General features: G+C 51.6%; 3 protein-coding genes across 6 annotated transcripts; 1 reads left to right on the top strand and 2 right to left on the bottom strand.

Moving 5' to 3' along the window:
* Nucleotides 1–4,472: 4,472 nt before the first annotated feature.
* INKA2 (inka box actin regulator 2) lies at nucleotides 4,473–20,198 on the bottom strand. 2 transcript variants are annotated; one of them, XR_003608930.2, is made up of 3 exons: nucleotides 20,039–20,198; nucleotides 6,971–9,173; nucleotides 4,473–6,396 (listed from the first exon to the last, which is right to left on the bottom strand). XR_003608930.2 is itself a non-coding variant. In XM_028101875.2 (2 exons), the coding sequence occupies exons 1-2, from the start codon at nucleotides 20,072–20,074 to the stop codon at nucleotides 8,346–8,348; spliced, it is 864 nt and encodes a 287-aa protein (XP_027957676.1). In that variant the 5' UTR covers nucleotides 20,075–20,198; the 3' UTR covers nucleotides 4,473–8,345. The 2 variants fall into 2 exon arrangements, 1 of the variants encoding a protein (XP_027957676.1); XM_028101875.2 differs by having other exon boundaries at nucleotides 4,473–9,173.
* A 15,588-nt stretch (nucleotides 20,199–35,786) lies between these two features.
* Nucleotides 35,787–46,624, top strand: DDX20 (DEAD-box helicase 20). The gene is made up of 11 exons (XM_028102139.2): nucleotides 35,787–36,258; nucleotides 36,644–36,738; nucleotides 38,704–38,872; nucleotides 39,509–39,623; nucleotides 39,744–39,886; nucleotides 40,023–40,161; nucleotides 40,257–40,315; nucleotides 41,557–41,639; nucleotides 41,974–42,079; nucleotides 42,203–42,304; nucleotides 44,786–46,624. Exons 1-11 carry the CDS (start codon nucleotides 35,958–35,960, stop codon nucleotides 45,943–45,945), a joined length of 2,472 nt encoding a protein of 823 aa, XP_027957940.1. The 5' UTR covers nucleotides 35,787–35,957; the 3' UTR covers nucleotides 45,946–46,624.
* Nucleotides 46,625–55,343: 8,719 nt separating this feature from the next.
* Nucleotides 55,344–256,779, bottom strand: KCND3 (potassium voltage-gated channel subfamily D member 3). Of its 3 annotated transcripts, XM_088022920.1 has the most exons (8): nucleotides 255,674–256,779; nucleotides 65,728–65,890; nucleotides 59,715–59,816; nucleotides 59,267–59,356; nucleotides 57,677–57,733; nucleotides 56,268–56,515; nucleotides 55,800–55,871; nucleotides 55,344–55,545 (listed from the first exon to the last, which is right to left on the bottom strand). In XM_088022920.1, the coding sequence occupies exons 1-8, from the start codon at nucleotides 256,777–256,779 to the stop codon at nucleotides 55,344–55,346; spliced, it is 2,040 nt and encodes a 679-aa protein (XP_087879046.1). The 3 variants fall into 3 exon arrangements, with proteins under 3 accessions (XP_087879046.1, XP_027957907.1, XP_027957909.1); XM_028102106.2 differs by lacking the exon at nucleotides 55,800–55,871; XM_028102108.1 differs by lacking the exons at nucleotides 55,800–55,871; nucleotides 57,677–57,733.
* Between the last annotated feature and the right edge of the window lie 6,612 nt (nucleotides 256,780–263,391).

Below are 263,391 nucleotides of genomic sequence, written 5' to 3'. Positions count from 1 at the left end.
GCAAGCCTGGAGGTGGGAAGAAAGGATGGGATTGTAGAAGCCGGGAGGGCACAAAGAACTAATAAAAAGTACCATAAAGCAGTGTTCGGCTAAGTGGTAGGAGAGAGAAGGGACTGATGCTTTCTGTTCTGGGAGAGCCGAAATGCTTCAGGGAGGGGAGTTTGAACTGGCCTTAAAGGGTAGAATTTTAATAGATGAGCATGGGGGAGAGTGTCACAGAGTTGCAGGAAACGGGAGCAAGAAGTTGGCAGTAATGTGGAAGCAATGGGCTAGGGAGTAGGGTGGGGCCATATTGTGGCAGGCTTTAAAGGAGAAGGTGACCTTCTGGTAGGGTGAGCTAGGAAAATAGGGCCTGGTGCTCATCTGGGGGCCACGGAGAAGGGGGGATGGGGAAATTTCAGAAGGGATCTGGATCAAAATGCCAGGGTTGCAAGGGTGACCCCATGGACGAATGGTCTTTCCAGTCTGCATTTCTCACTTCCATTTCCCTCCTTTCTCGAATGAAGCTGGTCTCAGTCATGTGGTCGTGATCATTCGCAAACAAAAGCTCAGTTTAGAAGGGAACCAGCATTAATACTCTGGCAGGCAAAGATACTCGGATTGAAGAGAAAAATCTCCTTTATTAACTCTGCTGCTCCACTCTACCTGACACGATTCTGCTCCCCTTAGGCCTTTTGGCACCTTGGGGGGCATGCAGCAACTCTGGGTTCCACCCTCACACCCTCCTAGGTTCTCCTCCCCCTGCTGTTAGCTCACAGTGGGAGACCGCAGCCTCTGGCCCTCCCAGCCCTTGCCTCGGCACCCACCAGTGATTGGGAAGTCACTAGGAAGGGGGCTCTTTTCCTGAATTCACTCTGTTGGGTAGCTGCGAGCCTCCCCACCAAGGTCCCGTCATGCAGGCCTTCCCTTGTGGGTGAGAGGGAAGGCACAGGCCACACTGTAGCCCCTGTCGCATCACCAGTGTCCCCAGTTGGGTGGGTTAAGCAGTTTGAAGGGGCTGCCGGGATTAAGGCGATGCTAAGCACACAGCCTTCCCAGTTGGGAAAATTAGGGCATGGAATTGTGGGACAGGCTCTTGAGCTCTGCCTTTCCTGGGAAAGGATACCTTTAATGGAGAAGTTTAAAGGTACTCGATCCTCGAACTCCCAGCAGGGTCCTGAAGCCAAGGCCAGAGGATTTGGAATTCTTTGGGCCCATGAAATCTCGGATGCAGAGCCCACCCCCTTATTTTCTGCTATATAAATGGACTTATCTCAACAGATGCTTGGAACCTCAGACCAGGGATTCTAAGACCTGCCTAAGTCAGTCTGGCCCAGTGCTCCCTGTGGTAATGAGCAGGCTCCCCGGGCCGCCCCTGCGCTGTGGCGGTGCGCGTGGCAGGCTTCGAGCGAGTGCTCGCAGGCCTGCCGGCCCTTCTGGACCCACGTTCCCAGCCTGAGTCCATGTAGGGATTTCAGGTGCTGCACTTGGCCCATTGGGAAGAATCTCTGTTGGGTTTTTTTGCTTTAAAAAAAAAAAACATGCCTGACATCCTCCCCCTTCCCACCACTTTATACAAATGCGGCCTGTGGGCTACTCAGCCCTCCCCCCCTCCCCCCCCCCCCCCCCCCCGAGACAATGCCTGGAGTGTGGCCAGTAGCGGGGCTGGAGGTAGGGAAGCCCAAACACCCAACTCTCAACTTCCTTCCCCGTTGCCCCGCCCTGCCTGACCCTCCATAATCACAATAGGGGAAGGAGAATCTAGCAGACTCAATGTCCCCAGGAGGGGTGGGGATCCCTGGCAAGACAGGTTAGGAAAAACTCCTCAGGGAGAGTAAGTCCGGGGCCAGAGGTCGTTGCCAGAATGGACAAGGAGATGAGCCAGGTCAGCAAGACCGGTGTAGAGGGCGCAGGCAGAAAGGGGGACAGTTTGGAGGCTGGGGTAAAAGCGATGTCCTCTGGGCTGGAAATGGGGACCCATTTGGGACGGATCCGGCCTGGGAGAGAAGCGGCTGTGGTGGCCATACGAAGGGCCAGAGCTCTGGGCGGCCCAAGGACACTGGGGCCCCCAGGCAGCCTGCAGGAGAACAGAACTGGCCTGGGAAGCGAGGGTGGAGTAAGCCAAAGTACCAGGTGGCACAGAGGGGACCGCACCACAGCTTGGAGACGGGGCCAGGAAGGAGCTTGCCAGCTGTCCTGAAAGTGGGCCTTGGGAGCAGCTGAGGAGGCCTTGACCGCTGGCCTTCCTGACGCAGGAGCCGGGCTCGGCGGAGGGCTCACTGTGACGACGACGAGAGGTCACAGTCACACCAAGATACAGAAATGCGTAATGAGTACTTGCCACCCCGGAAGGGCTCACGATCTAGATGAACATGCACGGGAGCAATTTCAAAGTAGGTCCTGTGGTTGGGTATAAGGGCACAGGTGAGGCCCCTGGGGAGGGCTTCTCAGAGGAGGTGCCCTTTAAACTGCAGTGAAAGCTGAGTAAAAAGCCAGTCTGGGGCCTTGAGGAACCTGGACTCTGCGAGAACAGCCCATGGAAAGACCTAGAGGCAAAGAGCCCACGCTTGGAGCGCTCAGTAACACAGCTGCCTGGAGGATAAAGAAGCAAGTCCCCCGGGGTCTGAGTGGGCAGGGCTGGGCCTCCAGACATCTAGAACAGTGAGGCCAGGTGAGGATGAAGTCACAGTACCTTGAAGACATTTCCTTCCCCTCTCCCTGTGCTGGCGGGCAGCATTTCCTTGCAGATGCAGCCTCCAGTCAGGAGGAGAAGAGGAAGAGGGCTAAGGGAGAGGCACAGGAGGAAAGGGAAAGCAGCCAGACGGGGTGACAGCAGAGCCAGAAACCAGAAAACAAAACCGGACTCTTCCCTTGGCGGGAGACACCCCCCACACACAAGCAGTGCCCCTGAGAGCCACCAGGTAGCCTCAGCTGGTGGCATCTGCTGTGTCTGAAGCCCCCCTCCCTGACCAGTTGGAGGCTGCTAGGGGGCTTCTTTCTGGGACTGGAGAGGGCAGGAAGAGGGGCAGGGAGGACAGCCCAGAGTCTGGGTCATGGGCAGGAGAGGGTGGAGGTGCCGAGCATGCGAGAGGTGATTTTTGGCAGGGATTCCTAGATCCCTGGAATGGGGCGGTCATCTTGGGCGCCATGCCCAGAGGGGCAGATCCAGAGAGAATGGATTCTGTGGAGTGGAAGCCAGGGAGTACAGCAGCTGCGGCCTGAGGCCTTAGTATATGGAGCTGGAGATCCTGCTCCCTCCTGCACCCGGACCCGCCAAGAGGCAGCAGAAACAAGTATGGCAGTCCCTTGTCAGATTATGATTGCCCCAAGCACTGTGTTGAGGGGTAGGCACCCCCAGGAGGGCTCCCTGCCTCAGTGTTCCTCAGGGGCCTCTCTCTGACCAGAAACACAAAGATGACTTTGGAGAGACCTGGGGGGGGGGGGACCCTAGAAGGGGAAGAAGAAAGAGGAGGGCTCAGGAGGGGATAGAATGTGGACCCTGGGATGTTTCAGGCAAGGCTGACTTCACCGTGACCCCTGTGTGCGGATGTAGCATAAAATTTGGGGGCGTACACCTGAAGCTTGGAGGCGGTGGGCAGAGGGCGTGTCCGGGCTGATTGAAGAGCAGGGGCAGAGAAGCAGGTTCTAAGTCCTTTGTCAAATTCAGAGTGAATCTGGGAGAGTTCTCTTCATTATCTTTGTTCTAAGGATTGGGAAGAGGAAGTAAGAGGGAGGCAGGAACATCCTAATAATAGTACCCAGGGGGGTGACTGCTGTCTGGGACGCCTGACTGGCTCACTCAGTATAGCTTGCGACTCTGGATCTCAGGGTCCTGAGTTCAAACCCCCACGTTGGGTGTAAAGCATAGTTTGAAAATAAATAAAAGTAAAAAAAGAAAAATAGTACCAAGGGGTTAACTACAGTCTGAGGTGCTTATCTTGCCCTGTGCTGTGGATCTACTAAGGCTCTTCCTCCATCTGCACCATCCTGAGCCCCGAGACCTCCTGTGAGAGAGGGTTTCAGGGCACCTCCAGCCCCATCGGGGGGAGTGGATCCTAGCAGGACAGCCACTAGCACCTTTAGGCCATTAGTCCCCAGGGTGACAGGGGGAGGGGATGGTAGGGGGTGAGGTGTGGAGCTTGGCAGGGACTCTAGGGACCAAGGCCTTAAAGAGCAGAGAGCAGATCAGGGGCTGGACTCTTCTCAAAGCCTTCAGAACTTGGCTCATTCAACTCTCCAGTCCTTGCCAGGAATGTGAGGGCCCGGGGGTTGACTGTGAGGGACAGCTGGAGACAGAGGGACTGTGAGGGACAGAGGGGTGGCAGTGTTCCCTGGAGCACATCCTCAGGCACTGGGGTCCTCAAGCACCATTTCTGCGCTCAGCCCCCCTGCTGCTCTCTCCACACCCACCCTCCACCCCCAACACACATCATCCTCTATGAGAAAGTGTAAATTGTTTGCCATTTGGCAAGTAATAGCCCACCTGGGTTATATTTTTACCATGTACAAAAACAATTGCAGAGAAGACAATAGAAGACAATAGAGAAACCTGTTGTCTTCTCTGATTCTTGCTACAGTCTGGTGAGGTAATAGGGCCAGTATACATTTTTTTTAACAGAAGAGGAAACCAAGCCCCAGTGAAAGTTTTTGTTGTTTTTGTTATTTTCTAGCAGTTTAGCTCTGGTTCACATGGTTAGTGCCTGAACCGAAGGTCAGGTGGCCCAGTAGAGAGCTTCTGCCGTGTTCTACATGGTGTGCATTATGTCCTTTAAAGCTCCAGCAGCCCTGCATTATCCCCACGTCAGACAAGAAAATGAGGCTCAGAGAGGTCAAGCGACATACTCAAGCTGACAGGGCCAGAAATGGGTCTCATACCCTGTTGGACTCCTAATCCCGTGCGCATTTCATTGTACTGGCAGAAGTGCCTTAACTGCTCTGGTTGGAGAAGATGGGGTGGTGACCCGAGGTGCGTTGAAAGCTGGAGACAGGCCCCCGCTACCCAAAGTCACAAGCTGTGCTTTTGCTTTTATGAAGGCCCTGTAGGAAATGGTGTGACTTGGGAAAGATGGGGTGCCCCCTCCCCGAGGGGGAGCAAGGGGGATGTCATGGGGACAGAGTCAAACCAGGTCTCTATTCCTCTGGGCAAGTTTGGGTTCAGATCTCAACCTGAGGAGTGGGTGCAGGGGAGGTGCTTGGGGGGGCCCTCTGTGAAAGAGGGGTCCCAGGCCTGAAGGGTTGGAAAGAGAAAGAAAGGAGGGAAACAAGGCAGGCCCAGCAAGGACTCTTCTAGCTCCTGCTTATGGTGGGGGAACATCTAGAGACACACTCTGGCCACAGAGCCACAGAGAAGCAGGTGGGGGTCTGGGCAGATGCCTGGGCCAATCAGGGGGCCCCTGTACCTGCCAGGGAAGTGGGCCAGGTGTGAGGCAGGGCTCCATGCCAGGGAGAGTATTAAATGAGCTTCCAGCTTATTTGCATGTCCTAATTAACCATAAAATGAGCCCCAGGGGCAGAATTAAGCTGTCAATTTCCCTCTGCTAACTTCCACTACCTCCCCCTCATCCCACTGCTTCCCACCCCTACACTTTTCCTGCATCTCTTAGGCCCCAGGCATTCCCATTCACCTCTCCCCTCAGCTTCAGTGAAATACAGTCTCCGTCCTGTCACAAAAAAAGCCCAGAAAAAGAAGGAAAAGGAAAAACTAGTGGTGGTGGTGGTGGTGGGTGTGTGTGTAAATGAACTGGCCATAGTCTTTCATTAGCAAAGCATGACCTAGTGATGAGGGCATTACACCAGCCCAGTCAAGACCAGGGCAAAATTCCCCCACCGGACAGTGAGCATTCCATTTACTATCCATGCATGGATAATATGGGGAGGACAGGTTTTGTTGTTGTTCCTCTTGACTTGGCTTTTGGAGCAGAAATGGACACTTTGTGGGGTAGTGTGCAAAGCACAAGGCTGGGAGTCTATCGCGACCAGTTCACTCCCAGCTCTGCCGCTGTGACCTTGGGCAAGTTGCTTGCCTTCTCTGAGCGGCTCCACGTAAAGTAAGGGGATCAGCAGCCCCTTCCAGAGTGTGGTGAGAAGGAAATGAGAACGCAAAGACGGCGGCGCCCGACGCCTGTGAGTTCTGTTGGCGGCAAATGTCATTCCTGACTGTTTTGTTCTGGCCCGAGTTAAGATGAGTTTTCATTCCCTTGGATCCCTTCTGGCCAACCGATGGGTTAGGAGTTGCTGCTTCTCACTGAACCCCTTGAGCCAGGAGCCAGGTCCTTTTCCTTGCTGTTCTGAGTTCCTGTCGCAGTGCCTGGCACTGGGAGGTGCGCAATAAAGTTCGGTTCAGTTGGTCCGGATTGCGATGGCCGGTCCACGGAACACATGAGTCACAGATGAATGGCCAAGAGGGGACTTGGTTTCCTGTGGAATCATTCCGAATTGAGAGCTTGGTGACTTCACCACGGCCCAGTGTGAGGACCCTTCTCTCTCACACACACACACACACACCCACACACGCACGCACACACACACGCACGCACACTCACCGCCCCGCCCCCAGCAAGGCGGACACAGCCAAAGGGCCTCCACCCCGCCCTGAACTACCCCAGTTCCCTGGGGAGACAGAAAGGATGAGCGGGGGCTTGCTCCTCCAGAAAAGGGCTGGCTCTACTGGCAAACTCCAGGGAGAGGAGAAAAGGCCGTTTTGCAGCCAGACAATCCTGTTCCAAATCCTGAATCCTCCATTAGCTCGAAGCCTGATCTGGGCAGCCTCTCTGACCCCTAAAGAGCCCCCACTGATTTACCAGGAAGATGGTACTTTCTAGGGCCATTCTGAAGTTTGGAAGGCATGGTTCTGCACACTGCCGGGCAAATAGCGAGCACTGGAGAAAATACATAAAAGTAGCACCTTCCGTCCGGTAGCTTCCGCCACCAAGAACTACACATCTCCCCTGTGGTTGAGTGGGGGTCTGACAGTGACCCTAACTGGCCCCACCTCAAGCTGTGGAGCTGCCGCGCGAAGCCTCCTCCCTCCTCCAGCTTGGTCTCCAGGGGTCCAGGATGCAGGAAGCGCCTCGCTTGTTATTCTCCAATTTGCTGTTAATGCTCCGAGGGTGGGAAGGCTGCTTGCGTCTAATTGCGCTGTCACCCCCCAGCAGGCGGGAGGGGAGCTCAGCCGGGAGGGGCGAGGGGAGGAGAGGGGGAGGGCCTGCAGGGCGGGGCCGGGCCCAAAGAGGGACCCGCATTGTCTCTTCCCAGCCAGCGGGCGTTCCCTGCGGGGCGGGAGGGCCACGTGCGCCGCTCCAGGAAAGCTCTAGGCGCCGCGCGATGGGAGCGGAGCTGCCTGCCCGGCCCTTCCCCTTCCCCGCCGCCGGTCTGGTCCGGCCAGACGGGCCTCCGCTCCCAGCGGGGAGGGAGGCCACGGGGTGAGGCTGGGAATCTAAAAATGAGTGCGTCCTTCGAATGGGCGCACTTTGGCCGCGCCGACGGACGCCCGTGTGCTTGTGTCCCGGGTGCGGGTTCTGCTGGAGGCGGGGTGCCGGGGAAGGAGCGCGTATGACTCCAGGGCCCAGCCGCGGCCCTTCGGGCCAGCCCTGCACTGGTCTGCCTCCTGCCCGCAGGGGGCGTATCTAGGCCGGCTTCCTCACCTGGGAAATGGGGATGGTAACTAACCTACTTGCTTACTCAGAAGATATGAAAAGGCTTTCCAACGTTTAAAGTGCTATACAGATAAGTATCTTTCCTGTGCTTTTGAAAAGACATAGGGCTATCTCAAGTACTCCTCTAGGTACACTCCTTATTCGGCCCATGTCTCAGGACACGGGTATGGGCTGAAATCTTAAAGGCAACAGGGAGTGGGGGTGGGAATCTGCTGATCCCAATCCCAGGAGGTCTGGGGTTTCCATGCCTGTGCCTGGAGCAGTGCTTTGCCAGGGAAGCCAATGGTTTATAAGGTTGGGGCCAGATCGGGGGACTCTCTGGGGGAACCTGAGACCCCAGGGCCCTAATCCATACAGAATGTTCAACTGAGGTCTTTGGGGGCCCTGAAGGAATGTCAGGATTGCCTGGTCTCCTCCCCCGGCCCCTCACTGTCACCTGCAGTCCCAAAGTGAGCGCCACTCTCTCTCTCAATGTCTCTCTTTCAGCCCAGGAGCCCTCACCTCCCCACCAGCCAGCCCCCACCACAGCCTCTCTCAACCACACACTGGTCAGCCCTGCTCCAGACACTCTTGCTGCTTCTCCCTCCTTTCTGGAGGAAAGGAACTCGGAGTTAGGCTTTTGAAAGCCACAGTGCCCACACCCCATCCTTCCCAGGGCCCAGCACTGGGACCCGGTCATGTTGGGTTCAGTCAATGTTCTGTCTCTAGGACTCAGACCCAAACAGCGGTGTTAATATCAAAGCCAGAAGGTGAGGGTTCCAGGGCCTTGGGGCAGCTGGTGGAAGGACGTTCTCCCCTTCTGGGCTCTGCAGTGCCCGGGAAGGGGAAATGCCCAGAGCCCTTGGAATGGCTCCGCTTCTTGACCTTGTGTGAGCGCGCGGCTCTGGGCTCGGAGACCGTGGGCGTCACCCAGCCTGGCTTCTCCTTCAGCAGCCGGTCTCGGTCAGGCCGCACACTGCGCAAAAACTTCCTAAAGATGTTCGCTGTGAGGGCAAACCTGCGGCCCAGCTCCCGGGGCTGGCCCCTCTCCCTTTTGGGCTCCCCCGCCTCCCCCTTCTCCCCACCCTTCTCCACTTCTGGCAAGTCCAGCCAGTTGCCCACCAGGTCTGCAAAAACGTTGTCGCCTAGCACCAGAGGTTGTCGGTTCCGGCCCCGGGACATCAAGGTGGAGGTCCAGTCTTCCGGTTCCACCAGCTCGGGCCCCTGCCGGGCACCGCTTCGGTGCTCTGGTAGCTGTGCCCTGGGCAGGGGGGCCAGGTCCCGCCCACAGGCACTGCTATGGGACGGAAACTTGGCGCCAAGAGAAGGTTGGTTGGAGGTGGGGCAGGCTGCAGGTGTGGCAGGACCTCTGCCACCCTCCCATGGAGGGGGCTCAGGCTGCGTCCGGGGGCTTTCCGGGCAGCCAGGGGCAGGACTCCCTCCGGAGATCTCCAGCTGTTCCAAAGCTGTCTGCACCTGGAGGAGCTTCAGTTCTTGCAGCGCGCCCATCATGCAGTTCATCTGGTCCTGCAAGCCATCACCCACTTCCTTCATGGACATCTGCGGGCGAGAGGGAGAGCGCAGGCCAGTGAGCCGTGAGGGGCTGGGGGAAGCGCTGCCCCTCATTGGCCCTGAACCTAGACTCCCCACTGCCCACATACACATCTCCAGGGTCATTCCAGCCGGCCACTGACCCCACCTCCGTGGGGCCCAGTACAGTGCAGCTCAGAGCTGGGAGAGGAGGAATCTCAACGCTGGTATGGCTGCATAACATATGCATGGCCGCTAACATGCTAAGGCAGGCGCTGTCCTCAGCCACATATATGTGACTATGCATACACTTCTATCAATTAATCTTTTTTTAAAAAAAGATTATTTATTTATGTATTTATTTGAAAGAGAGGGAGAGCACAGATGGAGAGGGAGAGACAGAAGCAGACTCCCCGCCGAGCAGGGAGCCCGATGCGGGGCTCGATCCCAGGACTCCGGGGTCCTGACCTGAGCCGAAGGCAGACGCTTAACGACTGAGCCACCCAGGTGCCCTGAGTTGATCTATCTTTAATCTCACCAACTAGTCTATGAGGTAGTGACTAGTCTTGTTGCCATTTTACAGACGAGGGGGAAGAGGCACGTGAGTAAGTTGCTCAAGGTCAACAGAGGAGGTGGAGCTGAGACCGGTTCGAGGGTGCACGCAGCTGTGGTGGCCACCCTTGACCCTTTAGGTGCTGTGCCCTCCTCTTGCCGAGCCTCCCCGAGATGAGGATGACGACGATGATGATGGCCACGACAGTTTGCAGGTTTTTACTATTTAATAGGGATTGAGCTAAGTGCTCTATGCCCCTCACCTCTTAGGATCTTTGTACAAACCCTATGAGGTTGCTAGTATTGTTCTCATTTTAACGAGTTAACCCTGGTGGGGCTGAAGTAGCCTGCCTACGGTCACGCACGCAGCTCATATGGCTGGGACTCAAACACGGGACACTCACTCCCAACACTATGGCCCTAACTACCAAGCCCTGCCTGCTTCAGGATGGCGGGGCAGTGGCTGGGCTTTGAGGGCTGCGTTGTCCTCCCCGGGGCCGTGGAGAAGGCTGGAAAGGAACATGAGGGCAAGACAAGGGGCTCAGATTCCCGAAGAAAAGGGGTAGGCCGGGGGTTTCCTTTCACTGCTGTGCACATCTGGCCAGCCCGGAAAGAGAGATGGAGGCCAGGAAGCTCCTGTTTGCAGAAGCTCTTCCCACCCCTTCTCTGCCTTCCAAACACCTGTCCTCCCTCAGCTGCTCTTCGACTTGGCTCCCGTGCTCTTCCTGCCTTCTCAGCCCAATTGGCTCCACGGCTCGGGCCAAGAGTGGGGACACTGGAGGCCAGCTCCCCAGTCCCTTTGTGGGCGTCTAAGGCCCGGGTCCCAGGTGCCAGCTGGAAGGGGCTGAGAGGCTGACTTGGGCGAGGGCCGAGTTTGGAGGCTGGGCAGGGGATGCGTGGTCTGATAACATTCACAGTCCAAGCTGCCTTGGTCCCGCCAGCTCCCTCCCCAGATCTGCTCATGTTACTAACAGCAAACCTCACGTGAGGGGACCATCTGTTTCTTAAGCCCCCCAGAGACCCGCTGGGGTCATCTTACCTCTCAGCCTTGTCCTAATGCACAGAACTAAGCCCACAGGGTGGAGAGCTGGAGGGACTGGGAAGGGAGGCACAGAGGTGCTCAGGGGAGCACGGGCAGCTGACCGTCTTAAGCTTTGGGTCAAACCCTCCCCTGCCCACCCCAACCCTGGCAGGGGCGGGGGCACCACAGCGGGCTCCCCTGAGCCGGCCGCACTAACGACCGGAGGAATAACTGTCCTTGCAGGCAAGGAGGCCTTTGCTGAGCATGGTGGTCGGGGGTTGGGGGGGGGGCCCTGGTAACCCTGGGATTTGCCAGATTGCCCGGGCGAGCAGGCTCCATTTGAGCGGCAGCTACAGCGGCAAGAGATGCAGCCTGGGAGGTGGCTGTGCTTGCTGATGGCCCCTTCTCTGACCTCTTTGGCTTCCAGCCTCCTGACCACTTCTCCTTTCTGAGGCAGGCCGGCTGCAGCTGAGAAGACCCAGGGCAGAGTCGGAGGAGACCCTAAGCCTCAAACCAAATGCCTTCAGGTCTCTAACTGCTCACTGGCTCTCTGACTTCCCTTTTTCTGCCCCTTCCCTCATGCCCCTTTCCTCCTCACCCCAACCTAGACCTCAGAGTCCCTTTTGGCTTTTCCACCCAGGGCCCCTGCTCTTGTCCCCAGATGTCTCACATCTGCTTTTCTGTTTCCTGGAATGCAGAAGCCTCCTGGAAGGCCTTCCGGCCACCAGATCAGTCTTCCCAGCATGCTCCTGTGATCATGTCACTCGGAAGCGTGTCTCAGTCCCCATATGCGTGCCCCCGGCTGGGGTCAGAACCTCTTCCGTGACACACCTCAAATGCCCTTCCCTGGAGCGCTACTCACTTCCCCGCCCCGGCGCCCCCACACGTTTAAAGGCTCAGTTGTTCGTGAGACATTCACTGAGCATCTACCATCGAGGGCAGGATCGGAGATCTACACATTGTTAGGTCTCTGCAGAACCTAGCTAGCCCCTTGCCCCTGCCACACACGCAGAAAACATATTGAGTACCCCTGAATGCCGCAAGTCATCTCTCCAGACCTGCTGCCCTCAGGCAGTGACACACTCCACAGGGAGAAAGAGTCAGGGATGTGGCTCGCGGCTGCATTTCACCAATGGGCAAGGAGTCTGAGCTTGCAGGCTTCCTTCCAGAAGGCTGAACACAGTCCAGGTCAGAGGCAGTGGGAGGAATGAAATGACCCTATTCAGTCTCTTCCAGTATGGAAAAATCCTGAAGAAATAATGCTGACATTTTGTACAGTTTTCCAGTGAGAAATGTTATGTGGGTATGTATGAATTCAGGGCTGCCCATAAAACAGAGGCCCCATTTAAGTAAACAGGTGGTGAAGTTACACCCCTCTGGAAAATGATATTCTGCACTGGTTGAGGTTTTCTGTTCTAGAGACAGATGGCACAGCGTTCAAATCCCGGCTCGGCCACATAGTAGCACCTGTATGAGCGGGACCGGTTATTTAAACTGTTTCTCAGTTTCTCAGTTCTCCCACATGGGAATAAGAGTTTCTTACTCGTACAGCTCTGGCCAGATGAGGTGAGGTCATGAGTGTTTGTGCGTGACCTGGAGGCGAGTTCTGGCGGTTACCGTAAGACTTCCTAAGAACCTCCAGAACGCTCCTTCCTCAGTAGACCGTAGCACATAGTAATGACAGGACCCCATTCACCTACCGGTGCGATCAAGGAGAAACACGACGCCTGCCCTATCTCTTCGGTCCCATCCCTGAGCCCCACAGAGGAAGAGCCGGGGAAGGAGAGGGGAGCCCCGCATCCTCTCGCCCATTCTCAGGCCGGCTGGGTGGGCCAGCCACGGTGCTGACACTGCGGGCGGAAGGCAGCTGTGAGAGGGAAGCCCGGAGGAGAAGGAAGTGTGGGAGGTGGGGAGGCCGGGGCATCAGCTGGGTCTTGACTGAGAGCGAGCTGCCTTTCCCAGTCCCGAGGGGAATGATGTCACCCCAGGAGAAAGAGCCAGAGGGCGAGCTGCTCTCCTCGTCTGGGGCGTGGGACCTTCGCAGATCCCAGGGTTTCCCTTGCCTCAGGAACCCAAGAGGGAGCAGTGCGGGGTGGGAGCAAAGGAGAGGGGCCAAACCAGAGAAGATGCCGAACTAGAAATGATCGCCACTAAATCCCGGTCCCCAGACTGTGGGGGGTCTGAGTTCCTCTCTGGCCTCCCAGTGCCAGAGCCTCAGGTCCTTCCTCAGGACAGGGACCGAGTCATACCCAGCTTGCCCTCGGGGGCCAGTTGGAAAAGCCCTAAGAGGGTCTAGTTTGTTCTGATTAGTCTGAGTGGGAGTGGATCTAACAGCCACCTCCCTCTGTCCACCCCTAGCCATGCTCACTGACCTGCACGCATGCTAAGCAGACCTGCTCCACCATCGGACATACTTCCCCAGCAGTACATCCCAGAGACGGGTGTGGGACTCCTTGCTGAGAAAGACCATGAAGGTCTCACCACCCTCCTTGCAAGCACCCCCTGCCCCCACCAGCCATCTCCTATCTCCCGGCACCTCCTGGGCCTTGAAATGTTTCAACCTAAAAGTTTTCTTTCTTTCTTTTTTTTAATTTCATTTATTCATTTGTCAGTGACAGAGAGAGAGCACAAGCAGGGGGAGCAGCAGAGGCAGAGGGAGAAGCGGCTCCCTGCTGAGCAAGGAGCCCGACACGGGACTCGATCCCAGGATCCCGGAATCATGACCCAAGCCAAAGGCAGACCCTTTAACCAACTGAGCCACCCAGGCATCCCCTAAAATTTTCTTCACATCACGCTTCAGTCTCTCCCACTGCAGTTCAAAGTGCCTCCGTGTGTGTGAGAGCTCGATGGCCCCCGGGCACCCTCCACGGGAGTCCTAGCTGCCTAACTCAGAGGATTCCGGCCCTCAAGTGATGCTCTTCGCTCTCGCCTTGTCAGACCCCTATAGTTACTCTGGTAAGCTGGTGACCCCACTGTACGGAGTAAGAAATGGAATCTGAGATGTTCATTTTCTTCCTCGACATCCTTCCCTAGACTGTCTTCGGTTTTCACCACATCCACGGAGGAGCTCATCTCCTACTTAATGTTGCGTGTAAATCTGTTTGTGTAAATAAACGTATTCATGTAGGAACTTATATGAAATGCATACACTTGCCATAAACAGATGGTAACTACCTAAAACTACAAGTTCTTCATCTGAGTATCACGTAATGTCATCCCGAGCGCCTCCAGCGCAAAGGCAGATCTATTGCCTGGGGTCCGAGGCGTACTCAGGAGGACTGGGCCTCCAAGCCTGGCCCTCTTACTCCAGGCCAATGGGCTTCCCGTGTCATCATGATGTAGCTTCTCAGCCCCGTGGGGTTTTAGTCAATGCGACGCGCAAAGCACAGTTATCATCCTATGGGGAGGAAGAGCACGAAGTCTTGGAGGGACTCCAAGACCCAGTTCAGTTGCTTTCCACTGACGGAGCTTCTTCACTGAATCATCTGAAGAAGGAAGAAGGCCTGTCTATCTGAAGCTGAAGGGGAAGATGCCTCTAGGAAGCAGACCCCACCGTCCTGGACCTGCAGTGCTGTGCCCTCCGGGGGTAGTGTGGGGTCAGCTGCCCACGGACAGCACTGTCTCCCTTGGCACTCGCTGGGCCTTTGTGGTACGGGAGGCGTGGCGATGGGAAAGTGACACCAGCATCCTCGGCAACCTTCCCCAGCCCTCTCCTAGGCCCCCAATTGATCCCACAGCTGTGCCCTCCATCCATCCATCTCACGCCCTCTCCCAGCTCAGCCAGAATCCTTTGACACAGGCTCCGGCTTTGCCCGTGGACCTGGCAGTGTGCCCTGCCTCACCCCCCCCCCCACCTCCATGACTCACAAGACCCCCACACAGTTCCTTTCAGCCCCTCTGGAAGCTACAAGGAGGTTCGGGGCCGGAAACGGGAAAAGCCCTGCTTTTGCCAAGTGGCCCATTCTCCAGTCCAGTGAATAGGGACCTTCACAGTCCCCTGCTCTTGGCTGGGACGCGCAACAGGAAGGTAAAGAGGAAACTGTGCCAAGAGCTGGAGGAGGGCGGGGAGTAAAGAAAGAAGTGCGAAATGGATGAGCCCTCTCTTGACTGAACCATCTACCAGGGGCCATGTGCTCGGGCAAGAGGCAGACACATGGAGAGAGGGGCCCAACCCTGCCCCGCAGAGAGCCTGCCTCCCCTGACCGGCTTTAGCTCCTCTCTGCTGCAGGCAGTGCAGTCAGGACCTCCAGAAGTTACCTTCCTTTTCTCCTTTCTGGTTCAGGCCTTCCTACTCTCCTGCATGGGCTCTGCGATCACCACCTAACTCAGCCTCCTGCCTCAGTTTCCTCCCTCCTCCCCTCCACCCCATACCATGCACCTCCTAGATCCCAGGGCACGTCTCCCATCCTGCTTCTCGCAGCGCACATAGAGAAGGGCAGGCCCTTTAGCATGGCATTCAAGGTCCCCAGTGGGCTGCTCTCAACAATTCTTTCAGCCCTGTTTGCTCACTATTCCTCGGCACATACCCTATACCCTAGCCAAGCTCCTGTAGTCTTCAAACATCCCCTCTACTTCCATCTCGGTGCCTTGCGCTCCTGTTGCTTCATTATCTGCCTGGAATGCTGTTTTTCTCCTGGTCACCTCCCTGCTGATCCCTCAAGGTCAAGCTCAAATGCTACCTCTCCACGGAGTTTTCTCTGATCCCCCCGCTGGAGCTAATTCCTCCCTTCTCGGGGCATTGCGCCTGTTCCTCTATGTAGCACGCCCCCTCTACTTCTGTACTGGACATATGACTACATGTACTGGTTAAGAGTGTAAGTTCTGCAGTCAGACTGGCTGGGTTTGAAGCCTCTCTCTGCCACTTACCAGTTCTATGACCTTGGCCAACTCACTTAACCTCCCCATGTCTCATTTATAGAATGGGAATAAGGGAAGTACAACTTCGAGTTGCTTTGGCAATTAAATGACAGAATCCATTATATGCCTGACATATCGGTAAGTGTTAACATCAACAAATGTTATTATTATTTTTTTTAAGATTTTACTTATTTGACAGAAAGAGACACAGTGAGAGCGGGAAGACAAGCAGGGGGAGTGGGAGAGGGAGAAGCAGGCTTCCCACTGAGCAGGGAGCCCGATTGGGGCTCGATCCCAGGACCCTGGGATCATGACCTGAGCCGAAGGCAGACGCCTAACGACTGAGCCACCGAGGGCCCAATAAATGTTATTGTTATTACCTCCCCTATTGAACGGCGGGTTCCCCGAAGGCGGGATCTGTGTCTGTTTGTATTTGTAACCACAGTGCTAGTGTCTGGTCAGGTGCTTTAAACATCGGAAGAACTCAGTTAATGTGTCCTGTGAATGAATGACTCATGCATACCAGCCTGATCCATCCGTCAGGAGGTCGCCAGGCACAGTGTTACAGGCTAAGGACAGACAGCTGCCATTTAATCTTCACAGTGGCTGTATAAAGTAGGTATTTTAAAAACCCTGTTTTAGGGGCGCCTGGGTGGCTCAGTCAGTTAAGTGTCTGCCTTTGGCTCAGGTCATGATCCCAGGGTCCTGGGATGGAGGCCCGTGTTGGCTTCCCTGCTCAGCGTGGAGCCTACTTCTCCCTCTGCCAGCTTGTGCTTTCTCCCTCTCTCTCAAATAAATAAATAAAAATCTTAAAAAAAATTGTTTTAAAATTTAAAAAACCCGCTTTACAGATGAGAAAACCAAGGCACAGGGGGGTTAAGTAATCGGCCTGGGTCACACAGAGCCAGGATTGGAGTTCAAGCTGGCCTGCCCCCAAGTCCCACAGTCCACACTCCTCCCTCACTGACCCCACCGGGTTCTTCACCCTAGCTCTAAACGTCAAAGGAGGCCACATTAGGAGATCCTTGGTAAAAGCTTTTTTCTGCCTCAGGAAATTGGCTCTTTGGTCCCAAGAGTTGAAGGCTGTTCCGACTATATCTCTTCCATCACCTTCTTTTGTTCTTATCTTGCCCTTAGGCTCTGGTCCTCCTCCACTGTCAGAACCTCTTGAACTTGTGGCCACTAGTGGCTGTAGATAACTTCCTTCTAGGAATACGGAGTTGTCCTAGAAGGCCCTTCTCCAGCCCCGGAGAAGTCCCTCTGCTGCTTCATCATGCCTCAGCTAGGACAGGCATTCCAGGAGCTGGCCTCCATCAAACTCCTCCTCCTCCAGGAAGCCTTCCTAGCCTGGCTGGACTTCCTGAACCCCTATCGCTCAGCCTCTGCACACTCTTATTTGCTCTACACTGGTCCTGACTCATGAGGAACACGCTGTGAGCATCTTACATCTGCTTTCTCTGTGTTCCTGTGTCTACCCCATTTGTTGGAAGCCCTCGAGGGAGCAGTGTGTAAGAACAGCTGGTCCCAAGGCCTTGTGTTCGTGCAGGGCCCCTCTCCGGTGGCTGGAGGGGAGAGAGATATGTTCCCTGCTGAGCTGTGGCAGCTCTGACCCCCTCATCCTAAGGAAGAAGTGTGTCAGCTGTGGCTACTTTCCTGCCCCATTTCATCCCTGAAACGGATCCCGGTCTCCTTCCAGGCAGGGGGAGAGGGCCAGTCCTCTAGGCATCAACCTAAATGAGCCAGGATCCCCAAACCCTTAGCCTCCCCGCAGGGCTCACTTGTTAGAGTGCAAGTTTTCTGCTCCGAGAAACTGAGAAATTCTGCCACTTTGGTTTTCAGGAGCATGTTCTTCTTGTCTAGATTTTCTGGGCCAAGGACAGGGCCAGGGTGCAGGAGGGGACACAGAACACCCCTGACAAAAATAATGTCATGACCTGTTAACGTTTCCTTTTCCAGCAGCCTAACCCAGTGTCTGTAGGACACAGGCTTCTTGAAGGGATTTGGTGGCATAAATGAATGTAGAATGTGACTGGTATTACATGCAGGCCATTCCTGAGCACATGCTAACTTAAGGCAAAGCCAGGCAACACACAGTCCCCCTCAGTGGCAGGGAAGTTTCTCCCTGGGATAAACACACAAGCCCCACCGCCTGCCCCCACCCTCACAAGCTCATGATGTAAGACTACCGTATGCCTTTTGTACCCCATTGCAGACCTGGGGTATAAACAAACAAACTCTCCCTATCCTAGTCACAACCATGTTGCACTGAAGTCAGCTTCACAGTCCTTAGAGGAGCCAAAGGGCTGAGCCTGGGCTAACTCAGCTCTACTTTCTTCTTCATTCCCATTGGGAAAACTGAGGCACTGAGGTTTGGTTCAGCTACCTAAGCACTGGGCTGAGGTGTTGGGGAGTAAAGGAGCCTCTAATTCCTCTGCCTGTCACTCTGCTCTGTCTCATTTCTGGGCAGCCTGGCACAAGGGGAGGAGGGGGAGGAGGCGGGGCACCGTGGGGGTGGGGGAGGGGGAGGCTGCAGAGCTCTCCCATCTGAGTGTCATTCTGGGCCCCAGGCCAGGCATTTGGCTTCCTCTCCAAGAGAGTCAAAGGCTGAAGCTGCTCAGACAAAGGGCCAAATGAAAGCTAATGGGGAGCGCGGTGACTTCAGCCTCTCCCCTTCCTCCTCTCAGGGACGGGGGGCTCAAGTCCTTGGCAGGAGAGGGTGCAAATCAAGACCTGGAGCTCAGTTCAGTGCAGATTCCTATTTGCCTTTTTTATTCTCCTGGCATCCACAGACTGTCTTCCTCCCCTCACCCCCTCCCATCTAGGGTGCTATAAAAAATGCAAATCAGTAGGATTTTAAAATTCAAGCCTATGCCAGGAACACCCACAAACCCTCTATTAAGGCAGATCCTGAGGTGGGTGGTGTGGTCCCAGATTCCAAGCATAAAAAGAAGACTCTATTAGATTCTTTTTTCAGCATGGGCCTTGGACTTCAGACATGATCTGTGATGACCTTGACCTTTCTGATATTGGACAAATGAATGGGAAGGGTCAGAACTGTATACGTGTGGGCTGGGGCTGACCATCCCAAACTGACATGGGAAGCAGGGGAACACTAGTGTGGGAAGGGACACGGTGGCAACTTCTCTGTCCCTCACCTAGGCAGCATTTCTCTGGGTAACTTTCCCATCTGAGTGTCACCACAAAAGGGGCTTGAAGAGGAAGTTCCAGAGAAGTGACCATTGACCTGAGAAACACGCTGGAGTGGAACAGACAGGAAGAGTGCTTGGGGGCCTTGACCAGGAAGCATCAGTGAGAACACCTGCTCTGCAAGCTGCCCTCCCCCCAAACTGGCCCCAGATGCAGCTGCCAAGTTTGGAGGGGTGGGGGTGGGGGGGAGTGTAGAGTTTGCAGGAGCGGGACAGGCTGTCATGGAATCTGGAGAGCCATGGACCCAGGTCTGCTGTTGAGAGCCTGGGTGCCCCTGGCTCTGGAAAGTAGGAAGAAAGAAGAGGGGAGAAAAGTGAGACCGAGGAGAGGTCCACTCCGAGAGAAACTAAAAAGAACAAAAAGAGGCAGAGGCAAAGGCACAGGAGGGAGTCGGATTGAGAGAAAGGTGGGCCTGGGGGCCAAGGTGGGGCGGGGCGTGCATATCTGTGTGAATTCGGGTGGTTGCGGGAACCAGAAAGGTGGCAGGTGTGTGTGCGGGGTGGGGGGGGTGGTATATGAAGTCGGTGAGAATCAACCTAACGGAGTTTTGGGGGCACCCTTCCCCCCTCACTTTGGTGATGCCCGGGTCCCAGACGGAGCTCCTTCTCCCGACCCCTGTACCCCTGGCCTCCGAAAGCTCCCTCCGCACTCCCCACGCCCGGCCCTGACATCTGGCCGGGCCCCCGCAGCTCCGCTCGCGATCTGCCAGGCGGCGCCCCGCCTCCGGCGCGGGGCCCTCCCCCGCCCTTCCAGCTGCCAGCCCCCCTCTCCCCACCCCGCTGGCAGACAAGCCCGGGCAGACAGCCGGCCCGGACTGCCCCCGCAGCCGCGCCAGCTCTGCCAAGCCCGGCGGGGCTGGGGGCCTCAGGCGGTGCCAGCTCCCCGCGAGCCAGCGGTCCCCGGCTGCCCTCCGGCCCGCGCGCCCGGCCCTGCTCCCGGCGCCCCGAGCGGTCCCAGCAGCCGTCCGTCTGGGAGTGTGCCCCCGTGTGTCCGGCGCCTTCTCTGGGCGCATTTCGGTCCGGGGTTGGGTTGCTCGGTCTCCGTCACTTGCTCGGGTCTGCCTCACTCTCACAAATATTTGCTCCAAGTTTCCTCGCGGCCCTTTCCCTCGGGCCAGGCCCTGCCCTCTGCCTGCCCGTCCCCTCCTCTCTGGCCTTCCTCCGCCCGCGCACTTCCCGGGTCCCGGGCCCGCGGCGGGGACCAGGTGCCGTCGGGGCGGAGCTGTCCTCCGGGCCCCTGGCGCCCGCTTCGCTCTTACCAGCTCCTGTCTGAGGCGGCGCAAATAGCAGTCCATTTCCCTGCTCTCTTCCTCGTGCGCCCATTTGCCGGGCTCGGCTCCGCAAGAGCGTCCCCGGGTGGGAAGAGCGGCCCCCGGCCCCCGCGCTCCGCGCCTCTCGCAGCCGCGAGCCGAGCCACGGCTCCCAAGGCCCGGACTTAGAGCAGCTTCCCTGGCTCTCGCGGCGCGCGGTCCGTGCAGGGGGCGGAGGAAAAGTGGGACAGCCTATGAGAATTCAGGGGGGAATGCCTTCAGCCAATGAGACGGGCGCACCGGGGGCCGCGGGCTGGGCTGCGGCCAGTGGACCCTGCCGCGGGTGGTGGCACAGGGCTGGGGCAGCGGCGACTGGGGACTGGCCGGGCGACACCTGGTCCTCGCAGGGGGGCCGGGGGTATGGTGACGCCAGACTGTACCGACGTCCCCCAACAGAGCACGTGATCCCCGTTTGATCATAAAGAGATAGCAGCGTCTTACGGGGGGGGCACTTGGTAGTGGTCTCAGTAAGAGGCCGAGTGCCTTAGTTTCTTTCAACCCTGTTTCCCAAACTCCGATCAGAAAAGGAACACCCTCCACCCAAGCAGCGAATCAACAGCTCTTTTGAACTCTGGAAGTGTGCTGGAAGTCTGGAAGTGTGGGTCTACCTCACCTCCAAGGTGTAGGGTCCCCCCCCCGCCACAGCCCACTCCTCACCGGTGGAGGTGAGGAGCCACTTCACTTATTTAATACAGAACCGTAGCAGAGGCTCTGCTGTACTCCCCGCAAGGGTGTAAATCTGGGGGTACAGAATTAAGACAGTCAAGGTCTCTGCTCTCAAGAACGTGCATGGGGGCGGGGAAGGGGAAGGATGAAACAGGTTAAAATAAACAAACACGGTGATTTCAGGTAGTGATTCTTCGTGAAAACAGCAAACAGGGTCATGGGATGGGGGCTGCTTTCAACAGGGTGGGCGGGGAGTGGAGGAATAGCCCCTCTCTTCCCCAGTACTCCCCCAGTGTCAGTTATCCTAACTCTTGCCCAAGGGAGGGGGACTCAAAGTTGCTCGGATTCTAGTCAATGGATACGGCCCGAGCCCGGGCGGGAGCTGGGGCAGGTGGACCTGAGAGGGGCCGCAAGCCGGCCGGGCGCCCCTCCCCGCGGAGCTCCGGACCCTCCACGCCAGCGTCCGCTCGCGGCCAGATTGTGGGTGCCTCCCAGGGCCCAGACGCCGCGCCACCCGCCCCAGCCCGCGGGGGGTGGGGTGGGGCGGGGCGGTGTTGCAGGACCCCAGAGTAATTAGGGTAATTAGCGACCTGTTATTTCAAGATAATTAACGGGAGAAAGTTTGCCCCAGGCAGAATCTGGGGTCTCTGTGACAGAACGGTGCAGACGTGGGAGAAGGGGCAGAGAATGCAGGCACTGCAGTCATTCCCATCCTTGTCAGCAAAGAGTGCCACTCTTGTGGGGGGGCGGGGCTCGGGTAGAGGCAGGGAGGATAAAAATGAACATCTTCAGAAATGAAGACTTTGCAGAGTCCATTTGGATGCCTTCACTTCACCCCGGGTCCTCAGTTACAGGGGACCTTGCCCCTATCTTTCCGCCTAGAACTGAGTCCCACCCCCCCACCCCCGCCCCCTTTGGACGAAGCTGCAGCAGCAGTAGCAGATGGTTCCAGAAAAGAAAGAAAAGGCGTAGGTGGGTCGGAACTCAGTCCGAAGTCTCTGCTCGGTGGCCCCTTGCCAAGCCCAGGGACCCGCGCTCCCTTCTCGGTCCCTGCTCAGGATCCCATGTGGGTCGGAAAACCCGAGGTCCCCAGGATGGAGCTGAGAATCTACTTAGGCCTTCCCAAGCTGCTTAGCCTGACATCACATTTCCGTCTGCTCTCCAGGTTGGTAGATTACCGGGGAGAGTGCGGCTCCGCCGGTCCAAGTGAGGCACTGTGCTTGGCCCAGGCTTCCTTGCAGTTGGGAGCCCGAGATCCCCAAGGGAACCTTTCCGTGTACCCCAGGAGTGTTCACAGTGGGAGCCACCCCCAAGGACGCAGCTGCTGTCCCCAGACTGGCTGAACCCTTCCTGGAGTTGAATCTTCTGGGATTGGGATAGAAAGGGGCACCTGGCCACTGTCATAATCCACACATAATCTTACACTGGGAGAAACACCACCAAAGGGTTTCCACCACTGCAGGCCTTGCTCACTCTTAGAGCTCCAGCACTCAGCAGTGGCGGCTATAGAAGGCAGTGAGTAAACAGCGGGCCTGTGGTTGAAATAGTTTTTGGAGTCAAGTTTAAGCCCCAGTTTTGTCATCCCTGAGAGCTCCTGGACTGGAATCCTCTTGGAAGCTAAGAGGATGGCCGTACTTCACACTCCAAGAGATGCAGGCTGATCTCCTGGTAAGAACCTTAGACTAAGTGGTTAGCCCCCCTAGCCTACTGACAGCACAGTCTGACTTGCACAGATGCTTTCCTTTTACTGGCCTCAGCTTCCCTTGTATAGTTAAACCTTTGTGAGCCTAACACTTTTCTACTCCTTACGAAACTCTTAAGAAACTCTATTTTGACAATGATCTGTGATGTAGTCAGGACAAGAGGAATCCACCTCGGAGATGAAGACTATATTGTTAGCAAAGCCAGACTGCATTCCATCCACCTTAATATATATATATATATTTTTTTCTAATTGAAGTACAGTTGACATATGATATGATAGTTTCAGGTGTATGACAATTATATACATTACAAAATCCATCTACTTTTAAAGTCAAGGAGATGGCAAGAAAAAAAAAATTGATAACCATAATCTCAGTGCAGTGCTCCAAAGAGAAGTCTCAGACAAGTCAGAGGTGCTATTACTGTGTGGTTCCTACAGGATTTTGGAAGAAAATGGCTGTCAGACTCTTAAGTCCTTTCATGATGTTGGACCATTGCAGACTTGCCCTTGAGAAGGCTGACATTGTAGCAGGGTGTGTGGGGCTCTCTTACCTTGCTTCTGAAGAGAGAGCTCAGGCCGGGGCAAGAAAAAGGACTGCTGCTTCCATTTTTCCTTCTCCTTCTCCTTCTCCTTCTCCTTCTCCTTCTCCTTCTCCTTCTCCTTCTCCTTCTCCTTCTCCTTCTCCTTCTCCTTCTCCTTCTCCTTCTCCTTCTCCTTCTCCTTCTCCTTCTCCTTCTCCTTCTCCTTCTCCTTCTCCTTCTCCTTCTCCTTCTCCTTCTCCTTCTCCTTCTCCTTCTCCTTCTCCTTCTCCTTCTCCTTCTCCTTCTCCTTCTCCTTCTCCTTCTCCTTCTCCTTCTCCTTCTCCTTCTCCTTCTCCTTCTCCTTCTCCTTCTCCTTCTCCTTCTCCTTCTCCTTCTCCTTCTCCTTCTCCTTCTCCTTCTCCTTCTCCTTCTCCTTCTCCTTCTCCTTCTCCTTCTCCTTCTCCTTCTCCTTCTCCTTCTCCTTCTCCTTCTCCTTCTCCTTCTCCTTCTCCTTCTCCTTCTCCTTCTCCTTCTCCTTCTCCTTCTCCTTCTCCTTCTCCTTCTCCTTCTCCTTCTCCTTCTCCTTCTCCTTCTCCTTCTCCTTCTCCTTCTCCTTCTCCTTCTCCTTCTCCTTCTCCTTCTCCTTCTCCTTCTCCTTCTCCTTCTCCTTCTCCTTCTCCTTCTCCTTCTCCTTCTCCTTCTCCTTCTCCTTCTCCTTCTCCTTCTCCTTCTCCTTCTCCTTCTCCTTCTCCTTCTCCTTCTCCTTCTCCTTCTCCTTCTCCTTCTCCTTCTCCTTCTCCTTCTCCTTCTCCTTCTCCTTCTCCTTCTCCTTCTCCTTCTCCTTCTCCTTCTCCTTCTCCTTCTCCTTCTCCTTCTCCTTCTCCTTCTCCTTCTCCTTCTCCTTCTCCTTCTCCTTCTCCTTCTCCTTCTCCTTCTCCTTCTCCTTCTCCTTCTCCTTCTCCTTCTCCTTCTCCTTCTCCTTCTCCTTCTCCTTCTCCTTCTCCTTCTCCTTCTCCTTCTCCTTCTCCTTCTCCTTCTCCTTCTCCTTCTCCTTCTCCTTCTCCTTCTCCTTCTCCTTCTCCTTCTCCTTCTCCTTCTCCTTCTCCTTCTCCTTCTCCTTCTCCTTCTCCTTCTCCTTCTCCTTCTCCTTCTCCTTCTCCTTCTCCTTCTCCTTCTCCTTCTCCTTCTCCTTCTCCTTCTCCTTCTCCTTCTCCTTCTCCTTCTCCTTCTCCTTCTCCTTCTCCTTCTCCTTCTCCTTCTCCTTCTCCTTCTCCTTCTCCTTCTCCTTCTCCTTCTCCTTCTCCTTCTCCTTCTCCTTCTCCTTCTCCTTCTCCTTCTCCTTCTCCTTCTCCTTCTCCTTCTCCTTCTCCTTCTCCTTCTCCTTCTCCTTCTCCTTCTCCTTCTCCTTCTCCTTCTCCTTCTCCTTCTCCTTCTCCTTCTCCTTCTCCTTCTCCTTCTCCTTCTCCTTCTCCTTCTCCTTCTCCTTCTCCTTCTCCTTCTCCTTCTCCTTCTCCTTCTCCTTCTCCTTCTCCTTCTTCTCCTTCTCTTCTTCTTTCTTCTTCTTTTTAAATAAGGGTTTAAGTGGTAGAGGATAAAGCCTGTTGCCATAGTTATATAAACATGGGTAAATATTCCTAGGCTGAGGATGGGGAGCAGGGGACATGATTCATTTTTGTTGAAGAAGCATCAAACAGTTCAAACTCCTCTCTCCTGCACCCCAAAACTCAGCCTGGAGGGAGGATGAGATTATCTCATTTGAAAATGAGAGTATCTCAACGGTCTGAGATAGGCTGTGAACATACTTTCTCAAAGCCATCCAGTGCTGGGGTGGAACCCTCCAGAAAGGTAACTCAGCATTTGCCCGCTGCTAGTGGGGATCGGTGTGTGGTGGGTACTTTTCCTGAGGGAGAGGGTGCAGTTCCTGGAAACTGGTGTCTTAAGGGTGTCAGACTCATGGGGTTTGCCCAGCCTAGTCAGGGAGGGTGGCCTCCTCTGTCCCATTGCCAAAGCCTCGAGGTCCTGGCAGCAATGACTGAGCTCACAGGGAGAGGCAGAACCAGTTGTGTCCCAACAGAGCTCACATCCTAAGCAGAACAATGGAAACACTGCTGTTCTCCTGGCTCCATATCCTGTGGCCCTCACCTGGAGGTCCCCACCCACCGCGTCCTAGCCAGCTCTGGAAGATGCATCCCTGGGTGAGGCAGTGCTCCTCTCCCCTAGCAGTAGAAACGCCAAGGAGCTCATACCAGTGTGAGGAAAGACATACGTGGCCACACACAGTCTGGGAACCTCATCATAACACCCCCCTCCCCAGAGTGGGGTCCGTATCGCCACTGCCCTCCTGCCTCCACGTCCTGTGCCTGCCAACAGCCATTATCCCGATCTCCCTCCCTGCTCCCCTGCCCCCCGCCCCCCCCCCACACCTCCAGAGCATCAACAGGAAAGGCTGACTGGAGATAAACACGTGCTGCTGGAATGTGCTCAGATAGCACCAGGGAACAGTTGCTCTCCAGGCAGAGGACCTCGCCTAGCAGGCAGGCCCCGAGGTGTTGAGCAGAGACTGCGTGTCTGAGTGTGAACGAGTCGGGTTGGTGGGGAGGGGACCGGAGTGAGGCCTAGCTATTCTCGAAAGAATCTAACTCCTAGCTTTAGTCCTCTGTCCCACCTTAGACAAGGCACTGGGCCTCTGCCTCATGCAATCCCAATTCCAGGCGGGACAACAGAGGGACCGAGTGGCCTCTGTGTTGGAAGGTCTTTCGGTTCTAAAGGAAAGATTCACTTTGGATTTCAATTGAAAAATCTTTTGACTGGCTGGAAGAATCAAAGGGTCTAGTCATGAAAAAAAAAAAAAAGAGCTCCTTAGCTTTCATGTCTTCAAACATGGAGTTTTGTTCTCCCCACTTAAAGACAGAGCAACTGTCTTGGTGGAACAAAGTCTCCCTGTTCATTCTTTCTACTACCTGTTCTGCGGAAGGCAGGAGGGATGTGCCCTAGGGTGGGACACCAGAGATGACTAGAGCCACAGAGGGGGCGAGCTCCTGTAGCTCCCCATCCATAAACCCCACCATCGATTTACACTTAATGCCAACCTAGGCACCACCCTCAGCCTTAACCTCTCTACCAAGTCACCTGCCTGCAAGACCAGGCCATCAGTCATGCAGGTGCTTAAAACTTCTTCAAGGGGCACAGAAGGAAGGTGCTGGAGGAAGAAATAGCAGTAGAGTACATTGGGAAAACTCCAGGTATGCATGGGCTCTCTCTCCTGAACAACTCAGAGGGAATCGACTAGTGCAAATTAGACTAGTCCAAATAATGAACCGTAATTTAGACCAGTCCAAATATGGGCAGCTACTGAGCCCTATTTTGGAATTATTTGCAGCTATGGGTCTTGTGCTTATGATGCCTACGCAATGGTCTCGTTGCTACTCGGGAAGCAAATATTTCCATTTTGCAAACATTTACTGGAAAAGCAAGTATTTTTCAACTGTGAAGAACACCTGAGGAACGTCAGGGCACAGCTAAGGGAAATGCTTATGCGATTTGTGCAAACTAATGCTTGCAGATGGAAACTGCACGGAAAAGGAGAGGGACTCCTTCTCAGCACTCTCCTGGGGACAGGTCTGCCACCGCCGACTTCCTGGAGTCCCAGCGCTGGCTTCCCTGTAACCTTCCCTCCTATGGCCTGCCACTCATAGCGAGCGCTCATTTCATTACACGCTACTTACCATCCCTGCGGAGCGAGCTGGAGCGAGCTTCGAGCTTGAGCTTCGGGGAGCTGTGAGCAAAAACCAGGAGTTGGCGGTCTGCCAGGGAGAGACTTGTTGGCAAGACTGAAAGAAGGCTACCTGCTTCTCCTCCTGAGGCCATGGGGCGGGGAAATAAAGAGGTCACGTCTCAGGGTTGGCTTACTGTGTATTTGCTTCCAGCAGGCTTCTGGTCTTCTGCAGGGGCCAGAGAACTGTGTTAGCCCTGATCAGACGTCAGCCCTGGGGTATGGCTGGGGACCCGGAGGGCAGCCAGGGCTGGGGTGACAGTTGGTGCTGGGAGGGCTTCTACCTGGCCAGAGAGGTGGGACCCTCTCCCTGGGGCTCTGTAGGGGTGGGGCCGGGGGCCAGGGGCTGCTCCCAGCAGCAGGAGTCTACACCTAGAGAAAGCTTCGAGTTCCAGAGTGGAATGGCGGTGAGACCAAGAGACACTTGTCATCACTTCACAAATGAAGATGCATTTTAAAGAAGAGGCGCTGAACGTCCAATGGGGTTTGGGATTTTACTGCTCCCCCCACCCACCGCCTTTGGACAGGTTTTCTTTGCTGTGATTATTTGCCATGAATCATCACCCATAGGAAGTGACTGAAGCACTGGAGAGTGAATAATGAAGCCCCTAAATGGTCTTTTGTGTCTCTGCCCGGAGGGTTTTGGAACTAACTTGCATTTTCATCTTTCTGACTTGGAATCATAGAATTTGGGAGCTGAGGAGGACCTTCTAGAGAATCAGGGGATTGTGACCTCATGGAGAGACCAAATGTCAAGACGTGTGGGTCTGAACCTCCGGTCTGTCACTAAAAATAGTGCTCACTAACATTTACGGAAGGCTTTCCCTGCATCAGGCACTCATCCATTCTTCCCAAACCCTCAGAGGCGGGGGCTCCTGTTGCCTCATTCTGCAGATGAGGAAGGGAGATGAGGAGCCAGAACTCCCCTCTGGTCACACAAAGGCTCTGGTTCTCTCTCCAGAACCCACACCCATTCGGTCACCCCACTGCCTCGCCACGGGGCCTCAGACAAGTAATTCAACCTCTCTGGGTCTCACTTTTCGCCTCTGTGATCTTTAAAGTTTTAAAACTCTAACCAAAGTCTGTGTTTCCTGCCCAAGCATATGACTTACAGGTCGGGGAAGTGCAGCCCAGAAATGCTAAGTGATTTGCCTTAGATCCCCCCGGTCGCCAATGGCAGAACCAACACAAGATCCCAGACCCGGTGGTCTTTCCTCCCTGCCTCCCAGGCAAGATGACCTTCTCCTCCACTCACTTGGGCAGGTGTTTCTAGAGGAATCTAACTCCGTGCCTAAGAGGAGTTCAGATAGATTGGAGATGTTGGGTTTGGGTGTGGCCAGTGACAACACCAGAGATGAGTTTAGGAGGCTGGTGGTATTTGTCTAAGTGCCTTCGACCTACCAGTCTGTCTGCCCTTTCCTATCTTTCTCGGGTCAAGAGTGGTGATCTGAATCATGGAGTAACCACAGAGAAAGAGCATGGTGGTACATCATCTGGGGTGGCACATATGTGCCCTCCCATGGTGGGTGATGTTCACAGTGAAGCCAAACGTCCTCACCAAGCAAATGCTACCACCTTGTGCCCACTCTCACCCAGCGTCCTTCATGGTGGTTGAAAGTCTGCTCCTCTCGCCCCCTTCCTCCTCTCCCTATTCCGCCGTTGTGGGATTTCATCATGAACTGGTTGGTGTGTGATGAGTGTGCCCCTGGAGGAGGCAGGTCCGACCGTGCACTCTGGCAATCGGTGTGCACCGCCTTTGCTAGTATCCTCAACCAATGAACAAATCGATGGCGTGTGCCCGAAGTGGGAACAAGGACATCGTGGGTGAGGCAGCGCTCTGTTCACAATGACGGTGTGTATCCGTGTGTTTGTGTGTGTATGTGTGTGTGTGTGTGTGTGGCTCAGACACTCTGAAATGAGCTCTCACCCACCGGTGAGTGGAAAATTAGCTTTGGCAGGTGAGGAACTGGGTGACAGGTGAGGAAACCAGCAGGGTATTGGTGTTAGGCTCCTACAATTGTTGTTGCTGCTTGGCTAACAATCTCTCTTGCTTACCCCCTCTCCCCTGAATTGTAATTAGGCGAACTGGAAATGGCTTGGAAGGGCTTGGGCATGTGGGAGGGTGACATGAGTATGACAGAATGGCCTCGTGACCTTTGGAAGCTAGCTGTGTGCTTTGCAGGTGGGCCGCACCAAGCCAATTGGGAATTGGCATTTTGCTGACGGCCCACAAAGCAAACTGTGTGGCTTACATTTCTCTGGTGGGTGGGAGAAGAAATAGCAGTCCGGCGACTAAAACTGGGGAAATTCTGCCATATGGCGTAATGTTGGAGGCGATGTGGGCCAGAAGCCACACAGGCAGGAGACCAGGGGTCTTGGACCGGCTCTGTTGCCCGTCTCTGCCCGACTCTGGTTGGCCCTGTAATCTCTCCGTGCCTCAGTTTCTCTAACTGTAAGGTGGAGCAGATAATCCCTCTGCTCCCTGCCTGTTGTAAAGGTTAGATGTGTAGAAGCCCTTTGAAATGTCATGAGCACGGTTCCAAATGTGAGGCCCGGCTGCCAAGGGAGTTTGCAGAGCCTACAGGGAGGCAGGCGTCTGCCTCTGCGTCAGCCTCACCAGCCTGCGCTCAGACAGGTACTTAAGCATTGCACATCCATAAATCTCATCTCCTATCTGTAGTCAGCAAATAAGCGAAAGGGCAGGCTGTCGCTCTGCTACCATCTGATCTTCTTACCAACCTGGGCTCTGGGCCTCCTCCACCCCCGCCCGAGGCGATGATCCCTCTGCCCTCCCGCGTCTGCTCTCGGCCTGTCAGTTTAATTTAACAAGGTTGCGGGAGAGGTTTGATTTAATCAAACCAGTTGCTGTATCCGTTCTGCTCGGAGGTCCCTCAGTGTCACCACCGAGGCTCAGATTAGACAGTGACAATTACTTCTTCCCTGGCGCTTTCCTTTCCCCTCCCTTTCTCTCCCTGAAGGGAACAAGGAGGCAGACCAGTCTCCCGGGGCCTAAGAATAGATGCAGGAGGATCAAAGGAGGGAAGCAGCCTGACCCGAGAAAGCCCCTCTCGGGCCTTCCATGCCTTGTTTAAGGCTGAGCAACAGCCCCAGGGATGGGGGCTAAGAGAATTCGAGCAGAGCTGCCTCGGGGAAGCCCAAGACTGCCTGAGAACAGAGCTGTGCCATCACCTGTGCCACCACCCCCCTTATTGTCAGGAAACGGGATGGAGGGTGCGCCAAGGCGGTGGGGGGGGGGCGGGGAGAGGTAGCTGCATGCTCTGCACACATCAGACCACAGGCATTTACTCCCAGGGTCTCAGCGTGGGTCCTGGGAGGTCCAGAGCTGGGAGACAACAACAACAGAAGGTGAGTCTCCACCGAGTTTCTGAGGCTCTGTTCTTGGCACGAAAGCAGCAGTGGCAGGGGGCGCTGCCACCCGAACCAGGGGTTGGAGGGACGCGCGTGGAAACTGGTGTGGGGACAGCAGGGTAACTGTGGGGCGTGGCAGCGCGCCTTGTGTATCTGAGGGTCAGTGGCTGGAAAGCAAGGGAGGGGTCTCTGGTGCAGAAACCTCAGGGCGCAGGGAGTTTAGAGTTCCAGAACAAATCTCTCTTCTTGCCACTAGACTCTTTTCTTTCCCCTCTTTTCCAGGAAGTGGGTGCTCAGCACCTCTTGCTCTCCTGAGCAGCTCGCAGGAGCGAGACAAAGGCCTCTGGAAGGGGAGTCCTCACTGAGGGTGATAGGAATCTTGTTTCCGTTTGCTCATTTGTGTCACATTCTTCCATCGGGCTGGGCAACTGACAGGTGCCTCCCTCCCTGGGCCCCTTTCAGAGTCCCCCTCCCTGCCATTTGTCTCTCACACACATATCCAGCAGACACCACCATCGGCAGGAGCTGAATATGATTAGCCGAAGCCCTTCCTGACAGCTCCAAAGAGAATCCCTCAAATGCATATTTTACTGAGTGCATCTCATCGCTGCTGACAGCCGCTTTATCAATTAAATTCCACATTCCCCGTCTTTGGAGATGCCATAAGCCTCCCTACCTAATAAATCACAGGCCCCCAGTTATTGTTAAATGTCCCATCGCTCTCTAATAAACTTCCTGCCAACAGGGGCAGGTTATTTATTATGCTGCCTGGACAAGAATGAATGGGGCCCCGTTCTCACAAGGAGAAGAGCAAACATGACGCCCTCCTCCCTAAAGACTGAGGCCTTGGTAGTAAAAGGGGCAATTAATCAACGTGGGCCTTGGGCAGAGGGGAGCCGGGTCTGGAGAGAGGGAGAAAGACCTGGGGTTCTTTCCTGAAAGTCTGCCAGGCAAATTCCCAGGGTGGTAGGTGGCTACGCAGGGCTCAGGGGTTGGGCTTTGGCTGCTTCCCCACCTCCTGATTCCCGTCTGAAAAGGTACTGAACATAGGGTCACCCCCTAGGCCAAGGGGCACATGTAAAAATAGTTATTCTCTGTGTTGGGAGGAAACCACATAGGATTGAGCAGATCACGAAACAATAAATTCCGTCCAGACGGCCAGATGTCGTGACTTGATAAACTTCGTATAACTGAAGTTTATTGATGGCACTAGTCCACTGAGCAGATGAACGGAAGAATGGAGGAAAGGTCCCCCTTGTCTGGGAGAGCGAGCGAGGAAACGCATGCTGAGTCAGTTTGCTGGATAAGCCGCACGCAGGTAAGCCCTGATACTCGGAAAGCACTGTGCCAACACCTAAAACACCCAGGAGCCATCGGGTGTGAGAAACAGTGTGTGATGTGGGCCTGCTGTTACCTGCCTCCAATTAGATCCCAAATTTAGATGATGCTCCACAGTCTGCAAGTTAAAACCCAAACCCCTCAGCTTCGCCATGAATCGAGCCCCATCCACATTTCCAACCGTATTTCTCTTGTTACATAACAGAACCCCCGCCCCCGGCGTTGGGAGAGCACAGCACACACATCTGATTGTCCTTATGGTAGCAGACAGGTCCTCCATAACGTGGGACTGATATATCTCTGCAGGCTCATTTCCTGGTACCTGCTGCCATATTTGCTTCCGTTCACACTAAAGCTCGTGGCTTCCCTAAACTATTATGGTTTCTCAGGCTTCCACGCCTTTGCACAAACTGTTCCCTTTGCCCAGAATATCTCTCTGACTTGTCTGTTTGGTGAGCTCTCCTTCCACCCCCACTGCCTGATGAACTCCTTATCTATCCTTCAGGATCGGCTCAGAAAATGAGCCCCCAGTGCTTCACGGGACTTGAGCTTTGCCTCTTGGTGCTGCCATTTTGGCAGAAGTACTAGACTCAGGGATTAGGTAAGGAATGATCCGTGCATGGAGTTTTCCCGATAGTTCACTGCACGCTTTGAGGCACTTTGATTTTGGGTGGAGATGAGGAGGGCATAGGGAAGAAAGCTATTGCTCTCTGAATACCAAAAGCCATTTTCCTTAATTTCTCAGAAGTTCTCACTCTCTCCCACATGACAGCCACACTTGAACTAAGGCCCTGGAAAAATGTCAGGACTGCATATTATTTTACACCACCTCGTGCCACTTGCATATTTCCTCCTTGATCGGGGCCACCTGTTTGCGTGTATGTTTCTCCTTGAGAGCAAGGCTCTGCTTATTTTGTCCCATTTCTGTATCTCCCTCACGTGGCTGATTCATATTAGGTGTTCAGAAGATGACTGTCAAAAGAAAGAATAAAGAGATGTTTGCGGGTTGCATGCAACTTATATTGCCTGCCCTTTGTTGCTTTGAGGGTTAAATGAGAAGAAGTTGCTGTAAAGATGGTAGTGCTTTTCTTTTCCACATTTTCCCCATGGATCCTCACACTCAGGGTGGGCCACCTTATGTCCATGCTTTTATTTCCATTGCTTTTCTCTCCTCCGGTACAGAAACCTTCACCGGGAAATGATCGTATGGGCCCTTTAGATAATCCTCAGCATCCATCCTGAGTCTACGTTTTACTTGCTTTTCAGTGCACAGGAATCCTTCCCTTCTCTAGCTCCCAGGTACAGAAGGTGAGGAAAGGCTTTCCAAGGTAGACAGAACGGCATAAGAAAAGGTTGGGGTCCCAGTGTGATTTTACCCTGGGGGAGGCCAGGAGGCACACAAGAATCCAACTCCTTACTGTGTATGTTACCCTCACGCCTTACCCAGTTATTAAATGGTCTCTTACCTTTGGGTTTTATCTTTATGGCACTAAAAGTTACAGCCAACAACATTATTAACATTTTTTGCTACTGAGGAAAACAGTTTATTGATTTGTGTTTTTAGCTGGAGCAATACAATTTATTCCTAGTAACATTACAGCAATGTTTGTGTCCGTGAGACATCATAAACAACAGACACAATCACAGAATGCCTATAAAACTGGAAATGTTCTTTTCTGGAAGAGTAGTCTTTTTGTTTCTTTTGGGATGAGAGCTGGCTGCTTCATCAGTGACTGGTGTTCTGGAATTCTATAGAACCACTGCTATGTGCATGGAGACCCAGCAAAGACTTCTGAGCAAGATTCAACGTTTGTTAGGCCCACCAAGGGCCTGTGCTGGGCTGGAGAGCACAGAATGATAAAATCCCATCCTTGAGATGCTCATAGTGAGGGACAGACACGCAAACAAGTAAATAGAACACGGTGAGAGCGAGACTGGAATTACTATAGTGTGAAGTGGGGGTCTGGTGTGGGAAATAAAAAAGGCCGTTAAAAGGAACAGGGCATGAAGCTGGACCCAAACAACCTAAGATGCGCACTTAAGAAGGATTACTCCAGCACCTGTGGGTTGAGTGGCTGGGAGAGAAAAGAAACTCGGCAGGGGGACCATTCTGGAGGTTGTTGCAACAGCTCGGATGATAGAGGGGCTTAAAATAGGATACATGCCAGGGAGACTGGAGAGAGGAATGAATAAAATAGGTAGAGGCCAAATTACCTGCCCTTAGGTAATTGTTAGAAAAGGAGAGGGATGGTAGGTGGGGGGGTCTAAAATAATTCCCAGGTGTGGGATGTGGGGGTTAGGTGGGTGAGAGGCGGGGGTACTATGGGGAAGCCTGGAAAATTCAGTGCCCAATCCCAACAGGCCCCCCTCTTGCACATGGGCAGTTGACATTTTCTCAATGTTTTCTAAATTTCTAAGCAAAATACATCTTTGGGACCTCTTTCCAATGGGATTACTTTGCCAAAGCCCCCCCCCCCATCATTTGGAATCTGGGTACGTGCACATGTGTGAAAATAGGGGGAGAGAGAATGATCAGAATGATGATATAAGGACAAAAGAAAAAGTTGGGAGTTGGACGCAGAATATCTTTAGGTTTGGAATTTGAATAAGATTAGGTTCCAGAAATATTAAATTTGGAATTATGACTAAGACTTGGTCATAGGAGCTTGTTTATTCAATATTGAGCACTTACTATGTTTCAGATCTGGTTTTTCCCATTAGGAACACAGGAGAGAACTAGACAGGTCCCTGTCCTCACAGAGTGGGGGAGACAGACAATCAACACAATCTCAGGTCGTGGTAAGTACCATGAAGAAAAATAAAGCAGAACCAGGGAACAGAGAGTGGTGGGAAAGGTAGGGGAGCTCAGGGGATGGGGGAACTAGGTTAGATGATAATAATAGGTCGGGGTGAAGTAGGTGATGGGGGTTAAAGAGTAAGCTTCTCATGATGAGCACTGAGTAATGTATAGAATGGTTGAATCGCTAGCTCTTACACCTGAAGCTAATGTAACACTGTTAGTTAACGCTACTGGAATTAAAATACATTGACATTTATGGAGCTGGAGGGTATTATGCTGAGCGAAGTAAGCCAATCAGAGAAGTTATATGGTTTCACTCATATGTGGAATATAAGAAATAGTGCTGAGGATCGTATGGGAAGGGATGGAAAACTAAATGGGAAGCAATCAGAGAGGGAGACAAACCATGAGAGATTCTTAACTACAGGAAACAAACTGAGGGTTGCTGCTGGGGCGCCTGGGTGGCTCAGTCGTTAGGTGTCTGCCTTCGGCTCCGGTCGTGGTCCCAGGGTCCTGGGATTGAGCCCCGCATCGGGCTCCCCGCTCAGCGGGAAGCCTGCTTCTCCCTCTCCCATTCCCCCCGCTTGTGTTCCCTCTCTCGCTGTGTCTCTCTCTGTCAAATAAATAGATGAAATCTTAAAAAACAAAACAAAACAAAACACAAAACAAAACAGGGTTGCTGGAGGGAGGGTTGGTGGGGATTGAGGTAACTGGGTGATGGGCATTAAGGAGGGCAGGTGATGTGATGAGCAACTGATGAATTACTTAACTCTGTATCTGAAACTAATGATGTACCATATATTGGCTAATTCAATTTAAATTAAAAAAACTTATTAAAAAATAATAGGTCAGGAACGACCTCTTTGGAAAGGCGATATCTGAGCAGAGACCTTAAAGGAAGGGCAAGTGGCAAAGACTGTCAGTTGTCACCCGTGAGATGGTGGTGCATAGCGCCAGGGACAGGAGCAGCACAGATGACATAATAGATTTGGGAGGTCTATCAGACTTCTGAGTGGCGTTGCTGAGAAGGCAGATGGATGTACAAATCTAAGTTCAGGAGGTGTGAGGCCGAGCTAGGGCTTTGGGAGGTGTCAGTCAGGGCCTGGCTGCAATTCAGTGGACGGCACGGGAGCTCAGTGTGCCAGGTACAGCGCTGCGGCTGGGGACAGAGAGGAGTGAAGCGGTACCGAGACGGACACGGACCGCACTACGGGGAAGTCCTGTCCGGCCGTGCTCGGAGCTCCGGGCGGGCGGGGACAGGCCCGGCCGGAGGCGCCCGCCGCCCGCCGCCCGCCGCCCGGAGGCGGGGAGCGTGACGCCCCGAGCGCAACACAAAGCCCGCGTTGTGAGCGGGGCGGGGCGGGGCGAGGGGCTGGCCGGACCGCCCACGGAGGCCCGCGAGGCGGGGTGGCGCCCCCACCGTGAGCGCGCGGCGCCCTCTGCAGGCAGCCCGCGGCAGCATCCCGGTAGCCCCCGCCTTCCTCTCCTCCCTCTTCCCGCCTTCCTCGGGCCACATTTTTTGTCGTTATCGCTGTTTCCGAGACTTCCCAAGCCTCCGACTTCCGTCCCTTCGCCCCTCTCCCAGGCCAAGCGCGTCAGTGTCTTTCCGGGAGGGCTGCCAATAAAGTTTTTCCTCTTCTCGCTCTTAGGCTCCCTCCGTCGCCTCAAGTACCGCGAGATCGGGCGGCGCGGCGACGATGGCGGCGGCGTTTGAAGCCCCCGCGGCCTTAGCGACGGTGGAGGCCGCTATGCCGGCGGAGCGTGTGGCCGCACAGCTCGCGGCCTCGGAGCCAGCCCCCGGGCCGGTGCGGAGCCTGCGGACGGCTCACGACGTCAGCGGTCCGCGGACCCGCACGGGGGACGTGCTGCTGGCGGAGCCGGCCGACTTCGAGTCATTGCTGCTGTCGCGGCCGGTGCTGGAGGGGCTGCGGGCGGCCGGCTTCGAGCGGCCCTCGCCGGTGCAGCTCAAGGCCATCCCGCTGGGGCGCTGCGGGCTCGGTGAGGGCGGGGGCCGCGCTCGGGCCGGGAGGGTCCGGGAGGAGCCCCAGGGCCGCCGCCGGTGCAGGCCTTGGCCTGCGGCCAGGCGCTGTGCGCCCTCGAGCCTCAGTTTCCTCTCTTGTAAAACAGAGACGCGGTGTTCAATTGGAAGATGGTTACGGCCCTTTGCACAGTTGACAGATGGCTCTCAATTCGAGAAGATGAAGTAGAGGTTCAGGGAAGAGGCATGTTTCCGGATATGGCCTCATGCTTTTTTGAGTTAACTACAAACGAATGTGCCAATTCGGTGATCTCTGGAGAACCTTCTGGTTCTGTGGTTTCATGTTGGTATTTAAGCTTCTTTAGTCAGTACTGGCTAGTGATGCATATAACTTTTTCTCCTCAGATTTAATTGTTCAAGCCAAATCTGGCACTGGGAAAACCTGTGTGTTCTCTACCATTGCTTTGGACTCGCTTGTTCTTGAAAACCTCAGTACCCAGGTGAGTGTAGCTCAGAGGACCTGAAGGAGGGTATGTGGATTTTGTCACAGGTTGGATGCAATACCAGTAGCTCCTGAGAGACGGAAGAGATGAATTTGATGAATGATTGAGTTAAGCCATATGAAAAGTATAGAAGTAAAGTAGACATTAAAGCCCTTGTGTGGCGGTGGTGTGGGTGGTAACCAAGGATCCCTCATTAGTGTTAGAAGTTTGGAAATTTCCATTACTCCATCTTAAATAGATTAAGTCTGCCATGTGTGTCAATTTTTTCATTACCTGAAAACACAGATAGGTTTTCTTTACTCTCTTACTTGCTGCCCCGAATGTGGTAGGGTTTAGTATTTGGCCTGATTGATGATAACGTGGTGCTCTGGCTATTGCTGGCTCTGTGAGTGTGTCCTATTGCTCTCCCATCTTCTAAGTTCTCTTGGAGTAGGTCTAAAGATGGCCTTACCTAAATTAATAAGCGATTTAGGTTTGGGGATCGTTTCTTCGACAGAGTTTGGCTGAGCCCATGTTATGTATAAACACTATGCCAGTACATCCATGTTCAAAGCTTTTTGAGTCTTATAACCACCAGATTCTGGGTTATGCACATAGGAAATCTTCCTGCTTCCTGCTTCCCAGAGACCTCAGCTCGTCTACTAGCTAGTGAATTGGAGATGTATTCGAGATTTTGGCTTCTGACAATTTGGCAGTAGGTGAAATGCCAAAACGCTGAATAAGTTCCATAAACCAAATTTGAATTTTTAAACTTCAGATCTTTGTGTTCTCAAAGTAATACATATTCATTTTTGAAAAATTGGAAAATTCAGAAAAGTAAACAAGTACCAGGAAACAGCACATAATTTCACCTACCCAGAAAGAAACTGCTGTTAACTGTTTTGGTATATTTGCCTCTAGCTTTTTTTTTTTTTTTAAGGAGTTTTTTTTCTTCTCATACCTGAGAACATGTAGTTTCACCTCATCCTCCAGTTGTTATATTGCAGAGTTCTCACCGTGAGTCTCAAGGCTCCTTTTTCATGGGCCTAGATATCTGACCCTGATTTGTTCCAGTGACGAGGGCTTCCCTGCTGTTCCTCAAGCACACTAAGAATATTATTGTCATAAGGCCTCTACATTTGCTGTCTTCTCTTCTCGAAAACAGCTCCCCAGGTGTCTGTGGTATACATTTAGGTCTCTGCTCAGATGTTACGCCCTTAGTGGCCTTCATGGATTGCCCCATTTAAAATAACTCCTTCCCTTCCTTGTCACTTGTCTCTTTTCCCTGTTTGATTTTTCTTTATAGTACTTTTCATTGTATGTCATGATTTACGTATGTTTGTTTATTGTGTATCTTCTTACACAGAATGAAAGTGCTGTGAGAGCAAGGACTGTGTGTTGTTTCTTTTTTTTTTTAAGATTTTATTTATTTATTTGAGAGAGAGAGACAGGGCATGAGCCGTGGGGAGGAGGCAGAGGGAGAGGGAGAGGGAGAAGCAGACTCCCCGCTGAGCTGGGAGCCCGATGTGGGACTCGATCCCAGGACCCTGACATTATGACCTGAGCCCAGGGTAGACGCTTAACCAGCTGAGCCACCAAGGCGCCCCTGGACTGTGTATTGTTGACTCTACAGCAACTTACATGTTCCCTAGTACATATAGTAGGTTCTTGTTTAATAACATTTGTTGAATGAATACATAAGTGAATGAATGGAGTAGCTTCCCTTGTCTATAAAAACTCATCATTTAAAATGATTGTTTAGGAGCACCTGGGTGGCTCAGTCGTTAAACGTCTGCTTTCGGCTCAGGTTACGATCCCAGGGTCCTGGGATCGAGCCCCGCATCGGGCTCCCTGTCTCCCTCCCCAACTCCCCCTGCTTGTGTTCGTTTAAGTGAAAAATAGCTCACTGTAGTACGAATGTGCCAATCACATGTATCTATTCCACTGAGTTGTTAAAGGTATATATATTTTATGCTTTTTTAGATTTTGATCTTGGCTCCTACAAGAGAAATTGCTGTACAGATACATTCTGTTATTACAGCTATTGGAATAAAAATGGAAGGCTTAGAGTGTCATGTCTTTATTGGAGGGACTCCATTATCACAAGACAAAACCAGACTTAAAAAGTGTCATATTGCTGTTGGCTCTCCTGGTAAGATATCACCCTGTTTATAACTGGCGCTTTTAAGGAACTGAACACTTTTCATATAAATAATATAATTAAGGTAAGAAATATGGGAATCTTTAATAACTATGATAATTATTTTGAGGATTATAAATGAGGATATAAATGAAGAGGCTTAGACCAGTGAGATATAGACACGTGACTGGATTACCAGGAGGACTTATGAAATCTCCATTCCTAAGGATGTTTAAGCACATGTATGGAAATGGCTTCTGAGAAGAGGAGAAATGAGGTGATTTTCAGGAAGCCTTTCTAAGCCATGCATTGGGATTATTCTTTGCTTCTCTATTAATCATTCAGTTGTGAATCACTCAAATCAGAATTTAGTATTCAGGGCCTTAGCATTCAAGTCTTTTTTGATGAGAACAGTGTTGTGATCCATACTTATTGGTGGTGAAATGTGAGGGAAAAGTAATGGATTTAGGCAAGATCAGAACTCAGTTTCTGATTGGTGGTTCAGTGTATAAATGCATAATAATGAGGGTCGGGTCAAGAAGGTCAGCAGTATAAATGGTGAGTAAGTAGGGTAACAACATTGACTGAGATTGGCACACATTCAGTGCATCTTAAATATTTTCGATATGCTTTTTTTCTGGAATTTAGGCAGAATTAAACAACTGATAGAACTTGACTACTTGAACCCAGGCAGTATACGTCTCTTTATTCTTGATGAAGCAGATAAGCTTTTAGAAGAAGGCAGCTTCCAGGAGCAAATAAAGTAAGAGAAATAACTTGCATGACTAATAAAATAGTGTCCTGAAGTGTCTATTTTTAGCTTTTCCAAGTGGTAATTACTGTGATTGGTTTCCATGGTGTGTATTTCTCTTCTGTTTTGCAGCTGGATTTATTCTTCCTTGCCTGCCAGTAAACAGATGTTGGCAGTGTCAGCTACCTACCCTGAATTTTTGGCTAATGCTTTGACAAAGTACATGAGAGATCCCACTTTTGTAAGACTAAATTCCAGTGATCCTAGTCTCATAGGTGAGTATAGATATTGGATACTTACATTCCTGGTTTGTGATATTCTGGAGCTTTCCCTTGCCTAGTTGGCTGCTGTTTTCATATTTGCTATAGCAAATATGTTTGTTTTAACAGAAGACCTTTGACTTCTTTCTAGGTTTGAAGCAGTATTACAAAATTGTCAATTCATACCCTTTGGCCCATAAGATTTTTGAGGAAAAGGCTCAGCATTTACAGGAACTGTTCAGCAGAATTCCATTTAATCAAGCCTTAGTCTTTTCTAATTTGCACAGCAGGTAATGTACCTTAAGAGGTCATCTGGGGAACCTGTGAAATAAAAGGTGTAAGGTCGTATTTATAAAATTATAACCCTCTATGTTATTTTTCATAGAGCACAACATTTGGCAGATATCCTTTCTTCTAAAGGCTTTCCTGCTGAGTGCATTTCAGGTAAGTTCATCTCTTACTTTAATCTTTGTTTAGTGTTCTGACTTGAAGCCTGTCCAAAGTCAGGAGGAAGAAATACTACTTTGTGAGTTGTCTTGAGTGTGAGGTTACACTGAGTCTCCAGAGTAAAGGAAATTTCAGGTGAGTATTTCATTGGGATTTGATATATCTATATCCTTGTTGTTTAAGAAGTAACTTGGTATATAATATGAAATTAGGAAAATTGAAATTAATTCTCCATAAAGAACTTAATAATTTTATAAAGTTTGTGTTTGTCATCTTCAGAGAAAACTATTTTGCTTCTTTCCATAATTATTGTAAAAATGCTAAGAATTGCCACTGAATTACTGCTTTAAGGTCTTATGGAAGGCAAAGATGATTCTTCTTTTTAAGATTTTATTTTTAAGTAATCTCTACATCCAGTATAGGGCTCGAACTCACAACCCTGAGATCAAGAGTTGCACGCTGTACCCACTGAGCCAGCCAGGTGCCCCAAAATGATTCATTTTTGACACATAGCTAAATTATTCCTGCTGACTTAATAGGAATGAAAGATTTAAAGGAATTTTGATCAGTGAGCTCCTTTTTAGAATTTTCATTGATAGCTTAGTTTTTTAACCTGTTAGCCTAAGCTTGTCTAGTCTTTGTATATCGTGAGATACTGGGGAGACTTTATTAATGGACAATATTTTGACCATAGATCACACTTCAAAACAAAATTTATAAACAGCTAATTACAGCAATTTTATTTTCCTAAGAATTACTCTGCTTCATATGTAACTTTGCAGATACAATGTGATATCTGCAGGCATAACCTAGTCACCATTTAAAATTAATTTTTGAATTTCAAGTTGACTGCCTAACCAGATTTTTTTTTTTTAAAGATTTTGTAAATTTATTTTTTGACAGCAAGAGAGGGAACACAAGCAGGGGGAGTGGGGGAGGGAGAAGCAGGCCTCCCGCGGATCAGGGAGCCTGACGCGGGGTTTGATTCCAGGACCCTGGGATCGTGACCTGAGCTGAAGGCAGACACTTAAGGACTGAGCCACCCAGGGGCCCCCTAACCAGATTTTAAAAGATTCTGACTTTAGGTCTTAACCTAGATTTGCATGTAAGGAGAGAATTAACTTTGGTTGGTGTATTTTTAAAGCGTTAAGACTGGTAGTTATGATTTCTGCTTTTTGTGGATTTGATAAATATGTATTAGCTTGTTTTTATATGACTTTCTTTTTGGGTGTTTTTAGGCAACATGAATCAGAATCAGCGTCTTGATGCTATGGCCAAACTGAAGCAGTTTCATTGCAGAGTCCTCATTTCCACAGATTTGGTAAATTGCCTGTTCAGTTCGGGTGACTAATCCATCCTGACTTGGGCTCTATTATCAGATGCACAGGTTTCATTTATTATTTTATATGGGTGTATCTGATAAGAATACCAGAAGGGAATTGTCTTTCCAGTGCTGGGGAATTTGCTTTCTTCAAAGTCTTTTATATTTTCATGTTTATTCTTGAAACTAGTCATTAGAAATGAATTTCCTTTTCCTTTGCTCCTAAATATCTTCCTGGTCTTAACTTGGCTCTTGGTTATATTAGAATAATCGGGTGTGCGTTGGTGCCCATGTAGCAGTTAATGCAAACACTTGTTCTCTTCTTTAATTCAAGACTTCCCGTGGGATTGATGCTGAGAAGGTGAACCTGGTTGTAAATCTGGATGTACCATTGGATTGGGAGACATATATGCATCGGATTGGCAGAGCTGGCCGTTTTGGTAAAAAAAGAAAAGAAAAGAAAAAAGTTTGGCTGCTTTCTTTAGGAGGAAGAATTACAAATATGACAGGTGGAGTGACACGTATGTGAAATTGATCTACATAACATTCCCTCTGTGCTTTAGGTACTTTGGGGTTGACAGTGACCTACTGTTGTCGGGGAGAAGAAGAAAACGTGATGATGAAAATTGCCCAGAAATGTAACATCAACCTTCTGCCTTTACCAGGTACATTTTGTCTATTTCATTTTGCCGTCAAAGGAATAATCATATTGGTGATAGACCTCATAAAAATAATAGCTGACACGGAGTACTTAGGATGTGTTGGGTCCCATTCAGTATGTTAACTCGTTTAATTCTTGCCACAATCCTGTGAAGTGCATGCTGTTATTACTGACTTTTTGTGAATGAGGGTATTGAGGCATTGAGAAGTTAAGTAATTTGCCTAAGTTCTTATAGCTCATAAGCAGTAATTCCTGGCACATGAAAAATGTTTTACTACTGTATTAGCTCTATATTTTAGCTTGTAGCCTTGCAATTTCATTTTATTCTTTTATATAACGGGGCATATATTTTACTACTTTTGTGACTGTAAAGGTAGTTCTTGCCATATTCTCCTTTGTCACCATGAGGAAGGAGTAGTATCTTTAATTTGAATGCTATTTTGAAAAATTTGAAGTGTTTTCTTTCTTTTCTTTTTTTTTTTGAGTTTATTTATCTACTTACTAAGTAATCTCCACACCAGCATGGGGCTCAAATTCATGACCCCAAGATCAGGAGTTGCATGCTCTTCCAACTGAGTCAGCCAGGCACCCCTGCTACAATGTTCTCTTTTGATTTTAGTGAATCATTTGTCAAGCTGAATTTTTAAAAAATTTTTTTTAAAGATTTATTTATTTATTTATTTGAAAGAGAGAGAGAGTGCACATGAGAGGGGGGAGGGTCAGAGGGAGAAGCAGACTCCCTGCTGAGCAGGGAGCCCGATGCGGGACTCGATCCCGGGACTCCAGGATCATGACCTGAGCCAAAGGCAGTCGCTTAACCAACTGAGCCACCCAGGCGCCCTGTCAAGCTGAATTTTTTAAGTGCCACTTGGGAAATTGCATATCCAAAACTATTGATGATCTCTTGAAAATTTTAAAAAAACTGTCATGTAGAAATGTGGTTTATTTGCTACATTTGTTCATGTGTGCAGTGTTGTGTGTGTGTGTGTGTGTGTGTGTATACATAGATATATACTTATATACATGATCTAGAATATGGGATACGTAGTTAATTGAATAAATAACAGCATGGAATATTTTACTAATTTATATATAACTCCTTTAGTGGTTTTTATAAAGCTAGACTAAGCACATGTCTGGGAATTAGTTTTGGCTTTATAATAACTCATTTTTTAATCTTTTCACAAATTTCTTTAATTGCTCTAAGCTTGTGTTCTGATTTAGAAAATATTTGTTTTTAGAAATGGTCTGTAGGTTCTTTGTCAGTTTTAAGACACTATAGTATCTTAATTCTATGTCTAAGTCTATTAGTAACCTGTCAAATGATTATAATGTGGAAAAAATAAATTGAAAACTGGTATAAGAGGGTTAAGACTTGGTAGGATTCAGTATCATAGCATTCAGCGATAAAAAGAAAATTTGCCTTTGGATATTGGAAAATGACATATTCGGATCTTTATGTAATGTTAACAGAGCCCTGAAATCATGAGAAAGTGTATTTGTGGTGTTAGACTTACATCGGACTAGGAACTTATATGACAATAGGCTGCTCAGATGAAGTACCTGGAGCAGGAGTGGGAGAGAAATTGGCCTGTTTTATAGGTGTAGGCAAGCAAAGGATATCACCTTAGTAGGAATCAAAGTTCTAGTCAGAGGGTCTGTTCAGCCAGAGATCAAGAGCCCCAGCTGAAAAGTCCTGATCCGAGGGATTAGGTAGTGGGTACATATACATTAGCACCAATAGCAACAACAAACGGGCAAGACCTGTGTAAATCATGGGCTCTGTATGTTTTGTCTGCCTAAGGTGAAAACTGATCACACTTGGGGAAGGTCAGAGTGTGCAGGTGGGAGCGAATTGTCCCACCTGGATGGAATAGGAAATTTAGAGAGCAGGAGCCAGCAAATTTTTGAAAACTTAGAAGTGCTGTTGAGACCGTAGATCTTTTTTATAGTCATCTAACTTTTTCCCCTGTAGAGGTTTTTCTCCACTGTTGGAGGCAGTGATTTCTCCTTCTTGGGAGTATAGAGTGACAGATTTACTTGGGTGCAGAGTTGCAATTGTAATATTTCCCAGCTGATAAGCTTTGGGGGGAGTACAATCCATTTGCTAATATCTTGTTTTGCTGTTGGCATTGGGGAGATCAAGGGGAGGAGCTGGGGAGAGTGAGGAGGGAAGAGATGGGAGAGTTGCTGCAGACTTGGACCTTACTCCCAGCGTTAGCTTTTTTTGAGTGGGCGGTATGGGAAAATATTGCTTATGGGTATGGGATGGGTCTTGCATATTTGGGGGCATATTTCTTTACTGCAAGGATTGTTTAGATCTTTTAAAATACTGATATAATGTAATCCTTAAGCTTCTTAGTATATTATTAGTATATTTTATTTATTAACCTTATTTGACTGTGGAAAGCTTTATGAAGTCATTCAAAAATTGCTGATCTAGAGCAGCTCACACTTTTAATATTCTTTTGTTCCTTTTATGTAGATCCCATTCCTCCTGGTCTAATGGAAGAATGTTTGGATTGGGACGTGGAGGTTAAAGCTGCTATGCATACGTATGGCTTAGCGAGTGTACCTACCCAGCCCTTAAAAAAGCAGATCCAAAAAATGGAGAGAAACTTTCAAACTCAGAAAGGTCATGGTAACCACGTGGCTTCACCTAAAAATACTTCTGTATCTTCACTATTAGTCAAATCAAAAAATAATACTAAACAGAAGCTTCCTGTGAAAAGCCACTCAGAATGTGGAGTCATAGAAAAAGCAATGTCACCAAAAGAAGTGGGCTGTGGCATACAATTGGAAGAGCAAATGAAGAATCCTGTTGAGATCTCTGTTGAAAACTCTACCAGTCAGCCCCAGGTCAAAGAAGCTTTACCTGTGTCACTGCCCAAAATTCCTTGTCTGTCTTCCTTTAAAATCCACGTGCCGTACTCTTTGACTTTTACAGAATTGGTAGAGGATTATGAACACTATATTAAAGAGGGGTTAGAGAAGCCTGTGGAAATCATCAGGCATTACACAGGTCCTGGGGATCAGACTGTGAATCCTCAAAATGGATTTGTAAGAAATAGAATTCCCGAGGAGAGAGTGCCGATACTGGCAAGTAGTAGTCAGTCTGGAGACTCAGAGAGTGACAGTGATTCTTACAGCTCGAGGACTTCTTCCCAGAGCAAAGGAAGTAAGTCCTACTTGGAAGGCTCTTCGGATACTCAGCTGAAAGACTTGGAATCCACTCCTGTGGATGGCCATATCTCTCTGGAACAACCTCTGAATGGAGACGATACCCCTCATCCAGCAGAGTATCAAGAATCACCTGGAATCCAGACAAAGGCCAGGCATAAAGAGGGGGCTAACCAGAGAGCTAAGCAGAGCCGGAGAAACCCTCCCAGGCGGTCTTCCTATCGAGCGCCGGCAGAACCTCAGGAAGATGGTTGGTATGACTGCCACAGGGAAGCACATCCAAGTTTTTCTGATGCCTATCAGGATTATGAGGAGTACTGGAGGGCTTACTACAGGGCATGGCAGGAGTACTACGCCGCTGCCTCTCAGTCGTATTACTGGAACGCTCAGAGGCATCCAAGTTGGATGGCGGCTTACCACATGAATACCATTTATCTCCAAGAAATGATGCGAGGCAACCAGTGATTGTAGGCGGTACCTCACGCCATCCAGAAACACCAACGAGCGTATACCTTTGCATAGCCAACCTCCTTGGCCTATATGGTAGAGTGGCATTTTTTGAGGAATTTGAAAAGTCTTGAGGCTTCCCACTGGGACACGTCGATTTTTCCCAGATTGTTTTGACCTACCTGACCAGGTACATTATCTTTCTTTTTAAGAAACTTCACGGATCAGATTCTTGAAGGAAAACTTTGGGGACACAGAGCTAAAAGTCCCAGGATGCCATTTTCTGTAAGCCATTTGGAAAAGAAACATTTAAAAAGACTTATACCACTGCTTACTTTAAAAAAATAAAAACAGTTGAGGATTTAAAAAATAATGTTAGTTATGCTGTGGAGTTCTTGACAAAAGGCTTGGACTGTATTTCCGTAGAGGTGTGTTCTTGTAGAAATTTGTAGCATGGTAGATCAGAAAATCCCCTCGCCTTTTATATTTAGGCAGGAAGGAATAAATATTGCTTCAGACTTTTCCAAAGGTACTTGCTTTCATGCTCTTTGCTTCCGGTAAAAATATTTGTTACCAGTAAAAATGCAAACTTTGTCAAATGTTTATTGACATGTTTATTCATCTTTTGAATGTCTTTTGTTTTTAAGATTGTGAAAAGCTGTGTTTTTACTGTGCATTAAATAGCTGAGGATCATCAGTGGCTGTCTTATTTTTGTTTCTCAAGAAAGGGAGTAACTCTTACTTTTCATTGGTTCTTGGATCCTTTTAGGAGATGAAAGCTATAGATTTGTAGAGTTGCCATTCTGTAAACAGGAACTGTGTATGTAATTCCAAGAGGTTCATAGACCTTCTGAAGCCCATGTATGGAACCCAGATTAAGAACTGCACTACTCTGCTGGGAGGCTAAGGGAAAGTTCTCTGTCTTTAAGTATTTTTTGGAAGCTGGAACTCAGTTCTGTTCACTCTTCCCACAGTGCGTCCTGATCCTATGTCTTCTAGAAATTTCCCCCCAGTTTTTACTTTTACTGTTCCCTTAATTTTAAATTTTCTCCCAGTTTCTACTTTTAATGACACCTAGTAGGGAGCATCTCATTTTTCTGAGACGGTGCATCTATAAATTACAATTTAGAAAAAATGTAATTGGAAGTTACAGCAGTGCCCCCTTATCCGAGATTTTGCTTTCTGCGGTTTCAATGACCCCCAGTCAACTGTGGTCCAGAAGCAGACGATCCTTTTGACATATTATCAGGCTGGTAGTAGCCTAATGCTATGTCACAGTGCCTACGTCATTCATCATGTGGGCATTCTATCAGCTCACATCATCACAAGAAGAAAGGTGAGTACGGTACAATAAGCTTTTCAGAGACCATATTCACATAACTTAGAGTATGTTGTGATTGTTCTATTGTTAATCTCTTACTGTGCCTCGTTTATCAACTAAACTAAATTATAGGTATGCATGTATAGGAAAGAACAGGCATATATAGGATTCGGTGCTGTCTAGTTTCAGGCATCCACTGGGGACCTGGAACATATTCTTTGTGGATAGGGGGGGACAACTGTACACATTCTTTCATTTCTTTTCTGTGGCAATCCTTTTATGATTATGCGTTTGGGTCCCAAACCTTTTTGTGAACTGGTTTTGTGGTGAGAGAACCTGTTACAAATAGAAATGTATTTACTTTTTAAAGGGAAAGCTCTTCTTTCTTGTGTACATACTTATCTAGGCAGTGCACACATTTACCCCCAGGGCTGTCTGCAAACATCCACGGCCATTGTCATTTACTGTCCAACACTCACATACCACCACCCTAAATTCCTGTTTAACTTGGATTCCTGTAATCTGGGTTGGGCAATGGTAGGCTTTACTTAACACGTATCTGTACTGTACATGTATTGCCAAGGTCGAATGAATTAAATTAACACTGTAAATAAATAGCAAATCCATAATTAGGTCCAGCATGTCATTAAGAGGTAGAGACTTTAATTACACACATTTCAATAAGATCCCATCATTGCTATATAATTGAACTTACTTCTTTTCTTCAACCCTCTCCCCCACAATACAGCCGAGTTCACAGTCTGTCATTGCTAGGGGATTTTAATTAGGATACTACTGCATCTTAATTAGAGATGAGGTTACCCATTTGTCTTGAAATTAATTGGATTCTTTCTTTAGGTTTGTTGTATTTTGTGTGTGTTTTTTAATACAAAAATAAGCTGGAGGTGAGAATACATATAACAGGAAAATAATGATTGCTTCATTTTCCGTAAGCATTTGCTTGGAAGATTTCAGCCATTACCATCTCAAAGAAGGGATGCAGTAGTAACGGTGGCTGTGGAAGGAACTGCTGCTATTTGTCCATGATTATATGGAAGACTTTTTTGTTTAGAATTGGCAGTCAAGGTGCAAGTCTCCATCATGTTAGGAACCATAGCTAGGTTTTAGGTAAATTTGCTTGTGACTGCTTTGTGGTTTAGTCAAAAGAGCATTCGTCCTGGTGGAGACTCGGCTGCTGCCTCCTTTATCTTGTACCTGCCATACCACCTCTTAGGGTCTAGTTTTCTCAACAATGAAATGCGACTAGATTTTTAGGCTCCCAGTTTCTAAGACTAAATTAATATATGACTAATAAGAGAAAATAGTTTCTAGTTAGGGAAAAGAATCATCATTTCATGAATATAGAGAGCCTTTATAAATTCAGGTGATTTGGATGAAGGCCAGTATGAGTTGGTTTAAGGTCTGAATTCTAGAGGGCTAAACTATACTGACCACAACTATTCAAGATAAGCTTCAACTTAAATGAGGCTAGCAGTATTAACATGTAGAGAAATCTTTAGGAAACCTGCAGCTGTGGATAATTCTGACTTGGAAGACATTATTATTTTAGGTAATAAAGTAACATTTTCTAAATTAGCTTAAGTATTACAGTAATACTTAACGTTTTAAAAACGTGGTCTAAATACTAAGCCCCTGAATACTAAAATTGAACAGGAATTATACTTCGTGAAGATCAAATTGTATGAGACAAGAAAGTAAATATGAAGTTTTAGGTTTTTTTCCCCTTCTAAAAATAAATAAGTCTGTTAACCGTTAAAAATAAGGATAGGGGTGCCTGGGTGGCTCAGTCGTTAAGCGTCTGCCTTCAGCTCAGGTCATGATCCCGTGGTCCTGGGATCGAGCCTCGCATCGCGCTCCCTGCTGGGCGGGAAGCCTGCTTTTCCCTTTCCCACTCCCCCTGCTTGTGTTCCTTCTCTCGCTGTGTCTCTCTCTGTCAAATAAAATCTTAAAAAAAATTTATGAGGATATTTTTGATAGTCGTAGCTGACCATTGGAACTGGATCAGTCACCAGGTGTTACTCTCTCGTTTTGGCAGAATATGGTTTTGTGCCTCTGTGAGCAAGCACATATGTCCCAGTTAACACTGAATGCTTTTCAGTGAAAACAAACATGCATTGCTCAGTGCACATCTGGTTTCCAGTTCCTGGGCTCCAGATTGTATGAGGTATGGATCCGTAGTGACACCTAGTGGGTGATAAGGATATGAGCACCTGAATTTCATAACCAGCTTCTAAGGCCTTTGAGCCTTGGATTGGCCTTGATGTTCCACTTCTGTTACGGTTTTCATTGACTGGGATGTGGTTGTGGGGAAATTAAAAGGATTCCCATTGTTGTTGGGAATGTGTGTTGTTCACATTATGGTGGAATATGAAAATTCCTGTTCTCGCTACCTAAATCAGAATTAGTAAGGTTAGAGCAGATCTTCAAGATATCTAATCCAGTACCCCCTTCTTAAGAGGAAACACACTGAAGCCAAGAGAAAAGTGCCTGATGGGAAGTCATGCAAGGAAGTGACAGAAGCCAAATATGAGCCTCCGTCACCTAATTCCAGAGCTTCCTGCTGTACCCTACACAGCATTTCATATTGGGGTCTCTTTTTAGTTTCAGACCCTGGTTTAGATGGAGTGAAGATTCCATATTCTCAGCAGAACCAACACCGATATGTAAAGGCATATCAGTATTCTGTATTCTTTCAGTAATACGGGGCTGGGGCTCAAAACAGAGCTGTTGACAAAGGCAACCCGGTGGTTGTGGACATCCCTGACTAAAGCACACAAGCGGGCAAGAACCGTGATCTGTGTCGCGGAGGGGTTGCTTGCACTGAGGGTGGAGGCGGGGGGAGGAAAGCTGAGACCACCCCATCAGCACTCTCTGGAAATGCTGTGGCTTTTCTCTGGCAAGAGAGAGAGAAAGCCCCTCTGTGTTCAAACTTTCCTTATTTGCTAGTGGATAGCAGGAGAATTGGTATGAAAATAAACATTCGTAATCACTTTAGGGTTTGTGGCACATAGTCTGTTTAATCCAGATCGGATACATCAGGTACAGCAGTGGCACATGACTCTACTGTAAATGATAATACGTTTTAACATATGCACTACAGTTTCAAAAGAAGACGACAGGAAACTCAAGAGGTTTTTTTTTTTTTCCATAGAAAGTTTTCACGTTTATCTTCCTGCAGTTTTGTACAGTATTTCTTCTTTGCCATTGAGATGTTGGTAAGCAAAGCCCATTTATTATACGAAAATAGAAAAGAACACACTTGATGTTTTTCACGATAACATTAACGGAGGGGGGTGACCTCTAAGGAAAACATTACATTGGAATGTCTGATTATCAAAAATATACCATCCCTCCCACCTCCCAGGTTTGTAAAATAGTCTATTGGTCCAAGGAGCCCCCCAGGACTTGGGTCAGTGCCCTACACTGGTTTGGAGTGATATCATCCAGCGTAGTTAAGTAACCTGCTAAGATAAATGTCATTCCCACACTTGATGAGAAAAACATAGAACATTCTGAATAGAAAACAAGACTCAAAAGGAACCCTTTAAAGCTGTTTCTTTTTCTGATAGCCACTTTCTCTTCATGATGCTGTTTGGGCTCCAAGGGTCATGGGTCATAAAAATGCTTTTCCTTCATCCAGTCATTTTAAAGCTTTGCGAATGATGCGATTTCATAAGGAAATCAGGGAAAATAAAAGTCTTCCAGGTTCCCGTTTGTCATGGTTACCATGCCAACTAGTTTAGAAGGGAAACTAATATTGCCTTAGATTAACAGCGTTGGGATCTTCCTGCCTTGTAGTGACCTGATGATGGAAGGGAGGGAGCCTGGACCCACTGGACTTCATTAATAACCTCAGAATCTAGGTTTAGCTCCATTTCAACCACTACCTATGCAAAGTTAAGAAGACGAGGAAAAAAAATCTAGGTACATGTTTCAATGTACACTTTTCCTGCCTATATTCTGAAAAATAAGTGACATGATCCTGAACTGCAGGAATCATAATTTGACTAGGTAAAGTCCTCAGCACGTCTACAGGGTGGCTCTCGTAAATCATGGATCAGCATTAACTGTCCACTTTAATTTCTGTTCAAATTCTTTGTTTCTCTTAGTTTCACTTTTCTACTTGCTGACCTTAAACTCCTGTGTGATTGTAGATTAATGTGTTCAACTGTCACTGAGACTACCTGGTCTTTCAAGCAGGATTCTGCGGAGTTAGTCCTGAACTTGACACGTTAAGAGAATAGGGGATGAAGGCGGAATAGTACAGTTTGCTTCTGGAGGTCCTGGTTCACGGTGGTTCTGATGGAATGCTTCCTCCCCCTAATCACCATCCTGAAAATCCAAGTATTAAAAATAGAAGCAAACCCCAGAGTAATGCAAGGTGATGTGGGAGAAAAATCTTAGGATGAGGTGTCTAAGCCCTGATTTGCAATCAGTTCTGCCACTAACTTGCCTTGTGAACTTGGAAAAGTCACTCAGCTTCTTCCCGATTGTTTTCCTTCTCTGTGGATACAGGACTTAGTCACTTGACCTACCACCGTCAGAGGTTGTAGTAAGGATCAAAAGACTCTAGAAGGTGTGCTTTGAAATGTTTCAGCCCTCTCTTCAAAGAGAAGAGGTAGCATTTGGCTGAATGAAAACTGTTCGCTTGTTCACCTTTTTTTTTTTTTTTCTTTTGACAGAATTGATAGTCCATAGCTGGTTCTACCCAGGGAATGGTGGTTTCAAAATGATGGTTTGTATTAGTACAGTCAAATTGTTCCTAAGGGCTGTGTCCAAGTCGCGTTGACATTTACATAAGACTATGTCTCTAGTTATAGCATGTATTCTTTGATGGATCTTCTCCGAAGCGTCATTCCTTCAAGAGGTAACAAGTGTAGTGGAAAAAGCATTAGACTAACAGCCAAGGGACTTGTGTTCTGGTCCTGGTTAGGACATTAATGACTGCATGACCTTGAGCAAGTCACTTCATTTCTCTGGGCCTCAGCCTTCTATACTGTAAGGTATTCCTTAATCCCTTCTAGTTCTGATATGTTCTTAGTACTATGTTTTCTAAGTTTCCATTCATTTGAACGTAGCCTATAATAATAATTATTTTTTAACGCTCCCCAATGCTGAGTGGCATCGAATGGGGTAAGTGGTTTTGGGAATCTTCTATTATACTGAAGTGGTTCAGGAACTATGAAAGCTCAAGAGTCATTTCCCCTGAAAGCCATTGCCTCCAGAAAGCCCTGATATCCTGGTTCGTCAGTCACTGGCCAATGAGTTAGATTTAATACACCAGTTCAGCACACTTAGGCCTTTTAGTTGACTTACAGAAGTCTTCCAGCAATGCAGTCTTGCTGTATTCTGTTGTGCAGATGCTCCATTTTCCTGGGTTGACATCTATTGGAGCAGAGGTGAGCTGGGTCTCTTATCCCTGGCTAAGTCTACACTGGGGGCTGGAGATGGAAGGGGATAGTCTAAAGTCTTTTAGGAACCGGCATAATGTGGGATTCAGACATGAAATTGAAGGAACACAAAACAGTTCATTAGGGCCAAAAATGAGAAATTATTTGAGACATGATTTTAAAAAAATGTGTTCACTAATTTTTGCGGGAAGCGCTAAAATGCTCCCTTGGTGCACTATCAAAGAGATCCTGGGTTGGATGTTGTCATTATTCTAATCCTGTGATGACCTGTTCTTAAACACGGGCACTTTGTATGTGTATGTAACCATGTTCCTACTTTCCTCTTCATCCCTTACCCCACTCAGTTTTTATGATGGAAACTTAGATACTACAATATTCCTAACTTTGTTCTGTTATCATTCTTTCAAAGGAAAAATTCCGTTTCTAGTCCTGTGCCTGACTTCTACATGGAGTCCAGCCCAGGCTTTTGCCTTCCCTAATGGGATATGTGTATGAAGGGAATGGATTTAAGTACTTACTGTCAGGTGTGTTTAGCTTGGTGGTGTTGTGTTTGTGTGTGTGTGTGTGGGGGGTGTACACATATATTCCTTCGTAGTTGTAAAGCTTTTCTGTCTTCTTAGATGGCAGGCTCAGAAGGCCAAAACCACCTCATTCTCATGGGGTGATTTCCCCCTAATGAAGCCAGACCCAGAGAAAGGACTCAGTCGGTGGTCAGCAGAGAGCAGCCTCCCTCTCCTCTGTCCGTCTGGCCACCTTCTGGTTAGAGGCCACCTCAGAACCCACTGACCTTCCCCTTGCACAGGGTCACTAGAGCTGGGGCTTCATTAGAGCTGGGGTCATAGGGAAGCCCACAGAAGGTGTTTTGTAGGTTCCCAACTGGTGAAACTTGTCTAGATTGTTGTGGTGGGCAGAGAGGTCCTTGACCTACGGTGAAACTGCTGATCACTAACCTGTATCTCAGAACCCAGACTAGAGAGACCGCAACTGGGGAGGGTGGGCAGGGGCTTGTCACTAACACTGAGGCCCACCTGCCTGCCTACAAGCAGTGAAAAATGGTAGAAGCCTTCCAGAAATGCTTTCCCAGTCCCCCCACCCCCCCGCCCCCAGGGTGCAAACCACTTGAACAGGTTCTCCAGAAGTAACATCACCTTCCTTGCATGGAGGTGATCAGGCTTCACCCGCACTTCATTTACCTTTGGGGACATCAGGCCTGAAGACCCTTCAGACCTCAAACATTTTTCAGGCCAGGTAAGAATCATCTAGAATTGCTTACTTGCTTTCACACTTTGGAGCATCCTTCATGAAGCACACAGGCTTAATCGTCTACAGCCTCTGGATGGGAGTTACCTCAGTCATAAGGTAAGTCGAAAGCTTGCCCTTTCTGAAAGAAACTGCTTATGGGGCCTCTTGGCAGAATTCTGGATGGGCTTTATGGTGGGTCCTGAAAGAGGGTACATAGCAAGGTGCTCCAGCGGGCCGGCTACAGCTATGAGCCCTGGGTTCTTCTGTTCTCTCTTCGCTAGCACACACCTGACCCCACTGTACCTCCTAGGTCTTGGCTATTTTCTGTGTCAAGATCCCAGTGTAAAAAATCCGGTCATTCCCTTTTTTGCCCCCAGAAATGGAAACTGCAAAGACCACCACCACAAGGGAAGCACTTTGTTCTATAAAGTGGACTTCCCTCATCCCTAAACTCTTCCGTTTTAGCTTTATTCTTTTCTCTTCCACAGCTGCACTCACACAGCTATAACTCCCAGGCATGAGTCTGCAGGTGCTTGGAAGTGGAGAAGGCTTTACTAATGTGTCTCAGGATCACCAGGGTCCATGTAGAGACAGATGGCTGGACACAGAGAAAAACAGCCAGGGGGGTGAAGCAGAGAGGTACAGAGACAAAGGACAGACGGAGGGTTAAGTGTTGCTGTGTGGTCAGTTGGCAGCTCTGTGCAGGTCAGCTGGGCAGTGGGGGCCCAGGCTCAGTTGACCTCACCCACCTGGGGGAATGGAGAGAGAACTCAGCAATAACTGACTTCTTAGCCTAAAAGCTTCTGCTATAAAAGGAGAAAGAAAAAACAAAACAAAACAAAACCCTCACAAAATGCATTGTTTTGGTTCAAAGGTATTGGGTCCATGGAGAAAAATATTTCACAAAAATCCGTTGGTGTTTTGTTTTCCACCTTTTCCCATGAATAAATATTATCCATTAAGAGCCTTGAAAAAGGTGCTTAAATACACAGTGTTATATTTTCTTCCTGTTTTGCATGTGACAACTCGGCCTCTGTGCTGCTCTTGGTCTTGTATTTTCCTCACCCGGGTCTCCAGAAACACCTGCTATTGGGTCTGAGGCTCCCCCCTCCAGGCCCTGTCCTGGCACGCAGCCTCTACACAACACCCCCCCCCCCCGCCACCGCCATCCCATCTCCCACCCCCCCCTTCCTCTGGCCCCAGCGAGATGCCACGGCCACGGCCACGCCAGCAGTGGTGAACCTCAGGTGCCCCTTTGCTGCCTCCTTTTCCTTCCAGGCACAAGTCTCAGTGCTAGGGGTGCAACGGGGCCGGCAGAAGGAGTGGGGAAGGGAGGGAAGAGAGTGGTCCCAAGTGGCCACCCACCCACATGCCAGACCCCTTCACTCCCACTCCTCGCACGGGCCCTCTGTCCAGTGGTTTTACAAGGCAGAGACCTTGACGACATTGCTGGCTACGGAAGGAATGTTCGTGTTGGGGCCGGGGCTGGCAGGGGGTGGCCGACTTTCCCCCTCTGGGGTTCGCGCTGGGGGGGTGGGGATGCTGATGATGGCTGTGGTGATCTGGGATGTTTTGCAGTTTGGTCTCAGTCCGTCGTCTGCTTTCAAATTAAGGCTGGAGCGACTGAGATAAAAAAAGAGTGAGTTGGTGATGGTGTTTCTTGCTAGTGTCCCCGAGCGTCCCTGACCGCCCCCCCACCCCCCACGTCTAGCTCAAGGTAACTAGGAGGAAGCTCCCGTGTCCCTCTGTCTCTGCTTTTGGTAATCGGCCTGTCACTCTCCATTCTAATTATTATTTCTAACAATTGCAAAGTCACTGTATACTGGGCTTTGGAATTCAGAGTATGCGTTTTTTTCTCCCTGCCCTAGACCGTTTACCTATCCTTTGTGGCATCTGAATTTTGTTTTCCCTGAGTCCCTTGCAACTCCCTGGAGGTAGTGGGAAGTGGCCTAAGTATAAGCAGAGAAGGGAGGGAAAAGGTCAGTCTGTGGTTCAAAGTCAGCCTGGGATAAGCCATGTCGAACACAAATGTGAAAATTGTTTCCCTGGGAAAACGATCCATTCTTTGCACTAGGGGAGGTTTTTTCTTTGTTTTGTGTTTTTGTTTTCCCAGTTACTGTTTCTGGTATCTAACCCCACGTTGGGCCTCCACCTGCTGTAGTACCCTCCCAAGCAAATGAAGGGCCTTTGGGTTAACTTGTAAAGATAGGGAAGGTGGAGGGAGCTCGTGCATTACATAAGGGGAAGGAGGGCTCACTTGAGGCTCTCCTAAGGCTGAAGCTGTTCCCTGCTGGGACCGGCAGGACTCGAGCCTTGGGGAGTTGATGCGGCTGGAAGCCACCCACCTGGTAGTGAGGGAGGGCTGCTCACTGCCCTGGATGTGGATCGTGCTGAGCTCTTGCATGCTGCGCAGGCGAGTGGCCGGCAGGTTGGAGTTGGGCAGGTGCGTGGTCTTCTTACTACGACGGGAGCAGCAGGTGGTAGTGAGGCCTGGGTGACTGGACAGTGAGGGACTTCTTGTGGACGGGTAGTTCTGCATCGAGCTCTCCATGCAGTTCTGCTCAAACATCTGCTCATCTATGAACTCGTGGTTCTGTGGGAAGCAGAAGGAGAAGAGGTAGGAAAAGGAGATGGGGAAGGAGGGGGATGAGCCCCCGTGCGCCGTGTGGCTGCCTGTCTCTGTCTGGGCGTCGAGAGGAGGGATCCCAGTGGCCTGGAGCACGGAGAAGCATTAGGGAGGGGCGATGTCCCACAGGCATCAAATGCAGGAAGAGAAAGATTCCTATTGGCAGCCCTGGCCATCAGGTTGAAGGGTGGGGACTGCAGCCATTAAATGGTGATGGGACATACACCCCGTCTACAGCTTTGAGCTGACAGGACACAGAGGACCTAGAGGGATTTAGTGGCATCCTCAGAGCTCGAAGCAGACTTGACTTACTCTGCAGGCTTTGCACAGGATCTCCTGGAGGTGGCAGGTAAGGAGTCACTGACCCTGGGGAGTCGGTAGGCTAGGCAGTCTTGAATGCTGGGTTGGATTTAATGGGTAAGATCCTTATGAATCTTGGGTGTGTGTGAGATATAAGCTTTTAAAGGCACTGGATTATTCATGGAATGGGGAAAGCTTTGCTCTTGAAGGCCAATGGGTCTGTCAGGGTTATGATTTCTTTAATTATTGTGTCCCACCACCCCCCCCAACTGATTACGGGATGTGGATCCTTAATATATCTGGAGGCACAGGATTCCCTAAGTCAAATGTAAGCAGGGGAAGGAATGCTAACAGCCTCTTGGTGCTGAACCTGGGATAACCAGAAAAAAAAAAAAAAGGCTGTTTGGTCAAGGTGACTAAAAACCTATGGCATTAATGGTCTGGCCGAGGCCGCCAGTCTGGAGAGAATAAGCATGAGAAGAGCGTGCAGAGAGAGACCAGCCCTGGCAGCCAGTACCAGGAGTCCCTGCGGAGCTGGGGAAGGGGCCCAGGGACACTCACAGGGGACCGATATGGCTGCCACGTTCTGCCACCCTCTCTAAGCCCTTGGGGAGGTCGAAGGAGGGAAGCAGAGAAGCAGTCAGGTAGTTCAGCACAAACACCCCCAAGCCTGAGCTGCTACTGGGAGTGGCAATAGAGGTAGGAAAAGCCCCAGAAGAATTGATAGCACATGCAGAGAACCAGACCCGGGGGTAAAAAGAGGAGAATCCACAGACTCAGAAGATTCAGAGAGAAACACATCAATTGAATTTTTAAAAAAAGTGATACCTTGATGGTGGAGGTTCGTACAGATAACAGGGGATCATCCACAAGATAGGACAACCCCTACAGGACAACATGCCAACAGAAGATAAAAACACCATTGATTGTACATTCCAGCATTCCCAAGCTCCGTTCTGACATTCAGTCCCTCCATCCCAGCATTCCACCCGGGAGTCCAACATTCCACCCCTTGTTCCAACACGACCCTGTTCAAACCCCACATTCGTTCCTTCCATCCCAACATTCTGCTTCTTCTAGCCCAACATTCCTCCCCTGAAGTCCAGCATTCCATCGCTTTCACCCCAGGCCCCCCACCGCCCCACAATCCGACATTCGCTTCGCTCCCGCAAATTCAGCATTCCATCCCTTCAATGCCAACATTCCAGCCTCTCAAACCGAAACATTTTTACCCATATCCTTTCAGTTGACACATTCCACCCAGCACATGCAACTTGGAAAGGGCAGTTGGGTCCGGGCCTATCCCGTTGGCAAGCTCTGAGTCTTTGAGAGAAGTTCTAGATATACATATACAGGTCTTGACAGTAAGACATATTTGATAAGTCCTGGAAACTAGGGTTCTCCGAGTACTTTCCCATTTGGGAAGCCCTCTTTGGGTTCAACTGCCATCCACAGTATCCACACTTGGCTCACAGTAAGAGTCCTCTGACGCCTACTCCCCCTGCACCTAGAGGCCAGGATATGGGACATTCAGAAGTAGAAACCTCCTTCCCTAGGGTGCTGAGCCCTGACCTTGGGCTCTCTGGGGAGGGCGGGCCTAGGAAGGAAGAGGGAAGGGTTGCACTTTGTCTCTCTTGGGTTGTCCACCCTGACTTCTCCTCTTCCCTACTGTTTCTTGCACTTTTTGCCAAGGGTCCAGGGTTGGCCCCACTGCCCTTCCTTTCAGTCTGTTTGTGGGGCACAGGCAACATGCCACATTCCAGCTACGGCATCCTAAACCATGGCTCTATTTTAACAAGAAGTCTTGCAGAATCTGAAGTCCCTGGGTGCTACAGAGTGACTAAGAGGGAGCGGTACCCATACAATCCCTGGCTGGAGAAATATAGGCACCGCCTCCTTCAGTCACTGTCCTCTAAAGGAGCAGTGTAGGGAGCAAAAGGGACCTACACATTGCATCAGCCTAGCCCCAGGGACAGGACAAAAATTGATGCCCCTCCCCACTGTCCTGTAGCAACCTAGGATAAATTCAGACCGAGTTTTGCAGAGTGATGCCCATCCGGACTGAGAAACCGAGAGGCGGAGCCCTCAGCTCCCAGTAACCATGAAAACACGGCTCTAGGGGCCGTGTGGAGGTGTGCAGAAAAGCTGGGGGCAATGTGCTTCTCTGCTGCTGCAGGACGGGGCTGGCCTCCTACCCTGGAGACCACGCCCCCCCACCACCCTCCTTGGGGTCTTCCTCCTGAGGGCGGACAGAGACCTCGTGGCTACTCTTTGGATCTGAAGGGGACAGACTCGGACATCTGCAGCCTGGGCCCGGGGCGAGGATGCGGGCACAGAGCTCTCCCCCTGTGAGCTCCAGCCCTCAGAGAGGAGGGCGGGGGTCAGGGGTGAGAAGGGGCGCGGCGGGCTGGGACTCACAGTGGTTTTCTCTAGACAGTGCAGCAGGTGGTGGTGCTGGCTCTCAGCGAGTGATGTGCTCTTGCCCACGTGCCCCTCCTCTGGGGTGCCCTAATCAGAAAAGAGGAGAGGCTGCGGATCATGCTGGTGGCTCCGCCCGTCTTCTCCATGTCCTTCTTTTCTCCACAGGAGGTGGGAGGGCCCCAGAACAATCGGGATGAACCAAATTTCAGGGTCACCAGAGAACATGCTAGCTCTGGAGCTGGGGGCCCTGGGTCTACAGCTGGGTCCGGGGTAGCGGTGAGAATCCCATGGGAGAGGGTCCGCGGAGGGGTGCTCCCGGGAGAAGGTCTGGAAACACGTCCTTCTTAGGTTCACACTAGGGCTTTGGGGGGGGTGGTGTCCCTGGAAAGAGAAAAGAAGCCCGTCTCTCCTCCCCCTCCCCAGCCCAGGCCCTGCAGGCACCTACCATCAGCTCCATGGCCTCCGTGAGGAGTCCGTTGCGCTTGCTATGCAGGTAGGCATTGGAGCTGCCTGTCTTGGCCACACGGATCCTAGCAAGGCGGGCCTTCTGCGATTGGCAGAGAAAAAAAGAGTGAGCGAGCCTGAGAGACCAGACAGTGAGCCTGGCAAAGCCAGTGACAGCAGGCCGTCCCAGCGCGGCTGCGTTCCCAGGTGATGCCTGAAGAAGGGGAGGAAGGAGCTTCTTCCCGGCCACTTACGGATCTCTGTTCGCAGACCCTGGCACCGGGTCTGAGATTGCGTACCCACTCGGGGCAGCCTGGTCCTGGTCAGAGTTTCCAGGGGTCTCTACTCACCTCTCCAGCCTTGGTGCAATCCTGGCAGCAGAAATACCACTCACCAAAGCCCCGCCTCCTCCCAAAAGCTTCATGACTTTTACCTACTCGGTCTCGCACTACAGTATCTCTCATCTCTAACTGGACGGCCAGCTCTAGAAAGGAGCATGTGTTATCTCACCCAGCTGTAGACCCAGGGCCCCCAGCTCCAGAGCTAGCATGTTCTCTGATGACCCTGAAATTTGGTTCATCCCGATTTTTCTGGTGCCTTCCCACCTCCTGTGGAGAAACGAAGGACATGGAGAAGACGGGATATCCCGACGCTCCTCAAGGGCCCAGGGCCGTTCCCTGTACCCAGCAGGTGCCCAAACATCAGTCAATTAGGAGAAAAGCAAGGAGTGTGCATCTGTGCCCTTCAACATGTCTTCACTTCTTCCCTTCTTTCTATTTTGCCCTTAGCACTTATGACTAAGGGCGGATACGGTGTCTGCATTTACCTTGTCACTGCCTCCCAGAATGTAAATTCCTTGCGGGCAGGAGTTTTCGTTTTGTTCACAGACGTATCCCCATGGCCTAGTAATTTTTAAATCAATAACAGTCTTTAAAATCGCAGGTCTGTTTTGGGGTGTGGATGCAGGCATGGAGGGGCCAATAACGTGTCTGTGCTTGTTGTGCATGCCTGTGGGAACGAGAGCAGGTGCACGCGCGTGTGACGCGGTGGCCCACTGTGTGTGTGTGTGTGAGAGAGGGGAGGATGGAACACATTTTCACACACCGCTCTGGCTTTAACTAGGACAACTGGAAGGCTCCCCGGCCCCAGCCTGGGAGGCCCCAGCAGATCCCCTGCAGGGGGGCCGCCGGGTATCTCAAGGCAAGCGCGCATCCGTCCTGCTTGCAGAGGCAGGGGAGGCGGGACCCACTGGGCATGCTGGCTGCTCCTGTCTTTCCTAATAGCCATAATCAGTGGCACCGCGACGCCAGCACAACCACGGAGGGAGGCCCAAGAGGAAAGAGGCTTCGGGAGAAGGGTTCCTGCTGGTTTACAAAAATGCAGCCAGAGTCTGGGCTCCTGCGGATGTAGAGGCAGCTCTAGGTCCACGCCGCTGGAAGCAAAGGAGCCCACAGGGACTCACGGGGCCGATCCTGGGCCAGAGGAGCCCCTCCCCTGCCTTTGTGAAAGTCCGCTGTAACTTCACCATGCACTCCGAGCAGGACAAGCGGCCTTGGGAAACTGTGGCAATTTCCGTGTCTCCGTCTACCTCTCCCCGGCCAGGGGAAGCGTCCCTTCCGAGGGTCCTGTTGGGCGGCCGCATGGGCTAAAAAGAGGCCAGGGAGTCGGCTTCAGGCTGTCAACGGAAGCACAAGGACACACTAGGTCTCTGGTTTCCTGTGGCCTGCGTGTCCCCACGGGGACAGCTCGACTCCCTTTCCGGGCTTCTGAATACGGGGAAGAGGCTGGGGCTTGGGCCCAGCAGATCTGCCTATGAGTCGGAGGGAGAGGGCTTCTCTAGACGGCGAGAGCGGAAAGGGGGATCCGGCCCGGAAAGGAGGGCAAGGAAGGCCAGGAAGCCCCGTCAGTCCTCTCCCCTTTTCATCCCAGGCCCAGGACAGCGCCAGCCCTCCCCTCAGGGACACATCTACATTCAAGCACGTTGCTCATCATTTGCGGATGCGGCTGTTACTGCCTTGGGTGAGGACTGGGTGTTGAGAGCTGCAAATGGAAATCCAATTGTGTCAAGCTCATTATAGCCTTCTATAATTTGATTGCGCCACTTAGAGCCAGACCTTTCTCATATCTGGGGTCTGTCTTCATTACTTTCTAGAGATGAAAGATTCTCCTGTTCTCCTTTGTGGCACTTCTTTTAATCTTATCTTACCCTGGGCTCTATTAAAGCAACAGATTGTCATATCAAATGCACAACACTGTTTAATCATTTCCCACACAGGATAAAGAGGTTTGCAGTACATTTACAGAACCATACCCGGCACATGAAATTTGGTGAGGATTTCTCGTTTGACTTGGAGCTCCTGAGAGCCAGAGTCTGCCTTACGCATATTTTTATCTTCGGCGTCTGACACAGGGCTGTGCACAGAGCAGGCGTTCAAGCCAGGCTGGTGAGGACCCAGGAAGGAGGACAGTCCTTCCCAGTCGGTCAGAAATCCATTAATAAGGCCCTGGTCATGGGCCCATCCCTGTGTGGACTGGTCAGCCTCTCCCTCCTCCACTGGCCAGGAGCACAACATGAGAGGTTCAAAGAGAATGTGGCCATCATCTAGGCTATTTTGAAGACAAGAAAATGGAGGCTATGAGGGGAAGTAACTTCTCCAGGACAAAGCAGCAGGCTGGGGTGGGGGTGGGGGTCGGGGGCTTCTGCTCAGGTCTCCCTACCTTCAGGCCAAATGCTGCCTCCAGTAATAGCCCTCTCCCTGAATTTCAACGTCTGCCAGGCAGTTTCTAAACCGGATGAGCTAGGCCTGGGAAGTTGTCATTTCAGCAGGGATGGAGATTCCAGGGTTGGAGGAGAGGTCTGGAAGGAGGATGCTCCCACTCTCGGTACAGTTCCAGGTGCTGTCTGGGCCACGAGTATTGACATCACTTGCCCCGGGAGAGGCAGGAGAAAGAAAAAGAGGGAGATGTGGGAAAAGCCACAGGAGAACACGGCCAATTGCACTCTCGGGCGTTCATCCCAGAGAAATGAAAAGTTACGTTCACACAAAAACCTGTTCACGAATGTTCACAGCAGCTTTACTTATAATAACCAAAAATGTGGTTCGCATAGCCCCGGGGCACGGGATACATCCATGCCACGGGATACTGCCCAGCAAGAAAAAGGAATGGACTATTGATACTTATAAACCTGGATGCATCTCCAGAATTATGTGAAATGGAAAAAACAAAACAAAACAGAAAACAACCTCCAAAGGTTACCTACTGCATGAGTCCATTTATGTAGCATTTTTGAAATGAAAACATTGAGTAAATGGAGGCTAGGTAAATGGTTGCCAGGGGTTAGGGATGGGGTAGAGCTGGGGTGAGAGGAATCCTTATGGTGCTGGAATGGTTCAGCACCTTGACCGAGGTGATGGAGGCATGAAGCTGCCTGGCATCAAGCTTTTCACACACACACACACACACACACACACACACACACACACACACACACACGAGTACACGTAATACTGGGGAAGTCTAGAATAAGATTCGTGGATTGTACCAACATCCATACCTGGGTGGTGATAATCTTATAACTTACATGTGAGTCTATGCTTAGCTCAGTAAAAATCCAGATGTTCCCTTCTCTCTGTCCACCGCTAGACGTCCTTACTCGATCTTCAATTCACTTGGCTTCGAGAACTTAGCCTCTGAAGCCAAGAGTTGTGGAGTTCGTTTCAGTGACAACCCCAAGCAAACCAGTCGTGACAGGAAAGGGTGACAACTTCTTAAGGCTTCCCTTTACAGCGGAGACCGTGGGGAGCTGGAACTTTCCTTCAGGGCTGTCTAGCTCCTGAGTGTGTGGTCTGGACTGAGAACTACCAGCTTCCCTGACCTCCTCCCTGTCCCATGTCTCCGCCGCCACTAAGTCTCTCGTACCTGCCTTCCTTGCTTCGCGGCGACAGACTCAGTGCTGGAAGCAGGCAGTATTCTTGTATTCTTTTTTTTTTTTTTTGCCTCTCGCAAGGCAGCCCAAGGTGAAAGAGACAGAGCCAACAACCTTGAGGGGAGACAGTATCCAGGCGAGGTGAAAACACTGTAAATATTTACTCTGACTTCAAAGGGAGAGGGGAGAGGGTGGGGAGAGGCAGAAGGGAGGGAGTGTGGGCTTTAGCAGCTAGAAGGAGGGACGCACCAAGGCTGATTCCTTCTGCATTGTGATCACACAGGATGGGCTTTGTAAGGTCCCAGCGGAAATGATCACTGTTCTGTTCTTTGCAGGGGTAAAACGGCAGGGGATGTGATGCTCTGAGAGGTGGGTAAGGGTGTGGGCACACGGAGGGAAAGGTAGCTGTGGGAGCACATTAAAGCCCAGCCTGCCTGGGCACAGCTGTAGGCTAGTGTGTGAGCTGGGGATTCCTTTGACCCTACCCTGCTGGACCTGATACCTGTGTCAGCCTAGCCCCTGGGGGGTGGGCTTGCTCTAGGACCCCTAGCCCTTTCTTGAGGACAGCATAATGAATTTAGATATTGTCCAACATTTACCAGCTGACTCGAACAGGGGAAGGAGATAAGACTTCCATTTCTGGGTGGCTAGCAGGGGGTGGGCATGGGGAGGCCTGGACCTTGGGTGGAGAGGTAGGAAATGGGTGCCGGAGGGGAGAGAGAGAACAGCACAGAGCCAGAAGATCGCTCTAAGGCAGGCCGGCAACATTCAGAGCCAGGTCAAGATAAGTCAAAAGGTATCTCAGCCCGACCTGGGGGGGTGACCACAAGGGCACGCAAAAGGGGCTATGTTGGAAGTGGGAACCAACTGGATTCATTATATAATTGCATAACATATATTATTAGGTATTATTGTATGTAAATTACCATACATTTCAGAGCTAACGTTCATGAATGCTGTGACTTCATTTCAGACAGTGTATACAGATGTGTTCTGAAATTCTGGATTCCTCTGATATGTCAAGGAAGCCCTGCTACTTGGTGTTACCCCTGTAAATGGGAGGCCAGTAGCAGGGACTGTGAGGGGGGGAAACCACCAGCCACACACACAGGGCCTGACACACCGCAGGTGCAGGAAATATTTGTGGAATGAATGAATGACGGAAGGAATAAAATAAGGACACAGGCTCTCTGGGCCGTGTTAAGTGACTCTCTCAACGAGCTCCCCCCGTCCACTGTACCCAGAAAGGCTCTGACCCGAACCTCCTGGAGGTTGGGCAGCTGCTGAAGGGGTACCTATTTCAGCCCAGATCAGAAGAGAAATGGAAAACGGGCCCCGTAGTCCTCCCTTTTCCTGACAGGAAGCTGGCAAAAGTCACAACCCAAGAACCTTCACTAGCCAGATGCCCTAAGAACACACCAAAGCCTTCAGACGTTCTTCCTTTGGCATGGGGGCATTTGACTGCCCTGCCGTCTTAAGCAGTGTATACTGGACATCGCCACACTCTTTTCTCAGGCCCAATGTCTCCTCTCCTGGTCATCAGCCGCAGTTCTGTGCCTGAACCGCAAACACCCCGAGGTGACCAAAGCATGTCGTGCCTTTTGTTCTGGAACTCAGTGGCCTCAGAATGTTCTCCTTTCAGAGGATTCACTTTTCTTCTCAGCAAATTTCTGTTCTGTCCCTATGTTTTGTATCGGCTAGCAGAGGGCATCGGAGAGCAATTACGTGCCCCAGTAAGCTCCTGGCAGGGGCAGGGAGGGGTCTGGGGCACTGAGTGTTGGTGGCTGAGGTCTTGAAGGGGAAGCCAGGGCTCAAGGAAATTGCACAGAACATCCAGGAGGGAGACAGTCAGCTTATGGATGATTGAGGGCTTGTTGCACTTTGCAGCTGACCAGGGCTCAGAGCTGGAATGCAGGACCCTGGTCGGTAGGAAGGGACACGAAGCTGCCTTACCTTCCGAAGCCAGAGGCTGTCTGTGTGGGGATCCGTCCCGGAAGTCCAGGCCTGGCGACCTGACTGTGACCATGGCTCAAGACCCAAAGCAGAGGGCCAGGCCCCTGTCTGAGCCCCCCAGGTTGAGTCTTACCTTTTGTGCCCTGCGTTTATCGGCTCTCTGATTCTGGTGGTAAATCCGGCTGAAATTGGAAACGATCACAGGGACCGGCAGGGCAATGACCAGGACGCCACTCAGGGAGCAGATGGAGCCAAAAATCTTCCCTGCAATTGTCTTGGGCACCATATCTCCATATCTGAGAGAGAGAGAGAGAGAGAGAGAGAGAGAGAGAGACAGGTGTGAGGAAGAGGGGTCACTGGGGAAAAAAGCCAGGCCTCCCTGCCCATCACTCACCCATCCATCCACCTATCCATCCATCCACCTATCCATCCATCCATCCATCCACCCATCCATCCACCCATCCATCCATCCATCCACCTATCCATCCATCCATCCATCCACCCATCCATCCACCTATCCATCCATCCATCCATCCACCTATCCATCCATCCAACCATCCATCCATCCACCTATCCATCCATCCATCCATCCATCCACCTATCCATCCATCCATCCATCCATCCATCCATCCATCCATCCATCCATCCACCTATCTATCCATCCATCCATCCATCCATCCATCCATCCATCCATCCATCCACCTATCCATCCATCCATCCATCCATCCATCCATCCACCTATCCATCCATCCATCCATCCATCCATCCATCCATCCAACCATCCATCCATCCACCTATCCATCCATCCATCCATCCATCCATCCATCCATCCATCCATCCACCTATCCATCCATCCATCCATCCATCCATCCATCCATCCATCCATCCATCCACCTATCTATCCATCCACCTATCCATGCATCCATCCATCCATCCATCCATCCATCCATTCATCCATCCACCTATCCATCCATCTACCTATCCATATCCATCCATCTTTTCGTCCATCTACCTATTCATCCATCCATCCATCCATCCCTTCATTCAACAGTTGTTGGAAGAGCCTACTCTGTGCCTACTCTGACCTGGGAGCAAACAAAACAGACAAGATCCCTGCATTCCCAGAGGCAACCACTTACAAGGGGAGGACCATTAAACAAATAAGGGAACACATAAAAACACTGACTCGTCGTTATTTCTGTGAAGAGAAGAGAGACAGGCGCTGTGCCAGGTGGGGGCAGTGTGGCCAGGAACGGCCTCTCTGAGGAGCTGACATTTCAGCTGAGATCTAAAGGTAAAGGATCCAACCAGGCAACACACTTGGGGAAGAGTGTGCCAGGCAGAGGGAACAGAAAGGCAGAGGCCCTGAGGGAGGAGGGAGCATGGCAGGCTCTGGGCATGCCTGCAGGCCTGCTGGTGGGGGGGGCAGGGGCGGAGGGTAGCTACAAAAGGAGGTTGAGGCCACCCCACGGAGTGTGGACAATGGGCCAAGTGCCGCAAGCAGCCACGGATGCGTATTAGGAAGAAAAGCAGCACAATCTCATTTATGTTCATAAAAATAACAAATAATAAACCCACCCTCTATTCACGTGGAGACTTATAATACACAAAGCCCTTCTGCACGCTTACCTCCCACCAGCTCCACGGACCCTGTGAACTTTGTGTCCTCAGCCCCACTGTGCAGATGCGGGAAGTGAGGCTCACAGGCCGGGGGACTGCCCACGCTGGGGGAGAGGCTGGGCTCAAACCCATTATCTGTTTTCTACCAACCACACCATCTCAGAGGGCAGCCGTGAGCTTCAAAACTCAGCCCCCTAAGCCGCGCAGCCACTTTGGGACGGCGCCGGCTCATCTCAGAGCTCAGAGGGTCTCTCCTAAGTGCTTCCCACCCTGGTGGCTGCCCTGGGGGGGACCAGCTGGGCCTGGCTCCTGCTCAGCCCCAGGCAGGCAGGCCAGAGCTTCTTTCCTCCGATCAATAAGGTACTCTCAGCAGTGGTTAAGTGTTTAGCCTCTTCTTTATTGAGATAAATTAAAGGCTTTATTAGGCAAAAGCTGTGATGACTCCTTTGGCCAAAGCCGGAAACACCTTCCCCTCCTCACCCCTCTGTGTGTCTGGAGCAGAAGCAAGGGGAGGAGGACCAGGAGTTGCTGCCACGGAATCGAGGCTCAGAGTCCCTTGTCCTGAGGGCACCCAGGTGCCCTGAGGACGCAGAGAAGAAGGGAAAGGGGATAGGGCGGATCTGTTCCAGAGGGTGACGTCCTCCCTTCCTAAGCACCTAAGGGCTCTGTGGACCATATGCCAGCCGTTGACACATATTTGGTGAGTGAATGAGTGACCTCATTTAAGCCTCTTGACACCCTGTGAATTAGGCTCCTCTTCTGAGAACACTCTTCCTTCTCCTTCGGTGTCTCGGCCCTTTGTCCTGGCCTCAAGCTCTCTCTGTCATGCCACCGACGCCAAGCCTGGGGCTGCTCTTTCAGGGAACGCTGACGTTAGGCTCACCGGCTCCTCCATGCTGCCCAGGAGGGGCCCCCGGGGGCGCGTGGTCGAGAACCTGGCTTCCAGATGCAGGCGCCCTGGGTTCCAGCCCCACCCAGCTCACCATCAGATCACCGCGCGACCTTGGGGGAATGTGACTCTGGACCTCAGCCTCCCCTTGTCTGTCAAGGGGAGATAGAACTAGTAACCTGGACCACGGTCCTCTTGAGACACGTGCACCTCCATAAACCATACACACTGTTACTTTGGCCCAGGCGTCCCGGAAACCGTGGTCTCTGTGGCTGGGAAACTAAAAACACAGCTGATTGTGCCATGGTCAACTAATCCTGATGATGAAGGAAAGGGGGATTGCCCCTAGAAGTGAATAATGTTAGCAGGGACTTTCGGGGATGTGGCTGAAAGGTGGACACTGGGTGGAAATGAAGCGTGGCAGGAGAATGTAAGCACGGCGTCAGAAAGGCTCCATTTGGGGGTGATGGTGGCTGGTGAAAAATGCTACAGACACAGAAAGGTGGAAGAAAGAGTGAGGAGTAGAGCTGAGCCTGCTGCTGGTGCAGATGGTGTGCTGGTAACAGACGACCGAGCGAAAGCAGGACAACTCAACTCCCGTGCGCTCTCTGCCTTCTCCACCCAGAAGAACAGGCTTTATCTTGGAAAGGCTGAGGCAAACGTGGGGGGAAAGGATGCGGAGCTCAAGGGTGGGGAGGGGCGAGCGGGCGAGCACCCAGCTGTCTTCAGTGGAGGCACCTCACAGGCCCACCTGGATCCCACCCCAGGAGACAGGAGGGATGCACAGATGGAGTTGTGGAGCATTGCCCATGACGGCTGAGAAATCATGGCACGGCGCAGAAATACTGAGAGACTGAAGCCCGCAAACCGCTGTGTTGGTATTTTTGAAGATGGGTGGGAAAGGAAGTCTGAGAAGCCACAGACCAACAGGCTGGGCACCCATCAATTCTGCCATCAAAATGCTGGCAGAACCTGAGAGCAGATATTACGTGGACAGCTTGCGAACACTTGGAAAATAAGCCGTATTGCTCACTAGGCACGCGTCTTGCCAAATTAACCTGATTTCTTGTTTTGGGAGGGCTCAGTGGCTGGTGGATCAGGGGACTGCTGCATCGTGATATTAGCGAGATGTGCTCTTGTCCCAGTTCCTCATACCCTTGACAAGCTGGAGGAATGGGTGTGGATGGCAGTGCTGTCAGGAGGGGCTGAACAGACAGCTTCAGGCACTTTCCAAAGATGATCAACAGCAGTCCTATGCCAGCAAAGGAAGTTCATGGCTTTCGTGTTAGAAGGCTCTCCTTTAGTGAAATGGTAAATAAGTAAATGAAATAAGGAATGGATCGAGAGCTCGGTCTCCAGTGGTGTGTTCCAGAATTTTTCTACAACTTATGTAAAGCCAGAGGGAGGCAGCATGGCCTAATGATTGAGAGAGGAGACTGGCGACAGGTCCCAGGTTGATCCCAGGCCCCACATTACTTACGGGTTAAGTGACCTTGGGAAAGTTATTTAAGTGAAGCCGCTACCCATATAAAATAGGTTTTATATACCTAACTTACAGAGTTGTTGTAATAATTAATGAGATGATTCAGGAGAGGCACTTAATGTTGTCTCTGGGTAAATGTAAACTCTCTATAAATAGCCAGTGCAGAGGGCACCTATAGTTTTGTCTGTTAATGGCCTACCCATCTAGGAACTGTGCCCTCCCCACCATTACGACATAAACTCTGTTCAGAGGAGTTGCCGTATTCTTACAAACCCTCCCTTTTGCCTCTGCTCCCACCGGGCACGGTTAACAGGTTCAGAATGAGGCATCTGACTCACGCTGGGCCATGAACTCCTCTCCTGGATTCATTTGTTAACAACTTTACTGACATATAACTTATATATCATACAATTCATCCATTTAAATCATACAATTCAAAAATTTTTAAAAAGATTTTATTTATTTATTTGAGAGAGAGAGAGAGAGAGAGAGAGAGAGTATGCATGAGCAGGGGGGAGGGGCAGAAGGAGAGGGAGAAGCAGGCTCCCCGCCGAGCAGGGAGCCCGATGCGGGACTCCATCCCAGGACCCTGGGATCATGACCTGAGCTGAAGGCAGAGACTTAACCAACCGAGCCACCCACGTGCCCACAATTCAATATTTTTCAGTGTATTTACTGAGTTGTGCGACCATCACGACAGTCTAATTTTAGAACATTTTCATCACCTCCACCCCCCCAAAAAAACCCCACACCCATTAGCAGTGAGGGATCATCCCCCCGCCTCCCCCACCTCAGCCCTAGACCACCACTAACCTACTGTCTGTCTCTATAGATTTCCTTCTTTTGGACATTTCATATCAATGGAATCCTACTACACGTGGCCTTCTGTGTCTGCCTTCTTTCACTTAGCGTGACGTGCTGAGGCTTCAAGGCCTGTCCCCGTTGTAGCAGGGGTCACTATTCAACCCTTCTGATTGCTGAATAATATCCCATTGTACGGATGTCCCGCAGTTTGCTCTTTCACCCATCCGTTGATGGACGTTTGGGTCCTTTCCGCTCTGGGGCTATTACGAATACTTTCTGCTCTGAAGAATCGAGTACGCGTTTTCGTGTGGAAAGATGTTTTCCTTTTTCTGCGAGTCACGTGGCAACTGCGTGTTTAACAGCGTAGGGGACTGCCGAACTGTTTTCTAAAGTGGCTGCGCCACGTCGCATTCCCACCAGCACTAAATTAGGGCTCCGCTTCCTCCATATGTTCACCAACACTTGTTACTATTTGTCTTTTGATTCTAGCCATCCTAGTAGGTGGGAAGTGGCATCTCAATGTGGTTTTGATTTGCATGTCTCCTGCTGGCTACTTATATGGGGCGAGGCCTTCCCTCCCCTGGAGTGCTACCTTTGCAATGAGGCCAAGCTCTTCACAGAGGGTTGACGCCAGGCTGTGGTCAGAGAGGGAGCAGGCTGACTTGGAGAAAGAGGTGAGAAGTGGAAAAGGGGCTCTGACGGAGTCCGAGTTCCTGTCCTGATTCTGAGGGCCAGCTTTACTGTCGCATTCCCTGTGGCTTAGCTGTTCAGTCCTTCTTCCGAGTCTGCGCACCAACAAATTCTTGTTTCTGTTTTAACGTTCTTCCCCTCGGATCCCATGATAATAAGGACGACGGTGATGGTGTTGATCAGGGTACTGCTGCTGATGATTATTTTTAAAATTAATTGCCTTTTTTGAAGTAGAGCTGACATACGATAGCCTATTAGTTTCAGGCATGCTTCATAGAGATTCGATATTTTTATACGTGACGCAATGATCCCCATGATAATTGTGGTCGCCATCTGACATGGTACAGTTATGACGATATTAACTATTCCCTACGCTGAACATTACATCCCTGTGACTTATTCCTTTCACAACTGGAAGTTTGTACCTCTCAATCCTCTTCCTCTATCCTACCTATTTCATCCGTTGGATACTCTGGTAATCAACCTTTATTTGTGTGTTTCCTTTATCCACGAGTCTGTTTCTGTTGTGTTTTGTTCGTTCATTTGTTTTGTTTTTTAGATTCCACATTTAAGTGAAATCACACGCTGTCTGCCTTTCTCTGTCTGCTGCTGATCATTTTTAAGCAAGCTCTTCAAATTTCTAAATGACAGCGCTACTATGAATTGAGGTCTTTCGGAGTCAAAAGGATTTTAACAGGTTGTAATCACGGGTGAAACCAGCCAGATTAATTCTAACAAAGATGAATGACAACACCAGCATTTTGATTCAAATAATCAATGACTTGTATAGCTGATGGGAAAAACCAGCTTAAAAGCCATCTGTGTTAAAAATCACCAGGGAAATTTAACTTCAACACAGCCACCAGCGTAATGCCTCTTCCAAAAAACTGTGCCACCGGACTGGACTGATGGGAGGTACAGTGCCCAGAAAGAGGGAGTAGGTGTTTGTACTTGCCCCTAGGCTGCTGTGTGGAGTTTGGGGCATTATATATTCTACAGGACATTGATTAACTGGATCACGTCCAGAGAAGGGAGGTTGGGATGGTGAATTGTCTGGAAGTCCTCTCATAGGGGAAACAGTCAAAGGACCAGGAACATTTGGCCTGAAGAAGAGGGGATGGGCAATGGAAGGGTGGATGGGAATAATGTACGGGAGCCTGCGTGGGGAATTTTATCTGTATTCGTGGGTCTCACAGTAACCCCATCCTTAAGGACATGGAACCCATGTCCAGAGAGGACAGCGAAGTGTTTAATGTCCTCAAGTAGTGAGGGCCAGAACTGGCTGGGTTAAAGCCCAGGTCGGTTTGTTCCCAGTGCCCTGCTCTGTCCTTCACATCCGGCTCCTTGGGGGGCTGTGGGGGGATGGGGGCGAGGATGGTTGTGGAGAAGGGCTCTGGGGAGTCAGCTGGAGGTCACCCACTTCTCTGCCTCTGATGCCTCAGTGGCAGTGGTCCCACGCAGGTTAAAAGTATGGACTCCGAGGCAAATCCTGGTTCTGCCACTTGTTAGCTGGGTGACTTGGAGCACATCACCTAACTTCTTCGACCGCGGCGCCTGGGATGGGTAAAATAATAGTGCCTACACTTCACAGGGTTGTTGTGAGAGATTAGTGAGGTCCGATGTGGAAAATGCTCCATTCGGGCACACAGGAAGAACCCTGTTGATGTTTATTAAACAAAGCCAGGGCCCAGACCACTGGGCCTTCTAGACTGGGCATCAGCAAAAGCCTTCTCGCCGGATTTCTCATTTCTACTCCTGTTCCCTTTTAATTCCCAAAGAACCACATTCTTAAGATGCAAATCCAAGCATGTCCTTCCCCGGCTCAAACTTTAATAAATGTTGGTGGAATGTGTGAGTTAATGAATAAAACATACCTTGCAACATTGTTGCAAAAACGACATGCTTGTTACACAGTAAACACTCATTACATAGCAGCTAATTATGACCGCAATGTCCACGCTCAGCAGTGGCCTTGGCCCTGGGGCCTCCTGGGTCCCACCTGGGCAGGAGCTCTGAGGTGCAGGATCTCTAAGTCCTAATGGCATCTATGGCCTATTTTCTATGTGGAATTTTGAGGAAAGAAAGGGGTGAGAAAAGAAAAAAAGAAAATGTCATGGCCTAGAAAAAAAAAATTCAAGCCTTAGCCTTATTTCCTTTTTGTCTTCCTTTTCTCCTGCAAATAAGGCCTCCCTTCCCCCACCCCTCATCCTGGCTCTGAGAGGGGAGGAAAGGAAGGGATGAGAAAAAGCCCCTCCAGGAGGGAGACTCCCAGGGACAGAGGAGCTATGGTGCTCACCCCAGATTTAGGACTCACACCCAGACCTCACCTGGGGCCGCCCTGTGGCAGCTGCCTGCCCCTGGACCCCAGGGGGGAAGGGTTGCTCAGGCACTCAGTGGACTTCTGTGTCCACTCTCTCCCAGCACATTCTCGGTAATCTGCAGTGATGGCTGGCCTATGGCAAGAACAGGGAAGCTTACCCTCTTAATATGGAAGGCTAATTAATTTGTATTAGGGTTTAGGGATAATTAAACTTTTTATCTGAACTTAAGCTGCACAAACCACCCGCCTTGTACAATTAATTGCTTCCTTCATTTCCTCCTCCAGGTGCTGAGAGATAAGTGGGAGCCAAGCTCCCTGGTCTGATTCCACCTGCCTCTCAGGCAGGGGCGAGGCTGCACATCTGGCAGGGAGTCCCTTCTCTACTGAAGGCCAGACACTGCCCATTCGGGGCCCAGCTGCTGGGAGCTCGGTCAAAGAGATGTGTCCTTGATGAGTTCCCGTCTCCACCTCACGGCCACACCTGCTCCTGCACCCACCTTCTCCACTTGGAGGCCCCTGAACTTGGCTTCCTCCTCTGCTTCCAGACCCTTGGGACTGGGGATCAGATGGGGGATAGAAGCTGCCCTGTGATGGGTGGGGTCAGGGTGGGGAGACATATTCTCAGAGGAGGCTGGGCACCACGGCAAGTTCCAGGGACTCAGACCCCTGTGGTCACCTCCTTGTCCAGGGCAAAGGACAATGGCAGACTACCCTGGAGGACACTAAAACACCAGCCTGGCTGATGAGTTCATCCCTTGACACACCTCTGGTCAGCCTCTTTTCATGTCCAGACCCCCTCCCATGGAGTAGGACTGCTGTAACTGTTTTTCTTTCTTTTATTTGAGCTCTTATGTCATGCCAGGTACTGCAAACCCACGATCTCTCTCCTTCCAGCAATCCTAAGAAACAGATGCAATCATTATGCCCATTGTCCTGATGAGGAAACTGAAGCACAGAGTGGTTAAGTAATACGCCCAAGGTCACTTGGCTAGCCAGGGGCAGAACCAGGTCTCTTAAATTCCAAAGTCCCTACACATAACTACTAGTCCCTATAGCCCAAAGCCACGGTCCCTGAGGAGCCAACATGGCGGGCAGAAGTCTGGTTAGAGAGCAAGGGGGGCCCTTCAGAGCGGATTGCATCTACGGCAGCTGCCTAGTCATACCCCTACAAATGACTTTAGCCCTATGCAATCGATATTCAAGGAGGGGGACTTGGAAAATCAAATGAAAGCCTCATGTCACTTTTCCTTTCTACCCCATGCCTCTCCCCCACCCCTGTCCCCCTCAAAAATCAACCCACATCTCTGGTCGTGTTCCTGCAGCCAGGCACTCTCCTGGATTCACCCACAAAGTGGCCCCAGTGGTGAGCCAGGAGCCAAAAGGATGGGTTGGCATTTGGAACCTCAAGTTTCTTCAGAAGACCCCATCTAGGGGTGGACCCAGAGGGGAGAACTGAAGCTCAGAGCAAGAGAACCTAATAATAATCATAGTAACAATTCACTAATAGTCTATTTTTATTAACGTCAATATGCACCATTTGATCTTCCTAACAACCTTACGAGGTATCATTAGCCCCATTTTTGAGGAAACCGCAGCTGGGAGAGGCTGAGTAGAATGCACAGGGTCATCTGCTTGGCCAGGCCAGCGTGTCAGCCTCATGTGACTTCCCAATGCCCTGTGCGTTGTGTTTGCTTCACACACACCCAAACCTGCACGGGCCCACGCGTCTCCACCCTGTCCGTCTGGATTGATCAAGTCATCAAACGCCTGCTGGGTGTTTACCCTGTTCCTCCCTTTGCTCGTGCTGGGAATTCAAAGGTAAATAGACAGGCATGTCCCCTGAGCTTACAATCTCAGGGGGGACAGACAAGCAAATCCCGATGGTGGTTCAATGTCATAATGCTACACAAAGAATGTCTGCAGGCTGTGTTGAGGAAGTAGAGCCTGCTGGACTTGGTCACTGGCTTAGTATGAGGGGGGACAGAAGGGAGGAACCTAGGGGGGCACTCGGGCAAGCTCTGTGTGCGTCTGCAGCCAAGTTCCCACCGGTCCCTTCCTCCTGCTCTCAACACTCCTGCTTCCTGAACTTGCCTGAGCTCCCACCCTGCTACGGGCTCCTCGGTGACCACAAGCCTTTCACCAGGCCCTTCCCTCTGCGGGAAAGGATTCTCTCTCTCTCTCTTTCCCAGGCGATGGCTACTCATCTTTCCAGGTGCTGCTCAAATGACATCTCCCTTAGCAGCCCTCCCTCCCCACCACAGTATCATTCATTCCTCTGTCTTTCCACCTCCAGCAGAACATTTACTCCTCCATGCAGAAACACACCCCCAGAAATGGCTGTTTTCCCCATTTCCATGAGCACGGTCTGAGCACAGGGCTCTCTGTCTCTGAGTCCCTGGTGCCTGGCACGCGGCATGATGCATAGTAGGGACGCAAGAGTTCAGAGGGAGTAAGCAAAAGTAGCCACTCTGGTGTGTGTTCCACGAACTGGACTGGACCCCTGGGACTGGCTCCTTCTGGACTCAGACCACAAGCTCTAGGAGGGGAGAGGCTGCATCCTCAGTACCTAGAACCATGCCTGGCACATGATGTGCACTCAGGATATTTGTTGAATGAGTGAATGAACTATAAACAGATTTAGCCATGGAACTGCTGACTCTAGCAGACGAGATCATCAGGGAACCCTTCTGCTGCAAAACAGCTAAATCTGGAATAAAATATACTTTCTGATGCATTTCTGGGTTCACGTGCAGTAGGGGAAATCCATGTTACCCCCAATAAAAAGGGACAAACCCCAGGGGGAAATCACAGCTGGGAGGAGGGGGCAGTAAGCAGAGGGAGGAACACGGTTGGCCCTGAGCGCCTGTGCCAACAGCAGCTGGTGAGTTGTGACCTGTCACTGGACCCTGAACCTAGGGGAAAGGAACTCTCAGGGTCTTCAAGTGAAGCCAGGCCCCGCACGTGGGCTAAAGGGCTCCCAAGATGATGGAGCTACCTGGCTTCTGGGAAAACCCGATTTAAGTCCTGTCCAGAGGAAAACACCCTTAACCCTGGTCTTCAGGATTCCCACAGATTAAGATCACGTAAATATGAGTTTGCTTAAAAAAAAAAAACAAAAACAAATCGTAAAGAAGTAAGCAACCGTGAATCAGTCAACAGAAAGAAACCAATAATAGATTTAGGTACTCCTCCCCGCCCCCCCCCCAAGAACTTCAGACACTGAAACTGATGGACACAGAAGAGTTCTGTACGAAATGGTTTTATGAAATAAAGGATGGAATCACAAAGACAAGCCGGGACACTATCAGAAATCATCGGGCACACGTGAAAAAGAACCAAGTGGGGTTTCTGGAAATGAAAAAATTAAATGCTGAGGTTAATTACTACTGAAATCAACAGCTTATCCCTCATGGGTTCAGCCTCTGGAGCAGACCTCCACTTCCCAGTCTCATCCTTGAAGACCCTCACGCGGACAACTTGTCCCTAAGCCCTCATCCCCGAGTCTGTCCATATCATGACAGGTAGGAGGGCAGCGAAGACCATGGAGCTGTCCACAACGGCCATGTCATCAAGAGAGGCCACCACTGAAGTCATGTCCCAGTGCTGAATGGGGCTTGCTTCCGGTACAGACCCAATCCCTTTTGCTCTTGCGGCTCCCAGGAAAGACACAGTGGCATGGACGATGAGCAGAGGGCAAAATCAAAAGACAGCAACCCAGTGTTAGAACTAGACAAGGAACAGTGCCAACCAGCCAGTCAGCCACCTTCGTGTAAAGACCAGGGAAGGAGATGGAATCGCATTCACTGCTGGTCTCCTGTCAATGGGAAAATAGTCACACGAAAACTGGGATTTGGTTATTTCTGGGGATACTTCCTATACGTCCCCTCAGCTGTTCCCTGTGCTCTGAATGGGCTCGCTCCCAGCGTGGTCTGTAAGGTCACGTGTCCTTCAGAAGGAAGAAGTGGAAGGGCTGGGGTCCTGGAGACCGTGAAAACACCCGTCCCTGGCTGGACCGGGCCCTGGGTCTGGAGAGGGCACATAGGCCCTGGTCTGGGGCACCCGGGGGCCACAAGTCACACTGGCATGTCCAAAGTCCCGGCCCCGATCTCAACTGGCATGCTCTTCTGGAAACTGGGCCTTGCTCAGCCATTCTCCCCAGCCTCAGCCCCCAGGACACTTGTCCCCGTTTACCCCCTCTGCACTCTCAGGAGGAGAGGTTGACAAGCAGGAGCCACGAGGAACAGCACACATGTCTGGTCCAAGCCCGGTGCTCCCTCAGAGACCTCGTCCCGCAGGCCTGCGTCATCGGCTTGTCTTTCTCCGTATGTTCCTGACAACAGTCCTTCTCCCTGGGGCAGCTGCTCGGCCTTCTGCTACCCCCGGTGGGGAAGAGCTGCCTCAACTACAAAGTGGAGCATGACAGGCCATGGCAAGCTTTTGGTGAGCGCCAGAGTGGGCACGTGTTGCAGAAGCCGTGGGCGGGATTCTGGGAGAGAGAGGGAAGGGCCCAGAAGGTCTGTACAGCGAAAGTGGGGGTGTGGCCAGGGTCAGACACCAGGTGGCGCCACCAAATGGGGGAACTGGAGCAATGAGGTCAAAGTCCGCGGAGGGACCGGGAGCGGCAGGCAGAAGCTGGTAAGGCAGACAAAGTCTTGGGGAGTGGGGGGTACTCACTGCTGATGGGGACCTTCTCTGGAGGTGGTGCTTGCTTCTGCTGGCATAGCTCGTTCTCCCGTAGCTGCAGCTGGGAGGGTGGGGAGTGGGCAAGAGGCGAGCACCGCAGGGCTGACAGGAGTCTTAGCCCCAGGCCCCAACAGGTTGAGGGGATAAGTGACGGGGCCCCTGGACCCTATATACGGCCACTGGGTGTCCCCACTCATCCCAGCCCAGCCGCACTGCCCAGAAGGTAAACTGAGTCTGCTCCAGCGGCCCCTCCCCTCTACCCTGTATTGTCCAGGGCTGCTTTCCCTCATCCTGGGGGCTGTCCCTCCCCTCCTCACCCTCCCCACCCTCCAAGGACCGGGAGGTGTTCTCCCTTTTCCAGTAGGTCTTATCCGAACTGTACTTGGTCCCCACTGTCTCAGAGTCTCAGGGTGGCACGGGAGTCCTCCCCACGGTGGCCTTCCTTACCCTCTGGGGACCTCCCCTGCACAGGCTTTGGAGTCAGACAGACCTTCGTGTCAGTCCTTGCTCTTTCTACTCAGCTAAGACCTCCGGCAGCCACGAGCCTCCTCAGTTTACTCATCTGACAACTGGCATAGCAACAAACTCCCTCGCAGGGTTGTTCGGAAAGTCACGTCTCTAAAAGCTCTTTATAAACTGTTATAACTAGTTGTATATACAGTTTATAGTTACCACATGTATGTAAACTATAGTCATCCACACATATGTAACTAGTTATAATTACATAACCATGCATAACGAGTTGTAACTCAGCTATACCCGAGAGCTTAGTCATCCTTCTGCAAGAAACAATCTGGGTCACAGTTGGACTCCTCACATTGTCAGTTTACCTGTAACTTGTCCCTGTAAGTCCCAGTTCTGCCGTGGGAGCCACAGAGTCTGTCTGTCCCTCTGCCGGCATGACAGCCCTCCTCTGAGCTCCCAAGTCATGCTGTGGCTCCCCATTTCATTTGGCCTGCGCTGGAGGTCACAGTCCCACACCTGCCTTCTGCTCTTGTCCCCGGCAGGCCCCAGGTGCGAGAGAACGCAGGTGCCTTGTGAACCTCATGTCACCGTGATGAAGATGGAGTCTCTCCCTTGTGCGTCACCTCACGCAGGTGCCCCACGGCCCGGCCGAGGGCTGTGCAGAGGACTGTTGTGATGCTAGCCTAGACTCAGACTTCATTTCTACAGCAGGTTTCCCCTGGAGCCTGTAGCGGGACGAAATCCCTGGGTCTCCCAAGATGCTTAACTATTACCTCTAACCTCCTCTCAGGCACTTAAAGTCCTGCTCCGGGGCCTGTGGCCAATTTCACGTTTCTGCCGAGCTGTGGAAAACCCAGAAGAATCCTTTGGCATCGTACACGCGGCCAGCCCGGGGCTCAGCGCTTCTGGGTCTGGTCTGAAGCAGCTCCCTACGTTCGCTGAGCCTCGATCACACCCCTGACCTGTTTCTTTTGCTTTGGAAAGTGGGAGTGAGCTGCGGGCTGGGCTCTGTCTTGCCTGACCCTACCCGAGGCGGCGGGGGAAGGAAAGGGTAAGGATGCCGCCCCCTCCCCCCCCCCCCCCCCCCGGCTCTCAGGAGGTGCCTGGCCTTCCACGCCTGCCTGGAAGGAAAGGAGCCTGCCTTCTGGCCTCCGTCATTAGTCTCTGTGGCTCAGAGCTGTTGCCTCTCTCTCAGCCTCCACTTGCTGTGAGATGCCTCTTGGTGTGACACCCTTGAACAGCCCCCTTCCCATATGTACCAGCCTGCCTGCCCTCTGCTCTCACCCCTGCCTGTCTCCTCATGCTAGCCAGTGACAGCAGGGGCTCTGCTGGCCCGGGCCACCCCTGCTCCCTCAGTACCCACCACACTGCCTGCCAGGTAGTGGGCTCATCCCAGAGTTGGTGAAGAAATGGATGTTTCCCTGCTTCTCTTTCAGGCTCCGCCTCTTTTGGACCCTTATGTCCAAAGCTGTTCCAACCGGGCCTTGCCTGGGCTGAGGTCTGCCAGGAACAGGAACAATAGTCTTGGGGGCGTTTAGAGGTGGTCCTTGGGGCTGCTGGTTGAACGTGCGTGTGCGTGTGCTCGTGTGGGTGTAAAATAGCATTCCCCACCCCAGATGGACATATCGCTTCCCCCTCACCCCTAAGAGGAATACTCGGACATTCACCACCACCCATGCGCTCAAGCCAGGTCAGAGCGGGGAGAAACCTCAAATATCGTATGTTCCACACGTATCAAAGAGTTTATGGGTGAAATGACACATATCTGGAATTTGCCTTAAAATACTCCAGGAACAAGATGAAGCCAGGTGGGTAGGTTCATGGGGCTTCACTGACCCCTTCCTACTTTTGTACATGCTTGAGATTTTCTATAATAAAAAGTTAAAAAAAAAAAAAACTTAGTTAAAAGCAGAACCATCTACTCCAACCCCTTCATTCTCTGCGATGTCGGAAGCCACTGCTCCTTTTTCATGTATGACCGACAGCCCTGCACAATCTCTTGTTGTTACTTTAATGTTTCATGGGAGGGTGGGGTTTGTGTTGCCAACTAGATTCTTGCTTCTTGAGGGCAGGGCTATGTTCTTGGCTCTCCAGGGTCCTCCCATAGAGCTTAAAACGGGGCTGGGCCACTTGGAAAGTACTCAGTAAACGCCTGATGGCAGGAGCTGCCCAGCCCTCGTCCCTTGGGCCAAGGCCTCCTTCATATCCCCATGTCCTTGGCATGTCACTCCTCCTTCACCCTCACTCCATCCCAGCTCCTCTCTGGCTTTGGCCGAGATGACGGGGGATGCTTTGGGCAAGGGCTCCCCTGTTTCCGTGGTAATCAGAGCCTTCCGTCTTCCCTGGCAGCATGCTCTCTGGGCTGTCAACATTTAATTTAAGTAGATCTGAACGGAGGGGGGCTTGTGGGCTTGGGCCCTGCATCTCCCAGACTCCCCTAAACCCCAGTGTGACTGCACACATATTGCGTTACAATGGAGCCTCTGTACTCCGGACTCTCCCTTTAGAACATTTCTGCCCTGTGCCCTTCAATTCACCTTCGGAGGTGTGGGCTCAGTGGGGCTTCAGCTGGCTAGTCCCATGGCTCCGCATGGCTCCCCTGGTGGGCAGCCTCTGTGGGAAACACAGGTGCCCCCAAGTGAGGGCGATGGGCCAGGAGGATGTGAGCAGTGCCAGCATATGAAGGCTTACCATGTGCCAGGCCCTGGCCCCAGGACTTTGTGAGCCTTCATGTATTTGATTCCCCCAATGACCCCAGGACAGGGGCTGTGATGATCCCCACTTTGCATATTAGGAGACTGAGGCTCAGGAAGGTGAAGTGACAGATCCCCAAATCACACAGGGGATAGACAGCCGAGCTGGAATTCATGCCGACGCTCTTGAGCGCTACCTTGCAGTGAGGGAAGGATGCTGGACCCAGAACACACGACCCAGGCGACCAGGCTCTGACAAGGCTGCACTGCCCCCCTTGCCCCCCGCCTCCCCACCCTGCACCTGCCTGCCCTGCCCTCTACTGTGGCCCCTTGAGGGCCCCTGCACCCGGCTGATCAGCCAGGCGAGCCTGCTGCAGGGCGAGGGTGTATCAAATAAAGGGCAGAGGGCTTCTCGGCTACAAAGCAGAACCGGGTGGCATAAGGCAAGGGCATCCTGAGTGACACGCAGGGCTTATTTATGTGCTTTCTCTTCATCAAAAGGCCTCTTTAAAAATGACTCAATCGGGCGCCTGGGTGGCTCAGTCGTTAAGCGTCTGCCTTCGGCTCAGGTCATGATCCCAGGCGTCCTGGGATCGAGTCCCGCATCGGGCTCCCTGCTCTGCGGGGAGCCTGCTTCTCCCTCTCCCGCTCCCCCCGCTTGTGTTCCCTCTCTTGCTATCTCTCTCTCTGTCAAATAAATAAATAAAATCTTAAAAAAAATAAAAAAATAAAAATGACTCAATTGACTATTAATCTTGATGAAACATCAACCCCAAGGTGGGGGAGAGCATTAGAAAATCTGCCAAGAGGAAAACGCGTGCGTCTCAGCCTTGTTCCCCTGGAGAAGGGACACGTGGGGACGCTGCGGGGAGGAAATCTTCCAGGGCCTGGCAAAGAGCCCCGGCCACAACCTGGGCATGCACCCAGAGCCAGGCTGGTCCCCTGGTCCCCTACCCCTGCCCTGACCGGCTTCCCAGGCCGCCCTCCCTGTCTCCTGGCTGGTGGGGTCCCCACTGCCTGCGCCCCGTCACAGCCGGACAGACACACACCCTCTGTGTGGTAATGAGCCTCCTGTGTCAATGGCGTGGAAATTAATCTTAGAAATACTACCAAGTGCAAAAGGAAAGTCCTCGAGGGGCATAAATCTACTCCCTTTGAAAAGCTTGGCTCAGCAGAGGCCTTCAAGTTTAGGGAGAAAGCAAACTTGACTCGAGAGTGAGATTAGAGCTGGGAGGGGAGGGAGGCCGAGGGTCCAGTCTGCTGTTGTGCTCGGCTCAGGGTGCGCTGGCTCAGATCCCCCCCGCTGCTGCAGACAAAAATGCCGCAACTGGCTTGTGGGGGGAAAGTAATGACAGAATGTGTTTATGTTTTCATAAACTCAGAGGTCTGGGACCAGAGTGTTCTGGAAAGGCTGCTGGGTGACTTCCCGGTGGCAGGAGGAGGGTGAGGAGGCAGAAAGGGAAGAGAGGGAGGTGGGTGAGCAAGCACCGTGGAGTCCCCGTTAGGCCTCATCTGAAATCCCCCCTCTGGCCTTCCTCCTGGGCCCTTCCCCCATGCAAGCCCAGTCCCCCCATCGGGCATTCTCTTTGGGGGGCTCATCTGCTCCAACCGGGGTGCTCGCCTGCCTCCAGCTATCTCCCCGGGAACAGGGTCCCCCAAGGGGGCACAGGGATCCCTGCTCCAGTGGACAAGCTGGCTTGCCATTTCCACTTGGGGATTTTTCTTCTGACACAGACGCTCAGCTCTGCGGATGCAGCTGCTCATGGGGCTCCCTGCCTGGCTCTCCTGTTTTCCTGAGCCTTTCATGGACACCTTAAATAGCGTTCCCCTCCTCTTTTCCCTTTCCCAAGTGTGGAAGAGTGAGCAAACTATGGGCCCGGGGCTCAGAACAGTCTGGATTCAACTCTTGTATCCTCCACTCGGGGGCCACTTGACTTGGGCAGTTTCCGACCCTCATTTTCTTATCTGTAAAATGAGAATGTTCCTATCTGCTCATCTCACCCAATCACCGTAAGGGAAAATGAGAGAAGCAGATGTCAGCTTCCAGGAACAGAACGCTAACAATTTGAATAAACCTCTCTGCTGAGGGCCAATACAAAAGCTAGATGAAATACCGAAAACATCTTAGATCATCAATGAGGAAGCATTGGGCCATAATCTCTAAGGTGAGAGCTCAGAGCGGTGAGCCCAGTACTTGACGCCACCCTTGTCTTTGAAAAATAAATTAATCCAGAAATCACAAGTGTGACAAAGAAGTGACAAAAATGAGCTGCAGACTTCACAGTATCCCCTCTCCCCTCCAAGGTGGGAAGCCTGAGTAAATACTCTCCACCTCTCTCAAAGTCGGGGTCTTGCAGAGCTTCACCCGTGGGGTAAAGATGAACTGAAAGTAATATTCCTTCCTATGAACATGTGGCCTTGAATTTGGGTCCAGGAATCCAGACTACGGGGTCCTGGATGGGCAGCATTCCCAAGTGTCTGGCAGAAGCAAACTAGAATCTTCTCTGCAGGAAGACTGCTCTCATCCTAAGCTATGGATTATTCCTTCAAATGATATTTCCATACATTGTCCAGGACAGAGTCAAAGAACACAGGGAAAGATAACACCATGAGTGAGAACCAGAAGAAATAACAGATAACAAAGAGAGGCACATACCCTTGAAATATTGAGATTATCACTCACAGACAGCTATGTTTACAATTCAAAGAAATAAAAGGCAAGCTTGAGAATTTTGCCAGGGCGTGGAAACTAAAAAGCAGATGTAGCACTTTTGAAGAAATCTAAATAGAAACTTTAGAACTAAAAAACCACAACAATCAAAACTAAGGACTTGATGGGTGGAATTGAGTGTAGATTAAGCACAGCTGAAGAGAAAATCATTGCGCTGCAAGTTGGAAGGAACTATCCAGAACGGAGCACACAGGAACAGATGAGAAAGTACTTGTGCCTTGTTCCAAGCCTGACATATAGATGAAGGAACTCAGTAAGTGTTCATTTCTTTCCTTTTCCTCTTTCGAGTACTAAAAAATATTTCTTATTTCAGGAAACCTTTTGTGATTCATCTGGCCTGACATCCATCACTCCATTATGCTGAATTTTCTCAGCACCTTTGTACTTGTTTATTCATATTGACAGGAACTCATTTATTTCTTGAGATCAATGAATGCAAGAATTAGAGTCACACCCAAAACTCTGTCCCTTGGTTAAAAGTTTCCTAATCTGCAATCCCATTCTTCCTCTTTGCCATGATGATGTATCAATGCAAGGACTTCCTTATTGCGGCTCGTATTCCAGGGAAGAGGAGTCTGTTGCATTCCAGAATAGGGTCTGCTTCCTGAACCCATTCTCCCATTGGTGATGTGTTGAGGCAACAGCCAACCAAGAGCTGCTACAAATGCTTCCGGGTTCAGAGTCACCCGGGAACATGCACAGGCTCTCCTAAGCTTTCCTCTTCCAGCACATCTTCTGGTCTAGGGCCATTCTGGAGATTCTGATGAGTCAAGCTGGTGAGTGGGAGGGGCTACTGATCGTCATTAATGAGACCAGTGAAATCACCAGCCTCAATGACGACACTGTCAACTCTGCAAGCAGCAGCCTCTGTTCTGCAGCCCCCAGCTGTCCAGGGCCTTTGAAATTCACAAGCCAGGCCTTGCCAGAGATGCACTTTGTGCATGTGTCTCCGCCCTTCATTTCCAAGCACTGGTACAAGAGGGATCAGGATGCCCTGAACAATCCCATCCCCATCCCCGATCTGGGACCTGTCAGACTCCTGGCCTCAAGGACACGAGCAGACAGAACTGAGGCAGAACCAGGGCCAATGGCTGTCTCCCCTTCCACGGGCTTGAAGTGTAAGGGAGAAGGGCTGGGACTGGCTCTGGGAGGAGAGAGAGAAATGTGCTGGGCTGAGTTGAGTTTGGGAAAGGCTGGCCGGGGGGTTGGGGGGAGCTGTGCAGGGGCTTGGGGGTGGGTGCCTGGCTGCCTTAGCAGGTACGGCTGGGAGACCAGGGAGTTGCTCCATGTAGGTGACAAGGAGAAACATTGTGTTTTGATTAGTAAGAGCCGGAGGGGAACACAGAATCCAAAGCCCTGGCCTCACCTGTTCTGTTTCAATAGCTGAAAATTATTTTTCTGTACTTAGAAAAAATTGTATCACATTTCCTCTGTGGGGTGTGTGTGTGTGTGTGTGTGTGTGTGTGTGTGTGTGTGCGCGCGCGTGCGCGCGCGCCCACATGCATTTGATCAAGGGTTCGCCAAGAACAAGGGCAGAGGGTTCAGTTCAAACAATACTGGTTGAGGGGCGCCTGGGTGGCTCAGTCGTTAAGCGTCTGCCTTCGGCTCAGGTCATGGTCCCGGGGTCCTGGGATCGAGCCCCACATCAGGCTCCCTGCTCCGCGGGAAGCCTGCTTCTCCCTCTCCCACTCCCCCTGCTTGTGTTCCCTCTCTCGCTGTGTCTCTCTCTATCAAATAAATAAATAAAATCTTTGAAAAAAATAAAAAATAAATAATACTGGTTGATGACCTTTGCATGCCTGGCACTCCGGAGAGCTGGGGACTCCAAGTGATCAAAAGGGGTCCCCACCCTGCTCCCTGGATGTCCAGGGGCTCAAGAGAGACACAGGCCCTCCTGAGGGCACCTTGCTGTGCCCGGCCTGCTCTGGGGCTCTCTTCATTCACCGACTGATAGCTGATCTGGCCAAAATGGTTTCTCATAGCCCCTCCTGGGCTCCCAAGGCAACACCGGAAATTTCAAGTAAAAAGCGGCTTCCTGGTCCAGCACTGCCAGTGTGGACAGGAAATTACTGAGACCAAGGATGGATGAGCTTCTTGGGCTCTTGCCTGCCCCTTCTGCCCCTGATCGAGGAGCAGACATCCAAGGGGTCAGTGTGGGAGGGGCCTTCGGAATCGACGTGAAGCTCTATCCTGAGTAGACTGGGGGATGATATGTCTCTTGCTAAACCCTACTCCCCACCAGCTTTTATTTCCTTCTGATTTGGGGCTGGGTTAGGTCCTAGACCCAGTGACTATTTAATCTCTGTCTTATAGAATAGGCCTTTACCTTGCTGGAGGAGGGTAGAGCCTTCAGGCTGAGACCAAATACCTTGAGAGGAGTGGCTCCTGGGTGCCTCGGGGTCCATGGAGGCAGAGGAAGGAGCCACGCTCTGGGCTCCATTCACCTACTTTGTTCCAAGGCTACAGCCAATGGTCCGTGCTGGGCACAGGCTGACGGGCCCTGAACTTCTCCCCAACCGTCCATCTCGGCTGGAGAGACGGCAGGTGTCTGAGAACCATCCCCTTCTCTTCTCAGTGATGATCCACCGCCAATTAGCTGAGCCCAGGAAGGTGGAAAACGCCTCTCTCCAGCCCCAGAGCTAACAGCAAATGCAGTGTTTCTTGTCGACATCTCTGCAAAGGGGGAGGACAGGGTAACCTCCCAGGACCTCGGGAACTGGTCTGCGGCTGTCAGCCCAAGGCTTTCATAACAGAAAAGGCAAAGGAACACTCCACTGAGTGGATGAACATGAGAGAAAAAGGGCTGTAGCTTTTCCAGACTGTGTCTGGAGGTGTGTGTGTGTGTGTGTGTGTGTGTGTGCGCACGCGCGCGCGCGCACAGAAAGCAGGGACTCTCTCTGGGGTCTAACAGATTGGGGTCTTTGCTGTGAAGGGTGGTGGCAGCAGTGAAAGGAGGCAAGCTAATAACTGGAGGCTAACATAATTGGTCTCACACGTACACTTCTTCCAGTCCCTGCTTGTCGCTCCCTCCAGCTGCCTGGGCCTCTGGCGGGGTGACTCACACAGCCGGCTGGGTGGGGACACCTTCCCCACGCCACAATCAATAGTCAATTTAAGCAGATCTTATCTGTGTAAGACAGTTGAGTGAGGGAGCAGGGATCGAGGTCGTGCCATTCGAGAGGGGGGCCGGTTCTGCGGCTCTCCTGCAATGGGAATTTCTGCTTTACTTCCCCCATCAGCTCCGTCGGTGTGGTGATCTTCTGTCACTTGCACACAGGAAGAAAAGGGGACTCATGCTCACCGAGTGGGGCCACAATGCATCAGATCAAGGCCAGGTGTTTATCAGATACATTGTTCCACTGGCCATGGCATGATCAAAATGGGACGAAAGATGCCAAGGAATCTGGACAAAGCCAGGAAACACTATATAAATACAGGAGCTGATGTATTTTCTGTTTGCTGCTCAAACCCAGGCAGCCCCGACGGTGCCTGGCAGAGAGCAAGTGCTCAAGCAATACGCTGAATGCATGAACCTGGGCAGTATCACCGTCGCACTACCTGGGTATGGGGCTTGGCGAAGGGCGGAGAGGGAAGTGAGGGCGAGCTGGCCCATGGGGCTTGAGCATGTGTTTCTGGCTCCTGGGTGAATGCTGCCTCGCGATTCCCGGGCCGCTGCACGCTCTGGATCGTCCTGCTGGGGATGGCCAGTCTTCGCCTCGGCCCTCTCCGTCCGTGCCCAGCAGTCCTCGCGGCAGAGGACTAGGACTTGATTGTTTTTAGAAATCAATCACCTCCATTAAGGTATGACTAAAGTTCTACTTTAAACCTCCCTTGGAGAGATATTACTCACCGGGAATAGGTGAGTAACACTGGCCTTCTTTGAGAGGTTGGGGCCTAGAGAGTCGAGACTTAGGCATCTCTTGTCCTCCCCCGCCCCGCTGCCTGGCCCCTGGGCCCCACCCAGAGTGATTCCAACACACGGGGAAGCAGCGAGGGGCGAAGTGGGGCTTAAGAACACGCAGGATGGACTCTGTCACCTGCAGTGTCACCTGGGGCCAGTCTCTCTGACTTTCTCTTCTGAAAAAAAACTGACGCAAATTCTTGGGTGGGGTGACGCGCCTCTGGGGCTGGTGCCTGGTAAATTCTGGGCGAGCAGCGGCTGTGCTGGGCCAGGCGGGTTGCGGGGGGGCTGTCCGGTTGACTTTCACCAACAGCAGGGATGAGGAAGGAAGGGGATGGCAGGACAATCTCTCTGGCTCCACTGGGCACACTGGAGGAGCCGGCTTTCACACCCCTAGGGTCAGCTACTCAGTTGGTTTTGCCCCTATGCCAAGTGGCGCCGTGTGCCACGCTTGCACCAGAAAGGACATCAGGGTCCCTGGGCACTGACCACCGTCCAAGATGGAGCAGGCAGAGGGCTTTGGTGCTGAGGGTCGGTGTTAAGGCACAATCAGACTGCAGTGTGGCTTTCCTCCAGGGCCAGCCAGGGCAGGATCCCCCCACCAAGTAGGCAATCCATAAAAATAAGCACATGGTGCATTTATTGAGTGCTTACTGTATGCCCTGTACTATGCTAGTGCTTTCTTCACTTGGACTTTTCACATTTTAAACTGTACAAGGGCTCAACCAAGAAGGTTCTCTTATCATCCCCATTTCACAGAGGGTGAAACTAGGGCTTGTTTGTGTAAGGGCTTCACTGAGGTCACCAGCTTGTAAGCAGTAGGACCTGGCCTCAAACCCAGTCTTGCTTCACCCAGTATCTGCACCAAAGCCCCACTGCACCGGCTGCTGGGCACAGGCTAGCCCAGGCCTATGTGCCCATCTCTTGGCTTTCTCTTGCTCGGCCACTGGGGGCATAGGGAAAGGTCTTCTCCCAGCATCCTGGGAGAAGTTCAGCCCCACAGGGACATGGCCCACCACCTAGAACTGTGGTGCCAAGGGCAGCTGCTTCAGGCTCCTCGGTGACGGAACCCCAGGCTCTGGGAAGCCAGCTGGAGAAGAGCAGGGGGAGCTCCACTGAAGGCCCACTGGGTGGGCAGGGGGAGGAGTTCACGCAGGGGCCACCGGGGAGGGGGCCCAGATCACCCTCTGAACCCTAGCGAGGACTGGAAGCCTGCCGTTCTGGTGCCAGCCCTATTAGACCACAGTCCCTCAAAGGAATGCACAATCCAATTTAATTTCCCTTTAGGAAATTACGTATTTTTGAAAAATACATGAAGGGTTGGAAGGGAGCCATGGCAACGAGGAGGCTGAGCATCAGAGCCACAGCCGAGCCTTTGCTCCCTGGGCTGGGGCATCTGGTCACCCAGGTCAGACCTCCTGACCGCCTTCACATCATAGCGCATGTGCAAAATGTCATCTGTGTCTGGCACCCTGTGGGCAGCCGGGGCAGAGCCATCTGTAGCCAGGGGCTAGCAGCCCGAGGCTTTAGTTGTCTTAGACTTTCTTGGCCACGGAGGCCCCTGCCCTTCACCCCTGCACCAGAGGCTGTCTCTCTAGCTGGGTCAAAGGCTGCTGGATGGGTTCAGGTGACACTGACTGGGATGTGTTAGGAGCCAGGCAGGCTTCACCTACAAGAATCCTGTGGCAGCTGGGACTCCTCTGGCATTTTATAGGAGGCTCTGAGGCATTCGGTGACTTGCTCAAGCTAACAACAACAGTACTCAGTGAGCGCTTATCCTTTGTTGGACACTGTGCTGAATGCTTCACACACACCATCTGCCTCTGTTGTGCGGTGCCCCCTCCCCACCCTTCCCCACGCAGGTGATCTTTCTGAGCTTTCACAGATTGGCTGCAGGCACCGGTCACTTACAATGTGCTGGGCCCCAGGGTCTCCACTACAGAGACAAACAAAGGAGATGGGCCTGCCCTCGGGGAGCCCAGCATCGGAGACAGATTTGTAGGCATTCATTCGCCTGTGCCAGGGACCAGGTGCTGTCTGGACGCTGGGCACAGAAAGATCGAGCAGCTCCTAGGAAGGCGCAGACCGGTGGAGGAGCCCAACATGTCAACTGACAGACGACAGCAGAGCCCAGGAGGCTCCGCAGCAGAAGCAGCCATGAATTCAAGCGGGGCCGGGATGAGGTACCCCCACGTTTCCTGGGGGTGCCTGAGGAAGCACCACGGATCTCACACCGCGATAAACCAACACATTCATTGGGGGCATATCCCCATGGATGAGACATGGGTGTGTCTGGGGAACCAGGACCGTGTCTGACTTGACCCAGCAGGAGTTCTGCGCACAGCGGGTGCCACATGATGAGGAAATGAGGTGCCTCTGTCATCTTCTTTTCTCTCAGATTAGTCTGGCTTGAACAAGTGCTTAAAGCAGAGGACTGATTACCAGGGACACCCCAACAGCTGCTTCGGGGGCCTGGAGGTGATAGCCAGGGAACCCACACAAACACACAGCCCTTCTTTTCCTTGGGGGTCCCGCTGATGAGGGGACACGGGCCCAGGGGCCAAGATGGCAGCCAACTCCCCCCTCAGGCTTATCCGTCTCCCCAACCCGCAGTTTTGCTGTTGGAGGCACCTGCTTCCTTATCTTCTCTGCCCGAGTCCCTAGGATATGTCTGCTCAGCTATATTAGGGAGGCCCAGTGCCCTAATATTTTTATCAAATAGTAGAATACTTGGCTATATTTGTACCCTGACTCATGTGGTGCCTTTATACCAAAGAACACAAAGCAGTAGGCAGACTTTTGGTCAGGTTAGCTTCCTCCTGCCTCGGAGAGGAACAATCAATTCCCTCTCTTTGGCAGAAGGAACAGCTGAGGCCCAGGGATGTGTCGGAACCCTTAGGCCCTTGGTGGAGAACTTGGACTACTAGAATCTAAGGGGGTGGGGCGTCCATACTGCATTCAGGGAAACTGAGACCCACCCTCCAGGGCCATTTCTAGCTCTCTGGGGGCCCGGCTGACTTTTCCACTGGCCGCTTTGCCCCCTGATGATTGTCATTCATTTCCTTCCTCTTCTCCTTTTTGGTCAGTCATTTTCCTTCATGATACTTGCAAGGGCCTTAGTTCAAGACAGAAGGTGGGGAGCAATTTCTGGGCTTTCCTGGATGTTCCCATGCAGAAAAAAAAAAAAACATCCTCCCTGGAATGACGCCCAGCCCCCACCTCTACTGACAGCAGCCACTCCCAGGACCCTCGGGAGGAAGCAAGGGGATGAGAAGACGAAGATGGGGGAGGCTGGGGTTACCGGGGGAATAGTGACAGCTACCCTTCCCGAGCACCGACATGATGACAGGCAGTGAGAGTTTTCCATGAATTCTCTCCCTTAATCCTCACAACTGTCTATGAGGTAGGTGTTCTCAGTATTCCCATTTTATAAATGAAGAAGCTGAGGCAGTCGGGGACCACCGAGGCTCTGGCTCAGAAAGGTGGGCTAGGACGTGAACCCAGGCAGCCTGGCCCCAGAGCCTGCACGCAAGCAACCATGCTGCCTCCCCGGGAAGGGCATGAGCCCCAGCGCTCCAGCCTCTCTCCCTGAGGATGCCTGGCGGCAGGTCCCCATGCACTCCCCCCACTGGCACTCAGCCTCCTCCTCCTCTTTCTCAGGCATATGAGTTTTATTCATGACAGGAGCTAACATGTCAGGTTGGAAAGGGTCACCCCCAGACCTGGCATACCCTCAAGGTCCTGAGGAAGATAAGATGGTTGGGGTGGAATTAACTCAGACATCTTGTTTCTTCCAGGGAAGCCCAAATGCATCATATAGAGGTCCATTCATTCCACAGACATTTGCAGAACCTGAAGAATATGCCAGGCTCTTTGCTAGTGACTGCAGGGCAGAGAAGAGGTTGGTATGGCTCCCGGGAGGCCATGATCTAACGGGTCTCCATCCACATCCAAACATGGCCACCAGGATGCCCAGAACTGGGGGAAGACAAAGGGAACTCTTAGGGAGGGGGCTTCTGTGACATCTTCATTGGTTCATGTAATATTCTCCACAATTCTGTGTCACAGATATTATCCCCATTTTATAAATAATGAAACAAGGACTAAAAACGAAAGGGCATGTAACTGGCCCAAGTCATACAACTACTAACTGGGTAACACAGAATCTGAGCCTGAAAGCTTCCAAAGCTCACTTTCTTCCTTTTTCACCTCCCTGTCTCCCACAAGAAAGTGAAAAAAACCTCACATCACCACTACACACACCCACACCTACAAATGTACAAATGGGGAGCATCTGATATCTGAGACTCTTGTGCAGGCTGCACAGTCTCTCTCTCTCTCTCACACACACAGAGTACATTCCCATACCTGTAAGCACACATCTATGCACAAATCAAGGTTTTTTTCTAACTTCTGAATGCTGTGAACACTGCCACTAGTCAATAAGCACATGGAAAAATACCCAAACTCATTATAAATGAAAAAATGTGAACTAAGGCGGCAAGGAAGTATTGTCATTTTTAGCTGATCAAATTAGCAAAAATTAGGGGAAAAAAATGGGAAAGCAGTCCAGAAGAGGATGCATAGCAACGGGGACCCTCATATATTGCCAACTGGTATACCCTTTGAGAAAGTGACGTGGCAAAATCCATCAAGAGGTTTAAGAGTGTCCAAGACCATCGGCTCAGTCATTTGGCCTGAGGGCCATTCTGAAGTACACGCATAAAAATGTTCCACACAATTCTGTTTATTACAGCGCACACTTGATACTGACCCCAATGACCTGCACTAGGGCGTCAGCCAATTAGATTAGACAAAGGGAACGACTGAGGGCAAATATAACAATGCAAGAATGTGAATAGTGGTTGGGTCTGAGTGATCAGAAATCCTGGTTGATTTCTTCCTTCTCCCCTCTGCATTTGCTTTCGTCTGGTTTTCTGAATTTTTCGACGAAAAAAGGGCATGCTTCACATTTCCAATGGAAGTAGACTTGATGAAAAAAGAAGGGTGCAGATCACAACACTACAAGACTGATAGAAAGCAGAGTGTGTGGACGCAAGGTTTTGTGTTGTCATCAAGCGACACCTACAACAGAAATGATCTATCACGTCAGCGACGAGAAAAAGAGCCACTGGGCACATGTGATTGGACATAAATAGTAAAAAGCGCTCATAAAGAGCTGTAATTAGGTTGGCTCTTACACCACAATCCAGTTTTTAGTTTTTCTCTCTGTAGTTCTTTAGCATCCTTTAACTGCACAGGGGCTGACAGTTTAGCCTAATACCAGGTGTGAGCTGTTCCTATAGGCGTGTGTGCGTGTGTGTGTGTGTGTGCACCCGCGCGCGCACACACACACACGCATTATTATCAGCGATTGTCTTGCCAGCTGGTGTCCAAGGCTGGGCTTCGTGAGCCTTTCTCCCGGGCTGGTGGGTTCCAGGCCGTGGAAGCAATTGGGGGTGGGGAGGTTTGGTGGAAGGTGGCCTCTGGGTAGAGGCGGGAGAGGACCAGGGCTAGGAGGACCGAGGGCGACCTGCCCGTGCCCAGACCTGAAGCCTTGGCTCTTCGTCCTCAGCAGGAGGAGAACACATTCCCACGGGTTTTGGTCAAACGTGGCCTGAGGTGCAACGTGACTAATGTCAGATGGGAGGCTGAAAGCAGATAGGAGCCAAGCAGGGAGAGCTGCAGAGTCCGCTGTGGCAGAAGGGTTCAGAGAAGGCCAGGGAAAAGCAACCTGACATTTTACCAGGGAGGGATTTTACCTTTTCAAGAGCCTCCTCTGCTTTTCCCCTATTGATCTATCAATTTTTTAAAAAAGATTTAATTAATTAATTAATTTATTTATATATGAGAGAGAACAAGCAGAGAGGGGAGAGGCAGAGCGAGAGGGAGAAGCAGGCTGAGCAGGGAACCCCACACAGGGCTCGATCCCAGGACCCTGAGATCACGACCCGAGCTGAAGGCAGATGCTTAACCAACTGAGCCACCCAGGCGCCCCTCCTACTGATCTATCAATTATGCAATCACCAGGCCTTCTCCTATCCCTCAGAGACTGGGCTGAGACCCCAGGGGGACAGGTGTAAGCGAGGGACCACCATGTCCTCCGAGCTTCCTGGGTGCAGGTGAGAATGTATATTGTCTGCCCGCATTTGCCTTCTTGCTCCACACCCTGCCTGGGCTGGCTGTTCCAAGGAGCCTCCTCACCTTCTCCTCCAGGTCAGCGGGGCAGGTCTGGGCTCTGCTATTTGCAGAGCCTTCCCAGGCTCACACGGGGCAGAGTGCAAGGTTCAGGCCCTGTCCCATTGTGAGGAGATCCTGAAGAGGCCCCCAGAGACACAAGGCCAAGAGGGGGTCCAGTCCCACCCCATCTTCCTGCCTTACGGTTTCTCTCATCTCTGAAAGGTTCAGCTCAAGAGGAGAAGCGGCTTCCAGCTCGCATTTGAACCCAGACAGGCCTTCCTTGCTGCTAGGAGGGCTCACACACGTGTGCACACCCAGCCTCTCACCCGCAGGTGCTCACACATGTGCACCCACAAGCAGACACGTGCCGCTCTCCACCTGGGTCCGCTTTGATGCTGCCTAGCTGTTAGTGTGAACCGTGTCAGTGGGCCCTCTCACCTCTAAGGAAGCAAGAGGGAGAGAGTTATGGCATGGCTGGAATTCAGATCAGAGATACGAAACGAAAAAATCCCCAAGCTCAACCAGGGGAAAAAAAGCTCATTAATGTCTCTGTTCTCCTCTTCATTAAGCCAGAGATCACTCATAAATATTCACAGAATTCTAAAGTAAGGTCAGGTGACAGTTCAGTTAATGCACAACGATTAAGACTGCTCCCAGCTCTTGGGCAGCCGCGTGGCTCTGCCTCCCAGTGGGGCAGGACAGGGGAGCAGGGGTGCGGCAGAGCTCCAGGGAGAGACTCACCTGTCCACACCACCAGGTGCCCTTGAGAAAGCAGCTCATAGGACCCGCTGCTGTCTCGTGACACTGAGAATTCCATCCTCATGGGAGGGGCTTGAAGCTCCCCCAGTACCCATCACTGGCCACCCCAGCTTTTTCTTTCTTTTTTTTGCTTTATTGCGGTATATTAACAAATAAAATTGTTAATGTATTTAAAGTGTATATTTTGATGATTTGATATATGTGTACACTGTGAAAGCTCTCCGCATCTAGTTACTTGACAGATCCATCATCTCATTCATTCATTCATTCATTCATTCTTGCATTCATTTGTGAGAACACTTAAGATCTACTCTCTTAGTAAACTTCAATCGTACAATGAAGGCAGCCTTATTAACTACTGATGGTCCCCGACCTAGGATGATTCGGCTTAATGATTTTTTGATTTTATGATGGTGGGAAAGCAATAAGCATTCAGTAGAAACTGTACTTCCTGTTTTGAATTTGGATCTTTGCCCTGCCTAGTGATGGGGATATGATCCTCCCGTGATACTGGGCGTCGGCAGCTCGTAGGCAGCCTCGCGATCACCAGGGAGAACAACCAATACGCTGATGACCATTCTGAACCCACAGGGCCATTGTGTTTCTCACTTTCAGTACCACAGCCAACAAACTGCATGAGATACGAGCCACTTTACTGTACAGCAGGGCTGTGTTACATGATCTTGTCCAAGTGTAGGCTCCTGTGTTTTTGACTTAATGTTACTTCCAACTCAACGATGGGTTTATTGGGATGTAACCCCATCAGAAGTTGAAGATCTGTAAGGTCACCATGCGTTACATTAGACCCTCAGACCTTACTCACCTTATAACTGAAAGGTGTTTGTGCCCTTTTACCAACCTCTCCCTATTACCTTCACCCAGCCCAGCCCCTGGCAACCACTTTTCCACTCTCTGTTTCTATAAATTTGACTTTTTTTAAAAATAGATTCCACGTGTAAGTGATATGCAGTATTTGCCTTGCTCTGTCTGCCTTATTTCACTCGAGGTCATCGTAACCGGAAAGGGTCCATGATTGTCCAACATGGCCACACCAACCCATGCCTGGGGCCAGGGCACTTTGTACAACCCACCGTCAGCTGTTAGCCAGGACCAGGGAAGTTCTCACCCCCCACAGGGATCTCCTCTGGCTCCTCCCTTCTCCAGAGCTCTCTGATCCTGCACACTGCGGCCAGATTAATTTTCTTAAATGCTGGTTTAATCGCATCACTCCTTCCAAAAAACATTCGTTGGCTCCCCATTGACTATGAATTAAGTGCAAACTCCTCATGTTCTGTGGTCCAAATGCTCCTTTACAACCTTAATTACCATTACTCTTTATTCATTTCCCAATGTTCCAGCCAAATGGAACTTGGAGATCTTCTCCAAAACACTTTATACTTTCCTGCCTCCAAGGCTTGTTTACGTAGCTTGCACTTTCTGGAATTCCCTCCCCTGCAGGTTCTACCTGTCAAAACCCTATCCATCTGTTTCAAATGTCATCTCTTCCGTTAAACTCACCGTGTTTCCCACAATCTGACGTCATCTCCTCCAGGGTCTTTTGCTGGAACCTCTTGTATGCCACAGTTACAAACATCTATGCAATTCAACTAATAACAGCAGAATGATAATAATAGTTGTAAAAATAGTAGTTACTACTTCTGAGTGCCTACTCAGTGTCAGTTGCCTTGTATATATCATACCCTGCAACCTAGATACTGTTAGCCCATTTTATAGTTGAGCCCGCCCTGTGCTGAGATGCTAAGACCAACTCTAACCAGCTCTAAAATTTTTGCTTTTTCTCCTTTGCTACATTGTCTCATTCTTACATTTCAAAGCTCCTCGGGTTGAATTGTGTCCCCCCAAAAGATATATAAAATCCTAACCCCCCCGAACCTGTCAATGTGACTTTATTTGGAATAGGGTCTTTGTGGATGTAATTAAGATGATGACATACTGCATTAGGGTGGCTCCTCATCCAGTGACTGGTGTCCTTATAAGAAGGGGGATTTTTTTTTTTTTTTAAGTAGGTTCCACATTCAGCCTGGAGCCCAACTTGGGGCCTAAACTCACGACCATGAGATGGAGACCTGAGCTGAGATCAAGAGTTGGACGCTTAACTGACTAAGCCATCCAGGTGTCCCAAGGGGGAAATTTGGACACAGACACGCCGAGGCGAGGTGGTGGAGATCGGCGTAATGCGTCTACAGGTCAATGACGGATGGCAACCATCAGAAGCTGGGAGAGAGCCAGGGGAAGTGTTCTCCCTGAGAGCCTCTGAAAAGGAATCCATCTTGCAACACCTTGATTACTAACTGCGAGCCTCCAGCACTGTGAGAGAATGAATTCCTGTGGTTCTAAGCAGCCCAGTAGGAAACGAATACGGTCCCCAATGGCAGCATCCGTTTTTACCCTTCTGACTACCCTTATCAGACTAGAGCACTGTCTTCACGTGGCAGGTACCCAGGAAAGGCCTGTGGGAAGGAATGGAGCTTTCCATTCCCGGCCTGCAGAGGTTCCAGGAGCTGGGAACAGATTTAGCGTTTTATTGATGGGTGTTGGAGGCCCAGAGAGGTCAGTTACCTTACAGCTAGCTGGCGGGCCAGGAGTCCCGGGTCTGGGCAGCTGGGCAATGTGGCGCCTGGTGTAACCTGTCGCCAAGTGTGAGGTCAGCCCAGCCTAGGCCCTTGACAGTGCATGTGGGTTTCTTTGGCACCTTCCACTATAAGCCATTTAAAACATCCTGGGGCCGTGGCAGTGCCGGAAGGGGACTCAGGAGATTTTACCTGGTGACCTCCCCACTCAAGAAGCCCAGGGTGGCCCGCTCTGGACCTGGACCTCAGTCAGGGTTGCTCTGGGTTCCGGCTTTTCCAGAAGGCTGCTGGGAGCATGTGGGGCTCAGGACGCCTTCTGGAAGCAGCCAGTGGTGAGCCTTCCTTCCCCTGCTGATGACTGGAGGTCCAGCCAACATCCTCCACTGCAGCACCAGCGGCCAGGTGCCCACTCAGCCTGGTCTCCTGTCCTGTCAGCAGGTGGTGGGCTCCTGCTGCTCCCGGAATAGGGGCAGGGGGGACCGTCTCCAGGACCTGAAGCCTCCTGCAGCCCCCCCACTGCTGTTGGGCAGGAGGATGGTGAGTGTGCTGAGCTCTGAGGGCTGGGTGTGTGTGCCGACGCTGTATAAGTCAGGAAGGGGGCTCATCTCCTGGGCTGCTTACCCTGCCTCCCAGAACTGAATCGTGGGACTTTTCAGGAATTATAAGCAACACTCTGTCTGAGATTTCCCCCTCATGCCTGCTGGGTCTCTCTTTGCCCTTGACAGTGAGCTATGATGGATTATATATTTTTCGGTTACATAAGCGATTTTTCCTATTGTGGTAAAATATATGTAACATAAAAATCTACCAGTTTAACCATTTCTAGGTGCACAGCTCAATGCAGTAAGTGCATTAACAATGGTGTGCCACCATCATCACCATCCAGCTCTAGGACTGGTTCATCTTCCCACATTGACACTCTACCCATTAAACAATAGCCCCCATTCCTTGGTCACCTCAGCCTTTAGCAACCATTACTCCCCTTTCTACCTCTAACGTGATGGTACTAGGTACCTCACTTAAGCGGGATCATACAGTATTTGTCCTTTGTGCCTGATGGATTTCACTTTGCACGACATCACGATCCATCCATGTCTGGGCATGTGCCCGGATTTCCTTCCTATGTACAGTTGAATACTATTCCATTGTGTGTGTATACTATATTTTGTCTCCGCATTCGCCTGTTGATGGACATTTGCGTTGCTTCCGCCTTTTGGCTGCTGTGACTAGTGCTGCTATGAACACAGGTGTACAAACATCTGTCTGAGTCCCTGCTTTCCATTCTTTTGAGCACATACCCAGAAATGGAACTGCTGGATCACACGGGAGTCTCTCTCATTTTTGTGGAAGCAATCCTCTTTTCATAATCAGACATAGAAACAGGAGAAGTGAAGAAAGGAAGAGAACCAGCATCACTTGAACACACACTTTGTGCTAAGAATTTCATGTCATCCTATCTAAATGGTACAGCAAGCCTGTGGGGGAGGTACCATTTCCATTGCAGAGCTGGGAAAGCCAAGACAGCCTCTTGTGCAAGGCACATGGTTTGTAGGTTGGAGCGGCAATTTGGACCTAGACAGACGGTGGTGGGGCCCAGCCAGGTGGCCGAGCTACAGATGGAACCACAGAAGTAGGGGGTCTCACGGCTGCATGGTCCCTCCCCCGGGGAAATGGTGAACTCCCTTCAAAGATCCCGAGGAGGGTCCTGGGGGGTTGGGCAGCGTGGGGGGAGTGGGGTGGAGAAATGTGCTCCCCAAGTTGTGAGGTGTGGGAGTGAACCCCTAATTCTAAGCAGGCAGGGTTGTGTGTATCCTGCCAACCTAAAGGTCATTTCCTATTTTTTAAAAAAAGATTTTATTTATTTATTTGAGAGAGAGAGAGAGAAACAGAGAGAGGAGAGAGAGAGAGAGCACGAGCAGGGGAGAGGGACCCGGGGGTAGGGGAGGGAGGAGCAGAGGGAGAGGGAGAAGCAGGCTCCCCGCAGAGCAGGGAGCCCCATGCGGGGCTCGATCCCAGGACCCTGGGATCATGACCTGAGCCGAAGGCAGACACTTAACCGACTGAGCCACCCAGGCGCCCCTAAAGGTCTTTTCCCATTCCAACTTCCCAGTTTCTCCCAACAGTTTCTCACATGTGACAGTAGCCAGAGCCCCCACTGTCCCTCCTGTCCTCCCTCTGCTGAACCCACTCTGGCCCCTAACATAACAGAGCCTGACACATTCCATCTCAGCCTGCACATCAGGCCCGATGGCTCCAAGGTCCCAAGGGATTGGGCTCATTTAAAGAGAGTGAAATACTGTCTCTCTCTGCTCCTATTTTGAGCTTTGGTTCCTTTTTTTTTTTTTTTAAAGATTTTATTTATTTATTTGACAGAGAGAGACACAGCGAGAGAGGGAACACAAGCAGGGAGAGTGGGAGAGGGAGAAGCAGGCTTCCCGCCGAGCAGGGAGCCCGACGTGGGGCTCGATCCCAGGACCCCGGGATCATGACCTGAGCCGAAGGCAGACGCCGAACGACTGAGCCACCCAGGCGCCCCCTTTGGTTCCTTTTTTAATGGTGCTGGTTTTACGGTCTCCAATCCGAAGAACATTTTCCTTGATGGGAAAAGCACGAGAAAAATAGGAGTTGAATAACACATTTCATTGCAGGGTGCATTACGCCCTGCAAAGCACTTTGGGACTACCAGCTCATTTGGTCCTTGTCATGACCCCGAGAGCTAAGTAGGGCAGTGTTATTACCCACTCAGCCAGGTGCATGACTTGCACAGGGTCCCTCAGCTAGTTAGCAGCCCCAGCAAGGCCAGAGACTGTTAGGGAAAATTCTGACTACACAAGCACAAATCATCCCAATCAGGAGGCATCTAAAGACAACAATGTGGCCACGCTGGGGACTCTCTGATAAACTCACATTTGAAAACCCAAACTAAAAACAAAAGAAAAAGGCTGCTTGAGTTGTAAAGAGGCAAAGGCCCCACGCGGGAGAGCAGCGTGGCCTCTGAGAAGGATGTGGAAGATGCTGGCTTTTTAGGAAAATTGCAGAGACAAACTAAACACATTTTTAGGTGTGCTGAGAGCATCACCCCAGGCCCTCCCCAACGCACTAAACAAACAAACAAACAAACAAACAAAGCCTGGGGCCCCTGGGTGGCTCAGTCAGTAAGGCGCCTGCCTTCGGCTCAGGTCATGATCCCAGAGTTCTGGGATGGAGCCCCGAGTCGGGCTCCCCGCTCAGTGGGAAGTCTGCTTTTCCCTCTCCCCCTGCTTGTGCTCTCTCACTCATTCTCTGTCAAATAAATAAATAAATAAATAAATAAATAAATAAATAAAATCTTAAAAAAAAAAAAACAAAGCCCAACAAAAAACTCATATAAAAAACACTCACAAGCAAAGAACAAAACATAGTAAGTCCATTGCTTAGAGAGAAGTGGAGAAACACCAGCAGAGAGGAGACAGCTCCTGGAAGGCAGGAGGGCATGGGGGCAGAGTGTCCGGCTGATGGGGGGAGGCCAGGCTTGGACAGCTGGCTTACTCATGCTGAGCCACGCACTCTCTTCCCCAGCCCCATGTTCCCAGATGCCCAAGAATCTGGACTCAATGTTTACCACACTGCACTCACCCTTCTCCCACTCCGGAGATTCTGTTATGTCCACATACCACCTGCATTACTAAATTCCAGCCAGATGCTGTGGCCTACTCAAGGTACCAAGCCCGAAGCTTGCTCATACTTTGTTGGAAAGGGAGATTGCCACAGCTTACCGAGGTGTTACAGATACTCAAGCGCCAAACTAAGACTTCCTCCTTGGTAGAGTGGGAAAGACTGAATAAACTGAAAAATAAATAACTTAAAAAAAAATTCCGTGTCCAGACACCACCGAAGTTACATTAAGCTTCACTTAGCCTCATTCTGAGGATCGCCAGTGATCCAGGATGCACAGTTTGGGGAGTGGTGGGCAACACTGGAGATCACTGAAGTCTCAGCACCGAGGTCCGTGGTTTCTCCTCACTCGTGAAGCCCACCGGCCCACCATGCGCAGGTGTTCTGTCAATTCTGCACCTGCTTCCCAGGCAGTACACCTGCCCCGTGAACATGAACATGAACTCCTACTCCTCCAGAGCCAGACCCACTTGAAGCTTTAAGTTCCCCTGACCTTGGGCCACATGATCACAGAATTGTCTTCAACTATGCGAGCCTTCGTCCAGGTCTTTTCAGATCTCTGGCACTTTTACGTAAAGTTTATTTTTTCCATAATAAAAGCAATGCATGCTCATTGCAGAAAATCTGATCACCAAGTAGAAAGGCATAAAGAACTAACTCTCCACTGTTGCACCACCTGGAGATCCCACCCTTCATATTCTGTATTCTATCAGGCGTTATTATTTTTTCCAAATCGTAGTTGTTAACAGATTATCCAGGTGATTTTGTCTCCTGCTTCTTCCCAGACTATCAAGAACTCATCATAAACATCATGCTGCAGGTTGATTATGTCTCACTTTTGCTTGTACAAATAACATTATTAATAACAGTATTTCTGAACTAGCTCAAGTTCCTTAGGATAGATTGAGTAAGTAGCGACTCTCCTGGGTACCATATCCTACTTGCAACTTTTGAATGGGACTCTATGCTGCACCCTTACCAGATTTATTCAGATTCATTAAAAATCAAAATAGAAACTAATTTTGGTAAATTTGTTCATTTACAAGGCAAGAGTAGGTATCTGGTCATTTGAATTTTTGTTTTGATTACTAGTAAGATTGAAAATTTTCCATCTTTTGGAAAACCGGCTTTATTTTTTCTTTAGTGAATTGTTTATCACATCCTTGGCTCACATTGCCATTGTGCCTCAGGGGTTTTATTATTGATTTATACTAGCTCTTTATATGTTAAAGATATTAACTATTTATCTAATATTTGCTGCAAGCATGTTTTTCTCAGTTTGACGTTTAAAACCTGGGCTTATCACACGTTTCCCATGTAGCCACATTGATTTCTTTAGATGTCCCATTTTCTTCCTTGTTGGAATTGTATGTGTTTTTTATTCTTATAATTTCATTTTTAGAGTCACTCACACCTTGTGAGCTATGTTTTCTTCTGGAGTTTGCAGCCATGGGACCATAATAACTGTACTTCTAACTTCAAAGTCTAGGATATGTGCCTACTGTCATGCAGCATGCTCCTCCTTTGAAAGCACACCCCCCACACTGTCCCTTATCATGAACACATAGAGACACTGAATAATCACTTAAAATATGCCAATTATTGTTCTAAATTCTTCACATGAATCACCTGGTTTAATCTCCAACAACCCTAGGAGGCTGGCACTCTTACTACTGCCAGTTTTCAGATGAAAAAACTAAGACACAGGGTGAGTAAGGAACTTGTGCAGATGTGTTACAGGGCCAGGGGACATGCACACATAGGGCACGTTACTAAAAGGACAGGTGTGCAGGCAGGTGAGCAGGAACTTTCCGGAGGGAGCCGGGGAGGCAGGAAATAAGAAGGTGCCCAGGGGAGAGGGAAGGCAACAGGTGCTGGCTGGAGGGGGAGACAGAGTGAGCATCCTGTGACCCAGCTTGGCTCCGTGACCCTCAGTGGGTTCACACTGCAGGAACCCCTCTTGCCCAGGAAGCAAGGCTCTCCCTGGGGGCCGCCGGACATGGAGCAGACAGAATTTTGATACCTGCCTATACTGCAAGTTAGGCCTTGGGGCTCCTAGGCCTCAGGAGGGCAGGGACAGGGAGTCACAGTGGGAACAGCTAACTTGCCATGAGCACTCGGTACAGGCCAAGCCCTGGGCTAAGAACTTCACATGCATGTCTCATGCACTCCTTGTAATGATCCTACGAGGCTGGTACCATTATTATACCCATTTTATCTATGAGGAAACTGAGGCTCAGAGAGATTTACAACTTTAATAGGCAAAGCCTACATGACTCCGAAGTCTCTCTGCATTGTCTCTACCTCCCTCTGTTGCCCCCTCCCCCAGGTGGCTGGGGTTGGTATCATCTTGCTCCTCTCTCCCTTCTACTCTGGAACACCCTGATGATGAGCCAGGGCTGAACAGAGTAAAAAGAAATGGGGTTCCAGGGGACGCAGCAGGGGAGGTTGCCATTCTTTCTCTAGAGCCCTGGGATAGAGAAAAGTAAGGAGAAAGATTTGTTGTTTCCAGGTTGTTCTATTCCATCTCCTTTTCACTAATGAGAACTGGTGCCTGCTGAGGATTCTTGGAGGAGGGGAGCCCCTGCCATCTTCACAGGGGCCACTGGGAGCCGCCCCTCCAAGGGAGCCCTTTGGGGCCCCGAGCGAGCACCACCCCTCCGAGCAGCGCATCCTAACGGGGCACATCTGGGCATGGGAAGCAACGTCTGCACTGATCATGGTCCCAGCCACGTTCGCTGGGCTTGGGGCTGTGTCCAGTGCTGGCAGCAAGATCTGACAAAGCCATTTTCCTTCCCTCACAGAGCCTGGCATTCATACAATGTGCCTGGGGCTTCATGAACAAAGATGGGACCCAGCTTTTGCTTCCATCTACCTGTGGCTGGTTCGTAATAATTGTCTCACTTTATGGGTTTCTGTCTCGGCTTTTAGCTTGTTACTGCTCTCGTCTGAATAGAAAAAGAGTGCATTTATACTATTCGGCTTCATTTTCCATTAGTGACTAGGCAAACCCTCTGCCCTGGCCGGGCCAGCTCCCTCACTGACTCCTGGAGCAATGAATCAGCGAGGGCCATCTGTGTGCTGCAGGTGCCGTGGGCTACTGCCTTGACAAGCCCTCTGGTTGGAAGGTTCCAGGTATCTGTTTTAGGTCACCCGAGAAGACTTGGCAATCCCCAGTTCCTAGGTCCACCTGGAGAGGACATGACTTCACCGTTATCTGAGGGGGGCTCGGAGATCTGTTATGTGCCATAGCCCGGTGTGCTGGAGAATGGAGGAAGCCCACCCATGAACTCTGCTCAGCTTTCTGTCCTCTCATATGGACACGTGGATTTGCTCACTGCTGTTGCCAGCCCTCTGTGCCACCCAGCCTCAGCTGGGGACGTTCTTGGAGGCACCTGGAACCAAGGCACTACCTCCCACCTGCCTTTGAGTTCTGTGATGCTTACAGGCTGGCTCACACCCCAGACCGGAGCCCCTGTGGCCTTGATGTTGGGTAGACTGGCTGCTAGAGCCACTTGAAGACAAATGAACATATTTCCTGCTGTTGCATGGCAAAGCCATGTGAATGAACAGTTGCCCTCCAAGGTATGAGTGTTAGAATGCAGTCCTGGTGAGGCGGAATGGGAATGACCGCTACGTCTGATGGCATGAGGTTGTGTGTGGCTGCAAGTGGGGTGGCGAAGATCTAAAATGAAAAGGGGTGCTCAAGCAGGTCTTGAAGAATGAGTAGGAATTCTCTAGGTAGACCAATTTCTGGTGAGAGTGGCAGGGGGTAATGCACCTGGGCTTTCCAGGCAGAACAGAATGCAAGAGTGCAGAATGGTCTAGGGCTACAGATGGTAAGGCAGGGAGAGCTTGGCGGACTACAGAGCCGTGGTCTATGAGTGCTGAGCAAGACAGCACCTCCAGGCTGGACAGCGACATGGTTATTGGCTTCATTAGTTAAGATGGAGAACAGTCTTCATGAGGGGAGGGGGAGCCAACCTTGTTGACTTAAACATGTTGCATTCAAGGCAGGTGTGGCAGGAACGGGTGGATAAGTGTTCGTGTCCCTTGGCTGTCTCCTCTCCTCACTTTGAGCATGGCTCCTCAGTGACATTATCCACTCAGCACCCGAATAAGGGATGACTCTTAGGTCTCAGTCCCCAGTCCAGCCCTCGGTCCTGGGAGTAGGACTCACACAATCCAACAACTTGCCGGACCTCTCCATCCGAATGGCTCCACCCTTCGGGCACCTCCAACCCAACACACTGCTAAATGAGCTGACTATCCTTCTCTGCCAAATGCTTCTTCTTGTGGGTGTGCCATATCAGAGGACGGGTCCCAACTATCTGAGGTGGCAAGCCGGGCACCATCCCAGACTCCTCCATGGTAACATGGCCCATCCCTAATGCTGCTTCTGCCCGTCTCATGCTTCCTCCTATCTATGCTCCCTGCTGCCCTGTTCGCCATCATTCCCTGGAGCATCCTGACGACAGTCTGTACCCTCCTCCCCTCAGTCTAAATCTCTGCCAGCAGGGTGGCTCTAGATGTCCATATTTATTTATTTTCTGCTTCTTACTAGAATGTATGCTCCCTGTAGGCTCCATGTAAGCTCCACAAAGGCACAGAATCTCTGTTCAATTGTCATCCCCAGTGCTCAGGACACGACCGATCCATAAAGATCGGTTGAACAGGGGCGCCTGGGTAGCTCAGTCGGTTAAGCGACTGCCTTAGGCTCAGGTCATGATCCTGGAGTCCCGGGATCGAGTCCCACATCAGGCTCCCTGCTCAGCGGGGAGTCTGCTTCTCCCTCTGACCCTCTTCCCTCTCGTGCTTTCTATCTCTCATTCTCTCTCTCTCTCAAATAAATAAATAAAATCTTAAAAAAAGAATATATATATATATATATATATATATATATATATATATAAAAGATCAGTTGAACAAAGGAATGAATGAATCTAAGGATACAAATCTGGTCCCATCACTCCCTTGCTTAAGACTCTTGCATGACTTCTTAGAGCTTTCCAGATCCAGACCAGTTTTTCAGTGTAGCATACAAGGTCTGGCCCCGCTCAGCTCTTAAGCCTCCTGCACTGGCTCATGACTCCATGTCCCTCTGCCTCTATTCCAGCTACGACAACCCCCTTGCACTTCCAGGGGCATGTCTTAAGCCAGCAATTATCCAAGTATGGTCTGTGCAGCTCTGAGAGTCTTGAGACCCTTTCAAAGAGTCAGTGAATATGGGTAAAAGATCCATTCAAAGTGCAAGAATGACTAATAGATTTTAATGTCAACAGGACATAAAAAGCACATTGGTGTGGTTCAAATTCCACAATGCAACGAACCCACTGCTGGTTTTGTTCTGGTGCAGTATCAAAAAAAGACTATCCCTCCTTAACCTGACGAGGCCACTGAAGGACTCCAGTCTCCCGGAGCACAAAAGCTAAGGAGGTCCTCGTTCTCAGGGCTGACCCTGTGCTGGCATGACCCCCAGAGAGGGGGCCTCCTTAAATTTTGTTTCCTAGGTGCCCTGCTTCTCCCACCTTGGTCCTAGCCTTGCTGTGTGGGTCTGGGTTTTCTTCATCTGCCCCCACTAAAACCACACATAACCACAGATTGAACGCAGATGTAGGTAGAGAATCCAGCTTCCTTCTATTAAGCCAGACCCTGAAGAGATTTGCAAAAATGTAAAACCCTCCCACTCTTCTCGCTAGTTTTATTTTGGAAAAGACAGCCATTTTTCATAAAATGTATGTTAACACGCAATAGATTTATTAATTTTTTAAAAAAGATTTTCTTTATTTATTTCAGAGAGAGAGAGTGAGCAAGGGCGAGAGAGAGTGAGCAAGGGCGAGAGAGAGAGCATAAGCAGGGGGAGCAGCAGAGGGAGAGGGAGAAGCAGGCTCCTCACTGAGCAGGGAGCCCGATGCAGGGCTTGATACCAGGACCCTGTGATCACGACCTGAGCAGAAGGCAGACGCTTAACCGACTGAACCACCCAGGGGCCCCTGGATTTATTATTATTATTTTTATTTTTTTATTTTTTTTAAAGATTATTTATTTATTTATTTGAGAGAGAATGAGAGAGAGAGAGAGAGAGAGAGCATGAGAGGGGGCGAGGGTCAGAGGGAGAAGCAGACTCCCTGCTGAGCAGGGAGCCCGATGTGGGACTCGATCCTGGGACTCCAGGATCATGACCTGAGCCGAAGGCAGTCGCTTAACCAACTGAGCCACCCAGGTGTCCCTGGATTTATTATTTTAAAAGGAATGAATGGATACATGTTTTTAAATACTTTGAAGATTCCAGTTTTGATTTCTAATACCATATATACCCCACATAAATAAAAGCTCTCTGGGGTCCTCGATGATTTTTCTGAGACCAGAAAGGTTGAAAACTACTCTGTTAAACTAGAAGATGGGGGGAAACATTGTTTTTTTTTTTTGATATTAAAATAAGCCTGGGCTGCATGAATTTTGTCATTAACTAGGACTTTGGAGCGATCTGCAGTGGATGGATTCAGGCAGCCCTCCTGCTGGCCTCAAACGATGGCTGTACCCATTCTGCTTTCATGTTGGCTGTGCTAACTACCTCTTTCATCTTCAGAGAAGAAGGAAAGTAATGGATGGACAGACGGACGGATGGAGGTTTCCCTCCTCGGGCAGACTCAAATCTCTTGCCCTGAAGGCCCCAACTCACTCCTCCTTCCTCATTCTTGCTCCTCCTGTACGTCGCCTGCCCACCCAGTCTCATGTTCCGTTCACTGTCCAGAAATATGTATTTTTAAAACTCTCTCTAGGAGACCCCTTGCAGCCCAGGGTGGGAAGTGCTGGTTGTGGAAGGGGTGCTACCTTGAAGTTTTTTCTTCAACAAGGCTGTAATCTCGGGCACCGGGATGGCTCAGTCGGTTAAGCATCTGCCTTTGGCTCAGGTCATGACCCTGGGGTCCTGGGATCGAGCCCCGTGTAGGGCTGCCTGCTTGGCAGGAAGTCTGCTTCTCCCTCTGCCCCTGAATCGCTCCCCGCCCCACCCCGCCCATGCTCTCTCTCTGAAATAGATAAATAAAAATCTTGGGGAAAAAAAAAAAAGGCTGTGATCTAGAACTCAGGGTTTAGAATGTCTCCTTCCTTTCTATTCCAGAGCAAAGAGTATAGCGCTGTGCAAAGGGCTCGAGGTATGCTTAGAGACTCCCACTGAACTGGGACTGTCCACACCATGAAAACTCTTCTCTGACCTCACCTCCATCCTGACACCCACAGCGCAGATCTCCCCTTACTCAGGAAGTATCGGGGAGCCAAAGCTTGCACAGACTCAGCAAGCTCTCCCTTCATCCACACTGGTTCTGTACCGCCCCGGTTAATGGTCAGCAAGCCAACGACAGGCGTCTTTCGAAGGCAGGGGTACACAATCCCAAGCATGTGCATGTACGAAGCACATAGACACACAGAGGCTCTTACCTCTGCCACTAGCCTGGGATGTTGAGTGACAATTTGGATCAGATCTGATGATTCTTTTTTTGTTCTCTTTCAGGAGACCTTCTAAGTTCAAGAAGTGCTTCCAAGGGAGGGTTGTGTCAATCATAGGCATCTTTAATAAACACTAATGAAATTCTCCGATCATCTCTTCTATGATTTTGTATTTCTTCATTCTTGGAATCCCTGAACTCTTTTCTGAAAATGTCTCTAACCTCACTCCCTTCCCCAAAGTGTAAGGAGGCAAAAACTATTTCTGGGACGGGCACAGGGCATGGTGGCTAGGGAGGGCGTCCCAGATCCTGCTTTTTACTTAGACCTGTAACTGCTCCATCTAAAAACTCAAGCTTCAATTCAGATAGAGTGCCCCCACCCTGACCCCACCCGACCCCCCCGGAACGCATGGCAGAATGACAAACGTACTGAAGATAACTAGGCCGAAGGGAGGTGTCGATCTAATGGTATAAATACCTCTTTGGTAAATCTTCCCACCAAGATGTCTTTATAACTAAAAACAGCCACTCTGTTCCCCATGGCTGCTGTGAAGGCCGGCGGGCTTTTGTATTTCTCTAGGAGCCATCGCTCCTCCCTCTTCCAGCTCACCACCAGCAACCAGACGTCATACAGGGTCCAGGAGGGAATTAAAGTTTCAGGGGCAGGTGGGAGGCAAGGGGGGAGAAAGCCAGGCAAACAGGAGGACCACACACCGGCGGCAGTGTTGAAAACTGGCCTTGGTCCCTGGTTCCTGGTGACAGCCAAGCCTCTACAGTCACTCGCTTTTATGGAGATTGGGAAGAAATGGAGGCTTTGCTTTTTGCCAGTTTTGACACCTCTCTGCTTTGCACATTAACAGGCTCGCCGTTTGACACCACATCTAATCCATCCACTGCTCTGCGGAGGTGTCAAGCAAACTTGCTAGAAATACGAGGGCCCAATTATGGCGCCTAGTTTACACTTGGATCTTGACAGATGCTAGAAACCTTTCCGACTCTGGGATGATGAGTGCAGACCTTTCCCTTTCTTGCAAGCAGCTCGGAACACTTGCACCTGTTTTCTCAGCATCTGATACATCCTGAATGAGTGGCCCTTCCAAATGTGGCCCATAGGGGCATCAAAGTCTCAATGGCAAGGGGCCTGAGGCCCAGAAGGAAAGGTGACTTGCCTGAAATTATATATCAAGCCTGTAACAAGTCCTCCGTTCTTTCGGAATCATGCTCAAAACAAGAAATTCAGAGGGGTCAAGGTAAGAGCAGCAAGCCAGGCAGAATTTTTTGGATGAAGAGAAGAGAACAAATTAAGGGGAACACTGTCCAAATGGTGGCGGTGCAGATTCCTGGCATGATCGCTCTGCCTTCTGCTGCCCAGACGGGAAGGCCAGGGAGTCTAAAATAGTCTCTCCATATCACTTTCTTTATATCAATTCCTTAATTCAGGGGGGGCATCTCCCCAGATGTATGCCTGATAATGGCGTGTAGGTAGGTATGCAGGGAAGATGGTGGTGGGCAGCCGTGATTGAAAACCTTGAAAAAGAACAAACTCATCTGATTACAAAAGCTGAAAGAGGAAGAGTGAAGAAAGCCCAATGAGACATGGCACTGATGAGGGCTCCTTTCAGGAGGAAATGGACTGTCCAGGGTATGGGTGGAGGGCTCAGGGCTCACAAGCTAAGAGTAGGAGGAAGGTGGGTTACCCACAGGTATGGATGCCTGCTCAATAAGGGAAGTAAGGCTCCGAGTCGTTTGAGATGACCCCTTGGGTGGGCCCGACTCCATTTATCCATTCTGCCATTTCACACGGGACCAGATCAAGGCGTTGACCCATGGAGGGAGCTGGGTATATTCATCCAGCTCTCTCCCTGTTCCCGGGACCACCTTGAAGCTGGAAAAGCAGGTAAGGCTCAGGGAATGAAAGTAACCACCGATGCCCACCAGAATTCGGAGACAGTTTTCTTATGGAGAGCAGGTGTCTTTAAACATTCACACAGAAGCCAAATCTGGTCCTGTGGCTCAGACTCAGATTTGCTGCTCCTTCTGTTAAAAAGAACTTGAAAAACAAAACACAAGAGCTTAAAACTCAAGACTTACTAAACTTGGGGATTTTATCTCAGCTCTACATACTAATCTCAGCTCTTTCCAGCTAAGCCACGATCTTCAGTTTCTGCTCTGTCTAGTTACTGAGAACACACAAGCCCATCATCTGAAGCTTGGAAAGGAATTTAGAGATCTTCTCATCCAATCTTCCATCCAAAGTGGGACCCCTCAACAGCAACCTCGACAGGTGGTAATTCAGTCTTTGAACCCTTGCCATAATGAAGAACGACTTACTTTTCCGTGCAATCAGATTATCAGAGGCACCAATCAGGAGATAGTCTTCCTCGGGATCCAGCCAAACTCTGCCTGTCCCCAGCTTGGGTTTTAACTCTGCTTTCTGAAGATACATAGAGGAAGTTTATCCCATCTTTTATATGACAACTCTGTAGGTATTTGAGACAAGCAGCAGGCTGCTTCCCCAGCAGGGCATGGTCCAGGACCCACAAGCCAGGCTGCTCAACCGCGGATATGTCTGTCAATATCTTCCCTTAAATGTGGGGCCCTGTTCTGAGTATAGATAAGCCCCTTCATCTGCATCCAGTGGGGTCACATCAACCTAGAGGGACAGGCAGCAGCTTGGATCCTGGTGGCTGGGAGGGAGCCCGGTCCATCTAAGGGGTAAGCTGAGAGCTATTTCTCGGAAAGACTAGGCTCCTCACCTTCCAAAGCAGCCTGCCAACATGGAGGCTGTGCTGGGCGGGGAGGGGGGGGGGTCTGTGAGGGAGTCAGCCAAACCCAGTGAGACCTTAGCTCCTCACCTTTGCACACTCGGCACTCACAGAGTGCTGGCTCCACTGTTTGGCAGTGGTTAGGTGGTGGAGGGGGTGATCCATTTTAGCTGTTGTTGATTTTATCAAAAGTATTCAGAAAATCAGCGTCTGTGTCATTTTATGTAAATCCAGATCCATCTGTCACCATCTATTGTACCTCCAGGGTCTGTAAAAATTGTTAATACAATTGTTGTTGTTTTTCTCCAAAGGCATGCAGTAACATCTTTAGAAATCTCTGGTGTAAGGAGACATGGGCAGAATGTGTGGCTTCGTGCCCTGAGTGATGCTGACATTCACATGGGTGGATGCTGGACGGAGGACTTCTGGACTTCTGAGATACAAGACAGGTCACCATGGATCTTGAAGGACTAGGTAACCGTACTCCCTCTTCTGTGTCACTGTCATGGCGCTGCCTCTGGGACTGGGCGCTGTCAGTTTGGGCTGCTTGCCTTCTCCCCATGTTGCTTTGCACGCCATAGTCACCACCGGAGGGTCTTACAATGACCCCTCACCTTTCCAACCAACCCATTCCCCCTCCATCCCAGTAATCTGATTCCCTCTGGGCTCTGATTTTTACCCAGAACTTCCTTGACTGTTAAGAGCTCCATAAATGGTGGTTTTGACACATCTGGGATGGCTTATTCTTCTCATTCTGCACCCCACTGATGCAGACCCTGTTCCTTATTCTCTACATTGCTTCCCTGTGCTTGGTGGTTTGTCTCTGTGGGAGTGGGCTCTTCCCCACTGACCCCGGAGCCCCAAGGGTAGTGACCACTTCACCTGACAGGCTGTAGTGACGGGGTTCTCAGAACACCAGCCTTTCCCAGAGCTGCTGGGGTGGCGATTTACAACGGCAGCCCCCGCGGTCTACGTGCTTACTGAGGTTCACAGAAGTTGGATCAGTGTCCAAGGTCCGTGCATCGTCTCCAGTCCAGCCCCTACTGCTCTGTGAGCTCACCACACAAGACTCCATCCATGCAAAGAAGTCTGTGTTCTTGACATGCCCCTGATGGTTTTTGCAGTTAGAAAAGGAAGTATTTCAAGTAGCATTATCTTGGCCTCTTGCCCAACCTCTGTGAATGGGCACAATAAGAAATATACATTTAAGGTAGTTTTAAGAAAACACATACTTACTAACAATAGTTGCTTTTCATTCAGCGTGCTTCCGTATTTATTAACTCATTTTATCCTCTGAGTCACCCTGCAAAATTGACCAAAAGGTGTCCTTATCTGTATCTGGAGGATCAAGAAGCACAGACGCAGACAGACTGAGGGACATGCTTAGGGTTTCAGCAAATCAATCACCAAGACTGTCCCTTCTGTTTGCTGGCTCTCACTCTGCACTGAAGCAATAGATCCCCTGGTCCATTGTTTCCTCAAGGTACATATCATGAGTTCCCCACCACTCCTTCATCTCACGCTATTCTCTGAGATACCGAACACCCTTCTGAAATAAGGCTTACCTTAGAAAATAAGGGGCAGGGCCTGCCCCAGTCAGACCTCTGTTGCCCACAGAGATCCACTTACTGAGTAGTTGTCATGGGCCAGGGGTTTTGCTCCGTCAACGGCTCTACAAGGTAGTCACCATTATTTGCCCATTTGGCAGATGAGGAAACTGAGGGCTGGGAGGTTAAGTGAATTGACAAGGTTCCTACAGCTAGAATGGGGTAGAGCCTGGGCTTGAACCCAGGAAATATGGGCTCCAGAGGTGAGTCTCCTCACGGGGTCTGAGGAGCAGAGCGCAACCAGGCTGCCTGGTGTGGTTGTGAGGGAGTGCTGGGCCCCCTTGCCTCTCACTGTCGCACCGCCCAGGGCCTCAGACCGAGACGTGGTCGCCTCAAAGTCGTAGACGCCTTTTTCATAAGCTGTACTGAATCTGGATGTCCCCCAAGACACATTTAAGTATAAGTCATTTTTTATGTTGAAAGCAGGAGTTTACACTTACATCCATTAAGTCTTTAAAATAAGCATTTTTTACTTCAGAATAGTTGTAGGTTTACAGAAAACCTGTGAAGATAGTACAGTGAGTTCCACACCCAGGTGCCCCTCTCCTAACATCTTCTATGTTCATGGGCTACATTTTCCCACAATCAATGAACCGCTGTTGATCTGTTACTATGCAAAGACCACCCTGTATTCAGATTTCCTTCATTTTTTACCGAAGACCCCATCTAGGACATCACCTTACACTGAGTTGTCATATCTCCTTAGGCTCCTCTAGAGGGTGAAACTATCTTGGAATGTTTTTTGATGATCTTGACAGTTTTGAAAAGTGCTGGCCGAGGACTCTGTAGAATGTCCTCAACTGGAGATTGCCTAATTCTTTTCCCATAATAAGATAGGGGTTATAGGTTTGGGGAAGGAGGACCATAGAGACAAAGTGCCATGTCATCACATCATATCAAGGTATGATATTGTGCCCTCAACAGCACTGGCCCTGATTGGCGACAACCTTGCTCACCTGGCTGAGGTGGTGCTTGTCAGGTCTCTCTGCTGTAAGGTCACAGTGACTGTCCCCGCCCCTGGCCACACTGTCTTGCTTGGAAGGAAGTCACGAGGTGTCTACACTTAGGGAGTGAGGAGTTACCCTTGAGGGCAGGATAGCTACAGAAATCACTTGCCATTCTTCTGCATGTCTCCCCGGCATTTTGTTCAGAGCGAGCTCATCATTTCAGGTGCTGGGCGACCTGCTTGTGTCCTGATACTGTGACCCTCTGGTAATTTAACTTTCCTGGGTGGGTGGTGTCTACGCAACTCTCAGAATGACTTCCACGCCACTTACACAAACACTGGACATGGTGGTTTTGACACATCTGGGATGTGTCAAACCGCCCCCCCCCCCCCGCCCGCCGCCGCTTTACAGAGATTCTCTTGACAGTCTGGGGGAGATTTCTGACAGTCTGAGGGACCACATCACTGTACCAGTGCTCAGATCCCACTTCTCCATTTTATCTATGATGTGATAAGGAGGAGTAAGTTCATTCAATGTTTTCCTGAAATCAAATCAGATTCTAATATTCTCAAGAAAATAGCTCGTAAAAAGTCATTTTAATTTTGCATGATTTATTTTTAGCATCCCCTGCTAGCTCCTGGGTATCTATTTTCTGAGTGCACATGAACGATCTATTTACCACTGTATCTGTTTAGAACTTCATCAGTGTGATACCAGGCTGCTCCATCCAGAGCTTCTGCAGTCTTGCTTTTTGAAAAGTGAGCTGTTTCCAGTCTTTGAGCATCTCCTCTGTTCCATGTTGTTTCTCAGCAATTACAAGCAACGTTTCCACCATTGTGTCTGCAGATTCTTTCAATCCCAGGATGTTAAACATCTGGGTCTAGAGTCTTGCTCTCATTTGAGGATGATAGATATACAATTCCTGACAGGTCCGATCAAAAATTGTTCCCTTTGGTGACAAAATGGCAGCAAAACCTGAAGCAGGTGGCGTTCCTTTCCCCTCTCTCGCCCAGGAGTGCAGGTCTCCACCCCAGCTCATGAGCTGTATTCCCTGCCTGCCCTTCAGTCTTACCCTGATTCCCTTTGGTTAGCTATTTCTTTTGAACAAAGTTAATATTACATCATCTTCCCCAAGGAGCAGTCCTTTATCTTGTTCATTTTCCTGCTTCAGGCATTACTTAAAAATAACAAAAACCACTAAAAGCTAACCTTTATGGAAGGGTTTGATAGTCAGAACAGGAGACAAGGGCATTACAGGCAGGGAATGATGATAATAATACAGATGGTGAATATTTATTAGACCAAATGTGCCAAGCACTAGGCCAAGCACTTGACAGGCATTATCCAGCAGATTACTCACAATAACCCTTTGGGGATAGATGTCACTCCCATTTTACAGGTAAGGAAACTGAGGCTGGGTGTGGGTAAAGAGTTTGTCTGCAGTCACAAAGCTGAGATTCAAACCAGGGGGGTCTGATTCCTGAATCCTTGCTCTTAGCAACAGCAGCTACAGTAATACCAAAAGTGCCTTTTTGCTGTCTGGATTTTTGAGAACACTTCTGGCCTTAGACTTTCAGATACAGTTCTTGCAAGGTGTGGTGCCCTCTGGTACCCCTCTTTGTTATAACACCCTCCCATTCTCTGATGTGCCCCCCATCGCTGTCCCGTGGGAACCCCTCAGAAGTATCCTCTGCACCTTCGTTGGTCCCTTTACGTTAGGTCTCCTTAACACGAAGTCTCCAACCCCTCCCAAAATTATCCACAAAATGTTGTATAGATGTGCATTTCCTTTTCGCCCAGGAGAAAGGGTCTATGGTTTCATCGGATTCTCAAAGTGACTTATTATCCACCTCCTCATTCAAACATATATGAGTCATTGTTTTGGATGCCTCCCTTTTTCTCTTAGAGCTGTTTTGTGACTGTGACACAGACATTTCATTTTTATAATCCCCCAACCCTCTAAGCTGTGTTCCCTTTTGGCCCTGGAACTAAACTTACTGTTTCATTGAGCTTTTTAGATTCCCCGTTTATAAAGCTTTGCCTCCCCTGGCTATCAGTCACGCTAAGCTGATGTGGCTCTCCTTCCGTGTTCCCATTCCTGTTCTTTTTATTCCGCTGAGCAAATCCTTGGGCAACTCCAATGCACCAGGCACTGTCCCAGGCAGAGGGGTCAGCTGCGAACAAATCACAGAGTCCTTGCCCCTGGCGGAACCAGCATTCGTCAGAGCAACAAGTCATTCTTTTCTGTGGCTCCCAGTTCAGTCTAGACTCAGTTCCTCTATTTGCCTGTTCTACCTTTTAAGGAATGAAATGATTAGCGGGTCAAGTTAAAAATTTATCAGCTCTACTGCTTTTAGCAGAATGATACGGCCATTGTTTAATTAGCGAGCGGCCCTGTCACCCTTCCTTTCTGTCCTGCGCTGCTGGGGCATCGCTCCGGGGCCGTCTGGCAGGCAGTTCGTGACATATCCCCACTCAAATTCTTCACCTGGGCTGTCCCCTCCGGCTCGCAGGTTTCAGACAGGCAGGCACCTCCCTGGCACGTAGTGTTCCCTGTCCCTAAGCAGTTAGAACCTTCCTTGTTGCACACTCGGGGCACAAGCTTCAATCCGACAGGCGGGAGGGCCCAGGAGATGACCAGCGAACCTGGCCTCCCCTCTCTGCGCTAGCAGGCAGAGAGCAGAGAACGTAATTGCTCCTGACTCTTGAGCTGCTCCTCCTCAGGTTTCCTGGGCACCCCTTCCAGAAAAGTTCTTCTTTTCTCTAGGATCAGTGTGTTCAACTTACTCTCCGTGGGACTCTGGGCAAGTTCAGTTCTCTGAAGCCTCTGCCTTTTTCTAGCAAGGGTAATAATACTCATCTCGTGGGGCTGATGCGAAGCGTAAATGAGACAATGGTGGGCAGCTAAAGTGCCACTTGTGAAATGGGGCCCCCATATACGGGCACCACCCACGTGGGCTCGCTTGCCCTTCCTGCTGTGTCTCGCCGCTCCTCCCCCAGGGGACCTGGCCTTTTCATTTTAAAGCTTATTTCAGTCTCTGCTGGCTTGGGGCTCTGTAGGAGAGAAGAAAGAACTGAGAGGTTTGCCTTCAGATGGTGAGGGTGGCAGGGGGCTCTGCCCAACATGCCCTGGGGTCGGGGGGGGGGGAAGAGCTCTTGGCCCAGATGCCATTTCCAACAAGTCCCGATTCTCAGCCCCTGCTTCTAGGCCTGGGCACACTGGGGCTTTGCTACATAGAAACACTCTGGAGAGAAGAAGGGCAGCTGAGGCATTGGTCTGGCTCCCAAATGCCAGCCAGCAGGGGCCCCAGGTGTCCTGGCTTTGGGACTGCTCTTGCTAAACTGGGCATTCATAGGGGACATGGGGCTCAACAGAACTCCCGGCAGAAGCCCCACGATGACGGTGAGTCGGTGTCCAGACTCTCCACCTGCCCTGAGGGGCTCCCCTAGCCAGATGACTGTCCTTAGGGTCATTTGAATGTCCCTCTGAGAGCAGCCTTGGGGGCGGCAAGGACCCCCTACAGATGCCAGAGCCCAAGACTGGGAAAGGGGGGTCCCACTATCCATGGGGGAGATCTAGCAAGGCTCTGACCAGGGAGTAAATGCCATTGAGAGGTATCCGGGCTGCCAAGGACCCAGCTGAGTCTGGAAGGACTGGGAAAAATACTTCAACCAAGGCCTGGGTAACTGGAGAACAAGGCAGAGAATGATTCCAAGGAGGGTCCTCACTCAGCCCCTGTTGGAGAGCGACCATCAGGGGCTCGGACGAGCAGCCAATTAATGCCGAGAATCTCTGCCAGGGTGAGTGACACCCACTGTCAGCCATCTGTATGACTGTCTGTGTGACAGGTGCCCTCCCAGTTCAGCTGTGTGTCCGGGCTGGGGACGGGTGGCAGATAGGCTGAACCAAGGGGTACCGCCCGAGAACAGAAGAAGTGGGGAGGAACTATAACCCTGAGGATTCAGCTCAAGAAGAAGAAACACCAGCCCTCCTCCTCTACCCCGCCCTCCACTTCCGGTCCTTGGATCCTGGCAGTCTCGCTGAACAGCTATGGGGCAGTCACTTTGAGGCGACCACATCTCGGTCTGCGGCACTGGGCGGTACGGCGGTGAGACTCAGGGGTGCATCTTGAGGGCAAAGATTCATTTCCAGCATCCTTAGCGTGCTTACAGTCCTGAGTTCCCCCTTTGCTGAGTCAATGAATACATGATGCTCTTCATTACCTTGTCGGGGATGAGCTCAATTGGGAGTTTCTTTCATTCACTGTCCTTTAACCTCTGAGTCCTAGATTTGCTGCCAGTCCTATGGAAGCTCAAGCTGAGCTCAGAAAAGTGGTTGCTGGGGTCTGGGGAGGAGACCACAGTCAGAACAGGCCCTGGAGTCTGGGGCACAGGACGGGCCACTGTGGTTCCAGCAGACTCCCGTCCCACTGGAGACCCCAATACATAGATTTGCTGGCTTAGAAAGTGTGGACGTGCAGAGGGTTGGTTTTGCATTGTGAGGGGCAGCAGAAGACCAGGCTTGCCCAGTTTCTCCACCGTGGCCAGATGGTGTAGGCCCCAAGCTCTCTGTTGTCAGAAATTGGGGCAGGGCTCAGGGGCACACAAGGGAGCTAAAAATAAAGCTGGTCTGTATCCACTCCCTCGGCCGGAGTCCAGCTGCCCACTGGGGTTAGGAGAGCCTCAGCCTCCCCTGCCCCAGTGGGCATCTTGCTTCGGTTTGCCCTTGTGAGCCAGGGGAGCACCTTGTGCCCTGCAGCCCAGGATTCTCTTATGCAGCCCCTGGGGGGAAAGGTGAGGAAGCGCAGGGAAACTCATGTTGGGCGCACAGTAAGTCCGATTGAGAAACGAGACCTTCCGTGGCAAACAGCCTATGCCCCTCACATCTGACCCTGTGTTTTTCCCCACACCGTGTGGCCGCTACCCCTCTGGCTGCACACTGCAGTGTTATTTCGAGTTCCTGAAAAATCCAAGTGCCGGTGGACCACCTGCGGTCATTGTAGGTTGGCATTAAGATGGGGTACAGGAGTGGTGCTGGCTGGGTGGGCAGGGAGAGTGACAGCAAATACCCATCTTCCTGTTCTCCACCTCCCAGCTCCCCCGTATGGCCCCTGAGAAGAGCCTCCGCTGGGCAATCCTCAGGGACAGGAAGAGGCAAGGTCCACAGCAAGACACGCAGGGACAGGTGGAAGGGCCCCTCGGGATGCGAGCAAGGCATTCATTCATTCATTCCATTCATTCACTCACTCTCAAACAGCCAACATTTCTTTTTTTTTTTTAAGAGTTTTATTTATTTATTTGAGAGAGAGAGAATAAGCAGTGGGGAGGGGCAGAGGGGGAGAGAGAGAGAGAGAGAGAGAGAGAGAGAAGCAGACTCCCTGCTGAGCAGGGAGCCTGACGCGGGACTCAGTCCCAGGACTGGGAGATCATGACCTGAGGCGAAGGCAGACGCTCAACCGACTGAGCCCCCCAGGTGCCCCAAACAGCCAACATTTCTAAACAACTTATTATATATGGCAGATGGGCAGGCACAGGAGGCAAAGACAAATGGGGTCCAGATCCTACCTTCAAATTCCCTATGTCCCTGCAGACCTCTCTGGGAGAAGACGCTCATTTTTCTCCGAGGCAGGGAGGCCCCTCCTTGATAACCAGTACCACCTCAGAATGATTCCTATTGTCAAATTTGTAAAAGCCTCCTGCTTCTTTGATGCTTAGGTATCTATCTGCTTCTTCTACCCTTTTGTTGGTCCATCATCGATCAACTGCTCACTGGGCACCACGGTATCTAATCTCACTCAGGACCCAGCCCTGCTGTCACCCCAGGTGACCGTGGAGTCCACGTGGACCACCCTGACAACAGCCCCCACTCCCGGAAACACTGTTTTCCTTCCCCACACGGGCTCTTCCACACGTGCACCCTTTCCTCCAGCCTCCTCACCCCCATCCCTTCCCTTCGTGGGAAGTCTTGCCTCCAAGGCTCCGGAGACAGTGGTGCCATCTGCGTGCTCAGCACGCCCCCCACAAAGTTACCTGCATCCCCACTCCGCCTTATCTCTCCCCTCCGTCTCACTGCAGAAGGCAACCTCCCCCCTGTCAGCTAATCCTGCCAGCACGCCAGCACCTCATTGGCGCCTGCCTCCGCCAGGACCGGCCTCCAACAATTCTGCCTTTATCTGACATCTTCCACCTCTCCGGCTTCCACTGCTCTCTCCCCACCTCGAGGCTCTGCTCCTTAAAGACCAACACACCTCTCCTGACCCTGCACCCTGCTGGGGCTGCTGTCCCTTTCCTTTGCAGCTGAGCTTCTTAAAAGGGGCCCACACTCGTTCTCTCTCTTCCCTTGTCCTCCATTCCCACTGTAACCCCTGCCATCTACGGCAAAATGCGCCCACCAAGGCCACTGATGGCCTCCACGGATTAACCAGAAAGCGTCTCTTCATCTCTGAATTGGCCAGCTTTGCTGCAGGATGTGCCCCCGCTGAAAACCGCCTCCTTGGGCACCTGGGTGGCTCAGTCGTTAAGTGTCTGCCTTCGGCTGAGGTCATGATCCCGGGGTCCTGGGATCGAGTCCCGCACTGGGCTCCCTGCGCAGCGGGGGTCTGCTTCTCCCTCTCCCTCTGCCCTCCCCCATGCTTGTGTGCTCTCTCTTTCTTACAAAAATAAATAAAATATTTTTTAAAAAAGAGAAAATTCCCTCCTTGCTGAAATTCAACTCTTCCTTGGCTTCTGGGAAATAATTCTCTCCTGGTTTTGCTCCTGCCCTTCTGATCGTGCCTCGGATCCTTTCATGGGCCCCTCTCCTCCATCGACAACCTAAAGGCTCGTGTTCCTGAGGGCTTCCAGGTGCTTCTTCCCTGCTCCATCCAGTAGGGGGTGATGCCAAGGACGGAGCCCTCTGCCCGGACCTTCCCTGCACGCCAGTCTTGGCACATCCTGCAAGCTACCTGGTATCTCCTCTCACCTCTGATACCTCAAATCCAGGGGATCCAAATGGACCTTACCATCCCTGTGTCTTCCCTCCTCATATCTCCTCTAGCTCTCAAGGACTGCTTCCACTCCAGTGACCTAAGCCAGAGACCAAGTCATCCCTGATCTGCCACCGCTTACAACTGCCTTCTATGATAACTCGATGGGATGCTCACAACCACCCTGTGAGGTGGTGCTAGTATCAGACCTTATTCAGAGACAGAGAAAGTGAGACGCAAAGAGATGAAATGATTTACCCAAGGTCATCTAGCTCATAAGTGGCCACCCCGGGATCTGACCCCAGAACTTGGCAGCAGAGACCATGCCCTTATCCACTAACCCCACTGCCTCTTTGGGGCCAAAGCCTGTGGATTCCACTTTCTTAATAATTCAACCTCACTGCCCTCCCCTGCCCCAGACCACCGCATCCTAAAGGTCTGGTTGGCCTCAGCCTTGCTCCCTATAATTCATCCTTCAGTGGGTCTCCATGTCCTTCAGAGTAAAATCAGAGTCATTGGGTGGGTTAACAAAGCCTTGTTTTTACTCCTCCAGTACCAACACACTAGAATTATGGTGACCATATAATTTATTGTCCTAACTGGGATTGTCTGAGAGTGAACAAGATGCTATTTATAATTAAGCTGCGCCAATAGTATAAACCAGGACAGTCCCAGGCAAACTGGGATATATGGTCACCCTAACAATCATCCACTTAGATTGAAATATTTGCTGTTCTCCAAATACACTGTGTTCCTTTACCTCTGGGCCTCTGAACACATGGTTCCCTCCCCCAGAAAAAGCTCTTCTTCAGGAGCTCTTCCCCTGATGTCATTCCCCCCAGGTTACATAAGGCACCTCTCCTCTGAGCACCCATGACACTCTGTGCAGCTGCTGAAAGGACGGGAGCCGGTGTTCTCTGGGGGTGAGTGCAGGTGGGGGCGGGGTGCAGCCAAGGAAGCCAGACCACCTGGGGTTGAATCTCAGCTTTCTGGGAGACCCGGATGGTGTTAGTTAGCCTCCCTGCACCTCTTCCTCCGAAGTTTCTCGCACGGGTTCTATGGGGTAGTCCCTGTGAAACATGCCTGGTGGAGAGCAGACATCCATTTGGCGTAGCTATTACTATTTACTGAGCATGTGCACAGGCCGGGCGGGGCTGAGAACGCCACACCCGTCACCTCGTGTGCTCTCTGTCACACGGCTCTGTGAAGTGGCTGTTACTTTCATCTTAGTTTTTCCACTGGGGAAACTGAGTCTTAACAAAGTTCTTTGCCCGAGGTAATCAAGCAGCTCTGGTACATGCCGGGCCTGCGGCATGGGTGGTACCTGTGATTTTTGTCTCCAGTCTCCCTCGCTAGACCGGGAGCCCCCTCTGTTCCCTCGGGGCTCTGTTCCCTCGGACTGAGCCCAGTGTCTGCCCCAGTCTGGTAGACGTTTACCAGGTGAAGGCCGGCACTTGCAACTCGGCGATAAGGAGAAGGCAAGTTCACACCCATGCCGAAATAAAACACTAAGAACTGAATGAGCAGGGTCACCAGTGAGGCGGGGCCAGGGGCCAGAGGAACGGAGGGAAAGAGGCCTCCCGCCATGCGCCAGGGGGGCACAGGGCTATCTTCTCCCAAGATTTGGGTTTTCATATCGCATGGAGACAGAGAAGACACACCTCTGTATCTCCTCTGCTCCAAGAATATAGGTTTTAAGAGTATGTGTACTGGGGGGTTGGGAGGAAAATGGCGCATGAGTGTGTTTGTGTGTGTATTTGTGTTTTGCTGCAGTTTGGGCTCCTCCCTGCCTCTCACCCAAGATAAAAATAGCCAAAAGAAAATAAGCCTCCTTCAACCATGGCCATGTTCCTTTCTGGAATAAAAGCTCCAGGGAAGACAGCCCAGAATGCCATGCACCTTCGATGAGCATTTACAGTAATTCAGCAACAATGAAACCATGTGAAAGTGCGTGCGTGCGTGTGTGTGTGTGTGTGTGTGTGTGTGTGTGCAGGTGCGTGTGTGGGGGAGATCTAGGTGGGGGCTGGCCTATCAGTCTCTATTCCTGAGGCTAAGCAGCAACAAATTAACAAAAAATATTCCTACCAGGCCTCACACTACTGAAGAGTAAATATAATTATGCTTAATCAATACAGGCCCTTCAGTGCTAGCTAATGGCTGTCCTGGGCTTAATTGTTCACAGCAGTTGGGGAGGGACGACGGAGGGAACGGAGTCCTCCAGCTTCCGTCTCACAGAGCAGGATCCCCGGGACGTGTGGAGGGGGAAAGCTGGAAGTCAAGTTAGTCAAGGAGAAGCTCACACGATGCCTCCAGACTGAGCTGTTGCCAGGGCCTGGTGTCCACAAGCCCCCACGGTGCCTTTGAGAAAGTCCTTGTGGGGGCCCCCGTGAGCCCCTCCTCAGGCCCTGAGAGGTGGAGGCATGCAGGGGCCGAAGCCCCCGATGCTGCCTCACGCCCTTCACACACAGCCTGCGTCTTGTGAGCACCGACTGGCTCTGGGTGCCGAGGGCCACCGAGGGCCACCGAGTACAGAGCGAGGAGCGCCTGCCTTCAAGCAGCTTGTGCAGAGCCCACTCCTCAGTGACTCCATCTCCTGGCCCAGGGGACGCTGTCAGCTGCAGGCCAGGGGGCCATGCCCCATGGTCCTGGGCAGACAGATACTGTCAGAATCTCAGAGCTCTGTGGATTTCGGGGTCCCTAACCCAGGGTCCCCAGGTGTCCTCAGAGGGGTGTAGTTACAGGTGGGGGGTCTGTGACACCTTCTATGTTCCAGGAAGTCCAGTGGAAATGTCACATAGAAAGAGCTTTGAGCACTGTTTTTTGCCACCTGCTGAAGCCCTTCCCGTCCCCCTCTCCCTGATGTGGCTCTGCCCCCAGGTGACTCTCAGGTGTCCGCCAGTGCAGCTGCAAAAGGTAGGCTTGCACCTGCTCATACCAAAGCCAGAGGCCTCAGAAACCCTGGCTTCTGCTCCCTGAGCGTGGCACAAGCCCGGCTGCACCCAAATTGCCGCAGGGGCTGGGCTAGCAGGGGTGGCCTCTGGGGCCGGCCAGCCCCACACAAATTCTGGCTCCTTTTAGTTCTGGGCACTTGGGAGAATTCCCGCGCTGCTCTGTGCCTCAGTTCCTGGCTGCAAGGCATGGCAATGGGGAGTCCCTCCCCGGTGGGGCTAGTGTGAGGAGGGGTGAGGTGAGCACAGGTAAGTGCAGAAGATGCCAGTTGCCCTGGAAGTACTTCCCATGGGGAGCGCGGGCTACGCCCCCCAGAGAGGCTGCCAGGGGGTCTCTCCACCCGCCCTCCTCCTCTCCTCTGCGTCCCAGGCTCCAGCTCTGGTCTCCACCGCACCCTCCTCACCACCTCCTGCTCCTTTCCCTGAGCCTGTCCGGAAGACAGGGGCCATCGCAGAAGGACGCCGGGCACCCTTGTGCTCCACCTTGTGTCCGTTCCTGGCCAGGTGCAGGTGGCCCTCGGAGCCCAGTGTCCTAGCGATTGGGCCTGAACACCATCTAGACCGGGCAGACCTCCTGAAGGGGGTGCTTGCTATAATATCTCCAAAACACCTTCAACGGCTCTAGGCACTTATGTCCCCTCTCCTTGGCAGGCTGAGCCTCCCGACCTGTTTTTGAGGCCGCGACCCGGCCAGCCACCAGCTGTGCTGCTGTACCCAGAAACAGCACCCCGCATCCGGCAACGGGTGGGGAAGGGCCGGCCCCCAGGCCCTGGCTCAAGGTCCCCACCCAGCTCTCCTCCCCTCCCCTCCCCTCCAACGTGGGTCTCCTGCTCCCTGAGGACTCATGGAGGCCCTGGGCAGGAGCACCTGTGGCTTCAGGCCTGGCCCAGGGCCCTGAAACCCTCTCTCCCTGTGGGTGGTGCCATCTGCAGGGGCGGTCCAGGCCAAGCTCTGGGAGCGATCCTATTTCTAGGCAGGAGGAAGCGGAGGAATGCAAGGCCAACCGCTTAGGCACTCAGCCTCAAGGCCACGGGTTCCACTGTGCCCCGTCCTGGCTGAGGGGCTGCAATCTGGGTGTTGCATCTGTGGGGGGTGGGTGCCTTCTCTAATTCACATGAAGATGCCACGTAGCCTGGCTGGGGCCTGCTCACCTAGACTCTCTCTATTTGTGGGTTCTCTTCAGATGTGGTGGCCCGGTTCCCTGCTTGGACTCATTTCCTGTGTCACTTGGCTCCTCCCTTGGTCCCTCTGGGCATTCTCTCAGGGGCCAGATTTCCTATCTCCAGCCTCCTTGTTACAGGACCCCTGGTCCCAGCCCCGGTCTCCTTATCCTGGGCTCTCGTGCTTTCCATCAGATCTGCCTTGCAGTAGCCACCGGACCTTCCTGCCCGACTCAGTTCGTGCCTTTCTGAAGGCAAAGGAGAGTCCACCTTCTTTTCTAAGGAACCGTCCCGAGGACCCCCGAACTGTTTCATCACCCACGTCACCATGTTCCCTCCTGCTCCATGTAGCGTCTCTTCTTCTTGTCCTCTCCTCTGCAGGGCTGGCAAATATCTGATTCTCCTCCAACTAACCCTGCCCGAGAATGTCATCTTTCCTGGTCCAGTCCTAACAGGCTCCGCATAGAATTTCCAATCCCCTGGCACCCTGAGTCGGCCTGTTCCCCGCTCCCTGATTAGAGGAGCCCAAATTGCCTGAGTGCTAAGAATAGCATCTTCATCAGTGCCTAAACAACCTGACAGACAGCAACCCCCCACTCCTCCTGCCCAGTGTGCCCCCGGGGGACATGTCTCCCGAGCCTCTGCTTCCTCAGGAATCCTTTGAGGCTGAAGAGCTATCTGGGGACCCCTTACAGCCACCCCCGGCCTCACTTCCTCTTGGAACACACCCCTCCTTGAGAAAGGTAGGGACACATGATCGTCACCACCACTCTGGGGAGCTTAAAGCACACAGACCCTGGGCCTGAGCCTGGGCACACTGGACGGGAAGGTGTGCTAACGAGGCCCTCAGGAGACTCTGAAGTGACTGGTTCAGTCCCTGGCCACCGCATGCCACAATGCCAGGTGACTTTCCCATGTTTGCCTCCAACTAATGGGAAGCCCAGGGATTGGGAAAGTGACTAGGGCCATCACTGGGGGCAGAGGGAGGCCGGCTCCAGGTTCAAATGCCCCCACGATATTATCGCCATGGGGTTTTAAGCCACCAAGTCTGTCTCTCACGGCTGAGGGTTAATTCTCAGTGATAGTCACTTGGCACTTAGGAGGTTAGTCTGCAACGTTGGGATGCATTATGCATCTCTCATTTGTATTCCTGTTCAGCTCCCATATTAGCTAACTGTTTCTGTCCTCAAAAGCATCTGCACTGACCTTATAATCAGCCGCTTTTGACCTGGAAACTCCTAATCACCCTTAAAACCCAACATGGACATGACCATCCCTGGAGGTCTTCCCTGAGCTGCTTTTCCACTCAAGTGGTTGTTTCTCCCTCTTTATATCCCGAAAATGTTTTTCTTGTGATGGACATCCTCCCTTGACTTGTCATATTTGTAGTTGTCTGTCTGTCTGTCTCCCCTACAGACTGGGGCAGTGATCTCGTCTAATCATCTTTGTATCTCCTGAGTCTAGCACAGCCTCTGGGATACGGGAGGTGTTCAGAAAATGCTCATTGAATAAATGAGCACAATGTGTCCTCCCACCTAGAGTGCAGACTCCTTGGGTCTAGGAACCATACATCTTCTGCTTGCCGGCACGATGCTCAGTACAGAAGGGTACACATACCTCTGTGCAATGAAGGACATGTCGCTGCTCTGGTTCTGCCCCCAAACTCATCTGTGCTCAGGGAAAATCTCAACAATCTCACTATCAACTGAGAGCAAACGTAGTCACTCTTCTCCGTGTTCAAACCTCTGCAAACACACCCATATGATGGTATTTGTCCCACCGGATTGCAAACATTTGTTTACATATCTGTCTCTCCCATTCGATGGGAGGCTCTTTGGGGACTGAGTGTGTTTCTCATCTTTCTTTATTCCCCACCCCAGCCCCCAGCGGGGTGTCTGCATGATGTGGGTGCTTGGAGCCTGCATATGGAGTGAATCACCACCATGACAGGGGCCGTGGCTATGCGACAAAGAGTGGCTTACAGATCAACGGAGACCCTGAGATGGGACAGAGGTGGCTCTGGATCCTCATCGAATGACCTTGCTAAGAGCCACTGGCCACTTGATGAGGACAGTTAAAGTACTAGGGCAGTTTAGAAAGATGGCCAGTCCTTGACTTGGCCCCCCATAGCCTCCTCCTGTCCCTGTCCCTGAGCCCCCAGGAGTACCCGATCCATCAATCTTTATAGCTGCTACCACCTGGATCAGTGACTCTTTGTGGAAGTCATGGGAACATGTGGGTCACAGGCTCAGGTTTCTATCCCAGAGGATTAACGGAGCATCCCTTTGTCCTCCTTCCCTCTGAACCATCTCTTGCTCGATATTAACCAGGTACCCACTATGTCTAAGTCCCTGTTCTAGGTGCTGAGAGCACTTTTCTGGAAAGAGAGCTAGAGTGGTCAGCGGCTATTATAGTCGCAGGAAGGTTGGCAGGGAGAAGACGGGGAGGGGGCTGGACCAGCAAAGCAAGACCAGGAACGATAAATTCCAGAGGCCGGGAAAACAGCTTCGACACCTCAGGGCAGCCCAAAGCTCACTGTGGGGCCTGCTCCCCAATACGTGGGGTGGGCAGGGAGACCTTCCTGGGAGTTGGCAGGGACGGAGCCCTGGCCTCTGCACTGGACATCACCTGCGTGAGCCGGCCCAGACAGCATCTGGCCTGGTGCTGGGCTCCATCCTCAGTACCTTGCTTTAGAGCAATCATTTTAATAAATACGAATCGTGGGACTCTTGCCTGGGAATGCAACCGAAGCCGAATCCCGAATCCAGCCAGAGGGGAATGCAGCTGCACCGGGTTAATTACGCGCACGCCAAGCATATGGCGGCGCACCTCCAGACCAGCAGGCAGAGACCACTCTCTGGGACGCAATTAGCTCCTGTGCATGCATAAAAAATGAGCCAGCGCCTCCAAAAGAAAAATAAAATTGCTGAAGTCATAACCTCAAACCAGCATAATTACAATCACAGAGTCACGCCACTTAGGTTTCAGCAACGTTTACTCATCTGCGCACAGGCAGGTGGGCTTGCGGGTGGGCGGCGGGCCCCTTGCCGCCTCTGTCCCGACAGCACTTGCACCAATTCCGTCTTTTCCTTCCCCAGCATTCGGTGAGTAGAACGGTAGTCTTAGAATAATAGTAACAGGGGCGCCCGGAGGGGGGGGTAGGGGGGCTCAGTCGTTAAGCGTCTGCCTTCAGCTCAGGTCATGGTCCCAGGGTCCTGGGATCGAGCCCCGCATCGGGCTCCCCACTCAGCAGGGAACCTGCTTCTCCCTCTCCCACTACCCCCCTTCTTGTGTTCCTGCTCTCGCTATTTCTCTCTCTGTCAGGTAAATAATAAATAAAATCTTAAAAAAATAATAATAATAGTAACAGCATGAACGTGCTGAGTCTGGCACTTGACCCTTGTTATCAGCTCATCCTGGGGCAATGCTTTGAAGTGGATAATAACGTTAACCCCACTTTCCAGGTGGGGAAATTGAGGCCTAGGAAGGGAAATCAGTTGGGCCAGACCAGCCAGCCAGTCTGAACCATAACGTGGGTGGACTTGGAAATAGACGGACCAAGGTTTGAAGCCCAGCATTGGCATCTTAGGCACATTTCATTTTTTTGAGACATTTTATCTTTCCTCTCTGGAAAAGCGTGATAATAGAACTTACCTTCAGGCTTGTTCTGATGTGGGGCTGGAAAGAAATCATGTGTGTGAACGGGGCGGGCAGGGAGCAGACCCTAAGTCACAGGTCTGGTGGGCAGAAATGCAGAGTGGTCAGGAAACCGACTGCGAGAATCGGAACCAGGGGTGGCCCGAGCTCCTCTTGGTTTCTCCCCATCCCACCCTCGCTGCCTGCACATCTCTGCTCGAATGGCACCTTGTCGGGGGCCTTCCCCGGACCACCCTCATTTGAATTACAACTCCTGTCACTGGCACTCCAGAGCCTGATGCTCCCCTTTCTGTTTCTCAGAATAACATGTCACAGACTATACATTAGACTTTGTCTATGCCCTTCTCCCCTCCCCCTGCTCCCCGCTAGAGTGGCAGCTCCGCAGGGGCAGGATGCTTATCTCTTTTGTTCCCTGTTGCACCAACAACAGTGCCCGGCGCCTAGTAGGTGCTCAATAAATACTTGGTGAATGGGTAAACAAATGACTAGCCTCGGTAAGCCTCAGGGATCTCATCTGTAAATGACTACCCTCTTGGGTTTTTGCGAGGATTATGTGACAAGAGATTCTAGAGTGCTTACCGCAGAGACTGACACTTGGTACTTGCTCCAAACACGATGGTTATAAGAGAGGAGACTTAGCTTGTTTGCCCCTCACCATGTAACTCCACGGCCCAGGAGAGTGACAGGTAAAAGGTAAGTTGTTCACTAAACGTTCGATGAGTGGATTAGTGTTCGACGACTCTTCAAGTCTGAAAAGGTAGAGGAGGAGGTCTCTTGGAACAGGAGGCCCTCGGGTGTCCCCTACATGAAAGGACAGCTTATGGTTCTCAGAAGGTCATCGCTGAGTATGCAGGTATCGCGTAGAGCGTGGCACTCGCCAGAGCAGGCCCCAGGCAGCTGACTCTCTTTGAGAGCCTTCTTGGCTGGGAGGAGGGTTGCCAGATAAAATACAGGATGCCCAGTTAAATTTGAATTTTAGATAAACATGATTTATTTTTTAGGATAGGTCTGTCCCATGCAACTTCGGGACACACTTATACTGCAAAAACCATTAGTCATTGTCCTGTATTTTTATTTGCTAAATCCGGCATCCCTGGCTAGGAGATGTGTTTTCCAAGGCATTCAGAGATGATGGAGACACGAAGAAGATGCCCTTGGCCATAAGTGTATCTCCTCCTTGGCCGTGGTGCTTAGGCAGGGGCTTTGGTGAGCTCAGAGGCAGAGAGAGAAGCAGCAGAAGGGAGCAGAGAAGCATGGAAAGGGTGAGACCCCGACTTTGGCTACCGGGCAGAGCCTGGCTCTCCGGGAAGCAGGTATAAAAGGGTGAGAATATAGGTATCCCCTTTGGGACACAGACATCCCTGCCCTTAGTTGCCATTGGCTACTAACATGCCTTCCCCATTTGCAAGTGCCTTCTTCCATTAATGCCAGGGGATGTGCTAACTCGACAGCAGACATTCAGGAATTAAGGCCCAGAGTCACAAAGGCACTGCCTGGGTGACCCGGCTGGTTCGCTGCTAAACTGGGGCTTGGACCCTAAGCTTCCTGGTGCTAGACTCCTGCTTGAAGGGGTGAAGATAGGCCACGCTTCCTAGTCTGTGCCATGAGTGAACTCTGAAGAGCCTGGAGAATCCCACTAATATTTCTTGGGGGCACATCACGTTCCCGGCACCATGTCATGGGCAGAGTTGGGTGCTTGCAGCTCTGTGGCATGGTCAGCCCTGCAGCCTTGGTTCCCATCCCACGGGGCCCAGTCTCCATGCTGGCCTAGCAACCTGGCTCTCACCGAGTCTGGGGGCCATCATGTCTGTGAAGCTGAGGTCCTTAGGCCCATGGGGGATGTCAGGCTGAGGTCAAACCCAGATCAAAATCTCAGAAGCAGAGATGCAGCCCACCCCTAAGCTGTGGGAGCAAGACCACTGTCCCCCCCACTCCCTTACCCTCCCCCCGCCGACCATGTTCTAGGCCTCCAAGGCCTGGACTACTCCTCCATCCTCCAGTGCCCCAGGATGTCCAGGTGGGCAGCCTCCAGGCCTCCCCAGTCCACTCCATCCCTTTCCCCAGGGCAAGCCTGCCCGTATCTCTCCTGAGTATGAGAGTCCTTCATGCCCATTATCCAAAAGCTACCTCATCCCACCCACCCTCCGAGGGTCAGGGAGGCATGTTCCAGCAAGTGAGACCCAGGGGTGACTCTAATCACCAGCCTATAATTACTTTTCACACCTCAGCTGCATCTTGATGGTCCTCTTTGAGCAAGGAGCCTGTGTCTCATGCTAATGACCACATGCCAGGCAGGCGTGGGAGGGCCAGGGAGGGGACACACAACAGCAAGGAGGCTGCTGGGAGCTTCTTCCAGACTGCTGGAATTTGGGGAAGCTCCGAGGTACGTATCCTTGTGGAATGGGCCCAGCCTAGCGCCCTTCTCTCCATCCGGGCCTGCGAAGACCATACATCTTACTTTAGACCTTTTCCGTCACTTCCTTCCACACCCCCTACTGTTGGCACACTCAAAGGAGGGTAACGGAGAAGGTTGATAAAGAGCCTCTCTACAGAGGTCTGAGTAGGGTCTACCTAAACCATGAGGGATAGCATAGTAGGGCTGGAAGAGCAGGCTGTCACCCACCCTCGGCTAGTGGGATGAGGGCAAGGCATGGCACCAAAATCAGGGAAAGAGAATCCTGTAGAAAGAGCCCCCTTGAGAGAAGCCCTGGCCTTCAGGTGTGGGACAGAGCCAGTCCCAGATGACTCGCAGGGAGTAGCCAAGAGGACACCTCTGCTTTACTGTCCTTCTACCCCTCGAGCTCCTGCCAAGCCTCCCATCCGCAAACTCAGCCAGAAGCAGAGAAGAGCAGGTGGGGAGAGGCCAGCCAGGGGAGCCCTCCATGAGGAGTAGCTCTCTGCCTCCCTCAGGACCAGGGTGGGGGGCAGGGGGGGTATTTCCGTTCTCCACAATGTGTTCTGTGAGGGCATTCGTGTGGTGTGGGTGGATGTTTTCAGAAGTTTCAGAAGAAGGAACACACAATTTGGTCTCAGAAGTCTCAGGACCTGGAACTGTGTGTGTGACCTTGACAGAGTCCCTTACCTCTTGGCGATGGTGTTCTTATCTGTGAAGGGTAATACTGACCATGCAGGCTCACCGTGAGGATTACACGGGATAATGCGGGTGGAAGCTCTCAGCACGGTGTGCGCGTACAGTAGGTGGGCAATAAGCACGCCCTGAATCCAAACGTCAGAGGAAGATTGCCTGGTGAGTCCCGGGCCTCCTGCCTACTGTTCTCTGTCTTTCCCAGCTTCCCTCCGGCCAGGCCCCCTCGCACGCATGGATCTCAAGCCTCTGCCCTGCGTGGGGTCAGCTCCAGGAAGCCGGCTGCCAGCCCCACCTGCCAGTTTCCACAGCTCCTGGCCAGCACTGAGCGCATCCTAGCTTCCGTTCCCGTGTGCTTCTGAGTATTGGCTCCATGGCCCCAAGTGGCTGCATGGTACTGCTGGGCACCAAGGTGAAGGGCAGCGCTGGGGCCTGATTGGTGCCGAGGAGGGAGGGGCGACCCACCTGCAGGGTCCCCGGCATCCTGGGCAAGCCGCGAAGCAGGGCGGCGGGGAGGGCCCTTCCTGCCCTGGGAGAAACCAGCAGCTGCCTGTCTACCTCTTTAGCTGGAGCACAATTAAGGCACTTAGGAGTCTGCGGCTGGCTCATGTTTATTCATGCACCTTCCACACACTGTCTTTCTGTGTGGGTCACAGTCCCCTGGGCGCTTTGTGGCCACTCCCCATTCTTTAACTTTCTGTGCCTTCATCCGGTCCCTGGGCGAGCACCCCGCACCTTCTCCCATCGACTCATTTACAAATCGTAAATGAACATCTGTACGATCCCTTACAGTTTACAAAGCACTGTGCACATCCATTACTCTGTGTAAGCCTCCCAGCAGCCCTGCGCAGTTTCTGTTATTACCATCCTCCCATTTTACAGATGCCGCACTCGGCAGGGGGGCTGCATGCCCCAGAGGCAGGGGAGAGGCCAGGCATCTGCGGGCTCCGCCCCGCACCGTTCTTCTTCCGCCAGCTGGGTGCGTGGGGCCGGTTCTGCTGACCCAGGCGGTGGGGACAGAGACGAAGCGTCCCTGTGAACGCATCCGGGTGAGCTGTCGTCCCCCTCCTCTCCTGGCTCAGCTCCTTTTGCCAGCGGTACAGCAGGGAGAAGTAAATACCCATCACTTATGGGGAGGGGAGGGCTGCTGGCAACCCTCGGTGGGCGGAACAGTGTGGTGCTGTCGCTGCCTCAGCAAACCTGGGCTTCTGACAAGCGCCATGCTTAGCCCGGGACTCTGGGGTACGTCAGCTGCCTTCTCCGCTCTGCTCCACTGTGGGCACCCAGAGCACTCCCGGGCAGGCCCCCTTCCTCAGGGCAAGGGCCCCCCCTAACTATAGAGGTGGTGCTCACCTGTCCCTACGTGCCCTCTCTGGGAGGCTTTCTCTGGCCACCTGTCCAATAACCCCCTCTGTGACTCTCCATCTTCCTATACAATTTTTCTTAATAGCACATGTTCATCCCCACAATCTGTGATTTTCATTTCTTTACTATCTGTCCCTCCCACGAGAATACAAGATTCACGAAAGAAGGTAAGAAACGAAATATTTGCAAACTGTATATAATGAATGAATGAATTATACCAGGCCTTTGAGAAGGTTCCATTCATATTTAGGAGCACCTACTATGCACCACACACTTTTGTTTGGTTATTTAAAAAAAAATCTTTTGATTCTTACAATGATGACGGGCGATAGCTTTTGGTACCCCCCCCCCTTTTGGAGATAAGAAACGGGTGCTCAGAAGAGTTACGTGCTTTGCTCAAGGTCAAACACTGGCTGCCATGTTCCTCATTATACAGAAAGGCACCATTGAAAACGTGCCTGCCTGAGTTGGTGAACTGAGAGCCATGCCTCCTGCATCACCTCACCCCTCCCCACATCACAACACACGTGGAAACAATCATCAAGTCTTGTCAATTCCTCCACTAGAATATTCTTTTTTTTAAGGATTTTATTTATTTATTTGACAGAAAGAGACACAGCGAGAGAGGGAACACAAGCAGGGGGAGTGGGAGAGGGAGAAGCAGGCTTCCCGCAGAGTGGGGAGCCCGATGCGGGGCTCGATCCCAGGACCCTGGGACCATGACCTGAGCCGAAGGCAGACACTTTAACGACTGAGCCACCCAGCACCCCTCCCAAGAATATTCTTGACTCCATCCAATCCTATCTCCCTTGCCATTTTCCTAGGCCAACCCACCATTAGCTCTCAGAGGCTGCTTTAGCTTCAGGGTCTCAGTTTTCATTCCTGCAAAATGGGGGTAAGTTCAACCAACCAGGAGCCAAAGTGCCTCCAAAGGCCCATCCATTAGGGTCACGAACTATCCTGGTTTGCAGGGCTGCATTATAATTTCTGTGGGCCCTCTGCCTTCATAGTCTTCTTCCTCCATTAAAAAAAATTAAGAATTATACTTTACCACTGCATTAGTATAAAGACAAACATAACCCAGGCTGGATTTATTATTATATATTCATTATTATCATATTCATTGTTTTCTTCTGATTTAAAAAAGAATTGGAATTAAAACATGTTCGTGGGGTCCTAAAAGCAATGTGGGTCCCAAGCACTATGTTTATTGTGCCTGATGGCTTTGCCGGTTCTGCTGCTTTTAGCGCCGAGAGTCCTGCCTCCCGGAACACCCCTCAGTCCTGTGCAAATGGGGTGGTTGGTCACTCTACTCCAAGGCCTCCCTTGACCCCGTTCCCCACTGCCTCTCTGCCCCTGATGCCCAATCCCTTCCCCTGGCTAGTTCTGCTCCAGACACACAGGTTCCCTGGCGGGCCCTTCATCCAACTAAGCACCCTCCTGCCTCAGGGGCCATACAGTCTCACTCCTCCCTCTGCCTGGCAGAAACACTCGGCTAACTTTATTCAGATCTTTGCCCAAATGTCGTCCTGACAGCGCGGCCTTCTGTGGCCACTGGTGCAACACTGGGCTCCCCTCCTCCCTCCTGCTCAAGTCCACTTCCTTCTCCACAGCAGCCAGAGTGACTTTCCAAAAAAACCCCAAACTGAGCAGGTCTGTCCCCTGCTTACACATGCTTCTGGGCTCTCGCGGCTTTTAGAAGATCCCAAGTCCCTGGCATGCCCCATGAGGCCCTGCTGAGCTGAGGCCACAGTGGAGGCTTTTGCTGAGAGACAGTCCCGAGGCATCTGCACTGCTGATCTTTTGCAGTTCCTCTCCTCCCAGGGCTTTCCTCTACACGGCCTGCCCTGATCCCCTTTGAGAAGCTCTCCCGGGGGTGGGGGGGAGGCACCCGAGTCTCAGCATTAGCTCATCTAAGAAGAGCAGAGACCTCAGGGTGCTGGGGGAAGGCTGGGGACTGGTGCTGACAGGAAGCACGTGGATGGAGGGGATGACCTCATCCACGAGGCCCCACAAGTGCGGGGTTTATTCTCTCCCTGAGCCCAGCTGGAACCTCTGGGGAGACCCTGGAGGACACTGGGCCCCACCTGGCAAGGGAAGCAGCGCCAGGATTTTGCTTGGAAATATTTGCCTTCTTTTACCCCTGAGGATTGTTTGAGGCTAGACAGTGCTCTCCAGAAGCCACAGGGTAGAGAACTCACAGGAGCCAGTTGGGAAGTACTGCTTTATGCCGACCTTACGTCGCGCATGCTATGAGGTCCTGCCTCAGTGGAGAGCCAGGAGATGGCCCCGCCCCAAAACCCTTGGTTTCCAAAGCTGGGCCCTGCTGACATGATAAGAATGCACAGCTGTCACGTCTTTTTTTTTTTTTTTTAAGATTTTATTTATTTATTTGAGAGACAGAGAATGAGAGATAGAGAGCACGAGAGGGAAGAGGGTCAGAGGGAGAAGCAGACTCCCTGATGCGGGACCTGATCCCGGGACTCCAGGATCATGACCTGAGCCGAAGGCAGTCGCTTAACCAACTGAGCCACCCAGGCGCCCACGGCTGTCACGTCTTTATCATGTGCCAACTACTGTCCTTGACTCTTTATACGCATAAAGGCATTTATGCCTCACAATGGCCCAGGGAGGTCGGTTCTGTTTCATGAAATGAGAGCGTGGAGCTCCTAACTTCCTGGCCCTTTGATACCAGGGTGGCAGGAGGTGTGGGGAGGAGCCCTTTCCCCACCCCTGGCCCCCTCTGGGGAGGAAGCCTCTGCATCCTCCCAGAAAGCCGCCCTGAGGACCCTCAGGGTCAGTCCTGGGGCTATGCTGCCAGAGCGACAGCAGGAGTTGACCCAAGTTCCACATCTTCCAGCAGGTTCTCTGGATGGTGCCGGGATATGGAGAGTGCTTAAAACAGATTTGGTGAAGACATAAATGTATTGAGCAGCTACTTAGTGCCCATGGTCTAAAAGATAATTTGTACACATTGTCTCATTTAAGCCACACAGAAACCTTCAGAAGTCGCTATTGTGAATTCTATTTAATGGAGGAAGAAATCGCAGCTCAGAGAAAATAAGTAGCTTAGGCAAGGCCACACGACGAATAAATGTTGAAGCTGGGATTTGTCGCCCAGTCCCTCTGACTTGCTTCTAACAGTTTAGGTGCTTGATTAATACTTGTTGGGAGGCTAATGAAAGCTGCGGACAGCTCCAATGGGGATAAAAACAGCAACACGGCGCGATCAGCCCCTTGGGAGAGGAATCTGGAGCAGAGCTACGGCCTCTCGGGCATCCCACCCCCACCTCCCCGGCTCGGGATTTAGCCCTATCAGCACTGCTAATGGGTGACCCACGCTCCCAAACTCCCTCCAGCCCTACCCGTCCTTGAGTGTAGCTGTGAAATCGTAGTGACAGATCCAGTTTAGTTCCCAGGATGAGCCTGTTGATTATGTGTGTCTCAGCAGGGAGGTGACCCCTTCTCTGTCCTTGCCCTGTGACAAACGAGCTCTCTTTCCTCATTCAGGTAGCTAGCTCGAAAACACCACCTCTTCCATCAAGCCTTCCTGGGTTGATCAGGTGTCAGCCATCAGCCCGTCCAGAGAAAGCTCTGGGCCCAGATCTCGGCCAGCGTCGGTCTCTGTCTTCTTGGATTATTGATGGGACATCTCTGGGAAGGTTTAGGCCCCAGCTAGGGAGCTTCCCTTTTGTTCCCAGAGGGAGTCCTCTCTCAAGAAGGAGCTGTCTGGCAGAGCCTGCCTCACCATGTCCCATTTCCAAGGGGCTCACATGACGAACCCAGCAGCTCCTAGAAGGTGGCTGGTCAAGGGTGCCTCTTGAAAAGCCAAGGGGCAAAAGTGGGGGAAGCCGGGGAGAGCAAGAGTGAGAGAGGGCACGAGAGGGGGCGGAGAAGAAAGGAAGTAGATGGCACAGAGGCACAGATAACAATTCGGGGGTAAATCTTCCTTTAAAAAGAGTAAGGGAGTGTTTCCTAGGGGAGGCTCTGCTGAGGAACAAACCCGGGACAAACCCCAAATAACTCGAGTCTACTCCTGGGTTCCAATAGAGATGTGATCTAACTTTAGGCTCAGGGATTTTGGCACATGGAGGCACTCGATGTTCAGATTTGGGGATCCTTCCAGACTTCGGCTGTGCAAACCGCTTCCTTTCCCTCCCTCAGCAGTCTCAGGAAGGTTCCTGAGATCACTTGAAAATCCTTCTCATTTCACAGGTAAGAAAACTGAGGCGCGACGACTTGCTGCAGGCCCCCTTGCAGGTGGCAGGCGGCTCGCTCCTCCCGGGGCCGCTGGAGACAGGGCAGAACACGTGGTTCCTCCTGTGCCTCCCCTGTCCTCTCTTTCTCCACTTCCCGAGGCAGCATTTCCAGGCTGGCAGAGCTGAGGTGGGGTGCAGGGAGGACTCTGCAGGGAAGAGGGGCCTTGCAGGGCTGGGGCAGACACCAGTGACAAGAGCAATTTATTTCCCAGGCACAGATTAGACGGCAACTGAGAAATTCTCCCTCTGCCATCCATCAGCTGCCCGCCTCCGGCAGCCTCCACGGGGTCAGGAAATTTGTCTTGACTGCACTGCTCCACCACTTTATTTGGGCTCCTGTGGCTCAAGTCATGCCAGTGACCCCCAAACCAGCCGAAGGAATCAAACCCAAAGATCGTTCACAGAGCTAGCACCTTGGGAACCGCCCCGCCTGCTCTCACCCGGGGCTGCAGACTCCCCCAAGGCGATGATGCATTTCCTTGTGGCCTGGGGGGAGCACTGCCCTGGCTGGGAAGGGGGCGGCCCCTGGAGACTCTGCCCCAGGGAGCTGGGACCGGCGGGATTTTCCCAGCCTGCTTGAACAAGTGGGTGTTGGCTGGAAGTACTATTCGCTGAAGGGGTTGGCAAACTTTTCTATAAAGGGCCAGATAGTAAATATTCTAATCTTGCAGGCAATAGGCCTCTGTCACAACCGCTCATCTCTGCCATGGTGGTACAGAGGTAGCCAGACAGAGCAGACATGAATGAGAGTAGCCACATTCCAATAAAACTTTATTTAGAAAAACGGGTGACTGGCCCATGGGCTGAATGCTTGTGCCCCAAACCTTTCCACCTTCTTAATAAGATTTATCAATTAAGGGGCACCTGGGTGGCTCAGTCGGTTAAGCGTCTGACTCCTGGTTTCAGCACGGGTCCTGATCGTCATGGTCGTGAGATCAAGCCCCGAGCCGGGCTCCATGCTCAGCGTGGAGTCTACTTGAGATTCTTTCACCCTCCCTCTCCCTCCCCCTCTGCTCCTTGCTCGCTCTCTCGCTCTCAAATAAATAAACAACATCTTAAAAAAAAGAAAAAAAGATTTATCAATTCATAATGATAATGATAATTTTTGCAATGAGGAACTGTAAACCTAGCAATGGGACCATTGGAGCTTACCCTAAATTCTCATATCTTGAGCCTGCAAATTATAGTCTCAGAAACCAAGGGATCTGCTCCTCCCTGGATCTGGGGCTATTAAGTCTCGCAACATCCTTCATTGGTGTTGGACAGAACTGTGTGGGAGCTCAGAGAGTACTCTCTGAAGTCATAATACTTGGGTTCAATCCTTCCTCTACTACAGTTTACTAGCTGGATGACCTCAACCTCACTTGTCTCAGCTTCCTCATCTGCAAAATGGGGACAACAACGGAGCACCCTCACAGAGTCACCGTGAAGCTGAATGAGTTACTATAGGTGAAGTATGTGGAAGCGTGCCTGGCTTATGGTCAGTCCTCACATGTAAGTGTTGCCAGACCTTAGTTAACCCTCACTAAACACTGGCCAGGGGCTGGCTGATCTTGGGTGACATGAGAGGTTAAGGTGTGTGGACACTGTTCCTGCCAGATGGGCAGTAGGCAACTGTCCCCTTCCAGGCACATTGGCATTGGGCCTTTGGGATTTCTCTTTTGCCTTTGCCTATTTTGATTAGAATTATAGCAAAGAGAAGAACGAAGAGGAAGGATATGGAAACTATATTTATTGAGTTGCTATAATGGGCTGGGAAGGGCTAGGTACCTTGCATGTTTTATTTCATAAAATCCACACAACTTTGCAAGGTAGGCATCACTATCCTCATTTTATGGACAAAGAAAATTAGGTCTCAGAAAGGTGATGTGACATGTTCAAGGTCACTCATACTGCCTAATTACAAGTTCATTCTTTCATCAGATATCTCTTTTTTACCAATTATGGGTTAGACACTGACAATCCTGCATTTGGAAAACAGAGAGAGATAAAGCCAGCTCATGGTCTAGATGGAGGAAATGAGAATTTAAATGTCATTAAGGTGGGAATACAAAGGCAAATGTGGGGAAGCAGGAAGTCTTCACCAAGAAAGAGGTACTCAAGCTGAGTCTTGAAAGATGAATGGGAGCCTACTGGGAGGATGAGGGGGAAGGGCATTCCAAGGAGAAATAACATCATATGCAAACAGATGGAAGCATTAAATGCCATTGTGTTCTGAGAACAGCCATTCATTTGCTCCCAAGGGTAGGGGCAAGTAGTAGGCAATGAAATTGGAGAGGCAGGTGGCAGGAGGCTCAGGGAGGCCTTGGCGGGTCACAATGGAGAGCTTGAACTTGATTCTGCATGCAATGGGGAGACATTTAAAGGGTTTTAAGCAGGGCAGCAACAGAATCAAATTTTGTGTTAGAAATAAAAAATGCAGGTTGGATTGGAAGGTGAATAAGGCAGGAAGCAGGGAGACCATCTGAAAGACAACTGAAATAATCCAGGGGAGAAATGATGAGCAGTTTCCCTAAAAAGTGGGAGTGGGGATGGGGAGGAGGAGACGGATCTGAGAGCTACAGAGGAGGTAGGCGTGGTTGGACTTGATGACTGGAATTAGGGGTGGGGGGGAAGAAAGTAGTCTAGGGCGACTTGGAGCCTTGGGTGATGAGGTGAAGTCTTGACTGACACGGGGATGGAAGAGGAGGAGCAAGATTCTACAAAGCAAGTTCCATTTTGGACATGCTGAGAATGGCTGGGGGGGGTCAGATGTGGTGGAGCGTGTGGGTGTCTGGGTGGCTAGGACTGGGGAGAAGAAAAGGACACACATCCTCTCCTCGATGCCATGTGGCACTCAGTGATAAGAGCTGAGAAAGAGTACACTCATCAGACCTAGATAACCAACTTTGGGGGAAGAGTGGAGTGCACCCCCAAGACTTCTGTCTTGGGGTAGCCTCTATCTTCTACTCTGGGGAAGGATCTTAGAGTGAGGGAAACCACAGGTGGGAATCCTCCTTTTGTTTCTTTTTTTTTTTTAAGCTTTATTTATTTATTTTGTGGGGGAGGGGGAGAGGGAGAGAGAGAATCCCAAGCAGACTCCCTGTTGAGCACAGAGCCCAAAGCGGGCTTGATCTCAAAGCCTTGAGATCATGACCTGAGCTGAAATCAAGAGTTGGACACTTAACTGACTGAGCCACCCAGGCGCCCTAGAATCCTCCTTTCTTTTTTGTTTTTAAAGATTTTATTTATTTATTTGACAGAGAGAGACACAGCAAGAGAGGGAACACAAGCAGGGGGAGTGGGAGAGGGAGAGGCAGACTTCCCCCTGAGCAGGGAGCCAGGTGCGGGGCTCAATCTCAGGACCCTGGGATCATGACCTGAGCTGAAGGCAGACGCTTAATGACTGAGCCACCCGGGCGCCCCCGGAATCCTCCTTTCTTAAGAACACAACTGGGTGCGGATCACCTTCATTTCTTCTTTTCATTTCTTTTTCACTTATTTTGTGTTTCAGTAAAGTATAAATTCTGATGGCCATGCTAGGACACATGGCTCTTTAAGGGCTAAATGAAGATGAACAAATGGAGAGCTTCCTTGTACCCATCCAGTCTTCCTTTCAAGTAGCCTGAAAATATTGGTCTAAGGCTCCCCATTCCCTCCAGAGCCAAATCATCCCACGTTTGCCTCTGTCTTTGCCTCCATGCCATGGGGACTGTTCCTGGTACCACGGAAGGTGTCCCAGGTGGAACTCCTGACTCAGCAAGGTCAAACAGCATCTTGTCCTCCAAATAACTCACTGCAGTCCTCAGGCTTGACCTCAGAGAAGGCAGGAAGGGCAAAGATTTTCAGAGGAGTAATAGGATAGTGTGTATGTTTGTCTGCGTGTTTGTGGGAGTGGAGAGGAGGAAGGGGGAAAAGGAAGGGAAGGGAAGGGAAGAGAAGAGAAGGGAAGGGAAGGGAAGGGAAGGGAAAGGAAGGGAAGGGAAGGCAGAGTGAGACATAGGAGATAAATACAGTCAGAGAGAATGCTCACATACTGCAGACAGATAAGGGGCGGTAGAAATAGGAGAAAATAGGAGACAAGAAATAGGAGAAAGAGGAGACACTGTGGTGGCTGTGGTCTATCAGAAACAGCCTGAATTCAACAATTCATCTTAGGCTGAAAGTGTCCTTGGCCATGGTGCTGAACTGCAAGGCACTTTGAGGTAGAGGCAGGTGAACCATGCTATGACTTTAAGCTGTTCTATTCACCAGGCTCCTGACTATATTGTTGCTGAGTTCCCACTGCATGCCAGATCCTCTGCCACCTGCTTTCACATGTATTATCTCATTTAATCATTTAATAACTTCCTAACACAATAATTCAAAGAACTGTCTCACTTTCAATTCCTCAAACCAAACCAGGAATGGGTACTGCCTGAAACTATCATTCTTTGTTCGAAGAACCTTTTAAAAAGGCAAGAAAGGAGGGGAGGGAACTGGTCTCTGGCTACATTTAAACGATGACCAAAGGAGTCAAGGCTACATAGAGAGTGAATCAACGTGGATTTCGTTAGGGATGCGTCCCACTAGGACACTGCATGTCTGTGCGAACAGGGACAGGGTCCTGAGGAATTTAAGTGTTTCTGTAAATTGGTAACTTTAAAATATCATAGAAATGATGTATCTAAAAGAGAATCCTTCATAATGGAGATTCTAGCAGTTCTAACGCAATCCGGTTATGTTGCTATTATTTGAAACATTTTTTCCCAGTTTCTTTAAAAATGCTTATTTATATGTTTTTCAATTGTAAAAATTCTTCATTTTGAGGGTACAAGTTATTTTTGAAATAAAATATTTTTAACCATTTTATTTTTATTTTTAAAGTTCTTTTAAAAGGCACAGCAAAATCGAGAGAATACCATTTTATTTTTCTGTGCTGTTTCTCTGATTTGTTTTTTCTTAATGTGCGCGCGCACACACACACACACACACACACACACACACACACACACACACACACACACTGTAGCTGAGAAGCTGAGCAGTGCTTTTTTGGTCAAAACCAGGTGTGACTCTAATGTATTAAGGCTGACTTTCCTATTTAATTCTTAAATCGGCTCTAATGGCCATTTCCAGGGAGGCATTCTATAGCCAATCAGCAATGCCAGCACCGCTGAATTAAGTATGCAGCCTCCCAAGGAAGCCCTTTGAAGGGCACTGCAATCTTTTAAATGCACATCATGGAAAGATTCCTATGTGTACTTATTTTTAAAAAAATAATATTTTACTGCTTTAAAGTCCTAACTCTGCCACTTACTCACATGTATGACCTTGGATAAGTTACCTAACTTCTCTGTGCTTGGTGCCCCTGTTCCTTCATCGAGAGAAAGGGGAGAGTAAGAGTGGCTAAGGAGTTGATACAAGTACAATGTGCCGAGAACAATGCTGGGCCCAGAGGAAGCATGCAGCTGATGGCTACTTTCAACCATCCTATCAAATACCCTCTTGCCCTTCATCTTTTAGGCACACCTCCAGCTCGAAAATCTAGTGAGTTAAGCCATGTTAGATAGCTTGGTCCAGAGTCTCGCATCAGGTAGGTGTGTTCAATACGTCTGTTGATCCGACTAGAACTAAATATAGCCTTTTTAGGAGCTGGAGGGCTTACATTAGGATTTACTAAAAACGGAAAACTCTCTTGGATAGATTTCTAAGATCAACATGTTTTGGATATTATCTGAATATGCAGAGCATCCCGATTCTGCGTCATAACTGGGCGAGACCAAAACTGGAAAGGAGGCCTGCCTTAGGACCCTCTCTGAGTCCTCCTTCTCCCAAGGGAACACCTCTCACCACCATTTCTATGCAGTGGGGGCAGGAGGGCTGGGGTCTGTGCTCTCAAAAGCTTTGGATTAGAAAGTGGATCTTGTTAACGTGTTAGTTTTTGAGATTCATTCCCCCTATCCTGTGGGTAATATGCACTCCTGAGAGTGAAGAGCTTTAAAAACTCAAATCAATTATCTGGTGAAACCATTGTAGGCACCTTGATAAAGGTGTCTAGGAGAATTTGGGGTATTTTGTAAGGCACTTTGAAGAAAACCCTTCTGAGCACAGTGAAAATCCTAGCATTGTGTAAGACTGTTTTAGTGGGTGAGGGCACAGGCTATGGTGTCAGACCTTGGGTCCAATTCCAGCTCCAACATATAAAACTGCATGACCTTGAGGAAGCTGCTCACTGCTCTAAGCCACGGCGCCTCATCAGTCAAATAGAGATCATCCTAGCATCTACCTCAGTGGGCAGTTACAAGATATCAATGAAATAAGGCCTGCAAAGCACTTAGCAGAGTGCCTGGCACACAAAACTCTCTCTAAGTGGTGACTATTTTAAGTGGCTGCCTATAACAATAGCTACCATTTATTGAGAGTTCACTATATGCCAAGCATTCTGCTAAAGTACATCATGCATGTTATTTTACTTAAACTCTGCAATACCCTTTGAGGTATCATTCCCATATTATAGTTGAGGGGACTGAGGCCAGGGAATTCAGATAGTTTTATCCTAGAGTCATATAGATCATAAGTAGGGAGTCGGGATTTGAACCTGAGACGTCTTGCCTCCAAAGCCCCGTGCTGGTCCCCCTTTCATAAGCCACCCATTCTACCTGTGGGCCCTGTCACAGCAGACACCAGCAGTCCCAGACTAAAATCAGAACACTTCTTCCCCCTTTCCTTTTCCTTGTTAGAATATTTCCTCTCGAAAAGTCTGCTTAACATTCATAGGCTTCCGAGTCTTTAAAGTGAGCTCCTGAGACACAGAAATATACAAGCTGCTAAAATTATCCAACAGAAACTGAGCTCCAAGAGCCTTCAGCCCCAGCCTCCAGGTCCCTAGGAGTCCTAGGTGAGGGCTTCCTCCCAGCCTTCATTCCAAGTGTGTCCACCAGCCTGAGGTTTGTATTACCTCACCCCCTTCTACTCCCAGTGAGCTGGGTCTATGACCACATTACACATACCAGCCCACATATTCCTCCAGGGATCTTGCAGTCCCTGTTTACAGACTGAAAACAGAAACAGAAGCTAATACTGAAAGTGAGAAAAGATCACTGAGTGGTCAAGAGGCAGAGATGGGACTGGAGCTTAAATTTCACCAGGCCAAATCTTGTCCTAGATTGCTCCTAGATCTCTCTTATCCCTGTTCATAATGAGCACGATGGTCTTGGTGAATGCCCATTTGCATGTGGCATTGGCTGACCTGGGCAGCAAACAGCGAGCCTGATGCTCAAGGCTCCAAGTAAAGCATGGCCCAATGTGCTCAGTCAGGAAGGGAGGAATGAAACCAACCCAGTGAGCACCCCCTCTGTCCCAGACCTCCTGCCAGATAGTCTCATGTGCATCATCTCCTTTAACAACACTGCAAGGAGGTAGTGTTAGCTTGTTTTTACAGATGGGGACATTGGAAGTCCCAGAGATCAGCATGTAGCCAGGAAGCAGGGGTTCTAGGTTTGGAATTCCCATCTGATAAACTCAATACGTTGTGTATGTGCATGAACTGCCTCCCAAAAGAATGAACACACACACACACACACACACACGCGCGCGCGCGCGCAGAGTCAGGTACTGACATAAAGTACATACATAAAATCAATATCGAGGTTAACTGTATCATACATATTACTGGATGGGAAGCAAAGTGATTAACTGAGACACATGTAGGCAGAATAATAATAGGTCAAATTTGTTGAGCACTTGCCATATACCAAGCACTGCTCTAAGAGCTTTCTAAGTGTTAGCTCATTTACATGTCACATAGACCCTGTGAAGGAGGTATGATGGTTACTACCATTTTAAAGACAAGAAAACCGAAGCACAGAGAAGATAAGCCACTTGCCCAAGTGCCTGAAAACAGTTGTGCTGGGGACTTATCTGCTGCTACAGCTCCACCCATTTTCTGTTCTCTACTCTAAGTTGGACCCATGGCTTCCCTTGGTAATTGGCTCTCTTCAGGTTTTGCTGATCACAGGCATTACAAGGAGACTGGAAAGCAGGAGGAAGGGAGGAGGGGCCTTCTTTCCCAGTTTTTTTCCTGTTTCTGTCAATGCAGCTCTAACAGTAGCTCTCGGCTCCAGCCACTAACTCTTCTGGGCATCTCAGAACCAGCCTCTATGCGTCCTTGAGGACCAGTGGCAGACAGGTGGCACCCCCTCCTCTGAGGTCTGAGTACCAGCACCTTGGAGCTCCAGGTTCTAGGAACTCTTCTCTTCTGTCCTCCAAGTCCCAGGGCTGGTAGTTGTTTGCTGCATTTATGATCACTGAGTTAGTCCAGTGTTCCCCTTGCTCTTCCAGCTCTCCAACAGGTGCACAACCAATCCCCTGTATTGAATCTCCCGTTTGAAATACCTAGGGTGGTTTCTGCTTTCCTCATGGGACCCTGAACACTACAATCCTTGGATCTGGCAGCTTGCCAGATGTTCTTGCTTCCAGAGCCTGTTCTCTTACCTACTAGTGTCTTATTACCTTTCAGGACCTGTGGGAATTCAAACTCCAACAGGCAAGATCACAGAAGTCACTTTTATTACTTCATTCCCCTCCCAGATATTAAATATGTATCTCACAAATAAACATTTACAATTTCCTAGCAGGCCATGGGCACAGGCTTCACTGTGAAGGTTTTTAGCTATGGGAATGCCAGTTGAGGGGCCCTGGGCATGGTGGACACTGAGAGCCACCAGTCTGACTCTGAGTCCCCTTGTTCTGATGCTGGGCCCCAGAGTCACTCTGTCACAGAGTCAGACTGAACCCAAATTAAGAGGATAGTCACTTTGAAACTAAAGGAAATTACCAGGGATAATAAGGGCTCATGGCTTTAATTAGAGGGCTGGCTGGTGTCAGTACCATTTTGAAGACATGAGCATCAGGCATTCAAGGGCTGGGGGAGGAGGGTGAGGGTGGACACAGTTCAGAGAACTTTCAGCTGGGTTGCCTTAAGAGGGCTTTGATCAGGGGAGGGGGAGCACCAACTCCAAGATCAGGAATAAGGCCATGAAAGCTCATGAGTATGGCGCTATAGGTGTCTTGTCTAAGATGGTCCATGAGATTGCCCTTAGTGAAAGAAAAAAAAATACAAAAAGAGGAAAAAGGTGGCCGCCATCCAACCGCCTATCCATCCGTCCAATCACCCACCCATCAATTTATTCATTCATTTAACAAACATCTATTGAGCTACTAGGCTGTGCAAAGTATGTAGGATGGGAAACAGAGATGAGTCAGGCATGGATCCTGTCTTGAAGAAATATAACCTCCAGTAGGGGAGAGCAGAAGAGAAAATGTAACCTGTAGCAGGTGCAACTGTGACTGAAGGAAGTAGCCATTGAGATGCAGGGGGCAGGGGGTGGGGAGAGGAGGGTATTTGTGCGGCACATTGAGGAATCCAGTGGGTTGCAGGGAAGGCTTTGCAAAGAAGGCTTTGTTCTGTAGGTAGTAGTGAGCAACTGAATGTTTCAAGCAGGATATGGGATGCCGAGAAGTGTTTTTTAGAAGAATATTCCAGAAGCACAGTGTAAAAAGGACAGTGTTTGGGGCATCAGTTAAGAAGTTGCTGTGATGGTCAAGGCAGTGAAGGAATAATGAAGGAGTGAATTTTGGAAGAGGTAGAGAAAATGCAGATAAGGAGACGGAGTTCGCAGCCAAATGGTAACATGAGTGGTAGGACCTGGCAAGAGGTGGGGGTGGCGGGGGAGTCAAGCTTGGATGGCGGAGAGGACAAGTGTGTCCCCAGGAGAAACGGGGAGCATGAAAGAAAGAGCAAATTTAGAGGGGGTCCAGCTGTGAGTTGGAGGGGCTGTCGGGAAAGAAGGCTGGAAAGAAGGACAGCATGGAGTTCAGGAGAGAAGCTGGGGATGGGAAATTCATTTGGGCACCCTCTGCCTTCACCAAGGTTAACAGAAGAAGCTCTGAAATTGGATATGATTTCCTAAGGAGAGAGTGTTGAGAAAGAGCAAGGAAAAGCCAAAGGACAGTTTTTGGGTAAAATCAAAGTTTATAAAGTAGAGGAAAGGAGGAAGCAAAGGACCAATGGCCTTTGGGGAGGGACAAGAGGAAAGAGGAGTTGAAGGGCAGTCCAAGGAGGGAGGGTGAAGCATGAGGGAATGGGATACTGGGCATCAAAGGCATGGGATACCAGAGGCCAAGGGCAGAGATCTGGGGGCTGAGAAGTGACCAGTGACTGTCAGGGGGGCAAGTCAGGTGCAGTGGTGAAGGCAGAGCCAGATGAAAAAAAGCCAGAAATCATCATCATAATGATAATAATAAAAACATAATAAAACCATGTATTTGATGGTTACTGCCAGGCACTTTCTTTTCTTTTTTTTTTTTTAAGATTTTGTTTATTTATTTGACAGAGAGACAGTGAGCACAAGCAGGGGGAGCAGCAGAGGGAGAGGGAGAAACAGACTCCCCACTGAGCAGGGAGCCCGATGCGGGGTTCGATCCCAGGACTCTGGGATCATGACCTGAGCAGAAGGCAGAAGCTTAACCGGCTGAGCCACCCAGACGCCCCTGCCAGGCACTTTCTAAACACATTACGTGCACTAGTTCATTTAATCTCCACGATGACTCTATGAGGTGAGTATGATTAGCATCCCCATTTACAGATAAGGGACCCCCGGCAATGAAGAGAAGAATAAAGGGAAAGACTGGATTTCCAGAGCATGTTCAGCAGAACCCTAGTGCCGTGAGAAGGGCACGGAGAAGGGCTCTGAGGTTAAGTCAATTTGGCATTTCCTCTTTTAGGAATGCAGATGAGTATATTAAAGACCCAGGAGCCGTGCACTGAAGAAACTTGTTTAATTCTGTTAAATCAATGTTTTCTAAATTTATTGGACCTGCAAACCTTTCTACCATTACCATTCTATGGAACGATGTTCTACAAGGCACATTCTGGGAAATGCTGGTGTGCGGACTCTTCCAGAAAGCCACGGACAGAAACACGAGGACTGTGGGAGCGCTGCTCTTTTTTTTTTTTTTTTGAAGGGAAAGGGTATTTTTTCTGACTGGGGAGCAAAATTTTCAGGTGAGCTAAAGGATGTGAGGGTGGGAGACCATGGGAAACAAGGAATCCAAATGCCAGACAATCAATCAACAACACTTGTATAGAGTTTTGAGCTGGGATTCTTGTTAAAGAGACAGCAAATCATTACCAAGTGCACGTCAGGCTCTTAAAGTCGGACCGTCCATTCCCATGTACGCCCTGAGCATGCTCACCAGTTTACAAAGGCAGATGCCTCCATGGTTTTAGGAGGAGTCACCATTGTGAATCTTCTTCCCCTATCATCCATTCATTTATTCATTCAACAAACACAGCCTGGACTTTCTCTGGGCCAGGTACAGTGTTAGGCGCTGCTTTTGCTTTGACGCTTGTCTTAATTCCCATCTCCTGGTTCTGCAGCCTGCATTTTGTTCCTGCCTCTGATCCGCTGGACTTGAAGCTGTGTCTGGTTTCCACCCCCCCCAACTCCCCAAAGGTCAGTTTCCCCGCTAGCCTCTGGCCTATGCCTCCCAGTACCCCATGAAGCTTCAGGTAAGAACGCTGATCCAGCCCTGGGCCATCCACCACTGACACTGTTGCAGTGTCCCAGCCTGTCCTGCCTTGAAATGACCATGCCCTCTGTTGGGGGTGGGGGGGGTGGGGGTAGGGTGCAAAGGATAAGGGCACTCAGGCAAGAATAGACGCTGCCTCCAGGAGACATATGCAGCCAGGACAGAGGTGGCACGTGCTCTCCTTAGGACCGCCTGCCTCGCCGCATGTGAACTAGGTGATGGTGTGGCGTGTGGCGCAAGACACGTGTGGTGTGACAGGTGGCCGGAATTACCTGGTGAAGACTTCTGAAGGAAAAGAGTCTTAAACGAGGAGCCCCACTTGGGGGCAGGGGACCGTGGGCAGAATGAAGTCTGGCTTGAAAATTCTACTTCATGAATCAGAGACTGCCTGTTTGGGTCAGCTCCATTCCACGGGGCGGGGGGGGGAGGGGAGGGTGGCGGGGGGAGGAATGCTGCCCACCCCGCCTGGAAAAACAGACTAAGTGTATTTTAATGTGCAGCTGCAGCCCCAGCCCAGAGCCCCAATCAGGCCCAGGGCATCTGGCTGGAGAGGGTCTCTTTGAAGCAGATGCTTATTATAGACTTGTTCTGAGCACTTAACCTGCCTTCTCTTTCCCAGCTGCTAAATGCCCATTTCCAAGTTATTGAAATTCACTGGGAAGTATGGCTAATATGCGAGTATAGATTAGCCCCCTTGCCACCGAGGCAAAGCTGCTTGCTTGGCAGCCTCTGGTACTCAAGATTCACGAAATCTCTGGCATGAGCCGGGGAGAATGGAGACTAACTGGCCGGGGGTGGGGGATGAGGGGGTAGGTTTAATTCTTGGGCTGCTAATGAATCTGATTGCAGCCAACACTCGATTATACCCAGGTGGATTACACACTGGGTGAGCAGCCTGTCGAAAATGTGAAATCCTGTGAGATTTTCCCCATTGCTCCACATACCTACAAAGCTTCCAAACAGCCTGACCCAGCCATTAATTGGTGTGCCCTCAGAGGCAGCCAGCTCATTTCCATACTGGTTGAAGCAAAACATAATTAGGTAGGCAAACATGCTGTAAGATGCGGACAATATCTACATATCCTACCACACGTTTGAAGTCAAACAACAGTGCGCTTTTTGGTTACCCACTGTTTTGAATGAATCACCCCACTGCTCGCCCTGGCGGAGGGAACCAATGAGAAGGGGCTGCCAGCCATGAGGCTGTTTTAACAAACACCCAAGAACGCACACATATTCGTAGTGTGCTGTTCTTTCAGAATATTCACCTCGGGACTGAGCTGCTGCTTTGCTTAAGACTCCTCTGGAAGTTTCTTCTTCTTCTTCTTTTTTTTTTTTTTTGCAGGGAGAATTGCCTTTGGAACTTCTCAACCATTCTTGCAAGGGTCTGTCTTCTACCCAAAGGGCAGAGAGCCATCCTGGGAAGGCAGGATTGATTTTTAAGGGACAGTGGAAAGCATTTTAGAGCCAAGTGCTGTGAGTCAAGTGCAATCTTATAGCTCTTACTCATGAAGAATTGTTGTCCCACTTCCTCCTTTTTTTCCTTTTTTCCAAGAAAGGAGTTTAAGACGAACTTTGCATTTATGAGCATTGTCTAAGCAAGGGGTGAGCTCATCTGTGCTCCCCTGAACAAAATGAGCAAGAGAGAACCAATTCCCCCAACAATGACATGTGTACCTTTTCTTCTGAGCACACAGCTCTGGGCTTGGCAGCCACTGGCAGCCCCACGGGCACAATGACACCTACCTAGCCCCCAGGGCCTCTCCTCCGTGAGCTGCTGCAATGTTGCTTCAAACACCTTGCTCCAGACCAGCCTCCCTTGCCACCTAAACAACTCCTCACACCCACCTCCGGGGTCTCTCATCAGCCTGGGCCAGGAAAGGCAACTTCAAGAGAATGTCAGTGTCCACGAGGCGGGAGGAGGATACCATGACAACCGCCTCCAGAGCAGGAGCCCAGTGCCCTGTGAAGACAGTCCAGGTCCAGAGGGGCAAGGAGGGCGGCTGCGGCCTGGGATACGCTTCCAAAGGAAGGGCTCGGAAGCGGTTCGAGGAACCGGTAATGACTACAGTGTGTGGATCTCCAAAACGACCTCTCAGGGGAGCTCAATCTAAACCCCAAATCCTCCTCGGATTTAGGAGTTCTGACGTATTGGTTAAAAAAGAAATCAATGCTTTGTCTGTAGTCCAGGGGAGTGTTGTGCCTGGTGAGAGGAGGCGGGCAGTGTGCTGGGTAAGTCTGGTACTCATTTATCAAGCGAGCGACAGCCTAGGCCCCTTACCAGGTCTCCAGGAAAGCAGGTAAGCTGTTGCTAAGATCCTGCTCGATTTCCCTGAATCAATCTCTTTTCCCTTAAAATATCCACACTACTGTGGGGACGAGCCGTTGTGCACAAATAAGAGTGATATCTCCAAGAATGAAAATTCAGAAAGCCAGAGTCCAAAGGGGGGAGGTCTGCAGATCAGGGAGAAATCTCCATGGAAGCTACAGCCCCTTCTATATTCCTCCCAGGGATCTGCAACCTCTGCGGGCACCAGTCTCTGGAGATTTTCCCTGATGCTCAGGAGAAGTGAATTCTGGGCCTGTCCCTAGATTCTCCTCCCCCAGGGGTGCTCTCCGACTGGCTCCAGCAATTTCCATGTCTGCATTTCCCTGGACACGGAGCCTCCAGACTCACAGAAACTAGAATCCCATTCTTTCCTCTAAGGAAAACCATTAGACCTGCACTTAGCAACCACAGGAAGGTATTTTTAGCTCTCTGGCAGAAGTGTAATGTACAAAATGTAATAATCTCAGCCTTGAAGTTCCTCGCAGCCCCATTCAACATGAAACTGTGGCTGATGGATGTTCATGGAGAGAAGGGAAAAACAGGGCCAGCAAGCTTGTCTGCCGTTTGCCTTCTCTGCTCAGATGTAGGCACTACACCCAGCAGTATAGATCAAAAACACACAGGTCGAGGAAGTTCGCTACTCAACTGGCAGGTAAACTAGCCCCCGAATCTGTTTCTTCCTTAGGCCAAGTTGCCAGCCCACAGGCGAGAGCCACTAAGCTGGCATTTCTGAGTGACCCCTCCTCCTGACTTGCACTGTGCCCTTGGGCGAGTCCTTTCACCTGCCTGGCCCTCAGTTTCCACACCTGTGAAATGATCCTTTTCAGTTCGGACACTCTATAATCCCAAGGGCCGCTACATGGAGTTGATTTAAGACAAATCCCATGAGTGGGCAGAGGCCCAGGCAATCAAAGCATGCATGTGCTGAGCGCTTACGAGGTTCTCCATGCTCCTAGGGGGCTGCTCTGGCCCCGGCCCAGTGTGTAGCTAATCCACCTCCTAACCCCTCTTTTAAACCAATTTTAATTCCCACAGTGCAAGCCCCCACTATCTGTTACCTCTATTTCCAGGCCGCTCCTGTGAGTGGATTTGAACTCCAGCCCAAGTAAAACAAAACCAGGCAAGTTCACTCTGCTCGAAAACAGGACTTCTTCTGAGGCCCAGGAAAAGTGATTTGGGAATTAGTTACTATTTTCAGAAAACTGAAGGGTAGGGAAGAGACAGATTTTGTTCTCCCTCTTTTGACCGTGCTCTTCCCAAAGCAGACAAGGCAAGGAAAGGGGAGGAAGAAGAGCAGAGGGAAATCTATAGAAAGAGGAAGGAAGATGTCTCCAGGTCGGACGGCTCCCCATCTCTCTGAACTAACTGGGATCCTATCCCAAGGCTCTATTGTTCATTCATTCCCTTCCTCATTCAGATACATTTAGAAACGTGCCCACTATGTGCTGGGCTTACAAGTTGTCTCTGTGTGATACAGTTTAATTGATAACTTGGGCATAGTAAGAGATGAACAGCAATAACTGGGAATAGAATAGGACAATTATAACAATATACTATAAGTTACGTGAATGTGGTCTCTCTCTCTCAAAGTATCTTATTGTCCCTATACTCACCCTTCTTCTCGTGACGACGTGAGATGATAAAATGCCCATGTGAGGAGAAGAGAGGGGAATGACGTAGGCATTGTGGTGTCGGATTAGGCTACTGTTGACCTTCTGATGATATGTCAGAAGGATCATCTGCCTCTGGACCACAGCTGACCACAGGTAACTGAAACTGTGCACAGCAAAACCATGGATCTCTGTACCAGTGATCTCCAGTGGACAGGGAATGAGGTTTCTCTATGTCTTATATCTGCCTGTCTCCAAAAATGCTTGAAGCTCCATCAAACCAGGGTCCCCAGGGTGCCTGTCTGTGTGCACGCAAGTGAGAAGTGGGGGGTGGGGCCTGGGGATGGGGAGGCAGGGAGAAGACACTCTGAGTGGCCTGTAGGAAAGGAGTAGATCCTTCATTTTCGATGTGATCAGAGGGAGTGAGGAGGGCCCAGGGAAGGCTATGCAGGGGAGGGAGTGGGGGATCAGGGGCTAATAGATATGGTTCTATCTTGTGTACCAAGGATCCACAGCCATTTATCAGTTATCCAGGCTGGAGATGTGTGATAATGGAACATGTTACGTATTATTCCCAAACCCACCAAGCCCGTGGCTGTGGACCCTCACAGCCTCACCACACGTCGTGAGGGCAGAGGGAAAGAATCATTGACCTTCCTCTTGAGTAAGTTCATTTCCCCAGAGCACACATCATTCGGCGGAGGGGTGGGACAGCCTAGGAATTTAAGTTGGCTGTGATTATCCACTAGCAGAAAACCACATCTCCAAATCTCAGGAAGCAAAAGGAGGCTGATGGATATTAATCATTGCTAACATTCTGGGGAGGCCTTACCATGTGCCAGGCATTTTTAAAAGCCATTTAAATATACACAAATTCACCTAGTCCTCATTATTATTCTCATCTTTTCAAATGAGGAAGCGAAGGCATGGCCAGGTTCAAGGACTTGCCCAAGGTCACGTAGCAGGTATATGCGGGATGAGGTGTGCCTGCCACAGCAGCCCCCAGATGAGCCTCACTGCTATCTCGGGTTACTGGAAAGAGAAGCTGGTACTTATCTCCTCTGGCTCGTTGCCACCGCCAACTTTCAGACTAGCGCGTAGGGAAGCATGTATGCGAAAGCTCTTCCTGTCTCTTTGCTGAGTCCCATTTCCCGGAGTGTGACATGAGCTTTCCTCCTGCCAGCCACAATATGGCCTTATTATGCCTAATAAGACACGGGGCTTCTAGTCAGCACAAGCTCAGAGGTTGAGCCAAGGGGAGACTCCACTCCAGCATCCCCCTGTCCAGCGTGTGTAGGGCTGAGGCCCAAGGCTACAACCAGGCAGAACCCACGTGGGGACCCTCGTCCCTGTCCTTGGCGACTCTGCTCCATTGCTCCTGGTAGTGTGGGGTCCGGGGAGGAAAAGAAGGGGGTAAGACCTGGACAGAGGCCCTCCCACGGTCATAGGCTGGTGCTGTAACCCCCACAGCTGGCTGCCCTGGACAGCCGATGCAGGAAGCCAACAGAAAGGACAGCCTCATTAGGGGAGGCAATGGGATGCTCCAAGCACTCTCCCCATACTCCCGCTTCCTAGAACAGCAGTTGGAGGGCAAGGGGCCGAGAATGAGGAACTGGCTGCACTCAGGCAGGGACACTGTGATGGCTAATTTTATGGGTCAACTTGAGTGGGACATGAGGTGCCCAGACATTCGGTCAAACATTATTCTTGGTATGTCTGTGAGGGCATTTTTGGATGAGAGTAACATCTGAAAGGTAGACTGAGTAAAGCAGATTGTACCTCCCCCTGCAATGTGACTGGCCCTTATCCAATCAGTTGAAGACCTGAATAGAACAAAAGGGCTGACCCTCCTGCAAGTTATAGGAAAACTCCTCCTGCCGGATGGTTCGAACTGGGACACGGGTCTTTTCAGGCCTTCAGACTTGAACTGAAATAGCGGCTCTTCTTGAACGTACACTCTCAACTCCCCTGGTCCTCTGGCTTTCAGACTCCAACTGGAACAAAACATCAGCTCTTCTGGGCCTCCAGCTTGAAGACTGCAGATCTTGGGACTTCTCAGCCACCATAATTGTATGAGCCAACTTCTTATAAGATATATATATATATATATCCTATTGGTTCTGTTTCTCTGGAAAATCTTGGGTAATAGAAGAACCATAAATATTCATTGGTGGGGACCTGGCTTGGAGCTTGGTGGGTTGGATTTCTGAGTGCAAGGGAAGGTTCCGAGTCAATGCATTAACATTCTTGCCTCTCAGCTTCCAGGGATTACTCTAATGGCCCCTGAAATGCAGCCTTGAGCAGAAAACTCCGCACGAAGACACTTTTTCTGACCAAATATTCCTAGATATGGCCTGGTTTTCAAAGCTTGAAATTAAAGCCCGTGCTCAGAGCTCTTCATTCTTTCCCAGCTCTGTATGTGCTGCAAGGGCTGAAAAGAACCATATGGTGTGAAAGTTTGAACATGCTTTATCTCAGCCTTGCAGAGAGAAGCCTGCTTGGGTGTCCAGATGCAAGTATAGTCTGGAGAAGACAATGGTTGCCTTCAAGGGGGCTGTCCCTGCCAGTTCCATGTTGCCGGGAGGAGAGGCTCTCACCCAGACCTGTAGTCTCTGCAGCCCCTCAAAGTCTTGGAGGAAGGTATCACCACGAGCTTGCCCCCTCGTTCATTCCAGTGTTGGCTCCTCCAGAAGATCTCAAATACTTCCATTCTAAGGCAAGTCAATGCTTCTGCAATGCAGACTTGAGTGGGCGACTCCAGGGGTGGCCTGGAGAGGCAGTAAGGGCAGGGAGGGTGAGCACTGTGCTCACTGTCTGGGTCAATCCCAGCTCTGATACCGACCACCCAGGAGATCTGGAGCAAGCTACTTAAGCTCCTTGTGCTTCAGCTTTCCCCATCTGAAAAATGGGGTGATGAGAGCGGTAACCACTCTTGGGGTTGTCGTGAGGATCAAATGAACTAAAGTATACACATGTATGTGTCTATGGCTAAGATAGCAAAGTGCTGTCCTATGGTAGCGCTGCTCGCATGTGAACCATTATTATGTATTTATAGGTTGGTGGAATAGTTCACCCTTCTCTGTCTCCCCCTCTGACCCTAGAACTTGCCTGGTAGTCAAGGAAATTTACATATGCCAAAAAAAGAGGGAGATGCGAAACACTCGGATTTCAGGCATTACCTGCTGCCAGGCTCGCAGCCCAACCTAGACTCGGCAGGGGGATACTTGAGACGTGCTCCTGATGGTCAAGAACTTATACACTGAGTTACGGAAGCTTATTTACTCTCACCGGGTTATAAATTGGCAGCTTCTACACCAGGAGGTGAGCAGAGTTCAGCCAGCCCGGGTGGAACCTGGGCGCTTCCGGGCTCTTAGGTGACACCCCGTGGCTGATGTCCTGGGTGGAAGGAAGGTGCCCATCTCCTCGGGATTGGGAGCACGGATTAGGAGAGAGGCCCTCCGAATGGTAACTTAACGTTTTGAAGTTTCCTGCTGGGACTTCTTTGCTAGTGCCATATAAATACGGGGTAGGAGCACAATGTCCTAAGTAATAAAGGAGGAGGAGGGAAAAAATAATCCAGAGAGAAATCAACTTATGGCTCATTTAAACCTTATTGAAATTTCTACTGTGGAAACATTTAAATATCATAGTTACTGCCGTGTGTCTTCGCTCCTGCTATTCCCCGGGTGGATGTTTCGTTGCACATTTGGTTGGGGAGTCGAACAATAAAGCTGCTTGGAAATCGCTCTCCCACTGCTAGTAATTACAACACGTTTTTATTCCAAATGTAAAGAATGAACCGTTATTTTTTTAATAAGGGGAGCTCTTGGTTGGCCCTGGCCCTCTCCACCCCCAGCCTCCGGGGGCACTGGCCCTTGGCTCCCCGGTCCTCCGCTGCATTTCCCAACGGGGCCCCTTTCTCTGCCTTTCCCCCCAGAGGCATCTGGAAGGAGCGCTGTCTCCCAGGCCAGGAGCCCCATGTCACTGTTTAGAGAGAGGGACGGCCCCCTCCAGGTCTCTGTCAAGAACATTAAATATTTAGCCTGACTCCATCCAGGCCATCAAACACACTCCTGTCTCCCTTTCTTACCCAAAGTGACACATTTCCCCACCTCAATCTTTTTTTTTTAATCCCGAGCAAGCGATCTGGGATTAACTCGGCATTTGTCAGCTCCGTCTGAGCTCAGGCGTGAGCTCATCGGCTCTCTCCCATCAGACCGAGCGGAGACAGTGCCTTTTGTGTTCTTAGATGCACAGTTCGCCCTGGCAAACCAAGTAAGCATCTGCCCAAGGCTGCGCCGGCTCAAGCCCCCACCAGCTGCCTACAATGCGGCTTATCTCGTCCCATGTCTCAGGTGTAACTCTGGGACGGCTTCCCTCATCACCTGACATGTGACTTTTTTTCCTAACCCCCTCTGACTCTGGCTACTGTGTGCCAGGAGCGGGGGCAGGGAACAAGTTCTCTTTATGCTATGTCACCTCCAAGGTCGCCAGGAGGGCGGCATCTACAGCTCACATGACATAGGGCGGCCCAGGGCAGCCCCTGAGGCAGGCAGGGCAGAGAGCCCACCATCCTGCAGCTGTGTGGCTCTCAGTGCCCCCTTCTCCTCTCTGGGCCTCAGTTTCCCTCTTTGTAAAATACGGGAGGTACACTAGGTATCTTTGCATGCCTTTGAACTGTAATACCCCGTGACTTCACATTTTAATAATTTCCATTTTGGCCCACTCTCTACTGTTTTGCCTTGTCTGTGTCCACATGTCCTTCCCTGAATCTAACCACACATGGCTGGGACCAGACAAAAGCACCGTGCCGGCCTCAGAGCCACCTGGCTCCGAAGGGGCTGTTGTCTGCTAATTTTCGGACTATGCACACTTTCTTCCAGGCAGAGGAGGAGAGTAAGGGATGTAGCTGGTGGCCCAGTGTATTGGAGAAACATGAATGGAGGCAGGTGGGTGGCCTCTCCAGGATAGACAGCTGCGGCTTTTGGATGGTCCCCTGCACTCTGTTTCTGGCTCTGACCTCTGGGGAAGCCACTTACCCTCCCCGAGCTTTGATTTTCTTCATCGGTTTAACGGATGACATTATCCACACCCTCCACTTACGAGCATCAGTGAAGAAATGAAAAAAATGTTCTTTGGGAAGGAAAAAAATCCAGAGGACCAATGGAGAAACTGAGGCACAGGGTGCCCCGCCCTCCTTAAGTGTGGAAGAACCGGCTAGCACCCACATTGGAGTGAGGCAGGGCCTCCTGCCTCCGGTTCGTATGTTCATCAGGCAGGGCTCCTGTGCTTCTGGAGGTCAGTGTTAGCAAGGAGAGATCATCTCTTGCCAGTGTCTCCCCCATCTCGGCCCAGGACCCCTGCGGAACAGACCGCTGCGGGCTCCAGGGCCAAGAAGGCGCCTGGAAGTGAAGCTCTGGTGTCTGCTCTGGGTCTGAAGTATAGTGGGAAGGAGCCTCAGCGAGTGAGTCAGGGCAGCACCCCCAGGCCCAAGCTGCCCTGAGGCTGGTGTCTGAGGTGTGGCCGGTGGGGGTGGGGGATGGGAGCAGAGCAGCGGCTGTGCTGGGGGCGGACAAAGGGAGAAGACAAAGATTATTTTAAACCTGTATTAATCACTGCTCCAAACAGGGACTGGGGGTGGGAGCCGCAGCTGTCATAGGGAGCTGGTGAGGGTGGTGGAAGAGAGTCCACAGGGAGGGGCCGGAACTCTGAGCTACCCCCCCACCCCCCCAGTACCTGGGCCCAGCCCAGCTGCGAGCCTGGGGCCTCGCTGAGTCTCTGGGGCTTGCCCCAGGGTCCAAAGTAAAGAAAGGATAAAACCACAAGTGCAGCCCCAACTCCCGGGCCAACTGGTCTCCTTGCCTCTAGACGCCCTCCTCACCAGCCTCCCCTCCACACTTGCCAAGTGTTAGCCTAAAATAGTTTGGATCATGTCACTTTTCTCAAAAGCTGGTGATGGCTTCCTGTGCCCAAACAACTGGCCTCCTCCTTGGTCCGAAGACAACTACCCCGCCTGGACCTTCCAGTGCCAAGATCAAGCCCCCAGCCTCGGGGCTGAAGGTGATGGCCTGTTAAGCACTTCCCGCATGCCTGGCGCCCGCTAACCGCTCTCATCCATTACTTCACTGAATACTCACATCCGCCTGTTGGCAGACAAAGAAACGGAGCCTTAGAGACGCCACAGAACTTGACCAATGTCTGTCTGATACCCAAAGCTTATGTTCCTCATTCTTGGAGAGTTCCACAAACATTCAGGATTCCCTGCCTTGCTCAGCCCTTGGTCCCTTTTTGCCCTTACAAACGACCCCCTCACTCCTCAGGGCTCCCCTCAAATGCCACTTGTTTCAAGAAGTCTCCCTGATGGAAGCTCAACGGCAGGCTCAAAATAACTGCGGACTTATTTAGTATTTACTGCTGTTTGGGTAGGTCCTACTACCTCCATTTTACAGACAGAAAAATAGAGGCAAGAGAAACGAAGTATTCACGTTGACGCAGCTGAGTGACGGGGGAGGGATTGATTGAAAGGCCGCTCTTGCAACAATTCCAAGTTCACTGTTCTTCAAAAACACTTGGACCGCTTCAATGACTCTTCCTTTATGTGTCCGTTGTCCTCTGTTTGTGCCTTTGTTAGTGCTTATCAGATTCTGTGTTGAAAATCTGCACTAGGATATTAGAGTGCTCCATAATAACTACAGTATTGACCGTCACTACGCGCATGAGGCATTTCACATGCTTATTCTCATTTCGTTTGCTCACCCGGGAGCTAGCTATTGCGATCTCCATTCTTACAGAGGAGAAACTGATACCTCGGGCATTAAGCCCCGTATCCGGTTAACACAGTCTCGCCACCTCCGTGGGATTTGGATGCAGATCTGTCCCAAGTTCATGCCTTCCCGCTACACAGATTGTTTCTTGCAAGCTCTTTGAAAGCTGGGTCCACACTTCATTTATCCCTGAATGAGGACCCTACAGCATTTTGGATACAATGGGAGCTCCCTGAATAGGGAGATGGACCATTCCTGGCTGGGAGCCCTGGTCACCACGGTCTTCGTGGGGAACCTGGGGCACTGGGCTCTGCTGACACCAACAGCTCCTTCTTTAAAGCTTCAACTCAATTCTCTTTAGATAAACTTCTAGAGTGATGCGGGGGGTACCTTTCTTTCCCCCCATTTGTCAAGGTTTTTGAGATGTTTGTGTGAGGACACTGACACCTCTCTAAGTGAGAAATGGGCACATCTAAAGAGGGAAAGAGAGCTACTCTCCTGTGCATGTCCCCTTGTTACTGACATTTCTGTAAGAGTCCCTCACTTTGCAGAGGTTCTGTGCTGTTCCTGGCTGGGGCAGGGGGCATTGCAGGGAGAGAAGCCAGAACGGAAGTCCTCACCAGGAATGTGAGCAGTCCCGGGAAGAGGAGAGAAAACTCTAGAGAGGAAACTCCCACATTGAGCTATCTCCATGGAGTGGGACAGCCTAGAGGAACTTATGCCCCCATGAGAAGAGCAGTCCCCCAAATCTGGGGACTGTCTAAATGAGACTGGAGGGGCACCTGGGTGGCTCAGACGTTAAACGTCTGCCTTCCGCTCAGGTCATGGTCCCAGGGTCCAGGGATTGAGCCCCGCATTGGGCTCCCTGCTCAGCGGGGAGCCTGCTTCTCCCTCTCCCGTTCCCCCTGCTTGTGTTCTCTGTCTCGCTGTGTCTCTCTCTATCAAATAAATAAAAATAAAATTAAAAAAAATAAATGAGACTGGAGAGTCTAGATGATTTTTCATTCAGAGGATTCTCTATTGCCAAAAAAGAATTGTATGTTCACATAACTTTTGGAAACTGGTGATTATTAAGAACCAACAAGATTCATTCAGACCAGATAGCACCAAATTAATCTTTAAGAGGGTTTTTATTTTGGTAAAGTTCTAGGTCAGGGTTTCTCAACCTTGGTACTATTGACATTTACACCCGATAATTCTCTATTGCGTGTGTGGGTGGGGGCACAGGGTCCTCCCTGCACCCTGTACCCTCTCTACTTGCTAGATGCCGGGGGCAGCGCCCCCTACCCTCAACACACACACACACACATACACACACACACACACACACACACACACATACACTCAGTTGTGACAACCGAGAACGTCTCCGGACATTGCCACATGTCCCCTAGGGGAAAATCTTCCCTGGTTGAGAACCACTGTTGTAGACCGATAAATCAAGAAGCTTCCATGCACCTAGTTCTTTAGTGAGGTATTTGACACGTTTGCGCATTATCCTTGAGAAGAAGGAGAAAGATGGGCTAGGCATCAGCCCAGTTAGTTATACAGAAACTGGTAGAACACTGTGCACAACAGTGTTGCTTTATGGATGGGCATCAGCCTGGGGCATGTTCATGGTGACAGGCCCCCGGGCTCCATACGTTTCTATCAGCAATGTGGATAAGGACATTGGTGACATGCTTATTTTGTGTACAAATGCCTTAAGTCTGGTAGATACAGGCTATGTCAGATAAAAGACTGGCGATTCAAAAGGGTCTCTGACGTTGTTAGGTGAGAAGGGCAAAGCTTTCGGGCAGCGTGTCCCCCAGGCTGCTGTTTGTGTAAGAAGCAGGTGATATACAAGGACCAATACTGGTATTGTCTTGTCCCCGTGTAAAGAAAGCCCAGGAAGATACATGACACCACCAGGCACGTGGTCGCTACCTATACGGGGAGAGAGACGGGGTTGGGCAGATGGGGTGGCATGGGAACTCTTCACAGTTTACCTTGTTATATTATTTGGTTTCTAAATATGGAAGGGTATTATCTATTCACTTAATGAAATTTAAGATAGATTTTCGACCTACATTTGGGGCCAAAATAAATACAATGCAATTGAACAGGCCCAACAACCGTCCTGACTTCGTTCAAAAAATTAGCTCGGCAAGTATGACAAGAGCAGATTTGAGAGGTTCATGTGAAAATCAGGAGTTTTTAGTTGGTCACAGGCCGCCAAGTCAACCAATCAGCCGACACCTGACACACACAATGAAGGCTTTGACCGTTTATGGCATCGGGATCAAGGGCAACAGGGTCCCATTTGTACCCCGGGCAGCTCAGACCAGATTCATAGCCGTACCTTCGCTTCTCTAGGCTGTATTTTTGGAAGTGCATTGGCAAGTGGCTACAAAGGATAGTGACCTAGATGGCAAGGGGCCTGGAAATCATGAAAAGCATGAGGGATAGGTGATGAAACCAGGGATACTTAAATTAGAGAAGAGATGATTTAGAAGGGACACAAAAGCTGTCCTCAAACATCTGAAGGGTTGTCCTATGCAGGAGGTAAGATTAGCTGCCTTTTGTATGTCTAGCTCCAGGCGGCAGAGGCAAGTCCTCTTCAACTTATTGGGAGGCCAATTTCCTTTCAGAACCATGCAAAGGCTGCTTTTGCCTTTAATAAAACAGCTAACACTCACCGAGCACGTACAAAGCAGCAGGCCCTGTGATAAGCACTTTCCCTGCATTATCTCCCTGACTTTTCACAACACCCTGAAAAGCTGTTCTCTTCATTGTCCTTTTAAGAAAAGGGGACACTGAGACTTCACAAGGTTAAGTAAACATGGTGGTGACACAACCCGTACATGGTGCATCCGTGTAACCCCAACATATATTCTCGACCAGTGAGCCTACCATCGAAAGGCAGTGAGCTGCCCATCAGAGACAGCATTCAAGAGTGATGGAAACACTGCCAGCCCACAAGGCAATGGGGAACTCCTGCCTGCAGCCTACCGCACTGTCATCCTCCTAAGAAGATGAGCTCCGGGCCTGTGAGAAAGCCAGGGAGTGAGTAAGGCATATGGAGAAAGAGGCAAGCAGGCTCCTGCTCATATTTATCTGGGAGCAAAATTGGAGTCTTTGGCGGGGGTGGTGTCATTTAGAAGTCAGAGAGGTGTGAGCCAATAGGAAACGCTGCCTGGCGCTGTGAGCCGCCCCTTCTGTCCACCGAGGCTGCTACAGGGCTCCCAAACCCTGAGCTACTATCTCCTCCAATTCATGAAGCCCCGTCGTGGACAGGATCCCATTTAAGCACGCAACGAGCTTCTAGCAAAATGCCCCTCTGGCAGGTGGCGGTGAGGAGGGACAGAAAGTATGTCTTTCCAAGGCAGAATGACAAAAACAGACAATTAAGCAGTGGTCATACCAGAGAAGGAAGAGGAGGGGGGGTGGGGGGAGAGGAAAGGAAAACACACCTAATTCTTTCAGCCTCATCCAGGGGCCCAGACAGGCCTGCTCTGCTGCCTTCAAGTCCTTCACAATACTTACAAGCAAAACAAACCCCCCCAAAGGAAAGGACCCCTCGTGTGCCCCACGAATCCTCTATCAGGGAACAGCAGGGGATAAACATTTACTGGTTGGAAAGAGCAAAGTACTGTGGGGGACAATGGTAGGCAAGTACATCAGATTTAAAACTGGCTGAATCAAAGCAAATACAGCACAGGCTGGTGCTCAGTTTTAAAAAGTTATCTGAAACGCTGACTGGAAAAGAGAAAGGTAGGCGGGGCTTAACACAGAAGGAATCGCTTTGGAGGATCTGGGAATGGAAAAGTTCCGGCCCAGAGGCAAGGAGCTACAGGGAAGGATTTATCATTCAGAGAGGACTTTCCCAGGGAACCCATTTACACAAGAGCCTCAGAAAATTAGCAGAGGGTCGCCCGAGGGGGGAGCGGAGAAGTCCCAGGTCCTGGCAACGGCCGTGGGGCATCAGACAGGCCAACACTGTGGGGCCAGGACAAGGTCACCCAGGGTGGGTGGACCGAAGCATCGACAGAGCCAGCTCTAGAGGGAGGGCAGGGGCGCTGGGAGGACCAGGACCGACCGCTGGCTAGGCTCAACCAGAATCGTCACGGATGGAAACCCATACCGGGGGCTGAGAAGGAAGAGATGCAGGGCTCTCCACCGGACAGCGCACCGCCCCCCCAAAGGCCAGAGGCCAAGAGAAGAAGCCAGAGTGGGAGGGAAGTGGTAATTACAGGCCAGGAAGGGGAGGATTTGGAGGGAGAGGAAAACGGACAAGAGGAGAGAGAGGCAGAATGGAGGAGAAAACACAGACGGTGACACAGAGACCCAGATACAGAGAAACCCAAAAGCAGAGAGAGACAGAAAGCTCTGCAGCGGGGGAGGGAGAACTCTAGGGAGAAGGAGCAGCAGAAAGAGGCAGAGGCACATTTGGAGAGAAAAGAGGAGAAACTGGCGGCAGCAGAGGGCCCTGGGGTCAGGGAGACGGGAGGGACGGGGTGGAAGGCCTCCAGCTGTCTCGAGGCCCCGGGCAACCCATCCTCCTGTCACTCTCAGGCAGTAGCCCTGCTGACACACAGCCATTCTCTGCTCATGTCTCCCACAACAGCGGGAGGCACAGTGGGGGTCGGGGGGGGGTTTCTCTCTCCGCAGAGCTGGGCCGCACGACCACCTCAGTGGAAGCGGTCTGTCTGGGTAAATGGAGGCCGTGTGGCTGCCGGGCTGCGCTCGGCACCCCGCTGCTCTCCCTGGGTCAGGTCACCAACGTCACCCCATATATAACAGAGGCCTGGCCCAAGTACGGGGGGCAGATGCTGCAGCCTTGCCAGTGCGTCTGTCCCATGGACAGAATGAAGGACCTGACCCTGCTCAGGCGGGCAGGGAGGGCACGATCAACCCAGGCATCAATCTGCTCCCCTGCCTGGAATGCCTTCACTCAACAGGAGTTTACAGAGCACTGGTCTGTTGGGGTCTCTCCCTGGCGCTTAGAATAGATTACACCACACAGAACACAGATACCTGCTGCCAGGGGGCCCACATTCTATGAGGGGAGGTTTACTTCAATGAGCCAGCCACCCCATATGTTTGAAGGCGCAAAGTACTATGGAGGACAAAACAGAGCAGAGCATGGGGGAGCCAGAAGCCTGGGAGGTCAGGCCAGCCGCCATCCAAAAGGTGACATTTGGCGGGGAGTCGGCTGTGAGGCATCTGGGGGCAAGCGTTTCAGGCAATGGGAACAGCCAAGGGCAACGTCCTAAGGTGGGAGCCTTCCTGGAATGTCGAGGCACTGAGAAGGAGAAGTCCATGACTGCAGAGGGGCTCTGGGGGCCTGAATGGAGGATACCATGAAGACTTTGGCTTTGCCTCTGGGTGAAAGGGACAGCCATCAGAGGGTTCTGATGGGAGAAAACCATGCTGTGACTCAAGCTGTAACAGGATCGCCTTGGCTTCTGTGATGAGAGTAGATAAGGGATCAAGGATGCAAGTGGGGGGCCCCATCAGGAGGACGTTCCAGGCGGGCAGAAGTGATGGTGACTCGCACCAATGGTAGGAGTGGAGATGGCGAGGAGCGCTCAGGTGCTGTGCATGCTCCGAAGGGACAGTGAGCAGGAGTCCTTGACAGATGGAATGCAGGGTGAGAGAATAGCAGAGGGTTCAGGGCAACTCTAAGGTTTTGGGCTTGAGCACCTGAAAGGCAGGTGCTTTCCTTCCACAAGGAAGATGGGCAGAGCAGATCTGGACCACGCAGGATGCGGGGAGGAAACCAGTGGTTTGGACGTGTTGTATCTGAGATGTCTATGAGTTATCACAGCGGACATGAGAAGAGCTGGGGCAGATTAGGTTAGGAGGAGGTCTACGCGGGAATGACAAAAACGGGAGTGGACCTGCAGAGTACTGAAAGCCAGGAGATGGGACGAGAGGACCAGGGAGTGGGTGCAGATGGAGAAAAGGATGAAGGACCCAGCTCCGGGCTCTGCCCCAGCCCAGGGTGGGGAGAGAGAAGCCAGCAAAGGAGACGGACAGGGAGAGAAAAGTGAGGTGGCAGGACCAGGCAGGCGTGGTGTCCCGGAAGCCTGGGCAAGAAGGCATGTAAGTGAGCAACTGTGCTAAATGCTGCGCAGACGGCAGGAAGAAGATGGGCCAGAGGTCAGCATGGGATCTGGCCACAGGGAAGCCACAGGTGGTCTCACCTGGAGTTTCCAGAGAACAGAGCCTGGGCAGTCAGGGAGTGTGGCACCTAGAGGCCGTGCGGCATGGTGACTGAGAGCACAGTTCTGGGCCCCATTCGGCCAGGGTTCAAATCCTGCTCTGCCTCTTCCTAGCAAGTTCTTTAACCTCTCTTTGCTTCCATTTATTTTCTTTTTTAAAAAATGTTATGTATTTATTTGACAGAGAGAGAGAGAGAGAGCACAAGCAGGGGGAGCAGGAGAAGGAGAGGGAGAAGCAGGCTCCCCGCTGAGCAGGGAGCCCAACGTGGGACTCAATCCCAGGACCCTGGGATCATGACCTGAGCCGAAGGCAGACACTTAGCCAACTGAGCCACCCAGGCGCCCCATCTTTGCTTCCATTTTCAAATCTGAAGCCACCTACCGCATGGGGCCATTAGGAGCATTAAATTAGTGAGGGCTCATAAGGTGCCAGGCACGTGGGCAACACAGGAAATGTTTATCAAGTTAGAAAGAGAAGAAGAAAAGAAGAAAGAGAATAGGAAGAGATGAATCAGTACATTTCTTGAAGGAGTTTTACTGCAATGAGAAGCAAAGAAGGTTTGTTAGTTAGCAGGAAGTGGTGGGGGGAGCGGCGAGAAGGTCCTTCAAGAAAGAAGAAATAACAGGATGTCTGAAGCCGATGGGAATGGTCCATTAGAGAGAAGTTGGTGTTTCAGAAGAGAGAGGACAGACGTGCTGGAGTCCTGCAAGAGAGGTAGCTCCACACGGGCCCCTCACCTCCCACAGGGCATCCCATCAACCCCTTTTAGGGGACAAACACTGACTTCCCGTTAAACGTGGCACACACACCCCCCCCCCCACTGCCTGCCCGCTTCTTGGCTTTGCTGTTTCCCTTCACACTGATCACTATTTAACCCATCACTCTGCTTACTTATCTTGTCTTGCTTGTCCCCTGGCCAGTATGTAATGTCCTGGAATGCAGGGAGCTTTGTCTGTCTTGTTGACAGTTGTACCAGAGCCTAGAACAGTGCCTGACACAGAGTAAGCACTCCATAAATATGTGCTGAATTAACAGATGAATTGGTACCTGTACTTAGGGAGTTCCTTGCCCATCAGGGAAGGTAATAAGCCCCCATCTTCATTTATTCTACCCATACTTTCTGAGCATCTACTATGTTCCAGGAACTGTATTATGTTCTGGGGAACTGAAGATGAATCACACCACTTTTGTCCTCATTTAGCTAACTTTGTAGTGTGTGTGTGTGTGTGTGTGTGTGTGTGTGTGTGTGTGTGTGTGTGTGTGTGTGTAGGAGAAAACAGAAAAGGCCATTCCAAAACTATGTGATAAATCTTCCAGGAGATGGGGGTCCAGGGTCCCACAGCCTTGAGCATGTGGGAGAGGAGCAAGCTTCCTGGAGAAGGAGTGACCGGAACTGAAAGAGCAAACAGAGCTGCTAAAGGGTCATGAAGGGGTGGAGTATGGTCTTTTGGACAGGCAAAGGCCTGGCAGCGAGAGTGCCCAAAGCTTGCCCCTGTCCTCCTACCCTCCATGAAGCCTGCCCTGCTGCTCCGGCCCCACCCCGACTCTCCTCTGCTTCACCACTAACAGCACCTGTATATCATTTATTGGGCTTTGCCCGGATCTGTGGGCCAGTTATCCAAGGTCTGAGTCTCGAGACCTCAGGCAGATGGTATGCTTTCTGAGTGAAAGGGCCATGGTGCCTATAGCAACAATTTAGATATAGGAAGAGCTCAAGAATCATCTGCTCACAGAATGATTCCTGGGCACCTACGTGGGTAGGGAGGCAGCTAGGAGTGAGACAGGTCAGGCCAGGCCCTGCTTCCCGGAACTCGCATCGGACTGGGGAAGACTATACAATAAATAAATCAACGTGCATGCGAGTGAAAGATACCACAGTACCATGCAGACAGTAACAATGAATGGGTGGTGGGAGCTCTCCAGAATGGCATTCAGGGAGGGAGTCTCTGACATTTCAGCTGAGACAGAACCGATAACTATCCATGGAACCAATTAACAGACAAAAGGGAAGTAGGCAGGAAGATCTGCTGGAAACTGTATTCTGGGGAGGCATGGGGTTGAAACGGGAAGCCCAAGGGCTGAGAGGATGCAGCAAAGGATCCTTCCAAATCAAAGACATCCTGGAGGAGGTGGGTTTTGCTCCGGGTTGATCCCGAATGGTGAGAAGCCTTCGGTTTGCAGGTGTGATTAGACAGCTTGGCTTTTAGCTGAAGTGATGACCAAGAAGGAAGTTTCTGTGTAAGCAGACGCTTCTCGAGTAACTGCTCTGGGCTGAGCGCAGAAAGATGGTGTGAGAGGCCAGTCCCTGCCCCCTGGGGGCTCACAGTTCCAAAAGGGAGACAAGTAGATCATTACCACGCAGTGAGAGCCGGCTGTGGCGGCTAGAGGGGTACAGGGTAGCTCTGATCAGGAAGCTCTGGACTCCCCCTGGGCGGGCGGGGCGGGGAGGGTAGGCGGGGTCTGGGGACAGTCGGCAGAGAAAGTGACATGTTGGTGCTTGAAGGATGAGCAGGAGTTTGCCAGGGACTGTGGGGAGAAGACCCTCAATAGGTGTTCAGAGAGATGGGGGACGAGTAGCAAGGCTTAGAAGAGTGACACAGCCTCCCACCGGAAGCTCGGGACTTACGAGGTGGCGAGGCTGGAGGATAAGGTGTGTGGGGGGGAGATGGGGGGTGATCCTTTTAAAATCCCTAAGTTCTGAAGGAGTCCCCATGCACACGAAGCCCTTCCCAGAATACGGGCATCTGGAACATTCAGCATGTGCTCCCTCTGACTCTACTCTGTGGCCCACCCCGTGTTAGCCTCTCCACAGGGCCTGTCCCTTGTCTTAGGACACGGGACTAGAGCTGGTAGAGCTCTGGACATGCTAGGTGTGAGCAGCCTGCAGCTGGGCAGCAGGACAGAAGAGCTAGGTGTAAGACCCCCTTGCACCCTCTGCAATCAGCCCCCTCCGTGCATACCCTGGCCGTTCTTGCTCCCCACAACCCGTCCTTCACACGTGCCTCAGAGTTAGCGGTTTAAACCATAAGCCAGATCCAATCAGCCGCTGCTTCCAACCCTCCAGTGGCTTTCCATGGCACTTAAATTAAATCTTCCAGATCCTCCCCTGGCCTGTGAGGGAGCAAGGCCCTGGGGTCTGCAGCTGGCTGCCCCCTCACCGCCCCCCAGTTGACTGGCTCCAGCCACATCGAGTCCCTCCTGCCTCTGACAGGCCCAGTCGTGCCCCTGCTGAGTGGCGGGTTCTCCTTCTGCCTGGAATGCTCTCCCCCTTCAACTTTGCAGAGTGACTCCTCCCATCAGGGCCCAGCCCTGGGTCACACAGGCCCTTCCGCAGCACCCTAGCTAAAGCTGTCTTTCTCTCCTCCCCTCCCCTCTTCCAGCTCCTTCACAGCACTTAGCCTGAGGTTATCTTAGTCACTTGTGTGTTTGTCGGTTTCCATTTTGTTTATGTCTCCTCCGTATACCTACCCACCCCTCCCCAAAATGCAGGAGCAGGAACTCTGTCTCATTTGTGACACTCCCTCTCCCCGTACCTGCATGTAGTAAACACTGACTGGCTCTCTCCCCACGAGCTAAACCAAAGATGGGCGGAATGACCGTCACCAAATGGGGCGGCGTGGGCGGTAATGCCGGAAGCTCCTAGCTGGGGCCCGTGGGGGCTGCCCTGGGGAAAAGACTGGCCCAGCCTCCCCAGGCCTGGAGCCACGTGGGTCCCGAGTGGCTGGGGAGACAGATGCCCCGTGACTATCCGACTAGGCCTGTGGGCAAGGCTCCGGGCCTGCATGTGTCCAACCTTTCTGAGGATTTCTTTCTGCTCAACGATTACCCACATAGACGCTTTCTCAGCAGAGGGGCCTGCACAGGCCTTGGTGGGCCTTGGAGACCTCAGTTCATGGTGTTCTCCAGCTACCCACAGGGCAAGCCAGAGTCAGAGCTGCAGGAGGAGGAGAGACAGGCCGGGGGGGGGGGGGGGGGGTGCGGGGATGCGGGGAGGGAGGGGCGCGTGCGGAAGAAGAGAAGGAGGAAGAGGAGGGAAGAGGGGGAGGGGGCTGAGCAGAAGGTGGGGGAAGAAGGGGAAGGGGAGGAGGCAGGCAGAGGGAAGATTCTGCCTCAGCCTATCTGGGGGCTTCTCTGCCTGAGCTTTGAGGGCCGCGGCAGGGAGGACAGGCCTTCCCTCGGCCTCCCAGTGCAAAGTGCATACCAAATGGGAAGGTGGAGGAAGGGGCAATAAAAATTAAATTAAGAAAAAAATTTTAAGTTGGAAGAACAAATTATTTGGAGACGAAGCAAAAATATCTGTGACATACCGAGCACTGTTTTAATGACAGCCCGTGTGGGAGGACAGTTTAGTCATATTTTTCATTTTCTCTTCCCCGGGGAGCTGCGTTTCAGTGATCAGGCCCTGATATCAAATTGGCATGTTCCCTAAATCAGTCACCTTCCCGGATTATTCAGCGGCAGGATGAGTCAGGGGGCTGCAGAGTAACCCCTTCTCCACAGGGCCCAGTGGGTGGGCAGGCAGCTGGGGTGGGGGGAAAGGCAGCTGGCTCCCCCCGCAGGGCCGCCTGAGGGGAGGCTCTGCTCGAACTCCGAGGGGTAAGGATATGACTAGTCCCCCATCTGGGGCCACCGCAAGTGTGGAAAAGCCTTTCTTCGAAGAAAGCCTGGTTCAATGCCAGGAAGAAGTTCAGGAAGCAGTGGTACCATCCCCTCAGGCACGGGCACTGCCAGGACTAACCATAAAAATAATGAGCCCGACTCTGCATCTCAGCTCAGGTCTCAGGCTCAGGGTGGTGAGTTCAAGCCCCGCATTGAAACTGAAATTAAAATTTAAAAAAATTTTTTTAAAAATTTAAAAAATAATGAGGATAATTTTCAGTGACTACTGGGACGTGTGGGCTTACCTTCCTCACGGGATGGGCAGACACTCCTCACACGTCCCTTCATTTCTCTTCACGGTGGCCCTGGTACCAGCCCCGGGACGGCAGGGGAAACAGAGGCTCAGGGAGGCGAAGTGACTTCCCCAAGAATGCAGCTGCTACATATCAGGGCAGAAGCTGAACCCGATTCTGTCGGATTCCAGAGTCCATCGCCTCCCTGCATAATATGATGGTCAAGAGCTCACTTGCCTTCTGAGTTAAATGTGGTAAAAATATAAGACAGAGGCACTGGGAAGGGACCTATTCCTGGCTCTACACCAGAAGATTTCAACTTGCTTTACCTCCTCTTTTATTCTTAATACCATGCTATGCATTCCTGGAAACCAGGAGGGAGCAGGCACGGTTCTTCCTTGCTTTACAGATAGAAAAACTGAGGCCCAGAATGAGGAGGTGACCGGGCCTGGTACTGACAGAGCTGGGCTTGAGCTCTACTCTGTTGCCAGCTGTTCAGTAAATAATACATTTAAAGTTTTGATCTTCACTTCCCTGTAAATGGGGATAATGAGAACTACCACCGAGGCCGGCTGGTAGGTTCAAGTGGGCTAAATAAAGTGTGTTTAAACTCTAAAATGTCGTGCCAAAATGGGAGGTAGCTCACCCTTCATGAGCACTGTCATCAAATGTTGTTAATGGCATGGGCTCTCAGACTGCCTAGGTTCAAATACTGGCTCCTTTGTTTATTAGCTGTTAAACCTTGGACAAGTTACTTAATCTCTGTGTGCCTCAGTTTTACCTTCTGTAAAGCGAGAGTACTATCAGTACCTTCCTCATGGGGTCATTATAGGGATTAAATGCATTAACACCTGTGTAAGTGGTAAAAGGCTTCCGGCACACAGCGAAGGTTAGCAACTACTCTTTTTAAAGCCTTTTTTTTTTTTTGGAGGGAGCGAGTGTGTGAGCGTGGAGGGACATAGGGAGAGGGAGAGAGAGAGAATCTTAAGCAGGCTCCACGCCTGGCATGGAGCCCGATGTGGGTTCGATCTCACGGCCCTGAGACCATGACCTGAGCTGAAATCAAGAGTCAGACCTTTAACCGACCGAGCTGCCCAGGCGTCCGGGTTGGCAACTGAACACCAGTTCAGCGAAGGTATGCCCACGGCCACGGGCCCTCCTTCAGTGTTTGCCTGGCCCAGTAATTCCAGAGGCTTTTTTCAATCCTTGCTAGCATTTGGGGTTTGTGGGGTTTCTCGGGGTTCTCAGCTGTGACAGTTGAACAATTCCCCTGCACCAAAGCTCCCAGCCTCGGGGCCTGGCTGCTGGCTCGCTGGGGGCCCTCAAGCCTTGAGAGGTAGGGGCATCCTTCCTGCCTTTCACGGTTTGTTCTCTCGTCTTCTCACCCCAGAAAATTGCCCAGACTTCAGTCCAAGTGTCCTTTCAGACTTTGCCCCTGGTTTTGCACGTGGCAGGGGCTTGTGTGTGTGTCCACGTGAATGTGGCGGGGCATGGGAGCACAGGGGTGGGAGAGTGTGGAGCTGGGTATGTGTGGGACCCTGTGGGGCTGGGCCTGCAGTTCTGGGAGGTGTGCACTGAGATGAGGCGAAGGCAGATGGGCCCACGTGTCGGTGTCTGGGGTGCAGGAAGAGGCCAGATCATCCAGATGTGAGCGAGGGAGGTTGGGTGTAGGTGCAGGCTATGGGCTTAGGTGTATATATGGATGAGGAGGGAAGAGCCACGTAAAGAGCATTTGGTCCTGGTCTCCAGAACCAGGTCTCGAAACCAGAGGAACGCACCTAGTACTTTTTATCCATAAGGAATCTGAAGGATGGATAAACACAGGTCAGTCGTAAAGGAGAAAACACTTTTTATTTCCAAACTTGCCTTAGACCGCTAAAGGTTTTGGGACCTTGGAGGTCGCCCCATCTCCAAACACAGCCCTCTTTCTGTAAAACAGAACCTCTCTCCCCACCCAGCCTCGTCGGCCCTTGGGCATCCTCAGGATGTGAGCTGAGGAAGCTGACTGCCCCTATGCTGTAGCTGTGGCCCTGGGCGTGTCACTTCTCTGCTCTGGCTCTGTTTCCTCAGCTGTAAAATAGGGTCCACCGGGACTGTGAGGAGGGAATCAATTAATCCGTGTGGAGCGCTTAGAGAGGGAGGGACTCCAGTGGTTTTAATTCCTATTATCTCTTTCTTTCCCTTGATTGTACCCCTGTGGCGGGAAATTAAAATGAATCCCCAAAGCCTAGCTACTGGCTCTGAGAAGCCCCTGGGGGAACTGCCCCTTCACATCTGCTGCCCCACCACCCACCGCTCGCCCCACCAGAGCCTGGCACACAGGAAGGGCTAAGAGAGAGCAGCTGTTATCCTGATCATCGTCTGACATAGACTTCGAGGGATGACGGCTGGAGATGTGTGGCCACCACCCTGAGGGACTGTGGCCAGGACTTCATCCACTCGTCACTGGAGCCCTAGGGGTCTGGCACAAGGTGACCTTTAGTAAGAGCTGGGTGAGTTGAAAGCTTGAGCAGAGCGGCACCATGAACACTGAGTAGGCTTTTCACTCGGTTGTTTATTGAGTGTGGGGCTTTAGCTGTCAACGAAGTCCAGGAGCCCAGAGTCCTATGGGAGGGGGACAGGGACAGAATGAGCAGAAACCACAGTGTGGGGGCAGGGACAGCTTCCCAAAGGAAGTGAGGTCTAAGCTGAGGTCACAGCCAGGAGCAAAGGTGGGAGTAGGGGACATAATCCAAGGCCTCCCCGGAGACATACGCCCCACAGTGGGGAGCTGCAGGACCACCGGCCAGCCTGATGTAGGGATCCCGCGGCTTCTCCACTTAAGGACCAGGATTTGCCAGGGGATCAGCCCATCTCATAACTGTTCCCTCGCCTGTGATCAGCGACACTGGTTGTCACGCTAGATCCAGAGGGGCGGCAGGATCCTGTCCTCCCCCCACCTAGTGGCTGTGGTAGAAATTCTCCCTCCTTCTCTCCAACCTCCCCGCGTCAGGGGCCCAGGGCGCCAAAGGGCTTCTAGCTACTGATCTGTCTGTGCAGGGTCACTGGCGAACCTTTTGCTCAGTGCCCTCCCTGCTTTTGGCCCAACCCCTAACTTATCACTGTTCCAACAAGACTACCATGAGCCCTGCCTGCCTCCTCTGCAGAACAGGGAGACTCCTGCTGACCCTTCAGCTGGCTCTCAGAAGGACTGAGTAAAGCATGGACACGGAGGCCACAGGCCCCTTTCCCCTTCCATCCCCCACCTCCCTCCCTTTGTTACTGATGAACTTCTGTCTAGCAAAGCCTTTCTCTTTGGTTTTTGGACCTGAGGCTGGGACGGCAGTGGGGGAGGAAAGCAGCCCTGCCCTCTGTCTCTGGCTCCAGGCGACAGGAGCAGTGTGTCTGCAGAAAGGTCTACCAAGTTCCCCACCAACCCCACACCCCGACCCAACCCCTGCGGCTGCCTGCTCCCTCGCCCAACCACAGTGGGTCCCCTCTAGCGGGAGCTTGAATCCCACTTGCTGTGCAGTGCCAGGAAGGTTGTTTTGAACTTCCCTTAGAATGTGTGTGAGCACACATGTGTGCACTTGAGTGTGGGCTGTGCACATGTGTGCATGTGTGAGTGTAGGGTGGGGCAAAGGAGGGCAGAGGGGACTAGAATTGCCGGACACCCCCACGCCGGCCACCTGACCACATGGGGGTATATGGGAGCATGCCCTGGGGATGTGGACCCACAGGCTCCATGGGATGCCGGTCACCTCACTCATGCCTCCCCTGGGTCTCTCCCCAGAGACCCTCACTCAAGCCTTCCCTTTGCTCCCCTGCACCACTCCCCTGTGTCACCTCTGGCAGGAAAGAGAACATCTGCCTGTCCCCCTGAAAGTCGGGATGATGCTGAATCCGAGAGGTATAGGTACGTTTCCCTCGCACCTTCACCCACCCCGCAGAGAGAGGACTTCTGGGACTACGGGCCACGACGTTTACCTGCTGAGCATCCCTTTGCACGAGGCACTGCCAATGTCTACGGGGACCCACTCCACCCTGCAAGCCAGCTACGAGTGTGAGTTGGCAGAGGGGGCACCCTCTCCCTGATGTCGTGAAGAGAAAAAGATCTAGATGCAGTCTTGCCCTCAGGAGCTTTGTGACCATAGGCAAGGGACCGAGAGTCCCTGAGTGCATTTCTATCCTCTGTAACACGGGGAGAACGGAACTGTGTCTATCTTGTACACCAACTGCATACCCAGTGCCTCCCCAACAGCAAGCCCTCAACCCCTCCTGGCTGCCTGGGTGGATAAATGAATAGAGGATTGTTACCGGGGTTAAATGAGATGAGTGGTAGTAAAGCATTTGTTGCAACTATGTCACATACTCAGCATTCAATATAAGGCCTTATTATTTCGTTGGCTGCTATGCAGGGCCTAGATCTTAACATTCGGTCAGACTGGTTCCCAGAGCTGATATGAAGTCAGGTAATTAAGGCTAAATAGTGGCATGCCCAAAGAATCTAAGCGGTCACCCCCAGGGTCCAAAAGGTGATATGTTGTATTCCATTCCATTCGTTTTAACACGTTTATAACGTTTATACTGAGCACATCTTTATGCCCAGAATGGGTGAGCTCTTATGCAAGATACAGGAGAATTAAGTCGAGGTACCTCCCTAAAGGAATTACCTTCTCCTTGGAAAGGCGAGATCAACGCTCATTAGCGTAAATGCCTTCCAGCTTGAGCCAAAGACTCAGATGGTATTCCAAAGGCCAGGGCAAAACTTTCACTTGGGTCCTCAGCAAATGATCACAGCTGATTTGCTAGGCAGCAGCAGGCCCCTGGCTAGGCACTAGGGACATGGTGAGAAACCCTGTGAATAGAGGAGCAGTTCTTAGGCTTGAGAATGAGATCTCATAAAAATGGGTCAGGACACTAAATGCTAAAACAGAGCACTGAACGCAGGGCCCTACCTCTGTGTGGGGCAGGGAGGCTCATTACGACTACTTCCTGGGGACGGAGCTAAGGAGAATGCCTTCTCCTCCCTGGGAGATGCACTTATAAAGACCCAGCAAAACCTCTTGACTGGGGGCCCAAAGCCTGACCTCACCCAGCTGGAAGCTGGAAACCAGACTGCCCTTGAGAGCAGCCTGTCTCCCTGTGGTCTTACCCCCCCCAGGTCCCCAGGAGCCCTGTGCCCTATGAGAATCCTACCTTATCAGTGCTGGAAGGGAACTGAGAGACCGTCAAGTGAAGGAAGAGTCCCACAGAAGCGTAGGACCCCAGGCCACTCCATTACGCAGTGGCAAGGCTGAATAAGATGCCACGTGTCCTGATGCCCAGGCCAGTGCTTGAGTTTCTAAAGCACAAAGATGCTGAAGCACCTGTCAGACACAGAAAGTGAATGAGGGGTGGTGGATCCCTGCTCCCAGCACGTGGCCAGGGGGCCTGAGACGGGCACAGAACACAGATGAGCAGTGACGGGGAGGCCAGTCCCCGAGTGAACCCAGGCTTCAGAGTATCTAATATGTGGGGCACCTTGTACTGTAAGTCAAAGAATCTAGGGTTCAGGGATTAAAGGGGTGGAGAAAGAGCAGGTGACGGGCAAGTGACTTCATAAAACACCTGTTCCCTGCAGCAACTGCCCTGGGGCTTCCGCCAGACCCTGGAACAACAGACAGCAACTGGGTGGGAGAAAGGCACCACGGGACACAGGTGAGTATGGATGGGAGACAGGAAGTGCAGCTGAGACACACTCCCCTGCCACGCCCACAGCTCCTGGGCAGGACCCTGGATCTAGCAGTCCTGTTTGGAAACTGGTTGACTCTACTCCGACCCCTGCCTCCACACCACTTTGTAATTCTAGTGGTTTCTGAATGTGCCTGTTTATGCTCACGGCATACTAGCATCTACGCCCCTAAGAGAAATTACAGCATGTAATTTGTGGCTCGTGGTTCAGAGCTCTGGGGCCAGGAGATCCTTTGGATTCAAGTCTGAGCTTTGCCAGCCACTTTCCAGTGTTACGCCCCTGGGCAACTTTAACCTCTCTGATCCTTAGTTTTCTCAGCTGCAAAATGGGGGTAATACCTCAAGGTTGTCGTGAGGCATAAATTAAATACACTGGTGTCAAGCACCTAATACAATGCCTGGAATCTGCTAGTGCTCAGCCAATAACAGGATTATCTTCGTTTACTCCTCTGTCCATTTTCAACACACTTTAGAAAACAGCATAGTGCTTTGCTATAAATATACATTTTTAAAGATATATATTTACATAGATATGCATAGAAATACACCATATACATATACACACACACACACACACACACACACATATATATATATATATACACACACACACACAAATGCTTATGCATGGACATAAGCCTAGGCTGCAGGATCTCAGAAACAGACCCTGATGGCCAGAAGGAATCCTTCACCCAGTATGTTCTGGAGCAGGACTGGGCTGTCCAGAAAGAGAGGTGGGACTCTCACTTTGGCACCAGCCTGTGACATACACTTGGCCTGGCTCACCATCTCTGAGAGCCCGGTGACCAGCAGACCAGGTGGAACACAAGGAAAGTGCCAGATCCCGTGCCTGGCTGTGTTCTGTGGTCTTCCTTGGTGCCTACTTATGAGCCCAGGTAGGAGGGCAGAGAAGGCCGGGCAGGTGGCTGGTGGGAGGGGGAGGGTCATGCAGCATGAATGTCGTGGGAGAGGGAAGAGGTTCCAAATGTCGCAGCTTACACAAAGTCGAGCACCCTTGGCATGGCACCCATTCGGGGCCTCCCAGGCCAGCCGCGGTTCAGGCGTCAGAAGGCCACTCGTTTCTGAGGCTCAGAGTGACACTGCGGAGCAAAGCCTCCAGCAGAGACGCCATCGATTTCTGATCTATGTTTTAACTTGCTCATTAAGCAGCAGGGTCATTTGCATCTACTGCCATAGTGGAGAAGAATGTGAACAATGATAATGAACTTGGCGCCGAACTCTTCACCTGGCACCACTGACATCCCTGAAGAAGGCCAGGCCAGCTAGATACTCCCCACACAGACTAGCTGGGGAGGGGGTGCAAGGCCTGAGCCAGGAGGCCCCCCCACCTTTACTCATAGTCCCCCAGACCCACTGACTGCTCCTCCCACCACCCCTCCCGGCCAGTTCACACTAGGCTCATTTTCGTGAGCGTCCCTGTGTCTGTCCTTCTGTCTCCTCCTGTTCATGCCTGTGTTCCTGGGATTTCAGGAACCTCAGTCTCTCCTGAGCTGACCTCTCTGCAATGCCTGGGGCTGAGGGAGAGCTCAGTCTAGGCCCCTGGTGAGGCCACGGGCTGGGCGGCAGAAGCAAAGTGAAGGACATGCAATTACCTGGTGAATTCAAGCACATAAACAATTTGTCAGCCCTCCGGCTCCCCTGGTGTGCTGCATCTCTTTCAGGGTTCTTTGGAGGGCTTTGCAGGAGGGAGGCTGGAGGCGCAGAGCAAATCCCCAGGCCATCAGGCCATTAACCTGGATTTCCAGTGACCTAAGTCCCTCCTGTGCCCCCTTCCAAAAGTGGAGCCCCTCAGAAGGGTCATTGATCTAGGGCCCTGGGGCAAATACGGAATTGCCTCTGAGCTCTGCTTGTGCACTGGACCGTGTCTCAGGGACCAAACTGAGGGCTCAACAATCCAGAGAAGCCTGTTTTTGGATGCTCCTGTCACGTTTTCCAACACCTGCCCAGGGAAGCCCCCCTCCACTCTCCAGGAGGTACAGGGATGGGGTAGGGGTGGGTCGGTGGGTGGAGGAGCTGGGTAGGGCCAGTTTCCCCTGATTGCTACAGAGAGCCTGGCTTCGTTGTTCTCTTCTCTCTGACTTTCCTTTTTACCTATTTTTTGAAACCTTCTCAATGGGTGAAACACAGCCCATGGAGAGTGTGCCTAATTGAGGAATGTTAAACCTTCCTGTGCTGGGCTTGGAAGTCAGCCTCTTTCGAAGCTGTCCACCGGGATGTACCAGTGCAGGAGCTAAATATAGAAAGGGCTCCCTCCTCCCCCCCCCCCAGCCTCCCTCGTCCTCTGGGCACGGGTACAGGCGAGATCGATGCTATGCTTGGAGGAGACAGCCTGCGTGACAGCCGCCCCTGCTTAGAGACCCTTATCTGCACCTGCCACCGATCAGCTCTGATAGAGCCCTGACATACTGAGGGACAGGAAGTCACCATGGCGACCTGGCACAATCCAGCGGGGAGAGGACAGGGGCTTGGCTGTGGGGAGAAAGACTCAGCCTGCCCTTGTGGGCTTGTCCCTCTGCCCTGGCCACTCCGGGCTGGCGGCTCTGTGTCCAGGCCACCTGCAGAGAGTGCAGCCCCGTGGGCGATGAAGGGGGAGGCAGGCGGTGTTATTCATGCCGGAAGTCCATGGCATTCTCAGGGACCTCTTCCATGTGCCTCCCCAGAACACCAAGAATGGATGAATCAGTCCCGGCTCATCAGAGCCTTTCATGCTAAACCAGCCCAAATGACTGATTTAGAAACTGCGTGGTCTTGTTCTTTCAGTGGATTTCTGAGGCACGCTCCAGAGCAGCCCCAGGTCTCATTATCTCCATCCACACCCTTTGCTTAAGCATCTGTGACCACACAGCATCGGGTGCTGGGTGCTGTACCTCAAGAGACATGGAGGAGGTACCAGTGTAGAAATGCATAACCAGAATACTTGGGCAGCAGGAAAATAATAGAAACAGTAATACCATTGGACCCGGCCTTCCAGTGGATTGTCACAACCCCGGGAGGAATGGCTATCACTCTGATCTGATGTGAGAAGAGAGAGGTTCGGTGCCTTTCACAAGGACCCCTGATAAGTGACAGAAGGGACACACTCAAGTTTTCTAGCTGTGATGGTGGCAGAGGGCACCTGGTGCATCCCCAGCTCTGGACTGTGACCTTGTGGCATCACAGACACTGCGGGGAGAGGCTTCAGTGAAGACTCCCGGGTCTCACTCTGATCCTGGGATTCTGCATCAGGAGCCAGGGGCTGTGTTTTGGGGCCCCAGGTGGCTGTGGTGTGCAGTCCTCTGGGAGTCACGCATGAAACTGGCCATGCTTCGAGAGCCTCGGCAAGCTCATGGCTCTTGTGGCTCTCGTGGTTCTCCGCCCAGCAGCACGTCAGAACCTCCCACCACGGGTCAGTTTAAAGAAACAGCAATGCCCAGGCCGTACCCCATCTCTCATCTCCTCTCTCAAGGAGCATCGCCCACTTCAGAAAGCCCCTTGTGCAATTCTAATGAGCAGCCAAGTTGGAGAACCACTTTTCTGGGCCCCTTCATTTTATGGACAAGGACCCCATAGCTCTGAGAAGGGCAGTGAGTTGGCGGCAGGCACAGTAACCAGCTGCCTAGAGAACCAGAGGGAATCCATGTGTCCTGGCTCTCATTCAGAGCTCTCTTACCGCCAAGCTCTATGAGCCCAGAAGTAGCCTTGGGAGATCCATGCTTGACTGGATGGTATGTGGGGAGGAAGCTCATTTTCCTTTCCTAGACTCCTAAATGTGAGGAAAGAGCTATCAAGTTAGGAATGTGGGTGGAGAGACAGAGGGGGACTCCCTGCTCTGAAGGGCTTGTGGGGGTCTGGAGCGCCCACCCTACCCGTTCCTCTGACCCCCAGCCTCTGGGGTGATGATTATGAGCACACCTGTGTGGGACCCAGCACATCCTGCCCAGCAAACATCCTGCCTGGCTTGACAGCTCCGTCTAGAGTACCACCTTGTCCACACTGCTCTGGAAAGAGAAGCTTCATCCTCTCTGATCTTATGTGACCTTGTGTTGGGATCAGTTATTTGGCAGTTGGTCATTTATTCGTGGCTTGTGACACCCGGCAGATCACTATATTATTTAAAAACCAAGCAATCACAAATCTTTCCTGTCTCATCAAACCAGACTAGTGACTTGAATTTTGAACGTTGCCCTAGCCTTGACCTGGTTCTCTCTCAGGACACTGCTTCCCACACCTTGCTTCTCTGCCCTAGCCCGGGCTCAGAAACAGCCCCTCCTTCCTTGCTGCTGGAATTGGGGGATGGGGCCGTGACCGTTCACTCCTTCCTTATTCCAGATCAAGCGGTGCACAGAGAGCATCCCCTCCTGAGTCCAGTCTGATTAGGTCATCAAGGTGGATCCAAAGAGAACTAGAGAATCTGCCCCTCGATTAACTGAGGTGCGGCTGTGTCCAGAGCTTTCCATGCTCCCGACTCTTCCACACTCCTATAGCCCTGAAGCCTCTGCAGTCCCCACACAGGATGCCTTTCTCCCCCTGAACTACCACTGTCCCCAGTGACTGCAACACCCACTCCCCACTGCTGGCTAACATCGTGTCCTTTGGCATCGACTCCGAGTACCCTTTACGATATGACATCTCTGCCCTCATTCCCTCTCTGGTCACACCTGCACACACTGGGCTCCTGTCCCCGGTGTTCGGCCATCCATCATGATCCGCCACACTTCGAGGGGGCACAGTGCTCCATAAAGATGGATGAACAGAACTGATCGCTACAAGGGAACAGACTCGTCACTGGGGTGTATTCAGGAAGTCCCAGATGTCATCCTCGGACCCAGAAGACCTAGAAGGCAGAGTTTGCTTTATGCATGTGCAAAATAGCTCAAGGGAAAGGACTCTCACTCAAGTGCACTGTGGTTTTCCTTTCTGATTGGTGGACTTGGAAGAAGCAGCATCCCGTGTCTTATGGTAGGCAGCCTTTAAAATGGTTCTGCCTTCTGGTATTCACACTTCTGTGTGGCCTTCACTTAATGACTTGCTTCTAACTAACAAGGCAGAAGTGATGCGAATCTCACTTCCAAGACTATCAAAAGATTGTGGTGTCCACCTTGGTCTCTCTCTCTCTCTCTCTTAGATCAATTGCCTGGGGGAAATCAGCTGCCAGGTCAAGAGGCAGGCCACATGGCGAGGGGCTGAGACGGCCCCACAAGATCGCAAGTCAAGTATTGAGATGACTGAGCTCTGGGTGACATTTTTTTTTTAAGATTTTATTTATTTATTTTGACAGAGAGAGAGAGCGGGAGCATACAAGCCGGGGGAGCGCCAGAGGTAGAGGGAGAAGCAGGCTCCCTGCTGAGCAGGGAGCCTGATGCAGGGCTTGATTCCCAGGACCCTCAGATCATGGCCTGAGCCGAAGGCAGATGCTTAATCGACTGAGCCACCCAGGCGCCCCTCTGGGTGACATCTTGACTGCCACCACATGACAGGCCTTGAGCCAGAGGCATCCAACTGGAGAAGCCACACCTGGCTTCCTGACCCACAGAATCTGTGAGACAGTAAATGTTTCTGGTTTTAAGTAAGTGTTGGCGTACTTTGTTACACAGTAATAGAGAACTAATACATGTCCTCTGAATTTCTCCTATGTGCATATACACTGTGGATGTGGCAAGGGAAAGTGGCACCTGACAGGGCTGAGGGCAGTCCAGTGGACTGCGAGGGAGAGCTTTGGGTCTTTGCCCTCCGAGGACTGCTCAGAAGCAGAGCCCTGATGAAGACAAGCAGGGGCAGGTGTTCTATCTGCACTTCAAAGGCCTGCGCTCATGTCAGCCCCTCTATCCACCTTCATAACCATCCTAGCACTCAATGGATTCAGGCCCTTTATAATGTCCCCAGCCTGTCTCAGCGTCTCCTTGTCTTTCTGCTTGACATTCAAATACTCGCAGCATGCCTATCACGGGCCTGGCTTAGTTAGAGGGCAGGAGATTCTGCAGTTCACTGTGCAGACATCACTGTTTTACCTGCATGACTTTCCCCTTGGCCCCCCGGAAAGCACCTTGAAGCAGAACATCCTGCACTTTTGGCTCTCCACAGCACCCAGCTAAGCTCAGCTCTCTGCAAATATTTGATAGTCGAGAAGGAAAAAATGAAGAGCTGCCCGCCAGAGGCATTTTCAAGCTACGTTTTGTGTGGGGTGGCTGAGAATCTTAAGATCCTCTCTACTCCCTTCTCCCTTTAGAAGAATAGATTGGGATTTGAATGACATTTATTTAGCACCTAGTGTATGTCTGGAAAGTAGCAGCTAGGCATGCTCCGACACGGTAGCTTCTTCAACCCTCACAAATATTTGCGTGGGAGGCCCACATAATTTCCATTTGACTAGTGGGTAAATCGAGGCTTGGAGAGGTAAAAGAGCTTGTTCAAGTGGCCCAGTAAAAATAAGAGCTAATGCTTAGCACATGTTCTGAGTTAGCTCATGGACTCCCCCGCTAGCCCAGACTGAGGCAAATAAATATTAGGTGGCTTGCCCACGTTTACACTGGTTAGCTAGTCAGTGCCAGGGCCAGGAACGGACCCTGGGAGTCCGGCTAGAACGCTTCCTCTTACCCATGCTGACAGTCACAGCGGAACTGAAATGCAGGTCTTCTGGCTCTGAGGCAGGTGCTCCCTCCCTGCCCAGAGGGGCTCCTGCCCGCCTCCCAAGCAACCTTCCCAAAATCCAGCCAGTGTCACCCTGCTCCCATGTTCCAGGGACTTTCCAATCTGACAGTTGATTTGCTTGAGTCTTTCTTTGACTTAATTCAACACTTTTTTTTTTTCCTTTGGCCTCAAAAATAAATCCGAGCTCTTCTGCTAGGTTATCCTGGAAATGCCACCAATTGTCTTCCCCAGCTTTTTAGAGGTTGTGCATGAAGAAAAGGAGAGGAAGGAAGGAAGACAGGAAAGAAAAAAACTAGATTAACAAGGGCTTTCTCATCTCTGAGGCGAAGTTTTGGTTCAGAATTAGTTGAAAGCCCTTGGTCCTGTGCCCTCTTATTTATTTATTTATTTATTTATTTATTTATTTATTTATTTATCTATCTATCTATCTAAGTAAGACTGTGTCAGGAGGAGAATAATGTGACCTGGTGAGTATAAATAAAGTTTCCATAGGCATCGGGTGGGGACTTAAAATTCAGAAGGCAGGCTCCTCAATTCTGAATTAATTTCCTTTCCTCCTGGGCACAAGAAGGTCTACGTTTCTCTCATCGTCTCCCCAGCCCCCCCACACTCTTTCCTGCAAGTCAACATCCCTGCCCCACAATAGGTGTGATTGCTTCCCATTATGTTGTCATGGGAACGTCCACTGCCATCTTAGGAGGGGAGGTGGCAGCGGAAATAAAGGAATGGCCAATCAGGCTTTCCAGGAAAGTCTCATAATGACACGCTGCTCGTTGCAAAGTGCTAGAGCCCAGTGAAATGAAGGTGAGTGTGCGAGGACCTGATGAATGGGGCCCAGTGGCGCGTCTCCTCTCCCCGATCAGACTGAGGCACACTGAGTCCACATGAATGCATCTTTGATGATTGATGGACTATTGATCGCACGAGAAGGGAGATGCAACTAGGGAACAGTAATGGCAAAAGCAAAAGGCCTTCCAATGTTGCCACCGCCACATGGTTCAAATGAAAGATCCATGGGGGCTAATGCTTTCTTCTGCCAAGCAATGTGGAAAACCCCAGTGTCACCGTGGTCACGGCCAACCCCCCTGCCCCAACCCAGGAAGAAATGGAAGAGTCCTACTGTCAAGACCTCTGAGGACAAGAGGGAGTGAAACCCTGGCTCTGGTAACAGACACGCCATGCTCTGAAGGATCTGCCAGGGAGCAGCTGTCTGCCCTTCCCTGTTACCATCCCTCGGCCCCAGTTTTCTCCTTCATGAGATGGGGGTCATCACGCTGTATCCTTCTTAGGGCTGTCGTGTGAATTAAATGAGGTCATGCATAGGCGAGGCGCCTGCATCACGCCAAGTACTCAATAGATATCAGCCATCTTGGTTACAAGTAATCACGCATGCCCTGTGCTGTGGGACATGGTGCCACCGCAGCGTCTCCCCGCTTCTCCACCTGAGGTGCTATGTTCTGGTGAACAACACAGCAGGGGTGACTTTTTAGTGGCCCACGAGCCATGGCCATAGCCTTTCACTATCCATAGCCTTTCACTATAAGAGACTGCCAAACCCTCTCCAGCCCCGGACATGGGAGAGAGCCACCGCTGTTCTTTCCTGGGAAGACAGGGGGTTGACAGCTTGGCCTTCCTCTTTCGAATGGTTGTTCGCTTCAGATCACCATCAACTAGAGCTCCTTTAACCACCTAAGGAAGGTCTACAGCATAAAATGGGCCTTGTCTTAAAAGGGAAGCACAGCATCATCCACAGGTGCACCTGCAAAGTGTGTGTGGGAAATCTCTCAAGGCTCAGATGGAGAAGTCCCCAGTTCACACTCTTGTCCCAATGCCCAGTGTCTGACACTGAGCCCCTGGGGCTTTCTGATCAAGACTGGGGAAGACAGCCAGCCAGAGGTGGCAGCTGAGGTCGGCTAGAGCAATTAATCCTAAAGGTTACAAGAACGTGTCATGTTGGGGAGCAGGAATTCAATTATCCACGGTGACAGCAGCTTAGTCCCCAAGGAGACACTTGTCTGCAGGGCGGCCCAACAACCTGTCTGCTTGAAATCTTCCTGACAAGCAGCCTCCTACCCCTCCACTTCCTCCACATACCTCGGCTGGGCACAGACCTCAGCTGACAAGGACATCATCCAGGCCACAGTGCAGGGGATGGGGGAAGGAGGAATGTGGACCAAAGGACTGAATTCTAGGAGGCTGGCCCAGGATGAGCCCAGAAGTCTCCTGAAAAGAGCTCAATTTGCCCCGTGGAAACAAGACCAGAAGAAATGGTCATTTTTCCAGGCTGAGCCAGACCTTTATGATCCATCAGAAGCAGGAGGGAAGACAGAGCGAGAGAATCCAAATGAGTTGATTTGGCCACTAAATATGCAAAATTATGCAGATGTGGAAATGGGCATATAATTTTCAGTCAATTGCTCTGCCATCATCTGAAACAGACCTATGGTTCTGGATAAGGGGACCACCGAGAGAATTCTGGCTTCCTTTCCTCCACTATCCTGGGGAAAAAATGCAGGGTAGGAAACAGGGAGGTTTGGAGGGAGGTGTGCTATGCCAGATGACTTCTTCCCCTCCTCTTTCTGTGTGGCCCTGACTCAGATCAAGATGGGCTCCTACTGGTCCAGGACTTCCAGGCTAGAAAAAGGTAAAAAAGAAGCCAAGTCTTTTGCATGGCCGCCACTGAGGAAAAAAATTTGACTTTTGTAATGCAAATTGGCTTCCTGGCTTGAAAGTGTATGAGTAAAATGATACGCTTCAATGTGGGAACCAGACAGCAGATTCGGTACTTGAAAGTGGCAACCGCTACTTGCACACAGGAATATCTTCGAGGTGCATGCAGGGGTAGGTGAACAAGGATGCTGGGGCCTCGAGATCCCAGCACTTGCTAATCAGCATGGACCATTAAGGTGGGTTGTATAAAACAACCGGGTTGCATTCTAAGAAAGGCTGAGTACCCTCTCTCTCCTTCCTGAAGCGAGCTTTGTTTCATCCCAGATTGGTTAGTCGACTATTTATTCAACAGCATTTACTGAGGACCAGCTCCTTGTACCAGGTGCTGCCCTAGGTGCAGAGGATATAGCAGGGAACATGAAAGGCAAAACCTGAGGAGCTGATGGTTTAGTGGAGACTGCTGATCAGGACTCAAACCTGGACCCTGCCCCCTAAGAATAATGTTATCTTGGGCAAGCTGCCTAATCTCTGTGCCTCAGTTTTGTTATCCTTGTAATAAGCATGATGAAAGTATATACTGCCGCTTTGGCTTCCAGTCATGACAGAGTGACAGGGACTAAATTTACCCTCTTGTCTTAAACAACTGCAAAATCAGGTAAAATATATGAAACAAATAACTCCAGGCATCAGATGACAAGAGCACAGGATTATGTTCCTCCTGAGAGAAAGGAATCAAACAAGGTGTAGGGGGGGCCCACAATTTCTCCACCTTACTGCCTGGACCCAGTTTCCAGGCTGCAGCACAGGGACGGGGAAACCAAAGAGAGGCCAGCCTCTTGGAGTTCAGGAAGACAGAGGTGGAATGTTCTGGACAGAATATCAGAAAGAGCTCTGGATATGTGAAAAGGATAGCCTGAAATTTTTGGCTGAATACTGAAATGCATATCCAAGCAATGAAACTCCATGAGGCTGGGGAAACCTCCACAAAGCAGCAGGCCAAACAATTTCCAGAGTTTTAATGGGACTGGGAAGAGTTCATGTTCCCATGAGCCAGGATGAACACATCTTATAATAAATGCATCAGGAAGTGTCCTCAGAAAGGAAGTATCTTAATAGTGGTGCTGAAAGGCAGCTGCAGAATCACCTATGAAAGCGTAAAAGCAAGCATTGAAAGGGTTAAACTGATCTCAAGTAACTATATGCCAGGACAAAGTCTAACACTTTTTAAGGAAAAAAACCACCCAGTAAAGTAAAATTCATGTCTGGCATCTAATAGAAAAAATTAAGGCAAGCAAAAAAAAAAAAAAAAAGAAAAGAAAAAGTGGCTAATAACAGAGAGAAAATTAATCCATAGAAAATGACTCAGATTGACAGAGATGACATGATTAGCATTCAAGAATATTGAAACTACTATAACAAATATACTGCATATGCTCAGGAATGTGGAAGAAAATATGAACATGATGAGACTAGAAATAGAAAATATAAACATGACCCAAATGAAACTTCTAAGAATGAAAAAAATATAATAACTAAAATGAAAAATATAATGAATGAGATTAGCAGGGGACCAGACACAACAACAGAGGAAAGGTCAGTGAATTTGGAGATATAGCAATAGAAAATATTCAAAATAGAGAGAGAAAAAGGACTGAAAAATGAACATCTCCATGACCTATAGGGCGACATCAAGTGATCTAACATATGTATAATTGGAGACCCCCCCCTGCCCCCCAAAAGGGTGTAGAGGAAAAATACCTGAAAAGATGATAAAATTTTTTTCAGAAACCTATAAACCCACTGATGCAAGAGGCTCACTGAACTCCCAACAGAGTAAACATTTTTTAAAAAATTACACAATGGCACATCATACCCAAGTTGCTGAAAACCAGTGATAAAGAGAAAAACCTTGTAGGGGCTCCTGGGTGACTCAGTCAGTTAAGTGTCTGATTCTTGATTTTAGCTCAGGTCATGATCTCAGGGTTGTGAGATCGAGCCCTGAATCGGGTTCCATGTTGGGTGTGGAGCCTGTTTAAGATTCTTTCTCTCCCTCTTCCCTGTCCCCCTTCAAAAGAAAGAAAAAGAGAGAGAGAGAGTAAACCTTAAAAATAGCCAGGGGATACAAGATATTCTATACAGAGGAACAAAGGCCAGGGGGCAGTTGTCTTATCATAAAGTGTGCACAGTAACAGAACACAGTGACACAGTGACAACCTGAACCACTGAAAGGAAAAACGATCAACCTAGAATTCTATATCCAGCAGAAATATCTTTCAAATACGAAAGCAGGTTAAATCCTTTTTTAAATTAAAGCTGAGATCATTCATCACGGCAGTCTTTCCTAAGAAATGTTATAGGAAGTTTTCCGGGATAAAAGAAAATGATGAAAATCTGGATTTGCACAAAGAAATGAAAAGCACTGGGAATAACAGATGTGTGGGTAAATTGAAATACGTTTTTACTCATTTTTGAAATCTCTTTAAAAATGTTGACTGTTTAGGGCGCCTGGATGACTCAGTTGGTTAAGTGACTGCCTTCAGCTCAGGTCATGATCCTGGAGTCCTGGGATCAAGTCCCGCATCAGGGTCCCTGCTCAGTGGGGAGTCTGCTTCTTCCTCTGACCCTCCTCCCTCTCATGCTCTGTCTCTCATTCTCTCTCTCTCAAATAAATATAAAATCTTAAAAAAAATTAAAAAGGTGTTGACTGTTTAGAGCAAAAAATTTTCACTAATGTGGAGTTTATAAAATGTAGAAATAAAATGTATGACAACTATATCGCAAAGGACAGGAGTCAGAAGATAGACTACATAGCTATAAGATTCTTTACACTACATATGAAGTGGTATATTATTTTAAGATAAACCATGACATTTAAATCAATAAAATATGTTTATATTTACAATAAAATGTCCTGTAAACCATAGATTAATCACTAAAAATAAGAGAAGTATGGCTAATAAGCCAGTAATAGCACTGAAATGGAATTAAAAAAATACTCAATTAATACATGATAAGGCAGAGGAAGAAAAAACAGGAATAAAGGACAAATTGGACAATTAGAAAATCAACAGCAAAATAGTAGACTTAAACTCAACCGTATCAATGATTACATTAAATATAAATGGTCTAAAATCTTCAACTAGAAAGCACTGTCATATTAGATTTAAAAAAATCAATATCTAACTACATGCTGCCTCTAAGAAACATACTTTATCTTTGTTTTTTAAAGATTTATCCACTTATTTGAGAGAGAGAGATTGCAAGCAGGGGGAGGGACAGAGGGAGAGCCAGAGAAGCAGACTCCGCACTGAGTGTGGAGCCAACATGGGGCTCAATCCCATGACCCTGAGACCATGACCTGAGCCGAAACCAAGAGTCAGATGTTCAACTGACTGAGCCATCCAGGCGCCCCAAAACACACTTTAAATATGAAGATACAGATAGGTTAACAGTAAAGGATTGGAAAAAAGACCAAGCAAACCCTGATCAAAACAAAACTGAGTGACTACTTGAAAGTAGACTCTAGAACAAGGACTATTACCAGGGATAAAGAGAGACATTTTATAATGCTAAAGGAATAAATTCATCAAAAGGATATTCCAACCCTAAATGTACATGCACCTATTAACAGAGCTTCAAAATATATGATATGATATAAGCAAAAACTAAAATAGGTGAAAGGAGAAATGGACAAATCCACAACTATAGTTGGAAATTTGAACATTCTTTTCTCAGTAATTGATAGAAAAGGTAGACTGATAATCAGCAGGAATGTAAAAGACTCAAACCATCCAAACCATCCCATCAACTTTTTTTGACACAATTGACATAATTACAAAACTCCACCCAACACACTGTCTTCAGGTACATATAAACCACTTGTCAAGAGAGACCACAAAACAAGTATCAATACATTGTAGTGGACTGAAATAATACAAAGTCTTCTCTTTGACCACAATAGAATTAAACTAGAAAATTTTTTAAAAAGATATCTGAAATACCCTCAAATATTAGGAGATTAAACAGTGCAATTCTAAATAAACCATGGTTCAAAGAAAAAGTCACAAAGAAAATAAGAAGATACTTTGAACTGAATACAAATGAACAGAATATATCAAACTTTGCAGTATGTAGTAGCTAAAGCAGGGCTTAGAGAGAAACTTATAGCATTAAATGTTTATACTAAAAAATAGTATCAAATCAATGATATAAAAACTCCAACTGTAAGAGACTAGGGAAAAAAAGAGAATTAAAGGCAAAGTAAGCAGAAGGAAAGAAACAACAAAGAAAAGAGCATAAATCAATGAAATAGAAAATAGAAAAACAAAGACCAATTCAATGAAACCAAAAGCTCTTTCTTAAAAAAAAAAAAAATGAGTATAATTGGAAAACTCCCAATCAGAAAAAAAAAAAAGACAAAATCACGAATAGGAGGCATGAAAGACTAAACTTCACCATTACAGCTTCTACACAATTCAAAAAGATAAGAGAATGCTATAAACAAAGTACAGAGGGCTTCACTGATAAATTCTACCAAACATTTAGGGAAGAAATAATATCAATTCTATACAAAATCTTCAGTGTAATTCATCACATTAATAGACTAAAAAAAGAAAGTTCATATAATCATCTCAATAGATGTATAAAGAAATTTTAACAAGTATAATACCCATTTGTGATTTTAAAAAAAACTCTCAGCAAACCTCCTCAACTGGAAAAAGGCATCTATAAAAAACCTACAGCTAGCGTCGTGCTTCATGGTGAAAGACTGGATGCTCTTAGACTGGTAACAAGGCAAGGATGTCTGCCTTCAGCATTTCCATTCACCATTGCACTGAAGGCCCTAGCTCATGTATACTAAGGCAAGAAAAGGAAGACGATGAGCGCTGAGACTGGGGATGAGAGGTAAAACTGTGTTTATTCTCAGACTCCACGCTCATCTATGTAAAAGTTGTAATGATCGAGTTAATCCTTGCAGAGTGCTTAGAATAGTTCTTGGCACATAATACATGCTCAGTAAATGTTCACCAGCGTCATTAGCTCAAATGATTACAGATCAGAACTGAGCCCACGTAATGGGGGCCTGGCCTGGCTAGAGGACGGGTTGTGGGAAAACGCCTGGTGGCTTTGGAGGCAGCAGATCTCACACGTGCAGGGGGTGGGGAGGGTCACTGTCAGGGAGAAAATGAGCCCTCACGTTTCTGTTTCTCCTCATAGAGGTCTTTGAAACACAAGGTCATATATAATTCTTTAATGACCTTGGGAAGAGCCAGGGCAGATGAATTCTCCACAGAACGGGTCATGAGGTCTCCATCCAGGACCACTGTACTTACCACGACCCCATCCTTCCTTTCCACCTTAATACGGGATGCCCCACCCCCCCTGCCACCCCCCGCCACTGTAGAGGGCGTTTGGACTTTAACCAATCTGGATGGGCACATTCTGGAGAAGGCCATTCCGGAACGCAAGTGGCCCTTACTATGGAATGGTGGGCTGAGGGCCCTGGGGATTTGCCCTCTTGCTTTTATGAGGTCGTTCCACCCCACATATTTGGTAGGTTCCCCGAAGACTAAAAAAAAAAATGCCCAAATCCGATCGTGGCACATAATAAGTGCTCAGTAAATGTCTGCCTAAGAGATGCCAGCCGGTCAGGAGCCCAGAGGAGATACGAGTGACTTAGATGTGAAGAAATGATCACACACAAGAAAACCTCTTTGTAAACTGTAAAGTGCTGTGCAGATGTGACGTCCCAGACAACAAGGAGACCAAAAAAGAAGGCTGGAGCAAAGTGTCACTTGCGCTTGGGAAGAGACTTGGAAACAGGAAAAGAGGGTCGAAAAAGCATGTCGCATATGGAAATGATGGGAGTGGGGCTTGGGAGTAAAGTTTCTCTAGCATCTCCTGGGATTTACAGGCCCTGTGCTAAGTGCTGGGCAGGTGGAGGTAAAGACACAGCTCCACCCTTAATGAGCTCGTGGCCTTGTGGGGACAACGGGCACATGGACAGTTTCCATACTTTCCAGGAAAGAGTGCTCAGGAAAGCGTGGTGGTAGAGAAATCTAGGTAATGATAGGGGCTGAGAATGAAGTAAAAGAGGGTAATGGGGCCAAACAGACTGATGGTGGGTGTGTGGCAGGGGGTGGCAACTTTAGATATGGTGTCCAGGGAAAGCATCTCTGAGAATGTGACATTTGCAAGAGACCCGAATGATGAGAAGAGGTTGCCCTGTGATAATCTGGAGGAAGTGAAAAGCAACAGCCAGTGCAAAGGTCCTGAGGCAGGCATGAGATTGGCAGGTACAAGGACTGGAAAGAAGGCCTGATGGGCTGACGCCCTGAGGCCAAGGCGGAATGGTATGAGATAGGTTTGCAGAGCAGGTGGGGTCTCATCAGATAAGGTCTGGAAGGTCAGGGTAAAGGGTTTGGATTTTATTCTAAGTGCCTCATTTTGCCTCCTACCGAAGTGCTCATAAATCCTGATTTGACGCTGTCCCTGAAGCGGGCTGGGAAAATTTACATGTTAACAAGTACAAAATCTCACGGTTTAAATTTCTTCTGGCAAATCTGTGGTGGAGTCCCCTCAACCACAGTCTTACCAAAGGATGAACCCAGCTAAAGCTGGCACTCCCTCCCTCTGGACCATTAGGACTCGACCAGATTTGAAACAAGTGCCACTGTTTTCTGGATTCTAGGCAGTGTCTGGAGGAATGACATTGCCCTTGAAGGAGCCAGACTGGGTGAAGGGAGGTGGGAGACTCTTCCCAGATTCCTATTCTGAGCTCAAATTGTTACTGTACCATCTCCTCTCCTCTCTACTTCCTACTCCTCCTTGGGACCAGGGAGCAAAGGACAGCTCTGTCCCCAGGCCACCAGACAAATGGCCACCTGATACCTTTGGGAGCATGAGGTGGGGGAGTTGGACCCCACTGGCCCCTCTGGCTGGGAGCTAAAAAGGAGGCCCCTGCTCCCTGCAAATGCTCCATCTGGGAAAGGTCACCCGGACGCTGGCCTCACCCCCAGCCAGGCAGAGACAAACCCCGTGGGAGGGGCAGGTTGCCGCATGGGCACCATCTGCACGTGAGCCCTGACCCAGGGAGGAGAGGTCGCCTTCCCACAGCCCGACCTCACACATTCCTTCAGCATCTCTGGGAAATAATCACACTCCCCACACTGAAGAAACACAGTCAACAGATTCTGGTTTCCTAGATACGCCAGTGGCTTCTAAATATAGCCAGGCAATGACAAAGCAAATTGGCATATGGACTGCACATAATTCCAGGACCAGCTTGCTTGGCAGCGTGCGAGCTTCCCCGTGCTGGGCACCTCCTCCTCTTCCCTCTCCTGTTTCTGAAACAGTCTCTTGTTGCTGAACACCGCAGGCCAAGTGTGAGCTGGAGGGGTGGCTGGAGCCCCCACCGTGGGTCCCACCCAGGGCTGGTGCATCCTGCGGGTGCAACCCCTCTGCTTGGTCGGCCCCACACTCACACTGAAGGCCTACCCTGTCATGCCACCAGCAGCTCTGTGTTTGTGTATGTGTGTGTGTGTGTGTGTGTGTGTGTGTGTGTGCCCTAACACCCTCCCAAGCAACCAACCTCTCCCCTTTTTGTGAGCAGGCAGGGCTGCCCGGGAATTCCCACCCAGGGACCCCTCTCTTTTGGGGATGGGTCACTGCGCACAAGACCTCCGACTGTGACCTAGGCCGTCTCCTGGCCCCAGGAGGGAGACTTGGCAAAGTAGCCCCGTCTCAGCTGTTTCATTCCCAAACCCTGTATATCGGGGTGCTGACTCCACAGCAGGACTTTTGTTGGCATACCTAGCAAAGGGAAATCTAGGGGGCAAGACAGACTCCATGCCCCGAAAGAGCAAGGGAAACTACCACAATCAAGCTCTACTGCTGAGCGCTCTCTACAAGTTGTCTCATTTATTTCTGCTTCAGCCTCTATAAGGACCCCGCGGTGTGGGGATTCTTGTCTCTTCTTCTCTCTGTTCTTATTCTGAACTCTGTAAACCAATGGAAGAAAGAAACTCAGATGGGTTGAGTAACTTGCCCAAGGCTACACCTGAAAAAGTTCCACTGGGATTTGCTTGGACAGCCGTTTGGCATAAAGACCCTGCTACCCACCACTAGGACCACAGCACCTCCTCAAGCAGCTTATTCTTCAAAGGAGTTTGGGTCAGGGGCGGGCAGATAACAGACTCCATCTCAGAAGGTCCTCCGATGGAAGGATCATTGGCAGAGGTGGGGCAGGAGCCAGTGGGCCAATCAGGGATGCCCAGGCACCCAGGGACTAGCAATGGCCAGAGGCCAGCCCTAGCCCCTCGCTGATGGAGCAGGGGAGTGAGCCCCGAGAGCCTGAGCTAAGGCGCCGGGGCTGCCGGGCAGGAGGGCTCATCATGGACCAGTGCCCAGGGCAGTGAGGAAGAGGGGAGGAAGTACCCCAGTCTCTCTTCTTCTCACCCTCAGGTCCCCTGCTAGGGCCTCAACTGGACGCCTGGGCATAGAGCAGGCCCAGAAGGGTAACAGTGCACAAAGGATCTCCAGGGACAAACAGAATGGCCTGTACGTGAAAGAAGTAAGATACTCCAACAGCTCAGGCCCAAATCACCCTTGATACTTGGAGCTCACTAAGCCAGAGTCAAGATAAGGCAGAGCAGTTAAAGACTGTGTGGCCTTTAGAAGGGGAATGAAGAGAAGGATAAGCAGGAGAGGGGGAAATGTGAGCTCTGGTCTGGGCTTCTTTAGACAAAATCCTTAATCGTGCAACTAATTTTAAAAATTACTTTCAAAATTATTTGACTCAAAAACTATGATTTAATTGGCAGTCTATGCCTGGATCACATAGTCTGCATTTCTGCACCCTGAAGAACTAGCACCATATCTGTTATTTAGTAGTATCCATGGTTTGTTGAATGAATGACAGATCCCTTCTCACTTGGTCCCGAGAACACACTCTACCCGTGGGAAGCGCAGCACTCAACCCGTTTAGACACACCTAGCCGATTACAAAGGAAAGGATCGGAGGATATTAATAATTAGGAGTTATCAGTCGGTACTGCTCACACACATCAGGCCAGGACTTGGCACGCCTTATCTCATATAACCCAACAACATAATGGGACAGGCAAGGTTATCATCCCGTTTTACAGATGAAGAAACTCAAGGCAGAGAGTGCTGGTCCCGCACCTCTTGGCTCTCGGACCCGTGCCTTCCACGTGCTGCATTTCCTGGGTTCCCGGATCCACTGGCTTCCAGCTGGATTCAGCCAATGGGAAGGGCTGGCAGAAGCCTGGAGGGTGGGAGGAAGCGAGAAGCCACTGCTGTGTGCGAGAAGCCTCTGCTGTGTGGTGTTTCCCTCCAGACAAGCCATCATTATTCCATCTTCTACTAAGTGATGCCAGTGGGAGGGCTCCTATAATATAGCCTCCCCCGAGGAGCGGGGGCTTCCTGCTAATCCCCGATTACCTCCCCACCCCCAATCTGGCTTCTCACTCTTCGTCACTCTGAATAAAGTGCTCCCGAGTTCTCTCAGCTGCCACGTCTTAATTCAGAAATCATCTGAGTCCCAACATCTCACTTCACTGGGGCCCAGAGAGGCCGAGTGGCTTGCCCGAGGTAATACAGCTAGTTAACAAAGGCAGAGTCAAGATTCAGAGTACAACTCTCCCAACCGTTGCCAGCGACATTTTCCCTCTATGGCACCATCAACCCCCTGCTCTGTCCCAGGCCTTGGATAGGAGCAGTCAATGCTTATGCTCAGAGTTGACATTTCCTTCTTACATTTGAGCTGAAAAGGCATCCTGGCCTCGCCTCTCCCAGGGCTGTTAGATCAACAGGAGAAACCAGGGCCCTGAGCTCCTGGGGGGATAACGTGGGTGCCGAAATACAAGGCACTACGCTGGAGGCGACAGCCGGAAAGCACATGTGGGTAAGCAATCATTTCTTAAACAATTTGAAGTTACTGCCACGGCCAGTGGTGTTCTTTTCTCAAGGCAGCTAAAAAACTCACTCTGTAGACATTCCTGTCTCCAACTATTTGTTGCCTTGAAGCGCAAGAGCGCTTCCAGACAGCCCTGATTTGTCCGAGGTGAACACAAAGGAGGCGGTGCCATGGCATGGCCACGGGCAGCATGTTTAATTCATGAGCAGGCTGGCGGTAGAAGCCAGAAAGGAAGGGCGATCGTCGAAGGAGCTGCCTGGACTCAAGGTCAGACTGAGACTCTAGCCAGTTCCAGCGCAGCTAAGTGGCTCTCAGTATGTGCTGTGAGGAGAGGTGATGTGGTCAGTGGTCATGGCTACCAGAGGAGGGACTGGTAGCACCGCCTGCCGAGAGCACAGCTGAAGACTCACCTGCGGTTCCTCCGTTCTATTCATTCATTCAACAATGTTTACCGAGTGCGTGCTCGGCATGCTAGATGCCTTTGGCTGTGAAGTCAGATCTGTGTGTAAGTTCTGTTTCTAGCAGGTGGCAGCTGTGTGACTTGAGGCCAGTTACTCGACCTCTCTGAGTCAGTTTCCTCGTCTACAGAAGAACAGGCCCTGTTTGTCTACGAGGGTTCAATGAGACAGCAATGTAACGTATCCAATCAATGTTTATTGAATGTCTCCTCTGTAATGAAACACAAACAAGACCTCACTCTTAAGGCTTACGTCGGGGGATGAAGCAGGTGCACGCATGCCCACGTGCATGATCATCCCTGAAGGCTCTGAACAGACACTGGACACGAGTCAATAGGCCTGGTTCTGTGCTGGCTCTGCCCTCATTGCTGGGTAGCCATGCACCCTGACCTCTCAACCTCCGTTTCCCCACCCCTAAGATGAAGGGTTTGGAATACACGGGCCCCCTCACAGCCGCACCATTCCAGGGCATGTTCTGCAGGACTCTCTGGACCCCTGGCTCAGACACAGACTTGAGAACCACCATGTGGAGTGGAGAGGACAGGCTCACCAGGATAGCTGTGAGTGCGTGAAGCTAGACAGCACTGAACACCCAGCATGCCCTCTACGGTGTCTTCCCGCCTGCTTCCCTTGTTCAGCCGCTCATTACCATCTGATTCCACAATGCAGGGCTGAGTGGGACAAGCTGAGAGATGCCCCCAAACCATCCCATATTCTTCCTTTGTCCCGGGTCCCACATTCCCCAAAATCACTTCCTCTGATTCTCCAACGAGCCAGGACCTTGACATGTAGTCGTGTGTGTGTGTGTGTGTGTGTGTGTGTGTGTGTGTGTGTGTGTGTATGTGTGAGACCTTCTCACTTTCGTCTCCAGGATTCTAATCTCCGGCGTTATACCACCTGGGTCAACATCTTGGAAATGTATTTCTGTTCCTCCTGCTAAGGAAGCAGCACACGTTTCTGGGTCAATGAAAAGCCAGGAGGGGCCTTACTACCTCCTTGGAAGCTCTAAGCTCCTCAGCAAAGGGTCAGGGGCTTATTGCCCAGGTAGGTGAACGGCCCCTCCTCCCCTTCCTCGGCCACCTGCAGGCAGTGGGGTGCCCGGAAGTGCCACTGTGAGCCCCACTGGCCAGAGGGCGTGCCGGCGCCGGGCTGCCAGGTAGAGGCTCGCAGGGCTTGAGATTTCAAATCACGAAGGAATTCACGAGCCGTCCCTCGGGCCAGGGCCATGCCCTCGGGCCGGGACCACCAGCCAAGCCCTAACCAAGCTCCACCTTGCCCGTGAGCAGTGACAGGAGACACTCCCTGGGGCACTAGCAAGGAGGGCTCGGCATCGTGCTTCCCGCCCTCCCTTCATTCACGTCCCGTGCACAACCTTCGGCAGGCACCTGTGCCAGGCACTGAGCGTGGGACTGCGGACCCAGAGTAACGGGAGCACCCGCCCTCTGAGGAGCCCACAGCCCGGAAGAGAAGACTGTGGATGTAATAACACATAATGACAATAGCGTGCGCGAAGTGCTATAGCAAAGCAATAGGCGCATGTTTAGGGGGCGGGGAAGATCCCTGGGAACACTAGAGACCCTGCAGAACACTCAGTTAAGAGAGGTGGAGATGGGGGTTCAATCGGCCTGCCCCGAGCCTCCACAAGCATTTCCAGCTCCCACTGCAGGCACGGGAGTTTTTCTCTGCTGACTGTTAACACGTGTGCAGGTGACCAAGCCCCAAGCTGGAAGCTCAGCTCTGGGGCCGCCCAGCGGCACAGCCATCCCAGCCGAGCAGCCAGGGGCCCCTTGTGCTGAGAAAAGGCCTCCCCGAGAGGACTCTGCCAATGTGGAGGACCAGGACACGGGTGCCCTCAGACCATCTTAGTTTAGGAAGAACGGAGATGTCGGGGCTGCCGCAGCTCCAGGCTATTTCAGGACATGATGCACTTGAGAAGTAACAGACTGACCTGTCTTCCCTCCAGACATGGGCTCCCTTGCACCTGACTCTCTCATTTCCCCAGAGGGGGAAACATATTGCTTCTGGCTATGACCCTGAGCGGGACACGCGCATCCTCCTTTTTGACTGCCATCTCCTACCTGGGAAGGGAGCCAGACCCTGCGTGCAGGTGCACTCAGGAAGGGAGCGCTTCTGAGGCAGGATCCGTGGGGCCAAGGCCTTCTTGATACCAAAGCCTTCACTGCTTGTCTCCACATTCAGGCCAGCCTGTGTGTCCAGGGGCCAGCATGGTGCTGGTCAGTTGTCAGGCAATGCTTCAGACCTTACCGCAAATGTCCCTTTGACCTCTGTGGTAAACTGACTGGTAGGGACGGGGCAGAGCAAGGAAGGGGCTGGCCAGCCTGGCTCCCTACACAGGTCTGCCCATGCCCCCTTGCCTCCGGCAGAGGCTGTGTCTGTCCGCTCCTCCTGCACTGGCATTCGGCAACCCCAGAATGTGTGCCCACATCATGCCAGACACTGAGACGTGCTGAACTAGACCAACTGCAAACAGGTCTCGGCCCTGGCTGTGTTTAAGGGTTTCTTTGGGGGATGAAGTCATGTCTGCCTTCATCGTGGCACACTTCAAGTTAGGGGTCTGAGTCACATTCTTGTGTAGAGAGGGAGAAGCAAGAAGGCTCCCCGATCCAGAGTGGGTGCTGCCCATCCCAGTCCAGGGGCTAGAGCCCAGCTCTAGGTCCTGCCTGGGTAAGGAGTCGCCATCAGAGAAAACCCCCGCCAGGCCACACTTCCCTTGTCTGGGCTCACTCTGGCACTCCCCTAGCAGGTCAAACAGATATGCCGCTAGAAGGAGGGGCTGGGGTACTGGCAAGTCATGGCTGACACGTATCGTGCTTGTCTGTGTCAGGCAATGTGCTAATGGCTTACATGGGTTAACTCATTTAACTCTCCCCACTGTGTCGAAAAGGCACTCAGAGGTTTGAGGCTTGCTGAAGGTCACCCAGCTAGCAAGTGGCGAGGCCAGGATTTAAACCCTAGGAATATGAATTTAGAGCCTGCACTCTTACTCACTGCATTACTCAAATTCCTCATTTAACTTTGCAGACACCACAGTGGCTTCTTCTAACGAGCAATTTCATTGGTTAACAGGGCAGGCTCTGGAGTCAGACGCAAAGCAGACCTGGGTTCTAACCGTGTGACCTTGGGAAGGTCTCTTCATCGCTCTGGGCCTCAGTTTCTTCATCTACAAAATGGGATAAGAACACCGGCCTTACAAGAAGTAAAAATATGATCATATACTTGGGTAGCCAGTAAACAACTCCTGGATGTTAGCAATCAATCATTTACAAATATATTTTCTTGGCTTTGCATAGGTGATCTGCCCAATACTTAACTGATTATTAGCTGTGTGACCTTGGGCAGGTCATTTCATTGTTTTCTTTCTGTAAAACACTGGATGGCATAGTGCATTCCCCAAGCAAACCCAGGCTGGGCGGTAGGGAGAGGGTGCCTTCCAGCTGGCCTGGGATTTAAAAGTTCATCCCAGAAAAGCCACAAAGTAAGCGTCTACACACACATACACACACACTGAGATGCAAAAAGTCTGTGACCTTCCCACTGTCTCTGGGCCAGTGTGGTTCCCCCATCCCCACACCTGCCCCAGGTTTCCTTTCCTGCCCCCTCTCCACTCCACTGTTCTCCACTTAGCACCTACTGAATTACTGTATGTTTTATTTACGTTTATTCACCATCTTCCCCACCCCCACTATATCGTAAGCTCCAAGTGGGCAGGGACCTTGACAGTCCTGTTCCCTGCTGTATCGCAGGCTCCAGGAATAGAGCCTGGCACGCGGGGTACTCAGTAGGCGTAAATGTGTGCTCAGGGAATGGAAGAAGGAATGAGCAGCCCCTGAGCCCCGTCCTGCCTCCCCACCGAGAGCTCCCCCGCAGGTAACACATCCAAGCGCACACAGCCGCCTCCTCCAGCTCTCGTTCTCTGCCCCTCTCCCTGCTGCTGAGCTGCACGGAATCAAGTAGGTACATATGCTTCATGAGGCAGATACTTAACAGAAAGGGCCAGAAAAATGGCTAATGAATGACTTTATTTAGCATGACAGTGCACCGTGCACTGGGCTAAGTGCTCCGCATGTATTCACTATATTAACTCACTAATCCTTATCACAGTCTGTCTCCAATTCACAGGGCACAAAACTGAGGCACAGGACAGCTAATTGCACGGGAAATCACGCTCGGGCAGTCTGCTTTCAAAACAGACCATCCTGACCACTTTGTGCTAGGGCCTCCCAAGGGTTCATGGTGCTTCCCGCCAGCTTCCTCCCCTCTTCCCCCAGCTTCTCCTACCTTCCTGCTGCTCCTCAGTTACAAACATCTCCCACAGAGGCAGGTCTCTGCACGCACGCATTCATTCAACAGCTAGGTGCAGAGGACCTGCAGGCCCCAGTAAGGTTTCAGGCTGGGTAGAGTCCCTTCCCACCCCAGGGCACGCCGAGACCCCCAGGGCTGTGGGTTGTGTTCTTTCTTCTCGAGGACTTAGGACTAGAGAAGTTCCTGTCTAACCTGGGGCCAGGGGGCCAATGGGGTCTGGCCCCGACATGACATGGCAAGGGGCCAGCCCGCTCTCATGGGGAGCGAAGGATGGGCACCCCCTGCATCCTTTCCCCCGGCCTGATCCTCTTCCCCAGCCTTGGGATCCTCCCTCCTCCCAGCTGATCACAAAAATGCCTTCTTTGCCTAATTATTACATATACTAATTATTTTCATTTACATGCCCAGCTTACCATTTATGTCTAATTATTGTGCTGCTCAGAAACAATTATGCATACCATTAAGAGTGTATCAGGGTAACTCTGCAGTGGATTTTACTTAACTTCAATACCAAATGGTTTGTGTGTGATTAATCTCCGTGGTGCGTGGTTCCCATAGCAAAGAAGTTTCCTAAACTGAGTTGGGGGCTGGAGCAGGGACGCTAGGGTGGGTCACACTGCTCTGTGATAGTGCAGAAGAGTAGCAGTACGAGGACACATAATGCCTACAATTTATTGAGCAATGATATAGGGACATCAGATGCCATTAAGCGCTGCATATACATTATCCCCTTTAAACTTCAAGGCTTCCCCATTATTAAAGTGGAGGCAGGTAACACATCCAAGCGCACACAGCTGGAAACGGCATTCTGAGGCTCAAGTGCAGATGTGTGTCGTCGGAGCCTGACCTCTTTACTGCCTTCTAGGTCCCTGCCCACTGAGGGGCACAAGGGGAGCCCCGGGGGCACCTGGGAGGCCATGCAGTCCACCCTCCTCATTCTTCCAAAAAAAGGAAACTGAGGCAAGAGTGGGGAAGTGGCTTGCCCAGCCAGATCACACCAGACTGAGATGACAAGGGCCCAACACTTGGCCCTCCCTCTGCGGCTCTGGAAGGAAGCTGCCCTGGGGACAGAGGCAGCATCTCTGAACTCCAGCCCATCACTCAAGGCTGACGTAGGCAGCGATGGGCACCTCTGCGGGGTCATCACCTTGGGTCAAGAACACCCTTTGCTCCCATTCTCGAAAGCTGGCCAGCTCTAAGAAGCACTCCCTCTGTAAGATGCCTGGTCTCTTTCTTTTCTAAACATGCACCCCCCCCCTCCTTCATTTATCTTCACTCACAAGGTAGTAAACAGCATTTAGTGACTATTTATTATGGGCTGCTTATTATGCTAAGTGGTTTACATCTACTTTCCTATGTAATCCTCACAGGACTCACGTGGGGTGGAAACGATCTCTCGTCATCTCCTCATTTTCCAGCCAAGGGTTCTGAAGCCCAGAGAGGGTAAGTGGCCTGCCCAAAATCACACAGCTGGTGATGTCAGTGCTCAGATCCAGGGCCAGATGTCTCTGATTCCAGAGCCTGCTCTCTTAGGTCAAGGCACAACATAAAGTTTCTTAACATCAGTCTGCTGGCTGCCAGACTGGCCTCACATTTCTTTTTCTTTGCTAGGCAGCCAAAAGCAAACATCCCGTATTTTGAGCCCAAAGATTTCGAAGTGGCTCTAAAGTTGACTTCTGTCCTACTCCAGAGCTTTGGGCTCTGCCAACAGTTACGGGCACTTCAGGAACCAGGCTAGATTCTAAAAAGTGTTTCTAGAAAGGGCTCTGCTTCTGCGTCCTGGGATGCGGAGCTCCACAGACCAGGACGTCTCTTCTTGCCTAGTGTCAGCATTCTCAAAGAGCAAGAAAACAACATTCTAGGAGCTGGGAGTGTTCACTGTTCTAAAGCTCTCGTGCCTTTTGAACTCTGAGCTTGGGCTGCCGGCAGGACCCTTCCCATTTCCTACAGTCGGTTACCAGCGCTTTCCAGGACTCTCCCCTCCTCAGGAATCATGGCAGACCAGCGAGCCAGGCAGCCCCCTACAGGGGATTGTGTGGGAGAGCCAGGCCGAAGGCTGGCGCAGAGACCCTCCTTCCCTCCACATGGGAGCCTGCTGGCTCCTCTCACTCTGGGTCTTGCCTCCAGACCTGGGCATTCCCACCCACAGATAAAGAAGGGCACATCGTTTAATTACCACTTTGGAACCCCATCCCTGACTGGGCATGCCTCTTTCTTCCGGCCATAAGCCCCTGAAGTCCCGAACACAGGGAAGTGACTGATAGCCAACGTCGTCCTGTGTGGCGGACTTGACAGAGGTGAAAGCGTAGGGTCACTACCTCCCAAATGTGCAGAGGGAGAGAACACTGGGCTGGGTTTTCCGGGATAAAATGTGAGTGGCAGTGCCTATATTCATCTCTCTTTCTTCTTTCTCCCCGCCCTCTCTCCTTCCTTCCATTCATCCATCTGTCCCTCCACCCACGTGTCCGCCTGTCCATCCAACAAACATTCACTGAGCCCCTACTCTATGCTAGGCACTGTGCTAGGAACCAGAGAGGCAGCTATAAATGATAACCCCGCCCTAGGGGAGCAAAAGTTCACCAGAAAAGAGACCCAGTGGAGCACAAATTATACTATTTTAAGTGTGTTATAATACTATTGTAAGCAGAAATTATAATACTATTGTGTTATACTATTGTAATACTATTGTAAGCAGGAAGGTGTTGGCCTCCATGGCCCTATGTGGCCCAGTCCCTCGACCCTTCCTGACCTCACCTCCTCCCCCTCACCAGCCACACTGGCCTCCCTGGTGGCCCTCAGACATCCCTGGCCTGGTCCTGCTTGCACGGACCTGCTGTCTGGAATGTTCCTCCTCCCAGCCACCTGCATGGCTCACCTTGCTTCCTGTGGTTGCTGCACACCTCTCCAAAGGGGCCTTCCCCGCCAGCCTCGAGAAACAGCCCTGCCTCGGTCACGCCCCACCCTCTCGCTCTAATTCAGTTTCCTTACACAGCACTGACAGCTTCTTCTTCTTCTTCTTTTTTTTTTTTTTGCTTATGTATCTCTACGTTATCAACCTCTGCGAGAATATAAGCTGCACGAGAGTAGGAATTTCATCCTACTTTATTCACTGCCATAACCCCATATGGCTAGAAGAGCACCCGTCACATGGGAGCGTGACACGTATCTGTTAAATGAATGGCCCAGAGGGAGTGGGGTCATGAAGCACAGGAAGGAGAAAGGGCCCTGGGATGGGGCTCCCCGGCTTCCCCGGAGCCCCAGCTGGCTGGGACCCCCTGCTCTTAAAGATCTCCGAGAGAGCCCCTCTCCACGTGCCCTCCCTCCTTTGCACAGGAAACATGGACACTCAATGCCCGATGCTCCGCCTCAGTGGGGAGCAGCGGGAACGAAGCCCCACCAAAGCAGGGGACTAGGCCGGGGAGTTCACTCCTTTATGGCTGCAGAAGGCACGGTACCATTGGTTTGGGGACAAATCCACCACCCTGATTGTATTTGCATAAGGAGGGGTAAGATGCGTTCTCACCCTTTGTGCAGGGCGCCCCAAGGCAGAGGGGGCAGCAGGCAGGGGGGTCAGCCAGGAAGGATGGTGCCATCAGAACAGGACCTGAGTCTAACTCACAGGTGTCCCCCCGCCTCGGGGTGTCCTGGCCCCAGTGCCTCAGGGCAGCTCCACGTAGACCTCATAATGTTCCCTATAACAGCTCTTCCTGGGAGTGATGTCACTGTGGCAGGTGGGCTGTGGGATGTAAGAGCCCTTCCTACCTCCACCTCCTGTTTCTGACTTCCCGTGTGCGGTCAGGAAAGCAGCTGGCCTGGGGCCAGGGAAGGAAATCTCTGCTCTGCAGACAAGGGACCTTTTCAGAGCAGAGATAACAAGCCTGTGAAGGCATCAGGGTGAACAGAGCCTCCTGTAAACTTAGAATCTGAATGGCTCTGGCAGCTGCATTAAAATCTAAACAGTCTTTCCTGTGGATTTTTCCGATTAATGCAAATTTGTTTTGCTTTGCAAATTGAAAATCAGTTGCAAGCACCTGGTGTAAGAATTCCAGCCGGGAATGGAGAACCCCGAGGGCATCCTCACGCCAGCCAGCCAGCCAGCCAGCCAGCCCAGGACCTTGCCCATCCTCTGGTTCCGGGGCAGCCAGGCTTCCTCCTGGGTTCAAGACTGGTTACCCCCCAACCCCACATCAGTAACCAGCTCTCCACTGAGCAAAACTGAATGCACCCAGTGGTTTCCAGGTGCTAGGACACCCTCTTTCTTCCCTGGTGATGAAGGGTGATCCGGACAATCAGGGAGGTCATTCAAGCCCTTTGTAAGAAGCCTACCTTCATACCTCCTGGTTGGAGGGGGGGGACATCATCAGAATGACAAGGGTGGCACTGCTTCATCTTTCAGCACGGGGACAGACAGAGTGCCTTGGAACTGGCCCCGGGGTTGAAATCATTCCTTCCCAACTGTCCCAGGCCTGTCCTCACTGCAGGGTGACTTCTCAGCCCGAGCAAGCACCTCTCCTCCCCCAAGGTCCGGAGAGCAGAGGGAACCATGGGGACTCCCCAGGAGGGCTGGGTGAGGAGGAATGGGCTGCCAGTAACCCACAGTTGCCTCTCCCAGCAGAGCCAGGCCCATCCTGCTGGTTCCTGCTCTCCGTCCGAGCCTCAAAGCCATGCTCCGCGTGCTCGCAGCCCAGCGAGCCTGAGCAGATGAACGGATGAACGGAACACCCTTTCCCGCCTGCCCCTCCTCCACCAGCCTCGCATTGTTCATTCAGCTCTGAGATAAGTCGGCAGGGAGGGCAGTTATGAACGGGCCCCATTATGCTCCCCCTTCCTCTGCTACGCAATTTAAAGGCAGGAGACAGAGAGAAACGCTCTGGAAATCCAAATTAAAATGTATTCCTGCAGCAATCCCGCACCCAATTAAAGTAACCCAGAGCCTATTGTCCTTTGCTAAATTTAGAAAATGCTCAGGTGTGTCTGATCCTACTCTGCATAGATATTTTTAATATAGATTTAATCATATTTTGGGTTAGGAGAAAAAGCTAATTAGGTAGGCAGATTTAGAAAGGCTGCTGGAATGCAGGACAAAGCGAGGTGATTTGATGCAATTCACTATTTTTTGGGTGTTGCTTTTTTTTAAACAGTAAGTTGTGCTGGGCCTGGGTTTTGGATTCACAGCAAATTGGCTTGAACACTGAGGTGGTAACGAACAGGCAAGCTCCTCATGTTAGTAGGCAATGAACCCTGGGGCTGCAGGGGGCCCCAAAAGATGGTCACATCACTCTATTGTCTCCTTTAACTGTTGAATCCAACCACTCCCAGGGGCAGGGGACTTTAAGATGACACATAAACCGGCATTCTTCATCTGTGGGACGGCAAAAGTTCTCTGTCTGCAGGAAGGAAAGGTGCTGCTCGGTGAATCCTGGCCGGGATCAGTGGCTGAGCAAATAAGCCAAGAAAGCAGCCAGCCCCTTCACTGGGGTGAGGTGCTTCTAGCTCCTGCCCACCCTGTCCCCGGGACACCTGTCTGCCTGTGGTCCCTCCATTCTCCATGAAGCACCGGCCTGCACCAGAGTGTAACAAAGAAAATTGGGCTCTTGGCTTGACTCTGTGCTGAATCGTCATGTGACTGAGTAAATGACTTAAAAACTCCTCTGAGCCTAGGTTTCTCCCCCAGAGCATGGGGATTCTGGTCTCTCTCTTTGTTATAAGGCTGGCAAAGGTAGAGTGGGACTCAGTTGTGGCAATCTGGACATGTCAAGAAGGAGACTGCCGAGGGCACACACCCAGGCAGTTCCACTCTGTGGGTGAGACAGGTCGTGAGACTCCCAGTTCATTGTGCTTTAAACCAAAGCAGGAATGTATTATGGGGAGTGGGCTCTTTATCGGGGACCCACCCCAGCTCCCATCTTTGTGATGGAGGAAGCTGAGCCCAGCACACTGTCACCGAGCTTTCCAAGTTCCTCCTGAACATACTAGTAAGTAGTTAAGATACTGCATCTTAAAATGCAAAGTGCAGAGGAGTACCCATGGTATGCCACCATCACTTAAGAAAGGAACAGAATAAAGTACATAGGTATCTTGCTCATTTGTGCAAAAGGAATACAGGAGGGATAAACCAGACAGTTCAGAGACTGGTTACCTGCAAGAGGTAAGTGGGAAAGGGGTGGCAAGAAGAGGGAATGAGAATAGGGAACAGAGATGAGGAGGGAGGGACACTTCCCGGAGAAAATCTTTCTTTAGAGTTTTGATTCTCAGAGCCTTGGCAGTGTTTCACAGGGCCTTCACACATCCCAAAAGAAGGAAGTGAAATCAGCAGAGTTCTTCCTCAAAGCAGGCTCTCTCCTCAAGGAATGGGCCCCACAGAACAGAGAACCTATGATTTTCATAGTGTAGCAACTGAAAGCAAAGATTCTGGAGCCTGGCTTCAAATTCCGCCTATACCACTTACAGGCTGTGTGAATTTAAACAAGTCACTTACCCTCTCTGGGCTTCCATTTTCTCATTTATAAAGCAGAGTAAAACAGTAAGTACCTCCCATAATTCTTACGAGGAGCTTATGAGTTAATATGGAACCAGGGCTTAGGACGGTGCTTGCTCTTAAGATTATTATTATTTTAGGGCTTGCTGGTTAGGGGCAGTCGCAGTGACTCATCTTCCGTCCCATGGGATAAAGACTCCCTTCACAAGCACTGGGACATCTCTCAAGCACTGGGAATAGGCCAGCTCGACAAGAGAGCTTCCAGTGGGAGGCACGCTGTGATGGCAGGAACCACGGAGCTCCGAATGCCCCTGCTCAGGGACCCTATCAGTTTCCTATTGCCGCCGGAACGAATTACCACAGACTTAGTGACTTCAACAATACAACCGTATCAGCTTGCGGTTCTGGAGGTCAGAGGTCTGAAATGGGTCTTAGTGGACTAAACCCCTCGGCTTGCGGGCCCTTCCTCCATCTTCAAAGGCAGCCACAGCTTGTCCAGTTCTCCCCTGGCGTTACTCTGACCTCTCCCGCCTCCCTCTTCCATGTTTTAAGGACACCTGTGACTACAGCGGGCCATCTGGATAACCCAGGATACGCTCCCTCTCCTAAAGCCAGCTGGTTAGCCACCGTGATTCTCAACTGCTGCCTTCATCCCCTCTGCAACATACTCATAGGTCGTGGGGATTAGGACTCGGGCATCGCTGGGGCCATTCTTCTGCCTCCCACACAGACCTGCCCCTGACCTGGTCCACCTCTTCCCTTGTGCTTAGGGTGGGGTCTCTTGGGTGGGTTGGCTGGGTTTTGCCACCGTAACCATTTTACAGGGTACAGATCTGCAGCATTAAATGTAGTCACACTGTTGTGCTTGCAACCATGGCCACCATCCATCTCCAGGACGTTTCTCATCTTGTGAAACTGGAGCTCTGCACCCGTTAAACACTACACCCCACCACTCTACTTTCTGTCTCTATGAGTTTGAGAACTCTCAGTATCTCATGCGAGTGGACTCATACGTATTTGTTCTTTGGTGACTGGCTTAGTTCACCTGGACACACTGTCCTCCAAGGTCACCATCGCACCTTGGTCTCCTGGGTGCCTCTCCGCCATCCCGAAGCTGGCCCCGTAGGGGGCCCCACCGGGAATAGCATCTTAGGCTAGAAGTTCGTGCATGGATTTTCTGGTGATTTAAAAAGAAACTGTGATGTGATGTGGCGGGATGGTGCAGACTGGCGGTCAGAGGGCTACTCTGGGGTCCCGGGCACTGGGCTCCCATCCAGGCCAGCCACCACTGGCTGTGTGTGGCTTTCATCGGCAGCACTCACGGAGCGCCTCCAATGCCCCAGTCTCCCCGTGAGGCACAGGAGCCCAGAGGCTGCTCAGAACAGTGTCGGCCACTTAGTGAGTACTCCCGGAACGCTAGTTCGTAAAGGGGGCCGAGGTAGGGACAGAGCTGAGAAGACTTCTTCTGAGGGTTCCATGTGAGCTCCCTGTTAGGAGCCGCAGGGAGCTGTGGTCGGGAGCTCTGAATCCTGGCAGAAGAGCCTACACAAAATAACAGCCGCCCTTCATAAGGTGTCAGGGGGGCCTGCTCTGAGGAACCTCTAAAGGTGGGGCTGGAGAGGCCCCCAGGAAGCTGCACCACATCAAGAGTGGCATGTATATGGGAAAGGAGGCAGGGAGGCCAAGGTTCACCTTTCAAAGCTGATGCGTGGTCCAGATCCTGCTCGTTCATCTTCTCCTCCAGGAAGCACTCCAGGATTACACCCACAGAACTTCAGTGACTTTTACTAGACATTTCCTCCATATTCCCCTCTGGAGTCTGTGCTGTACTAATCTGCACGTATCAATCACAATATAAAAGCACTTAACTAATTTGGATTAAAGCACTGGATCCATCTGTACTGTCAAGCATTTTAAAAACTCTCCCCAACCTTCCCTCACGCAGGGGCTATGCTATGGGCAGGAGGCACTGAACATCGGGCATTGATGGAAATAGATGGGAAGGAGGAAGACTCCTCCTGTATGGATCCCACTAGGTTAGCGCTTGACCTTTTACCCTCCCGAAGGCCTTGGGAAAGGGGGCACCGCGGCAGCCAGGCTTCTCGTTGTGTGGTTCCAGGGAAAACACTTCAAGTTTCCAGGCCGCCATCCCCTCACCTGCCCCACTGGGAGGTGGGGAGCAGGAGCTGGGGGGTGCGGTCTCTAAGCCAACTGGAGAAGCCTTCATTTTAATGCCTGTTTTTCACCTGGACAAACAGGTCCAGAAGGCAGGAGCACTGCTCAGCTACCCGGCTGGGCTGGGGTTTGGGTTCCAACCTAGAAGCCACCATTACCCTAACTGCTAGCCCAGGACTCCAGGGAGACCCCTGGAGCCACCATCCACCCTAACTGCTAGCCCAGGACTCCAGGGAGACCCCAGGGTGTCCTTGGTTACACATGCTTGGGCCAACTTCTGTTCTGCCACACGCTAGCCACGTGGCCTCCGTGCGACACAATCCCTCCGAGGCCCAATTTCCTCCTCTGTAGGTTGGGGGGCGGGTCATGAGGGAGTGCAATAGCAGGATCCGCACAGAGGTGAAGGGAAATGAACCACGTGACACACTTTGGAGTCTTGTCTCACAGCATGTCCTGACCAAGGGCCACTGTGTTCCTAGTATTGTCACATGCGCACAGTGGGCCTTCATGGTCGCAGGGTCACAGTGTTGAGAAGGTCCTCAGAATTCGCCTGGAACCGTCTTCAGCTCCAGCCAGGGGTCCCCGTGGAGCTGAACCCACCTGCACTGTACCCATGGAAATGCCACCTCCAACGGATGGGAAAAGCCTGCTGCCTTTCCCCCAAGGGGAAACCACGTGGGTGGCTGGCAAGCCGTTATGGCTCACCAGCTGGGCACAGCTCCTCAGGCCCCTGCCTCCAACCTGGGGGTCCTCAAGGAGGAGGCAGCAACAACACTGCAACAGGAACAGGCCTCTGATGCCACACCAAGGGACTGGGGCCACCTGGCGGGACTGGGGCCACCTGGCTGGCCTGGGGCATTTGGGCAATTAATTAATTACTCCTATTCTCTCTCCCCCCTTCCCTCCTTTCTTCTTTTCTTCTCCCCACCCACTTTTTTTAAATGAAGGTATGGAGGTGAATATCCTGGGAAAGTCCAGAGCAGGTTAGCTATCAAACTCTCCTTGCCTTAGCCCCGTGCCAGGACTGTACTTTTCCAACTGAGGCCTCCATCTACCCTCTCTGTAGAATGGGGATTAGGCTGATGCACTCTATCATAAGGACAGAGACAACACAATTCTTAATTCTGAATCCACTCAGGATACTTACGGCCAGGGCCCCCCCCCTCTTATGTTCAAGCCCATGCTTGTCTAAGCTGCTCTTAGAAAAGGGAACAAAGTTAAAATCTGGTGAGTTCTGATGTGTGTTAAACACTTTACAGCCATTACTTGGTTAATTTCATCCTACCTCATGACAATGCTGTAGGGTTATTCCTACATTACAGATGGGGAAACTGAGTCACAGAAGTGCAAATGACTTGTCCAGTGTTGTTCAGAGTTCATTGGCGAGACAGGGAGAACAGAGCTATTGGCAATAATGGGGTTCGGGCCTTCCTTACAGTCTCGCCCTCCATATGACAGGAAACAGCAACCCTGACTACCCAAGGCTAAGGGGCCCCTGTCCTGACAAGCATTGACAACCCTCGGGGCGCCTGGGTGGCGCAGTCGGTTAAGCGTCCGACTCTTGGTTTCAGTGCAGGTCAGGATCTCAGGGTTGTGGGAAGGAGCCCCGTGTCAGGCTCTGTGCTCAGCGAGAGTCTGCTTGAGATTCTCTGCCTCTCCATCTGCCCCTCCCCCTGCACTCTCTCTCTCTCTCAAATAAATAAATAAAATCTTAAAAAAAAAAAAAAAAAGAAGCATAGACTCTCGTTCAGCATGTCACTGGAGAAATGCAGATCACCCAAATCCCTTTCTGTTTGGCTCTGATGTGGATGACACGTGTTCCAATTTTTTTAGAGGCAGATTTACCCCCCTTGATTACATACATCTGAAGGCAGCTAAGAAGATGAATTTTTATTCTGAGCCACGTGCCCCTGGATGTGTGGGGGGCTGGCCGGGACCGGACAAGCTGTGGACTATCCTCCCGCGACAGTGGAGAGTTGGGCAGCATGACTCCCAAAGGGTTGTGGTGAGGCAGGGGAGCAGCTTCCGGGGTCGAGGCTGCCCAGGCTTGTCCTGGGAGCTGGCTGGAGTGGACCGCACCCGCCTGGCCTGGGTGGGGTGACAGCGGGTCTGGGAGTCCCTCGGTCTCCCCTCACACCACGCCCCTCCCTGCCATCCAGAGAAGAGCAGGCGGGTGCCCTGGGCCCGGTGGCTCTGCTCTCCCTGGGTGGACATCATCTTCTGTCCTGGGGAGAGCATGCCACAATCACAGCTATCTTCCCAGGTAACCAGTGCCCTCGAGCCCTGTAATCGGGCCCCCACTGGACTGAGAGGACAATTTGGAAGTGATGTGAAGGGCACGGGAGGAAGGGCTATTTTCCCGGTGCTGCAAGATAGCCCAAGAGCACCGGCTCCTGCCCAGCCCCCGCGCCCCTTCCCTCTGTGGCCTGGTGAGGGGCAGCTCCGTCAAAGGCACAGCCTGATCAGGGTGGGGCTTGACCCAGGCACATGTTGCTTAAAAACCACGGCCTGCCAAGGGCTCAGGGCAGCTGATGTGCAACAGAATGAGGGAAACCAGAGCTAGGATACTGGCCATGGCAAGGAGCTGTGCCCTAGGCCTTGGAGGCCGAGACAGACCGGGTGAACGCAATCGTCCAACCCACAGAGAATCTGTGAACTAATCCCAGGCCACCACCCTGCCAGATCTGGGTGTGTTCTAGAAACACCAATAACATTCTTAGAAAGAAACAGGGATGTAAATCTGCCCAGAAGTGTGCACATGAACACATGTGTGTAAGCATGAGTGTTGCATGCATAAGCATGCATGCATATGGTGTGTGTGTGAGTGTGTATGTGTGTGTGGACACTGCAGGCAGAGACATAGTTGTATGCACAGGCTCTGGACTCTGGGTCTGTGTCCTTGGTCTTGGTGAACTTGGGCAGTTGCTTCAACCTGCTACACCTTCATTTCCTCACCCACAAAGTAGAGATACATAATTCGTGGGACAGTTGCGGTTACTCAATGAGTAAATGTGTATGGAGCACATAATGCTGGGCCTACAATCCATGCTCAATTACTGCCAACTGTTGTTCTTATTTTTGTTTGTTTATCCAGCTCAATCGGCTGGTAAGTGTCACCTCTTGTTGACTTCAGAATAAGGCATGAGGGCATCCCTGTAGGTCAGCAGACTCAAAGCCAGATCCATCCATATTTTCAGCAGGTGTGTAATACCGAGCACGTACATCCACACGAGACTTGTGCTCTTAAGTAGATTCTCAAATTCACGAGGAGGACCTTCATGGAAATGCCTTTATCCTAGAGTCCATGCCAACAGGAGTCTTTTATATACTCAATCACATTACAGCAAGGACCTTTGGATCCTTCATCAGCCTGGTCCAACCTGACCCACCTCAAATTCTCTGGCTTGACTGCAGAGAGATTTCTAAGTTGATTATAGAGCCCCCACCCTTGGCTTTTTGGCTTCTTTGTGCGACCACTCCCTCCCCTTACTCCCAGATGACTGAACTGCCTGTTTTTACCCAGTTATGTAGAGAGATCACTACATAAAGGAAGTCATTTTAATATCTTGTCTTTATTCAGTTGTAATTGCTCAGAGAGAAGGAAAACAGGTCCTTTCCCCCTGGGAGATGCAGATCTTCAGCATAATGCATACAATGAGCCTAGGATTTTAAGTGATACAAACGATGATAGTGGTAATGGAATACTAAATCATAATTAAAATGGCAACAATGGTAATGGTGATAACGAGGAATCTGGTGGCAGCTTCTGTCTCCTGCTGACACTTACATGGGGCAGGTGCTGTGCAGACCTTCCTGGGCATTAGCACATCTGATTTTGGCCTCGGAGCAGAACTGCCTCTTTGCTGCAAACTGACGGGCAAACTTGGCCTGTTCGGGTGTGTGGAGGAGGGGCCGAGGGGCCGACAGCTCTGGCTGTGGATCCAGACGGCATGAGCGTGTCCTCCTGGAATCCCGAGCCCCTTCTAGTCCTCAGGGAGAACAGTGCTCCTGCCCTTGGCACAGAACACGCCCAAACCACTTTTCAATGATCCACACACACACGTGCCCCCTATGTAATTATCCCAACAAATGTGCTAAAGGAAAATACACTCCACAAAACTGCCCGTATAAAAATAGCAAAATGCCCAGCACAGGCCAGCTCTATATAAGTCATGCAGAAAGCATGGAAACATCTTATCCTGATAAATTGTGCTTTCCGCGAATTTGCTGATTATACACACACACAGACCCACATACTCACATGCATGCACAGACTGCCTCTGTATGGCTGGTATGTGGATAAAGAGGTGGGCAGAGCCCAAGTCTGAAGAATGGCTGTGTCCTTGGGGGCGGGGGGCTGTCAGCTTAGGGACAGGAACCTGAGGGGCTGGGCGAGTGAGCACTTTCTGAGAGTCTGGGCATGTCTTTCAGTCCACTCCATTCAGCTTCATCATATTTAACAAGTCCCTGTTACATGCTTAGCCCTGGGTAAGCAAAGGGGTTACAGGGAAGAATAAGGGAGGAAGCAGATCCCTGAATGGATAAAAAGATTGACAAGGTAGGTATGACTGTGATGCAAAACAGGAAGATCAGGTGGGCTTGCTGGAGGAGGAGTCTGAGTCTTGAAGAATGACTATGGTGGCCAGGGGAAGATGGTAGGAAGGCATTCTAGGTAGAGGGAACAGCAAGGGCAAAGGCGCCGGGCACCCGAAGACAGAGATTGGATACTTGGTATTGTATCACCAGGCAGGAGCAGGACAGGCCGGGGCTGAGGCTGGTGAGCTAGGGGGCAGCCAGATAAGAGGCAAGGCCCCAGCCACTTGCCAAGTCACCTCCCCACTTGGCCACCACTTAAGGCCTGCTTACCCTTCGGGGCATGCTTAAATGTCCCTTACTCAAGGAGAGCTTCCCTGCTCTCTGCCTGGACAGATGGGAGCCCTTCCTTGCCAGACCCTCTCAGACCTCCTTCTCCTCCACACAGGGGCTTCTAACTCCAGCTGGAATTAGAGTATCACCCATGTGATTTGGGGTCACTGTGTCCCCCGCGAGACGCCGTGGGCTTTCTCGTTCACGCAGTTCCTGGTGCCCCTCCCACTACACAGGAGTCACTCAATACCTGCTTTTGCTGAATGAATGCATGCATGGCTAATGAATGGATTTTGCAACTAATCACGGGCTAGCCGGATGGGGTGAGTCTGGAGACAGGAGACCTGCCGGAAGGCCATGGAGTAACTTTGCCTGAAAGATAAGAGTCTGAAACAGAGAGCAGGGAGGAAACCGGTCAATCCCGTAAGAAGGTGCAACAGCAGGCAGATGTTGATGGATTGAGGTGTGGGGAGAAGGAGAGGCTGCCTGGATATTCCAGTCTGCCCACTCCTGGACAGCCAGTGGGCCATCTGCCCAGGTGAGGAGCAAGGGAGAAAGAGCGGGTTTGGGGGCAGGGGGATGAGGTGAGTACACTGTGGACATGGTGAGTTTGAGTTCGCAGAGACTCAGGACATTCCCCACCCGGGCACAGACACGGTGACCCCGGTGGCCACTCCCGACATCCCCTCCACAAGCACCATTAGCCTTCTCGCTGGCCAGCCCCCGTGCTTGGCCATTCCCCGAGCCCTGCCCAGGTTAGCAGGCTCCCCAGGGGCAGGCCTGGCCCACGAAGACTGCTGGTCTTACTGGGAAGAATAGGATGTCTGCGGCATAAGTGGAATCTCAGCAGCTCTCCAGACAGACCACTGGCTATTGCACACCGGTGTTCATTCCTTTCTCAGCCTTTCTCTCTCATGATAACACAGCTGTGCCCAGAGGCCTAAGAAGGGACTGGTGGTGTAACCCTCTGAGGGTCACTGCAGAAGGTCGCAACAGGGCCGGGCAACCTCTCCCACTGGGCTCCCAGGAGCATTCAAGAGAAGGTAACAGGCTTCTACCCAGGCTTCGGCCCCCAGCCTGGAAATGGGTTGGCCAGCCTCTACCTCCCTGCCCTGGGCAGGGGCACACGGGCGGACAGAGGAGCAGCGATGAAGGGCTGGATGGAGGTCCAGGGTAACTGCCCTGGACCCCGCCCCGCCTGCACCCCCTGCCCACCTAGTCTTTCTAAAGTAACCCTGCCATTCTCCTACTCAACGACCTTCACTGGCTCCTCGCTGTCTTTGGAACGGAGCTGAAGTCCAGAGCCCCGCATTCGCAGTCCCCTTTATTCTGACCCCAGCCTATGTTCCCAGCATTTCAGCTCGCATCTGCCCATGTCAAGCCCCCACGAGGCATCACTCCAGCCCGAGGGGGGTCTCCTTGCTGACTTGAGCCCCCGGAAAAAGGCAGAATCATGGCACCTATACCTGTGAACACGGCAAAAAGAGATGCAGAATCACTATGAAACTAACATACACCTGAAACTAACGTTAACACAGCGTGTCCACTGGACTTCAACTATGAAACAGAGAATCGTGGACTGTGGGGCTGGAAGGAGCCCCTCATTCTACAGAGAAGGAAACCTAAGCCAGAGAAGGTAAGTGACTTGCCTCAGGCCAGGGTCGGAGCTGAGTCCAGGGTGCTAGCACGGATTCAATGCCCGCTACCTGCCAGACACAATCCCAGTTCATGTAAGAACATGAAAGCTCCCCTTAGTCATTTGTTTAACGAATTATTTATTAAGCACCTTCTATGTGCCAGGCTGAGAGCCAGGATGCACCAGGAAACAGAACAGAGAAGTCCCCGCATTCTTGGAGAGCCAAGAGTGTGACAAAATCCATAAAGACACGTGTCAGACGGTGGCAAGGACGGTGAAGAACACCGGGAAGGGGACAGAGCAACTTTCATGCAGGGTGCTAACAGAGGATCACAAAGGCCCTGAGGCAGGAGCACCTTAGTGAGTTAGCAGGCCGGTGGGTGGCAGGGGGGAGTGGGGAGGGAACGCCAAGGACACCAGACAAGTGGGGGACGGTCCAGCCAGGTGAGGACTCTGGTTTCACTCTAAATGAGATGAGGTCCGGAGTGGTGGAGGGATGTGAGCTGACACTGTGCAGTGTGACAGCAGTGCAGTGAGCCACAGCTGCCCTGGGGATGGGGGCTGGGAGGTTTCCCCACCTCGCTTCCCAAAGCAGGATGGGCAGGTGGTTAGGCAAGAGAAGTGTGTGTGTGTGTGTGTGTGTGTGTGCGCGCGCGCGCACACGCGCGCACAAGAATAATAGCTAAAAATAAAGCCCAGCATTTATTAAGGACTCACTATATGCCCAGAACTGTGCCGACTATTAACTCGTTTAATACTTCATTTCCCCCCCATTTTACAGATGAAGAAACTGAGGCACAGAGAGGTTAACTTGTTCCAGACCATGCTACTGGTAATGACAGAGGGGCACGGAAACCTAGTCTGGCTTCTGAGTCTACGTTTCTAACCACCACATGGTAGTCACACAGGGAAAGTTCCAGGTGGAAACAAGAGAGGCAAAGTGAGTGGGGGCTGGTCTGGCATCCCAAGCAAGAAGTGCTCTGGCCCTTTCCCTCCCTTTGAACAGTGTCCCAGAGTTAAGGAAGCCCAGGCCAAGGCAGGGTCAGACGTGCTATGTGTGGGAGGAAGGGAGTCCCGTCTCAGCCCGGGGGCCCAGAGCCTGAGTGTGGGGTCCCTCGCCCCCCACAGGTCCCAATGTTGCACCTACACCTCTACTGTCCAGGTGATGCCTAGCCATTCTTTAGATCCTGGCTACTCAAAGTGTGGTCTCCAGACCAACAGAATTGGCATCACCAGCAGGGTTATTGGAAAGGCAGAACCTCTGCGCCGCCCCCACCTCCTGAATCACAATTCCCATTTAAGCAAGACCCCCAGGAGATGTACAGCAGACCTCAGGCCAAACAGGACTTCTTCAAGAAAGCGTTTCCTGACCGACCACCCCCACAAGGCCTCAACCCATGACCTCATTCTCTAAAGGCAGCTTCAAACCCTCCCACACAGCATTTCCCACATGGTCATGCAATCGTTCTCACACTTGCTGCACACGGACTCACCTGGGGAGAGTGAAAAATGAGGGGGGGTCAGCTGAACTCCTCACCAATGAGGTCAGCACCCAGATATTAGTTTCTGTTTTTATTTTCATCTCCCTGCCCAAAGCCACACACACCCTGGGGTTTGCGATGTACAGTCAAGTTTTTGAACCCTTGTTGTAACCAAATGCTTTATATCGCTCTTCTTCGAGTACGTCCCACGATAGCAGGGATTGTTTGCCTTGTTTCCTCTGGCTTTCAGCTTCTCAGCATAGCGCCAGGCGCTGAGTAGGTGCTCAATGAACATTTCTCGAAGGAAAGCAGGAAGGTAGGAGGAGAGGGGGGAGGGAAGGGTCTCCTGCTCTGACCAGCTTAACTCAGAAGAGCAACAGCTACTGCTATTTTATGGATAGAAAGAAGAGCGGGGTCATTGCTGAGCTGCTGACCAACTTCGCCCATAAAACCCGACACATTTGCCACTTTTTCTTGCTAACTACAGGAGCCCAGGAAGGCCAAAAGCCTGACGGGTGTGGGCTCTGCCTCTCACCAGAGGGAGCAGTTCTGAATCAAGAATCTCAGCATGAGGAGGAGAGGAGGCCTGGTGCCTGCTGTCTGCGGGGCCCCCTTCTAGGCTCCTCCTGCCCTAGCTGCCCCTGCACACAGTGGGGCTACATAGGTCCTCCGTGCAAGATGACCTGGGAGCACCTGGGCCCAAACCCTCGGCCCCGCTCCTGGGGGCTGAGGGGACCTGGCTCCAGATCGACTCCAGTTTTTTAATCACAGAAATAAATCAGGGCCTTGTTTGACCCCAGAGTACATACCACTTCTCCTCTCCCACTAAAACAAACTTCTCTCCCATCCCTTCTGGAGAGGTTCATTTAATAGTGTGTGAAATGAAATGTCAACAAGAATTAGAACAAATGGCATCGTAATCCCCAACAGACGATAGGCAGCCAGGGGCCTGAGGCCTCCAACAGCCCCAAGCCGTGGGGAGCAGGCCTGGGGGGCCCGCAGCCCTGCCTCGAGGAAGAGGGACCTCTATGCACGTGGTCTCCCTGCTGGCAACTGAATACAGTCTTTGGGCTTCTGACAGCAGAACAGAAACTGCCTTTGAGATAGGAAATAACTTTCCTCTGACACACAATTAGCAAAGACAAGTATTCCCTGGGGCAGGACCCAAGAGCCCCATCAGGCAGCCCGTCAGGGGTCCTGTGCATGGTGGGGCCGTCCAGAGCAGAGTCTGGACCTACTGCCAGTCACCATCAGCGCACCTTGCCTTGCTTGCATCGGCCTGCTGCTTTACACAGGCCCCTGCATCTGTCAGCTCATCTGCCCTTGGGACTCGGAGGTGTGAGAGGAAAATGCCTCTGCCCTCTGCCCACCTGGGCCACGGAGGGCATCGCCGCGTTCATTTAATTCGATAACGGAAACAGTGAAGGTCATTAGGTGCTTACTCTGACGGGGTCCTCTGCTAAGAATTTTATGTGCATTATTCTTCTTCATCTGCTCATTCATTCCAACACGTATTTATCGAGTATCAACTACGTACCAGACACAGTTCTGGGCACAGCAGTGAACAAACAGACACCAATTCCCAAACTTGAACTTGAGGAGCTTATGTTTGCTCGAGGTTGGGAGAGGGAGACAGATGGTTAAGATAAATAAGAACAACATCTAGTGGTGAATCAAACAGCACAGCAGCGGGCGGGCGCCACGCCACACCTCCTCCCAACTCACTGGGCGCATTGTGGTGTTATGCCAGAGTCCACACTGCGGGGGAGCCTTGGGCTTGCTCTGCTTTGCTATCCCAGGGCTTTGTCTGAAGCCTGGGGGAGCCCTCCGCACTCACAGAGGCACAGCCAGGGGGAGACAGGGGTCAAGTGCTCCCAGCTCTGCGTGTGCTCGGGGTGACAACTCTGAGGTCCCTGTGGGGCTGAGCTCCCCAGCCGCCCTTGCCAGCCTTTCTCCAGCCCTATCTCACTCACCCTGCCACCCGGGATGCCACCTTCAGGCAGTGGCACCCAAGTCTTGGTCCTGGGCTCTGTTTACACGGGGGCCCAAGCTTGGGCATAAGATGATGCGTACGAGGGAGAAACTCAAGTGGAAAAGAGAGCAGGGACTCCATTGTAAGGCAGGAAAGAATGACAACATTTCTACCTTCTAGATGAGGAAACCAGGTTGGGCCTCCAACTTCCTTAAGGTCAGCTACTAAGGGGCAGAACGGGACTGGCCGCCTTCCTGGTTGCGCAAATTTGGCTCTTAAGTGCTTGACTCCTTACCCTTCACCTGGCTGAAGAGCCAGTCCGGAGCCGTGAAGGCACAGGGTGGACCAAGTCCGCCACGCCAGGAGAGGAGAGAAGAGGTGTCCGTGGGCAAGGCTGGAGGAGGAGAGTTCCGAGCAGGGGAGGGGAACAGACTGTTGGGAAGAAGGGAGACCTAGGAGTGGCATCCAGGGAGAGAAATGGGAAGCCTGGAGTCACGTTTTGGGTTGGCTGGAGGAGAGGCTGTTCTATGGGAGAAGAGAGGGGTGAGAAAGCGGGGACCCAAAGGCAGCTCGTTTGCTGCAGGACCCCAGATGCCTCCCAATAAGGGAGGCTGCAAACAGAGAGGTGACCTGGCCTCCGTCTGTTTCCACTTGGCTCCTTCTCCAGGGACAGCACTGTGCCCAGCCTCCCTAACCCGCAGGTACTGCCCCAACACCTCCCCAGGCACACGGCGCTGTTTCACTCTCCTCTGCCCCTTGGACTGGAGGCGGGAGAGCGGGAGGAAACCCAGATGCTGGCTCCTGGAATACCTTCATTGCTCCAGGACAGAGGCCAAGGCCCGGAGGGCGGTGGGGGCGGGGGGGGGGGGCGGGGGGGGCTTGTCTAAAGTAACACAATAAGACAGGAGCGGAGCTAGGGCTAGAACCCAGGTGTCCTGACACTTGCTCTGGGGCTGGTGATACCTTTTCATTTCCTCTTGGGAGAGGGGTTATATTTGCACAGGGCACCACCTGCCCGTGCCTCCTGTGGGTCAGTAGCCAGGCCAGAGCCCGGAGGAAGAAGGCTAGTGAGAGCAAGGGGCCATCTGCATGCCTTCACGACTGCCAAGGATGCATCCGAATCCACCAAGTGCTGTCATCCTGCCCTGTGACTCAGGCGGGACAGGCACCATTCAGCCCAGGGTACAGGGGAGGAGACCCAGCCAGGGAGTTCACCCAGCCCGGGAGTGGCACGGCCAGGATCCGAATTCACAAACTCTGATTCCAAGTTTCATGCTCTTTCCAATTACGTGGAGCTAAACCCAACCAGGGCCTCCAGTGATTACCTTTCATTAGCTTCAGAAAAGCCTCTGCTTTTGGCGAGTTTCATAAAGGACTAAATCTGTCAGGAAAACATAAAGACAGGGCCCTCATCCATCTTCTGGACAACTATTTATTAGACTTATTATTATGTAAATACAAAAGAGGAGGGGGAAACTACATTAAAATCCAATTGTGGCTGCCTCTGCAGGCAGGGGGTAAAGGGCAGGGGAAGTAGAGGGAGGCCCCGGTCCTTGGGTCCCTCCTGGAGGCCCAGCGGGAGGCCCACGGGGGTGGGGGGGCAGGGGGAGCCTGGGGACCTGTGGTGGGGGGACACAGGCCGATGTCCACTCAGAGCCTGCAGTTGCTGTGTTGCTCGGCCTATGCTGTTGTCATTCCATTCTCAACTCGTGGAAGGTTAGGACACAAAAAGCCAAATGGTGCCCTTAATCGGGGCAGTGAGAGAGCAGCTTAGTAGCGCCATGAGCAGGCCCTTCCCGAGGGGCCCCAGACTCCCTCTGTCCCTCTGGTCCCACAAGAGACCCTCCTGGGGGCTAGCCCGGCCTGCCCTGGTCCTGACACACAGTGGGCCCCAGCTGCCCCTCCTTGGTAACCCCTGCCCAGCCCCTTGGGCCTCCTGGCAGCCTCTGCGAGGGCACGTGCGAGGTGGCCCTGGGATGGATCTGCTCCCATGCCTCCCCGCCCACAGCTCCCACAGTGACATTGGCTCGTTGGTCTTTGTGTGTCCCCTGCGGTCCTGGCATACAAGGAACTCGGTAAATGTTCCTTCTTGGGCCTGTGAATACGTTCCCTGGAGGTGATTACACTCCAAGAGGTGGGAAGTGAAAACAAATATGGGCATTTCAGCCACTACATTACAGGAGGCCCAAGGCGAGCCCCACGATGCAGATGGCATGGAACTCCATACCCAGCACCCCGCCGGGCCCTCCTCAGCGTGGGCACACCGCATGCCAGGCTGCCCACGGTCCGCAGGCCGGCCCGCACCACTCGGCCCTGAGCACCATGATGACAGGGCCGGGTCTCACGTCCCCACGGCGGCACAGTGCCCAACACACAGTAGGTCCTCAGTAGGTATTTGCGGAAGAGAAGAAAGACGGAAGAGACGGAGGACAGAGGGAGGAAGAGGGGTGGGGAGCGGAGTCCTGAACCACAGCAGTCCCTGCCATGACGCAGAGCAGAAGTCTTGGCTCATGGCAGGCACAACCAGTGGCACACTATACCTAGCAGGGTCACTGCTGGCCTCCCTGTGCCGAGCAGAGCAAGGGGGGACACTTGTCCCCAGCCTGATGCCCTTATACGAGGCACATTGGCTCAACCATACGTGGCAGCCCGTGTGGTTCAGGTGCACGGGGGGGATTTGGGGGGGAATTCAAAGAGAGATTCACATTGGATTCCTGGAGCAGTCCAGGACACATGGTTCGGCCTTCAAGGTCAAGGGCATAGCCCACAGGTCCTTCTACAGTTAGCCATCTTCTACTAACGGAACAGAGCCTCGCCAGTTCTAGACACTGTATCAAGAGATGGGTGTATATAATCTACCCCCCTTTAATCTTTACAGCAATCTCAGGAAGGAGGCACTATTATCACCCATTGCGCAGATCAGCTCACAGAGGCTCAGAGAAGATTCAAAGTATGCCCAAGTCATGGCTGGTAAATCCCAAAGTTGGAAGTAGGGCCTGAGTAGGAGGAGGAGCTCAGCAGCTGCGTGGCTGACCCAGGGAGGCTGTTGGGACGGAAATAATCCAGGCCTCGGGCAGGTCTCAAGTTTGTCCGTTCCTCACTTTCTCAGAACTCTGGGGTTCCAGGGGTCTTGCCTCAGTGCGCTTCTGCGGCCAAGTAGCCCAACAGCTGGTTGTTTTACCAGGCAGGAACCTGGAATCCCAAGGTCCTGGGCCATGACCAGCGATGGGGAATGACAGCAGCATTTGTTAAGAAACTGCCTTCCTGCCTGATGTCTACACCAATGAGGGAGCAGCAAGGCCATGGTGTGTGGTCTCTCCCCACACATATGAGTAGTACAGGGAACAGGAATTTGGGTGTCAGATGGACGGGGCACGAGTTCCAACTTCACCACATCACTTACTGGCCCTGTGATCTCGCACAAGCCATTTCCTCGTCTGGGAAGAGGGGAGAATACCACCCAGCTCCCTGAGTGTTGTGAGGATTAAATGTGCTGATCTGCGTACCGCCCAGGGCCCTGTGCTTGGCACCTAGTAGGTACTCAATCCATGGTAGCTGTTACTCTTCACAAATTATCAGCTTGGCTGCCTCACGGAATCACATAAGTGCAACAAAGTGTTCTGGAAACTACAGGGGACCCACACTCAGAGTGCAGGGGACACAAAGGAGGAAGGGGCAGTAACATACTCTGTGTGTCTGTGTGTGTGTGTGTGAGCGACCGGGAGTGAGAAGTATGGGGATGGGTGGAAGCGTTCCACAACCCCTGATCTGATTTGGTGTTCAAGTGGCGGACGGGGCGGTCGGCTGGGGGGGGGCGGGGGGGGAGTGGGCGGGAAGATATTCTGGACAGAAGCTGAAGAGAGCAGAAGCTGTTATTCCACATACTGCATGGCGCTGGGCACAAGGCTGGGAGCAGAGCTGGTGGTCCCGCCATGCTTGTTAAGTAAACTGGCTGGGGCAGATGTTGACTGAATCCTTCTTGCCTTCTTAGGAGGAAGGCGGCCAGACTTCTCTTGACAGGCCTCCAGCCCCCGGCCTGCCAGAGCTCACTCCCAGACGTCTCCAGGGCCCTCCGGCTTAGTACGTGCCCGTTTTTGCTCCTTATCTAACCTCTCTGGACAGAGAACAACACAGCCTCCTTGTAATACTCCTCCACAGACTGGCAGATTATTATTAAATACTGAGAGTGATAATGCGGAAGGTTATGTTGCTCTCGGTGTTTGCAAAGAGCTTATCCACATCCTGTCAGAGCTGTTCTGGGTCTCCACACCCAACCCCGCACGGGAAGTGAGCCGAGGGGGCCCCGCTGGACAGGCGAGGTCCAGGGGACAGCTGTTTACTGGCAGAGTCCTACACCGAGCCAGCCAATCGATAACAAACACGGAGGGTGGGACGCAGGAGTCCCAAGAAACCTTCCCTCCAAGAAACCTTCTTTGGCCGCCACTCCTTCCTTCTATAAATATCTAGTGAGTTCCTAGTATGCCCTGGGGTACAAGGACCACTGAGGCAAGCCCTGTCTGCCTGTTTTGGGGAGGTCACCCCACCACGCCCACTAGACAAATGGGTTTGTCTGTGCCCCTGGCTGGGCCCTCACCTACCCGGCTCTGCAGAAAGATCTATTTCAAGGCACTGGGCAGGTGCTGGGCAAGGGGCTCCCCTGCCAGAGATGAGTGTTGTTCCCATCTGTAAACCATGAGGCTCCACAGATAGGATGGCAGATTGTGGATACGTCCCTTTCTCCCAGTGGCCGGGTAGGCTGTGCTGTGGATGAGTGAGGGGACATGCGGCGTTTCTGTTTTGTGGCTAACCGGTCGGTCACTGATTAATGCATTCATCACGTGAGCGGTCACTGTGTGTCAGGAGCTGTTGTAGGTGCTGGGGATACAGCGGTGAAACACCAAGGTCCCTGCCCTCATGGAGCTCACCTGTTAGCCGGAGAGGCAAGCCCTACAGACACTAAACATTTGCCCAGCACTTTAAAGTTCATAATATACTTTCTCGAACGTCACCTCAAGTCTCGGGTTAGCCCTGTGATCTTTGTACTTCTGTTATTCTCGTTGAGTAGATGAAATTAAGACTCAGGTTAAAGGACTTGCCCTAACTCCCCCAGCGAGTCATCCAGGAGACCAGGACCCAGACTCCAGGTTTCAGACGCACGAGCTCACGTGTTCTTGAGACAATGCTCTGTCAGAACACTGGTGTTATTGGAAGGGGTGTTCGATGTGGGGGCTTTCCTTCATCTGCCTGGGACTCTAGAGGGGGATGCTGAGGTTGGCCGGATGCCACACATTCTCGGAATGGCTGGCAGATGACCTGTGGTAAGCCTGCTGTCTAAGAATTGTCGCAGAAATCTGAAATCCGGGACTGGGAGAAAACATGGTATTTGATCAGTATTTCGTTTATTTGCTTGTGTTATTGTGTTTTGCTTTGTAGCGCCTGTCTGGGGTATGCACCTGTTTCTCCAACAGGGACTGCGTATGTATGCATGCATGGGGAGCCAGATAAATAGAGGTGAAGGAAGATAGCCGATAATGGCCTGACCTCCAAGAAACCTTCGGCCGCCACTCATTCCTTCTATAAATATCTAGTGAGTTCCTAGTGTGCCCTGGGTTTCAAGGACCACTGAGGCAAGCCCTGTCTGCTTGGGGAGGTCGCCCCACCATGCCCACTAGACAAATGGGTTTGCCTGTGCCCCTGGCTGGGCCCTCGCCTACCCCGCTCTGCAGAAAGATCTATTTCAAGGTGCTGGGCAGGTGCTGGGCATGGGGCTCCCCTGCCGGAGATGAGTGTTGTTCCCATCTGTAAACCATGAGGCTCCTGGAAAAGCAGCCGCAGACAAGTACTTAGTAGCAAATAGATCACTCCCCACCAAGTCCGTGATTCACCAGGGCAGAGAGCCAGCCTCCCGAGGCACAGGGAGGCAGCGGTCCTGGGAGGTGCCAGGGAGGCGCACGGGACTCTGGCCCACGCTTAAGGGTAGGATTTATTTTTTCTCCACCCCACAGCGTGTCGGGCTCTTCTGCTAGTGCTTCCACTGATTTTATTTTGTCCCTAGGGCCGGAGTGAAGTTTCCATCCTAGCCGTGCAGGGCATTTCCCCACGGCGGCTTAAAGAAACCCTCAGACAAATAAGCTGACGTCTGTGGCCAGGGTCGCTTTTGCTCGCCCTCCTCAGCCAGCAGATCTCTCTCCTCCGGGGACCTGGCCTCCATGCTGCTGATGCAGGGCTGACTGTGCACTGCGGGGGCGGGGGGGGGGGGGGTGTCGGGGAGGGGAGAGGGGGAAGGAGATGAGGAGGAATGGGGAGTGGGGAAGGGGCTTCTAGAAGCCCAAAGAGGGAGGAGCAAGCAGAGAAGAGAGGCAGGTACAAATGGAGAAGAAGATAGAAGAGCAGCAGGGTTTGCTATTACGGCGATCCGTTCCTTGGAGCCTGATGTCATGCTCCAGTGAGGGCAGGAAAGCACAGCAAGTGTCTCTGGGTCTCACTCTGCATGTCTGGCACGGGGGTGATGCACGAGGGTAGGATGCGGCTTTCGTCCTAGCGGGGCTTCATCCAGGAGGGGACTGGGCAAAGGGCCGTTATGATCATCATAGGTTCAAGGTCCAACATAATATAAATAAAAACGCTTTTGCCTGGGTGACAGGAAATCTGGGGACAGCTCTGGTGTCTTTACTCACATCTGGGTGAGCCTGGGCCTGCACTGGACCTCCCCATGCCTTGGTTTCCCTTCGGTAAAAGGGACATAATACGACACCTCTTGCCGAACTTGCGTGGCCACAGGGACCCTCAAAGGAGACACGGTGTGGGTCAAAACGAACTGTAAATTCTAAAACTCAACAGAAATGCAGGAAGCAGAGCAATCAAGGAGTGGATGCTGAGACCAGTCGGGGATGGTCAGAGTGTTGAAGGTCAGGGCATTGGGCTGGGCTGGGCTGGGCAAGGTTAACGAGCAGCTTTGGATAAGAGAAGGAAAGGGAGTCTGGGGAAGGGGCGGGACACCCAAAGAAAGGCACGGAGGTGGGAACATACTTGTTTTCTTTGTGAGACAATTAGAAAATAATTCTGGGTTTGTTCCTTTGCTTGCTCTCTCCTCCCTCCTCCCACCCCTGGGCATGTTTAGGGGATTTCTTCAACCTAGGATAGGCTCCTATATTCCTACCCTTCTGCTTATGAACTTTAGTAGTATATTTCATGTCTCTTTTAGACATCACTCTTTCCAAGAAGCTCTTCCTGATTCCCAAGGAGGGGCTTGGGGATCCCAATACACCCTACGTTAGTGTTTTCTAAACATTTCTACTGTGACCCAAAAGAGGAAATATGTTTTATATCACACACACACACACACACACACACACACGCATGCACACACATACCCCAATGTATAAAATGGAAATAAAAGTTTTAAAGAAACATTTTTCCCTCATTATGAGTGTGATCCCATAATATCATTCTGTAATATTTCTATTCTGCTCCATTTAACTTTTTTTTAAATGCTGGTCGTGACCCACTAAGTTAATTTCATGACCCACTAATGGGCTGGTAACCCGCTGTTTGACAACACCACCTTCTGCTCACCCCTGCCGTGGCATTTACTCCCCATACTGGATCGCCGTGCCCGTCTGCATCCCCGCTTTCCCCGTCTGCACCCCCGCCTTCCCCAGCAAGGCCCCTCAGGACAGGCACTTCCTCAGGCTCGCGCCGGGACCCCGCCCCCAGCACTGTGCCTGGTGCCCAGCAGGTGCTTTAAAAATGCTGAATGGATGAATTATTGAATGGAGGGACGTCTGGCTGGAGCAGAGGAGTGCCAACCAGCAGGAGGATAAAATGAGGAGGGCTTTGGAAAGCAGGTGGGGGAAGGTGAATCTTCAGAGGGCGTATGAAAGCAGCAGGACAAAATCTCTGGCAGGAGGGGGGGCCCAGCCCGGGGGGCCCCAGCTGTCGCAGCCATGAGGAAGGGCTCTTCTCTGAGGCTGTTTGAAGGGAGAGGTGACAAGGCTTGTTGGCAGAGAGTTTTAGAGTTAGCAGAGAGTAATTGGCAAGGAGGACCCCAAGTCTTTGGCCTGGAGGCAGACGTCTTGTAATAGTTTTCTGCCCAATCACTGCAGCTTAGGGAAGACCCATAGTCATGGTGGCTTGCGTTTATTGACCACCTACCATGTGCAGGCACTACCCCAGATCCTACGCACACATCCGCTATTGACAACCACAGGCCCAAGGTCACACAGTTGGTGAGTGGCACAGATGGGACTCAAGTCAGGTCAGTCTGAGTTATGGTCCACAGCGCCTTGGCCTGCACGGCTCTGCCAATGCCTCAGTCTTCCTCCACTTCCTGTCCCTCACTTCCTTTCTGTGAGGACACAGTCTATGGGGTGGGGTGAAGATGACATGTGTGGGCCACCATTAGGTGTGGGTGCGTCCAAGGGGTGAGGAGCAGGGCACTCATTCATTCATTCATTCCTCCATCCATCCATCCATTCCTACATTCATTCAGTGAACATTTATGGAGTGCCCTCCACATGCCAGATACTGGACAAGGTGCTAAAGACACAATGGAGGACAAAACAAAGCCCCTGCCCATGCAGAATTCACATTCCCAGAAAGAAGGGAGCCAGGTGGGGCGCCTGGGTGGCTCAGTCGTTAAGCGTCTGCCTTCGGCTCAGGTCATGATCCCAGGGTCCTGGGATCGAGCCCCGCATCGGGCTCCCTGCTCAGTGGGAAGCCTGCTTCTCCCTCTCCCACTCCCCCTGCTTGTGTTCCCTCTCTCGCTGTGTCTCTCTCTGTCAAATAAATAAATAAAATCTTTAAAAAAAAAAAAAAAAGAAGGGAGCCAGGTGATACTCAGGTAGATATATGAAGTCATGCCTCAAGATGAGTGCTAGATTATTAAAGAAAGCAGAGCTGGAGTCAGACTATTGTAGATAGGGTAGTCTGGGACGGTCTCTTGAGGGGGTGACACCTGAACAGAGACCCAGGGCAAAGCTCTACAGGAACACCCAAGGCTGTAGGTGGGAAGACCAGGCAGCAGCAGTGAAGAGAGTCCAAAACACCTGTAACAGAGCATGAGTGTCTCCAGAAGGACAGCAGGGGGTGTGGTGGGGGAGGAGAGAGTGTTTCAGGGCCCAGGAACAGCATGAAAGCCAGGAGGCATGAACGTCCCTAGTGAGACGCTGAGACTATTGACAAAATACTGCCGAGCAAGCGGGCACGGCAAGCAGCTGGGGGCGCGCCTCAGGAATCGTGGTATCTTCCGAGAGCAGGCTCTGGACCGCTGACAGGCCACGGCCACCGGCCACGGACTCCAGCCTCTGGGAGTCAGCCTCAGGGTCAGGATGGGGAAACACTGCTCTCCTGCAGCCTCCTGGGAGGTGGCTGCTTGCAGTGTGGCTGGGGGGTTTTGCTTCAAAAGGGTCCTTCCCCTGTGCCTTGTGGGGCAGTGTTGACCTGGAAGCTTCTTCCGCAAACACACATGCCCTCTGCCTCTCCCTCTCCAGCTCAGGGTCTGAGAAGAGAAGGAAACCCTGCGGAAGGCTCAGGGGAATTCAGGGGCCCAGGGCAGCCCCAGCAGGGTGATTCACCTTACCCCCACTCATGCTTTACCATCTTGTCTCAGAGCTTGCAGCTCCTGGCATCCTGATAAGGGTAAGAAGTTTCTAGGCTCGGCTGCCATTCCCCTCTCAGCCAAGATGGTTGGAAAAGGAGAAAACACTCCTCTTGGCTTCTCCCATTCACATGTCCAGGGCAGGGAGGAAGCTCACTCCTTCCCAGAAGAGATGCAGAATGCTGGACGGAAGCCTGCCCAATGTCAGACCTAACACTAAATATGAGAAAACCCAGAAACCTCCGTGCTTGCCTCCTCTTCTTGGCAAGGGGCCCGGTGCCTCCCAAGCTCCCTCACTAGGCTTGGGAGGCCAGTGAGAGAGGGGAAGAAGGAGGCTCTCTGGTTTCTTCCCCTCAGCTCTTCTTCTTGCTGGAGACCCTCCCCACAAATCATTTCCCAATCACATGAGAAAAAAAAAATACCCCTTAACAACATTTTATTGAGCACTTACTATATTCCAGGCATTATCTAAATGCTGCATAGGAATAAACTCACTAAGTCTTCATGAAACCTGATGAGGTACCGTTATGCTCTCTGTCTAGATGAGGGAACTGAGGCACAGAGAGGCTAATTAACTTACTCAACGTCACACAGCTGGTGCCACCAGATAGTGGGTGTCTTTTATCTCAGTTTCAGACGAGGCTCCGCATCAGTGGCTACCACGTTCTCCAGCAAGGTGCAAGGTCCCCACGCAGGACCTGAGCTGTCCGTTCACCACACGCATCAGTGTTGAAGAGAATGAGAACAAGGTGGTCACTGAGGAGTCACTGGTGTGAGGGGAGCTGTGAGAGCTCCTCTTTCAGGTCAAGTCAAGAGCGAGGGGCTTTAGGGAGACCTCTCAGAGAGATTTACGCAGGTCCTCTGCACTTGGAGACATGGAAAATGGGGGTCTGGTTCTTGCCTGAATAATCTAAAAGGAAGTCGGAGTCTCACTGCCAGCTCAGAGGTGGGGTGAAGGAAAAGAGGTCTCACATTCTCAGGTTCTCAGGCACACGGACCAGGGTGAACTGATGTGGCGAAAGCCTGCCTGGAGGGCTGCCTGGAGGTGGGGGGTGGCCTAGGGGGGCTGCTGGGAAGTGGGGGGGGCCTGTCCTTTGCTCAGGGCAAGGGGTTGAATGCCCCTGAGCAAGGGGTTGAACGCCTAATCAGGGAGAGGGTATCACATGCATCGGGGGAACTGCATGGGTTAGCCAAGTGTGTCTGAAGTGCCCCCCTCCACCCAAGGGAGAAATAGTCAGCTTTATATATGTCCTAGGCCCAGAGAACTCAAGTGAGAGCATCCATACCCTGCCCTCCTGTCCTCCCTTTCACCGTCTAAACTGGGAGCAGAGGAAGAGAGAGGCCCCACTATGCCCCTCCAGATGCATTGTCTACACCTTCTTGGCTCCCATGCACCCTGACAGGAGCCACTGGGGGCTAATGAATGTGGGAGGATGGCCTTCCCTCTTCTTCGTCTGCTTGGGTCTCTGTGGGCCCCTGTCCCCCTCTCCTGAAGACTGCGGTCCCTTCAGTGGCCCTGCCCATATAGCTCTCTTCTCTTGCTTCTAGTAGCTTCTCCTTCCCCTAGCACCTGCAGGCCCTAGGGCTCTCTGCTCTCTTAAGCCTGCCACCACCTTTGTAAATAGTCCCTTTATAAAACTCCCCTCAACTTTCCAGCTTCTGACAGCCATTCGCTTCCTGTCAGGACCCTGGCAGATACAGATGGGAAAGAGAATAGAAGCCAACCATGCCCACTACGCTGTTTCCACCTGCGGCAGGCAGAGCCGGGGGATTAGGAGATGTCTTAACTTTAAATGCAGTTTAAAGCAGTTATTGGCCTGGGCTGGACATAGCCGTTATAGACTGAGGCTGTTCGTGGCACCTAAAAATGACCTGAAAAGTCATGGGACTTGGCCGTTTCCACCTAGGGCAGCAGAGCTGTGCCGCTGAATAAATTCACAGAGACAGTGGGAGATGACAGTAAGACTGCCTTCTCGTCATCTGAGGACTTGCCTCGTTCACCACTCAGCTGTTCCCCAAAGCGCCAGAGCTGGGGGTCCAGCCCAGGCGCCGGGCTCCAGAGCCCATGCTCTAACCATTCTCCTACACAGTTTCCTGCAGTGTGGTCATCGCCATGATGAGAATCTCTGTAATTTTCAATATTTGTCCCAAATGGGAGACCCCAGACTTCTCCATCCGCTCCTTCCTTCAGAATTCCACCCGTCACTTCTGGGCTTCTATTCTAAAGCCATCTTTTGAGTTATTTCCTGGGTTTATCAGGGGAGGAAACTGGTCTTTGAGTCCCAGACTGAACCCAAGCACCTGCAAAGACTATTTGTGAGACACCCCCTCCTCCTCTCTCACTGCTCGATACCTGCAGCTCTGCTTCTGATGTTGGCCTGGACTGAAAGGTTCTGTCCAGATTTTCCTGAAGGATCGGAACGCTAGCTTTCAGAGCCCTAGGCCCTTCTTTGCACACACTCTTCCCTCTACCTAGAACCTCTACACTCTCTCCATGTCCTGCTATGATCCTCCGGTCCTCCCCTAAGTACCAGCTTCTCCGAGAAGCCTCCGTGGCATGGCTGGAAGGCTGGGTCCCCCCTCGTCTGTGCCCCTGCAGGATTCGGGCCCCACTTCTGTAGCGGTTCTCAAGCCTCCCTGTAATGACCCGGCTCCATGCGCATCTCCCTCACCAGGCCGCGAGCAGCTCAACAGAAAAGCCCAACCGTGTTTAATGCTTTCCCTCTCTTCAACGTCTGCTACAGGCCTGACACTCAAGGGCTCAATGAAGGTTCTAGGAATAAATTAATTAATGAACCAATGCATGGTGAATTCCTTTAGCTTTTGAAGCAGATGGACTCAGCAGCCAATAATAATCAATCTCCTTGCCCTCTCCACGGCCAGCACTGTGCTGGGCACTGGGGGAGGTCACCTCGAGTATAAAGGTACGGACCATTTCTGCCCTCAAGACACACAGTCTGTCCAAGAAGACAAAATGGTAGTGGTGGTAGCAGCGACTGGTGCTTACTGGGCGCTCGCCACATGCCAGGCTCGGCTCCGAGTGAGTCAGCAGGCGGTAACGCATCCCGATCCTCGCAACCACCTCTGAAGAAGGTGACTAGAACTTACAGCCACCCAGCTAGTACGTGGCATACCGAGCCCCAACAGGAGTACAGAATATGCAGGAGGGACTGCAAGTGTTGCAGGAGCCCGTGAGAGAGGGGCCTCTTGTGGGCTGGAGGGGTCGGGGAATGCTTTCAGGAAGAGCCCGACGAGCTGAGTCACGAAGCCCCTGCACCCTAACCTCTCCTCGTGCCCGGGCTGACGGGGCCCTCGGGCCAGTCAGTGTATCTGGCGCCCTGGGGGAGACCACTGCATGCTGGCTGATTGTGTGAGGGCGCCGATGTCATCAACACTCTTGGGGCGGCTGGTGCCCAGCTCCAGCCAGACGCTTCCCCTGTTCTGGAGCCCGAGGGGGCAGAAGCCCACCGCAGCCGCTGATTAATTTCCACTGACAAGAGGTTGCGTCTTCGGCAGGCATGGTATTAAATAGCTCCTTTTGATCATAATTAAGTTTCTCCCAGGCTGATGCTATAAATAGCTATGCCCTATTGATTGGAGGGTCTGGGCTCTGAGCTCAGCATCCTCTGGGAGCTTTTCCAGGCCTGGCCTGGGCTCTCGAGTCCCACTTTTCTCTTCCTGACACGCAGCTTTCCTAATTTCAAGGGCAGGTGCAGCCAAACACCAGGCTTGGGGTTCAGCTCATTTTCCCAACCCTCCCCTACCCCCACTGCCATGCCAGCAGGCGCCCAGGTTGACTCACTGGGTTACTCGGCTTCCTGAGGGAGGACCAGAAAGAGACCTCAGGAGGCAGGACACCTGGGCCCCTCAGGACCTGAGCTTTCCCCTCTCTCTGCAAAGAGGACACTCCCTCTTCCACCCTACTCTGCCTGGACACCTTCCTGTTAAACCAACAGTGAAGATCCGGTTAATAGTCTCCAGAGAAGAAATAAACTCACAACTAGTGTTTTCCCTTCTTCCTTCTCTTCTTAGAAAACGCATAACCAATCTTGCTTTGCTGTACTCAATGCTATGTCTTAAGAGAGGCTGAGTGGAGAGGCCTGGGGCCCAAATCGCAGGATCAAAATAAAGGGAGGAGGGGGGACGGGGAGGGTATCCAGAACAAAGCACGGTGATTGCAAAGCTCCCTCTGCTCAACATGTGTTTGTGCTAGAGAAAAAAAGCACCAGGTAGAAGGCCCTCCTTCGCTCCCACTTGATGCCCATCAGAGTGACTTCCCAGAAAGTAACATGGCTCTCTCTCCAGGACTTCTCCCCCACTCCCTAGAGGCCCCCCAGAATCACCAAACACACACACAGTACTGCTGCTTAGTCCAGGCAGTGATTCCTTGGTACTCAGTTCTGTGTTTTGTTCTGCCCCATTTTAGAGGCATGATGGGCTGGGAACCAGGTAGTATGAGAGAGAGGAAAGGTCTGCCCCGAAGTTGCCAGGCTTTGCATGATCCGTCCTCTGCCACCAGCTAGCAGCACGGTCCTGGGCCAGGAGCTTCGCTTCTCCGTGCCTTCATTTTCCTCATCTTAAAAATAAGTGAGTGGAGTGAAATGGCCTTTTCAGCTCCAAGTTCTACAGGATATGATTCGAAGTAAAAAAACGGGTATGTGCACACGAGCACCAAGAAGGGAGCATGGAAGAGCCTATGCATAGTTTTCATTTTTAAAGCAAGACGTTGATTGGACTCCCAAAGAAATAGGATGTCTGCGGAGGGCAAGCCCTGGGGTCAGGCTTCTGCCCTCCACTCTTTCTGAAACCACACCCTTGGAGCAGATGTGTCCCGTCTTCTGTTTTCATAAATAAAAGTGCAACACAGCCGTGCTCATTCATTATTGTCTATGTCTGCTTTCGTGCTACAACAGACAGCAGAGGTGAGTAGTGGTTGCAACGGAGAAGGTAGGACCCACGAAACCTAAAATTTCTACTCTCTGGCCCTTCACAAATTGTTTGCCATTCTCTGCTAGTGCAGGTCACTGGGTGGACAGAAGGAAGTAAAGGACTTTCAGTTAAGATCAGGAGTACATGCCTGGGGAGCTCCTGGACAGATGAGACTGCCTGTTTCCCACTGCAAATCGGGGTATTGCAGGGGTCACTGGTACTTTTCCAGGGGACCTGGGTAAGGACTCTTGAGTCCCTGGGAGCTCTGCCTCGTGACCTGGCAGCCCAGAGATAGGCCGTCTCCAAACCATCCAACACACACATATAGACACACCCACACAGTTGGGATGGGGCAGGGAGATCCTTTCATCCTAAATTGTGACCCAGAGAGTGTCCTAATCCAGCTTCTATAAAGGCATCCAACCTAACCTGACTGGGCTGTGTTCTTCCCTGCCTGAGACCCACGGTTAATCCACTCTAGAAAACCTGCCCAATCCCCTGCAGATCTCTGAGCTGAGACCAGGGGAAGAGAGAGCCTCAGGCTCGATCAGCAGTGCCCAGAGGCAGGGCCATTCCCCAGGGAAGAGTAGGAAAAGTTGGTCCCCAACAAAAAGAGCAGACCGGAGGCCCTTCGAGCTGCACTTAGCAATCTGATGTACGAACAGGGCCACAAGCTGGGGGGGGGGGGGGCTGCCAGGGGACCGCCAGGGGAGCAGGAAGTAGCTGGGGCTAGAGGGAGGGAACAAAGACATCCAGAAGAATCAGCATGGGTGAAATAAAAACACCACTTAGCCTCCACTCTCTGTGCTCCCCCAAGCCCCTTAAAGCTCTCCAGGTTTGGGCTGCTCAGCTGCGGATTTCTGAGGGTGCGCCTGCTGCTCCCCATTCTTCTGCACCCTCTGGAGCTGAGAGGCCCCCTCCGTCTGGCCCTGTCCTGCACTAAGCAGCACACAGCAGCCCTGGATCTCTACCCCAGAGCCTTCGGCATCCACCTGCTGGGCGGTAAGGGGGGCTTTGATAGCCTTTTCTTCCTCACCATGAAGCCTGATCTGGCTTTTCAGGGCGGTGTGTGTGTGTGTGTGTGTGTGTGTGTGTGTGTGTGTGTGTGTGTGGCAGGGAACAAAATCTCCCCATGAGTTCTCTCAGGGCGGCTGCCCAAGGCCATATGCCGTGCTCTCCAGCTCTGCCAATATGCATCTCGCTTGCAATTGCTTTACAATGACCCTCATCTTGTTCTATCTTATCACCCAATGACAGATCCGTAGAGAGAGGGGAAGGACAACACTCGACAACACTCACACACTCACTCACAGAGGCAGCCGGACTCCAGAACGGGTTAAGAAGAGGGATCGTGCAGGAGTTCCAAGAGCTGGGCTTTGCCCACTTGCCCGAACAGAGAGTGTGTGGTGTTCGCCGGGCCTGGTTCTGCGGTTCTGTGTAGCAAAGGGAGGCAGTCAGTGGCGGCCTGCCTGCCCTGGTTTTCCAGAAAAGCACTTTCAAGAGCTCCCCAGCTCCCTGTAAACCCTCCCTAAAACCTCAGCCTTTTTTGCTGGAATGACTCAAGGGATGAAGGCTTCTTTTCAGGAGCAAAAGGCAACTATGAACAGAGAGGCAGAGACTGAGGTTTTGCTCTGTTTATAAAGGCTCCACTGCGAGCACCCTGAGGTGCATGGCCCTCCCTTCCGGCCGCCACCCCTGGGGCTGCCTGGTAGTCCCCTTGCTCCAGGTGGCTCACCCCACCCTCTACTTCCCACCCCCTCAGCAGGCAGGGGCCTCTCACATTCCTAAAGGTCCAACAGGGGTTGGAAGCTTCCAGGGGTCCCCCATGAACTGAGTCACAGACACTAACTTCCCTCACTGACTCCTGCTCTGGGGCCCAGCGGGGGTGGGGACATCTATATTCTCTCCCTGCCCATTGCCCAGAGGGGTGTCTGTGCCTTGCCAGGTGCTCCTTGGCATGTAGTGAGTACCAAGTAGGACGCCAAGGGAGAGCTCCTTCCCCAGAGCTCTGGGGCCAGGAATGGTTGGGGGTGTGAGAGCCCCACGGTCAGAGGGTCCCTCAGTCCTAGCCACTTCTCCCTTCCCTGCCCCGGGACCAAACTCCTCCATACCCCACTGCCAAGACCCCTCTCCTTCACAGGAGCTGGCCTCACAGAACACCCCACACAAATCCTCCAGGGCCCCACCGGTCCATAGATATTTAGGCCTTGATATATGGGCCCAGAGAAAATACCCTGAAGCCCAAGATCCTTTTTTGCTAAGGAGGCTGATCCTCAGAGCATTCGATAAAGCCCCACTGGGCAACCTCAAGGAGGACCGCTCATGGCCCCCAGTCACCCTCCAAATGGAGAAACTGGGTCTGCCATGGAGTGGTGACACCACAGGGACCAAAGACTAGCCAGGACAGGGGACCCCTCCCCCGCCTCCCCAAAAAACCGGTCAGGCCCAGGAGGGCCCGCAATAGCATGGGCCTCTGCAGCCCCAACCCCCACCCAGAAAGCCGTCAGGTACAAAATGCTGGAAGGTCCTGGAGGAAATGTGGGGCTGGAGGTGGGGTGGGGGAGACACCCACATCATCCTCCCAGGCTGAGACAAGGGGAGAGGCCTGACTGAAGCAGACACAGGTATGCAAAGTGCCTAACTCCAGGGGAGACGCTTTCTCTCAAACCCCCTCTTGTATTAAGATGGGAATGAGCGTAGGTCCCCAGGGACAGGGGAGAGAACAGAACAGACTGTTTCCAGAGCGCCTTCCCGTGGGCATTCATCTCTCTATTTCTTAATGAGGAGCCTGAGGGGAGCCTGGGGCCTCGGCCATGGGTAGGGGAGGGTAGCGAGTGCCCGGGGGAACCCCATGCAAACGCCCACTTCCACCCTAGGGAAGACCCCCAGGTCATGCCCTACCTCCTCCCGCCTCTGCCAGAGCAGTGGGGCTTTTCAGCCCAGGAGCCCGGCCTCCCTCTTGTCCCAGGGAGGAGGGAGGTGCCACGGAGGGTGAAGCTCTCTCCACCCAGGGACCTGGGCTACGGGCCGGCCTACTTTGCTGCTCCCCGGCTGTCCCGCCAGGAGCCGGCAGCCAGGATTCTGGCTGGCCCCAGAGGGCCTGTCCCCCTGCATTCATCACATCTGCAGTGGGCGTCCTCAGCTGTCCCTCAGAAAGCAAACACTGACGCCAGCGAGGCCATTGTGCTCCGAGCAGCCCGGTCACCCCATCAGACCCAGTTGGCACGATGTTTCCTGGTCTTTGTTGAATGTGTCCAATTTCCTGACCACCTCCCTGATAAATAATCGTTGGCCTCGTTCACTCCAGGCAGCGCCGAGCGAGAGGAGGGCGGAGGCTGGTTTGATGGGGATGGCACTCTCTTTTGCCTCGTCGGTGTCTGCAAGCCAGGCCTGACCTCTGCTCAGTGCCTCGGCAAAGGCCCGTCTCCTCCTCAGCACTGTGAGCAGCTACCAAGCTCCCTCTTCACTGCCGCCCTTTGCACCTATGATGCATCTTCTCTCCCCCTTCCCCACGCTGAAGCTCTGCAGCGAGGCATGGGAACCAGATGATGAACTGGATATTTTAAGGGAGGCTGGAGGGACACCTTAGAAGATCTCATGGCACGGAGGGATGAGCGCTGGCCGCGAAATAAGGCGATCCGGGCTCCCGTCTGACCTTGGGTGCTGCCTGGCCGACAGGGGGGTTGGCATCGCAGTTTTCTTGTGTCGAAGACTCCGGGGCTCACCCAGAGCCCTGCTTGCCTGTGTGACTGGTACCCATGGAGCTGAGCCCTCAGGCAGCTACAGCCCCACTTCTGTTCTCCCCATAGTTTCTGCCCTGCGTCTGCCTGGCCCAAGTTGCTGGCACACCATCTGGTATTCCCAGGTGAGCCAAGAGTTAGTTACCAGTGACAGCTCTGTTGCTCTGGCCATCCCTGCCCACGCACAAGGGCAAAGGAGCCCTCCAAGCCCTCGCGCTGGGCACTCGCATGGCCAGGCACTGGCCTGGACACCTTCCTAAGCAGCATCATTGCCGAACCTAACAACCATCTTCATCTGCCGAAAGAAGAAACTGTGGTCTGCAGGCAGCCTGCTGTGTGGTCCTGCCGTGAGAAAGCGGCGGGGCTGGGGATGGAACGCAGGTCTGTCTGCTTTTGGAGCCCGTGCTCTTTGGAACCCACTCTCTCCAGTGGGGGTCTCCCCGGAGAGGCCAGGCCTAGCCTCCAGCAGCAATCACAGTTCTCAGGAAGGAACAAGCCTATGGCTTTTGGCCTCTGTCATCACCAGAGAGGAAAACCCATTCTCTTCACTGCCTTCCCCAACCCCGATCAAACAACCACAATGCTCCGTTACCTCCCACACTTAGGGACTTGAAGCCACTGCCCTCATGTTGCCATCATGAAAACAACTGGGAAGTCTGACCAGGCTGATGTCCCCATGGACCACTCCCCAGCCTGTCCATACAACCCCACTGGCCCCTCACTACAAAATTGAATCCACAGAGCTCACAGTAATGACCCTGTGGCAGGTTGCAGAAGTGTCCACCAATTCTTCCCATCCTTTTGTATTCACATCCCTGCGTCATGTGACATTGTGGTTCCGCCCATCAAAAGGCAGAATTGATTTTCTACCCCCTTGAACCTGGGCTTGCACATGGGACTTGCTTTGGCTCTCGGGACATTAGCAAATGTGACACAGCAGGGGATTGAAAAATCCTTGTGTGTTGGGGTTGACTTCTCTTTTAGCTCTTGCGACCTCAGTGACCTGCCACCAGTTGAAGGATCCAGGCCAGCCCACTGGATGATGAATAGACGGCCCTGCCGAGTCATTCCACGGAGCAAGGGGGCTGACTGGTGGACCTCCAGCTCCACTGACGGTGGGCCCAAGGCAGTGAACAGACCATATCACGAGGGACAGAGGCTGGACCTCAGCAGAGCCTGCCTGACAGGGAGCCTTGCTGGATGCAAAGAAGGTTACAGGGGACCTGACAGCCAGATGGCCTTCTGGGGCTGGGAGGAACCTAGGCACCATGTCTCCCGCTGCTGCTGCACCAACACGCATACGGGATTTCTGCTCTTTTGAAAGGTTTCCCGCTTAAGCAAACCCTCAGCTTTTCTTCGATCATCTTACTGCCCTCCTCGAGGCACGGTCTCAAGGGTCAGGGGGAATTAGTCCTCCACAGGACTAATCCTGTGGAGAGATTAATCCTGTGTGAGAAGAGGACTCATCCTTTACCTCACTCCTTAATTTCCCTCCCCGTCCCCAAGCCAGCGCCTCTGAACTGCCTTCTGGTTATAACTCTATAGCAATTCAGCAGAAGGAGGGAAACAGGGAGTTAGGTACCATTATGGCTGCCTGGGGTCCTGGCCCAGGACTGGGCAGGAAGGGCGAAGGGGCCAAGACTCCGCCTGGACCACAGTACTGGACTCCAGGATTTCACTGTCTTCTCTGACTTGGCAGACGGTGCTGGGCCAAAGCGGACTGCCACCAAGGATGGCCCAGCTGGGACCTTGAGAGCGCCAGGTGGGTAGAGGTGAAACCAAGGATTCTAGAATTTCCAACCTGTGGGCTGTGGTGTGCAGGTGGCCAAGAACGGGCTCCAGGTATGCAGAGAGGTACAGATCTCCTCAGCCCCCAGGTTGGTCAGGTGGGGTGGGGGCAGCAGAGCCCCTGGCCAGAAACCTCCTACCTCAAGCAGCACGGCCAGCCCCAAATAGCAAGGTCAAAGGCATGGCCGGCCAGGGGACCACACTGGGGGGCACAGGTCTGAAAGTCTGGAGGAAAAGACCATCAAACTTGGAGCTGGGAAGGAAGCACAGATCCATGGGGGGAGCCCTCTTGGACAGAACCGAAGTTTATATTGTTGAAATTTTAGCTGTTACGAGGAGGTTTAGACATAAGAATAGGAAAAAGGAGAGAATGGACTCCTGCGCTTTCAAGGACAGGAAGTGCAGGAGCCAGGGTCCCGCCAGGCCCCGGCCATGCCTCCGAGGCTAATCCCTTCCTGCTAGGCCGGCAGAGAGGGCTGCTTCCTTCACCTTGCCCGCATCACCCAAAGTGCATAGTCCTTAACTCTGCCAGGGAGCATAATTACAGGTGTCCTTGCAGTTCGTCTGACTCATTTTCTGTGCCTGGTGACCTCACCTGGTGAGTTTTTCATCACCTCTAGTGCAAGGCGCACCTGGTCAGCAGGACAGGAATGTTTGTTGAATGAATAAAGGAAACCGACCGGAGTGGACTCCGTCGCATCTGTGGTCAGAGGCTTCCGGTTTCCACCTCCACCCTCATCACATTTTTGTGTGCACAAGACTACAAATCTGAGGACTACTGAATCCCTCTGGTTTGGTTTTACTTTTAACCAAACTGGTCTCTGGTCTCTCTGGTTGGTTTAATTTTAAGCAATTAACACGAAAGAAAGATTTTTAACTTTTTTTTCTTTTTACAATAGAACACACATACCTTTCTATCTACACAAGCCCCCTGCCCCATTAAAATAAAGTCGCCTTTATCCTATAACATGAGTTTCATTAAATAATCCTGCCACCCCAGTGAAAGGCACTCACGTCTGTGGGCAGAAGGAGGTTTTACAGATGCTGCCTGAAAGATGGCAAGATTTTTTTTTCTTTGTATGTTTGATATATTTCGTAATTTTTTAAAGGAAAAGATCTGACATCTTCATTTACATGATGTCCCTAGAGTAGTCAAATTCATAAAGACAAGATCCCCACCAATCCTCTGAATTCTCCAGGCACAGAGTCACTCTCTGGGAAAAAGGGGTGGGTGGGTGAGGGGCTTATGTGAGAGCCAGAAGCCAGAGTCCCGGCTCAGGATGATGCTTCTGCTAGGGGACAAGGGTCACCTCTCAGGAGACCAACCTTCCAAGATGGCAAAAACAGCACGAAACCTAGAGGTTCCCTAGGGCCAGCAACAGCCTAGGGTTACACTGAGAACTCCCTCCCCACCCCTCCTTGCCAGCGGGCTTTCGTATGTGCGTGCGCCTGCACACACGCGCACACGTGCACACGCACGTGCCATGAGCATGGTGCCTGTTTCTGAGTCTGTCCTCCAACTTTTGCCTTTTGTCTGGAACACTTTCCCTTTCCAGCTCTCCAAGCCAACTTCCTCCTGGGACGTACACACTTGTACAAGTTCTCTCTCGTCTGTGGCATCTCCAGGTCGAGCAGATCTGATGATGTCTGTGGCCCAGCCCTACCTGGATAGGAAATGGCCCAGAGCTACATGCCCCACGCTGAATATGGGCACATCCTTCCTCATCTCGCGCCATGAAATGCACAAACCTTGCACCTGACGCATCGTCCAGTCCTCCTTGGTTTAAAGTTCCATCCGCCATCTTCTCTGACCCACACGGGTGCAGGTGCTTCTTGCTGTGGCTGAAGTGACGAGGCAGGGCATGATGAGGAAGGGATGGGCCAGAACCTGACCAAACTGAGCCCCTTCCGTGTGCCAGGCACTCTGCTGGGAGCTGGGGTCTGGGACCACAGTGCTTGCGCTGGGGGAGTGAGGGCTACCTGTGCAGACAGGACTGTTTACCCAGGCTTTCTGATGGTGGTGACAGAGTCTCCTCCCCGCCCCCAGGAGGAGACTCACTCACCTGGCCCATTTCCACCAAGTTTCCCTTCACTGCCACCACCTGCTGCCCGCCCCTCGGTCCTTGTCTTCTCTGCACATTGGAAAGAAAGCCCACGAGATGCTTCCAGCCAGAGAGAGCCCACACGTTGCTCACCCTCTCCCCAGTCCTCTGTGATCATTAAATGGTTGGTTTCATTCAAACACCTCAAGTTAATGTAAGCTACACTGCCCACATGAATGCTAATAGCAACATATAGACTCCCCTGCGTTCCTGTGGTGAGCTCCCGTCATAAAATAATGGGAGTGGAGAAGGGAGGGTCATTTCCAGACCCACGGGATAACAGGGGAAGAGAAGTAAGCTGGGGACGGGGTGGAACAAGCAAGAAACCAGCCCCTGGTGCAGGCGTTGGTGGGGATGGTGTGATGGGAGACAGTGGGAGGGGTGGGGGCTCCGCTGGTCCCAGAAGCCACCCGTCCGTGCTGCGCAGGCCCTTGGCTATTCACCCCAAAGGGCGTGGTTTGCAGCTCGTCACCCATGAAGCTTCCATTCCCTGAAGAGCTTGGGTCTTCCCCCGGCTGGGTCTGGGTCACCCTGCGGCTGTGCCAGGACAGATGTCCCGGGGTCTTCTTGCCACCGAGTCCCCTGGTAACTTCCCCAACCATAATTATAATTGCCTTGCAGAACGGTTTCCTTCACAGAAATTTCTGGGTTCTCAAAGCCCTCGCCCTTCTGGGGTGTAGAGGAGGCAGACTTGGGTTGAATACACAGAGGAGGGTAGTGATCACCGACTCTCTACAAAATGGAATGAGCTGTAACCAAAAGGGTAAACATCCATCCCTGAAAGTTCAGGCAGACCTGTTGCCATCTGCTGGGGAGGTTGTTGTGGGATGTGGGGCGGTGGGGTCCAGCTCTGAAGGGGGTAGCAAACTAGACTCTTTCTAAACCCAAGACTTGTGGAGCTCAAATAGCTGTCTGATGGTCCCACATCTTATGCCTTCCCCCCATCTGGCCCATGCGGAGGAGCCCTGGGGTTGAATTCACAATTCCCTGTTCTCTCCAAACACAGTTCTATGTGGCTGTGGGCTGCTGATCTTGATCATGTATGTCATCCTGGCTCACCATCAGACACCCTGGAGCTTTCTGGGGGAGTCTCCAAGCAGGACCTCCCAGGCCCCGTTGCAGACTTGCCTTTCTGTGGTCACTTTGGCCAGGGACTCTTAACTTTTTCCTCTTTGGAGGTGAAGAAAGGGAAATGGGAAGGTCCCCAGTGCCCTGCCCATCCACCGGTGGGGGCGAGGGGGAGGGTTCTCCAGGCTGTGAATCATCCAGGCTACTGGACTAAAAATCAGTTTTCCTTCCAAGAGTAAGAAACTTACAGCTTGTGGAACTGTCTAGGAGGTGAAAACTCACTAAATTCAACCCCTCATCATTCAGAAGAGGATGCTAAGGACCAGAGAGAGAAGGGAGCTTGCACAAGGTCTCAGAGCCTGCCAAAACCAGCCCCACAACCCACATCTCCTGGCTCCTAATCCGGTGGTCTTTCCATTGCCCTAGGGAGCCCCACCCCAGCCAAAGGATCCGGTCAACTCACGTGGGCCCGCACCTAACTCAGAGCGTGAACGCAACAGCCTCTGCTCCTCAGATGAGAAGCTGACCTTACATGGAAATATTAAGAAAGTCAAACACGGTGTGTGGGGTGGGGGGTTGGCATAACGCTTCATCATCTCTAAGCCCTGCCCAAACTCTGAGCATGGCAATTGGACTGCAGGAAAATGTTTTATTAATCAACACAATGCCCTTTTGCTAGTCCAGAGAGAAGCTTCTGCCGGAAAGGGGAGGGAGGAGAGGGAGACGGGGAGGCTTTGGCTCCAAAGACACAAGCCCTCAAGATATGAAACTCGGCGGAGAACTTCTAGCAGCTTCTGGAGGCAGAAGAGAAAGTGGCCAGGGAAGAAGGGAAAAAAAAAAAAAAAAAAACTAACGTAGGGTCACATATGGCAAATCACAACTCATGAAGAAAGAGTCACACCTGGTACCATGATTCCTCATGGAGGGTGGGTGCGAAGTAACACCGGTGACCCGTGGGGTGACACTCCCCAAGAGACTCCTCACCCTACTCCCGCCTGCCCCCTCCCTGGGATCCACAGGCCGCCCAGCACTGTGCAGGGCCTAGAGCTGAGGGGTGTGGAGGATGAGCCAGCCTGCATTCTGTCGCCAGGCTCTGACAGGCTCCCCAGCAGAGCTGCTCCCCGCCCCATTCCAAAACTCTGCGGCTGGCCCCCAGCTCTCTGCTGCCTCACCTGCCGTCTCTCCAGGGCACTTGGAGGGGCCAGTGAAAGGCTGTTGTGTCCAAAGGCCTGCAGAGGAGTGGGTGGGGATCCCCCCAACATCCAGACCACCCAGACGGAGGATATGGCAACAAAGCCACCTGGGACCAGAATCTCTCCAGGGAGGAAGATGGCAGGAGATTTTCCAAAGTTATTCTAAAAGAAATTTACATAGGATATTTACATAGTATGCATATTTACCACCTTCCCTCTTCCTTAATTTTTTTTTTTTTTGCACAAATTCTACTACTACACCAAAATTTTCCATCTCCTTTTTTTCCATCCTCCCTCCTGTTCACCAGGATTCACTGGGCCTGTTGGCCACCTCGCCCCCTGCCTGTCACCTGCGGTCATGTCTCTGTGGGCCCAGAGGAGCTTGATCTCCGCTGGCCGTGGCCCCAGAGACTCTGCTCTGTCCTCCATCGCCATCCTCTGTCCACTCCTCATGCTCGTGACCCTTGCCAAGAGGCGCGAGAGTTGTTGGTCCAGGCACATTAGCACACTGGGGATGCTGTGTCTGCCTCCCTCTGCCGGAGACAGAGGCTGTGGAAGGCAATTTCCCCCAAGGGCCTCCCCAGGGAAATCTGGGTCGTTAGGGAGAGCGTGAGAGAGCCTGCGGGTCGGACCAGGGCACGTGTTGAATCCCAGCCTATCTGGTTACCAGCGGTAGGCTCTGAGCAGGCCTTCCATTTCCTCAGCTTTAAAACACAGACAACAGTAACCTCTCTCTCCTGTGGTTAATGGGGGAGTTAAATGAGGAAAGGCATATAAATAATTTATATCTAGCACAGGACCTGGGATACCATCAAAGCTCAATATCATCAGCTATTATTGTTGCCGTTGTTGTTGTTGATGATGATGATGGTGAGGACCAGAAGTCCCTCGCACGTCAGAGTGAGCCTATCTCTCCTCACTCAGTCTCCAGCAAGCATGGCAAACAGCTGCTTCTCAGCCTTCTGGACAGCAACCCTAACGAGACTCAAACATAGCTATTAAATCATCATTTCTGTCCTGAGGCCAGCCTCTCTTGGACTCCGAACCAACTGCAGAGAGCACTTCCACTTGGGGAGAGGCTAGAGGAGCTGTCCCTCCGAATCCTCGCGTCCTGACTCCTCATCCGTCTCCAGGACGGCCGATGCCCTTCCTGTCTCTCCCCTTCCCAGCTTTCTCTCTTTATTCTTGGCTTTTACTTCAACCATCCCATTTTATACATTCATTTTATCGTCTGCAGCTCTGGCGGGAATACCAACCCCAGAGGACTTGTCTGTTCAGTTCATGAGTACCTCCCCAGGCCCCAGCACGTGGCCCGGCACATGCAGACCCGCCGTATTTGTTGAATAAATGATCGAAGGAATGAACACATCTAACTTTTGCACCACAACCTTTCAAGGGTCAGTTGGAACGCCACCTCCTCCGAGAAGCCATCTCTGATTCCTGCTTCCTGCACCTTCCCCTCACACTTTGCTACCCTTTCCTCATACCTCTTACCTTGCGGAGCCCGGACACATAGCTCTGTGCACACACGGCATCTCTGTTCCTGGGCTGAAGCTCTTTGTGAAGACTCTAAAGGAGTCAGGAGACTTCAGTCCGAGCCCACTCACGCTACCACAGTGTATGAGCTGGGGCAAGTTCCCTACACTCTCCACATCTCAGTCTTCTCAGATGGAGAATGAGAGCCTAACACCCACCCCACAGGATTTAGTCCTTGCCTCGTTTATTCTTTGTAGCCCTTTAGGTCAACCAGGACGCCGTCTTGCTCACAGGCACAGCTCAGTGCATGCTTGCTGAATTACTGAGCCATCGCTGTGCCTGCTGCTTACCACAGGGCCCGAAACACGTATGTCCGGGGGGGGGGGGGCAGGCCAGAGGAGGCTCCCAGGGATGCCGGCAGGGCGCCCGGCATTTCTCCCTAAGGAGAAGAGGGCGACGAGGGGCACGGGCAGCATCTTGAATCCCCAAAGCCTCTGCTCAGGGGTCTGGCCCTGCAAGGACCAGGACAGAGCCGCCCACGGAGGCTGGGCCACTCTGAGTTAGCACAGCTCCGGGCCAGGCACAGACGCTTTGCTGGTCTGTGACCATTCAGACCCCATCATCCATCCTCTCCACATGGCAACGTGAGGATCCTTTTAGTATTATTGTTTAGCAAAGCCCATAAACCAATTCTGCCTTCCTGGGTCAGAGATGTTTATTTAATTAGCATTGTACGAGACTAAAAGAAAACCTTGTTTGACTCAGAAAACCAATATGACCTTTTGGCCCCAGCACAGACGCAGCATGAGAGGGAATGCCCACGGGCCAAGGAGAGAAGCTGACTGCAAGTGTCCACAAACCATTCCATGGGTGGGAGTAGCGTTCCTGAAGGAGGCAAGGTGCCAGAGAAGTGGGGCCTCTCCTCCACCCTCCCTTCGGTTTTCTTTGGGAATGTCTATTCCCTGCTGCAGCCCCCATCCCAAAACTGCCTTGCTAGCTCCCTTGTCCTTCTGCCAAACTGCTCCTCCTCTGACATTCGCCGTCTCCCCATCTCCAATCACCCAGTCTCAAAATGCCAGAGTTCACTTAGACTTCTCTTCTCCTGGATGCCTTTCCACTCTACCTCCTTCTGTCCCTTTCCACCGTGACCATCCCAATCAGGCCTCCCACACGCCCCTCCTGGATCAGTCTGCTGGCTGACCTCACAATGGGTCTAACATTCAACCAGAAGACCGCTCCAAATAAATCTTCCTAATCACGGCAACATGGACCACCTTTAGTGGTCCTCCAGGCCTACTAAATAAATGCCTTAGCCTAATAATTTAGGACCTCCGTGTCTCTAGCAAGCCTTTTATTCCTGCTTGCCTCCAGCCATTCCCCTCATATGCCCTAAACACCAGCAAAGCAGCATAGTGGTTAAGCTCCCAAGCACCGTGCCCTTTTGCAATTTACTTGGATTTCCCATTTCCGCATCTCAAAATCCTACCCACTGTTGTTGGTCTAGCTGAAATGTCACCTTTTCCGTGAAGCCAGTCACTCATTCAGCAGCAAATATTTATTAAGCATTTATTCTGTGCCAAACACTTCCTGATCACTTCGGAACATGCCCCATCCTCCCTCATCTGCTCATAAACATACTCAAATCCCCTGCCGTACTGTAAACTTCTCAGGGACAGGAGCGAGGGCTTATTTATTTCTATTTCCCCAACACTGACTAACAGCATGCATCACAAACACGGGGTATAATACTTGTTAAACTGCATCAAGATTTATGCTGTCTGTGGTTTTAATATCATTTAGTTTAAAATTCCCCTACTTTTTTTTTCTGCTTAAGTATGCACGACCAGGAAGAAGTAAAAATAAACTAATGATACTTCTCAGCAGCTCTAAGGCTGTAATTATGGTGAACTCTAAGTTATCCTTGACACTGGAACCATCATGCTGGAGAGAATCTCCCACCAGAAGCATAAAAGCATTATCGCCATCAGTCTTTGACATATACCGTATGATTGTCGAGGAGCTGATTCGCCTTTTTAACTTTGTGTGCCCAGTTGGGGTGGTATCTGCCTCTACGGTCCTGAGAGCTGGCTGAGTAAGAGGAATGGAAAGAACAATGGAGGCCTGGCTGGTGGGGGGGGGGTCCAGTCTGGGACAGAACGTCTGCCCGGAGCAACCTCAAGGCAAGACTGGACAGTCACGGTGTCACGGGTAACTCAGCACTGGCCAGTTTCTTTCAGACGACCACAAGGGCAGAGACATCCCAGCCCCCTGGCAGCTCAGGGTCCAGAATCGATTTGTGCTGTAAGGACAACGCCAAAGCGTCAGTGGGACCGAGTAAGGTTCTGGGATGGAAGAGGGCTGCGCTTCCAACCTTGCTGGCATCGGGATGGTGCCTCACTGTGCCACCGGGAACCGCCGCACGCAAACCACAGAAAATGAGATTTGCAATTCTGCACTGATAGCCAGATAATGTAGGGGGGCAAGCTCCCCTCTTCCACTTCTGAAGCAAACAAATATCACATGGGGTGATTCCGCAGCTGCATTAGTTGGGGAAAATTGATGCACATTTCATGTGTCAGGGAGCTGAATCCCAGAGAATGGAGCCAGCCTCCCAGAAAATGGTTTCTTTATATAGTTCCATCCATTTATTGTTTGATTGGACTTTCTGTATATTAAATTCAAGCTGTTCTGCCGCTCATGGGCATTATGATGCGTTGGCTCCGTGGGAAATAATGAAGGTGATGGGATTTTACGGCATCACATTACAAAGGAGGCGTCCCCAGCCTCATCCATCTCTCCATCAACAAGCTTGTGTGTGAGGTGGCACTTATATTAAAACGATTTTTCTGATTCAGTTTAATGACACTCATTCCAGTCCTGACACCCAGAATATGATTACACGAGCCAGATGTAATCTTCCTCCACCAAGTCGTGGTCAGCCAAAGCTGACTTATCCTCCTTCCTGGTCCCGCACCTTCCCATGCACCCGGCATTTGCATGGCGCTGGGCAGAGGGAGGTGGGGGCTGGGGAGGAGGGGCCTCGGTTCCGGCCTGGGAAACGCAGGCTGGACGGAGGCCGGAGCACAGGACTCAACTTGGAGGCCACGGTCTCTGAGCCCTCTGGCCCAGAACTTCGGGCGCTCCAAGGTGCTGTGGTAACTCCTTCCCCCTTGTCACAAACAAGTCCCCACTGGAAGTTGGTCTGAGGTCACTACGGAACACTCTTTCCAAAGGAGATTGCTGGGGGACTGGTCCCTACTTCCAAAAAAGAAAAACTGCTTAGATATTACCAGAGGATGAACGCTTAGGATATGAGTACGGCGTCGGCTTCTTGGAAGGGGTTGGTTGTGTTCAGGGCCACCTGCCCGAGCACAGGGGCTGGGAGTCTCCCAGCTAAGTCTCTGCTCCTCTCCCTGCCCGGGGAGGGGGTGGGGGAGCGGGGGACGGGGAAGCTCCCAGCCATGACTGTATGTGGACCAGAGCCCTGCGTGGCCCAGAACCGAGCTCCCTCCTGGATGAGAGAGGCAAACACACTCTAGCAGTTACTGAGGGGTTCTGGCCCTCCCCTAAGGAGAGGGAGGGCCAGGCTTCCTTTTATTTATACTATTTTCAGGCAGAATAATTGCTGCTCCTCAGGAAGAATCATGTTTATGTTTACAGGTGTGTTTGAAGAGGGAAACCCAAACAGAGAAAGGGAGAGAGAGAGAGAGAGAGATTGAGATTGATTTTGAGAGATTTAGGAGGAGAGCTGTGAAATGGGCATCAGCCTAAAAATTCCCTCCCCAAAATTGGAGCAATTTGAATTGCTGGCTTGGAAGACCAATCTAAAGTAATGGTTCTAGTGTGCAGCACCCGAGAGTCTCTTATCTCATCCATGTGAATCCGTCCCTCCCCCACCTGCAGCACCGACATCCTGCCCACCCCTCAGTCTCAGCTGCTATATCAGAGCCACTGACTTCCATTTCCCTTTCTGAACCAAGACTGTCCCCCAGGGTGGTAAGCACGGTGCCCAGCCCTTGGCAGGTGCTTGGTATTCGCTGCCTGTGTTGAAAGGAAACCACAGGGGTGCCTGTGTGGCCCGTTTGGTTAAGCTTCTGACTCTTGGTTTCGGCTCAGGTCATGATCTCACGGTCGTGGGTTCAAGCCCCGTGTAAGGTTCTGTGCTCAGGGCGGAGTCTGTGGAGATTCTCTCTCTCTCCCTCTTCTTCTGCCTCTCCCCCCAGTCATGTGCTCTAAATAAATAAATAAGTAAATAAATAAAACCTTTAAAGAAAAGAAAGGAAACCCCAAACCAGGTACAGACGTTCCTGCTTGCAGGCAGCTCCAGCCCGGATCTCAGACACCCACGCTCCAACTTGGGCTCTGGGGCTTGCTCACTCCATCCATGCTGGGGTCTCACTGCCCTGGGCCTTGAAGCCGCCCTCTTGCAAGAGGGCCCTTCTTGTGCAATGCTTCTCCCGGCGTGGACAAGGTCTTTAGGACCATGTCTTCCTGGGCCAGTCCTTGCTACGGGAGCTGAGAAAGTCTTGGGCAGCTGTCGTGGTAGAAGCAGGACTGGCATCGCTCCCTGTTGCCCCTGCCTTCAAATACATGCAAAATCTCTCAGTTCCCCCCTCCCCGCTGCCAACACCCTTGGCCCAGCCACCATCAGCCGCTGCATAGACTATGATGGTGGCTTCTCCCTACAAAGTATTCACTACCCAGCAGCCAGAGTGATCCTTTGCAAACCTAAGTGAGGCCTACTTAAAACCCTCCAGTGGTTTCCCATTCCAGGCAGAGAAAAATGCAAAGGGCTAAGCCTTTGATCCCGAGGGCCCAGCATGAGCTGCTTCCCCTATTACCTCCTATACCTTGGTCCCTGCTCCTGCCACTTGACCATTAGGATCTTGTAGCTATTCCAAGAACAGCACGCCAAGGCCTCTCCTGCCTGATGGCCTTTGCATTTGCTGTTCTCTTGGCCTGGAATGCTCTTCCCTAAGCTACCAACATTCTTTCAGGTCTTTGCTCAAATATCACCTGAGCTCCTGACATAAAATAGCAACTCTCCCTCGCTCCACCACCTTCCCGCACTCAGTGCTCCCTGTTTATGCCACCAGGCTTTATTTTTCTCTGGAGCATGAATTGCTGCCTCACGGAACGTATATATCTGCTGATCTATATACTATCTGGGCTCCTCCACTAGAATGTAAGCTCCACAAGATCAGAGACTACTTTCTTTGCTGCCATATTCTTAGCACCTAGTGGCTACTCAACAAATATTGGTTGCATAAAGAAGCGAATGGAGGAAAATTTCATGGATGGGAGCGCTTATCTCTGGCTCCCTTTCTGCTCCTCCCTGACCCCAGAGTCTGCAGTGGGAAGCATGGCCAAGTGGCCAAAAATGCTGAAGGACAAGGGCTGAAACTTCCCGTGCAAGAAAGGCCACACTACGCTAAGGCTGACGTCAGAACTAGAGAACGCCCCGCTTGGTCTCCCCACCTCCACCCTGCCCACAAATGGATATTTGTCTGATCTGACCAAATAGCTCACATTTGGACAGCACTTCCACTGGTTCTTAAAATGGCCAGGAGATGGTTAGCAAGTGAGGAAACTGAGGACAGGTAAACTGGGGTACAAACCTGTTTAGTTGAACAGCTATCTAGTGAGACTCTGACTTAGGCACAGATCACACAATGATCTCTGGAATAGAGACCTGCCCTTGAAGAGCCCACATCCTGAGAGAAAGACACATAAGCAGATCAAGTTAATAAAATATGGCAACTGACAAGACAGAGGTACATCAGGGCTGCAGTGGGAAGAAAAGGAAGGGTGCCTAGTATACCCTGGTCTCAGGGGTGGCAGGAAGGACTCCTGGGGATGATGTGGGGCTGAGCTGTGACGGATGATGGGAGGTAGCCAGACACAGAGCAAAGCGAGGGGTTGTCTCTGGAGTGGCAGGAAGAATATGAGTAAAGGCCTCTTTTTCTGACCCTTGGTCTACTGCTCTTCCCACCACCTCTTGTTTTGTTTTCAAAGGAAGAGAAGTGAGTCTCATTCAATTCTTGCTGTCTGGACCTTACACTGGGCTGATGTGCAATCATGGCGCTTTGTATTTGCTGGGCCTGGCGCATAGTAGGCACTCAATAAATGTTGAATGAATGCAAGATTCCTTGTCGGGATGTGGATCTATATCTTCTCTTAGGAATTGCAGCACCAGAGAACTGTTGGTTAAGACGTGTCAAACCAAGAAAAGACCTTGAGGTCATTCATTTCCAGCAAGTGTGGCTATGACCAGACCTCCCTGGGCAGGGACACACCACCATCCATATAGGCACAGCTGACCACTGTCCCAGGCCAAGGCACTTGGGAGTTGGGAGGAGGGCTGGTGGGCCCCAGAGGCAGTGGATGAAGGTGCAGCCAGAATTTGGGGGATTGAAGGGTTAACCAGATCCCAGATTGGCTCCACTTCTGGTGCTGGGGGGTAGCCTGGTCAAGCACCCCATTCCGTGATGTGCCTGTATTGACTGTCCAGGCCAGACTCCCAGTCTTGCAAAACCTCTGGCAGGCCCCTTCCAGGATTATGTTTTAAAGGGAAATGCAAATCACCTGGAGGCTGCTTCATGCTTGGAAGAAGTAAAAATCGATTCTGTTTTAGTTAAAGTGATTTTTGGACACTGTCAAAAGCTCTCTCATCTCAGGGCATGGGGTGACAGATAGGCTGCCAGTCTCAATTACATAAGCAAGCCAACCAGGCAGCAGCAGGCCATCTTACCAGGAGCAAGGCTTCTCTGGGCCCTGCCCAAGCCTTGCCCCCCCGCCCCCCGCCCTGAAGATAGCCAAGACGGCCTCATCCCCTCCAGTCTCGGAGCTGGCCCTCGATAGCCCTGGTGGGTGCTCGCTCGCGAGGCTTTCCTTCCGCACACTCTCCTCTTCCCCACGCTGAACTGGAGCCTCACCCACAGACTGACTCAGACAGTCTAGGCCAATCGTGATGCCAAGCCAAGTCAAACAAAATTTAGAAGGAAAATTTGCTTTAAAAAGTCTACAACATAGACTACCTTCACAAACTAGACATGTTGGTCTTATTTAATATTGGGAGTTCTGTCTTATCCCTTTCCTCTGTTAGCTGAGATAATTGAGGATTTTATTTATAGCAGCAATTATGAGCACCGAAATTAATCCTTTCGTGGCACATGTGGGAGCTCTACAGTCAAGGGGGCATAAGGGAAACATGGCTGGCCATGTGGGTCTTCCCTGCCAGCACAAGAAGCTGCAAAGGTCAGCCATCCTCGAGCCTCAGCGGCAGTTGGGCCATTATTGTTCTGTGTGCTTAAGGTATTTTGAGATATTAAATAAACAGAAATGATTGGTTCCAGGAGATCCCTCCCTGGAGGACACCTGAGTAACTCATCAGTGAGTCCTGGGAAGGCGGGCAGAGGTGGGAACTGGAGCGAGGGAGCCTGAACTCTGCTCGGCACTTCGGTCCTCAGCCCAGCCCCGTGGCCTGTCAGTCAGCCCTCCTCTGCAAAGGAGCCGAAGACAAGTTTCTCCCAGACTGAAACTGGAACTTGGGGCAGGATTAGGGCAGGGAGCGTCTGCAGATGGGAAGAACGAAGTGTCTGCTGGGAGCTGTTAGAAGCAGCTGGACAGACCGTGGAATGTGACAGAATATTGGCCCTTGGTATCCCACAGCCACTTGGGGGCTCAAATGCCAGCAAGGAGTAAGAAAAAGAAGGGCTCTCTGGAATGGTTTAGGCCTACAGCTAGCCAGTGAATAAGTTCAGGACAGGAACCAGCCAGTGGAGAGGGAAAAGTTTCCAGGGTCGAGTTGGGAAGACCTCTGAGCAGAGCAAGAAGACCCCCGCCCCTGATGTTGCAGAGTGTCCCAGGGGATGGGCCAGAGGCCAGGTGAAGGCTGCCCTCCTCTGCCCCCAGGGGCCAGGGCTGGGGCAGAGCACGCATCTTAGGTCCACCCTAGAAAGAGGCTGGGCAGGCCTGGAAAGGACTGAGAACAGTATCAGGCCAGGCAAATGGAAAAGGCGCCCCATTCACAATGACCAAGCCATTAAAAAGCGTTTTGCCAAGTACCTGCTATGTATAGCCAAGCAGTGAGCCGGGCAATGATTCCAACTGCCAACTCAAGTCAAAGTCAAGGTTGCCCAGTCCAGCATTCAACCACACCAGCCAGGGCGGAGGAAGAAAAACCTGCTGTCCCATTATTCATCCGAGGTTAAGGAAGACATGACTGAAGGAAGGCTTCTTCTCCTGCTCATTAGCTTCCCCTCCCAGAGGCCAGATGTTCTGATGCATGCGGAAGAGCAGGGCGAGGAGCCCACCGGGCCACAGTCAGGGGCAGCACGCTACTCCCCTTTCCTTCCTCTTCACCTTCACTCTCTGGCAGAGGCCCCCTGCTTCCTGCCGTCCCCTCCCCTCGCTTAGAAAGTACATACAACGCCAAGACTGTCCGTCCCCTGATACTGGCCTCGCCCTTGACCTAGAGGGCGGATGCTAAAGGACATCAATAGTCTCCCCAGCGACAGTAAAACAGTGGATTCTGCCAGGAATGCAGCCATCTGATTCCCAAGGCAGCATTTAAACGGGCCAGATGGAAATGTTTGGTTTATAAATTCCCTGTGTGCCTAGGACAGTGGCTGCAGTACTCGTGTTCAAGAGCGACGTGACTAGAATAAACTGACCCCCTGAGGCCATAATGTAAAAGAAGGAACTCTGGAGGTCTACTTTCCCCCCACGGCCCCGAACGGTATGGGGACACGCGGAGTGGCGAGTGAATAGGGAACGGGCGCTGGAGACAGCCAGATTGGCATTGGGAAATCAGCTCTGCCCCGATCAGCTGTACGGTACTTGATCTCTCTGGGCCTTGCCTGTTGCATCTGCAAAGTTGGATGGCATTTTCCCCACCTTGCAGGGCTGTTGTGAAGACTCAAAGGGGTAATATATGCAAAGAGCTTAGCACACCGCCGCCACACGGTAGACACACATATGCTGTTACCCTAATAATAAAAAGTAATAGGCAGGTGGCCCCTGAAGTTTCCATCGATCTCCTCTGAAGTGATCCCACTTTAACTCTGACATCCACCCATCTGCCCTGTTTTCTCCCCACGGCAGTCCTGAGGCATCACTCTGGTGTCATGAGTCCCATCAAAGGCACGTAAGGGCATGCAGGATGGTCACAGCCATGTCAGGTGCGGGGCCAGGGAGGTCCTGGCCTTTCGGGGGGGGGTGTTCCCCTTCAGGAAAGTGAAGGGATGGTCAGGGTCAGCCTCGAAAGGGCAAAGATGCCTCCTTCTCCTGACACAGTGACCAGTTCCCAGGTCACTTTATCCCTAAATATGCCACTGCGCCAAAAGATAAGGTCAAACGACCAGACGCTCCTACCCACTCCGGGTGCGAGCAGCTGTTCAAAGAACTATGTGTGTGTTGGAGAGAGAGGAAGGGGCAGGATGGCCTGTGTCCGATGGACAAGAGGGAAAGGAAATGCCCCAATCAAATGTGTCCTCCACAAATGGACAATGACACCCCTTGCCCGCCCCCCGCCCCGTGTGGCCCAATCACAAATGTAATAATTTTAAAAGGTCCTGTCACCTGCTCAGTCATTCCCAATAAGCATACACAGCACTATGGAAAAACCGACATCATCAGCGCCGCGGGGTGTCAGCCAGGAAAAAAAAAAAAAATCAAATCACCAGGACACCACCAACCAAACTGTCAAAGACCAAATAAAAAGCTTCATGAATTCTCCATCAGCAATATAATGCTTCCTGGCCTAAGCAAATACAGACCCAGCATATGAATTGTAAAAGGGATTTTTGCATTAGCCTCAATGACTTCCAACAGCCTAAGCAGAAACCCCCAAGAAATTCATGTCTCCTCCATAAAGCTGTTAGCTCTAATCCTGTTAGAGGGAAGATTGCAATCTCCTTCCCGAGCCCCTTCCTCGGATGGAAAGCTTCGCGTGCCAGCACCATAAACACATTTCTACGACCTCAGCTAGAGAAGGTACCTCAGGGAGATGGAAGAGACAGCGTCACCCGTGGCCCTTGCTGAGTGCCTCTCCCTCCCCGGGATGATCCTGTTGCTTCTGTGTCTGACCACGTGATCTCTTCAGACCATCTCACCATGGCCCAGGTAGGCCGGGTCATTCAATCACAGAGAACTCCTCCTTCAGTGAGAAAAAACAAGTTGGGTGCTCCGATTTGCAGGAAACCCAAGTTCAGAGTCACTTACAGAAAGTCTGCTCAGAGCTACCAAACCCTGGAGCATCTGTGGCAGCAGAGAAGAGAAGGAAAGCAAAAGAGAAATAGCCTGCAGATACACTACGGAGAAGAAATGCAGGAAGGATCCAAAGAGAGTGCTCTCGGCGTCTTCTGGTTAATGGAACTGCGTGCCCTCCTTACGGCACTCACCGAACTCTTCGGGCTCTTCTTCCTTCCCACCTGCTACCCCATCTCCCCCCCACCCCGCCAACCCCTCAGGGCAGCCCTTACAAGCAAGCGCAGGGGCATATAAGAACGCAGCTATCACCACTCACTCCACCCCACACACATACACAGAATGCAGGGCTGAAAAGAGAAATGATGGCTTAATTTTCCACCTTTTATAAAATGCATGCCCCCCCAAAAGAAAACTCAATTCAGAGCAAGCTCTCACCCCCAAACGTGTGTCTTCCTCTTTCTGATGAGGCAACTCCCCTTGCTCCTATGACTTGGACAAGTGACTCCATCCTTGTCTGCCGGACCCTGCTACCATCCAAATGTAACCTCCCTCCCTCGTAACCTCCACCCCTCCGGCCACCGGCACAGACTTACCCCAGGGTGGTCATGGTGACAATGGTGTACCAAAAAGAGGCAGGGATGCTTGTGAACTTGCTGGCAGAGGAGCCCTTCTCGGCGTAAAACATCACAGTGGCAAAGATGATGATGGCCATGGTGAGGGAGAAGAGGAGAAAGCCGAGTTCAGAGGCACAGCTCTTGAGTGTGTAGCCCAGGATCCGCAAGCCCTGGGAGTGGCGCGAGAACTTGAAGATCCGGAAGACACGGAAGACCCGGAGCGTGACGAAGGCGCCAGACACGTCCTCGTTGTTGGTCATGACCAGGCCGATGTAGTAGGGCATGATGGCCACCACGTCGATGATGCTCATCACGCTGCGGATGAAGCGGTAGCGGCTGGGCGCCGCAAAGAGCCGGAGGAGGTACTCCACGGTGAAGATCATGACGCAGGCCGTGTCCAGGCAGAAGAAGGCCACCGAGTAGCGCTCCCCGCACGGCAGCTCCTTGCTCCCAGGCACCGTGCCACACGGCACCGTCTCCACCACGTTGGTGATGACCGACACGGCGATGAAGAAGCCAGTCACGTAGTAGAAGACCAAGGCCAGCGTGCTAGTGTGTGGATTCTCGAAGGCCCGCCACATGGTCTGGCGGAAGCTGAGCGAGGGCATGGACTCCTGGTTGTTCTCCGAGTCGTTGTCGTCCATGAGCCGCTCGGCGTTCTCCCGCTTGCGGTCCTTGTACTCCTCGTAGCAGCAGTCGCCGATGATCTCCGGCAGAATGCCGTAGAAGGCCAGCTCGTCGTCGTAGGCCGAGATGCACTCGTAGCGCGGGTAGTGCAGCTTGCCCGTGCGGTAGAAGTTGAGGACACACCGGAACACTTCGGGGTCCCGGTCGAAGAAGTACTCCTTGGTGTCCTCGTTGAAGAAGAACTCCTTCTCCGTGCTGCCCAGCAGCGTGTCCGGGTAGCGCTCCAGTGTCGTCCGCCAGGTCTGGAACCTCCGGCCGCTCACGTTGAGGACGATCAGTTCATCCTGCCGCTTGTTCTTGTCGGCAGGGGCAAGGGGCATGGGGCAGTTGGCCACCGGCATCCACCCGATGGCCGCCGCCCGCGCAAAAGGCAGCCAGGCTGCCACGCCGGCCGCCATGCTGACTCCAGCTCTTGGGCCGGCTGCTGCTCGGAGGCGGAGGCTTCGCACACCAGCTTGGAGTTCGTTCCGTGACCCCTGGGAGACAGGAGGAGAGAGCAGAGAACTGGGTGAGTCCACGATTGCCTCCCTGTTAGGAAGCGGGACACGGGGAAGGGTCAGTGCTGAGTGAGACGGCGAGAGTCTGGAAGGCAAATCAATGAAACCAAAGTCACCTCCCAAGGGCGGTGACTTGATTCTTTCTCACCCCCGTCCTAGGGACAGCACCTGGCACGGCGCTGGGCAGCCCCTGTGGGCTCACCAGATGTTGTTGACTGCCCGACAAATTGTCAAGTTGCAGGAAGGCTCAGGAGCATTTGGAGGGAAAGGCTCTTTAGGAGAAAGATCTGGGAAGACGCGGGTAATAATCAGCTCTGAAAGGTTATGGCGTTATTACGAATTTAAATTGGGAGAGGGTAAATGAGTTCTCATTAAATGAATTTAAAAGTGGGATAAACATGCTAATTTTTATTTCACTCCTCACCCACCAGGGTAATCAGGAATGGGGGGTGGGTAAGGGAGATCAGGTAAACACATTCTTTCTACTCCTCATTGCTGAGGTGGAGGCTGGGCCTGCCTGTGTCTGGAAAGTTCTCCGAGATGGCAGGTGAAGACGGTAGGCCCAGAGCTTGGTATAGTTCTGGTCCCCAAGTCCCATGGAGAAGGCAGTTGCTGGTGGAGTGCTACTCTCTGGGACACCTGGCAACTTAGCATCCAATCATGCCCCTCAGAGCCAGGACAGAAAGAAGTGGGAGAGGCTGTGAGGCCGGGCAGGGCTCCTTCCCCACCCTGTAAAGAGGGTCTCGGGCTCTTGGTTCACCTGCCTTCTATGCATTGTCCCTCTCCCTCCCAGAGGAAGCTGATCCACACTCTGCCATCTCCAGATTCCTCGCCTCCCGTCTCCATCTGCCCACCATCCATAGCTCCCTCGGGTTATGTAACAATACTCTTTCCCATGCCAGCCCCTTTCACCCGGCCCCACTCCAGCCCTGGAGGCTCCTCCAGCCCTGGGCCACCTTGTCCCTTCCCCCACCAGTCTCTGAACCACACTGTGGACACACCTCCCCATCACCTGCATGGATGGGGGTGGGGGGACAATGGCTCAGAGAATTATTTTTGGCTTTGAGAAACAGATTTACCTTCCCAAATCTGGCTTTTTAAGGATGATACTGAAATGACTCTGAATCCCCAAATGTGTTACCATCTGTGGGAAGACATGTGGTGACACAGAAACACACGTAACAGCACCAGGAAATTGTTTGGGGTTGACACACTCATTTTCACTAATCCTAAACTGGCACACGGAACCAATCCTCACTCGGAATTATTTGGACCCTCTGGAGTTCAGTTGGCTTGACTCTGTGTTGAAATGAATGAGGCAGAGGTTTGTCTTGTAAATGGGATCTGATCTTCGTCTTTCCCTATAAACCTGCTTCCTTCTCCTGACTACCAACTCCTCTAGGCCCTCAGATCTCCACCTCTTCTCACTCCTGAGCTACCGCTAGACTGTCCCCATCTGGATGCCTCTGATGCTGGACAAGGTCACACCAAACCTACCTCCTCGCCCAAAGCTGCTCCTCAGTGAACCTTTTGTTCACGGCTGCCCTAATCCCAGGCCTGTCCGTTTGGCCATCTTTCTCCTTGCTTCACCCAAAGAGTTGCCAAATAATGAGATGACAGCCCTTACTGCCCTCATGAAGGCCCTCATTCCCTCAGGCCTCCTTCCCTTCCCACTGGCCTGCTCGTCTCTCTTGCCCCACCCCCACCCCCCCACCCCTGTTTTTCCTGGTCCCCAGAAATCCATTCCGCTCAGGGTAATCTCCCTAAAGCCAAGTTCTGATGGTGCTGAACCCCACAACCTACAAAATCAGGTCCACAATCTCTGGCCTGGCATTCCAGCTTTGCCACAAATGGATCCTGGCTGACCATTCCGGCCCATGCTCCATGAACCTGTCCTAGCCTCCAGCAACAAGAGCAGAGCGGCTCTGCTTCTGGACACTCCTCCTTCTGTGGGGGATATCCTTCCCCTTCAGCGCTCCTATTTGCCTCCCTGTTCCTCATCTTTTCTGCAATGCCCCCTTCTCTCGCCACCTTGAAATTCTCTCCGTCTTTGGGCTTACAGGGCTTTGTTTGCCCCTCTTCTCTAGCACCTCTCGCCCTCTGGGCTGGATTACAAGACATTTTCTACGCGGCTAATTAATACTCGTCGCTAACAATCATCTTGCACGTACTCTACACACCGTCTCCCCTGGATCATCTCCTATTACCCTCACAGCAACCTAGGAAGAGGTCTGAGGGTTGGCAGTCTGCCAGCCGGAAAGGGATGGAACAGGGATCCCACCACAGGCAGCCTGATGCCCCCCACCACATGCCCTGAAGCCTATGCTACCTGACTTCTCTAGGTGTTCCTGTCCAGAGAGGAACAGCAGCTGATGTTTACAGAGGGCGGGCTGGGTGCCGGGCACCGTACCGCATGCTTCTGTGGGCCATCTCAACCCCTCCCACTGACAACCCTAGAGGGGAGGAGACACCACTGTTGTCCCCATGTCGCAGATGAAGAAAAGGAATCACGAGGAGTTTGAGTAACTGGTCAAAGGATGTGATAAGAAGGCAGGGAGATTTAAACCCAGGCGGTCTCGATGTGGAGTTCAAGGGGACAGCCCCGTTTTCCCCCTCCCATCATAAGCTCCTTGAGGGTAAAGGCCACGGCGCCTCCGTTTTTACCCAACAGCCTAGGAAGCAGTTCAGAGTGCTGCATCAGGCGGTTCTCAAACTGGGAGCCCAGATTTTATAGATCATTTGCATTCCCTCGATCTTACTCCATGCCTTGCTAAGGGGGGTTTCGAGGGTAGACATTCTCTCTCCTGACAGACAGCAGAACTCTGCCGACAGATCAGAATCAAAAGAATCCAACCGAAGTGTCTCTGACTCACTGTGCTCTCAGTCTCAGGGTTTTCTCAAGGAGCCAATCTCTGCCTCAGTTTCCTCATCTGCATGCTAAGGAGAATATTCACAGGTGCCTCTGCTCCCTCGTAAAGGGAGGTTGATTCAGATGCCGCAGAAGACAACAGGAATGACAATGACATTCCCTATAAATGTCATCACTCAGAGAACAGAAAAACAGCACAAGCCTGATGAGCTCTTGATTATGGCAAAAGAACAGGGAGATTGTTCATCCACGGCAGTGGGTGATCCGCATGCCACTGATGGACTTGGGAACACATCCTGTGCATTTTATATCTTTTTCAAGAAATTTACCCTGATAATTCCCCATACTTCTTTTGGGCTATCAGGAGGATCTGCAGTCCCTTCACACACTCTTCTTGGGTTTTCTAAGGAGCAAGGGCAGTTGGGCGGGCAAGCCCACAACGTAAGCCTTGGTCACAGATAATTCCAATTCACGTTCAGTGAACATTTATTGCGTGCTGACAATGCTCTGGGCACTGTTTTAGGCACTTTTACAGCAACAATTCAAATTTATCCCCAGAGAAAATCCTATGACTTAGACATTTCTGCCCATAAGTTTCAGGGAGGGAGCTAAGACTCAGAAAGATCCCTTCAGAGTGGCTGAATTCCATGTGTGTAGGAGCTGACGATTTTCAAGCAGACCACTGACCGAGTCACTACTAAATAGCTCTCCTGACCTAAGTGTAGGCAGATACTGATGCTCCTCATGGAAGAGAGCAGGATGCAGAGATGCCCCTCAGCCCGGCCCAGGCAGGGAAGAGCAGGAGGTCAGGAAGCCCTGCATTCCAGTTTCACTTCTCTCCTGCACTCGTGAAAGCAAACCCACCATCGCACTCTGGGCCTCGGAATCCTCTCTGTCAAATGGGAGAACTGGGCAAGAAAGTGACAAGGAGCCCTTCGGCTCAAGGCATCCTTGATCCTACTAGGACCCGGGACATTGAGGCAGTAGCTCCTCGGGTCTCACCGAGACCTCTTCGTAACGGCTGCCCGTGCAAAACAGGAAGTAGAGCATCAGGGTTTGTTGCTGTGGGGACAGACTTTGCCTGAGCCTCATCTCGACAAGAGGCAGTTCTGGGAATTCCTGATAAGACTGGTGCCCAGAACAGGGGGCGCAACCCGCATCACTCAGAACATGAGGTTATCCGAGGCTGGGGTCCTCCCACAGAACCCTCCTGGCCTCCTCCCAGATGCTGCGCCCTGGACCTCTGACCCTTAACATCTTTGTTTTATCCCATAATGGAGCTCAGAGAGGCAGGACCTTGAGGGGGTTCCGGTGGCAAAGAGTAAGATAAGAGACCGCTGAGGTAGGAGATACCCTGTTAGCACCGTGCTTGGGCCAGATATGCAGCTCTGCACCCTGCAAGGCCAGTGTCCCTCTCCTTCCATTCTCCCAGGGCTGCTCCACCCTGGCTCCCCAGCCTCAGTGGCTGGCACCTGCCCCTGCCAAGCTGCGTCCCACCCCCTTACCCTTTCCACCTCAGGCCAGTCTCCTCTTCTCAAGGGCAATGAGTATTTCATATACTGCTTTCAGATGAATAATTGAGAGTTAGCGAAGGAAAAACCCCTCTCTAGCTATCATAAAAGCCTCTAGTCCCAACGCCCAACCAATCCAGGACAATCTTCCCAAAGAAGGCCAAGCAAAAGCCAGGCTGTCTCCAGAGGCTCAAGCCCTGTTCGCCTGGTAAAAGGTACCCCCAAAGGAGCAATTACCCCACTGCTACTTTCTCTGTGTGTGTGTGTGTGTGTGTGTAAGGGGTGTGGTGGGGTTTAGAAGGGGAGGAAAATTTCCCACCTGATACCAGGCCCAAGGCCATATAGCCTCCACACAAGCCTGCAGACGTGACCTGGCTTAAGCAGGGCTTCTCCTCGGTGCTCCCTGCAGCGCTCACCCCCCAACGGGGGCCAACACCTCGTGGAGCAGACCTGGCTATGAATTCCTGCAACAGGCACAAGAGTGCGGCCCCATTTCCAGCCAATGGCACTGCACACGCCTCAAATGCCAAGGTTTTACTAGGACGTGGACGCCTTACAAATGAAAAATCTGAAGCTATTTTTGCTTTTGGCAGAAGAGTTTGACAGTGGGAAAGATGGGGGTGGGGGGGAGCCTGGGGAAGAGCCATTTAAAACAGGTGAGGGCTAAAATGACAAAGGCAAAAAATCCTAGAAGAGGGGAATACATGTTCTCCTGCTGCAAAAAAGTCAGCCCTATTAAACAGCTTCTGTTTTGGAGGTAGAGGGCCCAAAGTGGGCAAAGTGACCAGACAGCCTGTCCTGGGAACTGACACCTAACCTGAGCCCAGGCACAGGGCAGCAAAAGCATCACGTCACCAAGGTCTGCCCTTCAGTGACCTCGGCAGAGTGCTGGGTGTGGAGAGTCTCTGGAAACTTTCACCTTCCACAATTTTACAACACGTTGCTTAGCCCAGAATGGGGCCAGTCTCGGGGAGGGGAGGGTCCTGACGATCCAGGGGGCCTTCTCCTCCGCCCACAGGGTTTGGGTGGAGGGGCATGAAACCGACAGGGTGCCAGGCGGGGGTTCCTTGGGGTACAGGCCTGGGACATACATACAGATCCTCTTCTCCCACACTGCCACTCCTAGGCTGGCCAGGGCACTTTCCTGAACTCTCTTTTTCTCCAGCCTCCTCAACAGCAAAAGGGAACAAGCTACCAATCTTTCTTCCTCTGGGGGTCCCTTCTGTACTTGCATTTCGTTGCCTTCAAGTAGCGACGAGGAAAAATAAACACATCAATTCCCCAATTCCCGTCTGTGTGCCAACATGTCCTCATGGGGAAATGTACACACACTTTGCATTGAATTCCTGCACGCCCTTTCTACAGACATTAAATATCCAGGTTTCCTTGAAGTAACGGTAAATACGGAATACATTTAACCATCACATACATTCATGCAAAATACCAACATGCACCATATAGGAACCCCAGCCCAGTCTTACAAACAGGATCATAAGAAAGTTCAGACACCCTCTTTTCGGAAATATAACGGAGCCCTCTCTTTGCTATAAGATTCCAGGTCCGGAACCTCAGCCTGTTGCTGACATATCAGGCTGCCCGGGATAAAAGCAGAACCTCTTGGACTTGATTCAAACGTCAACATTAAGCAAGTGCAGGAATTTAGTTGATTCCAGGTAACTTCTCTGCCTTGTCCCTTCTGCGCCCCATCCCCAGGGTAAACACCTCGCCAAAGTGAGTCTTTCGAACCCCCTCCCCCGGGCCACACTGGCCCTGGGTGTCACTTAACGATCTTTCCCAGAGCTCGCGGGGTGGAAGCAGCGTCGGGCAGGACCAGATGCGCGGGCCCCCAGCCTCTGGTAGGCACACCGCCGGCTCGCCGGGCTGGAGAACTTTGCGAAGCACCCCAAACTGCTCCCTGCTTCCACCCTCAGCCATTTCTCTTGTCCTCCCCTCACGAGGAGCGGGGGCGGGGGGGGGACAGTGCAAGCCATCGCCACCTGCCGCCGGATCCCGGGGCGCTGCCTGTGGCACCCCCGAGGGAAGGCAGGCCAATGGAAAGAGGGCAGAGGTTCACACCCCCACCCCCAAGCCTCACGTCGCCGAGCTGCCCGGAGGTGGCTGCAGAGCCAGCCG

This window comes from Eumetopias jubatus, unplaced genomic scaffold, assembly GCF_037043125.1.
Source record: "Eumetopias jubatus isolate StellerSeaLion01/CBP00866 unplaced genomic scaffold, mEumJub1_p1.0 scaffold_4, whole genome shotgun sequence".
Classification (NCBI taxonomy): domain Eukaryota; kingdom Metazoa; phylum Chordata; class Mammalia; order Carnivora; family Otariidae; genus Eumetopias; species Eumetopias jubatus.
The sequence above is the reverse complement of the archived record's forward strand: the minus strand, read 5'-3'. Positions and strand labels throughout refer to the sequence as shown.

Excerpts from the sequence above, each read along its gene's own strand:
- INKA2 (XM_028101875.2), bottom strand. The coding sequence starts at position 20,074 with ATGGACTGCTATTTGCGCCGCCTCAGACAGGAGCTG. Across the intron at positions 9,174-20,038 it reads GCCGCCTCAGACAGGAGCTG|ATGTCCATGAAGGAAGTGGG; the intron begins GTAAGAGCGAAG and ends TCTCGCCCGCAG.
- DDX20 (XM_028102139.2), top strand. The coding sequence starts at position 35,958 with ATGGCGGCGGCGTTTGAAGCCCCCGCGGCCTTAGCGACGGTGGAGGCC. Across the intron at positions 36,259-36,643 it reads GCTGGGGCGCTGCGGGCTCG|ATTTAATTGTTCAAGCCAAA; the intron begins GTGAGGGCGGGG and ends TTTTCTCCTCAG. Across the intron at positions 42,305-44,785 it reads CAACCTTCTGCCTTTACCAG|ATCCCATTCCTCCTGGTCTA; the intron begins GTACATTTTGTC and ends CCTTTTATGTAG.
- KCND3 (XM_088022920.1), bottom strand. The coding sequence starts at position 256,779 with ATGGCGGCCGGCGTGGCAGCCTGGCTGCCTTTTGCGCGGGCGGCGGCC. Across the intron at positions 65,891-255,673 it reads GTCACCATGACCACCCTGGG|ATATGGAGATATGGTGCCCA; the intron begins GTAAGTCTGTGC and ends TCTCTCTCTCAG. Across the intron at positions 55,546-55,799 it reads TCAGATGCCACAAAGGATAG|TCGCTCCAGCCTTAATTTGA; the intron begins GTAAACGGTCTA and ends TTTTTATCTCAG.